The sequence below is a fragment of the Heteronotia binoei genome, chromosome 5, assembly GCF_032191835.1.
Source record: "Heteronotia binoei isolate CCM8104 ecotype False Entrance Well chromosome 5, APGP_CSIRO_Hbin_v1, whole genome shotgun sequence".
In the NCBI taxonomy this organism is placed as follows: domain Eukaryota; kingdom Metazoa; phylum Chordata; class Lepidosauria; order Squamata; family Gekkonidae; genus Heteronotia; species Heteronotia binoei.
Window position 1 is genome coordinate 20,819,368 of NC_083227.1, and position 211,070 is coordinate 21,030,437.

At 45.0% G+C, this 211,070-nt stretch overlaps 7 protein-coding genes and 1 long non-coding RNA gene across 34 annotated transcripts; 2 read left to right on the top strand and 6 right to left on the bottom strand.

The window, feature by feature from the left end:
- The first annotated feature begins 10,538 nt into the window (after positions 1-10,538).
- Positions 10,539-20,768, top strand: LOC132571819 (vomeronasal type-2 receptor 26-like). The gene is made up of 4 exons (XM_060238612.1): positions 10,539-10,856; positions 14,974-15,201; positions 17,770-17,896; positions 19,849-20,768. The coding sequence occupies exons 1-4, from the start codon at positions 10,719-10,721 to the stop codon at positions 20,766-20,768; spliced, it is 1,413 nt and encodes a 470-aa protein (XP_060094595.1). The 5' UTR covers positions 10,539-10,718.
- Positions 20,769-26,860: 6,092 nt separating this feature from the next.
- Positions 26,861-32,493, top strand: LOC132572191 (zinc finger protein 501-like). Its single transcript, XM_060239025.1, has 2 exons — positions 26,861-26,990; positions 29,343-32,493. The coding sequence occupies exon 2, from the start codon at positions 29,394-29,396 to the stop codon at positions 30,807-30,809; it is 1,416 nt and encodes a 471-aa protein (XP_060095008.1). The 5' UTR covers positions 26,861-26,990; positions 29,343-29,393; the 3' UTR covers positions 30,810-32,493.
- Positions 32,494-36,253: 3,760 nt separating this feature from the next.
- Positions 36,254-42,192, bottom strand: LOC132572187 (zinc finger protein OZF-like). The gene is made up of 2 exons (XM_060239020.1): positions 41,972-42,192; positions 36,254-38,483 (listed from the first exon to the last, which is right to left on the bottom strand). The coding sequence occupies exons 1-2, from the start codon at positions 41,991-41,993 to the stop codon at positions 37,129-37,131; spliced, it is 1,377 nt and encodes a 458-aa protein (XP_060095003.1). The 5' UTR covers positions 41,994-42,192; the 3' UTR covers positions 36,254-37,128.
- A 3,367-nt stretch (positions 42,193-45,559) lies between these two features.
- LOC132572186 (zinc finger protein 501-like) lies at positions 45,560-52,646 on the bottom strand. Of its 2 annotated transcripts, none has more exons than XM_060239018.1 (3): positions 52,549-52,646; positions 49,762-49,875; positions 45,560-47,755 (listed from the first exon to the last, which is right to left on the bottom strand). In XM_060239018.1, the coding sequence occupies exons 2-3, from the start codon at positions 49,802-49,804 to the stop codon at positions 46,362-46,364; spliced, it is 1,437 nt and encodes a 478-aa protein (XP_060095001.1). In that variant the 5' UTR covers positions 49,805-49,875; positions 52,549-52,646; the 3' UTR covers positions 45,560-46,361. The 2 variants fall into 2 exon arrangements, with proteins under 2 accessions (XP_060095001.1, XP_060095002.1); XM_060239019.1 differs by having other exon boundaries at positions 52,539-52,646.
- A 9,510-nt stretch (positions 52,647-62,156) lies between these two features.
- Positions 62,157-184,069, bottom strand: LOC132572181 (zinc finger protein 883-like). Of its 22 annotated transcripts, none has more exons than XM_060239003.1 (4): positions 183,937-184,060; positions 167,914-168,033; positions 151,636-151,708; positions 130,752-132,672 (listed from the first exon to the last, which is right to left on the bottom strand). In XM_060239003.1, exons 2-4 carry the CDS (start codon positions 167,932-167,934, stop codon positions 131,330-131,332), a joined length of 1,437 nt encoding a protein of 478 aa, XP_060094986.1. In that variant the 5' UTR covers positions 167,935-168,033; positions 183,937-184,060; the 3' UTR covers positions 130,752-131,329. The 22 variants fall into 22 exon arrangements, 19 of the variants coding, with proteins under 19 accessions (XP_060094974.1, XP_060094980.1, XP_060094982.1 ...); XM_060239004.1 differs by lacking the exon at positions 183,937-184,060 and adding an exon at positions 170,944-171,040; XM_060238991.1 differs by lacking the exons at positions 130,752-132,672; positions 151,636-151,708; positions 167,914-168,033; positions 183,937-184,060 and adding exons at positions 62,157-64,517; positions 100,909-100,980; positions 107,649-107,799.
- LOC132572193 (zinc finger protein 16-like) lies at positions 119,734-126,596 on the bottom strand. Of its 4 annotated transcripts, none has more exons than XR_009555414.1 (3): positions 126,348-126,596; positions 124,274-124,346; positions 119,734-121,225 (listed from the first exon to the last, which is right to left on the bottom strand). XR_009555414.1 is itself a non-coding variant. In XM_060239026.1 (3 exons), exons 1-3 carry the CDS (start codon positions 126,424-126,426, stop codon positions 120,576-120,578), a joined length of 843 nt encoding a protein of 280 aa, XP_060095009.1. In that variant the 5' UTR covers positions 126,427-126,476; the 3' UTR covers positions 119,734-120,575. The 4 variants fall into 4 exon arrangements, 2 of the variants coding, with proteins under 2 accessions (XP_060095009.1, XP_060095010.1); XR_009555415.1 differs by having other exon boundaries at positions 124,274-124,349; positions 126,348-126,499; XM_060239026.1 differs by having other exon boundaries at positions 124,274-124,387; positions 126,348-126,476.
- On the bottom strand, positions 156,819-158,658 carry LOC132572201 (uncharacterized). Its single transcript, XR_009555417.1, has 2 exons — positions 158,470-158,658; positions 156,819-158,383 (listed from the first exon to the last, which is right to left on the bottom strand). It is a non-coding gene; the product is annotated as an uncharacterized LOC132572201 (long non-coding RNA).
- Positions 184,070-189,465: 5,396 nt separating the features above from the next.
- Positions 189,466-206,210, bottom strand: LOC132572173 (zinc finger protein 208-like). Of its 2 annotated transcripts, none has more exons than XM_060238978.1 (3): positions 206,086-206,210; positions 202,575-202,686; positions 189,466-194,165 (listed from the first exon to the last, which is right to left on the bottom strand). In XM_060238978.1, exons 2-3 carry the CDS (start codon positions 202,615-202,617, stop codon positions 190,024-190,026), a joined length of 4,185 nt encoding a protein of 1,394 aa, XP_060094961.1. In that variant the 5' UTR covers positions 202,618-202,686; positions 206,086-206,210; the 3' UTR covers positions 189,466-190,023. The 2 variants fall into 2 exon arrangements, with proteins under 2 accessions (XP_060094961.1, XP_060094960.1); XM_060238977.1 differs by having other exon boundaries at positions 205,980-206,184.
- Between the last annotated feature and the right edge of the window lie 4,860 nt (positions 206,211-211,070).

The window sequence follows — 211,070 nt, forward strand, 5'->3', positions numbered from 1 at the left end:
AATCCAGCCCTGTTGTCTCCCCGTCACCCCACCCTCGGCTATTCCTAGGAGGCATTTATTTATTTATATCACCTTGGAGGTCTCCTATCCAAATTCGAGCCAGGGTTGATCCTGCTTAACTTGCGAGGTCTGAGGAGATCTGGGGGCTTGCATTTGCCAGTGCAGTGTCCCTGAAGGAAAGGAGTCCTTTCCTCTTGCATCCCAGCAGCCGCTTGCAAACAGGCTGTGGACTCGCTCAGAAAAAGCTGGAGGAAGCAGATGGGAGCAGTAGAGTGGAATGACAATGGGACAAAACCAGACACTTGCAAACATTCAGAGCTTTTTTTGGTAGAAAAAGCACAACAGGAGCTCATTTGCATATTAGGCCACACCTCCTGACATCACCATTGTTTCACACAGGGTTTTTTTTAGCAAAAGCCCAGCAGGAACTCATTTGCATATTGAGCCACACCCTCTGACACCAAGCCAGGTGGAATTGCATCCCTGTGTGTTCCTACTTAAAAAAGCCCTGCAAATATTTATATTAAACCCTGCCTTTCTGCCCTTGCCAGGGCCACCAAAGAGAGTAACATCCACATTTTTCCGCCCAGTCCCCCCGCCCCCTTTCCAAATAAAACCCAAGCCGGTTTCAGGTCTCTGAAAGCTCCACCTATGTCAAAAGAAGCTCCCAGCAAACAGAAAACCAGCACAGCAATGAAAGAGTGGGCAACACGCTCCTACTCCCAAAGGTGCTAATTGTCTATTTACAAGATCTGTCTCTGGAAGTATTCAAGTTGCATAGTCCAGTCTTCTGGCTTATGCACACAATTGATATTTCCATTGCAGAACTGATATATTGGAAGTTCTCAAAACCAAATTTGTATATCTAATGACTTTAACTCGAGCACCCCTCCCTTCAATGCACGGGGCGGGGGGGGGTAGGATTCAATCTAATGAATGAATCTCACTAGAAGGACCATTGGTCACCTCAGAATCATTTAGGACATGAAAAAAATGCACAGAACATAAGAGCAGGTCTGCTGATCAGACCAATGACCCTTCTAGAACAGCAGTCCTCAACCTTTTTGGCACCAGGGATCGGTTTTGTGTAAGACAATTTTTCCAGGGACTGGGGGGGCGGGGGCGCGGTGGTTTCGAGATGATACAATTGTGCACTTTATTTCTGTTAGCTTGGTGTGTCCAACACTTTGTCACACAGTGGCAACCCCCCCCCCCCAGGTGCCATCAGGAGGTTGAACACTGGGGCCAAGACACTAGAAGCCTTCCCACCGTTGCCCCCCCCCAAAGAACCAAGAACGCAGATCATCACTGACCCAGACAGAAAGTTCAATCTATATCCTGTGACTAACAGCCACTGATAGACTTATTTTTTCATAAATGACCTGGAACTAGGAGTGAGTAGTATAGTGGCCAAGTTTGCAGATGACACGACGTTATTCAGGATGGTGAAAACCAAAGCTGACTGTGAAGAGCTCCAAGGGAACCTCCACAAACTGGCTGAGTGGGTGACAATGTGGCAAATGAAGTTCAGTGTTGGTAAGTGTAAAGTGATGCACACTGGAACACACACAAAATCTCAGCTTCAAATATAGGTTAATGGGGTCTGAACTTGCTGAGACTGAGAGCGGAACAGATCTTGGGGGTCATAGCAGATAGCTCAATGGAAAACTGTGTGTATGGAATTATTATGAAAGGGACTCAGAATAAAATGGCTGATACTGTAACGCCCTGTTATAGATCTATGGTGTGGCCTGATTTGGGATACTGTGTAGAGTTCTGGTCACCATATCTCCTAAAGGATATTGTAGAACTGGAAAAAAGTACAGAGGAGAGCAACCAAGATAATGAGGGAGTTGGAGCATTTTCCCTTTGAGGAATGACTGAAGAGTTTGGAACTTTCCAGTTTAGAAAAAATATGACTTAAGGGGGTCACGAAAGAAGTTGATAACATGCAAGGCGTGGAAAGAGTTAACAAAATGAAAATGTTCTCCCTCTCCAAAAATACTAGAACTTGAGGGCATCCAATGAAGCTGACGGGCAGTAGGTTCAGGACAGACAGAAGGAAATACTACTTTACACTGAGTGATTAAAATGTGGAGTTCACTTCTACAGAATATAGTGACACAATGAAGGCATTTTTCTGATTGTGTGTTGTCTGTAGATACCCCTTACTCCATTGAGTGGAAGAAACACATGACTGGCTCTTCACTTTGGGAAGCAGACATGATGACCATCAGAAAACCCACTGGCAAAAGTCATCATGTTGGATGTCAGTGATATGCTGGTCAGAATACATGGACATTTGAGACTGCCTTACAGTGAATCAGACCATTAGCCTATCAAGGCCATTGACACAAATAGCCTGAGCACAGTTTCCTTGAAATTCCTAGTGTTGGTTTAGGCTTTGCCTAATTCTAGCTGTACTGAAAACTGTCACTCTGGATACAGTAAAGTTATTTTGCAAGGATACAGTAAGGTGATTGCAGTCTATATGCAGGAGGGACAGTCTCACCTCGCAGGAAACAGTAAAATTCTCAGACATTTTGGGAGCATTTTAATAGAGATTAATTTTCTTGGTTTTTGTATTTTAAAAATAACTTGTCTTGCAGGATGGACTCACCCAAAACATATCCCTTATGGAATTTATGCTAACTCTTAGCAGTACCAGAATGCAGACAGTGGAATAAGGTGATACTGTTGTTGTTTTCAGATGTAAGTCTTTGAAACCAGAGGCCAGAAGACCAGAATCCAAATAGGGACCAGGATGAAAGTGTCCCTCATAAGAACATAAGAGAATCCATGTTGGATCAGGCCAGTGGCCCATCCAGTCCAACACTCTATGTCACACAGTGGCCAAAAAAACCAAGTGCCATCAGGAGGTCCACCAATGGGGCCTCAAACTGTTACCTTCCTGTCCTATCAAGAACTTTTTTGGGATCATTTTGGCTTTCTTTGCTTTGTTCTTGTCCCTTTCCACAAGATGGGGTATAAACTTTGTAAGTAAATAAAATAAACATAGACTTATGGGAAGTATATGCCACTTATACGGAGAGCCAGTTTGGTGTAGTAGTTAAGTGTGTGGACTCTTATCTGATTCCCCACTCCTCCACTTACAGCTGCTGGAATGGCCTTGGGTTAGCCATAGCCATCGCAGGAGTTGTCCTTGAAAGAGCAGCTGCTGTGAGAGCCCTCTCAGCCCCACCGACCTCACAGGGTGTCTGTTGTGGGGGGGGAGAAGATATAGCAGATTGTAAAGCGCTCTGAGTCTTTGATTCAGAGAGAAGGGCAAGGTATAAATCTGCAGTCTTCTTCTACTACTACTTAAAAACACCATGGCTGATATGTTCCAGTCTAGTCTCTTGAATTTCTACCTCACTTTCCCTTCAAGTTGTTTGGGGGAGCACCTATGGTGAGAAGCTGAGAGTGTGAGGGAGCGTCACGGCTTAAAGGTCCAACACAGGAACCTATACACACTTGCTGTCAGCAACCAAATATTGTTAAATAGGTCAGGTGGGTGGATCTTTGGGGCTATGCCCAGAAGCATGTAATGGGGCTACAGCAGAGATGTAAACATTCTGGGAAAATTTGAAGCCATCTGGGGTGAGGAGACACACAGTTTTTCCTGGAGCAAGACTTGAGTCCAGTAGTACCTTAAAGACCAACAAGATCTGTAAGCGTTTGAGAATTAAAGCTCTCTTTGACAGATACTGGTGAAGGCAGCTTTGACTCTTCAGAGCTTGTCCTCTAAAAATCTTGTTGGCCTTTAGGGTGCTGTTGGGTTAGCTCTTCTACAGCAGACTAACATGGCTACCCTCTGACTTACCCACAGTAAGTCCCTGGGAAAGATAAACTTTTCCCATTTGGGTAAAGTAGCATTAAAATCTATCACTGGTCAATATTAATGTTCTCATTGGCATATGCCAGCCCGTTCTCTCCAGGGAACAGCAGAAATTATGTGCCAGCCTTTTCTGGTGTGGTGTGCTTGTTGAGTCAATATTTTAAGGTAATTGTCTGAAAGGTTGTCTTTGGAAACATCCGTTGAGCTTTCGCATGGTGAAGAATAAATCAGCACCCTTCTTATAATTATAAGGGGAAGAATCAGCTCTGTGTTTTCCATACTCCCTATGGGGTTCTGTGTGCAGGTGTGGAACTGGTGAAAACATATATGCAAAAAGTTATTGTGGAGGCTCCAACTTTGATATTAGGCAGCAAAAGTTCAAGTGAGTCTGGCCTGTTTTTTTGTTTTTTTTTTACAAAATGTTGTTATGACAGTCAAGATCAAGAGGTGTCTTTTATAGTTATTCAGTTGTGGCTGCAGAGGGTAAAGTGAAAGTCTGAGTTCTAGGTTGAAATCCCAACCCAGCCATAAGTAGGGCTGCCAACCTCCAGGTGAGTAGAGAAAAGCCTAGAGTTCCACAGGACAAAACGACTTATACAACAACACAAAAAACTGTGGAAAATAACGAATAAATCATGAAAATACCTTCAAAAATATTATTAATTAATTTTCAACCACTACAACATCAATTAGTTAATTTTCAACCACTACAACATCATATATTATCAACAATTCATAAATACAAGGTATAAAGTGCAGAGGATGAATTTCAAAATGTGCTTGCAGTTAATCATGTCCATTTCCAACTTGAGACGCTTGAAGACTATTCACCTGATTCCACAGGACAAATAAAGTGCCAGTGTCAACCGTGTTGCAAATGCAGATAGTTCTTGTTTTTCAGAATTTTTTTTTCAATTTTAAGATGTTACTTTAGATTTTCATCCTTTAAAGAAGTTTGATATGTGATGTATAATAATCAGCCTCTAACAGTGAAGCCTGTAATACTGTTTCAAGTATCTTCATCTGAGAGACGTATCCAACTTATCTTTCATTTGCGGGGGGGAGAGATGCTTTTTTTCCCAGTCAGCTCCCATCACTGCAAAAAACTCAGTGCTCAAAACCATCCTTGGATATACCTGGCAACGTATGTGGTATATCCAAGGATGGTTTTGAAATTTTGAAATTTATTCTCTGCACTTTATACCTTGTATTTATGAATTGTTGATAATATATGATGTAGTGGTTGAAAATTAATAATATTTTGAAGGTATTTTCAGAACTGTGGTGTGTGCAGTTCTGGTCACCGCACCTCAAAAAGGATATTATAGCATTGGAGAAAGTCCAGAAAAGGGCAACTAGAATGATTAAAGGGCTGGAACACTTTCCCTATGAAGAAAGGTTGAAACGCTTGGGGCTCTTTAGCTTGGAGAAACGTCGACTGCGGGGTGACATGATAGAGGTTTACAAGATAATGCATGGGATGGAGAAAGTAGAGAAAGAAGTACTTTTCTCCCTTTCTCACAATACAAGAACTCGTGGGCATTCAATGAAATTGCTGAGCAGACAGGTTAAAATGGATAAAAGGAAGTACTTCTTCACCCAAAGGGTGATTAACATGTGGAATTCACTGCCACAGGAGGTGGTGGCGGCCACAAGCATAGCCAGCTTCAAGAGGGGGTTAGATAAAAATAGGGAGCAGAGGTCCATCAGTGGCTATTAGCCACAGTGTGTTTGTGTGTGTGTGTGTGTATGTATGTGTATATATATATATATATATATATTGGCCACTGTGTGACACAGAGTGTTGGACTAGATGGGCCATTGGCCTGATCCAACATGGCTTCTCTTATGTTCTTATGATTTGTTATTTTCCACAGTTTTTTGTGTAGTTATATAAAACCTCCAGGTGAGGCCTGGAGATCTGGAATTACAGCTGACCTCCAGACTACAATATTGATTTTGATGAACTGGGGGCCCGATTCAGTAGAAGGCAGCTTCATGTGTCCATGTGTAATGTCACTGTGACCATTTTCTGCAGGGGAATTGATCTCTGTAGTCAGGAGGCTACCAACAACCTGCAGTTAAAGTAGGACATGCTTTACTGATGGTTTGACTCTGTTGTTCAGACAAGAATAAAAGTCTTGTACACCATGCACTGCTTATCTTCATTTTGGGGCACGATGTTCATTCGGTGAGATCATTGCTGTACATCCTAAAAGACTGTTTTGATCTTGGTTCTCGTAATGATATTTCTGCAGTACAGACATGTTCCCCTGCCCCTTCACTGACCTTGGGGAGGGGCTGTGGCTTTGCATGCAGAAGGTCCCAGGTTCAATCCCTGGCATCTCCAGTTAAAAGAACCAGGTGATGTGGAAGACCTCTGCCTGAGAATCTGGAGAGCTGCTGTCAATCACAGTAGACAATACTGACCTTGATGGGCCAAAGGTCTGATTCTGTACAAGGCAGCTTCAGGTGTGACCTGTGTCTGAGCTAGAGCCACATATGGTGTTGATTTTTGCAAACTGTTTTTCTCCCATTGTGCACCTGCGCTTGGAACTACCATCAGACTGTGCAGAAAGTTCAGATGCGATTCCCTCACCTTACAATTAGCAAAATCATCATCATCATTTATTCTTCTTCTTACCAAAGCTCAAGTGGTCTCCCCGGCCAGAAAAAAAGATGGCCTTTGAATCTAATAAGATAAAATGTGGAACCGAGTGCAATAAGGGGTGACGTTCTGCTTTGCGCCTGCGTTGTGTGATGCATAATTATTTCCTCTACCCTTTAGAGCTTGGGCTGAGATTTAAGACCCATAATCGGTGTGAGGATTCATAGTGCCCCAGATCAGAGGCCCTGCAGGAGTACCTTCTGTGTTTGTCAGGTCACCTTGGTTTTGCCAAAAAAAGTGTTGCTGCTTCTCTGTGTGTAAAATGTTGTTAAGTCACAGCTGACTTATGGCAGCCTGTCCCTGTAGGGTTTTCAAGGCAAGAGATGAACCGAGGTGGGTTGCCATTGCCTGCCTCTGTGTACCAACTCTGGATGTTTCTGAGATCGGACAAGATGGGGTTAGCCTGGCCTTCCAGGTCAGTTTCTAGGTAGCTGTATATGCCTCTGAAAGTATTCTGGAGGGAGGCAATAGCAGCAAGCCGACGAAGAATGATGATGCTTCTTTTGCTGGGGCTGCTGCCTCACGCAGCCTGTGGAAGGCAGAAGGAAAAATGCAACCTGAATCTGGAAGAGGATGAATTGGAACCATTGAATTATTACAGACCGGGAGACCACCTGATTGGTGGGGTCATATCCACAAGGTCACTGTTTCAATATCATACTTTCTCCAGGCCCTATTATAACAGAATGTTAACGTAAGTCATTACGCAGCAAGTGGTCTTAATGTTAACGTCAAAAACTACACCACAGAGGAACACAGTGTGTAGAACTGGGTGAAACAAGTCCGAAGAAGCACCACAGTACTAGGCAGGATATGATACCTATTTTAGAAAATCCTGGAACAAAGACATCAATAAACCTGATATCCTTAGAACACATGTACATTCGCATGAGCTAAATCCATATTCAAAAAGAGTCCATAACAAGGCGGGTGTCTGGTATATTATCCTGTACTGAAGTATATCTTAATTAGAGATATCGAGATAGGGGTGAGTGTGCATTACTTTGATGCAATTTTGGCTGTAAGGAAGGTAGAATTTGATGTTGGTGAACTGATATATGTTTTTAAAACACTAGCTTTGGGGGCGGGGGGGGGGGGGAAGCAGCATCTTTGAGAGAAACGGCTGAGGAAGGACAGAGGCCCAAAACTGTGGGAAATCCTGAGGATACAGTTCTATATTCTCTCAGTCTGATTTTTGTACTTGAACACTTAAAGACCAAATTGCAGACTCATGAACTGAAAAAAGCGGTGGCCGCCTGGCCCAAAGCTTATTACAAGGACGCTTGGGGGAGAAAAGGACACTTTGTGTTTTGGTTTTGTGTTTCAGCTTTGAGTAGCTGCATTGTTCCTGCTTGTTTATAAACTTATACTTTCTTATAAATTGCACTAAATAGAACACATGGACACACTTTCTATAGGTGCTTTCTGGTTTATAAGTCTTTATGTAACAAAGCTGTTTGTATTAATTGTTTCAATTATGTAGGAAAATTGCTTCCTGAAAATCCATTTGATGAATCCCGCATTCTGATGAGGGCAACACTCTGGATGCCAGTTTTGTTATTCTTCTTGGTGTAACTTTTTCTGAATATGTATTTAGCAAATCTGAAAGCATTTTTGTTCTAATAATCATCACTTCTATTTTCTGACAAAAGGAACTTTGACTCTATAAAGCTTTACCCTCCCCCCCCCCCCAGAGTCTTGTTGGTTTCTAAAGTGCTATTGGACCCAAATCTATCACTTCTATTGATGTTTCTGAGTCAATTTTTTTGAAGGGTGACATATCCTGTCCAATAGAGATCCAGGTGGCTAGCTGGATTGGTCTGAAGCAATAGAACAAAGCTACAGTCCAGGGACACCTTAAAGACCAACAGAATTTTATTCGGGGTGTGAGCTTTCATGTGCACCCACATTTCATCAGACAGAACGGAATGAGAATTACTAGTCCCTATGTATAAGGTAAAGGCTAAATAGCAAATTAGCATGCAAGCATACAATATCATTAAATGTTTTAAAAGATGCAAACAGGAATAACAAGCTAAGTTTAAACAATTATCATTCATTAGATTCAATTCCGGGATACCCCAGACAAATAAATGTGTTGTGTTGATTATGAAGTGTTAAGAGTAATCATCTGACCCTGTTGTCACGTATTCTGGGTATAAGCTTTTGTGGGAATGCACCCTTCAGATACAGTGAAACAGATTTCCTCAAGCCTTACATATAGGTTTAGGGGGGTAGTTGCCAGGAAGGGCTAGTTACTGTCAAGATACATAAATAACGAGACAATAAGTATAGCTGAGATTGGATTGAAGCAGTTTGCAAGATCTGTGAATAGCAGGAAATTAGCAGATAGGTAATAATAAAAGAGTTAAACGGATGTGAGAACTAAGTTTGAGTCCAGTGGCATCTGAAGATGTGTGCACACACACATGAAAGCTTGTACCTTGAATTAAATTTTGTCTTAAAAGTGCCAGTGGATTACAACTTTGTTCTGCTGATTCAGACCAACAGAATTTCCATGACACAATCCCCCCTCGTTCATAAACCGTAGTAGTCACAAGGCACCTGCCTGGAAGTATAAGCCACTTTTCCTTTATATTCATCTCACTGTGTACTGCAGTGCTTATATTTGGTGCAGATGCCTGGCACCAGCTTCAGGGCCGCTGTATTCATCAAGCAACAAATATAATTCGATGCCGTACATTCATACCCCTTCAACCCCACATTACTCGCCTACCCAGTTCTACATATTTCCCGGTTGCTTTTTTAATGGATCTCCTTTTACATGTCCAGATGCCACTATTTTTTATTAGAAAAAGTATAGATTACAGAAACAAACCTATGTTTGACTAATTCCAAAACCATGTATGCTTAACAAGAGATGTATGGCTGTTGGACTAGATGAATCTGCAGGTCCCTTCCAACTCTATGATTTTATGATTTCCAGGAGAAAAATACACACACATCTTTTGGTGGGAGGGAACACTAGAGACTTTGGTAGGAAGAATATAGTTAATGTGTTATATTTAAAAAGTTGGAAAAAACATTTTGAAGCTGAGATTGCCGCACAATCCCCACCCCCCTCATTTGACTGAAATGCTTGAAATTGCAAATTGGAAATCTGCGTGAGTTTAGGGAAGTACTTCTTCACCCAAAGGGTGATTAACATGTGGAATTCACTGCCACAGGAGGTGGTGGCGGCCACAAGCATGGCCACCTTCAAGAGGGGTTTAGATAAAAATATGGCGCAGAGGTCCATCAGTGGCTGTTAGCCACAGTGTGTGTGTGTGTGTGTGTATGTGTATAACTTTTTTTGGCCACTGTGTGACACAGAGTGTTGGACTGGATGGGCCATTGGCCTGATCCAACATGGCTTCTGTTATGTTCTTATGTTTTAGGGGGGAAAATGGTAGGCAAAGGACTTAGATGGGCATAACCAGGGCCAACTTATCCATTAGCCACCGTAGGCAGAGCGCCTAGGGCCACGATACTTTTAGGGGCCCATGGAAATGTTTTCATTTCTTTTAAAATCAGAAGGAAAAAAATTAAGCTTTTACAGTTGAAGAGAATGTTTTAATTTTTTTCTCACATCAGAAAAAAAAATGAAATGTTAGGGCCCATGAAAATCTATTAAATTTTGCGGAAAACTGAAAAATAAAATGTTGAATTATTTATACCAAAAATATTTTTTAATATGCGCACATGAGCAAATATGTACAGATTTTCACTGGTTTGTTCACAGCTTCTCAGTGTAAATGCACAGGTGCTTCCTCCAGGCTAGGTTTACATGATAGGCAAATGTCGGCTTCCTCACAACTTTAATGCTAGGAGTTCACACAGTAGACTTTTTGCCCACAAGAAACCTCGTCTTAGAGAGAACATTGACCAGGACTACCAATCACACAGATTTTGGTTGGGGCTAATGTAACTATAGTCTGAGGAATAAAATCCAGAGGTTGGTATTGTCTGGAAACACCCTTGGAGATATAGAGGAAGGGATTTGATATGGTGTTATCAGTGAGTGGGGAATGATTGTGTGACATATCCTTTCCCTTTAGGAAACCATATAGAGGGCATCGACACATCCTGCCTATCTTATTTGCCATTCAAGAAGTCAACAAGAGCCCTGCTCTCTTACGAAACATTACCCTGGGCTACAACGTCTATAACAACTTTTTCAATGAAAGACTGACATATGATAGCACGGTAGACATGCTTTCTGCTGGCCACAAGAACATCCCCAACTACAGCTGTGGAAGACAGAACAGCCTGTCAGCTGTCGTCGAGGGGACTGACTCTGAAATCTCCAGTCACATTTCAACCATATTGAGCAACTACAAAGTCCCACAGGTTTGAACTAGGATGTGGAAGGATTTCAAAGGGAATTTTATGCTGTTGTCATTTTTCCTAGAGTTGCCAATCCCCAGTTGGGGGCAGGTTCCCACAGTTTGGAGGCCCTCCTCCACTTCAGGGTTATTAGAAAGTGTGTGTGTGGGGGGGAGGGAAATGTCTGCTGGGCACTCCATTATTCCCTATGGAGACCGATTCCCATAGGGCAGGGGTCCCCAACCCCCAGGCTGTGGACCAGTACCAGTCCATGGTCTGTTTCCAAACGGGCTGTGCAGCTTGTTTCAGTCAGAAAAATCAGCTGTAGCTGAACATGCACTTCAAGAAGGAGACCACGTCATCCACTTTGAAAGAACTGAAGTCCTTTCTACGGCCTCACATTATCATACCCACCTGAACAGAGAAGCTATTGAGATTTACAAACACCAGAACAACTTTAACAGAAAGGAAGAAGGCATTTCCATCCACCATTCTTGGTATCCAGCTCTGCAAAACACCCTACAGACTATAAATTGCAGAAATTCACAGAACAACCAGTACATTCCACAGAACAATCAGCACAGTCAGCAACCATCTTCCTTTTCTTCACACCCCTTCCAACCCTCCCAGCAATTAACACAGAACAATGGTCACATTCAACAGCCAGTTTCCTTATCACTACCCTTCCAGGAAGCCCCACCAAACAATGGGCACATCCACAAACCTATTGCCCTTTCACCACACCCCCTCCAGCCTAGAAATAGCAGCTCTCTAGCAGCCCTGGCCTCACTCAATGCACAGCAGCCAAGAAGGTCAGAGCGCCTGCTCCAGCTGCAACGCCACTGAGGATGTTCTCCGCAGCCGAGAACGAAACGTCTGGAAGAAAAACTTTCTCCAGTAGAACACGGCACTTGAGCCCGAAAGATTCTACAAACCCTAATGTTATAGTGGTTAATAATTACTGTTAATGTTTGCAGTAGAATTCAATTCAATAAAAATTTCAGTAAAAAAAAAAAGAGTCACAGATGACTTATGGCGACTCCACAGGGTTTTCAGGGCAAGAGACAAATGGAGGCAGTTTGCCATTACCTGCCACTGTATAGCGACTGTGATGGTCTTTGATGGTCTCCCATCCAAACATTAACTAGGGTCAACCCTGCTTAGCTTCTGAGATCTGATACGGCAGGGCCATCCAGGTCATGCTTTAAGAACAAGGCAGTTGCCTAGAGACATTTTGGTGATGTCTGATTCCAGGAGTCATTCTGTAGAAAAAGAGGTGCCGGAGCTCATTAGCACAACTCATTTGCATATGCCACACACCCCTGACATCAGCGGAAGGTATACTCAATTTTATCAGCCTTACATCTACCTTAAAATGCTTCTTGTGTTAGGCTGCCAAAGCTGTTCACAAGTTTATAATAACAATACTTTTTATTTATATCCCGCCCGCCCCGCCGAAGCAGGCTCAGGGCGGCTCAATGGTTTCAGAGGGTAGCCACAGTTGCCTGCAGTGAAATAGCTAGCTTCTAGTTCAGTAGCACCTTACAGCACCTTGTCTAAACATCTGTACCTCCAGCAACAAAGATCAAGTTTACCTTTCCCTCCCTTTCACTCATTTGTATAGTTGCCATTCATTCTTGTGGTTGGATCAATGAGAAGTATTTATGCCTCCGTTGTGGTGAGGGTAGATTCTGACCCTCCTTTAGTTGGCTGAAGTCCACCAATAGGGAATCCCTCAGTGTGACCAGGAAACAGTGATCCCACCCCAATGGCCTTTACTCTGTATGGTCAATTCCTCCATCATCATGGTGGCCATTTTGTTGGTTATTAATCATGGTTAGTTACCAACATGCATTTGAGCTTTTATTTTGGAACTAAATTAAAGCACCAATCTCTTCCTCCTTTCCTTTCTAGGTCAGTTTTGGTTCTGTTTCTCATGTTTTAAGTGATAAGACTCGGTTTCCCTTTTTCTATTGGATGCTCCCCAGAGAAGAAACCCTGCACTTGCACATTGTCCAATTACTCCTGCACTTCAGATGGTCGTGGATTGGCCTCATTGCTCCAGACACGGACAATGGAGAAACGTTCCTGAGAACCTTCACCCCTCTGCTCATCAGACACAGCATTTGCGTTGCCTTCTCAGTAAGTGTGCCAGGATTTCGTCTGGAAAATCCAGTGACTCCCATTACTTCCTTTCGACTGTGGAGACAAATCAATGTGGTTGTTTATTATGGGGAAACTCGTGTCTTCTATGAAGCAATATTCCTTGTTCAAAGGGCAGATGAAATATTGAATAAACCTATAGCAGGGAAAGTCTGGATTACAACAGCTCTTTGGGACCTCACCTCCAGTTTCTCCTATAGAGATCTGGTTTCCGAGCATATGAATGGAGTTTTTTCATTCTTAATCCAGACAAACAAAAGGACAACATATGATAATCTCAGATCAGATATTGAGCAATCTGGGGAGAAGGCGTTTTATTGTTCGCATTCAAAGCATGCGTTGTCTGCAAAAGGCAAAACAAGATGCAGAGAAAAAGAAAAACCAGAGACCTTCCTGCAGGACCTGCTTGAGAAGACGCTCTCTCAAGAGAGCTACGGTATTTCCAATGCAATCTGGGCTGTAGCTCACACCTTAAATGCTGCCTACTCAGCTAGATCCAGACAGATGGTGATGGTGGGTGGAGACCGTGGAGAAGTTCCAAGAGTACAGCCCTGGCAGGTATTCCTGGACCCTCGCAGATAAAGCCATTGAAAGGAACAATTCATTTTTCTATTGTGGAATTGTTATTTTGGAGCCAGACTCTGAGCAGAGTTTAAATGTAGAAGTGATAAGTTGTATAAATCAGGTGTCTGGGTGTGCCCTTTGGCCTCCTTAGGTGATGTGGGACTCTTCTTATCATGACCTGTGATTCCTCTCTTGTCTGCTCTGACTCATTCCATGGACTCCAGTGGTTAATGGAATGAAGGAAAGCCCTTTCTGCATGCCATTTCAATGAGCAGAATAGTTCCTCTGACCAATGCCAGCTCACCCATTAGGAAAACTAGGCATTTGTCTAGGGCGCCAAAATCAGGGGCACCAAAATCAGCCCCCACCCCCTAGGCAAATCCCTAATTTCCTGCCTGCTTCCCTCTCCCACCCAAGTTAATTGCATCCCCAGCAAGTTAATTGCTGACCAGATGGAGACAGCAGCATTCCGATTTTGTGCATGAAGTTGTGATAGAACTGAACATTGTGAATATTTTCTACACATATACTATAAGTTTTGCAAGATGCTACTTGGAGGAAGGACCTGGCCGTCCAAAATGGGCTTTACTCTGCTAGTGGTCCATTGGAGCTCTTTTTGGACTTATGATTTGGACTTATTCATGATTTGGACTATTTGTCCACTGTTGTATGTATGTGCATAATTATGCACATGTGGTATGTAAGATAATGAGGTTACTGAAATGCACTTTTTTCCTTGTATGAATTATATTTTGTAATAGTATTTTTCACAAGAGTGGTTTGTTTTATTTGATTCCACCTGGAGACTGGCAACCCTGCCTCCTATGCAAAGGTCTGGCAGAGAACTGATCTAATATGCTTTGATTACTTAGGCAGAAAATCTGAACATTTATCTTTGTATCTCATACAAACACATACAGGGCAAAAATACAATTTTTCAAATAGAAAACCTGCCTATTTTCTTTCCTTCGATTGCATCCAAAAGCTGCCACTTACAGAGGCTTATCTTGTTTTGTGGAATAGCAGGATGGGCTCCCTGTGATGCAGAATTACCATTAAAATCTCACGGCTCTTGATCCAGCTTTCCCCAACATGCTGAAAACCCTAAAATGGCAGGGCAGAGATTAGGATTAGCTGGTCCTTCTTGGTCATCGGCAGGGGATGGGATGGGGATGCCAGATCCAAGTTGGCAAACTCCTGGAGATTTGGGGATGGAGCATGTGGAGGACAGGGAGATTAGTGGGGCACAATGCCAGAGAGTCCAACCTCCAAAGCATTCATTTTCTCTAGGAGAACAGAACTCTGGAGATGAGCTGTGATTCTGGGAGATCCCCAGGTCTCACCTGGAAGTTGGCATGCCTAGCAGAAATACCCAAAGTTGTTTTTCTGTTCTTACAATGTGCTCTCTCTCTAGCTTCACCCATTGCTCAGAAACCTCCAGTTGTACAATGTTTCCCTGGATGGTGTGTATTTTGATGAGAACGGGGATCTAGGAGCTGACTTGGATATTGTGAACTGGGTGGCATTTCCTAATATATCCATTGGTGGAGTGAAATTTGGGAGTATCGAGAGACAGGCATCAATGGACGTAAAGATCACCATTCAAGAAGATGCCATTGTATGGCCCGCTAGAATTAACAGGGTGAGAATTAACCTTCTGTTTCATTACATTCCCTTTCATAGGTGCCACCGCTAAGTAACTGGTTGACTCAAATATATACAATTCCTCTCCAGTTAATTTAAAGGCTCGTAACACATGGAATGGAGCAAAGGAAGAAGCTAGCAAGAAGGGGCCCAGAAACAGAGCGGGGTATCTAATTTGGGTATCTAATGTTTAGATCAGGTCAGTCCATATCTGTGGAAAGCTGCTCCCAAGTCAAGACCTACCAGGATATGCAGGGCCAGCCCTAGGGCGCATGGTGCCCCTGGCAGACTCACTGTCTGCTGGGCTGCCTCCCCCACTGCCACTCTCCCTCCCTCCCTCCCCCCCCCTTCTGTAGCACCGCCACGCAGCACTGTGCTCCATTGCTGCTCCCCAGTGCGCTCAAAGGAGCACCGCTAGGCTCGGCTCTCCCCACTTTGACGCGGCTCGGGCTGGGGCATCTGAGCTTTTTCTCTGAAGAGAGTGCTGGAGGAGGCTTCGCTTCCCCTTCCTTTCTGGAACCGGGAGGGGGAGCGAAGCCTCCTCCAGCACTCTCTTAAGAGAGAACGCTCAGATGCCCCAACCCAGGCCGCATCAAAGCGGGGAGGGCTTTGCCTAGTGGCACTCCTCTGAGTGCATGGGGGGCAGCAGAGTGCAGCGCTGTAGGAGGGAGGGGGCTGGTGGTGGGGGGGGAAAGGAAAAATTAGGCGTTGGGTATCGAGAGGGAGGGAGAGCCCTATTTGGTACCCCCCCTCCGGCATCCTAGGCAAATGCCTAATTTGCCTAGTGGGCAAGCTGGCCCTGAGGGTACGTACTCTGGCTCAGGCAATTTGGGCTTGATTACACTGGGAAAAGCTGAAACAGGGAAGGGCTGTGGCTCACTGGTAGAACATATGCTTGGCATGCAGAAGGTCCCAGGTTCAATCCCTGGCAACTTAAATTAAGAAGACCAGATAATAGGTGATCTGAAAGAACTTCTGCTTGAGACCCTGGAGAGCTACTTCCAGTGTGAGTAGGCAATGCTGACCTTAATTGGCCAAAGGACTGATTCGGTATAAGACACCCTTGTGTTTAACCTGTAGTAGGACATTTCGAAGACCATTCTCTGTTGACCAGGCAAAGACAGGAGGCCAAACTCATTGCCAAATGGGAAGCTTCATTTACTTCCTTGCACGTGCATACTGCCTTCTTCACACAATGCAAGCTTTGAGGCCTCTGTGCATACAATCCACAATTCCCTGAACTAGATTTCAATTTAATTGAAATTTCCAAGGAAAAGCCCAGGAGACCCCAAGAAGTGATCTTGGAGGCAGGGCCCATGCTAGGGTTTGTGGTGCTCCAGGCGAGCTTCCCACTAGTGCCCTTCCCCCCCAAAAAATTTAAAAAACAGAGAATGATAGGAGAAATTAAGAAACTTGAAACTATTTACATTTTTAATTTACAGTTTTCTTATTTTAAATTTTAATTTTAAAAAACAGTGAGATTAAGCAATCAAAATTGTGAGCATACTACTTGATCCTCTTAGCTGGGAGTGCCAGTGACAAGAACTTGTACATGCGAGAAAGATCCTCTACCAATGAGCTACAGCTCCCGCCCCACGGCTCTGTTAAAGTAAAGTAGGAAGGATGAGTGGCAGCAGACAACTTCAACAGGAGCCAATTTTTAGAAACTGTAATTGGTTCTTCTTCAGTTTTTATAATTGGTTAATTTACCCCTGCCGGGCTCCGAGGAGTGCACAGCACAGGTGCCATCCGCTTTTGTGTTTTCCGGGTCTGTAACAGACCCAGGGAATGCAAAACCAGCCAGGTAGTGTCTGTGCTCCATGGAGTGCCCAATGGGGAAGGCAGGCTCCAAGGAGCACACATGCTGTGTGTGGGGGGGGGGGAGGAGGCGCCTAGCAGCACCCCTAGGCCAGGTAGCACCCTAGGCAGCTCCCTACTTGGCCTACTCCCACACACCGGCCATGTTGGGAGGAAGCAGCTCCCACCCCATTAAGAAGGAATTTTGGCAACTGGAGGACTTTCTCCTTTGGGGAACAGCTCTCATCTGGGCCTTGTAGACCACATCCCTTTTTCTAAGTGGGCTTAGTTAAAGGAAGAATATGGAGGCATGAAGCCCAAGATGAGAGTTTGCAAGTAAAACTTCATGGTCAAATTCAGGGGTGGCCAAACTCGCTTAATGTAAGAGCCACATAGAATAAACATCAGACGTTTGAGAGCCGCAAGACATAAATGTCAGATATTTGAGAGCCGTAAAGAAGGCAAATAGATGAGGGAGGAGGGAGGGAGGTAGAAAGAAAGCAACTTTAAATGCATTCTCCAAGCTATTGGCTGGCTTGGCTCGGAGAAGTGATTTAAAGAGAGAAATGCCTTCTCCAAGTCAGGTGACAGGACAGTAGGGGCTTCAGGAGCCACACAATATGTGTGAAAGAGCCACATGTGGCTCCTGAGCCACAGTTTGGCCACCCCTGGTCAAATTCATGCCAGGCATAATGCTAGACGTCCTTCCCAATCATGTGACTCAGTTCATTCACACGTCAGAATTGATCCTCCTTGTCTTTATGCATAGACCCAGCCTCAGTCAAGATGCACCGAAAGCTGTCGCCCAGGATACACGAAACTGGCTAGGGCTGGAGAACCAATTTGCTGCTTTGATTGTTCTCCATGCAAGGAAGGGATGGTCTCCACTCAGGAAGGTAGGAAGGTGACCCCAGAGGAAGGGGCATCCTTTTGGGAATGTGGCAAAGAATCACAGAAGTCCACAGGGTTGTATGAAGCAATGTTTGGGGATGGACTGATGTACAGTTGGTGCTGATTTTTCTCTCTGCTTTAACACCTTCCTGCGTGTTATAGCCACTAGTTCCCAAGGGGGAGTGCTAAGCCCCAGTTTGGTAGGCAAGGGTCTCAAATGGACTTACTGCTTGTTTTGGAGTATCCCATGAGACCCAGTTTGGTGTGGTGGTTAAGAACAGTGGACTCTAATCTTGAGAACCAGGCTTGATTCCCTACTGCTCCTCCACATTCAGCCAGTGGGGTGACCTTGGCCAAGTCACAGCTCTCTCAGAGCTCTGTCAGTCCCATCTACCTCATTGGGTGTCTGTTGTGGGGAGAGGAAGAGAAGGAGATTGTAAGCCTCTCTGAGACTCCAAGTAAAGGGTAGGGTATACTTCTTCAGAAAAAAACTCGCTTTGAGATAAATTTAGAATTACTGCATTCCTAGGGCAAGCAAAATCTAGTATGAATTGCTAGATACATGCACACAAACACACAAAATGATACTCCCCTCCCCCCCCCACCAAATAACATAACTTAACAAGAGCCCAACTAGTCCAGCATCCTGTCTCACACAGTGGCCAACCTTGTTCTAAATGTTCCCGTATTCTAAACAATCCCGTCTTCTAGCTGTCTGTTTCTACTTTTTTATTTTACTTCATTGCAAGTTTAGTGCTGTGGTATTTAAACCCCTCCCCCCGTCATTGCAGGAGGAGGGACTTCCCAGCTGGCATTGACATAGGAAATCCTTTTTAGATAAATAGGCCAAGTGCTGGGCCTGGGATATTTTCTTACAAAACTTTTGGTGCATACCCATCTCTCTCTCATTCCTGTTTCACTTGGCTTTTGTGGCCTATGAGAGCTCATTCTGAAACATATCCTTTATAGAATTGTAATGTACTCGGTGACGAGACGTGTTGAAGGCAACATACTTTATTAGCTGGTACACCACAAGAGGGAGAAACACGGTCCAGGTCCCACTTTATATACAATACCCGGAACAGCCCTCCAGCTGGCCCAGTCCAATCCTGGCCAGTCAAACTTCCCGCCACAGATCTTAATTGGCGGAGTACTTTCGCGCGCTACACCCAGTGACCAGGGGACTTCCTCTGGTCACCTCTGTCGCGTCGCTGTGCAGTACTTCCGGATTTCATTGCAAGACACAACAAGGATGCAACAGAACTAAGATAACCAAGGAAGTAAGATGAACGAGTCCTGGAAATGAAGTAGGGTTGCCAACTCTAACTCAGAAAACATCTGGGGACTTTGGGGGTGGAGCCAGGAGACTTTCACATTCTCTAAAATAAATAAGTAAAAATAAGCAGTGCAGTTTCCCTGAATACAGTCTTCATTTCCTCAGCCCCAACTAGCTGCATCTCCTGTGTACTCTCTCTCTCTCTCTCGCACATATACACACCAGTCAAAATAAACAGTTTGCAATCCCACAGTTGTGTAGTCTCACTAGGGCAATTTACTCACCAACTGCTGAAGTTCCAAGTTCTAAAGAATAACACAAGAAAACCAAAGGTTCTAGTCTACCCTTTCCTGTGCAAAGGGCTTCTGAGAAGATTATAAAACCAATGGAGGTTCTGGGCTCCTTCCCTTCCCTTCCAACAGGCACCTTGTTCCGCAGGTTCACCCTGCCGCCATTCAACCTGGTTCTAAAATTTAAAGGCACAAGCACCTTTCTTGAGGAAAGCTGTTCCCAGCGTCCTGTTAAGCCTTTGGAGGTTTGAAGGCTCATGGAGGCTGTTGGGGCAGGGCTTCCCCATGCCGGCCAACTGACTGGGGGCGGAAAGGAGCCTGCAAAAGTGGGAGATCCCGCACTGGGACCTGGGGATTGGCAAGTCTAAAATGAAGTCACTCTTGTTTTCAGATGCAAGCCATTGTACCCAGTGTCCAGAAGATCAGCATCCAAACAAGGACAGGGATGAATGTGTCCCCAAGATTGTTACCTTTCTGTTCTATCAAGAGCCTTTGGGGATCACTTTGGCTTTCTTTGCTCTGTTCTTGGCGCTTCTCACAAGCTTTGTCTTAGCAATCTTCATTAAATACATCGGAACTCCCGTGGTCAAAGCCAACAACCAGGACCTCAGCTATATTCTCCTCGTCTCCCTCCTTCTTTGCTTCCTGTCCTCTTTGTTGTTCATTGGCCAGCCTGGAAGAGTGACCTGCCTTCTGAGGCAAATGGCCTTCAGCGTCATCTTCTCCATTGCTGTCTCTTCTGTGTTGGCCAAAACAATCACTGTGGTGCTGGCCTTCGCAGCCACAAAGCCAGGGAACAGGATGAGGAAATGGCTGGGGAAGAGCCTGGCAAACGCAATTGTCTTTTCCTGCACCCTTGTTCAGGCTGCCATCTGCATTATCTGGCTGGGAGTCTTTCCCCCCTTCCCAGAGTCCAACATGAGCTCCCTGCCCACACAGATCATACTGCAATGCAACGAAGGGTCTGTCGCCATGTTTTATGTGTCCCTTGGCTATATGGGCCTCCTAGCTGCACTCAGTTTCATAATAGCTTTCTTAGCTAGAGACCTGCCTGGGGCATTCAACGAAGCCAAGTTGATCACTTTCAGCATGTTGGTCTTTTGCAGTGTGTGGGTGTCCTTTGTGCCCACCTACCTGAGCACAAAGGGGAAGTACATGGTAGCTGTGCAGATCTTCTCCATCCTGGCCTCCGGTGCTGGCTTGCTGGGCTGTATCTTTGTTCCCAAATGCCATATTATAATACTGAGACCTGATCTGAATATGAAGGAGCATCTAATGATGAAAACAGAGGATGGCCAATGTTCCCTCTAAGCTGAGTTAGTGTGAGCTAGCTCACAGATTTTTAGCCTCCAGCTCACACTTTTTTGTCTTTTTTCAGGAAAAATGGTCCCAGAACACACTAATTTATGCAGGAGCTCACAAAGTAGAATTTTTGTTCACAAGACTCTGCAGCCTAAGAGGAAACATTGAAGATGGCACCTGATGTTTACTGCATAGTGAATGATTGGCATGCCTAATGTCAATAGGGGATGATTTGTAAGCTGCCTTGAGTCATGGGGGAAAGTGGAATATGAATATTTGAATAAATGAGTAGTTTGGGCTGGCTGATAACATTTAAGCCAGTTTGTTAGGTTAGTCCAGAGGTGGAATTCTAGCAGGAGTACCTTTTCATATTAGGCCACATCCCCCTGATGTAGGCTATCCTCCAAGAGTTTACAAGGCTCTTTCTTGTAAGCTCTTGGAGGATTGGCTACATCAGGGGTGTGTGGCCTAATATGCAAAGGAGCTCCTGCTAGAATTCCACCCCTGGGTTAGTTAGGGTTCTGACAGTTATACTTGGCCTATAATGTTGGTAGACTGCAAGATGTTGCCCAGCCCCCGCAAATGCTGGTATGTTTGCTAATGCTCAGTACAGTGTGACAGTCCAAGGCCAGTTCTACCAATATAGTGGACTGGGGTGGGTAGACTTGATCTCTGGAGGCCAAGTTTACCAATATAGTGGAAATGGGAGGATAGACCTGTTCTCTGGAGGTCACATCTACCATAATGGAAAAGGGCAGGTAGACCTATTATCTGGAGAACATAAGAGAAGCCATGTTGGATCAGGCCAATGGCCCATCCAGTCCAACCCTCTGCCACACAGTGGTCAAAAAACCAGGTGCCAAAAACCAGGAGGCCTGGTCTACCCAAGTAGAGGATAACATTTTCTGTAATGAAACTTGACTTGATTTGGTTTTCTCTTAAAATGTTTAAATTATTCTTAAAATATAGTTTAAAAGAATTATGGCTACGGAAATAATCTCCTAAAAAACTAATCTATGCAATAGCCAAATGTAGACTCACTCACAACTTTAATGCTACTAGTTGTTTTCACTCACAAGATAGAATTTTTGCTCACTACATTGGGGAGCTTAGAGGGAACATCTTTGGTGGTCACCCATCCACGTATTAACCAGGGTTGACTGCGCTAGCTTCCAAGATCTGACAAAATTGGGCTAGACTGTGCCCTCTAGGGCAGGACCAGGGCTGTTTAAGAGCAGGAACACACAGGAATGCAGTTCCCGCTGGCTTGGTGTCAGGAGTGTGGCTTAATATGCAACTGAGTTCTTGCTGGGCTTTTACTACAAAAAACCCTTTGCAGAACAATGGTGATGTCAGGGGATGTGGCCTAATATGCAAATAGTTTCTGCCAGGGTTTGGACAGGACAAGCGTATAATAGGTGATGCTTCATACGTGCTTTTGTCATGAAGAACAGCCAATAATAAAAACCTTGTTAAATGCACACATTTTGTGTCCTGTATCTTCATTTGGGGGATGTGAGTCCAATGTTCAGGAGTAGTTAATCCTGTAAGATCATTAAAGTACCTCTTAAAAAAACTATTTTGATCATACCTCTCATAAGGAGGTTTTTAGAGTTCTCCTGACCCATTGCTGAACTTATCAGAATTGGAGCCGAGTGATGGCGATTTCTCACACAACTTGTTTTTTCCACCTATGCAGTTGTGCAGGTAACCACAGATGGAAGACGCAGAGGTGATTCCTCCCCGTATAATTAGCAAAGTTATGGCGACTTATTTTTCTTCCTACCAAAACTCAAGGGACTTCCCAAATAATAGCGTGTCTTGCAAATACTGTAAAATTTAGAGCCAAATGTGACCCTTAATAACTTATTGTGGTGGTGGAAAATGCCACCCTATAACAGCTGATTTATGATGACCCTGTAGGGTTTTCAAGGCAAGAGATACTCAGAAGTGCTTTTTGCCATTGCCAGTGTCTGCAGAGCAATGGTGAACTTCCTTGCCAATCTCCCATTCAGGGGTGGAATCCTAGCAGGAGCTCCTTTGCATATTAGGCCACATCCCCTGAAGTAGCCAATCCTTCAAGAGCTTACAAAAAAGAGCCTTGTGAGCTCTTGGAGGATAGGCTACATCAGGGGGTGTGGCCTAATATGCAAAGGTGCTCCTGCTAGAATTCCACCTCTGCTCCCATCCAAGTAATAACCAGGGCTGACGCTGCTTAGCTTCCAAGATCTGATAAGATCTAGTTCGCCAGGGCCATTCAGGACAAGGCTGATGGTGCTAAGCCTGAAAAAAGTTTGGCCACAAATATCTCTTGAAAGTTCAAGATGAGGTTTAAGACATATAAAAAGGTAAAGGTAGTCCCCTGTGCAAGCACCAAGTCATTACCAATCCATGGGGGAATGACATCACAACCAGAGCCGGATTAACCATTAGGCAAGCTAGGCGCTTCCCTATGGGCCCCAGATCTTCGGGAGTCCCGGACCATCTCCCCCCTCCCCACAGTTTTCATAGCTGGGGTGTTCCTCACGCCTCTTTCTCCAGCCAAGTAGAGCTCCTTGCCGCCCCTGCAAGTGTCAGCTGACCTCCTTCCATGCCTGTGTTCCTCTGTGTGTGTGTGAGGGGGGGTGGGAAGGCGGATGGTAAGCAGGGGGAAGAGAGCAGCCCAGCCTGCTGCCGCCTATCCAGAAGGCAGCTCACCGTGACCTGCCCCAGTCAACCTGTTCTGCCCTGGATCCTGTTGCAGCCGCTTCTCCCTCCCTTCCGCTCAAGGCTTTAGGCAGCCCTGCTGGTGGAGTGGTAGGTATAGGCATTGGCGCTTGTTTGGAAAAGTGTGGAGAGACGGAAAGATGTCGAAGGAGCACTAGGACCCAGTGCCTGGCATGGTGCGTTCTTTGAGCCTCGTTGGAGTGTGAGGATGGCCGAGTTGGACTTAATCATGAAAAAGGGCCAATCTAGCCTGCCTGGTAATATTTCATTAGCAACCGATGGAGAAACAGGAGATGCCAAAATTAGGCATGAAAGGCTGACATTGCAAAATAAGAAGTGGGAGGCCCAGGACTTAAAATGCTCAGTCTGGAGTTCAGCAGGAAGCAATCCTATCTCTCCCCCCCAATTCATTTGGGAGTAAGCCCTAATAGGTTTGCCAGCTCCAGTTTAGGAAATTCCTGGAGACTGGGGTCTGTGCCTCGGGCAGGGGGGTGCTGAATGGATCTCTCGATCCACCCTTGAAAGTGGCCATTTACTCTGGGTAAATTCTGGAGATCAGTTGTCTTTTCCAGAGAACTCCAGCTCCCTGACAGCGGCTCTAATTCAGCACTGTTACTCCCCCCCCCCCAATCATTACATACTGTAATATATATACGCCCTGCCACCTTTCTCCCCAATGGGGATTCAAACTGGTTCACAACATTGTTCTTAAGCAGGTGTACTCAGAATCCTACTCTCCTTCCTTCCTTCCTTCCTTCCTTCCTTCCTTCCTTCCTTCCTTCCTTCCTTCCTTCCTTCCTTCCTTCCTTCCTTCTTACTTCAAGTGTGGACTGGTGGTTAAGAGTGTCAGGCTAGGTTCTGAGAGGCCTGGGCTCAAATCTCCACTCTGCTATGAAAGCTTGCTGGGTGACCTTGGCTTGGCCCAGTTACACACACATTCTCAGCCTAGCCTACTTCACAGGATTGTTGTAAGGATAAAATGAAAAAGAGAAGAATGATGTAAGCTGCTTCTTCGGGTCTTTACCGGGGAGAAAGATGGGATAGAACTTAAGTAAACAGATGATACAAAAATATGTGAGCTTTTGAAGTTCACTGATGAAGAATTCTGGAGAAAGCTTGAGCAATATTGGGAGTCATTTGAGTTGAACCTAATAAAAAGTATAATGTGGCTATTGTTTTTGCATCCTAGATGAGGACTGTCACCTAGTTCAAAAGTTCCCTCCCTCCCTCCCTTCCCTCTTTCAGCCAGCTTGCATTCCTGACCTCTCCTCCCCTTTCTGACACTGCCCTTTTTATCCCTACAGCTCTGCCCATGCTGGTCAAGCCCAGCACCACCCCTCCCTTCTTTGTTGCTCTCTTAACCCCATCCCCCTCTTTGGTCAATGGTGGGGGAGATGTGAAGGTAGGGTTGCCAGCTCCAGCTTGGAAAACTCCTGGGTATTTGGGAAGGGAGCCTGAGGAGGACAGGGTAATGCCCCCCTTTGGCTGTGGGTTCCCAGGTTAGAGTACTCAGTCAGGCACCCTTTCTCAGGCCCATTTGGTAAGAGACAAGCTGGCTCAAAAATCAGCTGTTTAGTAGCAAGGAACCAACCAACAACCAACATCTTCAGCTAACATACAACACTGGAAACTGAAACCAAGAGCTCCACATAATAGGAACAAAACTAAATCACATAGATATTAGAGGAGGAGCACACTGTTCCATTACATATATACAACAAATATACCACTGATAGGGACAGGACCTCAGTGGGGTACAATGCCATTACAATGCAAGTCATAAGAACATAAGAGAAGCCATGTTAGATCAGGCCAATGGCCCATCCAGTCCAACACTCTGTGTCACACAGTGGCCAAAAAAAATTATATATATATACGCACACACACATATACACACTGTGGCTAATAGCCACTGATGGACCTCTGCTCCATATTTTTATCTAAACCCCTCTTGAAGGTGGCTATGCTTGTGGCCGCCACCACCTCCTGTGGCAGTGAATTCCACATGTTAATCACCCTTTGGGTGAAGAAGTACTTCCTTTTATCCGTTTTAACCTGTCTGCTCAGCAATTTCATCAAATGCCCACGAGTTCTTGTATTGTGAGAAAGGGAGAAAAGTACTTCTTTCTCTGCTTTCTCCATCCCATGCATTATCTTGTAAACCTCTATCATGTCACCCCGCAGTCGACGTTTCTCCAAGCTAAAGAGCCCCAAGTCCAACTCAAGAAATATTTGGGGACTTTGGGAGTGGAGCAAGGATGTGACAAGTACAATTGAACTCCAAAAGGAGTTCTGGCCATCACATTTAAAGAGACTGCACTCCTTTTAAATTCCTCCCTTCCATGGGAAATAATGGGGAATAGCGGCACCTTCTTTGGGGGTTCATAGAATTGGACCCCCTGGTCCAATCTTTCTGAAACTTCGGGGGCGTTTTGAAGAGAGGCACCGGATCCTATGCTGAAAATGTGGTGCCTCTATCTCAAAAAACAGCCCCTCTGGAGCTTTTCTCCAGGGGAACTAGTCTCTGAGTTGTAATTCCAGCGGATCCCCAGGTCCCACACTTGGAGGCTGGCATTCTTGCTGGGGCTGCTACTGTGTTCTTCTGAAGTACCCTGCCCTATCCTGGAGCATCTGCTGCCTTTTGCCGAGTAAGCAGAGCCTCCTTGTTTCTTGTGCCATGGGGCACCTTAATACTATTTCTCACACTCTTCATGTTCGCATATTAGGTTCTCCTTAGGACTTACCTAACATTGTACAATAAAACAGTAATCCATAGTATGTGATTGCAGCCAGGGGTTGTTTTGTAGAAAAATAGGTGGTGGAGCTCATTAGCATAACTTATTACCATATGCCCCCTCCCCATTAGGCAAAAACAACCCGACACAAGAAAAGAGCCCCGGGCAAGCGAGGCCTGCTTGGGCTGGCTAGAGATCCAGTCAGCCCAAGCAGACCTCGCTCACCTGGGGCTCTCCTTGGCCACACACCCCCTCCCCACCCCCCACAAAAGGCCAGCAAGCCACCCACTACCCAAAATCACATAAGAAGTGGCGAAAGGGTGGTGTGGGCTTCTCCAGGAGTTAATGCGGGCTGCTGGGGGTGTGGCAAAGCTCCTGGTTGCTGGCTGGCTGCCGGCTCCTGTGAGCTCCTGCTGAATTCGAGACCTGATTGCAGCGCTCATTTAAAACGATAGCCGGGCCTGATTTTAAGAAGATTAGTGGTGCGTAATAATTGCCTAGGCAACGGTGTGTGCTTGTGGGATTGTGGAAGCCTACAGCAGTATGCTTGTCCGCGGCAGCCTTTGTATGAGAATTAGCTAAGGGTTAAATCGACCGAGCTGTTGGTGCTAGAGAGGCAAAAAAGTGAAGTAAACAGTGCTATCTAGCCGCTTTCCTGTTTCTCCTCCGGCTTCCTCCTTCCCCCTCTTCCTCGCAGTGGTGGGGAAACTGCCTTTTTGGAGATCCCGGGAGTGGGGTCTTACCTGTGGATCCCCGTGGGGCGGGATGCAAACGCGAAGACTTCATGCAGGTGAGTAGGGAAGATTCGGAGGCAGGCAAAAGGGAGAAGCCGCTAGATCGCCTTCAGCGGTAAAAGTAGACAAAGAGTCTTGGGGTACGTTCGCACAGTGAACTTGGGGAACTTTTGCAACTGGATTTTTACTGTGTAAGAACAGCAGAAATCCAGTCGCGAAACACATTATTTAATGTAGTGTGAACGCACCCGTTTATTAGCTAACAGATCGGTGGGGAGGGGAGAATGAAAGGTTTTGCAGCCGGCAGCCTGGTTTATCAGTCCCAAGATGGAAACAGACTTGGGCAGTAATAATACTTGGAAGTTTTCCAGGGTTCGAAGTAGTTCAGCACAAGAATCCCTACAACAGCCTTGCGTGGTTGGTCAGTATTATCTCCCTATTGTAGTAGTATGGGGATTGTGGCTGAGGGAGAATGAAAGACACATCTGAGACCATCTAGGGCAGGGGTGGCCAAACTGTAGCTCAGGAGCCACATGTGGCTCTTTCACACATATTGTGTGTGGCTCTTGAAGCCCCCACCACCACCCCCTTGGCCAATTTGGAGAAGACATTTCTCTCTTTAAATCATTTCTCTAAGCCAAGTCAGTGGGAGGCTTGGAGAATGCATTTAAAGTTAAAAGTTGCTTTCTTCCCACCTCTCCCACCTCCCCCCATTTATTTTCCTTCCTTCCTTCCGCAGTGGTTCTCAGTTCCATAAAAAAAAAAATCTGTTCCATAGGGCAGTCCTATATGTATGAGTGTAAAGTGCTGTCAGGTTGCAGCCAATTTGTGACAACCCCATGGTTTTCAAGTCAAAAGACAAAAAGATTTGCCTGCCCCTGTGTAGCAACTCTGGACTTCTGTGGTGGTCTCCCATCCAAGTGCTAACCATGGCCAACCCTGATTAGCTTCTAAGATCTGATGAGACCAAGCTAGCCTGGGAATCCAGGTCAGGATATTCCTATTTATGGAACACTCTGTCTGGGGCAGCAATGCTCTGTATTCTTGGGGGGGGGGCACAGTGGGAGGGCTTCTGGAGTTCTGGCCCTGTTGGTGGACCTCCTGATGGCACCTGGGTTGTGGCCAACATGTGACCCAGAGTGTTGGACTGGTTAAGCCATTGGCCTGATGCAACATGACATCTCTTACGTTCTTATTTACTGCAGCTAAAATAGCAAAGAGTCTTGTGACATCGTACAGTAAGCAGGACAAAACTGACAAAATAAAGATTGACAAGGTTATTGTGGTATAAACTTGACCCAATAAATTAGGCTCTGTCTTGCACCCAAATAAATAATTTTTAGCATATCACAAGCCTCGTTGTTATTTTTTTTTAAAGTGCATGTTTGTCTTTTGACATCACTGATCACTGAGCTTCAGGCAGTGTAGAAATACGTTTCTTCTGTCCCTCTCGCCCTCCAAATAATCTTTCTAATGAAGAATCCTGCAAAATTCAAAATCTCTTATTAATGCCACTTGGCCATGCAAATAATGTTTTTGAGAACTAGTCACTTTTCCCCTCAAGTCACTGTTAATGTGACATTTATTAAACAGTATTATCCCTTAATTAAACCTTACATCCCCCACTGCCACTATTTAGCCCTGAAGGTGAAATATAAACATTTTAACCAAATAGTTTGGTATTTATTAGGAACAGAAGAGATACTGAGAATACCTGAGTTAAAGTTTACTTAGGTTGGATAGCATTTGGTTTCCATTAATAGAAGACATTTCCATCAATGTAACAGAACTTTTCTGTCTTCCCAACTCACACTGGGCTCTCTAAAATAAAAAGTTGTTTTAATGGAATTTTTTTAAATTGTATTTAAAACTTTTTAATGTTACCATTCTATCTGATCACAGTCCCCAAGGTGTTTCACATAAAAACATTTGAACAATTAACTTTTAAAATTGTAAATAATTCAGTAAAAACACAGAGGTTGCATTCACACACACTAAATAATGCACTTTTAATCCACTTTCAATGTACTTTTCAACTGGATTTTCAGTTGGAAAGTAGATTGAAAGTGGATTATTTAGTATGTGTGATTGCAGCAAAACGATACCAGAACCAGAGTGTTAAGCACACACCATTCTTTACTACTTTTTATTTTTGCTATGACAGACTAACAGGGCTCTTAGTAAAGGGCCTACTGTAAACTCTTGGAGGACTGGCTACTTCAGGGGGGTATGCAAAGGAGTTCCTGCTACAAAAAAAGCCCTGTAAATAACTGACTGGAAACGAAGAAAGACAATGTGAGGTAATGCTTCAAGCTTTGAACTAGGCCCTGGGAGAATCGTGGGGAAAACCTGGGGTAGATGCTGTAATGAACTGACTTACATATTTGATTTTGTATTTGTTCCAAAAGGTGATGATCCCATGCAGAATAACAAGGAAGGAAACTGCCTGTTAGGAATACATGAGCTTTTGTGAATTATTGGTTGAAAGAGACAAAGAGACATTTGTTCTGAGGAGTTCTGAGAGGAAAGAGATGCTTGGAAGCCAGGTGGGACAAGGCCATCAGGAAAGACATACTAGGAAGATGACACAAGAAAATATTTGTGAAGAAAGTAGCTTAAATGAAAGTACCTTCAAAGAGGGGATCTGCAGGAATAAGGGACAAAAGGCTGACCCGGAGAAAATCCTCTGTCTGAGCTCTGATTGTTTTGAGAAACAGGGTGTGCAAACAGGTGGGAAGCCACACAAATGTTCATATTGTTGGGAAACTTTTCACGAGAGAGCCCACTTGGTTATGCACGAAAGAAGCCACGCAGAAGAGAAGCCATACGAATGCACAGATTGTGGGAAAACCTTCAGCCTTAGCTGCGAGTTTGTAGATCATATCAGAATACACACAGAAGAGAAATTGTATATCTGTGCAGAGTGTGGTCGTAGTTTCCACCTGAAATCCAATCTTACCACACACGAGAAGACCCACATGGCTGAGAATCCCTATGAATGCTCTGAATGTGGACAGAGCTTTGTGAAGAGGTCACATCTTGTGACACACGAAAGGACCCACACTGGAGAAAAACCGTATCAATGCTCAGATTGTGGGAAAGGCTTTAGTCAGAAAGGAAACCTGGTTTCGCACATGAGGATTCACACGGGGGAAAAACCGTATCAGTGCTCTCAGTGTGGCAAATCTTTTTCTCATTGCACTTCCCTGATGATGCATGTGAGGACCCACACAGGGGAAAAGCCGTACAAGTGCTCGATCTGTGAAAAAAGCTTTGTTACTAAAGGGAACCTTGTCTCACATGTGAAAATCCACACTGGGGAAAAGCCCTATGAATGCACCGACTGTGGGAAAAGCTTCAGCACCAGTTTTCAGTTTATAGAACATAAAAGGTTGCACACGGGAGAGAGGCCATACCCATGTGGAGAGTGTGGGCAGAGTTTCAATTCGAAATCCAATCTCATTACGCACCAAAGAACCCATACAGGGGAGAAACCCTACAAATGCAGTGTCTGCGAGAAAGGCTTTCGGGTTAAATCATCCCTCACAAAACACCTGAGAATCCACACAGGAGAGAAACCGTATCAATGTCCTGAGTGTGGGAAAAGCTTCAACACCAACTCTTTGCTTGTCAACCACAAAAGGGTTCATACAGGAGAGAAGCCCTATACATGTTCCGGCTGTGGGAAGAGCTTCCGTCAGAAAGGCAACCTTATTTCGCACATGAGAATTCACACAGGGGAAAAACCATATGGGTGCCCTGACTGTGACAAAAGATTCATTGACAAAAAATCCCTCGTTAAACACAAGAGGGCCCATGTGGGGGAACAAGCTTACGAGTGCCCAGAAAACGGGCAAGACTTTGAGTATAGTTGAATATTTCTGTAAAGCACAGTGGAAGCGACAATGGGGCGATCATTTTGGACTGTGAGGAAAAAAAATTGTAGCCTTGCTGGTCTTTGAAAGCCAGAGAAAATCCACAGAGGTCGTAAGGATCACTGTATCCTAGAGAAAGGTGATAGCTTTACAAACTATGTAGCATTTTAGACTTTCCACCATGTTCTGTTGAACTCAGACTGTTCAGTATGGATTTTTTTCACATCTGAGGAAAACTGCAGTGTTGGTAGATGCTCAAAAATAATTTGACCAAGGAACAAGTGTTCAAGAGTAGCTCCCAGGTGATGAGTCATCTGAGAACGTGACGCAGTTGGCGACGGCTCAATTAGATTTTGTACAAAAGGTGTTGCTGAAAATAGAGATTATGTATCTGCTCCCATTACCCCCATTCTGCATTCCCCCCCCCCCCTGCAAGCAGCTTTATCCTCTTGGCTGCCAATAGCAGAGGGCAGGGAAAACTGTGGCATGGTGATGGTATGACTCAAAATAAATTCTGCTTCTGGGCTTCCCTGTAGTCTGATAGAATCACAGAGCTGGAAGGGGCCATACAGGCCATCTAGTCCAACCCCCTGCTCAATGCAGGATTAGCCTAGAGCATCCCTGACAAGTCTTTGTCCAGCTGCTGCTTAAAGACTGCCAGAGAGGGGGAGCTCACCACCTCCCTAGGTAGCTGATTCCACTGCTGAACAACTCTGCAAAAAAAGTTTCCCCCCCTAATATCCAGCCAGTACCTTTCCTCCTGTTTAAACCAATGATTCTGAGTCCTCTCCTCTGCTGTCAACAGGAACAGCTCCCTGCCCTCCTCTAAGTGACAGCCCTTCAGAGATTTCAAGAGAGCAATCATACCCCCCCCCACCTCCTCTTCTCCAGACTGAACATTCGTATGTCCCTCAGCCTTTGCTCATAGGGCTTGGTCTCCAGGCCCCTGATCACCTTTTTTTGCTCTCCTCTGCACCTGCTCCATTCTGTCCACAGCCTTTTTGATGTGATACCTCCAGAACTGCACACAATACTCCAGGTGCAGCTTGGTTGCTGTAGAACGAGACAGGCCATTGGTCTGATTCAGTCGGGCTGCTGGATGCTGGACTTTGACAGACCATCGGTCTGATTCAGTAGGTCTACTTGTGCTACCAAGGGGGAAAGGGAAGATGTGCCCCTGCTGTTTCCAGTACATTTAAAGGAACACCTCATTTGTCTCTGAAAAGCGGCTTCATTTCTCTCATCCTCTTCACCTTTTAGCTGTGTTCTGGAAACAACTCAGGAACCCTGGGCCCAGGGACCTGGAAACATAACAATGGGCCGGAAACTCATGAATCTGCTCTCGTGAAAAGCCGTTATCTAAAAATGTAACGCTTTGTTTCTTTAAAAAAAAATTTTTTTTTTTACTAACACTACATTAGGAATTATTTTTCTAACTTTTTAAATTAGTGCGTGCAGCTACTGGGATGGTGGTGGGTGACCTGTATTTTCAGTGCCCTGGAGTAGGAAAATTAAAGAGCTTGGCATGTTCAAACTGTTTTTAATCAATAGCTTTTATATGTTTTGTTTCCACCTATGGTTATCAGCCAAGAGCTGGAGCGATTGATTAGAAATGTAAATGCATTGACGTGTATCTTGATCCTAGCTCATGCGTATTAATTAAAACAATAGATCTGATGTGAAACCATTTCTTTCGCTCACTAAATGTTGCCTTTCGAGGTATTGTAGTCGACATGCTGTCTGTTTTCAAGAGGCTGTTCTTGGTCACATCTTACAGTGGTGGTAATAGAAATACTAGCTTATTTTTACAAGTGCATTTGGTTTATTTTGCTTTTTTAAAAATGTGATTTCATTGGTGCCCTCACAAGGACTGTATTATGCCTCTGGGTGTTTATTTACTTATGTTTTTATTTTGCCCTTTTGTCAAATGAACTCAGAGCAGTGTATGAAGTTCATTTAACAAAAAAGGCAGAGAAAGAAGTACTTTTCTCCCTTTCTTACAATACGAGAACTTGTGGACATTCAATTCAGGTTAGAACCGATAAAAGGAAGTACTTCTTCACCCAAAGGGTGATTAACACATGGAATTCACTGCCACAGGGGGTGGTGGCAGCTGTAAGCATAGGCAGCTTCAAGAGGGGATTGGATAAACATGGAGCAGAGGTCCATCAGTCGCTATTAGCCACAGTGTATTGTTGGAACTCTCTGTTTGGGGCAAGTGATGCTCTGTATTCTTGGTGGTGGTGGATGGGGCACAGTGGGAGAGCTTCTAGTGTCCCGGTCCCACTGACAGACCTCCTGATGGTGCCTGGTTTTGGGTTTTTTTGGCCACTGTGTGACACAGAGTGTTGGACTGAACCAGCCATTGACCTGATCCAACATGGCTTCTCTTATGTTCTTATGTTCACCCCCACCACCTGGATTCCGGGGTCTAGGGCCAGGGTTGCTATGCAGAGGCAGGCAAGGGCACTCCTCTGAACATTTCTTGCCTTGAAAACCCTACAGGATCACCATAAGTCAGCTGCAACTTGATGGCACTTTCCGCCACCTTTGGGCATTTGGAAGTCCTATGCAAATGCTAATTATAATTACTGCACTAGCTGTACTAAGAACAACATAGCGGTTAAGCTTTTGAAACAATGAAGAAAATTAATTTGTTTATTATGCACATAATTCTGGGCCATCCTGGTGGTTATGGGTAAGTAACAAACCAAATGTTATATATTATATAAAATCGATACATTTAAATTATATAAAACATGAGGGGGAAAATAACAAAAAAAAACCCCAAGCTGAGTCAATCCCATACACATTTTTCTATGGCTAACTGCAAACATTCCACAACTAACGACTGGAAATATAATTTTAGGAGCTGAGCAGACGCCATAACTGAGATTCTCCTCCCTGCATCCCTAAATGCCCCATAGCTCACAGGATCATCCCAACTGGGGCTTCTGGCTCTCCACCTGGGAACACTGCAGCCCCCTTCCCAATTCTTGCTTCTCTAGGAAGTGGAAGCACTTGTTAGGAGGGGTCCCAGTTCCTGTAAGGGGTGGGGGAACTGGGGGAGATCAGTCTGCCTGAAGGGTAGAAGAGGGACCCTGCTGGGATCGGCAGCTTAGACTTCTGTGAACTGGTTTCCTGGACAGCCGGTCATAGACTGTCTGGTACCCTAGGCAAGGCTAACTTCTGGCCCACCCCCCCCCCCTGATAACGAGTCACATGGGGAGCACCCAATTCAGTGCTCCCAGAAGGATGGCGCCCTAGACAGTCACCTAGTGTGCCTGGTGGCAGGGTTGGCTCTGTTTCTGGGCCGGCTCTGTTCTACTAAGTTCGCCAGATCCACCAGAGGGTTGGTATCCTGCAACTTCAATAGCGGCGAAGCATTCTGACTAGACCAGGGTTACCATATTTTGAAAAGCAAAAAAGAGGCGATATTTCCACACTGTCTAATTCAAACAAGAGATCATCCCTACGACAAAGCTCATGTTAAATACCTGTACTATTTAAGCTGTGAGAACTGCAGCTTAACTAGAAATATTCCTTCCTAACCTTCCTTCCAGCGCCAAAAGAGGAGACTTTCATCAGTTGTTTTTTTTTTAAGAGTCCAAAAGAGGATGGAGACACATGCGCAAAAGGACATCTGGAGGTAACCTTAGACTAGATGCAGAGGCCATGACGGGGAGCAAGAGAGAAACTGCATTAGTGAAATTAACTCTTTTCAGCAGAGCTCTTGAAGGCGCAGGCATCTTTCACATCTGGTCCCCGCGTACTTGACCTCGTTTCTCTAAGTTCGGCTTCTCCTCCCACCGCCACCTCAAGAATCAAGGCTGCTGCCCTCACCCCTTTCCATCTTCCAAATTTTCCCCTCCCTGGTAATTGCTCCGGGCTACAAAGTGCAAAAGGAAGTTTTGTACCAAGATGGGAGGGAGAGGCGGGACAGGAGAGCTGAGCGACTCCCTCCGACTTCCATTTTGGAGCCTCTCTAGGCAAGAAGCCTCGCTTCATTTAACCTCTTCGAGGAAAGCTGCAGTTACCACTGGGGTGGAGAAAGAAAAGGAAAGGTCCCCTGTGCAAGCACCAGCCGTTTTCGACTCTGGGGTGACGTTGCTTTCACGTTTTCACAGCAGACTTTTTACGGGGTGGTTTGCCATTGCCTTCCCCAGTCATCTGCACTTCCCCCCCTGCAAGCTGGGTACTCATTTTACTGACCTCGGAAGGATGGAAGGCTGAGTCAACCTCGAGCCGTCTGAACCAGCTTCCGCTGGAATCGAACTCAGGTCGTGAGCAGAGTTTAGGACAGCAATTGCCCATAGATTATACATGATTGCCCATGGAGAATAATGGAGACTATGCTTGCTTGTAGGGAATAGTGGAGAGCAGGATTGCCCTAAGAAAAGTGATTGCCCATAGACTATACATGCTTGCCAATAGAGAATGCACACTTGCCCAGAGAACAATGGGGACCACGCTTGCCCATAGGGAATAATTGGGACCACGCTTGCCCATAGGGAATAATGGAGAGCAGGCTTACCCTAAGGACAGCGAATTGGTGGTCAAACAAGGACTTTGTCAGCAATGAAATGCCATTGGACAATAACTAATACTTTGAACTGTGCTTGGAAACAAAGAGGCAGGACTTTCAAGAGGGACAAAAGGTGTTGTTGATGCTGGTCAATTGTTCAGCTCCTGTTCTTAGCACTGGCTCAAGCTTTCCAACCATCTTTGAAGGCAGCCCCCCAAACAGCAACATTACAGTAGTCCATCAGAGCACCGAAAACTGTGGTCAGATCAGGCATGTCAAGGAAAAGCCACAGTTGGTTTGAGCATTGGCTTTGCTTAGCAAAGAGCAGACCTGTGCCATCATCTGTATTCATGGTTTTAACAATACCCTCAAGAGAGAGATAATCTGCTTTTTAGGTGGAGTGCAACCCTGTCCAGAAAAACCAGCTCCTTAAACCCCAGTTTACAGTATTATTGAACAGCAGCACTTCATTCCTGTTTAGATTGAGCTTCAGATGGTTGACCCCTGCCTCAGTCTCTGGGTTTTGGTTAAAAATGTCCAGAACTTTTTTTGAGCAGGAATGCAGTTCTGTCTGGCTTGGTGTCAGTGGGTGTGGCCTAATATGCAAATGAGTTCCTGCTGGGCTTTTTCTACAACGGCACAAAGCAATTGTGATATCAGTAGGTGTGGCCTAATACGCAAATGAGTTCCTGCCGGGCCTTTTCTACAAAAAAGGCCCTGAAAACGTCCATGGACAATCTGACTCAGCCAAAACCAACTCTGGACAAGCTCTTTCAGCAATTTTATGCAGGTGCTGACTATCACAAGATGGCACCTGATAGGTTCCCACAGCACAGGTGCCAGGGGTCTGAGTAAGGGGTCCCCACTACCCTCTTCTGACAAGGATGGAACCAAACCTTAAGCAAAAGACTGATCTAGCTTTGTTGGCTTTAAGAATTCTTTTTCTTTATTAAAGGAGCCCATTTACATGCCAGCACTCTTGAAGGCATACACAGCACTCATAATACCATGTATGCTCTATGGATCCTGTTCTTAGCACTGGTTCTTAGATCTGGTTCTTAGGTCCAATAAAAATACTGAACAAGCTTCAGTTAGCTTTTTTCCACAAAGTACTCACTCAGCCATCATGCATAGCTTTGTCAGTTGTATGATTCAAATGGGATCTTCCAAACATTTCAACATTAATCTGGAAATGAAAATGTTCTCTTTACCTGGAAATCAAGGATTCAACACAATTTGATCCGCCACACTATTTCAACATATCAGATGTTCCAAAACTGTGGTGGTCATATATGATTGTGTGTAGCAATGCATTGCCAACAGCCAAGATAAAGGGTTGTTTCTCGGCGATACCTCCAGAACAGCGCTTTTGTGACTGCTCATTGACTGAGGTCAATTCCTTGTCTCATAACTTCTTTTATTATCCAAAGAACGATGTAGCTAGAGAAAAATTTCTTAGAAAACGGCTACTAAAATTTTCAACCTTCTCTGATGCCATAAAATGAAGATTACTTTGGAATAGTCTTTGTAAACACTGTATTGTGAATGTGGCAAACATCTGTTATACTGTATTTTTAAACTGTTAAACTCTGTTTTCTTTCAAAGTGTACAGACAATGGACTGTTAAAACTTTAATAAACTGAACTGGACTGAACGGATGGAATAAAACCCAGCAATGACACAAATGATGAGAAGCAGGATCAAGGAAGGGAGGGAATGACAGACATTATGACAGCAACCTCCCCTACCACAAATGCATCATTAAACAGGAAATACTAATATCTGGGGATCTACCTAGCAACTTTCTTTAGACAGTACTGGCACAGCATTCCCATTGCTCAGTTTTCCAGGGTTCTTTCCTGGTTCTCCTCCAGCGTGAATTCTCATGTGTGTATTGCGGTTTGACCTCTGACTGAAGCTTTTCCCACACTCTGAACACTTAAATGGTTTTTCTCCCGTGTGTATCCTCTTATGTTCAACAAGTATTGACTTGTTGCTAAACCTTTTCCCACAATCGGGGCACTTGTGGGGTTTCTCTCCTGTGTGGGTTTCTGTGTGCCTAATGAAGTCATATGACCTACTGTAGCTTTTGCCACAGTCCGAGCAAGCGTAAGGCCTGTCCCCTGCATGGTTTCTCACATGCATCTTGAGGCTGCTTTCCCAACGGAAGGTTTTCCCGCATTCTAAACACTTGAATGGTTTCTCTCCTGTATGGATTCTTCTGTGGACAAAAAGCTGGGAGCTCTGACAGAAACTTTTCCCACATTCTGAGCACCGGTAGGGTTTTTCACCCGTATGTGTCCTCTCGTGTAAGAGAAGATCAAATTTTCGACTGAAGCTGTGCCCACAGCGCAAACATGAATGTGGTTTCTCTCCAGTGTGAATTCTATTATGGATAGTTAGATGCGATTTCTGACTAAAACTTTTCCCACATTCAGAGCATTCATACGGTTTCTCCCCCGTATGACTTCTCTGGTGGGCAGAAAGTGTAGATCGACTTGCAAAGCCTTTACCACACTCTACACAGGGATACAGTTTGTCTACCATGTGAGTCCGCTGATGTTTCACAAGATATATTTTGTGGGCAAAGTTTCTTCCACAGTCTGAACAAATGTATGGCTTCTCTGCCCTGTGGGTTCGTTCATGGACTGAAAAGATGCTACTGCAACTGAAGATTTTCCCACAGTCTAAGCATTTGTACGGCTTTTCTTCCACGTGGGATTTTTCATGTCGAACGAGCAGTGCTTTGTATGCGAAGCGTTTCCCACAGACTGGACACTGATGTGGCTTCTCTCCTGTATGTGCAGTCTTGTGGTTTGTCAGAGCTGAATTACGACTAAAAGTTCTCCCACATTCTGAGCATACAAACTCTTTCTTTCTTTTCTGAGATGGTTGGCTCCCAGTAGAGTCAGTGTGATCCACTTTTCCCCCACAGAATGCTGTTTCAGGTGAACTTGGGTTGCCCAAAAAAGAATCTTTTTCCACCAGATCGAGTTGTCCATCGCTTTCTAGTCCCTGCTGATTTTGCCGGGCTTCTTGTATCTCAGGCATACCTTTGGCTTCTCTTACTGATGTCCCATTGAGATCGCTCTCTTCGGGTTCTTCTGACTGAAGATTCATCTCCTCGCCATCTCTCCCTCGTACGTCATCTGTCAGGATAAAAAGGAAAATTTTAAGCACATTGAGTTGCCCGCCTCCATATTTATTTCTCATACTGCAAATGAAAATCAGGGTTGAGAAGCTGAAATTCATACACATTAGACCAGGGGTGTCGAACTCATTTGTTATGAGGGCCAAATCTGACATAAAAGAGACCTTGTTGGGCTAAGCCATGTCAGACTGAGCCATGTGTGTACCTATTTAAGATTAGGTAGCAGAGAGATAAACTTTATAAAGGACACAGACAAGCACAATTAAAGATTTTTTTAAATAAAAACCCCCTTAAAACATGCTTAAAGCATTAGCAATCGTTGGTCTTCAAGGCACTTTTTTTGTATCTCTTCCATGGGATCCATGGAACTGGGCAAAGGAAGCTCTGGCTCTTTCCTTCCCCAGGCAACCAGGAGGAGGAGGAGCCTCAGCCAACAGAAGAAAGAGAGGCTTGGCTCAGGAGCTCTGCTGTGTGATTGAGAGAGCAACACACAAGAAAACACTGCACATAATACTTAAACACTATATATTCATGTTTATTTTTTAAATATATTTTTCTGTCAAGTGTACTAGCTTGTTACATAAATTGCACTTGAAATAACAAATTATTTATACCAGCCACATACACTCCAAAACAAATATCTTAAAAGGCTCAGTTTTTCAATCAACAGTCCTTGAAAGAGACAGCTACTCATCCAATGTACTCTGGTTGATCCAATGGACTTGAAACGTGAAGAGAATGAAGCTCTTCTTCTGAGAAGACATTAGCACTCATTGGTCTTAAAGGTGCTTTCTTTGTATCTCTCCCATGGGATCCACGGAACTGGGCAAAGGAAGCTCCGGCTTTATCCTTCCTTTCCCAGGCAACCAGTAGGACAGCTTCATTCTCCTCACTTAAGAAGTGTATGTGGCTGGTATAAGTAATTTGTTATTTCAAGTGCAGTTTATGTTGCAAACTAGTACATTTGACAGGAAAAAATATATTTATAAAGCAAAGCACTAATATATAGTGTATCAGTATTATATGCAGTGTTTTCTTGTGCATTGCTCTATCTCCATTGCAGTTTCTGTGTGTTGCTCAACCACCTGTGTGACTGAGCCTAGAATCATAGCGTTGGAAGGGACCTCCAAGGTCATCTAGTCCAACCCCCTGCACAATGCAGGGAACTCACAAACATGTCCCCCTAAATTGACAGGATCTTCATTGCTGTCAGATGGCCATCTAGCCTCTGATTAAAAACCTCCAAGGAAGGAGAGCCCACCACCTCACGAGGAAGCCTGTTCCACTGAGGAATTGCTCTAACGGCCAGGAAGTTCTTCCTAATGTTGAGCCAGAAACTCTTTTGATTTAATTTCAACCCATTGGTTCTGGTCCTACCTTTTGGGGCCACAGAAAACAATTCCACACCATCCTCTATATGACAGCCCTTCAAGTACTTGAAGATGGTGATCATATCACCTCTCAGCCAGGCAGAGTAAGCTCTCCCTCCCCCCCACTCCTCCCAAAGGGAGGAACCTCAGCTACTGGAGGAAATAGACCTTTTGCTCTGTAGCTGCTGTGCAATTGAGCAAACCTCGAAAGGCAAGCTGTTATGCAGAAGGAAGCAAGCGAGAGGGAGAGGGAAGCAGCTGACAACCAGTTGCTCAGGGGCCAGATATAAGCACTCCAGGGGCCCGATTTGGCCCCCGGGCTGCATGTTTGACACCCCTGCATTAGACAGATTGCATATTTGATAAAGAGAGTTTTGACTCTTGAAAGCTTTGACTGTTGAAATCTTGTTGGTCTTTAGGGTCCTACTGGACTTGAGCAATGGACAACAGTAATTCCCCAGTGCAACTTGGAACCAAACCAGACAAAATGCTGGAAGGAAGGCTAATAGATGGGAAGGGAGGACGATGGAAGAGATTGAAAGAAAGCAACTTTAAATGCATTTCCAGCTGCTAGATGGCTTTGCTTGGAGAAGTGACTTAAAAAAACAAATGCCTTCTCCTGGCCAACAGCGCAGTGGGAGCGTTGAAAACCACACGATAGGGGAGGGACGGTGGCTCAGTGGTAGAGCATCTGCTTGGGAAGCAGAAGGTCCCAGGTTCAGTCCCTGGCATCTCCAAAAAAGGGTCCAGGCAAATAGGTGTGAAAAACCTCAGCTTGAGACCCTGGAGAGCCGCTGCCAGTCTGAGAAGACAATACTGACTTTGATGGACCGAGGGTCTGATTCAGTGTAAGGCAGCTTCATATGTTCATATGTTCAATGTGCCACTCTCAAGCTGCAGTTTGGCCACCCTGGGTATAAGCTTTCATGTGCATGTACACTTCTTCAGATATGACTACCCAACTGAATCTATAACATGTCAAGAACATAACAGAAGCCATGTTGGATCAGGCTAATGGCCCATCCAGTCCAACACTGTATCACAAAACCAGGTGCCATCAGGAGGTCCACCAGTGGGGCAGGTGCACTAGAAGCCCTCCCACTGTTGCCCCCCCCTCCCAAGCACTAAGAATACAGAGCATCACTTGCCTCAGACAGAGTTTTTACTTGTTCAACATCTGTTTGGGAAAAGAAGATAATCATAACTTGAATCAACCATGTTTCACTTGGAATGAAACCTATAGAAGCAATGGCTGCCCAACACTCTCTTTTGAGAGAAGGTGAATTTAAATCCTCATCTTCTTTTGATCCCTGGCTAGCCAGAGGCTGCTATTGTTAATGAGAACATAAGAAAAGCCATGCTGGATCAGGCCAATGGCCCATCCAGTCCAACACTCTGTGTCACACAGTGGCCAAAAAACCCAGGCGCCATCAGGAGGTCCATCAGTCGGACCAGGACACTAGAATCCCTCCTGCTGTGTGTCCCCACCCCCCACAAGCACCAAGAATACAGAGCATCACTGCCCCAGACCAAGAGTTCCAACAATATGCTGTGGCTAATAGCCACTCTTGGACCTCTGCTCCATATGCTTATCCAGTCCCCTGTTGAAGCTGGCTATGCTTGCAGCCGCCACCACCTCCTGTGGCAGTGAAATCCATGTGTTAATCACCCTTTGGGTGAAGAAACCTTGAATGTGGAGAGAGCGCCCGCCAGCTGGAGCAGACAGTGTCGACCTTGAAAGCCCTAAAGTCGGAGTCAGTACAGCGCAGCTCCGTGCGCACCCCTTGCAGCCCCTCAGCGGCCTCTGGCTGGGGGCCGCTATGGGAAACACAAGGCTGGACTAGAGAACCTCCCTGGTCTGATCCTGTAAGACTCCTCTTGTGTTGTGTAGATTTCTTGGCCCCTCCCCTTTTCCTGAGCTGCATCATGAGCCGGCGCTGGTGGAAACGAGTTACACAGACCCTCCTTATACCTGCGGCTGCAGCTTTTCTACTGATCGCCCTCTCCAGGGCCGCTCTCGTTACCCCCCCAACATGTACTTTCTCTCGTCGCCACCCCCCTTAAGTTTCTTTGCATACAGGAACCAGCCTCCCCCCCCCCCCATGCTTTCACTTACCCACTCCTACAAGTCTTTGCATTGCAACCCCCGCCCCCTTGGAGAAGCCGCACAGTTTGCCCAATTCAATGCAAGGGGAGGCTTGCAAAGCGAAGGGGAGAAGGAGCGGGCTGGGAAGGAAGCTCCCGTCTGGCAGCCTCTCTAGAAAGAAGAGCTCGGTGCGTTTAACCCCTTCCCATCTCTCCTGGGAAAGCAGTGGGGAGACGGGAAATGACCACCGTTCCCTTGAAGCCAGGTGCTGCCAGACTTGCTTCATGTAAGAGCCGCCTAGAATAAATGTCAGATGTCTGAGAGCCGCAAAACATGAATATAAGATGTAGGTAGGTAGGCAGGCAGGCAGATGGAGAAGGGAAAAGGAAGGAGAGGCGGAAAGAAAGCAACTTTAATTTTAAATGCATTCTCCAAGCCAGTGGCTTGGAGATGTAAAGGGAGAAAAGCCTTTTCCTAGCTGGTCAAAGTGATTGAAAGGGAGAAATGCTTTCTCCTGACTGCCCAACGGGGCGGTGGGGGCTTCGAGAGCCACACAATATGTGTGAAAGAGCCACAGTTTGACCACCCCTGCTTTAAGCTAATGGATCCAAGTGGGCAGCCATATTGGTCTGGAGCAATAGAACAAAGTAGGAGTCAAGTTGCACTAATGAAGTTTTATTCAGAATGTAAGCTTTCGCGTGCTAGAAGCACACTTCATCAGACAATAGGATGGAATGGCAAACAGTCCTAAATATAGAGAAAGTGGGCAGTGAATTAGTATGCAAACTCATGGACATTTTTGTTAGCAGATTAAAAGAATCACAGTTTGGGGGCTGGTGATTGTTAGTTTATGTTAACTGCACTGCATTAACAAGGGGGCAATATTAATTAATCTGCTAACAAACATTTCCATGCTTTTGCATACTAATTCACTGCCCACCTTCTCTGTATTTAGGATTGTTTGCCATTCTGCCCTTTAAGCTGAGTTAGTATGAGCTAGCACACAATTTTTTAGCCTCTGGCTCCCACACTTTTGCCTTTGCTCAGGAAAAAATGGTCCCAGAGCAAACTAGTTTATGCACTAGCTCTCAGCTTTAATGCCAATAGCTCACAAAGTAGAATTTGTGCTCACAAGACTCCACAGCTTAGATGGAGTATGGATGACCGCCTCTGAAGAGGGAATGTTTAATTGCCACAAATGCTCGGTGCCTTTTTCTGGGTTGGGGCAAGGCAATGTTCATCTGAACTTCATCATCACCACCAGGCCCTTTGCTTCATCCCTCTGATGGGAGAAGCTGCCCCAGCTGGATTTCTGCCTGCCATGACACAGAGTTTTGTAAAGAAATGCAGCATTGCACCCCCCTCCCCAAACTCTGCAGATATCCTCACAGCTGCTCTGGTGGCTCGGTAATCTTTTATTCAAGTCTATTTCAAGCCCACCCTCCGCCTACCTCCACCTGCATTATGAGAATAGTGTTATTGGCCATCCTCGCAGAGTTATTATAAGGACAGCAAAAAGAATCTTTGTGAAGCAATGGGCTACAGCCGACTACTATCCCACCCTGCGATCACACACACTAAATAATGCACTTTCAATCCACCTTTAATGCACTTTCCAACTGGGTTTTATTGCGTGAACTGGCACAATCCAGTTAATAGAAGATTGATATTACAGCAACAGCAGCAATGGATTGCCAAGGTAATTATCTGCAGTACACTAGGTGAAGCCTTAAGTTCAATTATTGAATACCCAGTATTTCCTTCAAATTTGTGCTTAGAACACTCTCCAGTTTTTACAATTGCTGGGTAGATATTTGCAGTTGGAGCCGCAGAGATCAACAGTCTTCCATTAGGGGGTTACCCTTTGTCAGATTCAAAATGTCTCTGTGCTAGGCTCTAACCTGGAGTTGGCAACCCTATAACTTTCCCCTTTCCTGCCCCTCTATCTTCAGCTTTCCATCGCCTCCCCCCTCCCTGCAGCCTTCACCTAGGGAAAGGACAGTCTTCTCTTCGTGGTGGTGGGGATCAAAGCAGCTTGCATCATTCTCCTGTCCCCGCTTTAATCTGAATGACAATGACAACCCTGTGAGGCAGGTTAGGCTGAAAGTCTGTGACTGGTCCAAGATCACTGGTCCAAGGTTAGGCTGAATGTCTGTGACTGGTCCAAGATCAACCTTAGGCAGGGAGAAGAAGCTGAGGTAAAAACTTGCACAGGAAGAACCTGGGTCTGGCAGACCCTGCTCTGAAGCCCGAACTCCTATGCGAGGGCAAACTCCACCACAGAAATCTCCAGGAATTCCCCACCAACCTGGAACTAGTAACCATAGTTAGGACTAGCCCCAATGAGTTCTCCCTCAGAGGCCTTTAGTGATATCTTTCAGACCAACACTCTGTCTCGACTAATGTTGTTGGTCTTAAGCACAGGACTTCAATTTGTCTCTTGCTCTTACTTTCCCTCCCTATCTCTCTCTCTCTGTATCTGGCTTGCTGGTACAGGATGCCATTCCTCCCCCTGTCTCTGTTTCCATTCCAGAGGAGGATAGGGAAAAGTCCTCAGTCAATCAAGAGAAAGCCTCCTTCTTCAGCCAATTGTGAGAATACTTTCTCTATGGTTCTTTCCCTCCTCCTCTGTCCCTCAGCCAGTTGAGGGAAGGCTTTCTTTCCATCCTCTGCAAAGCTGAGTAACAGGCAGCTTAGCCAGTGGGAGAGTAGGGAGAGCCATAAACTGCCAGAACCAAGGATGGTTGCCTTTGACTGACAGAAGCAGCTTGGCTGGCTAGCAACAGCCACTCGGCGGGAGAAAGGGTCAACCAAATGAGTTCTCCCTCAAAGGCCAAAATAGAACTTGAAAGGGCCTCTCCTACTGCTCTTGTTGCTTTTTACTGAGGGAAGCAAGGTTAGTTGCCTGTCAGCAACCACTGCCTAGCGGTGGGTGGGGGAGAGCAGGGTCAGCCAATGTGAGGCAAGAACAGTCGATTGATGGTTTGACAAGCCAAAGGCTGATGTACCACAGTCTCACCCAGTCCCAACCAATGAGGGAACTCAGATTTGCCAAGACAAAACAGTTTATATATATGTAGGGTAGGATAAACTACTTTTGAAAGTGCTGTGGAGCTTACCAGAAGTCCTATTGCCTTGCCTACCAGTGATAAGTAGGGTGTGGGCAGTGCTTTTTTTTTTGTAGAAAAAGCCCAGCAGGAGCTCATTTGCATATTAGGCCACACCACCTGGCATGGGAGTATGTGGCTGCTGCATGGTGGGTCAGGCCAGCTAGAGCCCTGGACCGCCCAGGCGGAGTTCTGCTTCCATGGCTGGCATGTGGGAGTAGCCAAGGTAGGCAGCCATCTGGGGCACCACTTCCCCTATGGGATGCCTCTGGGCACCTGCTATTCTCCACCCCACTTCTGAGAGCGGTGGGATGGCCCAGCTTGGAGAATGCACCCTGCCCAGCTGCTCTTGTCTTCAAGGCGAAAGTAGCCAAGCAGGGCGTTGGCGTGGCTTCTCTGAGTCACGCTTCCCTTGCTAGCTTTTCAACTAGCCCTGTGCTCCTGGCTCCTGAATAAAACCAATGACATGCTGTAAATGGGAAGGAAAAAACTACTGTGAAGGAAAAAAATAGAATTAAAAACATTTATTTAGCTTTAAAAAGAATTGGTCCACATTGCCAGTCTACACACCACCCCTCCCATGTTCCAAAGTGCAAGGTGCAAACTCTTCAGCACAAAACATAATGAAGATAAAAATGAGCATACACGTTAAAAATTCTGGTCAACAACATGGAACAATATTTCTCTTAAAGGCCTGAGTAATGCATTGCAGTTATTGAAAAGTATACTTAAAATGTTGAATGCCCCTGAGGTGACAGAAGTCTGCTTAAGCAAGGAGATTCCCTAATGACGGAGGTTCTGAATGTTCCCTCAGAAAGTTCCACCCACAAACAAAAAAGGCAATTATTTTGTCCATGGAGTTTTCCGCAACCGGGCTAGGTAACTCATTGAGCTACAGGTGCGAACCTTAGATGCTGATGCTTCTCCCCAACACTAAGCATGTGTAAGTTTTGCTGTAGAAAAAGCAATGACTTTTGACCGAACCTGCCTTTTCTCCTGAATGGGTTTCCCTTCTTCCTACAAACACTAGTTAATGATGGGTTATATGTGCCACATTCCATATGTTCACATAGACTGATTTCGCACGAGGGCTTGTTCCGGGTGGGGAGACCCCTTTTGCCCCCAGCACTTCTCTCAGTTTTCACACAAGCTGCTCCGGAGCGACAAGCTCACTTGTAAGAGGATCTCGCTTGCTGAAGAAAAGCGATGCGCCAACTCACAGCTCCGGGGCACCTTGTGCAAAAAAGGAGAGAAGCACCGGGAGCAAAAGGGCTCTCCACCCAGAACAAGCCTAGTGCAAAATCTATCATAATCTAGCTCTGGCATGTTTTTTTCATGTGTATTTTAAGGCTGCCTTTCCAGAAAAAGTTCTTCCCACACTTTGAGCACCTGTTTTGCTTCTTACGCCTGTGGAATTTGAGATGTACAAGATACCGGTAGTACCGATGGAAAGTTCTCTGGCATTGCAAGCAATGATTGGTTTTCTTTTGTTTATGCCCTTTCTTGTGCAGCAGAAGTTCAGTTGCTTGATGGAACAATTTCTCACACTGAAAGCATGTATGTGGCCTCTCTCGAGTATGGATTCCCTTGTGGACAACAAGGTGTAATTTCTGACTGAAGTTTTTCCCACATTTCAAGCATTGGTATAGTTTCTTTCCTCTATGACGTATTGCATGATGACGAAGACCAGATGCAGAGCCAAAAGCTTCCCCACACTTTGAACATTTATAAGGCTTCTCTCCTGTGTGAACCCTTATATGTTCAACAAGATGACATTTGTACTTGAAGCTTTTCCCACACTCTGCGCATTGATGTGGCTTGTCTCCTGTGTGGGATTTTTTGTGTGCTGAAAGACTTGAACTAGAACTAAAACATTTCCCACAATCTGAGCATGAATACGGCTTCTCTCCAGTATGCGATCTTGTGTGTCGAGCAAGCCTTGATGGAACACAGAAGCTTTTCCCACATACCAAGCACTTATGTGGCTTCCCTCCTGTGTAGAGTTTTTGATGTTTTAAAAGGTTTGCATTAGAACTAAATATTTTCCAACAGTCTGGGCATGTATGTGTCCTCTCTCCAGTATGCAATCTTTTATGTTGAGTAAGACCGTAAAGAAAGCGAAAAGTTCTCTCACACTCTGAGCATTTATAAGGCTTCTCTCCTGTGTGAATTCTTCTATGTTGATCAAGATACCCCTTGCGCTTAAAGCTTTTCCCACACTCTATACATTGATGTGCCTTCTCTTTTTTGTGTGATTTTTTGTGGACCGAAAGGTCTGACTTAGACTTAAATCTTTCCCTACAGTCTGGGCATTTGTATAGCTTTTCTCCTCTGTGGGTATGTCGTAGATGTCTTGAAAGGGAAGATTTGTGGCTTAAACTTCTCCCACACTCTGGGCATATATAAGATTTCTTTTTGCTCTGCACTGACGTCCCCTGTAAAATATCAGAACTCTGCATCAAGTTTTCCTCACACCCTCTCTCCACGACTTCTCTCCCACTGGAAGTTGCTTCACTTAAACTTTGGTCCTCTAAGAGAGAATCTCTTCTCACTGAATCCATTTGGTCACAGCTTTGTAGTTGGATGTAAGTTCTACATCCTTCTTGTATCTGAGGTGGCTGGAAAATCTCTCTTTCTCCACCTGTGAGATTCCTATTCTCAGGTGTTCTCATGTGAAGATTCTCTTGTTGTCTCACTTGTTCAACATCTGTTTGGGAAGAAGAAGATAATCATAACTTGAATCAATCATGTTTCACTTGAAATGAAACCTATAGATGAGAGAGAAGATAAAATTAAATCCTCATTTTCTTTTGATCCCTGGCAAGACAGAGGCTACTATTGTTTATGCCTGCATCTTGTTTTCAGAGATACATTTCCTTTGTGCATGGAGATTTTATTTCATTATTACAGCTAGCAGCCATGGATAGACATTTCAGTGAGGAAGCTGTCTAATCCTCCTTCAGAGCTCTTGAAACTAATGGCCATGTCCCCATCTTGTGGCTGGAAATACCCTGTCAGAGCTGCAGTGTGTGAGAAATTTCTGCTTAAACACAACTGCACTAGGAAATTCTTTCATAGTTGCACAGTGTATCACACAGGGCTCAGGAGGCCATTTCTAACTTACAACATGTGTTCTTCATGGTTTCAAATGAGTTAGTATATGGGTCATCATCATTAGATATGTAGAAATGAATTATTTTAATATCTGACTGGATTCAATGGCACCAGAGTGCAGATCAAAAAATCAGCACCATAGGGCCATGTCCCAATACAAGGGAATTATTATATTTTTACACACATGGGGAATACTAGCTTTACAAAAGATTTTATAGCATTGCCAGTCCTCAGTTGGGAGCAGGGGATCCCCTGGTTTCGAGGCCCTCTCCCCGCTTCAGGGTTATCAGAAAGCCCTCCAGGGATGGGGAGGGAAATGTCTGCTGGGCACTCCATTATACCCTGTGGAGACCGATTCTCATAGGATATAATGGAGAATTGATACGTGGGTATCTGGGGTGCTGGGTGTTTTTTTTTTAGATTGAAGCACCAAATTTTCAACATAGCATTTGGTGCCTCTCCTCAAAACATTCCCCCCCACCAAGTTTCAAAGAGATTTGGGGTCCAATACTATGAGCCCCACAAAAGGTGCCTGTGTCGTTCATTAAAAGACACGTGGTCCCTTTAAATGTGATTGCCAGAATTCCCTTCAGAGATCAGTCGTACTTGTCATATCGTTGTTCCTGGCTTCACCCTCAAAGTTCCCAGATATTTCTTGAGTCAGACTTGGCAAGAGAATGGCAAAAGAATGCCAAACCTGGATGTGGGGGTGGGTGGGTTTAAAACCACCACAAAATGGGGAATGCCAACTATGGTAATCTGAAATCTTTCGAGATCATAGTGAGCACTGCTGTGGGTTCCTAGAATCAAGATGTGGGAGATTGGGCCTAGACAACCCCAGGGTGACTGCTAGGGCTGCCAAGTCCAATTTAAGAAATATCTGGGGACTTTGGGGGTGGAGCCAGGAGTCTTTGGGGGTGGAGCCAGGAGACATTGGGGGCGGAGCTGAGAGCAAGGGTGTGACAAGCATAATTGAACTTCAAGGGAGTTCTGGCCATCACATTTAAAGGGACTGCACAAATTTTTAAATGCCTTCCTTCCATAGGAAATAATGAAGGATAGGGGCACCTTCTTTTGGAAACTTGGGAGGTATTTTGGGGAGAGGCACTAGATGCTATCCTAAAAATTTGGTGCCTCTATCTCAAAAAACAGCCCCTCAGAGCCCCCGATACCCGCGGATCAATTCCCCATCATTCCCTGTGGGAATCGTTCATAGAGGTGCATGATGGCTCTGGGGGCGGGGCTTCCCCCGCCGGCCAGCTGGCTGGGGGAGGGGGAAAGCCTGTAAAACCGGGGGATCCCCCTCTGGGACCTGGGGATTGGGAAGCCTAGTGACTGCAGGTTGGTTAAACAGAAGCTGCAGTGACAACATGTGGGGAAGGAGAGACCAGATGGACAGTGGAGGGAAGTATCAGGGTGCCAGTGGGGTGTAGGTTTTCCTGGCCAGAATAATCTCACAGATCCTCCCCTTCTATATCATAACATTATAAGACTGCCTTCCTTCCTCTCACACACTTCTCTAATCGTCCCCACCTATTCTGCCATAGAATGGCAAGGAATATATTTGTACCTCAAGTATTCAGGTCCACGAATACCTACCAGGTGGTGTGGCTTCTCCATCACTCTCTTGGTTGGCATCCATATTCCAGGATGTCACATTCAGTTCTGTTGCAGAGGGATTGATTTAGGCACTTCCTCCAACCATTGAGGCAACTGTAATAAAAGTTTTTATATTAAGCCCAGGCACGTTATAAGGCTGGACACGGAATTTATTCGCTAACATTGAGTGTGACTCAATCACCTGCCCCACGGCAGTCTGAAAGGCAGGAAGTGGGGCCAGCTGTCCTTCCCCTCCTGACTGATGACTTTAGAAGAAGCCAGGCATATCCAAGCCACACCTCCAAATAGTCTCCTGGCCCACTTTCCATATTTTGAGCTATTTTCATCGGACCCAGGAGTCAGCCACGGAATTATGGAGCCCAGAGTCATCCATACCAAATACAACTTTTTACTCTGTAATGTTAATGTTGCATCTAGTTTTTAAATGGGGTTGCCAACTGGCCTGGGCAGAAACAGTTCTGTCCCTTTACTGCAAGATTAATGGGACATTATTTTATTCTGTAGGATTCAGGAAGTCCATTAGGTGACAACTAAGAGGAACATATATTCAGGGGAGAGGTCCCCTAAAGGAAGTTTATGCTCCTAAAAGATTTCATGTCTCATGTATATTAAAGAGAAGATGTAATAAAAAAACGAGATGATGGTAGAGCCAGGTGTCTTATACAGGCTTCCCAGTTCCTTAATTTTTATAAAAGGTGAAATACTAGTGTATGCCAAATGAGCCTTTATTCAATGTTTTTCATCTGGAAAAGATTCTCTAACAATCTTTGTCCCCAGTAATATTCCCTCTAAGCTGCAGAGTCTTGGGAGCAAAAATTCTACTTTGTGAGCTGCTGGCCTTAAAGTTGTGAGCTACTGCATCAATTATTGTGCTCTGGCATCATCCTTGCTGAGCTAAGACAAAACTGTGTGAGCTGGAGGCTAAAAACCTGTGAGCTAGCTCACACTAACTCAGCTTAGAGGGAACACTGGTCCCCAGTACCTCAACCTGTTGATCTGATGCTGATCTACTGTAATTTGTTTTAATCTTACAGATGATTAAATAACAGCTCAGCTGGTGACAGCAGACAACACTCAATGGTTTCTCCCTACAAGGAGCATTATTATGGAATCTAGGCCTTTCACCTAACTGGAGGAAGGTATTTAACCCTACTCATCAGTAACTCAAAGCTTCTGCGTACACATATATCTGAACCAGCTGAAGAGATTTTTGTCTGGTGTGGGCTCTCTGTTTTTTGGAACTGACTGTTTTTCTGGAGGTTAGCCCCCAGACCACCTGCCTATGAACTGAAGCTGACTTCTTCTGTTGGATGGTGAGGAGAGAGGCCCTGAGGACTTTCCTTCCCACCGAAGGCCTGCTGCTTCTGAGGGACTGTGACTGGGCCAGCATCATCAAGAAGGCAGCACTTCTGAGACCCTGACTGCTGGATCTCTGGTTTGGGAAGGGAAAGTACTCTGGGGGTGGGGAGCACCATACCCTATGTACAAAACTGTGTTTACTCTTTAGTTACTTTGCTTAAGTCAAGGTGTGTGAGTGGGAGGGGGGGATTTAAGAAAGAAGACCTTAAGCCTTGTACTTGCCCTTACTTCCAGTGCCTGAGTTACATATAGACATACTGTTTTGAAGAAGAGGATGAGCCGTGGAAGGTGTCCTTTCCACTAGAGGAGAACAATCTGTCAATGCCAGCACAACAGCCATTCTATAGGGCCAATCTTTAAAGTGGCACCATTATTTATTCCAAAGAAGGAGTAGTCTCTACTCTTCTGCAATAAACATCACCATAAGTCTTGTGATGCCTTAAAGCAGGGGTGGGGAACCTCTGTCCCGAGGGCCATATATGGCCCTCAGGGTCACTTGGTGTGTCCCTCAGGGATTACTGAGCTGAACCGAGCCATGTGGCAGCCCCTCTGGGGCCTGGCTGGCCAGCGAGGATCGTGGGGCCCAGCTGTGCTGTGCAGCAGCCTCCCCAGGGCCAGACAGGGATCACAGGGCCCAGCTGTACTGTGCGGCAGCCTCCCTGGGGCCTGGCTGGCTGGCCAGAATTGCTGCAAGAAAAAAGATTCCCCAACCCTGCCTTAAAGGCTGCAAAAACATCCTCCTCCTCCAACAGGTCAACAGAAGGAGAACTTCCTCTGGATTTCTTATTTATGATAAGAAGCAAAAAGCTTGATCTCATCTACATATTAACTATTTGCAGTTTCAGCCTTTTCCAGGTGAGGCTGCAGTTGTGTTCTCAAGCCATCAGTTTTTGGCCAGACTTTCCATTGGAGATTGACCTAATATTATTAGCTGAGGTTTCTGTCTATTTCATCACCCATCCTCCACCTGTTTAACCTTAAAAGCAATTTCGAATAGTCTTGGTATGCAAATATGATTGATTCACTGTTATTGAAGACTGCTACCCTGGAAGAGTTTTATACCACTGTATTGTTTTGTATTGAATTTGAATTGTGCCCCCCCCTTTCTTACAGTTATCCATTTCCAGCAGGTCTCTATATAAAAATCTTCATTAAAATATCAATCAATACATATAATAGGTGATGCATATTATGATGTGCATCAAGACTCATTCTTCAAAAGGCTGTATCTCAAGCATGCATCAAACTTTAATTTCAGCTCTTTTACCCCTTCAAGGTATGGATCACCTAATTCATACCAACAACTAATTCACCCAACTAATTCATACCAACATACCAACAACTAATTCACCCAACAACTGTTTTCTCCCCCTATTCCCAGGAATTTATCTTCATACCTGCACTCACCTTCCCCTAGGAACTGTTGGATTGCATATTTCCTAACAAAGACCAAACCAGCTGAGCCATTTAGGATAAAGACTATCTTCCAGTGAAGGAGAGAGCAGGTGGGCTGGAAGGAGAACTCCCATTTATGGGCTCTGACAAATTAGGGCTCTGGGCAGTTAACCCTTTCCAGTCCCTCCCAGGAAAATGGCAGAAAGGCAGCAGCTACATCTGATAGGGACAGCTGGATCACTGCCTTCCCCTCACACCCCCAAGGCTCCCTGGCTTTGTCTTCGAAATGACAACCAGAATTTCAGTATAAGACGTTTTTTCACTCATTGTATTGGCACCACTTGAATGGCCACCTGACATGATGCTGAGCACAATGATGGAGGTGCAGGTATCAGACTTGAGATGCGACCCCTTCAAACGGCACCACTGAAATGAAGTGCTAGTGATAGGGTTGCCAAGTCCAATTCAAGAAATATCTGGGGACTTTGGGGGTGGAGCCAGGAGATATTGGGGGTGGAACCAGGAGCAAGGTTGTGACAAGCACAATTGAACTCCAAAGGGAGTTCTGCCCATCATATTTAAAGGGACCGCACACCTTTTAAATGCCTTCCCTCTATTAGAGATAACGAAGGATAGGGGCACCTTCTTTTGGGGCTCATAGAATTGGACCTCCTGGTCCAATACTTTTGAAACTTGGAGGGTATTTTGGGGAGCGGCTCTGGATGCTATACTGAAAATTTGGAACCTCTGCCTCAAAAAACAGCCCCCGATCCCCGGATATCCATGGATCAGTTTTTCATTATATCCTGTGAGAATTAATCTCCATAAGGAATAATGGAGTGCCTGGCAGATATTTCCCACCACTCCCCTCCTCTGCTTTCTGATGACCCTGAAGCAGGAGAAGGGCCTCCAAACCAGGGGATCCTCTGCCCCCACCTGGGGATTGGCAGCCCTAGCTGCTGACTCAATAAACAGCTCTCTAAAGACTTGAGAAATAAAAAAAGACTTCTTTAGGAATTGGAAGCAGGGCCTTATAACCAAGGATGAATATAAACAAATCACCAGTGCTTTAGAGAAAAAGGAAAGCTAAAGCTCAGTATGAGCTTAGGCTGGCCAAAGATGCTAAAAACACCAAAAAGGGTTCTTTTCTTATGTTCAGAGCAAGAAAAAGAGCAAGGACATGGTAGGCCCATTGCGAGGGCAGGAAAGTGAAATCGTAACAGGTAATGAAAAGAGGGCAGAACTGCTCAATTCCTATTTTTCCTCAGTCTTCTCTTCTGAGGGAAACGGTGCTCAACATGGCAAAAACAACACATAAGGAGGGTATGAAGTTCCAACCTAGGATCAGTGTAGGGGTAGTACATAAACACCTAGTTTCTTTAAATGAAACTAAGTTCTCAGGGCCAGATGAACTGCATTCTGGGGTTCTAAAAGAGCTTGTGGATATAATTTCTGAGCCACTGGCTATTATTTTTGAGAATTTTTGGAGAACGGGAGAGGTGCCAGAAGATTGGAGGCAGGTGAATATTGTCCCCATCTTCAAGAAAGGGAAAAAAGATGATCCGGGTAACTACCGACCTGTCAGCTTGACGTCTATACCTGGAAAAGTTTTAGAACAAATCATCAAACAGTGGGTCCTAGAACATTTAGAAAGAATGGATGTGATTACTAAGAGCCAGCATGGTTTTCTCAAGAACAAGTCATGTCAAACTAACCTGATCTCTTTTTTTGAGAAAGTGACTTCCTTGCTGGATCAGGGGAATACAGTAGACATCTTGATTTCAGTAAGGCTTTTGATAAGGTTCCACATACTATCCTTGTTGACAAGTTGGTAAAATGTGGTTTGGATCCTGTTACCTTTAGGTGGATCTGTAACTGGTTGACAGATTGCACCCAAAGAGTGCTTGTGAATGGTTCCTCATCCTCTTGGAGAGGAGTGGCAAGTGGAGTGCCTCAAGGATCTGTCCTGGGACCTGTTTTGTTCAACATCTTTATCAATGGTTTGGATGAAGGAATAGAGGGAATGCTTAATAAATTTGACAGGGGGTGCAAATACAGTAGAAGACAGAAACAGGATACAGGATGACCTTGACAGGCTGGAAAACTGGGCTAAAACCAATTAAATGAATTTTAACAGGGATAAATGTAAAGTTCTGCATTTCAGTAGGAAAAATCTCATGCATAGTTATAGGATAGGGGAGACTTGTCTTAGCAGTAGTATGTGTGAAAAGGTTCTAGGGGTCTTAGTGGATCATACGCTGAACAAGAGTCAACAGTGTGATGCAGTGGCTAAAAAGGCAAATGCAATTTTGGGCTGCATCAACAGAAGTATAGTGTCCAGATCACATGATGTGATAGTATCGCTTTACTCTGCTCTGGTAAGACCTCACCTGGAGTTTTGGGCACATTTTAAGAAGGATATAGACAAGCTGGAACGAGTCCAGAGGAGCGTGACGAAGATGGTGAGGGGTCTGGAGGCCAAGTCCTATGAGGAAATGTTGAAGGAGCTGGGGATGTTTAGCCTGGAGAGGAGGTGACTGAGAGGTGATATGATCACCATCTTCAAGTACTTGAAGGGCTGTCATATAGAGGATGGTGTGGAATTGTTTTCTGTGGCCCCAGAAGGTAGGACCAGAACCAATAGGTTGACATTAAATCAAAAGAGTTTCCGGCTCAACATTAGGAAGAACTTCCTGACCTTTAGAGCGATTCCTCAGTGGAACAGGCTTCCTCAGGAGGTGGTGGGCTTTCCTTCCCTGGAAGATTTTAAACAGAGGCTAGATGGCCATCTGACAGCGATGAAGATCCTGTGAATTTGAGGTAGGTTTCCTGCAGTGTTCAGGGGGTTGGACTAGATGGCCCTGGAGGTCCCTTCCAACTCTGTGATTCTATGACTCCCTCCCCCTGACCCCGCTCTGTCCTCTATCCGACATCTCTGCCATGGTGTGCTTTCTGATCAAACGGGGATAGGATATCTCATAGAAGGCTGGAGACCTGATGTCTATTGTTATTTGTTCATCTTCAAGAGATGTGTTGTGACACTGAAATAAGGTTTGAGGTTCAAGTCTGACCAGGGTTGCCAACTGACTAGGGAAGAAACCTACCCTGAATTGCTCCTCTCCATTTGCCAAAGATTGACAAAGACATTAGAAATTGGGATGTTTGTTTTAATGCCCCAAATATCAACAAAGCAGCCTCAGATTTGCATGGCTGCCCTTCTGGAATTAGTCACTGTGAAGGTCTCTACTTTCAGACAGGAGCAGGGGCTGGTTGAAAAGTTGGTCATCTTAGCCCTGGCTCAGATTACCCAATACAACCATGGTAGGGAGTTCAATAGGACCTCTACCCAAGTCCCACAAGTTTTCCAAAGCTACTAATGGATTCACTCAATATTTCCCAAGCAGACAGATGGCAATGACTGTATTGAAACTTTTAAGAAACTTTCCACCAGCTTCACAGAAGGAATCTGTAGATCCTCATCCTCTTTCATGAAGGAAAAATCCTTGCATTTTCATGAAGGAAAAACCCAGTGAGGTTTCACTGAAGGAAACTGGATCTTGGAAGAGACCCTTGAAGGTAGCTTGGGGTGGGGAGCTGGGTGGAGCTAAGGCATCTCAGGAGGAGTGTGTAAAGCTCAGAGTTGTGGCCTTACTCCTTGTCATAAGTACAGCCAGGGCTTTTTTTGAGCAGGAACACAGTTCTGGCTGGCTTGATGTTGTGGGTGTGGCCTAATATGCAAATGATTCCTGCTGGACTTTTCCCACAAAAAAGCCCTGTTTGAAAACAATGGTGATGTCTGGGCCCTGGTTGTGGCATAATAATCAAATGAGTTCATGCTGGGCTTTTTCTAAAAAAATAAATTTTAAAAAGCCCTGAGTGCAGCACAGAATTGTTGCCCTGCAACATGGGACCCAGTCACAGCAGTGACTGTTTCGTGTGGTGGTTAATCTAGAGCCATTTTGGTGTAGTGGTTAAGTGCGTGGACTCTTATCTCGAAGAACTGGGACTCGGGTTGCCAGGTCCAATTCAAGAAATATCTGGGGACTTTGGGGTGGAGCCAGGAGACATTGGGGGCGGAGCCAGGAACAAGGGTGTGACAAGCATAATTGAACTCCAAGAGAGTTCTGGCCATCACATTTAAAGGGACAGCACACCTTTTAAAATGTCTTCCTTCCATAGGAAATAATGGATAGGGGCACCTTCTTTTGGGGCTCATAGAATTGGACCCCCTGGTCCAATCATTTTGAAACTTGGGGGGGGTACTTTGGAGAGAGGCACTAGATACTATATTGAAAATTTGGTGCCTCTACCTCAAAAAACAGCTCCCCCAGAGACCCCAAAACCTCCAGATCAATTCCCCATTATACCATATGAGAATCGATCTCCACATAGGGAATAATGAAGACGTTTCCCTCTCCCCCCCCCCCCGTTTCTGGCAAATCTGATGCTGGGGATTGGCCTCTCTACTCACGAGTTGCTGCCAGCTTCTTCACAGCAACACAGACACACTATCCCAAATTGAAGCCTTTCAATCAAGCCTCCGGAGGTGCAAAGGCACATGGTCCTTTGCAGGCGGGGCGGGTCTCCCCCCCCGCCAGCCAGCTGACTGGGGTGGGAAGTAGCCTGGGAAAACGGAAGAATGGCTTATCGGGGCTGGGTGGGAAGGGCAAGGAGAAGCTGCTGCGATCCGGGGTGGGAAGGGAAGGGACGAGGAGAAGCATCAGGGATCGGTGGGAAGGGAAGGAGCGAGGAGAAGCTGCTGGGATCGGGGCTGGGTGGGAAGGGCCGCCATTCCCCCCCCCCACTTTCCGGATTTTTGGCAAGCAGGGGGAGGAGGCTCCAAATTGGGGGTCCCCCGCCCAGGCGGGGGATTTGGGAAGCCTAACTGGGACCGATTTCGCACTCATCCTACGCCGCTCTGACGTTCCTCTTTTCAGCACAGCGTCCTTCTGATTTCCCACTATCTGCCCCGGGGCTTCACCTTGTGTTGCTGTTTTTGCAAGGCAAAGAGAAACCACCTAAAACCAGTTTCTCTTTGCCGTGCAAAAACAGTGACGCAAGATGAAGCCCCGGGGCAGATAGTAGGAAATCAGAAAGAAGCTGCGCTGAAAAGAGGAACGTTAGAGTGGCATAGGGTGAGTGCGATATTGGTTGGTGTTTGATTCTCCACTCCTCCACTTGCAGCTGCTGGAATTCCATGGGTCAGTCATAGCTCTTGCAGAGTTGTCCTTGAAAGGGCAGCTTCTGGGAGAGCTCTCTCAACCCTCACCTACCTCACAGGGTGTTTGTTATGGGGGAGGAAGGTACAGGGACTGTGAGCCTTGGTAAAACCCTGAGATTCAGAGCGAAGGGTGGGAAATAAATCCAATATCGTCATTGTTGTTGTTGTCGTCGTCATCATATCATCATCATCATCATCATCATCATCTCCTCTTCCTCCTCAGCAGTGCTCTGAATCAGCCACTATTTTCTGCAGAAAGTTAAGATCTGACAGGAGGAAGTGGTCAGTCAGGAAGTTAGCTTTTCAGTGTTGTAAAAGGAGAGCTCGTCTAACAGGAGTGTGGAATAAAAATATGACTTGATGTGAGACATAATCCAAAGCCAAACAGTTAAAATTTCTTATCAAATGCAATGATGCTTAATCTCTGGAGCTGCAAGAAAGCACAGACAGCAAGAGACAAACAGAGTCTGTAACTCGTACGGGCCACCAAGAACTGATGGAGAATTTCTCCTTTTCTGTAGTTCATGAACACTTTTCCTAACCACAATTTCCCAAAACAATATGGCTCAGGACCCAATTCATGAGACCCAGTACTTTTTCATAAACAACAGATAAACTCCAGTTTTTCTCCCAGGACAGCGTACTTATGCTATTTATAGGAAAGCAGAAACAGTTAGATAGTAGATTCACATTATTCTCATCAGTTAAAGCCCCGAAACATTCTTATACAGCTAAATACAGTTATACAATTAGAATCCAGTCACAACAATTAAAATTAAATATACTTTCCCGTTTCAGTAGTTAGACTTCCTCTATTTCTAAATTAATAAATTAATAAAACACATACAGCCTTATACCTGCAATCAGGAGTCATTTTGTAGAGAAATAGGTGGTGGAGCTAATCCAGGGATTGTTATGCAGCCGCACCTACTAATCAATGGGTAAGGTGGGAAGGAGGAGGGGGAACCCTCAGAAAGATTCAGGAGCTTTGTTCCTATGAGCTCCTGCTGAATCCGCGGCCTGCCTGCAATATCTAAGATCTTAAATGCTCAATGTCTGTTAGAGATCTCTAACCCAAAATATGGTGACCTGCCCAGAGATGCCTTTGGCTCTCTGATGCAAGCCGTGAGATGGTGAGAAAATTGTGAAGCTTATATAGGTTTCTAGCCTGAGAATCTAAATTCTTACCTTAGATATCTATCTCTTTCCCAAGTCTAGCTAGCACTTTCTCACCAGCTGGACTTGCAGATGGTCTGGCCACTCTTGATCTATCTATAAATCTGTATATCTCTGACTAAACTCAGACAAGTTCCTTTGAGAACCTCTCCTTCTAACAAACTTATTCTCAGCAAAATTCTATCCTGAAATAAACTTTGATCTAAATTCTCTCTACTATTAGTTAAATCTTAAAGTTTCTAGGCCTAAGTAAATTCAAATGCTTTAAACAGTGTAAAAAGGCATAGGTTGTTGATATAAAGGAACCAATTTTTAATTTTTCCCGCAACGTGTAAATAGTTGCAGTTGGAGCCTCAGAGATCAACAGTCTTCAATTAGGAATCACCCTTTGTCAGATTCAAAATGTTTCTGTTCTAGGCTCTAACCTGGAGTTGGCAACCCTATCTCCTTCCCCTTTCCTGCCCCTCTATCTTCAGCTTTCCATCACCTCCCCCCTCCCTGCAGCCTCCACCTAGAAAAAGGACAGTCTTCTCTCCACAGTGGAGAGAATGAAATCAAAGCAGCTTGCATCATTCTCCTCTCCCCGCTTTAATCTGAATGACAATGTCAACCCTGTGAGGCAGGATAGGCTGAAAGTCTGTGACTTGTCTGAAATCACCAAGTCAGCTTGCACAGCAAGAACCTGGGTCTGGCATACTCCACTCTGAAGCCTAACTCTTATGCCCTCCTCAAACTTCACCACAGAAATCTCCAGAAATTTCCCACCAACCTGGAACTGGTAGCCATAGTTAGGACTAGCCTCAATGAGTTCTCCCTCAGAAGCCTTTAGTGATCCCTTTCAGATCAACACTCTGTTCCTGCTAATGTTGTTGGTCTTAAGCACAGGACTTCATTTTGTCTCTGTCTCACTTTCCTTCCCTCTCTCTCTCTCTGTATTTGGCTTGCTGGTACAGGGTGTCATTCCCCCCCCCCCATCTCTGTTTGTTTCCCTTCCAAAGGAGGATAGGGAGAAGTCCTCAGCCAATCAAGGGAATCCTCAGCCAATCAAAAGAAAGCCTTCCCTCCTCCTCCCCCCCCTTCAGCCAATCGTGAGAAGGCTTTCTCTATGGTTCTTTCCCTCCTCTGTCCCTCACCCAATTGAGGGCAGGCTTTCTTTCCATCCTCTGCAAAGCAGAGTGACAGGCAGCTTAGCCAGTGAGAGAGTAGGGAGAGCCATAAACTACCAGAACCAAGGATGGTTGCGTTTGACTGACAGAAGCAGCTTGGTTGGCTGGGAGAGAGGGTCAACCAATGAGTTCTCCCTCAAAGGCCAAAATAGAACTTGAAATGGCCTCCTCTACAGTCCTTTACTAAGCTTGATTACTTTTTACTGAGAGAAGCAAGGTTAGTTGCCTAGCAGCAGCCACTGCCTAGCAGTTTCCCCAGAAGGCCAATCTTCATCTGTCCTGAGGCCAGTGGATGGGGGAGAGCCAATGTGAGGCAAGAGCAGTTCATTGATGGTTTGACAGGCCAAAGGTTGATGCACCACAGTCTCACCCAGTCCCAACCAATGAGGGAACTCAGATTTGCCAAGACAAAATAGCTTATATATATGTAGGGTAGGATAAACTACTTTTGAAAGTGCTGTGGAGCTTACCAGAAGTCCTGTTGCCTTGCCTACCAGTTATGCTTTTGGTGTGGGCAGTGCTTTTTTTGTAGAAAAACCCAGCAGGAGCTCATTTGCATATTAGGCCACACCACCTGGCCTGGGAGCACGTGGCTTCTTCATGGTGGGTCAGGCCAATCATAATCGTGGCCAGCCCTCTGCTTCCATGGCTGGCACATGGGAGTACCCACAAAAAAATGCAAAGGCTCATGGCAAACCAATTGTATAACAATTCTAAAAAGTGTAATTATTCCAACATTTCAAAAGTGCAATATAAACAGTAAAAAACCCACACAATTTCATACATGTTTGTTCATATACAAATTTCGCTTTGACTCGACAAACTCCCGGTACAACCAGGAGAAAGCAAAGCAGCAGTTTTAAATACAACGACTTCCACTGCAATCATTCCATAAGGCAACCCAGTGCCATTTTACAGAGATTGTCAGTGGTGATGAAGCTGTACCCCAATTCCAGTAATTGATCATGGGGCCGCAAGCTGGAGCCAGCCATTTCACACGGAGGCTTCCTCAGATAATTGTACTGGGGTTGTACAGATCTTCAAGTTTTTATAGCAGCAGCAAGCCTTTATTGGCATAAAACAGATTTAGCAGTAAAAGAGCAATATAAATAATATAAAATCCTAGATAATAGAGTACGTAGGGAGCTAATATACATAAAATAAGTAAAATATATATGAGTCAAGTTTAACCAAATTAAATAATTAAAACAAACAGAATGTGGTCATTCCAGAACCATTCTTTGTCGTATTTCCATGGCCTGTTGAAGAAATCTAGCAACCGTTAAAGTTACCTCAGAACAAGTGTCATTTAAAAGTTTGTGGACTTTACCTGAATCAGCACAGCCCAACATATCTGCTAAAATATCTTTCGGGTATATACAACGAATATCATCATAAAGGGGACAGTTCAATAATACATGGGAAATAGTTTCAATACACTTGAGATTACAAAGACAATGTCTATTAGAGTACTCAATCCTGTTAAATCTACCAATTAAGATAGCAGATGGTAATGCATTACATCTCATTAACGAGAACGCACGCCGTTGCTGTGGAGCTTGCAGAGAGGAGAAATATGACGCTAATTTCCATACTGAGAGAGGAAGTTCAAGTTTTTACATTCCATTTATAAACATCTCAAGTCAAAGATGCTGGTTGGAATTGCAGCTGTGAGCCTCTGAGGTTTTTTGTGGGTATCTTTACCACAGCTTCCTCTGAATTCTTGGCACATGGGAGTAGGCAAGGTAGGCAGCTGGGTGCCTCTCCCCTCCGCCCCGCTGCTGTCAGTTTCCCAGGTCACAAACTTGGGAAGCTGAGAGCAGTAGAATGGCGCGTCAGCGTGTGCTCTCCTCCAAGCTGGGCTTCTCTCACAAGGAAAGCCCAGCTTGGAGAATGCATTCTGCTCTCGCCTTCAAGGTGAAAGCAGCAACTAGCCCCGTGTTCCTGCTCCTGGAAAAAAACCCCAAAATATTTCATGTAGAGACATCAGCAATTGAAAATTCCAGACAGGCCATACTGTAAATGGAAAGAAAAAACTACTGTGAAGGAGAAAAAACCAGAATTAAAAACATTTATTTAGCTTTAAAAGGAATCGGTCCACATTGCCAATCTACACAGCACCTCTCCCATGCTCCAAAGGGCAAAGTGCAAACCTTTCAGCACAAAACATAATGAAGATAAAAATTAGCATACATTGTTAAAAATCCTTGTCAACAACATGGAATAATATTTCTCTTAAAAGTCTGAATAATGCATTACAATTATTGAAAAGTATACTTAAAATGTTGAATGCCCGTGAGGTGATAGAAGTCTGCTAAATCAAGGAGATTCCCTAATGACAGAAGTTCTGAATGTTCCCTCAGAAAGTTCCACCACCAACCAAAAAGGCAATTATTTTGTCCATGGATTTTTCCACAGCGGGGCTAGGTAACTCACTGGGATGCAGGTTTGAACCTTAGATGTCGATGCTTCTCCCCAACACTAAGCATGTGTAAGTTTTGCTGTAGAAAAAGCAATGACTACTGAATAAACCCACTTTTTTCTCCTGAATGGGTTTCCCTTCTTCCTACAAACACTAGTTAGTTGCTCCACATCTCCATTCAATGCAATATCCCTCCCATGTTCTAAAGTCCAAGGTGCCAGCTCTTGAGCACAAAAAATAATTATGATAAAAATGAATGTAATTTTTTAAAAAATTCTCGTCAACAACAGGAAATAATATTTGTCTTACAGGCCTGAGTAATGCATTTTCGAAAGTATACTTTAAAAGAATGCCCCTGATGTGATATAAGTCCTCCTGTCCATGGATTTTCCACTATAGGGCTAGGCAACTCATGAAGCTACAGGTATGAACTTTAGATACTGACACTTTCCCCCAACCCTAAGCGTGTTTAAGTTTTGTTGTAGAAAAAGCTATGACTATTGAAGAAACCTACTTTTTCTCCTGCGTGGGTTTCCTTCTTCCTACAAATACTAGTTAATTATGGGTTATTTATGCCAGTTTCCAAATGTACACATAATCTAGCTTTGGCATGGTCTTTTCATGTGTATTTTAAGGCTGCCTTTCCAGAAAAAGTTCTTCCCACACTTTGAGCACCTGTTTGACTTCTTACACCTGTGGAATTTGAGGTGTACAAGATACCGGTAGTGCTGACGAAAGGTTCTTCGGCATTGTAAGCAATGATTGGATTTTTTTTGTTTATGTGCTCTCTTGTGCAGTAGAAGCTCAATGGCTTGATGGAACAGTTTCTCACACCGAGCGCATGTATGTGGTCTCTCTCGAGTGTGGATTCCCTTGTGGACAATGAGGCGTGATTTCTGACTGAAGTTTTCCCCACATCTCAAGCACTGGTATGGTTTCTCCGCTTTGTGAAATTTTCCATGACTATAAAGAGCAGATTTAGAGCAATATGCTTTCCCACACTCTGAGCATTTATAAGGCTTCTCTCCTGTGTGAACTCTACTATGTAGAACAAGATGACATTTGAACTTAAAACTTTTCCCACACTCTGCACATCGATGTGGTTTATCTCCTGTGTGGGATTTTTTGTGTACTGAAAGGCTTGAATTCGAACTAAAATGTTTCCCACAATCTGAGCATGTATACGGCTTCTCTCCAGTATGTGACCTTATATGTCGAACAAGCCTTGATGGAACACAGAAGCTTTTCCCACACACCAAGCATTTATGTGGCTTCTCTCCTGTGTGGGATGTTTTGTGTTTTGAAAGGTTTGAAGTAGAAGTAAATCTTTTCCCACAGTCTGAGCATGTATATGACTTCTCTCCAGTATGAGCTCTTGTATGTTTAAAAAGACTGCCACGAAAGCGAAAAGTTCTCCCACACTTTGTGCATTTATAAGGCTCCTCTCCTGTGTGAATATTTCTGTGTTGAACAAGATACGATTTCACACTGAAGCTTTTCCCACACACTACGCATTGATGTGGCTTCTCTTTCTTGTGCAATTTTGTGTGAATTGAAAGGTCTGAATTAGAACTAAAAATTTCCCCACATGTGGAGCATTTGTACAGGCTTTTTAATGTGTGGGTTAGTCGTCGATGTCTTGAAAGGGAAGAACTGGAACTTAGACTTCTCCCACACTCTGGGCATATATAAGTTTTCTTTTTGCTCTGCACTGACGTCCCCTGTAAAACATCAGAACTCTGCATCAAGCTTTCATCATGCCCTCTCTCCACAACTTCTCTTCCTCTGGAGGTTGCGTCACTTAAACCTTGGTCCTCTAAGAGAGAATCTCTTCTCACTGAATTGATTTGTTCATAGCTTTGTAGTTCAAAGTGAGTTCCATATCCCTCTTGTATCTGAGGTGACTGGGAAATCTCCCCTCTTTCTCCACCTGTGAGATTCCTATTCTCAGGTGTTCTCAAGTGAAGATTCTCTTGTTGTCTCACTTGTTCAGCATCTGTTTGGGAAGAAGATAATAGCTTGAATCAACCATGTTTCACCTGGAATGAAACCAATAAATGCGATGGCTGCCCAACATCCTCTTCTGAGAGAAGGTAAAAGTAAATCCTCATTTTCTTTTGAACCCTGGCGAGCCAGAGGCTGCTAATGTTTATGCCTGCATCTAGTTTCCAGAGATACATTTCCTCTGTGCATGCAGATTTTATTTCATTATTACAGCTAGCAGCCATGGATAGACATTTCATTGATGAAGCTGTCTAATCCTTCTTCAGAGCTCTTTAAGCTAATGGTCAAGTCCTCATCTTGTGGCTGGAACTGGAAATCCCCTAAGTCAGTGCTGCAGTGTGTGAGAAATTTCTGCTTAAACACAACTGCACTAGGAAATTATTTCAGAGTTGAACAGAGGGTATCACACAGGGATCAAGAGGCCCTCGCTAACTTACAACATGCGTTCTTCATGGTTTCAAATGAGTTATTATATGGGTCATCAGATATGTAGAACTACTTTATTTTCATTTTATATCTGACTGGATTCAATGGCACCAGAGTGCAGATCAAAAAATCAGCACCGCGGGGCCATGTCCCTATACAGGGGAATTATTATATTTTTACACACGCGGGGAATACCAGATTTTACAAAGAAGTTAAAGAGTTGCAAGTCCACAGTTGGGAGCAGGGGATCTCCCAGTTTGGATGCCCTCTCCCCCCTTCAGGGTTATTAGAAAACAGGGGGACGGGGGAATGTCTGCTGGGCACTCCATTATACCCTATGGAGACCAATTCTCATAGGGTATAATGGAGAATTGATCCATGGATATCTAGGACTCTGGGAGGGGAGTAGTTTTTTGAGGTAGAGGCATCAAATTTTCAGCATGGCATCTGGTGCCTCTCCTCAAAATACCCCCCCCCCACACACACACACCGTTTCAAAAAAATTGGACCATGGAGTCCAATTCTATGAGCTCCAAAAGAAGGTGCCGTATCCTTCATTATTTCCAAATGGAGGGAAGGCATATAAATGTCTTTAAATGTGATTGCCGGAACTCCCTTCGGAGATCAATCATACTTATCACACCCTTACTCCACCCCCAGAGTCACCTGGCTCCACCCTCAAAGTCCCCAGATGTTTCTTGAGTCAGACCTGGCAACAGAATAAAAAACCTGACTGTGAGGTGGGTTTAAAAGCGCCACAAAATGAGGAATGCCAGCTAGGATAATCTGAAATCTTTTGAGATCATAGTGAGCACAACTGGGACTTTCTAGAACCAAGACCTGGGAGACTGGACCTAGGCAACCCCAGGGTGACTGCAGGTTGGTTAAAAAGAAGCTGCAGTGACAACATGTGGAAGAAGGAGAGACCAAATGGCCTGTGGAGGGAAAGCATCAGGGGGCCAGTGGGTTGTAGGTTTTTCTGGCCCAAATAATCTCACAGATCCTCACCTTCTATAATAACATTATAAGACTGGCTTATTTCCACTCACACACTTTTCTAATCATGCCCCTGTTTTCTGCCACAGAGTAGCAAGGAAAATATTTGTGCCCTAAGTATTCAAGTCCACGAATCCCTACCAGTTGATGTGGTTTCTCCATCACTCTCTTGGTGGACATCCATATTTCAGGTGTCTGATGTCGCATTCAGTTCTGTTTCAGAGGAATTGATTTAGGCACTTTGAGGCAACTGAAATGAAAGTATGTATATTAAGCCCAGACATGTTACAAGGTTGGCTAGGGTTACTAGTAATGAGTGTGTGTGTGGGGGGGGGGAATGTCTACTGGGAATAATGGAGAATTGATATGTGGATATCTGGGATTCTGGGGTGGTGGTTGTTTTTGAGGTAGAGTCACCACATTTTCAACATATCATCCAGCACCTCACCCCAAAGTAACCTCCAAATTTCAAAAAGATTGGACCAGGGGGTCCAATTCTATGAGTCCCAAAAGAAGGTGCCCCTATCCATCATTATTTCCAATGGAGAGAAGGCATTTAAAAGGTGTGCAGTCCCTTTACATGTGATAGCCAGAACTCTTTTGGAGTTCAATTATGCTAGTCACAACCTTGCTCCTGGTTCCACCCCCAAATTCTCCTGCCTCCACCCCCAAAGTCTCCTGGTTCCACCCACAAAGTCGTCAAATATTTCTTGAATTGGACTTGGCTACCCTAGGCTAAGCAGAGAATTTATTCCCCAGATACAAAAACATACTGCGTCCCCTGACTCAATCACCTGTCCCACAGCCATCTGAAAGGCAGGAAGTGGGACCAGCTGCCCTTCTCATCCTGACGGTAGAAAAAGCCAGGCGTATCCAAGCAGCATCTCCAAAAAGGCTCCAGGCCTATTCATATTTTGACCCACTTTCTTTGGATTTAGGAGCCGGTCACGAAATTATGGAGCCCGGAGCCATCCATACAAAATCCCACTCTTTTCTCTGTAATGTTACTGTTGCATCTAACTTATAAATGGGGTTACCAAGTGGGCCGAGGGGTGAGTCCTGTCCCTTTTACTACAAGATTAATGGGTCTTACATTGTCCCTATTAAGATTAAGGGGTCTTAATTGTCTTACGCATAATTAAATAACAGCTCAAAGTGGTGAGAGCAGACAACATTGAATGGTCTCTCCCCACAAGGAGCATTACTATGGAATCTAGGCCTTTCACCTAACTGGGGGAAGATATTTAACCTTACTCATCAGTAACTCATAGCTTCTGAGTACACATAGAGAGATACTCTTCTGAAGAAGAGGAAGAGCTGTGGAAGGTGTCCTTTCTACTAAAGGAGGAGTGATCTGTCAATCCCAGCACAACAGCAATTCTATGGGACAGATCTTTTAAGCACCACCATTCCTTATTCTGGAAAAGGAGTAGTCTTTAACCTTCTGCCAGAAACATGATGCCTTAAAGACTGCAAAAACATCCTCCTCCTCCAGCAGGGCAACAGAAGGGGAACTTCCCTTGTATTTCTTATTCAAAATAAGAAGCAAAAGGCTTGATCTCGTGTACATATTAACCATTTGCAGTCCCAGCCTCTCCCAGGTTAGGCCACAGTTGTATTCTCAAGCCATCAGTTTTTGGCCAGACTTCCAATTGGAGATTTACCTAATTTAGTAGCTGAGGTTTTTGTCTATTTCATCATCACCCATCCTCCTGCTGTTTGAGGACTGCTGTTTTTTAACCTTAAAAGCAATATCAAATAGTCTTAGTATGTGAATATTACTGATTCACTATTCTTGAAGACTGCTAACCTGGGAGAGTTTTATACCACCGTATTGTTTTGTATTGAATTTGAATTGTGTCCCTTTCCCTTTCTTACAGTTATCTACCTCCACCATGACTCTATTTAAATATCCTCCTTAAAATATCAGTCAACGTGTATAATAGGTAATGCATGTTATCAGGTGCATCAGGACACATTCTTCAATGGGCTCCATCTCAACCATGCCTCAAACTTCCATTTCAGCTCTTTTATCCCTCCCAGCTATGGATCACCTAACTAACCTCAACAAGTGTTTTCTCCCCTGATCCCCAAGAATTCATCTTCATACCTGCACTCACCTTCCCCTACGAAATGTTGTGTTGCATTTTTCCTAACAAAAAGACCAAACCAGCCCAGCAGATTAGGATAAAGACAATCTTTTAGAAAAGGAGAGAACAGGTGAGCTAGAAAGGACTCCCTTTTATGGGCTCTGACAAATTAGGGCTCGGGGCAGTTAACCCTTTCCTGTCTCTCCCAGGAAAGTGGCTGAAAGGGAGCAGCTGCAGCTGATAGGGGCAGTTGGATCACTGCCTTCCCCCAACCAAGAGGATCCCTGGCTTTGTCTTCTAAGTGACAATCGGAATTTCATTGTATGAAGTTTTTTCTATCGTTGTATTAATACCACTTGAATGGCCACCTGCCATGATGCAGAGCAGCATAATAATGGAGGTGCAGGTATAAGACTTGAGATGCAATCCCCTCCAACAGCTTGGAATTGTGGCCTTACTTCTATGGAGACTCTTGTCACAAATACAGCCAGGGCTTTTTTGAGTGGGAACACACAAGAACGCAGTTCTGGCTGGCTTGGTGTTGGGGGTGTGGCCTAATATGCAAATGAGTCCTACTGGGCTTTTCCAACAGAAAAAAACCCTGTTTGAAACAATGGTAATGTCTGGGGGTGTGACATAATAATCAAATGAGTTCATGCTGTTTTTTTTCTACAGCAAACAAACAAATCCTGAATACAGCACAGAATTGTACCCCAGCAGCATGGGAGTCAGTCACAGCAGTGACTGTTTCATGTTGTGGTGAAGTATAGAGCCAGTTTGATGTAGTGGTTGACTCTTATCTGGGTTTGATTCCCCACTCCTCCACTTGCAGCTGCTGGAATGGCCTTGAGTCAGTCAAAGCTCTTGCAGAGTTGTCCTTGAAAGGGCAGCTTCTGGGAGAGCTCTCTCAGCCCCACCTACTTCACAGGGTGTTTGTTATGGGGGAGGAAGGTAAAGGAGACTGTGAGCCTCTATAAGACTCTGAGATTCAGAGTGACGGGTGGAATATAAATCCAATCTCGTCTTTGTCTTCTTTGCAGTGCTCTGAATCAGCCAGTGTTTTGTGCAGAAAGTTAAGATCTGACAAGGGTGAGAGAAAGCTTTGTCAACCAGAGAAAAGGAAAAACTTCAATGAAAGGGGGGGGGGGAAGCAGAATTAAAAACGTTTATTTAGTTTTAAAAAGAGTTGGTCCAGGTCTCCATTCAATGCACCACCCTTCCCACATTCCAAAATCCAAGGTGCCAGCTCTTCAGCACAAAACATAAGATAAAAAATGAATATAATTTTTAAAAAATTCTGGTCAACAACATGGAATAATATTTCTCTTACAGGACTGAGTAATGCATTATGATTTTTGAAAAGTATACTTTAAAAAGTTGAATGCCCCTGATGCAAGAGAAGTCTGCTAAGGCAAGGAGATTCCCTAATGACAGAAGTTTTGAATGTTCCCTCAGAAAGTTCCACACACCCAACCAAAAAAGGCAGTCCTTTTTTTCATGGATTTTTCCACAACTGGGCTAGGTAACTTGTTGGGCTACAGGTGCGAACTTTAGATGCTGACACTTTTCCCCAACCATAAGCACATTTAAGTTTTGTTGTAGAAAAAGCAATGACATTTGAAGAAACCTGCTTTTTCTCCTGAGCAGGTTTCCTTTCTCCTACAAACACTAGTTACTTACGAGTTATTTGTGTCACAATCCAAATGTACACATAATCTAGCTCTGGCATGGTCTTTTCATGTGTATTTTAAGGCTGCCTTTCCCTAAAAAGTTCTTCCCACACTTCGAGCACCTATTTGGCTTTTTACTCCTGTGTAACTCTAGGTGTAGAAGGTACTGGTAGTACCGATGGAAGGTCCTGTGGCATTTCAAGCAACTATTCGATTTCTTTTGTGTATGAGCTTTGTTGTGAAGCGCAAGTTCAGTCGCTCGATGGAAGGATTCCTCACACTTGAAGCATGTATGTGGTCTCTCTTGAGTGTGGATTCCCTTGTGGACAACAAGGTGTGATTTCTGACTGAAGTTTTTCCTACGTCTCAAATATTGGTATGGCTTCTTTCATCTATGAGATTGTCTGTGAAGATTAAAACCAGATGTAGAGCTAAAAGCTTCCCCACACTCTGAGCATTTATAAGGATTCTTTCTTGTGTGAAGTCTTGTATGTTGAACAAGATAGCTTTTGAACTTAAAACTTTTCCCACACTTCTCTCATGTGTGGGATTTTTTTGTGTACTGAAAGATTTGAACTAGAACTAAAATGTTTCCCACATTCTGAGCATGTATATGGTTTTTCTCCAGTATGCGATATTATGTGTCGAACAAGCCCTGAAGGAAAAGAAAAGCTTTTCCCACATACCAAGCACTTATGTGGTCTCTCTCCTATGTGGGAATTTTTATGTTTGGAAAATTTTAATTTAGAACAAAATCTTTCACCGCAAGCTGAGCATGTATATGCCTTCTCTTCAGTATGCAATCTTTTATGTTGAATAAGATTGGAATGAAAGTGAAAAGTTGTTTCACACTTTGAGCATTTATAAGGCTTCTCTCCTGTGTGAATTCTTCTATGTTGATCACGATACCATTTGTACTTAAAGCTTTTCCCACACTCTATACATTGATGTGCCTTCTCATTTTTGTGTGATTTTCTGTGGACTGAAAGGTCTGAATTAGACTTAAATATTTCCCTACAGTCTGGGCATGTGTATACCTTTCCTCCTCTGTGGATATGTCGTTGATGTCTTGAAAGGGAAAATCTGTTACTTAAACCTCTTCCACACTCTGGGCATATATAAGATTTCTTTTTGCTCTGCACTGATGTCCCCTGTAAAATATCAGAACTCTGCACCAAGTTTTCCTCACACCCTCTCTCCACTACTTCTCTCCTACTGGAGGTTGTTTCACTTAAACTTTGGTCCTCTAAAAGAGAATCTCTTCTCACTGAATCCATCTGTTCACAGCTTTGTAGTCGGAAGTGAGTTCTACATCCCTCTTGTATCTGAGGTGACTGGGAAATCTCTCTTTCTCCACCTGTGAGATTCCTATTCTCAGTTGTTCTCAAGTGAAGATTCTCTTGTTGTCTCACTTGTTCAACATCTGTTTGGGAAGAAGATAATAGCTTGAATCAACCATGTTTCACCTGGAATGAAACCAATAAATGCGATGGCTGCCCAACATCCTCTTCTGAGAGAAGGTAAAAGTAAATCCTCATTTTCTTTTGAACCCTGGTGAGCCAGAGGCTGCTAATGTTTATGCCTGCATCTAATTTTCAGAGATACATTTCCTCTGTGCATGCAGATTTTATTTCATTATTACAGCCTAGCAGCCATGAATAGACATTTCATTGATGAAGCTGTCTAATCCTTCTTCAGAGCTCTTTAAGCTAATGGTCATGTCCTCATCTTGTGGCTGGAAATCCCCTAAGTCAGTGCTGCAGTGTGTGAGAAATTTCTGCTTAAACACAACTGCACTAGGAAATTATTTCAGAGTTGAACAGAGGGTATCACACAGGGCTCAAGAGGCCCTCGCTAACTTACAACATGCGTTCTTCATGGTTTCAAATGAGTTAGTATATGGGTCATCAGATATGTAGAACTACTTTATTTTCATTTTATATCTGACTGGATTCAATGGCACCAGAGTGCAGATCAAAAAATCAGCACCGTGGGGCCATGTCCCTATACAGGGGAATTATTATATTTTTACACACGCGGGGAATACCAGATTTTACAAAGATTTTTAAGAGTTGTAAGTCCACAGTTGGGAGCAGGAGATCTCCCAGTTTGGACGCCCTCTCCCCCCTTCAGGGTTATTAGAAAACAGGGGGACGGGGGAATGTCTGCTGGGCACTCCATTATACCCTATGGAGACTGCACTAGGAAATTATTTCAGAGTTGAACAGAGTGTATCACACAGGGCTCAGGAGGCCCTCGCTAACTTACAACATGTGTTTTTCATGGTTTCACATGAGCTAGTATATGGGTCATCAGATACATAGAACTAATTTATTAGAGCCAGTTTGGTGTAGTGGTTAAGTGTGTGGACTCTTATCTGGGAGAACCGGGTTTGATTCCCCACTCCTCCACTTGCACCTGCGGGAATAGCTTTGGGTCAGCTATAGTTATCACAGAGCTTGTCCTTGAAAGGGCAGCTTCTGGGAGAGCTCTCTCAGCCCCACCCGCCTCACAGGGTGTTTGTTGTGGGGGAGGAAGATAAAGGAGATTTTAAGCCGCTCTGAGACTCTTGAGTGGAGGGCGGAATATGAATCCAATGTTATCTTATTTATTTTATATGACTGGATTCAATGGCACCAGAGTGCAGATCAAAAAATCAGCACCGTGGGGCCATGTCCCTATTCAGGGAAATTATTATATTTTTGCACATGTGGGGAATACCAGGTTTACAAAAGATTTTATAGGGTTGCCAGTCTCCAGTTAAGAGCAGGGGATCCCCCAGTTTTGAGGCCCTCCCCCCTTCAGGGGTATCAGAAAAGGAGGGGGGATGTCTGCTGGGCACTCCACTATACCCTATGGTGACCAATTCTCATTGGGTATCTAGGGCTCTGGAGGATGTTTTTTCAAGGTAGAGGCACGAAAGTTTCAGCATGGCATCTGGTGCCTCTCTTCAAAACACCCCACAAGTTTCAAAAAGTTTGGACCTTGGGGTCCAATTTTACGAGTCCCAAAAGAAGGTGCCCCTATCCTTCATCATTTCCAAATGGAGGGAAGGCATTTTAAAGGTGTGTGGTGTATTTAATGTGATTGCCAGAACTCCCTTCGGAGATCAATCATACTTGTCACACCCTTGCTCCTGGCTCCACCCCCATAGTCACCTGGCTCCACCCCCAAAGTTCCCCGGATTTTTCTTGAGTCAGACCCGGCAACAGAATGACATACCTGAATGTGGGGGTGGGTTTAAAGCCAACACAAAATGAGGAATGCCAGCTAGGATAACCTGAAATCTTTTGAGATGATAGTGAGCACTATTGGGGGTTGCTAGAACCAAGACCTGGGAGACCGGGCCTAGGCAAACCCAGGTGACTGCAGGTTGGTTAAAAAGAAGCTGCAGTGACAACATGTGGAAGAAGGAGAGACCAGATGGACAGTGGAGGGAAAGCATCAGGGGTCCAGTAGGGTATAGGTTTTCCTGGTCTGAATAATCTCACAAATCCTCACCTTCTATATCTTAACGTTATAAGACTGGCTTCTTTCCACTCACACACTTCTCTAATCATGCCCCTGTTTTCTGCCACAGAGTAGCAAGGAAAATATTTGTACCCTAAATATTCAGTTCTATGAATCCCTACCAGGGGATGTGGCTGCTCCATCACTCTCTTGGTTGGCATCCATATTCCAGGCGTCCGACGTTGCATTGAGTTCTGTTGCAGAGGAATTGATTTAGGCACTTCAACCACTGAGGCAACTGAAATAAAAGTATGTATGTTAAGCCCAGACACGTTACAAAGCTGGGCTAGCGTTGCCAATCCCCAGTTGGCGGCAGGGGATCCCCCAGTTTGAAGGCCCTCCCCCCGTTTCAGGGTCATCAGAAAGCAGAGGGGGGCAGGGAGGGAAATGTCTGCTGGGCACTCCGTTATTCTCTATGGAGTATAACGTAGAGTATAATGGAGAATTGATATGTGGGTATCTGGGGCTCTGGGGGGTTGTTTTTGAAGTAGAGGCACCACATTTTCAGCATGCCATCTAGTGCCTCTCCCCAAAGTAACCTCCAAGTTTCAAAAAGATTGGACCAGGGGGTCCAATTCTGTGAGCCCCAAAAGAAGTTGCACCCATTCTTCATTATTTCCAATCGAGGGAAGGTATTTAAAAGGTGTGCGATGGCCAGAACTCCCTTTAGAGTTCAGTTATGCTTTCACAATCTTTCTCCTGGCTCCACCCCCAAAGTCTCCTGGTTCCACCCACAAAGTCCTCAGATATTTCTTGAATTGGACTTGGCTACCCTAGGCTCCGCAGAGAATTTATTCTCCAGATACAATAACATACTGTGTCCCTTGACTATCACCTCCCCCACAGCTGTCTTGAAGGCAGGAAGGGGGACCAGTTGCCCTTCCCTGTTAGTATATGTGCAGGCATCAGACCACTGCCGACAGCACAAGATCTAAATGACAGTAGATGATCTGGCTGGCAGGGGCATTTGGCAGACTGCCAGACTGCATCAGCCAGGCTGAGGTGAGCATGACTCAGCACTAACCTGATTGGTCCATCACCTGGAGAACTTGTATAAATGTACAGAAGTACTTCACTACTTGTGGAGGTTGGATGGTGAATTGTAGGCGGAGCACTTTGACAGTCTGTATCATAATTGTAAATAAATTGTATATAGCTAGTTTAAACACAGCTGTGTACAGGACTGGATTTATTGGCGTCTTCAGAGCTCTTACTCAATAAACGCGGAAGACCAACATTCCCCTCCTGTTAGATGACTCTAAAAAAAGCCAGGCCTACCAAGCAGCATCTCCAAGAAGGTTCCAGGCCTATTTTTCATATTTTGACCCACTTTCTTCAGATTTAGGAGCCGGTCCCGAAATTATGGAGCCCGGAGCCATCCATCCAAAATCCCACTCTTTTCTCTGTAATGTTACTGTTGCATCTAACTTATAGATGGGGTTACCAAGTGGGCCGAGGGGTGAGTCCTGTCCCTTTTACTACAAGATTAATGGGTCTTACATTGCCCCTATTAAGATTAAGGGGTCTTAATTATCTTACACATAATTAAATAACAGCTCAAAGTGCTGAGAGCAGACAACATTGAATGGTCTCTCCCCACAAGGAGCATTACTATGGAATCTAGGCCTTTCACCTAACTGGGGGAAGATATTTAACCTTACTCATCAGTAACTCATAGTTTCTGAGTACACATAGAGAGATACTCTTCTGAAGAAGAGGAAGAGCTGTGGAAGGTGTCCTTTCTACTAAAGGAGGAGTGATCTGTCAATCCCAGCACAACAGCAATTCTGTGGGACAGATCTTTTAAGCACCACCATTACTTATTCTGGAAAAGGAGTAGTCTTTAACCTTCTGCCAGAAACATGAACAAAAGTTTTGTGATGCCTTAAAGACTGCAAAAATGTCATCCTCCAACAGGTCAACAAAGGGAATACTTCCTTTAGATTTCTTATTCAAAATAAGAAGCAAAAGGCTTGATCTCATGTACATATTAACCATTTGCAGTCCCAGCCTTTCTCAGGTTAGGCCGCAGTTGAATTCTCAAGCCATCAGTTTTTGGCCAGACTTCCAATTGGAGATTTACCTAATTTAGTAGCTGAGGTTTTTGTCTATTTCGTCATCACCCATCCTCCTGCTGTTTGAGGATTGCTCTTTTTTAACCTTAAAAGCAATATCAAATAGTCTTAGTATGTGAATATTATTGATTCACTATTATTGAAGACTGCTAACCTGGGAGAGTTTTATAACACTGTATTGTTTTGAATTTGAATTGTGCCCCCCTCCAGTTTGGTGTAGTGGTTAAGTGCATGGACCTTTATCTGGGAGAACTGGGTTTGATTCCCCACTCCTCCACTTGCAGCTGCTGGGATGGTCTTGGGTCAGCCATGGCTCTCTCAGGAGTTGTCCTTGAAAGGGCAGCTGCTGTGAGAGCCCTCTCAGCCCCACCCACCTCACAGGGTGTCTGTTGTCGAGGGAGAAAATAGTAAGTAAAGTAAGTAAGTAAATTTTTTTATATATATATCCCGCCCTCCCCGCCTAGGCAGGCTCAGGGCGGCTAACAACATTTCATACATATACAATTGTGAATAAAAACTTTAAATTTAACAATAAGAACTTTAAACATTATTTAAAAACCAGTTGATATTTAAAATTCGTAGTTTGAATTAATCTGGCAGCTATGATGGCATTCTGACGCTGGTTTCTGCCAGTTTAAATAAATTCCATAACATAGGTCCTTAAAACAGGACCAAATAAAGGAGATTGTGAGCCGTTATGAGTCTCTGATTCAGAGAGAAGGGTGGGGTATAAATCTGCAGTCTTCTTCTTCTTCTTATAGTTATCTACTTCGACCATGAGACTAAAAATCCTCATTAAAATATTAGTCAACATGTATAATAGGTAATGCATGTTATCAGGTGCATCGGGACACATTCTTCAACGGGCTCCATCTCAACCACGCATCAAACTTCCATTTCAGCTCTTTTATCCCTCCCAGCTATGGATCACCTAATTAACCCCAACAAGTATTTTCTCCCCTGATCCCCAAGAATTCATCTTCATACCTGCACTCACCTTCCCCTACGAAATGTTGTGTTGCATTTTTCCTAACAAAAAGACCAAACCAGCCCAGCAGATTAGGATAAAGACAATCTTTTAGAAAAGGAGAGAACAGGTGAGCTAGAAAGAACTCCCTTTTATGGGCTCTGACAAATTAGGGCTCTGGGCAGTTAACCCTTTCCTGTCTCTCCCAGGAAAGTGGCTGAAAGGGAGCAGCTGCAGCTGATAGGGGCAGTTGGATCACTGCCTTCCCCCCACCCAAGAGGATCCCTGGCTTTGTCTTCTAAATGACAATTGGAATTTCATTGTATGAAGTTTTTTCTATCATTGTATTAATACCACTTGAATGGCCATCTGCCATGATGCAGAGCAGCATAATAATGGAGGTGCAGGTATAAGACTTGAGATGCAATCCCCTCCAACAGCTTGGAATTGTGGCCTTACTTCTATGGAGACTCTTGTCACAAATACAGCCAGGGCTTTTTTGAGCGGGAACACACAAGAACGCAGTTCTGGCTGGCTTGGTGTTGGGGGTGTGGCCTAATATGCAAATGAGTCCTACTGGGCTTTTCCAACAGAAAAAAACCCTGTTTGAAACAATGGTGATGTCTGGGGGTGTGACATAATAATCAAATGAGTTCATGCTGGGTTTTTTCTACAACAAACAAACAAATCCTGAATACAGCACAGAATTGTACCCCAGCAACATGGGACTCAGTCACAGCAGTGACTGTTTTGTGTAGTGGTTAAGTGTAGAGCCAGTTTGCTGTAGTGGTTGACTCTTATCTGGGTTTGATTCCCCACTCCTCCACTTGCAGCTGCTGGAATGGCCTTGAGTCAGTCAAAGCTCTTGCAGAGTTGTCCTTGAAAGGGCAGCTTCTGGGAGAGCTCTCTCAACCCCACCTACTTCACAGGGTGTTTGTTATGGGGGAGGAAGGTAAAGGAGACTGTGAGCCTCTCTAAGACTCTGAGATTCAGAGTGACGGGTGGGATATAAGTCCAATGTCGTCTTTGTCTTCTTCGCAGTGCTCTGAATCAGCCAGTGTTTTCTGCAGAATGTTAAGATATGACAAGGGTGAGAGAAAGGTTTGTCAACCAGTCTGATCTCCTGCTCCTGGAGGGGAGGAGTACCTTTTCATGTAGAGACATTATAAGTTGACAATGTCAGAGAGGCCATACTGTAAGAAAAAAGGAAAAACCTCCGTGAAAGGGATAAAAGCAGAATTAAAACTGTTTATTTAGCTTTAAAACGAGTTGGTCCACTTCTCCATTCAATGCACCACCCCTCCCACATTCCAAAGTCCAAGGTGTCACCTCTTCAGCACAAAACATAAGATGAATGTAATTTAAAAGAAATTCTGGTCAAAAACATGGAATAATATTTCTCTTACAGGACTGGGTAATGCATTATGATTTTAAAAAGTATACTTAAAAAGTTGAATGCCCTTATGCAAGAGAAGTCTGCTAAGGCAAGGAGATTCCCTGATGACAGAAGTTTTGAATGTTCCCTCAGAAAGTTCCACACCCAATCAAAGAAGGCAGTTCATCTTTTGATGGATTTTTCCTCAACGGGGCTAGGTAACTCATTGGGATCCAGCTGCAAACGTAAGATGCTGACACTCTTCCCCAACCATAAGCATGTTTATATTTTGTTGTAGAAAAAGCAATGACCTGAGTAGGTTTCCTTCCTTCTACATACACTAATTAGGTATGAGTTATTTGTGCCATATTCCAAATGTACACATAATCTAGCTCTGGCATGGTCTTTTCATGTGTATTTTAAGACTGCCTTTCCAGAAAAAGTTCTTTCCACACTTTGAGCACCTATTTGGCTTCTTACTCCTGTGTAATTCTAGGTGTAGAAGATACTGGTAGTATCGATGGAAGGTCCTGCGGTATTTCAAGCAACGATTGGATTTCTTTTGTGTATACGCTTTCTTGTGCAGCACAAGTTCAGTCACTTGATGGAATGATTTCTCACACTTGAAGCATGTATGTGGTCTCTCTTGAGTGTGGATTCCCTTGTGGACAACAAGGTGTGATTTCTGACTGAAGTTTTTCCCACATCTCAAGCATTGGTATGGCTTCTTTTGTCTGTGAGATTTTCCATGACGTTTAAGACCAGATCTATAACTGAAAGCTTCCCCACACTCTGAGCATGTATAAGGCTTCTCTCCTGTGTGAACCCTTTTATGCTGAACAAGATGACATTTGAACTTAAAACTTTTCCCACACTCTGCGCATTGATGTGGCTTCTCTCCTGTGTGGGATTTTTTGTGTGCTGAAAGATTTGAACTATAACAAAAATGTTTCCCACAATCTGAGCATGCATACGGCTTCTCTTTGGTATGCAATCTTGTGTGTCGAACAAGCCTTGATGGAAAAGAGAAGCTTTTACCACATTCCAAGCACTTATGTTGGTTCTCTTCTGTGTGGGATTGTTTGTGTTCTGAAAGGCTAGATTTATAATGAAAACTTTTTTCACAGTCTGTGCATTTATAAGGCTTCTCTTCTTCGTGGATTCTTCTATGTAGTTTAAGATACCATTTGTACTTAAAACTTTTCCCACACTCTGCACATTGATGTGAGTTCTCTTTGTGGCATCGCTGGTGCATCGAAAGGTTTGCTTTTGTTTTAAAACTTTTCCCACAGTCTGAGCATGTATGCGGCCTCTCTCCAGTATGAGATCTTCCATGTTGAACAAGCATTGATCTAAAAGCAAAGCTTTTCCCACATTCTACACATTGATGCTGCTTCTCTTTTTTGTGTGATTTTTTGTGTACTGAAAGGTCTGACTCAGAACTAAAACTTTCCCCACAGTTTGAACATATATACAACTTTCCTGCTTTGTGGACCTGTCGTAGATGTCTTGAAAGGGAAAAACTGGAACTTAAACTTCTCCCACACTGTGGGCATATAAAAGTTTTCTTTTTGCTCTGGGCAGGCTTCCTCTTTAGAACATCAGAACTCTGCATCCCGTTTTCATCATGCCCTCTCTCCACTACTTCTCCCCCACTAGAGGTTCCTTCACTTAAACGTTGGTCCTCTAAGAGAGAATCTCTCCTCACTGGATCAATTCGTTCAAAGCGTTGTAGCCCAAAGTAAATTCTGCATTCTTCTTGTATCTCAGACGACTGGGAAGTCTCCTCTCTGCGGCTACCTCTGCGATTCCTATTCTCAGGTATTCTCAGTTGAAGATTCTCTTCAACATCTGTTTGGAGAGAAAAAAAGATAATTATAACTTGAATCAACAATGTTTTACTTGGAATGAAACCTACAGATGTGATGGTTGCTAGACACCTTCTTTTTGGGAGAAGATTATCAGATGAAAGGTAAATTTAAATCTGCATCCTCTCTTCATCCATAGCCAGCCAGAGATTGCTGTTGTCTTTGCCTGTATCTTTTATTTAGAGAATTACTTCCTCTGTGCATGGGGATTTTATTTCATTATTGCAGCTAGCAGCCATGGATAGACATTTTATTGATGAATTTATCTACTCCTTCAGAGCTCTTTTAAACTAATCCCTATCTTGTGGCTGGAAATTCTCTAAGTCAATGACGCAGTGTGTGAGATATTTCTGTTTAAACATAACGGCACTGGGAAATTATTTCAGGGTTCCACAATGTGTATCACATAGGGCTCGGGAGGCCTCTGGCAATATTCAACATCCGTTCTCTGTGGTTTCATCTGAATTAGCCTATGGGTCATTGGGCATTAGGGTTGATAAGTCTGGTGACTTTGGGGGTGGCTATGACAAGCTATGGTCCTAGGATTCAGAGTTCAGGATTGAATTCTGAAGGGAGTTCTGGCGCGTGCGCTCTCCGTGTGTGAGAGAGAGTCTCCCGCTGCAGGAAGCTGGGGACTTGGCAACCCTACAGCTTGCTTTGCCAGGCTTGCTCAATCACACCGGAGTTATAGAGCAAAGCTCCTCCCTTGGGGAGGAAGCAAGGGATGTAGAGCTAGCTTTGCTAGGCTCTCTCAATTGCACACCAGAGCTACTAGTCTAAGCCTCTTGTCCTTCTGTTGGCTGAGGCTTAGCAAGCCAGTGAGGTGGATTAGGCTGAGTGTGTGTGTTTGTCTGTGTCCTTTATAATATCTCCTTGATCTGGCATTACATTTTATGACACACATGACCTGGCCCGACAAGGTCAAGATCCGTCCCTCATAATAAATGAGTTTGACACCTGTGCTCTAAAGTGTCATTGTTCTCCTTTCTTACCTCCCCCCTCCGATCCTTGCTTCTGGGCTCCACTGGTCAAACCCCCTGTGAGAATTTTGCTGAACTCTAAGATTTGACAAACTTTTAAATATTTTTCTCCACAAAAAGTGGGAACATGACCAAAACGTAAAGTAGACAGATGGAAGTCTTCATCATGCCACTGTGGCCACATAGGAGAAAGTAATTTTAAAAGGATGATGGCAGTAAGGTTTTATTATGATAATTAGAATTCAAAAAGCATTTTAGGGTAGATGCTGAGCAGATATAATTCAGTACACCTTCCGGTGGTCAGAGGTGTGCGGCATATGCGAATGAGTTGTGCAAATGGGTTGTGCTAATGAGCTCCAGCACCTCTCTTTCTACAAAATGACCCATGACAGTGAGCACCATGAGGGGTGCCTGGAACCAGGCCCTGGGAGACTGGGCCTAAGGCAACCCCAGCTTGACTGCAGGTTTGTTAGAAAGAAACTGCAGGAACCACATGTGGGGAAGGAGAGACCAAATGGACTGGGGAGGAAAAGCATTGGGGGGCAGCGGGGTGTAGGTTCTCTCACCTTCAATAATCTCACAGATCTTCACCTTCTATCTTAACTTATAAGACTGGCTTCTTTCCTCTCACACACTTCTCTAATCATTCCCACCTTTTCTGCCACAGAATAGTGAACTAAGTACTTGTGTCCTAGGTATCCTCCAGTAATTCAAATCAGAGAATCCCTACCAGGTGATGTGGCTTCTCCATCACTCTCTTGGTTGGTTTCCATATGCCAGGTGTCTGATGTTGCTTTCAGTTCTGTTGCAGATGAATCAATTTAGGCACTTCCTCCAACCATTGAGGCCACTGAAATCAAGGTATGCATATTATGCACAGAAATGTTACAAGAATTTATTCCTTAGATACAATAGCATACCAGTAACAACCACTGGACCCACAGTAGTCTGGAAGGCAGAAGTGGGACCAGCTGCTACCTTCTGCTCCTGGTTGATAACTTTAGAACAGGGGTGGCCAAACTGCGGCTTGGGAGCCACATGTGGCTCTTTTGCACATATTGTGTGGCTCTCAAAGCCCTCACTGCTCCATCAGCTGGCTTGGGGAATGCATTTAAAGTTAAAGTTGTTTTCTTTCCACTTCTGTCTCCCCCCATCTATTTGCTTTCCTCCCTCCCTCCCTCCCTCCCTCCCTCATGGCTCCCAAACATCTGACATTCGTGTCTTTCAGTTCTCAAACATCTATGTGGCTCTTACATGAAGCAAGTTTGGCCACCTCTGCTTTAGAAGAAGCCAGGCATATCCAAGCCACATCTGTAATTATGCTCTGTGCACTCTTTTCATATTTTGACCTATTTTCTTTGGACCGAGGAGCCAGCTACCAAATTATGGAGCCCAGAGTCATCCATACCAAATACAACTTTTTACTTTGTAATGTTAATGTTGCATCTAACTTATAAAGGGGGTATTGTAAGTCTTCGTTGATATCAAGACTTTTTTTGAGCAGGAACGCACAGGAACACAGTTCCAGCTGGCTTGGTGTCAGGGGTGTGTGGCCTAATATGCAAATTAGTTCCTGCTGGGCTTTTTCAGAAAAAAAACCCTGTGTGAAGCGATAGAAGAAAAAGATGATATTGGATTTATATCCCGCCCTTCACTCTGAATCTCTGAGCGGCTCACAATCTCCTTTACCTTCCTCCCCTACAACAGACACCCTGTGAGGTGGGTGGGACTGAGAGAGCTCTTACAGCAGCTGCCCTTTCAAGGACAAGCTCTGCCAGAGCTATGGCTGACCCAAGGCCATTCCAGCAGGTGCAAGTGGAGGAGTGGGGAATCACTCATGGAGTAAAAGGACAGGTCCTCTTGTGGATCAAAAACTGGCTGAGTAATAGGAAGCAGAGAGTGAGTATAAATGGGCAGTCTTCGCAGTGGAGGACGGTAAGCAGTGGGGTGCCGCAGGGCTCGGTACTGGGTCCCATCCTCTTTAACTTGTTCATAAATGATTTAGAGTTGGGAGTGAGCAGTGAAGTGGCCAAATTTGCAGATGACACTAAATTGTTCAGGGTGGTGAGAACCAGAGAGGATTGTGAGGAACTCCAAAGGGATCTGTTGAGGCTGGGTGAGTGGGCGTCAACGTGGCAGATGCGGTTCAATGTGGCCAAGTGCAAAGTAATGCACATTGGGGCCAAGAATCCCAGCTACAAATACAAGTTGATGGGGTGTGAACTGGCAGAGACAGACCAAGAGAGAGATCTTGGGGTCATGGTAGATAATTCACTGAAAATGTCAAGACAGTGTGCGTTTGCAATAAAAAAGGCCAACGCCATGCTGGGAATTATTAGGAAGGGAATTGAAAACAAATCAGCCAGTATCATAATGCCTCTGTATAAATCGATGGTGCGGTCTCATTTGGAGTACTGTGTGCAGTTCTGGTCGCCGCACCTCAAAAAGGATATTATAGCATTGGAGAAAGTTCAGAAAAGGGCAACTAAAATGATTAAAGGGCTGGAACACCTTCCCTATGAAGAAAGGTTGAAACGCTTAGGGCTCTTTAGCTTGGAGAAACGTCGACTGAGGGGTGACATGATAGAAGTTTACAAGATAATGCATGGGATGGAGAAAGTAGAGAAAGAAGTACTTTTCTCCCTTTCTCACAATACAAGAACTCGTGGGCATTCGATGAAATTGCTGAGCAGACAGGTTAAAACGGATAAAAGGAAGTACTTCTTCACCCAAAGGGTGATTAACATGTGGAATTCACTGCCACAGGAGGTGGTGGCGTCCACAAGCATAGCCACCTTCAAGAAGGGGTTAGATAAAAATATGGAGCAGAGGTCCATCAGTGGCTATTAGCCACAGTGTGTGTGTGTGTATATATATATATATATATATATATATATATATATATATATATATATATATATATATATATATTTGGCCGCTGTGTGACACAGAATGTTGGACTGGATGGGCCATTGGCCTGATCTAACATGGCTTCTCTTATGTTCTTATGTTCTAAACCCAGCTCTCCCAGTTAAGTGATGTCAGGAGATGTGGCCTAATATGCAAATGAGTTCCTGCTGGGCTTTTACCACACACCCCCCCCCTGTTATCACACACATCCAGACACTTGGGAAAATTCTTAGCAGATTATAACATCATTGGAGGTGGGTTTTTTTGTTCTGAAGAAGAGAAAGAGCCTTTTCCCTGCATCCACCATCCTCAGGAGACGACCTGTTCCGTCTGCTCTGTTAGAAGAACCAGACCAGAAGTCCCTTTGCTTCAGCTTCCAAGAAGCAAGTGACCAGAGAGTTACAGATAGATAGGCACACAGTGAGCATCTTCCAAGGAAGAAGAATCATTGCATTGAAAGAGACCTCCAGGGTCATCAAGTTCAACCCCCTACATATTGAAGAAAATTCACAAATGCTTTCCCCCCACACGTACCCAGTCACCCCTGCTCCATGCCCAGAAGATGACAAAAAACCCTCAGGATCCCTGGTGAAAAATTGCTGCCTGACCCCAAAGTAATGAAGAGCATTTCTGGGTGTGTAAGGAAGGGCCACGAGAACTAAGCACTGATGCTACTCTTCCTGCCCTCCCTCTCATGATCTGATTCTTCCTCTCCCCATACTTTTTTCTTCTTCCTCTCCCCAAACAGGATCATCCTTATTTCTAATTCTCTTTCTGGCTCCAGCTGCAGATACTTAAATCTGGCAACTGTGGCCATGTACAGAGAGGGGAGACTTCTCTATGAATTTGGGAGACCACCCGAGATTGCAGAAATTTGAGAAATGTTTAAGAAATGGAGGATAGGGGATAAATCTCACAAACAGAGGTGCATTGCCCATGCACATGGATTAGAACAGAAAAAAGGAAGTACTTCTTCACCCAAAGAGTGATTAACATATGACATTCATTGCAACAGGAGGTGGCAGCGGCTACAAGCATAGCCATCTTCAAGAGGGGATTGGATAAACATCTGGAGCAGAGGTCCATCAGTGGCTATTAGCCACAGCATATTGTTGGAACTCTCTGTCTGGGGCAGTGATGCTCTGTATTCTTGGTGCTTGGGGGGTACCCCTCCCATTCACTTGGAGTCTCAAAGCGGCTTTCAATCCTCTTTCCCTTCTCCTCCCCACAGGTAGGTGGAGCTGAGAGACTGTCCCAGGGATGGATCTCCTAATTAGCCCCAACAACTGTTTTCTCCCCTGATTCCCAGAAATCCATTTTCATGCATGCACTCACCTTCCCCTAGGAAACGTTGTGTTGCATTTTTCCTAACAAAAAGAGCAAACCAAACTAGCAAAACTAGGCTAAAGCCCATCTCCCTGAGAAGGAGAGAACAGGTGGGCTGGAAAAAAAACTCCCATTTATGGGCTCTGACAAATCAGGGCTTTGGGCAGTTAACCCTTTCCAGCCTTTCCCAGGAAAATGCAAAAGAACAGTGGCAGCACAATATATGAAATACAAAAATACAAAAATACAAAATATTGTGCACAAATACTCTTAACTGGTGTAAATAAAGTTCTATTATAATGAAATGAACAGCCTACAACAGTGGGCATACATTCATACAGTATAAATAGAAATAGAAAACAACAGTCTCAAAACAATATTCCAAGGAGGACCCCACACAGTCACAGAGTTTTCAAAATGAGTACAATGACTCAAAAATAAAGTTCCACAGGAGTCCCTCCGTTGTTTGTTGACTTCTGAAGGACAAATTCTAGCCTTCACGCAAACCCCGGATTTGATTGCGTTCCGCTGCTCCTGCAGCTTCCTCGTAAGTCAACTGAAAAATCCAGCCAAGTTCTTTCTCAAACGCCCATTTTGATATCTTAATTTGCAGCTTAAGATATCAAAATGGGCGTTTGAGAAAGAACTTGGCTGGATTTTTCAGTTGACTTACGAGGAAGCTGCAGGAGCAGCGGAACGCAATCAAATCCGGGGTTTGCGTGAAGGCTAGAATTTGTCCTTCAGAAGTCAACAAACAACGGAGGGACTCCTGTGGAACTTTATTTTTGAGTCATTGTACTCATTTTGAAAACTCTGTGACTGTGTGGGGTCCTCCTTGGAATATTGTTTTGAGACTGTTGTTTTCTATTTCTATTTATACTGTATGAATGTATGCCCACTGTTGTAGGCTGTTCATTTCATTATAATAGAACTTTATTTACACCAGTTAAGAGTATTTGTGCACAATATTTTGTATTTTTGTATTTTTGTATTTCCCAGGAAAATGGCAGAAAGGCAGCAGCTACACCTGATAGGTGCAACTGGATCACCGCCTTTCCGCCACCCAAGAGGCTCCCTGGCTTTGTCTTCTAAATGACAACCAGAATTTCAGTGTATGAAGTTTTTCACTCATTGTATTGGCACCTCTTGAATGGCCACCTGACATGATGCTGAGCACAAAGATGGAGGGGTGGGTGTCAGACTTGAGATGCAGCCCCCTCCAGAGCACTGCTGAAGTGAAGTGCTGACCCCCTTCCCCAGACCCAGTTCTGTCTTCTAAATCTACATCTCTTCCATGGGGTACTTTCTGACTGAACATGATAGGATACCTAGTAGAAGGCCACAGACCTGCTGTTCATCATAGTGTGTTCATCTTCTGGAAATGTGTTGTGACACTGAAATAAGGTTTGGGGGTGAAGGCTGACCAGGGTTGCCAACTGACTGGGGAACAAACCTATTCTGACTTGCTCTTCTCCATTTGCCGAAGCTTGACATAAAGACATTAGAAAATGGGATGTTTGTTTGATTGCCCCAGATATCAACAGAGCAGTCTCAGATCTGCATGGTTGTCCTTCTGGAATTGTTCACTGCCAAAGTGTCTACTTCAAAATCTTAAGACAGAAGCAGGGGCTGGTTGAAAAGCTGGTTACCTTGGTTAGCCCTGGCTCAGATAATCCAATCCAGCCACAACAGACACTTCAATAGGACCTCTACACAAGTCCCACAAGGCCTTCCAAAGCAATTGATGGTTCCACTCAATATTTCTCATGGATGGACATTCTAAAACAAACAGGCAGATGTCAATGACTATATGGAAACTTTTAAGGTACCTTACAGCCAGAAGTGGAATTCTAGCAGGAGCTCTTTTGCACACCCCTGATGTAGCCAATCCTCATGGAGCTTACAAAAAAGAGCCTTGTAAGCTCTTAGTGGATTGGCTACATCAGAGGTGTGTGGCCTAATATGCAAAGGAGCTGCTGCTAGAATTTCACCCCTGCTTACAGCACCTTTCCACTGGCCTCACAGAAGAAATCTGCTCGTCTTTCATGATGGAGGAATCCATGCTTTTATTATCAGAGAGGTTTCACTGAAAGAAATTGGATCTTGGGAGATTATCCTGCTGTATTAGAAGACTCCAGTGTGTCCCTTCTGTAGGGCTTCAACTGATTGATAACACATACAGGGCCGTATCTAAATGGCTGAAAAGTTGCTTTGTGTGAAGCCTGTCTCAAGGTCTAGCACGTCCAGTTAAGAGGTCATATAGGCAGCAGGTTTTGAGAAGGACGTTTCTCTGTCTGAGACCATGGCAGGGCTCCCAAGTTCCCGCTGGGGGCAGGGGATCCCCCACTTTGGCAGGCCCCAACCCGCTAGTTTTCCCCCAAATTGCTAGATTGTCCCCACACGAAACCATCGAGTTTCAACTAAATTCCTAGAGCATCCCACACGACGAGCCTGGTGTGATACGTCACTTCTGAGTGATGTTATTGTGCCCTGCGTGCAAGAAAATGTCCCCTACCGGCAGCTGTGGGGGACTTGGCAACCTTAGACCATGGAAATCTACAGCCAGGCAGAGGAGACTGTATGGGAGGGTGTGAGGAAACCATGGTGCTCACCAGCATCTATCCCGGTGCCCCCAAACTCTTTTTAGAAAGTAGGCAGGGTCATCAAAGGACTTTAGGCCTTCAGGGCTTCTAATTTGCCACTGGAGATCTGATTGGCTGTGCAGATTTTTTAAAATGTTACTTTGGTAGCACGTGCCACCACATCAGAAGAACTTCTACTATTTAAACAGGTGTTTAACAACTAATGGAGGCGTCCAGTATCTCACCACCCCACAGCATGAATATCTTAATCTGACCCAAACAGAAATGTAAGGTGCTCAATAACATCCAACTACATCACAGTAAACAGCGCTAACCAAGAAGTAATAATAATGCCAACTAGGGATGAAAGAATTGTATAAGCTGAGATGTTTGAATAATTTATTGTGATTTTATTGTATTGTAATTTTATGTTGTTTTAATTGATGTTAGCTGCCCTAAGCCCGTCCGGGGAGGGTAGGATACAAATATAGTAAAAAAAAAAATAGGACTGAAGTTAGTCATGGCAGCCATTTTCTGGCTGGCTCCTCATCCTGTGGCAACCATTTTGCAGCAGCCATTCTGTGGCTGCACCTGCTGTGTTAGAAGAGACTAGCAATGTTTCTTGTTCAATGCCCCAAGACTACCAACGCCATAGAGCAAGACAGATAGATAGGTTGATATCAGTCTCCTTCCTATCTACTCTACTATCACTCACCCTCTATGATTGGTAGAAGGTAATCTCAGGGAACTTCCTTCCTCTTTGTTCTCCTCCTCTTCCTTCTTTCCTTGCATGCACCAGGAGGAGTAGTATGATGTCTCCTCCTGAACCAAATGAAGCAGATGGCCTATTATTAACCTGAAGCCATCCTAGTTAGTTTAGAACAGTTAGTTACTCTTAAGAACATAAGAGAAGCCATGTTAGATCAGGCCAATGGCCCATCCAGTCTTACACTCTGGGCGTTTTCGCACAGAGCTCACCCCGGAGTGATGTCCCTCTTCACCGCGCAGCGTTTGCGCAGATTTCACACCAACTGCTCCGCAGAACCAGGAAGAGCTGCGAAGTGCCGAGCCTTTTGCGTCGCAAATGTAAACTGCTAAAAACCAGTTTACCTTAGCGACGCAAAAGCCGCGGCTCTTCGCGGCTCTGCGGAGCAGTTGGTGTGAAATCCGCGCAGACGCTGCGCGGTGAAGAGGGACGTCGCTCCGGGGTAAGCTCTGTGCGAAAACGCCCTCTGTGTCTTTCTCTCCACCACACTTAAATGCAGGCCAAATCTGCATTGGGGGGGGGGGGGCAAAATTAAAAAATGATGCCCCCTTATGGACCCATTGAATAGAATGGACTCCATACCCAATTTGGTGCCTCCCTCTGGCAGTGCCCAGTGCAAGCACCCCCTTCTGCTCCCCCCTAGATCTGGCCCTGTTTAAACGTTGTATTTCTTTAAATAAATAGACCATTATTGGTTCTTTAACTTGAAAGAAAAGTTCTCTGTGCAATTTGTAAGATAGTGTGGTAAACATTAGTTTAGGCCACGCTGCTATGCTGAAGCTCTGAAGGAGCACTCTGCTAAGTGACGATAACGGCCTGACCAGTCCAGCCATCTAGATACAACACCACCATACTGTCAGAATTCCTTTGGTGCCCACAGATTGGAACAGGTTTGACCCCTGCTCTATTTATTTATTTATTACTTTACATTTATATCCCGCCCTCTCCGCAAGCGGACTCAGGGCAGCTTACAACATCATAAAAACAATCAATTCAGTAAAACATATAAAACCATAATTTACTTATCAATTTAAAAACTATTTGCGCTGTCTCAGTCCAGTCTGGCGGTATTGGCTTCTGACTATGATCGCCAGCTTCTGTAGGATGTCCGGTGGCAGCCCATTTTCAATCAACCAGAAAAGCCTGTTTAAACAGTTCGTTCTTACAGGCCCTGCGGAACGCCGACAAATCCCGCAGGGCCCTTATAGCTTCTGGGAGGGTGTTCCAAAGTTCTGGTGCTGCCACCGAGAGAGCCCTGGATCTTGTTGTGCATAGCTTGGCTTCTTTTGGGCCAGGGGCAGACAGCAGATTTTTTGTCCCTGATTGCAGTGCTCTCTGGGGGATATTGAACTAGGTGAAGCAGCCATTCCAATGTGAAAAACCGATTTTACTCCTCCTAGGAGAATGTATGTCTCAGCAGTCCGCTCCTCGTGAGGTGCTTTCTACCTCGGCCTCCTCTCCCTGCCTGAGCTTCCTTCAAGAACCTCTTCCATCCTTCATCTTTCTCCAGGGAAATCCCATATGGTCTAAAAGCATGGGCGATTCCAGTATGGAAGATCTCTGAACGCTACATTTTTTCTTCTTAGGTTTTTGGTAGCAAATTGGGCAGGCTGAGATATCGCGAAAGATGTTCTGTACAAAACTGGCCTGTTCTAGAACTTCCATCTTCAAGAAATATTATATTGAACCATAAGCTGCTTTTGAAAGCATAGTGGAGTTTACCAGAGTTCCTGTTGCCCTGTCTACCAGTAATGTGTGGCTGCAGCACACTTTGAACTGGGGAGGGGGCAGGGTGGCCATTTTTCAACCACCCACTAGCTCCTACTCCTGTGGGGGGGGGGGACCCTTTCACCTAGAGATATTAGCAACTGACAATTCCAGAGAGGCCATACTGGACGACAGAAGGAAAAACTACAATGAAAGGGGGAAAACAGAATTAAAAACATTTATTTACTTTAAAAAGAGTTGGTGCACATCACAACACAATGCAGCACCTTGTCCTGAAACAAACAACCCTCCCCAAGTTCCAAAGTGGAAGGTAACAAACCATTCAGCAAAAAGCATGATAAAGATAAAAATGAACATAAATATTTAAAAATTCTTGTCATCAATATGAAATAACATCTGTTACAGGCCTGAGTAATGCTTGACGATTTCCGAAAAGCACTTAAAAATTGAATGTCCCTGAAGTAATAGAAGTCTGCTAAAGCAATTAAACTCCCTTATGATCGAAGTTGCCTCAGAAAGTTCCACCCCTACCAGACAAAGGCAGTCCTTTTATCTATGGATTTTTCCATTACGGGGCTAGGAAAGTAAGAGTCTTCATGTGGGAACTCTTGAAACTGATGCTTCTCTTTGACATTAAACATGTGTAACCTTTGCTGTAGAAAAAGCAATGACTTTTGAACAAACCTTACCCCAGACAAGGCACTGTTGTATTTTTGTCCCCCTCCTGAGTGGGGTTTCTTTCTGTCTATGAAGATTAGAGTTAGCTATGGGTTGTCCGTTTGACATTCCAAATGTACGCATAATCTAGCTCTGGCATGTTTTTTCATGCGTATTTTAAAGCCGCGTTCCCACAAAAAGTTCTTCCCACACTTGGAGCACCTGTATGGCTTCTTACGCTTGTGGGATTTTTGGTGTATAAGATACTGGAATGGCTTTGCAAACAATGATTGGATTTCTTTCATGTATGTGCTTTCTTGAGCAGCAGTTCAGTTGCTTGATGGAAGAATTCCTCACACTGCAGACATATATGTGGTTTCTCTCAAGTGTGGATTCCCTTGTGGGCAACAAGATGTGATTTCTGACTGAAGTGTTCCCCACATTTCAGGTATTGGTGTGGTTTCTCTCCTCTATGAAATTTCTCATGATGATCAAGACCCCATTTACAGCTAAAGGTTTCCCCACACTCTGATCATTTCTAAGGCTTCTCTTTTATGTGAACTCTTGTATGTTTAAGAAGATAAACTTTTAACTTAAAACTTTTCCCACACTCTACGCATTGATGTGGCTTTTCTTCACTGTGGGTTTTTTTGTGTGCTGAAAGATTTGAATTAGAGCTAAAACTTTTCCCACAGTCTGAGCATGTATGTGGCTTCTCTCCAGTATGCGATCTTGTGTGTTGAACAAGCCTTGTTAGGAAAGAGAAGCTTTCCCCACATACCAAGCACTTATGTGGCTTCTCTCCTGTGTGGGATTTTTTGTGTTCTGAAAGGCTTGATTGAAAAATAAAATATTTATCACAGTCTGAGCATTTATATGTCTTCTCTCCTGTGTGAATTTTTCTATGTTGAGCAAGATACCATTTGTGCTTAAAGCTTTTCCCACACTCGCTACATTGATGTGACTTCTCTCCTGTGTGGGATTTTTTGTGTTCTGAAAGGTCTGAATTAGACCTAAATCTTTCCCCACAGTTTGAGCATGTGTACAGCTTTTCTACTTTGTGGGTTCGTTGTACATGTCTATAAAGGAAATAGCTGGAACTGAAACTTCTCCCGCACTGTGGACATATAAAAGTTTTCTTTTTTCTTTGGACTGACTTCTGTAAAACATCAAAAATAAAGTTTTCACCACATGTTCTCTCCACTAATTCTCTCCCAACTGAAATAGCTCCACTTAAATGTTGGTTGTCTAATGGAGAATTTCTTCTCTCTGGATTGACTTGTTCACAGCGTTGTAGTCCAAAGTGAGTTCTGCATTCTTCTTGTATCTCAGATGGCTGGGAAGTCTCCCGTCTTTCTCCACCTGTGAGATTCCTATTCTCAGTTGTTCTCAAGTGCAGATTCTCTTGTTGGCTCACTTGTTCAACACCTGTTTGGGGAAAAGAAGATAATCATAACTTGAATCAATCATGTTTCACTTGGAATGAAAGCTACAGATGTTATGTTTGCCAGCCACCCTCTTATAGAGGGAGGTAAATTTTGAGAAGGTCCAAATGAGAAGGCAGCACTCCCTGGAGAAGATCCTGATGCTGGGAAACACAGAAGGCAAAAGAAGAAGGGGACTGCAGAAGATGAGATGGCTGGACAGTGTTACTGATGTAACAAACACAAATTTGAGCAGACTTTGGAGGATGGTGGAAGACAGAAGGGCCTGGCGTGACTTTGTCCATGGGGTCGCAAAGAGTTGGACTCGACTGTGCGACTGAACAACAACATAAAACATTTTGAGAGAAGTAAATTTAAATCTGCATCATCTTTCCATCTGTAGCCAGCCAGAGGTTATTATTGTTTATGCCTGTATTTTGTATTTAGGACTATATTTCCTCAGTGCATGGGGATTTTATTTCATTATTACAGTTAGCAGCCATGGATACACATTTTCTTGATGAAGTTGCCTAGTCCACCATTATTTGATCAGTTCCGCAGGGCCTGCAAGACCACCCTTTTCAAGCTGGCGTTCATGGACTGCTGAGTTATGGTTGTTTAACAAAGTGACCCGCCAATATGGTTCTGTTTAAGGACCCTTGTTACTATGTAAACTGACAGAAATAGCGTCGGGAATATCATTGCCACTGTCAGATTAAGTTAAATTTAATTATGTATTGACTGGTTTTTAATTAATGTTAATTTTAAAGTTCTATATTTATTGTATTGTATGGTTATGAATGCTGTTAGCCGCCCTGAGCCTGCCTTGGCGGGGAGGGCGGGATATAAATAAATTTTTATTATTTATTATTATTATTAAACTAATGGTCATGTCCCCATCTTGGCTCTGGAGATCCCCTAAGTCAATGATGCAGTGTATGAGAAATTTCTGCTTAAGCATAACTGCACTAGGAAATTATTTCAAGGTTCCACAAGTTGTATAATGTAGGACTCAGGAGGCCCTTCCTAACTTACAACATGCATTCTTCGTGGTTTAAAATGAGTTAGCCCATGGGTCATCAGATATTAGGGTTGCCAGATATTAGGGTTGCCACCTGGCCTATTCCAACAACCAAAAAGGCGACTCTACACATGGATATCACCCAATGGACAACACAGAACACAGACTCTTCTGTCAAAAATGGAGAAGCTCTTTACAGTCAGCAAAAACAAGACCTGGAACTGACTGCAGCTCAGATCATGAGCTCCTCATTGCAAAATACAGGCTTAAACTGAAGAAAACTGGGGAAACCATTAGGCCATTCAAGTTTGAACTTGATCACATCCCTTATGAATATACAGTGGAGGTGAAGAATAGGTTTAAGGAACTAGGGTTGATAGACAGAGTACCTGAAGAACTATGGACGGAGGTTCATGACATTATACAGGAGGCAGCAAACAGCACCATCCCAAAGAAAAAGAAATTCAAGAAAGCAAAGTGGCTGTCTGATGAGGCTTTACAAATAGCTGAGGAAAGAAGGAAAGTGAAAGGCAAAGGTGAAAAGGAAAGATTCACCCAACTGAATGCAGATTTCCAGAGAACAGCAAGGAGAAATAAGGAGGCCTTCCTGAAGGAACAATGCAAAGCAACAGAGGAAAATAATATAATGGGAAGGACAAGAGGTCTCGTCAAGAAAATTGGAGAAATTTCCGTGCAAAGATAGCCATGATAAAGGACAAAAACAGTAGAGACGTAACAGAAGCAGAAGAAATTAGGAAGAGGTGGCAAGAATACTCAGAAGAATTATACAAGAAGGATCTCAATGTCTTGACAACCATGACAGTGAAATTGCTGACCTCGAGCCAGACATCCTGGAGTGCAAAGTCAATGGGCCTTAGAAAGCATTGCTAACAACAAAGCGACCAGAGATGATGGTATCCCAGTTTAGCTATAAAGATAAAGGTAGTCCTCTGTGCAAGCACCAGTCATTTTCGACTCTGGGGTGATGTTGCTTTCACAACATTTTCACGGCAGACTTTTTACGGGGTGGTTTGCCATTGCCTTCCCCAGTCATCTACACTTTCCCCCCAGCAAGCTGGGTACTCATTTTACCGACCTCGGAAGGATGGAAGGCTGAGTCCGACTGCAGTGCTTGCACTCGTTATGTCAGCAAATTTGGAAAATGCAACATTGGCCACAGAATTGGAATAGATTAGTTTATATACCAATCCCAAAGAAGAGTAATGCCAAGGAATGTTCAAACTATTGCATCATTGCACTCATTTCACATGCCAGCAAGGTCATGTTAAAGATCCTTCAAGCTAGGCTTCAGCAGTATGTGGATTGGAAACTACCAGAAATACAACCTGGGTTTTGGAGAGGTAGAGGAACTAAAGATAAAATTGCCAATATTCCCTGGATTGTGGAGAGAGCACGGGAGTGCTAGAAAAAGTCTTATTTCGGCTTCATTGACTATGCCTTTGATTGTGTGGATCACAACAAACTACGGCAAGTCCTGAAAGAGATGGAAGTACCAGACCACCTCACGTGTCTTCTGAGAAACCTGTATAAGGGTTAAGAAGCGGCTGTCAGAACAGAACAACTGATTGGTTTAGAATAGGAAAAGGAGTTCGACAAGGATGTATATTGTCACCCTGCTTATTTAATTTATAGGCAGAGTACATCATGTGGAATGCTGGCCTGGATAAATCACAAACCGGGATTAAGATTGCCCGGAAAAACATCAACAACCTCAGATATGCAGATGACACCACTCTAATGGCAGAAAGTGAAGAGGAACTAAAGAACCTCTTGTTGAGGGTGAAAGACGAGAGTGCAAAAGTAGGCTTGAAACTCAACATCAAAAAAGCTAAGATCATGACATCCGGCTCCTTCACTCCTTGGCAAATAGAAGGGGAAGACATGGAAGTAGTGACAGACTTGACATTCCTTGGATTCAAGATCACTGCAGATGGTGACTGTAGCCATGAAATTAAAAGACACTTACTCCTTGGAAAGACAGCGATGGCAAACCTAGGCAGTATAATAAAAAGTAGTAATGTATGGCTGTGAGAGTTGGACCATTAAGGAAGGCTGAGCACAGAAGAATAGATGCTTTCGAGTTATGGTGCTGGGGAAGACTCTTGAGAGTCCCTTGGATTTATTTATTTATTTATTTATTTATTTATTTATTTATTTGGGATTTATATCCCGCCCTTCCCACGAATGGCTCAGGGCGGCTTCCAACAATTAATCAAACTTAAAGGTAAACAATTTCAAATATAAAACAGTTAAATAATTTAAGCAGTTAAAACATTAAAACAGAGTAATTCAGTTTCCTATGAACAGATGGCTGGCCAGTTTCCTCAAGTTGTTATCCTAGCTAAATGTAGGCTAGGTATAGGCTAGCCGGAAGAGGGTCGTCTTACAGGCCCTGCGGAACTGCGCTAAGTCCCGCAGGGCCCTCACCTCTTCCGGCAGCTGATTCCACCATACGGGGGCCATAACGGAGAAAGCCCTTTCCCTGGTGGCTTTCAGACGGGCTTCTTTTGGCCCGGGGATAGTGAGGAGATTTTGTGTTCCTGACCTCAGTGCTCTCTGGGGATCAAATCAGTCAGTCCTAAGGGAAGTCAACCCGGATTGTTCCCTGGAAGGTCAGATGCTGAAGCTCAAATACTTTGGCCACCAAATGAGAAGGGAACATTCACTGGAGAAGACCTTGATGCTGGGTAGGGCTATCAATTCGGTAAAGCAGGGATGGCCAACAGTAGCTCTCCAGATGTTTTTTGCCTACAACTCCCATCAGCCCCAGTCATTGGCCATGCTGGCTGGAGCTGATGGGGGTTGTAGGCAAAAAACATCTGGAGAGCTACCGTTGGCCACCCCTGCGGTATAGAGTTTACCAAATATTTACCAAATACCAGCCTTTTTGGTAAAATTTGGAATTAGGGAATTCTGGATAGGCATCTGAGCCTATTTCTGGAATTCCGAATAGTTGAATTCCAGATAGTATCAGTAGTATTCAGAAATATTCGGCAAAGCCCTGTTGTCCATAGAAAACAATGGGGAAAGGCAAAAGGCAGTCTGTGATTGCTTTTCCCGCCTTTCCCTTGACTTTTCCCCACCTCTGGCTGTGGTGGTGGTGATGGTGGGGGCGGGGGAGGCTCCTGACCAATCAGAGCAATGCATTTTGCAGATTGCAAAGTGTATGTCTTTGCAGGACCCTGCAGGGCTGTTTTTGTTGTGCAAGGTAGGGGGAAGGGAGAAACTGCAATTCTTCAAAGGAATTGCATGTTTCCCCCATCAATCCAATCAGAGAACAGAACAATTTATTTCAAACTGTTCTGTCCTGTCCATGGGCAGAGAGAGGGTATTTATTAACCATCTCTTGCCCCCTAGACTCCATTGCTGCTGCTGTTGCCATAGATAGACTGTGAGTGTGAGCTTCTGCTGTTTTTGGCAGTGCTCTGCTGTTCTGCTCTCTGTGGCCTGATTGGTGCTGTTCCTGAATCCTGGACTTCACTTCATCTGACTGGTGAAATCCTTCCTTTTTTGTGCTTATTTTGGAGATTGGGGAATTTTTAGAAGCAGATTTTTCTTTTTAACTTTTTGAAAACCTTGTTTTTCCTCCTGCTTTGGTAGATATCTGCTTGCTTTTCTGTTGGGGGGCGGGTGGGTTGCTGGGGGGGGTGTTGGGGATGGCTCTGGCCTGGCCTGGCTTGGAGTGTTTGATTTAATTATTTTATAATATTTTTTGGTTATTTAAAATTCTTTTTGAACTGCCTGTTAAATAACTTTGGTTGACCTGGTTGTGGGTGTGTGCTGCTTAATTCCTTCCTGTTTGTGATTGTTGGTGCCTGTGCCACTGTTGTTGCTTTTTTTGCTCTGATTCTGTTGGGGTTTGGGGCGTCTGGTTTTTCCTGGTCTGCTTTGTTTGTGCCTCTGGTTGCTTCTGCCAAAGGCCATCTTTGTGCGACCTGAGTACCTGATTGTGGTGGGGGTTTTGGGGGGGGGGGGGGTTGGGTGGGTTGGGCATTTGGTTGCTCCTTCCCAGTCTCTGGTTTGTTTGGGCCTTTGTAGCTTCTGCCACAGGCTATCTCTGTGTGACCTGAGCACCTGATTGTGGTGTGTCTGGTGTGTTTTGGCCTTTGTCTGTCTGTGGCCTGCTTGTGCCCACAGGCCAGACATTTTCTTTTGGTCTTCTGGGACTCTTGAAGTCTCTGGTTTTGGCAGGGCATTTAAAAAGGCTCCTGTGATAACTGTTAGACTGGTGTGAGGAAGAACTGATTTCTGAACTGGTGTGTTTTTGTACTGTTTAATAACCTTAGTTTTCTGATGAGGTGTCCAGGGAGGAGAATGATCCAGAACTGACATGGTTGATGTTCTTGGCTGACTCTCCTTGTGTTGTTTGGGGCAAGGCTGAAGAGTTGGCATCATCAGAGCTTGTGTCCTGTGGGGGAAAGTTGTCATCTGGGTGAGGAAACCTGAGCCAACATGGTTGATATGCTTGGCTGACTCTCCTTGTGTTGTTTGTGGCAGGGCTGGAGAATTGGCATTTGTAGATTGTGTGTTCTGTTGCAGGGAAGCGGGCATATGGGTGAGAAACCCAGAACCAGCATGGTTGGTGTGCTTGGCCAACTCTTCCTGTGTGGTTTGTGGCAGGGCTGGAGAGATGGCAGAGTTTGCTGCAGCCAGGTCTGCAGAGCAGCCCTTGAGCAAATTGTGTTTTGTGTGGTAGTGAAGTTGGCAACTGGGTTCATATTGGTGCCAGGCCAGCAGGTTGCATGGAGTGGATAGATGGATGTAGTGCATTGGGTCCTATAGAGATTATCTGATTTGAAGTTAGGTTTGACTGGATGCCCCTGGAATTGGACCCCTGGCCCAATGTTTTGGGGCCTTGTAGGTTTTGTGTGGGAGAGTCCCCTGCAGCTGCCCTGCAGTTTTGGGGGCTCTCCCCCAACCCCCCCTGCTCCCCAGAGCCACTTTCCCCACAGTGATTACAGTGGAGGAAGTGGCTAATTGTTTTTTTTCTCACCATTGGGAGCAGTTGGTCTTTTGGGGTGCCCACAGATAGGTCTAGTCTTTTTGGACCATGGGGGTTGCATGTGGGGGAGTCCCCTGAAGCTGCCCTGCAGTTTTGTGGGCTCTTCCTCAAACCCCCTGCTCCCCAGAGCCACTTTTCCCACAGCAATTACAGTGGGGGAAGTGGCTAATTGGGTTTTTCCCAGCATTGGGAGCAAAGGGCCTTTTGGGGAGCCCACAGATAGGGACTTGGGGGGTTCCTTGGGGGAGAGTCCCTTGAAACTGTCCTGCTGTTTTGGGGGCTCTCCCCCAAACCCTCTCCCCTCCAGGCAGCTTCCAAAATACCCTATGTTGCCATTAACTTCAATGGCCCATAGGGTATAATGGAGCCGAATATCCAGATATATCCAAACATCTCTGTATACTCGGATATATCCAGATTCTACTATTCGGAAATATCTGGAATACCAAAAAATTTATTACTGAATATTTCCAGATCTGGATACTACTGCATTTTTTTGTTGTTGTTGACAGCCCTAATGCTGGGAAAGACAGAAGTCAAAAGAAGAAGGGGACTGCAGAAGATGAGATGGCTGGACAGCGTTACTGATGTAACTAACACGAATTTGAGCAGACTTTGCAGGATGGTGGAAGACAGGAGGGCCTGGCAAGACTTGGTCCATGGGGTTCCAAAGGGTTCCAAAGACTGTGCGACTGAACAACAACCAGGAGCAAGGCTGTGACAATCAGGACTGAACTCTGAAGGGAGTTCTGGCCATCACATTTAAAGAGACCACATTCCTTTTAAATGCCTTTTTTCCCCTTTGGAAATAATGGAGGATGGGGGCACCTTAATTTGGGGGTTGTAGATTTGGAACCCTGATCCAATCTTTTTGAAACTTGGGGGGGGGGAGGTTTGAGGAGAGGCGCCAGTGTTGAAATGTTGAAAATTTGGTGCCCCTATCTCAAAAAACAGCCCTCCTCCTGAGCTCCAGATACCCACAGATTGATTTTCCATGATGATGATTTTCTATTGTACTCTATAGGGACTGGTCTCCTTAGGGTATATTGGAGGGCCGAGTGGACATTCCCCCCCCCCTCCGCTTTCTGATAGTCCTGGTGGAGAGCGGCTCTCCAAACCAGGGGATCCCCTGCCCCCAACTGGAGATTGAAGTAGAGCTCCAGCCTCTACAAGAAAAAAACACCTTTATATTCTTCTGTAACAAATTTAACAATACAATTTTATTAAACCAACAATGTGACTCATCTTATTGTAAGTACTCCAAGATAGCACACAGAACAAAAGCCTATAGCCAGGGAATCTAATTTTGGAAACTCCCTACAATTCAGAAAATGTCTTTAGTCCTTTTAAAGGGAAAACCCTGTCCACAGGTCAGAAGGCAATATATCCAAATCTTCAAAGTTCAGTCTTTCATGGTCCCGCCTTTGTAGCAATGAGTTGTTTCTCCTTTTCCTCGTTTCACAAAATTGCTTTTTCCAAGCTGCATGAAAGATTACATTAATATACACAGGAAATAAAAAACAGTACGATGTTCAAACACGTTCAATTCCTCCACAGCCTCCCTTTCCACTTCAAGACAAAATTCTTTGGCAAGAATGCTCACTCGCACATCATTCTATGTTCTATCCTGGAGTACTTACAATAAGATGAGTCATGTTGTTGGTTTGATAAAAATTTTATTGTTAAATTTGTTAGATAAGTATTTAAAGGTGTATCCAAACAGGCAGCCGTGTTGGTCTGAAGTAGTAGAACAAAACAGGAGTCAATTGCACCTTTAAGACCAACGTTGGTGCAACTGACTCCTATTTTATTTAAAGGTGTATGAGTTTTTCTTGTAGAGGTTGGTTCCACGGAGGCCTGAGCACCGCTTCCGTCATTTCTATCCCCAACTGGGGATTGGCGACCCTATCAGATATGTAGAACTGATCTATTTTTATATCTGACTGCACACAATGGCAGCATAGTGCTAATTAAAAAAAAAATCAACCCCATGGGGCCATGTCCCTAAACAGAATTATTTTATTTTTGCAGCCCTGGGGTATGCCAGGTTTACAAAAAAGTTACAATCCTGAATGTGGGTGGTTTAAACCACCACAAAATGAAGAATGCCAGCTAGGATAATCTGGATTCTTTTGAGATTATAGTAAACATCATGTGGGGTCCCTGGAGCCAAGACCTGGGAGATTGAGCCTAGACAACCCCAGGGTGACTGCAGGCTGGTTAGAAAGAAGCTGCAGGAACAACATGTGAGGAAGGAGAGACCAAATGGACTGGGGAGGAAAGCATTAGGGGGCCATTGGGGTGTAATTTTTCTCACCCTCAGTAATCTCACAGATCCTCACCTTCTATCTCAACTTTATAAGACTGGCTTCTTTCCACTCATACACTTCTCTAATCACGCCCCGGTTTCCTGCCACAGAATAGCAAGCAAAATATCTGTACCCTAAGTACTAGGGTTGCCAATCCCCAGGTGGAGGCAGGGGATCCCCCGGTATGGAGGCCCTCCCCCCCACTTCAGGGTCGTCAGAAAGCGGGGGGAGGGGAGGGAAATGTCTGCTGGGAACTCTGTTATTCCCTATGGAGATTTATTCCCATAGAAAATAATGGAGAATTGATCTGCAGGTATCTGTGGCTCTGGGGGGGCTGTTGTTTTGGGGTAGAGGCACCATATTTTCAGTATAGCGTCTAGTGCCTCTCCCCAAAATACCCCCCAAGTTTCCAAAAGATTGGACCAGGGGTTCTAATTCTATGAGCCCCAAAAGAAGGTGCCCCTATCCTTCATTATTTCCTATGGAAGGAAGGCATTGAAAAGGTGTGCCGTCCCTTTAAATGTGATGGCCAGAACTCCCTTTGGAGTTCAATTATGCTTGTCACAGCCTTGATATTGGCTCCACCCCTAATGTCTCCTGGCTCTACCCCCAAAGTCCCCAGATATTTCTTGAATTGGACTTGGCAACCCTAGTAAGTATTCAGGTCAATTAAGCCCTACCAGGTGATGTGGCTTCTCCATCATTCTCTTGGTTGGCTTCCATATTCGAAGTGTCTGATGTCGCTGTCGGTTCTGTAAATACAGGGAGGAGGAAAACCATGTATACAAAATCACAAAAGAAGCACAAGGCTTCACAGTAAACACAAGCTGTGCAATAAATAATGCTAAAGTAATTAAAATTGTGTTCTGGGCATTAAAATTGTGAAGAAGGGAAGGGAATGAGGGGGGGGGGGCGAGCGTCCTGGGGCGCTATGCACCTAGGGCCAGGCCTGTCTCTAATTATGTTCTGGGCACACTTTTCATATACTGACCTATTTTCTTTGGACCTAGGACCAGCCACCAAATTATGGAGCTCATAGTCATCAATACCAAATTCAACTTTCTATTTTGTAATGTTAATGTTGCGTCTGACTTGTAAATGGGGTATTATAAGTCTTGGTTGATATCACACCCATCCAGACACTTGGGAAATTTCTTAGCAGAGTATAACACCATTGAAGGTTTTTTTGTTCTGAAGAAGTGGAAAAGCTTTGGAAGGTGTCCTTTTCCCTGCATCCTCCATCGCCAGAAGGCCTCCTGTTTGGTCTGCTCTGTTAGAAGAACCAGAACAGGGGTGATCACAGACCAGCACTTTGGTCCAACTCTGAGATGCGTCCCAAAAAATCTACCCCCAAAATCCCTCCAGACAGCAACATCTGCTGCCTATTTCCCTGCCCATCCTCCAGGCTCCGCAGAGCAGCTCAAAGTGGTAGCAAACCTTTGAGCCCACCGCCAGTCGCCTCCTTGCTGTCTGGAAGCGGCAGAGTGGATGTGAGGCAACTTGACTGTCTGAAAGTGCCAAGTTGCCACAGGCTGCTTCCACTTTTGGGGGGTTTTTTAGAGAAACCAGCCAGAGTGCTTGAGCATTTGACCTGCTGGGGGAAAAAAAAAGAGGGGTACAGCTTCTGAAGCACCTCCACGTTTGGAGTAGGGTTGCCAATCCCCATGTGGGGGCAGGGGATCCCCCAGTTCGGAGGCCCTCCCCCTGCTTCAGGGTCGTCAGAAAGCGGGGGGAGGGGAGGGAAATGTCTGCTGGGAACTCTGTTATTCCCTATAGAGATTTATTCCCATAGAAAATCATGGAGAATTGATCTGCGGGTATCTGGGGCTCTGTGGGGGGGACTATTTTTTGGGGTAGAGGCACCAAATTTTCAGTATAGCATCTAGTGCCTCTCCCCAAAATACCCTCCAAGTTTCAAAAAGATTGGACCAGGGGGTCCAATTCTATGAGCCCCAAAAGAAGGTGCCCCTATCCTTCATTATTTCCTATGGAAGGAAGGCATTGAAAAGGTGTACCGTCCCTTTAAATGTGATGGCCAGAACTCCCTTTGGAGTTCAATTATGCTTGTCACAGCCTTGATCTTGGCTCCACCCCTAAAGTCCCCAGATATTTCTTGAATTGGACTTGGCAACCCTAGTTTGGAGGCGCCCGGCCGCCTGCCAGACGGGATGCAAGTACTTTGCAGGGGAGCATGTGGGGGCTTTGGGATAGCTCTTTTTGAGCTGGCCCACATCAGAACGCCTCCCAACCATCCCAAGCTGCCTGTCTTTTATCACCCCAGATGTCCCTTTGCTTCAGCTTCCAAGAAGCAAGTGACCAGAGAGTTACAGATAGATAGGTAGACAGTGAGCATCTTCCTAGGAAGAAGAATCATTGAGTTGAAAGAGATCTCCAGGGTAATCTAGTTCAATCCCCTGCTTACTGCAAGAAATTCACAAATGCCTCCCTCCCTACACACACCCAGTTACCCTTGCTCCATGCCCAGAAGATGGCAAAAAACCCTCAGGATCTCTGGCCAAACTGACCTGGAGAAAAAAAAATCCTGCCTGACCCCAAAGTGATGAACAGCATTTCTGGGTGTGTAAGAAAGGGCTGTGAAAACTAAGCACTGATGCAACCCTTCCTGCCCATGATCTGAGAGATAAACTTTCTTCCCCTCCCCAAACTGTTTTCTTCTTCCCAAACAGGATCATCTTTATGTCTAATTCTCTTTCTGGCTCCAGATGCAGATACTTAAATCTGGCAACTGGGGCCAGGTAGAGAGAGGGGAGATGTCTCTATGAATTTGGAAGACCACCTGGGATTGCAGAAATTTGTGAAATGTTTAAGAAATGGAGGGTAGGGTATAAATCCCCCAAACAGAGGTGCATTGCCCGTGCATGCGCAGACAGTGTCCCTCCACTGGAACCAATACTCCCTCTAAGCTGTGGAGTCTTGTGAGCAAAAATTCTACTTCGCGACCTACTGGCATTAAAGTTATGAGCTACTGCACAAATGAGTTTGCTCTGGGGCCATTTTTCCTGAGTGAAGACAAACGTGTGACCCAGAGGCTAAAAACTGTGAGCTAGCTCACACTAACTCAGCTTAGAAGGAACACTGATTTAACAGTAGAATCCACCCTCCTCGTGGTATGTGAGACATAGAGAGGGGAACCACCACTGCTGATTGAGCTGAATTGGTGGGGGTAGCAGCACTGCAGGCAGGTGGTGGCGAGAGAAGATGATGATATTGGATTCATATTCCATCCTCCCCTCCGAGTCTCAGAGCGGCTCACAAGCTCCTTTATCTCCCTCCCCAACAACAGACACCCTGTGAGGTGGGTAGGGCTGAGAGAGCTCTCCCAGAAGCTGCCCTTTCAAACAACTCCTGCGATAGTGATGGCTAACCCAAGGCCATTCCAGCAGGTGCAAGTGGAGGAGTGGGAAATCAAACCTGGTTCTCCCAGGTAAGAGTCCGCACACTTAACCACTACACCAAACTGGCTCACCAGTGATACCTCAACCCTGTTCCCTGTTCAATGAATGTTTACGCTCTAGAACATCTCCCCTTCTGGAGAAGGGAGGTAGGGTTGCCAACTCCAAGTTGGGATATTTCTGGAGATCCACAGAAGAAGTCTTGGGAGGGTGGGTCCGGGGAATGGAGTGACATCAGCAGGGCATAATACCAAAGACTCCACCCTCCAAAGCAACCATTTTCTATGTGGAGTTCTATCTCCACCGAGCTCTGTCTCCTCCCCAGATTCCATCCCTCCCAGGATCTGCCTCCAAACCTCCAGGAATCTCCCAAGCTCGAGTTAGCAATCAAGTGCAACCTAAGCCAGTATCGTCTACTGTTTTGAATTATTTAATCATTTGAAAAAAATATTCAGTGTGCTTTTTGATTCTCGTCCCTTTCTCATTACCTGTTAAGAACAGAAGAATATAAGAATAGCCTGCGGGATCAGACCTGTGGTCCATCTAGTCCAGCATCCTGCCTCACATCATAGCCAAGCAGTTCCTCTACAGGGCCAATCACAGGGCAGAAAGGCCGAGGCCTTCATAAGAACATAAGAAAAACCCTGCTGGATCAGACCAATAGTCCATCTAGTCCAGGGGTGCTGAACTGATTTGTTATGAGGGCCGTATCTTACATATAGGAGACCTTGTCAGTCTGGGCCATGTCAGGCCAGGCCACGTGTGTATCTATTTAAGATTAGGTAGCAGAGATATAAACTTTATAAAGGTCACAGACAAACACAATTAATTTTTTTTAAATAAACTTAAAACATTAGCACTCGGTGATCTTAAAGGTGCTTTCTTTGTATCTCTCCCATGGGAACCAGGGAACTGGGCAAAGGAAGCTCTGGCTTCCTTTTCTTCCCCAGGGGACCAGGAGGGGGAGAAGCCTCATTCAACTGAAGGAAGAGAGGCTTGGCTTAGTAGCTCTGCTGAGCAATTGAGAGAGCCTGTCAAAGCAAGCACTCCCCTCCCCACTTCCTCTCCAAGGGAGGAGCCTCAGTCAATGGATAAAATAGAGGCTTTGCTCTGTAGCTCCTGTGTGATTAAGCAAGTCTTGCAAAGCAAGCTATTATGCAGAAGGAAGCAAGAGAGAGGGAGAAGGAACCAGATGAAAGCCAGTTGCTTGAGGGCCTGATAGGAGCCCTCTGGGGGCCAGATTCAGCCTCAGGGCCGCATGTTTGACATCCCTGATCTAGTCCAACTTCCCATCTCTCTGTATTTGCATCCATCCCCAGCTAGATATAATAGAAACTGGCACTGTCTCTAAGCTGCACTATCTAAGATGTATTTCCTAAATAAAGGAGTTCTTATTTTCTTTTAAACTGATAAGTGGCTCTGTGTAACTTTGTAAATTTACAAGCAGAACAAAGGAGCTCTTATTTGTTCTGAGCCTTCAGAGCACTCTGCAGGGGTCGTTTCATAGAAAAATAGGTGGTGGAGCTCATTACCATAACTCATTAGTATGCGCCACCACCACCCCGCACCAGCCAAAAGCAACCCGGCACAAGAAAGGAGAGCCCCAGGCGAGTGAGGCCTGCTTGGGCTGGCTAGAGATCCAGCCAGCCCAAGCAGGTCTTGCTCACCTGGGGCTCCCCTTGGCCACCCTCCCCCCAGTCATAAAGCCAGCAAGCCACCCGCTGCCCAAAATCACATAAGAAGTGGAGAAAGAGGGGTGCGGGGTTAATGAGGGCTGCCGGGGGTGTGGCAAAGCCCCTGGTGGCTGGCTGGCTGGCTGCCTGCTCTCCTAATCCAGGGATTGTTGTGCAGCTGCACCTGCTACTCAATGGACAAGGTAGGTGGGGAGGAAGAGGGGGAACCCTCAGAACGGTTCAGGAGCTGTGTTCCTGTGAGCTCCTGCTGAAATGAGGGCCTGGAAGTCTGCAAAATTTACCAAGGGATCTAGAAGGAGGAGGAGATGGGATTTATACCCCGCCCTTCACATGGTGTCTCAAAGTGGCTTGTAATCTCCTTCCCCTCCCCACAACAAACTCCCTGTGAGGTGGGTGGGGCTGAGAGAGAACTGCTCTTGGGCAGAACAGCCCTGAGAGAACTTGTGACTGGCCCAAGGTCACTACAGCAGTTGAAAGTGGAAGAGCAGGGAATCGAACCTGCTTCTCCTAGCTAAGACTCTGCACACTTAACCACTACACCACACTGGCTAACATTCCAGCTCTCCCAAGATACTCAACAAAGAGTATCTGCTCCTTGTCCATCAGGTGGCATCTAAGAGGAACATATATCTACAAAGGCGGGGGGGGGGGGGAAGGTCCCCTAAAACAACTTTACACTCCCAAAGATTTCTTGGATCTTCTGTCTTAAACATTTTTTTTTTTTTTAAAGGCAGTCCCCTGTGCAAGCACCAGTCGTTTGCGACTCTGGGGTGACGTTGCTTTCACAACATTTTCACCGCAGACTTTTTATGGGGTGGTTTGCCATTGCCTTCCCCAATTGTCTTAACCATAAGATGTAACAAAAAGGAGATGGTGGCGGAGCCAGCCTTCTTATACAGGTTTCCCAGTTTCTTAATTGTTTTAAAAATTAAAATTATCTGTGTTTACCAAATGAACTCTTAGCCAATGTTTTTTCATCTGTAAAAAGATTCTCTGCCAATCTTGCTCCACAGTATCTCTGCTCAAAAACATAACCAGAGTTGCTCTGATGTTGAACTACTACAAACATTTTAAACACTTAAAAACAATTATATAACAGCTCAAACTGTTGAAAGCAAACAACACTCAATTTTTTCTTTCTCTAAAAGGAGCCTGACTTTGGAAATCGAGGCCTTTTACCCAACTGGAAGAAGATATTTAACCTTATTCATCAGTAACTCAGTTTTGAGAAGAGACGCTCTTTCTGAAAAAGAGGAAGAGGTGTAGAAGGTCTTTTCATTAGGGGAGGAGCACTCTATCAATGCCAGCACAGTAGCAATTCTAAGGGCCTGATATTTAAAGTGCCAACATTATTTATTTCAGGAAAGCAGTAATCTTTAACCTTCTGCCATAAACATGAACACAAGTGTTGTAATGGGTTAAAGACTGCAAAAATATCATCCTCCAACAGAGGGAGAATTTCCTTTGGATTTCTCATTTATAATAATAAGCTTCTACCTAAAACCATTTGCAGTTCCTGCCTTTTCCGGGTGAGCCTGCAGTCGTGTTCTCAGGCTGTCAGTTTTTAGCCAGACTTTCAATTTGTTAATTTCACTCTTTTGCCATTGGATTGTAACTCTGTACCCCTTTGCATTCTTAACCACTGCCCACCAGCTATATGTAGCTCTGCTCACTGTACCTCATTCTTCATCTGAAGAAGTGCGCATGCATGTGAAAGCTTCCATTCTGAATAAAACTTTGTTGGTCTTAAAGGGGCTACTGGACTCCTGCTTTGTTCTGTTGCTTCAGACTAACGCAGCTGCCCACCTGGATCCTTCCAACTGAAGATTTAGCTAGTCTTATTAGCTGAAGTTTTTGTCTATTTCGTCACCCTCCTTTTTGAGGATTCTTGTTGTTTCACCTTCAACATCAACCAGTCTTAGTATGAAAATATTATTGCTTCACAATTATTTAAGACTGCTAATCTAGGAGAGTTTTATAGAATTTTATTTTTTTTAAATCAAATTTGAATTGTGTTTCCCCCCTGTCTTATAGTTATCTTCAGCATGTCCATATAAAAATTCTCATTAAAATATCAGCCAATACATATAACATAGCTTCCCTATGTTATATGTATTGGCTGATATTTTAATGAGGAGTGCTTCCCGAAGCACTCCTGTGCCTCAAGACACATTCTTCAAAAGGCTCCATCTCAACCATGCATCAAACCTTAATTCCAGCTCTTTGACTGTCCCAAGGATGGATCTCCTCATTATTCCCAACAACTGTTTTCTCTCCTGATTCCCAGAAATCCGTTTTCATGCATGCACTCACCTTCCCCTAGGAAACGTTGTGTTGCATTTTTCCTAACAAAAAGAGCAAACCAAAGCAGCAAAACTAGGCTAAAGACCATCTCCCTGAGAAGGAGAGAACAGGTGGGCTGGAAGGAGAACTCCCATTTATGGGCTCTGACAAATTAGGGCTCTGGGCAGTTAACCCGTTCTTGCCTTTCCCAGGAAAATGGCAGAAAGGGAGGAGCTACATCTGATGGGGGCAATTGCATCATTTCCTTCCCCCCACCCAAGAGGCTCCCTGGCTTTGTCTTCTGAATGACAACTAGAATGTCAGCGTATGAAGTTTTTTCACTCATTGTATTGGCACCACTTGAATGGCCACCTGAGATGATGCGGAGCACAAAGATGGAGTTGTGGGAAGGCCAGAGACTTGCTGTTTACCATGGTGTGTTTAAGTTTATTAGATTTATATTCCGCCCTCCCTGCCAGAGCAGGCTCAGATTGGCTCATAACCAATAAAATCAGAACAGTTCACATACATTGCATTATACATCAAAATAAACAATTAAAACAGTCTGGTGCTAATATCAGTTGACAATATCACATTTCAGATGCCATTCAGTATATAAGATGTCATTCCCTGCTCCCATATCAGTCATTCCAGACTAAAGGCCAGCAGGAAGGGTGTCATCTTACAGACCTTGCAGAACTGGGCGAGGTCCCGCAAGGCCCTAACTTCTTCTGGCAACTGATTCCACCAAAAGAGGGCAGTGTTCATCTTCCAGAGATGCATTTGTGACACTGAAATATGATTGGAGGTTGAAGTCTTTTAAAAAACATTAGTACTCATTGGTCTTAAAGGTGCTTTCTTTGTATTTCTCCCATGGGATCGAGGGAACTGAGGAAAGGAAGCTTTGGCTCTTTCCTTCCTTCGTCAGGGGACCAGGAGGGGGAGGAGCCCCAGTCAACAGAAGGAAGAGAGGCTTGGCTCAGTACCTCTGCTGAGCGACTGAGAGCCTGGAAGAACAAGATCTGCCTTTCTCCCTTTCTCCCCAATAGAGACGCCTCAGCCAATGGAGAAAATAGAGATTTTGCTCTGTAGCTCCTGTGTGATTGAGCAAGCCATGCTAAGCAAGTTGTTATGCAGACGGAAGCAAGAGATAGAGAGATGGAAGCAGGTGACAACCAGTTGCTCGTGGACCTGATAGGAGTCCTCTGGGGCTTGATTTGGCCCCCGGGCCACATGTTTAACACCCCTGCTATAGACTCTAAAAGCATGGGTGTTTCTAGTATGAAAGATCTCTGAATTCTACATGTTTTCTTCTTGGGTTTTTCATAGCAAACTGGCAGGCTGCAATATAGCTAAAGATGTTGTGTACAAAACCGACCTGTTCTAGAAATTCCATCTATCAGAAATATTATATTGAACCATAAACTGCTTCTGAAATCATTGTGGAGCTTACCAGAGGTCCTGTTGCCCTGTTTGCCAGTAATGTGTGGATGCAGCACACTTTGAGCTGGGGTGGGGGCGAGGTTGCCCACTTTTCAACCAGCCCCAAACTCCTGAAAAAAAAATCCCTCTTCATGTTGAGATATCAGCAACTGACAATTCCAGAGAGGCCATACTGTACGACAGAAGGGAAAACTACACTGAAAGAGGAAAAGTGGAATTAAAAACATTTATTTAGCTTTAAAAAGAGTTGGTCCACAACACAACACAATGCAACACCCTGCCCTGAAAAAAAAACAACCCTCCCCAAGTTCCAAAGTGCAAGGTGCCAACCCTTCAGCACAAAACACGATGAAGATAAAAATGAACATAAAAGTTTAAAAATTCTTGTCATCGATATGAAATAATGTTTGTCACAGGCCTGAGCAATCCTTGACAATTTCTGAAAAGTACTTAAAAAGTTGAATGCCCCTGATGTGATAGAAGTCTGCTAAAGCTATTAGACTCCCTTATGACAGAAGTTCTGAAAGTTCCCTCAGAAAGATCCACCTCCAACCAGAGGTAGTCCTCCTATCCTTGGATTTTTCCATGATGGGGCTAAGTAGTCATGAGTCTTTATGTGCAAACAATGATTGGATTTCTTTCATGTATGTGCTTTCTTGTTCAGCAAACGTTCAGCTGCTTGATGGAAGGATTTCTCACACTGCAGACATGTATGGAGTTTCTCTCATGTGGATTCCCTTGTGGGCAACAAGATGTGATTTCTGACTGAAGTTTTCCCCACATTTTGAGCATTGGTATGGCTTCTCTACTCTGTGAGATTTTCCATGATGATCAAGACCATATTTTAAATGGAAAGTTTCCCCACACTCTGAGCATTGAAATGGCTTCTCTCCTGTGTGAACTGTCATATGTTGAACAAGATTAAATTTTCGATTAAAACATTTCCCACATTCAAGGCATTGAAATGGCTTCTCTCCAGTATGAGATCAGTGTGCTGATCAAGCCTTGATCTAAAAACAAAGCTTTTCCCATATTCCAAGCACTTATGTGGGTTCTCTTCTTTATGGGTTTGTTTGTGTTCTGAAAGGACTGATTTGAAACGAAAACATTTCCCACAGTCTGAGCATTTATATGGCTTCTCTCCTGTGTGAATTCTTCTATGTTGACCAAGATCCCATTTGTACTTAAAGCTTTTCCCACACTCTCTACATTGATGTGGCTTCTCTTTTTTCTGTACTGATAGGTCTGAATTTTGTATCTCAGATGACTGGGAAGTCTCCTTTCTTTCTCCACCTATGCGATTACTAGTCTCAGGTGCTCTCAAGTGAAGATTCCCATTTTGACTCTTTCTCCACCTATGCGATTACTAGTCTCAGGTGCTCTCAAGTGAAGATTCCCATTTTGACTCACTTGTTCAACATCTGTTTGGAGGGAAAAAGGATAATGAAAACTTGAATCAACTCTATTTCACTTGGAATGAAACCTATAGATGTGATGGTTGCCAGACACCCTCTTTTAGTCTCATGGCCTGCCCCCTTCGCTGGGTCCTCTCCCCCGATAGCCATCACCCCATCCCACCTCGACCCCACCCCACATGGCAGAGTAGGGTCTCAGACTGGGTGGAGGGCCGGGTTAACATCACCATTACGGCTCCTCCACCCTGCTGGATACTGAGCAGCTCACCCTCTCTCTGCACCTAGAGCTCTCTCTAGACTCCCCCTTGTTGATTCATGTGGCCTTTTATCCCTCCCATGTCCACCCTCCAGGCTCCGAGCCCCTTGGCCCCTTGGCTTGGCCCCGCCCCTTCAAATGCCAGGATGTTCAGATGGGGACCTGGTGTGCAACTGGACACTCTATGGGGCTTTGCTGCATTGGGGCTTTTCCTACTTCTGTCATGGCAGACCCTGTGTCCTGCAGTGGCTTGGGGACGTCATTGCACCCCATGGCAGTGCTGCTGGGCACCTATAGGGGTGGGCTGGACCTTTCTCTGGCTGCTGCGCCACTTCCCCCTGGGTGTGGGGGCCTGCTGGGGGCTTTGGCTGCCGCACCTCCTCTTCCCCCAGCTGTGGGGCTGGTGAGCTAAAGGGGTGCTGCTCCTTGACTCCTTGAAGCAGTGCCTGAGTCGCTAATGAGGCTTCAGGCTGGGGAACGGGTCAGGGTGGTGGTCCCTCATCTGCTGGGTGCTGAGGCTGCTGGTAAGTGTTGGGGCCGTTGGTTCGCCCATGCCACAGCTCTCTGGGCTCATCGTGGGAGTGGGGGGGCTTCGCACAAGTCCCAGCCGGGACTGGTCGGGACATTTAGAGAGAGGTAAATTTAAAAAGGTAAAGGTAGTCCCCTGTGCAAGCACCAGTCGTTTTCGACTCTGGGGCGACGTTGCTTTCACAACGTTTTCACGGTTTGCCATTGCCTTCCCCAGTCATCTACACTTTCCCCTAGGGTTGCCAAGTCCAATTAAAAAATATCTGGGGACTTTGGGGGTGGAGCCAGGAGTCTTTGGGGGTGGAGCCAGGAGACATTTGGGGCAGAGCGGAGAGCAAGGGTGTGACAAGCATAATTGAACTTCAAGGGAGTTCTGGCCATCACATTTAAAGGGACTGCACAAATTTTTAAACGCCTTCCTTCCATAGGAAATAATGAAGGATAGGGGCACCTTCTTTGGGGGCTCATAGAATTGGACCCCCTGGTCCAATCTTTTTGAAACTTGGGAGGTATTTTGGGGAGAGGCACTAGATGCTATACTGAAAATTTGGTGCCTCTATCTCAAAAAACAGCCCCCCCAGAGCCCTCGATACCCGTGGATCAACTCTCCATCATTCCCTATGGGAATCGTTCATAGAGATGCATGATGGTTCTGGGGGCGGGGCTTCCCCCGCCGGCCAGCTGGCTGGGGGAGGGGGGAAGCCTGTAAAACCGGGGGATCCCCCTCTGGGACCTGGGGATTGGGAAGCCTACTTTCCCCACAGCAAGCTGGGTACTCATTTTACCGACCTCGGAAGGATAGAAGGCTGAGTCAACCTTGAGCCAGCTCCCTGAACCAGCTTTCGCTGGGCTCGAACTCAGGTCGTGATTAGAGGGCTCCGACTGCAGTACTGCAGCTTTACCACTCCGCGCCACGAGAGGTAAATTTAGTGAGAGGTAAATCTAAATCTGCATCCTCTTTCCATCTGTGGCCAGCCAGAGGTTGTTATTGTTTATGCCTGTATCTTGTATTTAAGGCAACATTTCCTCTGTGCATGGGGTGTGTGAGAAATTTCTGCTTAAACATAACTGCACTAGGAAATTATTTCAGGGTTCCACAATGTGTATCACATAGGGCTCATGAGGCCTCTGACAACATGCATTCTTCATGGTTTCATCTGAGTTAGCCTATGGGCCATCAAATATTAAGGGTTGTCAGGTCTGACTCAGGAAAAATCAGGGGACTTTGGGAGTGGAGCCAGAAGCTAGGCTGTGACAAGTACGATCGAATTCTGAAGGGAATCCTGGCTATCACATTTAAAGAGACCGCATTCCCTTTTCTCTTTTGGAAGTAATAGAAAATGGGGCACCTTAATTTGGGGCTTGTAGATGTAGAACCCTGGTCCAATCTTTTGAAACTTTGGGGGTGGGTGGGTTGAGGAGAGGACCAGATGGTATGCTGAAAATTTAGTGTGCTTCCCCCCCCCCCCAAAAAAAAAACCCAAAACAAAACAAACCCAGGCCTCACAATCCCAGATATCCACAGATTGATCTTTCCTTCTATCTGGGATGGCCGCCCTCTTCCACCAAGTGTGCAGCTTTGGGAGGGACGCACATGGAGCGGTGAGGGAGGTAGGGGACAGCCGCCTAGCCAGCCAGATCAACCGAATCAACCCTGGCGATCAATGGGGCGACAGGTGTCGCATCCAGATCACCCTCACATCCGGCACAGATTGATCTTCTATTACACCCCATAGGGACTGGTCTCCTTAGGGTATATTGGCATGCCGAGTGGACACTCAAGCCTCCCCCCCCCCGGCTTTCTGATAGCCCTGAAGCAGGGTGAGGGTCTCCAAACCAGGGGATCCCCTGCTCCCAGCTGGGGATTGGAGTAGAGCTCCAGCCTCTACAAGAAAAACACCTTTAAATTCTTATGTAACAAATTTAACATTACAATTTTATCAAATCAACAATGTGACTCATCTTATTGTAAGTACTCCAAGATAGAACACAGAATAAAAGCCATGGAATCCAATTTTGTAAGAATCCTATAATTCAGAAAAAGTCTTTAGTTCTTTTAAAGGGAAATCCCAGTCCATACATCAGAAGGCAATATATTCGAATCTTTCATGAATCCTGCCTTTGTAGCAATGAGTTGGTCCTCCTTTTCCTTGTTTCACAAAATTGTTTTTTCCAAGCTGCATGAAAGATTAAATTAATATACACAAGCAATAAAAGCACTACAATATTTAAGCATATTCAATTCTTCCAGAGCCTCCCTTTCCACTTCAAGACAAAATCTTTTGGCAAGAACACCATTATTAGGGAGGGACGGTGGCTCAGTGGTAGAGCATCTGCTTGGGAAGCCGAAGGTCCCAGGTTCAATCTCTGGCATCTCAAAAAAAAGGGTCCAGGCAAATAGGTGTGAAAAACCTCAGCTTGAGACCCTGGAGAGCCGCTGCCAGTCTGAGAAGACAATACTGACTTTGATGGACCAAGGGTCTGATTCAGTATAAGGCAGCTCCATATGTTCAACGCACACTCACACATCATCCCATGTTCTGCCTTGGAGTACTTACAATAAGATGTCACATTGTTGGTTTGATAAAATTGTATTGTTAAATTTATTAGGTAAGTATTTAAAGGTCTATGAGTTTTTCTTGTAGAGGCTGGTTCCATGGAGGCTTGAGCACTGATTCAGTCACTTCTGTCTATGTGTACCATTTTGTTTTGCCCAGTTGGGGATTGGCGACCCTATCAGATATGTAGAACGGATGTATCTTTATATCTGACTGCACACAATGGCAGCATAGTGCTGATTTAAAAAAAAAAAAAAAGTCAGCCCTGTGGAGCCATGTCCCTATACAGAATTATTTTTACAGCCCTGGGGAATGCTTGGTTTACAAAAGAATTACAAACCTGAATGTGAGTGGTGGGTGGTTAAAATCACCACAAAATGGAGAATGCCAGCTAGGATAATTCTTTTGAGATCATAGTGAGCACCATGTGGGGTGTCTGGAATCAAGACCTGGAAGACTGGGCCTAGGCAACCCCAGGGTGACTGCAGGTTGGTCAGAAAGAAGCTGCAGTGACAACATGTGGGGAAGGAGAGATAGGGTTGCCAAGTCCAATTCAAGAAATATCTGGGGACTTTGGGGATGGAGCCAGAAGACATTGGGGGTGGAGCCAGGAACAAGAGTGTGACAAGCATAATTGAACTCCAAAGGGAGTTCTGGCCATCACATTCAAAGGGATGACACACCTTTTCAATTCCTTCCTTCAATAGGAAATAATGAAGGATAGGGGCAACTTCTTTTGGGGCTCATAGAATTGGACCCCCTGGTCCAATCTTTTTGAAGCTTGGGGGGTATTTTGGGGAGAGGCACTAGATGCTATACTGAAAATTTGATGCCTCTACCCCCAAAAAACAGCCCCCCCCAAGAGCCCCAGATGTCCACAGATAAATTCTCCATGATTTTCTATGGGAATAAGTCTCCATAGGGAATAATAGAGTTTCCAGCAGACATTTCCCTCCCCTGCCCCCGCTTTCTGACGACCCTGAAGCGGGGGGAGGGTCTCCAAACCGGGGGATCCCCTGCCCCCACCTGGGGATTGGCAACCCTAAGGAGAGACCAAATGGACTGGGAGGAAAAGCATTGGGGGGAGGGGCAGTGGGGTGTAGGTTTTCTCGCACTCAATAATCTCACAGCTTGTCACCTTCTATCTTAACTTTATAAGACTGGCTGATCATTCCCACCTTTTCTGCCATGGAATAGCGAACGAAGTACTTGTATCCTAGGTATCCTCCAGTAATTCAAATCAGTGAATCCCTACCAGGGAATGTGGCTTCTCCATCACTCTCTTGGTTGGTTTCCATATTCCAGGTGTCTGATGTTGCTTTCAGTTCTGTTGCAGATGAATCAATTTAGGCACTTCCTCCAACCGTTGAGGCCACTGAAATAAGGGTATGCATATTATGCCCAGAAATGTTGCAAGAATTTATTCCCTAGATACAATAACATACTGCGTGCCCTGACTCAATCACGTGCCCGATAGCAGTCTGGAAGGCCGGAAGTGCGACCAGCTGCCCTTCTGCTCCTGCTTGATGACTTTAGAAGAAGCCAGGCATATCCAAGCCACACCTGTAATTCATATTTTGACCTATTTTCTTTGGACCGAGGAGCCAGCCACCAAATTATGGAGCCCAGAGTCATCCATACCAAATACAACTTTTTTACTTTGTAATGTTAACGTTGCATCTAACTTATAAAGCGGGTATTGTAAGTCTTGGTTTATATCAGGGCCTTTTTTGAGCAGGAACGCACAGGAAGACAGTTCCAGCTGACTTGGTGTCAGGGGGTGTGGCCTAATATACAAATGCGTTCCTGCGGGGCTTTTTCTGCAAAAAAAGGCCCTGTTATTGCACATATCCAGACACTTGGGAAATTTCTTAGCGGATTATAACATCATTGAAAGGTTTTTTTGTTCTGAAGAAGAGGAAGAGCTGTGGAAGCAGGCCCGGCACTGGCATTTCCAGCGCCCCAGGCCAAAAGCGGGCCGCTGCCTCCTTTTTTCTTTTTTTTTTGCGGAGGGTGGGTCTGGGTAATGGAGGGACATCAGCAGGGCATAACGCTGTAGTCTCCACCCTCCAAAGCAGTCATTTTCTCTGTGGGGTCCTCTCTCCACTGCGCTCCCTCTCCCCCCCAGATTCCACCTCTCCTACGATCTGCCTCCAAACCTCCAGGAATCTCCCAAGCTTGTGTTAGCAACAGGGCCAGCTCTCCCACTAGGCAAATTAGGCGGTTGCCTAGGGCGCCGAGAGGTGGGGGCATCAAATTGGGCTCTCATTTTGTTTCTTAACAAAATGCGCAGGCTGTGAAGCCAGCTAAGCTTACTTTTAGCCGGCAAGCCCCAGGGGGAAGGGAGCGAGTGGAGCGCCATTTTTAGCGGCGGGGGGCAAGCAAGCGGAGCACCAGGCGGGGGCAGACAGGACACCACGTGGGAGAGGTGGGGGCGGGGAGGGGGCTTGGAGCCGCAGTGGGGAGCTGTGGGGGGGCGCTGTGGGGGGGCGCTTTGGGGGGGCGCTAGGCACCAAGTCTGCCTAGGGCCCCCCAGGGCATCAGGCCGGCTCTGGTTAGCAACCACCTGCAAACTGAGCCGATTATCGACTTCTGTTTTGAAAGATTTAATCATTTGGACAAAGTATTCAATGTGCTTTCTGATTCCTGTCCCTTCCCCATTACCAGTTAAGAACATAAGAAAAGCCTGCTGGGTCATACCAGTGGTCCATCTAGTCCAGCCTCCTGCTTCCCATCATAGCCAACCAGTTCCTCTGGAGGGCTAAAGTTGTTTACTCTTCTGTCACTAAACCCTTTGATGTGCAGATTTCTGCTCTTTTTCTTCTATCTCTTCTCTCTCCCTTTCACACACACAAACAAAGAAAGAGGCCACGTTCCTCCATCTTTGGGACTATGGATGCAGAATGCTTCTCTGCGTTGGCATACATGCACAGCTAGATAAGAACATAAGAGAAGCCATGTTGGATCAGGCCAATGGCCCATCCAGTCCAACACTCTGTGTCACACAGGCCCCCCCCCAAAAATTATATATACACACACACACTGTGGCTAATAGCCACTGATGCACCTCTGCTCCATATTTTTATCCAATCCCCTCTTGAAGCTGGCTATGCTTGTAGCCGCCACCACCTCCTGTGGCAGTGCATTCTACATGTTAATCACCCTTTGGGTGAAGAAGTACTTCCTTTTATCCGTTCTAACCCGACTGCTCAGCAATTTCATCGAATGCCCACGAGTTCTTGTATTGTGACAAAGGGAGAAAAGTACTTCTTTCTCTACTTTCTCCATCCCATGTATTATCTTGTAAACCTCTATCATGTCACCCTGCAGGTGACGTTTCTCCAAGCTAAAGAGCCCCAAGCGTTTCAACCTTTCTTCATAGGGAAAGTGTTCCAACCCTTTATTCATTCTAGTTGCCCTTTTCTGGATTTTCTCAAATGCTATAATATCCTTTTTGAGGTGGGGCGACCAGAACTGCACACAGTACTCCAAATGAGACCGCACCATCGATTTATACAGGGGCATTATGATACTGGCCGATTTTTTATCAATTCCCTTCCTAATAATTCCCAGCATGGCGTTGGCCTTCTTTATTGCAATCGCACACTGTCTTGACATTTTCAAGAATAGAAAATGTCAAGAATTTTCAAGAATAGAAAGTTGTTTTCTTTTAATCTAGCAAGTGGCTCTGTGTAACTTTATAGATTACAAGCTGAACAAAGGAGCTCTTCTTTGTTCTGAGCCTTCAGAGCACTCTGCAAAATTTACCAAGGGATCAAGAAGGAGAAGGAGGGGAGGGGATTTATACCCCGCCCTTCACTTGGAGTTCCACAGCCACTTGCAATCTCCATTCCCTTCCCCTACCCACAATAGACACCTGTGAGGTGGGTGGGGCTGAGAGAGCTCTGAGAGAACTGCTCTTGAGCAGAACACCTCTGAGAGAACTTGTGACTGGCCTTACAAGGTCACTACAGCAGCTGAATGTGGAGGAGCAGGGAATCAAACCTGGTTCTCCCAGATAAGAGCCTGCACACTTAACCACTACACCACACTGGCTAACATACCAGTTCTCCCAACATATTCAACAAAGAGTATCTGCCCCCCTGTCCATTAGGTGGCATCTAAGAAGAACATATATCTGTTGCGAGGGGGAGGTCCTCTAAAGCAGTTTTACACTCCCAAAGATTTCATGTATGTTTAGTCTTAAACATAAGATGTAACAAAAAGGAGATAATGGTAGGGCCTGCTTTCATATACAGCTTTCCCAGTTTCTTAATTTAAAAAAAAAATAAAGATACCCACGATTGCCAAATGAACATTTACCCAATGTTCTTCATCCAGAAAACTCTCCCAGGTTAGCAGTCTTAACTAATTGTGAAGCAATAATATTTTCATAGTATTTGATGTTCTACTATTCTTTAAAAGGCTCCATCTCAACCATTGATTAAGCTTTAATTCCAGCTCTTTGACTGTCCCAGGGATGGATCTCCAAATCAGACCCAACAACCGTTTTCTTCACGGATTCCTAGAAATCTGTTTTCATGCATGCACTCACCTTCCCCTAGGAAACATTGTGTTGCATTTTTCCTAACAAAAAGAGCAAACCAAACCAGCAGAACTAGGCTAAAGACCATCTCCCTGAGAAGGAGAGAACAGGTGAGCTAGAAAGAACTCCCATTTATGGGCTCTGACAAATTAGGGCTCTGGGCAGTTAACCCTTTCCTGCCTCTCCCAGGAAAATGGCAGAAAGGCAGCAGCTACACCTGGTAGGGGCAATTGCATCACTACCTTCCCCCCACCCAAGAGGATTCCTGGCTTTGTCTTCTAAGTGACAACCAGAATTTCAGTGTATGAAGTTTTTTCACCTGCCATGATGCAGAGCGCAAAGATGGAGGTGCAGGTATCAGGCTTGAGAAGTGACCCCCTCAAATGGCACCACTGAAATGAAGTGCTGCTGACTCCCTCCCCCAGACCCAGCTCTGTCCTCTAAATCTACATCTCTGCCATGCTGTGCTTTCTGACTGAATGGGGATAGGATGTCTCACAGAAGGCCAGAGATTTTCAAGAAACTCTTGAGAGGCAGTTTGGTGTAGTGGTTAAGTGCGCGGACTCTTATCTGGGAGAGCCAGGTTTGATTCCCCACTCCTCCACTTGCAGCTGCTGGAATGGCCTTGGGTCAGCCATAGCTCTCATAGGAGTTGTCCTTGAAAGGGCAGCTGCTGTAAGAGCTCTCTCAGTCCCACCTACCTCACAGGTGTCTGTTGTGGAGGAGGGAAGGCAAAAGGAGATTGTGAGCCGCTCTGAGACTCAGAGTATAAGGCGGGATATAAATCCAATATCTTCTTTTTCCATCCTTCATCTTTCTCCAGGGGAATCCCATAGACCCTGGGTGTTGAAATTTGTTATGAGGGCCAGATCTGACATAGATGTAGGGTTGCCAAGTCCTCTTCAAGTCCCAGCGGGGGACTTTCCCGGCGGGGGATGAAATGACATCACCCGGAAGTGACGTCATCAAAATGGATCCTTTTTTTTTTGTTCTGAAGAAGAGGAAGAGCATTTCCCCTGCATCCACCATCCCCAGAAGCCCTCCTATTCTGTCTGCTCTGTTAGCAGAACCAGACCAGATGTCCCTTTGCCTCAGCTTCCAAGAAGCAAGTGACCAGAGAGTTACAGATGGATAGGCAGACAGTGAGCATCTTCCTAGGAAGAAGAATCAGTACCAGTAATGTCTACCAGTAATGTGTGGATGCAGGACACTTTGAACTGGAGAGGGGGCAGGGTGGCCACTTTTCAACCAGCCCCAAACTCCTGCTACTGAGAAGAAAAACCCCTCTTCATTTAGAGATATCAGCAACTGACCATTCCAAAGAGGCCATACTGTACGACAGAAGGAATAACTACAGTGAAAGGGGGAAAACAGAATTAAGAACATTTATTTAGCTTTAAAAAGAGTTGGTCCACATTACAACTCAATGCAGCGCCCTTTCCTGAAACAAACAACCCTCCTCAAGTTCCAAGGTGCCAACCCTTCAGCACAAAACACGATGAAGATAAAAATGAACATAAATGTTCAAAATTCTTGTCAACAATATGAAATAATATTTGTTACAGGCCCGAGTAATGCTGGACAATTTTTGAAAAGCACTTAAAAATGAAATGTCCCTGAAGTAATAGAAGGTTCTTTGGCTTTGCAAACAATGATTGGATTTCTTTCATGTATGTGCTATCTTGGGCAGTAAAAGTTCAGTTGCTTGATGGAAGGATTTCTCACACTGCAGACATGTATGGAGTTTCTCTCATGTGGATTCCCTTGTGGGCAACAAGATGTTATTTCTGACTGAAGATTTCCCCACATCTCAAGCATTGGTATGGTTTCTCTCCTCTATGATATTTTCCAGGATGATAGGGACCAGATGTAGAGCTAAAAGCTTTCTCACACTCTGAATATTTATAAGATCTCTCCTGTGTAAACTCTGCTATGCTGAACAAGATAACTTTTGAACTTACAACTTTTCCCACACCCTATGCATTGATGTGGCTTCTCTCACGTGTGGGGGTTTTTTTGTGCGCTGAAAGTGTTGAACTAGAACTAAAACCTTTCCTACACTCTGAACATTTATAAAGCTTCTCTCTGGTGTGAACTATTGTATGTTTAAGAAGAGAACATTTTAACTTAAAACTTTCCCCACACTCTACACATTGATGCAGCTTTTCTTCACTGTGGGTTTTCTTGTGTGCTGAGAGATCTGAATTAGAACTAAAACTTATGTAACTTCTCTCCTGTGTGGGATTTTTTGTCTTCTGAAAGATTTGATTGAAAAATAAAATATTTCCCAGAGTCTGAGCATTCATATGTTTTCTCTTCTATGTGAATTCTTCTATGTAGATCAAGATACCATTTGTACTTAAAGCTTTTCCCACACTTTCTACATTGATGTGGCTTTTCTCCTTTGTGGGATTTTTTGTGTTTGGAAAGGCCTGAATTAGACATAAATCTTTCCCCACAGTTTGGGCATATGTACAGCGTTCCTACTTTGTGGGCTTCTTGTAGATGTCTACAAAGGAAAGAACTGGAACGTAAATGTATCCCACACTGCCGGCATATAAAAGTTTTCTTTGCTCTTTGGACTGACTTCCTCTGTGAAACATTCAAACTAAAGTTTTCATCGCATGCTCTCTCCACTAATTCTCTCCCATCTGAAGTAGCTCCACTTAAATGTTGGTTGTCTGATGGCGAATGTCTTCTCTCTGGATTGACTTGTTCACAGCGCTGGAGTCCAAAGTGAGTTCCGCATCCTTCTTGTACCTCAGATGACTGGGAAGTCTCCTGTCTTTCTCCACCTGTGAGATTGCTGTTCTCCGGAGTTCTCAAGTGAAGATTTTCTTGTTGGCTCACTTGTTCAGCATCTGTTTGGGAAAAAGAAAATAATTATAACTTGAACCAACCATGTTTCCATTTGAATGAAAGATACAGATGTGATGGTTGCTAGACACCCTTTTTTGGAGGGTAGTACATTTTGAGAGAGGTAAATTTATATCTGCCTCCTCTTTCCAACTGTGGTCAGCCAAAGGTTATTATTGTTTACGCCTGCATTTCGTATTTAGGGCTACATTACCTCTTTGATTGGGGATTTTATTCCATTATTACAGTTAGCAGGCATAGATAGATATTTCCTTGATGAAGCTACCTACTCCTTCAAAATTATTTAAACTAGGGCTGCCAAGCCCTCAGTCCGGGAGGGGGAAGGTTCCCACATTGGGCCGGTGGGGGGAACCTCCGCTGACATCACTGGTGCGATGACATCACCCAGAAGTGATCATTCACGCAGTGGCCACTCTAGGCATTCCTGGGAAAACCCTATGGTTTTCCTGGTCACTCTAGTGATTTGGGAGGGAAAACTCCACTGTGTGATGTCACCGACGTAATGTGAAATGTTTAAGAAATTTGTGAAATGTTTAAGAAATGGAGGGTAGGGGATAAATCCCCCAAACAGAGCTGCATTGCCCATGCACGTGCAGACAGTGTGCCTCCCGTGGAACCTAAGCTGTGGAGTCTTGTGAGCAAAAATTCTACTTTGTGAGCTACTGGCATTACAGTTATGAGCTACTGCACAAATTAGTTTGCTCTGGGGCCATTTTTTCCTGACCCAAGACAAAAATATGTGACCCGGAGGCTAAAAACTCTGAGCTAGCTCACACCAACTCAGCTTAGAAGGAATACTGATTAGAATGGTAGCATCTACCCTCCACATGGTATGTGAGACATGTAGAGAGAGTGGAAACACCACTGCTGATTGAGCTGAATTGGTGGGGGTAGTGGCACTGCAGGCAGGTAGTGGTGAGAGAGGGCAGAGCCACCAATGATACCCCAACCCAGTTCCCTGCAGAGGAGCGGGGAGGTAGGGTTGCCAACTGCAAGTTAGGAAATTTCTGGAGATCCAGGGATGACGTCTGGGGAGGGTGGGTCCAGATCTGGGGAATGGAGGGACATCAGCAGGGCATAACGCTGTAGTCTCCACCCTCCAAAGCAGCCATTTTCTCTGTGGAATCCTATCACCACCGAGCTCTCTCTCCTCCCCAGATTCTATCCCTCCCTCCCAGGATCTGCCTCCAAACCTCCAGGAATCTCCCAAGCCAGTATCGCCTACTCTTCTGATTTATTTAATTATTTGAAAAAAGTATTCAGTATACTTTTTGATTCTCGTCCCTTCCTCATTACCTGTTAAGAACAGAAGAATATAAGAATAGCCTGCTGGTCAGACCTGTGGTCCATCTAGTCCAGCATCCTGCCTCACATCATAGCCAAACAGTTCCTCTACAGGGCCAATCACAGGGCAGAGAGGCCGAGGCCTTCATAAGAAAACCCTGCTGGATCAGACCAATAGTCCATCTAGTCCAGGGGTGTTGAACTGATTTGTTATGAGGGCTGAATATGACATAGATGAGACCTTGTTGCGCTGGGCCATGTCGGCCCAGGCCATGTGTCTACCTATTTGAGATTAGGTAGCAGAAATATAAACTTTATAAAGGACAAAGACAATTAAATATTTTTAAAAAAACACTTAAAACCTGCTTAGAACAATAGCTCTCTTTGGTCTTAAAGTTAATTTTTGTATTTCTCCTATGGGATCCAGGGAACTAGGCAAAGGAAGCTCTGGCTCCTTCTTTCCTTCCCCAGGAGACCAGGAGGGGGAGGAGCCTCAGCCAATAGAAGGAAGAGAGGCCTGGCTCAGTAGCTCTGCTGTGTAATTGAGAGAGCCTGTCAGAGCAAGCTCTACCTTCCCCCCTTCCTCTCCAAGGGAGGAGCCTCAGCCAATGGATAAAATAGAGACTTTGCTCTGTAGCTCCTGTGTGATTAAACACAGGAAATTGTTATGAAAAAGGAAGCAAGAGGGAGGGAGAAAGAAGCAGATGATAGTCAGTTGCTCGGAGGCCTGACAGGAGTCCTCTGGGGGCCTGATTTGGCCCTAGGGCCGCAGGTTTGACACCCCAGATGTAGTCTACCATCCTGTCTCACAAAATGGCCAACCAGTTCCTCTGGAGGGCCAAAGTTGCTTTGTCTTCTGTCAAAGAAACCTTTGATGTGCAGATTTCTACTCTTAGAGAAAAAGAACTTTCTTCTGTCCCCTCTCTCTCCCTTTCACACACACAAACAAAGAAAGAGACCACATTCCTCCATCTTTGGCACTATGGATGCAGAATGCTCCTCTGCATCCGCATTCATCCCCACCTAGATAGAATAGAAACTAGCACTGTCTCTAAGCTGCAGTATCTGAGATGTATTTCCTAGATAAAGAAGTTCTTATTTTCTTTTACACTGGTAAGTGGATCTGTGTAACTTTGTAAATTAACAAGCGGAACAAAGGAGGTCTTCTTTGTTCTGAGCCTTCACAGCAGTCTGCAAAATTTACCAAGGGATCAGGAAGGAGAAGGAGGGGAAGGGATTTATACCCGCCTTTAACTTGGAGTCTCAGAGCCACTTGCAATCTCCTTTCCCTTCCTCTCTCCACAACAGACACCCTATGAGGTGGGGGGCGGGGCTGAGAGAGCTCTGAGAGAACTGCTCTTGAGGAGAACACCTCTGAGAGAACGTGTGACAGGCCCTACAAGGTCACTACATCAGTGGAATGTGGAGGAGCAGGGAACCACCCTGGCTGTCCCAGATAAGAGTCTGCACACTTAACCATTACACCAAACTGGCTGATGTATCAGCAAGGCAGGTTCCAGGGGGAAGCAGAGAGGGCACTTGCCCCGGGCACTGCCAGGGTGTGTGTGTGCCAAATTGGATACGGAGTTCATTCGATTCTCTGGGCCCACAAGATAGAAAGGATCCATCAGGGGGCATCATTTTTTAATTTTACCGCCCCTCCTCAAAAAAAATTTAGATCCGGTCGTGCATATCAGCTGTCCCAAAATACAGTTTCTCATTTTTAAAAAAAAATAAAATAAAAATACCTGCCAAATAAGCTCTCATCCATCGTTTTTTCATCTGGAAAAGATTCTCTGGCAATCTTCCTCCACTGTATCTCTGCTTAAAAACATAACCAGAGTGGATCTGTTGTTGATCTACTGTAAAAATTTTAATTTTTTTTATGAATTATTAAATAACAGCTCAAATTGTTGAGAGCAGACAACAATCAATCTTTTTTCTCCATAGAAGGAGCCTTACTTGGAAATCTAGGCCCTTCACCCAACTGGAGGAAGATGTTTAACCTCATTCATCAGTAACTCAGTTTTAACTCAGTTGCTGGGAACTCTATTTTTCCCTATGGAGACTTATTCCCATAGAATATAATGGAGAATTGATCTGTGGGTATCTGGGGCTCTAAAGGTGCCCCTATCCTTCATTATTTTCCATTAGGCTTCCCAAATCCTCGATTTGGAACCTCCTCCCCCCGCTCGCCAAAAATCTGGAAAGCGGGGGGGGGGGGGGAAGGGGGAATGGCGGCCCTTCCCACCCAGCCCTGATCCCAGCAGCTTCTCCTCACCCCTTCCCTTCCCACCGATCCCCGATGCTTCTCGTCCCTTCCCTTCCCACCCCGGATCGCAGCAGCTTCTCCTTGCCCTTCCCTTCCCACCCAGCCCTGATCAGCCATTCTTCTGCTTCCCGCCCCCAGTCAGCTGGCTGGTGGGGGGGGGAAGCCCTGCCCCACCCGCAAAGGACTATGTGCCTTTGCACCTCTGGAGGCTTGAATGAAAGGCTTCAACTTGGGATGGTGTGTCTGTGTTGCTGTGAAGAAGCTGGCAGCAACTCACGAGTAGAGAGGCCAATCCCCTGCATCAGATTTGCCAGAAACGGGGGTGGGGGGGAAGAGGGAAACGTCTTCATTATTCCCTATGTGGAGATCGATTCTCATAGGGTATCATGGGGAATTGATCTGGAGGTTTCGGGGGCTCTGGGGGAGCTGTTTTTTGAGGTAGAGGCACCAAATTTTCAATATAGTATCTAGTGCCTCTCCCCAAAGTACCTCCCAAGTTTCAAAATGATTGGACCAGGGGGTCCAATTCTATGAGCCCCAAAAGAAGGTGCCCCTATCTATTATTTCTTATGGAAGGAAGACATTTAAAAAGGTGTGCTGTCCCTTTAAATGTGATGGCCAGAACTCTCTTGGAGTTCAATTATGCTTGCCACACCCTTGTTCCTGGCTCCACCCCCAAAGTCCCCAGATATTTCTTGAATTGGACTTGGCAACCCTATTTTCTGTGGAAGGAAGGCATTTTAAAGGTCCCTTTAAATGTGATGGCCAGAACTCCCTTTGGAGTTCAGTTATGTTTGTCACACCCTTGCTCCTGCCTCCACCCCAGGTATTTCTTGAATTGGAGTTGGCAACCCCAATTCTAGAGAAGCAGTAGTAGTTAACCTTCTGCCATTAACATGAACACCCATTTTTTGATGGCTTGAAGACTGCAAGAGCATCCTCCTCCAACAGAGGGGGAACTCCCTTTGGATTTCTCATTTATAACAAGAAGCAAAAGGTTTGATCTCATCTGTATGATGACCATTTGCAGTCCCTGCCTTTCCCAGGTGAGCCTGCAGTCGTGTTCTCAGGCCAGCAGTCTTTAGCCAGACTTTCAACTGGAAATTGAGCAAATTTTGTTAGCTGAGGTTTTTGTCTATTTCGTCACCCTCCTTTTTGAGGATTGCTTGTTTCACCTTCAAAGCGACATCAAATAGTCTTAGTATGAAAATATTATTGATTCACATTTTTTAAAGACTGCTAACCTGGAAGAGTTTGATAGAATTTCATTGTTTTTTATTATGTTTGAATTGTGTCTCATAGTTATCTATCTCCAGCATGTCTATATAAGAATCCTCATTAAAATATCAGCCAATACATATAATAGGTAATTCATGGTTTTCTGAGGGAATCATGTGCCTCAAGACTCATTCTTCAAAAGGCTCCCTCTCAACCATGCATCAAGCTTTAATTCCAGCTCTTTGACTGTCCCAGGGATGGATCTCCTAATTAGCCCCAACAACTGTTTTCTCCCCTGATTCCCAGAAATCCATTTTCATGCATGCACTCACCTTCCCCTAGGAAATGTTGCGTTGTATTTTTCCTAACAAAAAGAGCAAACCAAACCAGCAAAACTAGGCTAAAGACCATCTCCCTGAGAAGGAGAGAGCAGGTGGGCTGGAAGGAGAACTCCCATTTATGGGCTCTGACAAATTAGGGCTCTGGGCAGTTAACCCTTTCCAGCCTTTCCCAGGAAAATGGCAGAAAGGGAGGAGCTACATTTGATAGGGGCAGTTGGAGCACTGCCTTCCCCCCACCCAAGAGGCTCCCTGGCTTTGTCTTCTAAATGACAACCAGAATTTCAGTGTGTGAAGTTTTTTCACTCATTGTATTGGCTCCACTTGAATGTTCGCCTGCTATGATGCAGAGCGCAAAGGTGGAGGTGCAGGTATCAGGCTTGAGAAGTGACCCCCTCAAACGGCACCACTGAAATGAAGTGTTGCTGACTCCTTCCCCCGGACCCAACTCTGTTCTCCAAATCTACATCTCTGCCATGCTGTGCTTTCGGACTGAATGGGGGTAGGATGTCTCACAGAAGGCCAGAGACCTGCTGTTCATCGTTGTGTGTTCGTCTTTAAGAGATGCATTTGTGACACTGAAAAATGATTTGAGGTTGAAGTCTGACCAGGGTTGCCAACTGACTAGATAACAAACCTAGCCTGACTTGCTCTTCTCCATCTGCCAGAGCTTGACATGAATTAGAAATTAGGATGTAAAGTGTGTTTCTTTAAATGCCACAGATATTAACATAGCAGCGTCAGATTTGCATGGCTGCCCTTCTGGAATTATTCACTCAGAAGGTCTCTACTCTAAGAAAGGAGTAGTGGCTGGTTGAAAAGTTGTTCTCTTTAGCCCTGGCTCATATTATCCAATACAGCCATGGTAGGTAGTTCAATAGCACCTCTTCCCCAGGTTCCACAAGGCTTTCTGAAGTAGGCTTCCCAATCCTCAGGTCCCAGAGGGGGATCCCCCGGTTTTACAGGCTTCCCCCTCCCCCAGCCAGCTGGCTGGTGGGGGAAGCCCTGCCCCCAGAGCCATCATGCACCTCTATGAACAATTCCCATAGGGAATGATGGGGTATCTGTGGTATCGGGGGCTCTGGGGGGGCTGTTTTTTGAGATAGAGGCACTAAATTTTCAGTATAGCATCTAGTGTTTCTCCCCAAAATACCTCCCAAGTTTCAAAAAGATTGGACCAGGGGGTCCAATTCTATGCGTTCCAAAAGAAGGTGCCCCTATCCTTCATTATTTCCTATGGAAGAAAGGCATTTAAAAGGTGTTCAATCCCTTGAAATGTGATGGCCAGAACTCCCTTGGAGTTCAATTGTGCTTGTCACAACCTTGCTCCTGGCTCCACCCCCAATGTCTCCTGGCTCCACCCCCAAAGTCCCCAGATATTTCTTGAATTGGACTTAGGGTTGCCAATCCCCAGGTGGGGGCAGGGGATCCCCCAGTTTGGAGGCCCTCCCCCCGCTTCAGGGTCATCAGAAAGCGGGGGGAGGGGAGGGAAATGTCTGCTGGGAACTCTGTTATTCCCTATGGAGATTTATTCCCATAGAAAATCATGGAGAATTGATCCGCAGGTATCTGGGGCTCTGGGGGGATGTTTTTTGGGGTAGATGCACCAAATTTTCAGTATAGCATCTAGTGCCTCTCCCCAAAATACCCCCCAAGTTTCAAAAAGATTGGACCAGGGGGTCCAATTCTATGAGCCCCAAAAGAAGGCGCCCCTATCCTTCATTATTTCCTATGGAAGGAAGGCATTGAAAAGGTGTGCCGTCCCTTTAAATGTGATGGCCAGAACTCCCTTTGGAGTTCAATTATGCTTGTCACAGCCTTGATCTTGGCTCCACCCCCAAAGTTCGCAGATATTTCTTGAATTGGACTTGGCAACCCTAATTGGACTTGGCAACCCTATTCTGAAGCTGCTGATGGTCCCACTTAATATTTCTCATGGATGGAAATTCTAGAACAAGCAGGCAGATATAAATGACTGTATGGAAACTTTAAAGGTATCTTACAACACCTTTCCACCTGCCTCACAGAAGAAATCTGTAGATTCTGGACATCTTTAATGAATCCATGTTTTTTAAAATCATCAGTGGGGTTTCATTGAAGGAAATTGGATCTTGGAAGAGACCCTTGAAGGCTGCTTGGGGAGAGGAACTGGGTGAATTACAGCTGTCTCAGGAGGGGTGTTATAGGCCTTGTGGCCTTAATCCTGGCATGTTATAACTACAGCACTGAATTGTATCCCGGCAACATGGGAGCCAGTCACAGCAGTGCTCTGAATTGAAAGAGGGTGTTGTGCTGGCATGTGATAAACCTGACCTTGGGCAAGTACTGTATAAAAGCTAACATCCCACAAGTCTTGGCTGACTGCTAATATTTAGCTCAGGTGTCTTTGGCGCTCCTCATGAGGAGCTTTTTACCTTGGCCTACTCCCCCTGCCTGACGCTTTCTTCAAAAACCTCTTGAGAGTCAGTTTGGTGTAGTGGTTAAGTGCATGGACTCTTACCTGGGAGAGCCGGGTTTGATTCCCCACTCCTCCACTTGCAGTTGCTGGAATGGCCTTAGGCCAGCCATAGCTGTTGTAGGAGTTGTCCTTGAAAGGGCAGCTTCTGCAAGAGGTCTCTCAGCCCCACCTACCTCACAGGCTGTCTGTTGTGGGCGGGGGGAAGGTAAAAGGAGATTGTGACCGCTCTGAGATTCAGAGTATAGGGTGGGATATAAATCCAATATCATCATCTTCTTCCATCCTTCATCTTTTTCCAAGGGAATCTCATAGACCAGAGGTGTTGAACTCATTTGTTATGAGGGCCAGATCTAACATAGATGTAGGGTTGCCAATCTCCAGGTGGGGGCAGGGGATCCCCTGGTTTGGAGGGCCTCCCCCAGCTTCAGGGTTGTCAGAAAGCGGGGGGAGGGGAGGGAAATGTCTGCTGGGAACTCTATTATTCCCTATGGAGATTTATTCCCTTAGAAAATCATGGAGAATTGATCCGCGGGTATCTGGGGCTCTGGGGGGGCTGTTTTTTTGGGGTAGAGGCACCTTCAGTATAGCATCTAGTGCCTCTCCCCAAAATACCCCCCAAGTTTCAAAAAGATTGGACCAGGGGGCTCAATTCTATGAGCCCCAAAAGAAGGTGTCTCTATCCTTCATTATTTCCTATGGAAGGAAGGAATTGAAAAGGTGTGCTGTCCCTTTAAATGTGATGGCCAGAACTCCCTTTGGAGTTCAATAATGCTTGTCACAGCCTTTATCTTGGCTCCACCCCTAATGTCTCCTGGCTCCACCCCCAAAGTCCCCAGATATTTCTTGAATTGGACTTGGCAACCCTACACAGATGTGCCCTTATTGGGCTGTGCCATGTCAGTTTGGGCCGGGTCAGGTTGAGCCAGGTCATGTGTATACCTATTTGAGATGTATTAGAGATATAAACTTTATAAAGGACACAGACAAACACAATAATTAAAAAAAAAAGACTTAAAACATGCTTAAAACATTAGCACTCGGTCTTAAAGGTGCTTTCTTTGTATTTCTCCCATGGGATCAAGGGAACTGGGCAAAGGAAGCTTTGACTCTTTCCTTCCTTCCCCAGGGGACCAGGAGGAGGGGAAGCCTCAGTCAATAGAAGGAAGAGAGTCTTGGCTCAGTAGCTCTGCTGTGCAACTGAGAGAGCCTGGAAAAACAAGCACTGCCTTCCCCCCTTTCTCCCCAAAGGAGAAACCTTAGCCAATGGAGAAAATAGAGATTTTGCTCTGTAGCTCCTGTGTGATTGAGTAAGCCTTGCAAAGCAAGATGTTATGCAAAAGGAAGCAAGAAAAAAAGAGAAGGAAGCTGATGACAGCCAATTCCTCAGGGGCCTGATAGGAGCCCTCTGGGGGCCTGATTTGTCCCCTGGGCCACATGTTTGACACCCTTGCCATAGGCTCTAAAAGCATTGCTGATTCCAGTATGAAAGATCTCTGAATTCTACCTGTTTTCTTCTTGGGTTTTTGGTAGCAAATTGGCAGGCTGCAATATAGCTAATGTTGTGAGCCGCCCTGAGTCCGCTTGCGGAGAGGGCGGGATATAAGCTTAATGTAATAAATAAATAATAATAGCTAAAGATGTTCTGTACAAAACCAGCCTGTTCTTAAATTTCCATCTGTGAGAAATATTATACAGAAACATAAAGAGCTTTTGAAAGCGTTGTGGAGCTTACCAGAGGTCCTGTTGCCCTGTCTACCAGTAATGTGTGGATGCAGCACACTTTGAGCTGGGGTGGGGGCGAGGTTGCCCACTTTTCAACCAGCCCCAAACTCCTGAAAAAACAAAACAAAACCCTTTTCATGTGGAGCTGTCAGCAAATGACAATTCCAGAGAGGCCATACTGTACGACAGAAGGAAAAACTACACTGAAAGAGGAAAAATAGAATTAAAAACATTTATTTAGCTTTAAAAAGAGTCGAACCACATCACAACTTAATGCAGCACCCTGCCCTGAAACAAACACCCCTCCCCAAGTTCCAAAGTGCAAGATGCAAACCCTTCAGAACAAAACACGATGAAGATAAAAATGAACATAAAAGTTTAAGCATTCTTGTCATCAATATGAGATGATATTTGTTACAGGCCTGAGTAATGCTTGACGATTTCTGAAAAGTACTTAAAAAGTTGAATGCCCCTGATGTGATAGCAGTCTGCTAAAGCAATTAGACTCCCTAATGACAGAAGTGCTGAAAGTTCCCTCAGAAAGTTCCACCCCCAACCAGACAGAGGTAGTCCTCCTGTCCATGGATTTTTCCATGATGGGGCTAGGAAAGTAATGAGTCTTCATGTGAGAACTTTTGAAACTGAGGCTTCTCTCTGACACTCAACATGCATAACCTTTGCTTTAGAAAAGGCAATGACTTCTGAACAAATCTTTCTCCAGATTGGGGACACTGCTGTATTCCCCACCCCCACCCCCCGGATGGGGTTTCTTTCTGTCTGTGAAGATTAGAGTTAGTTACGGGTTGTTTGTCTGACATTCCAAATGTCCACATAATCTAGCTCTGGCATGTTTTTTCATGTGTTTTTTAAGGCCGCCTTCCCACAGAAAGTTTTTCCCACACTCTGAGCACCTGTTTGGCTCCTTAACCATGTGGATTTTTTGGTGTGCAAGATACCGGTAGTGCCAACGGAAGGTTCTTTGGCATTGCAAACAATGATTGGATTTCTTCAATGTATGTGCTTTCTTGGGCGGCAAAATTTCACTCGCTTGATGGAAGGATTGATCACACTGCAGGCTTGTACATGGTTTCTCTCGACTGTGAGTTTCGTTGTGGACAACAAGGTGTGATTTCTGACTGAAGTTTTCCCCACATTTCAAGCTTTGGTATGGTTTCTTTATTCTATGAGATTTTAAATGACGATGAAGACCAGATCTATGACTGAAAGCTTTCCCACACTCTGAACATGTATATGGCTTCTCTCCTGTGTGAACTCTTGTATGTTGAACAAGAGTCCATTTTAACCTAAAACTTCTCCCACACTGTACACATTGATGCGGCTTCTCTTCACTGTGGGTTTTTTTGTGTCCTCTAAGGATTGAGTTATTATGGAAACATTTCCCACAATCTAGGCACTGAAATGGTTTCTCTCCAGTATGACATCTAATGTGCTGATCAAGCCTTGATCTAAAAACAAAGCTTTTCCCACATTCCAAGCACTTATGCGGGTTCTCTTTTGTGTGGGTTTGTTTGTGTTCGGAAATGATTGATATAGAACGAAAACATTTCCCACAGTCTGAGCATTTATAAGGCTTCTCTCCAGTGTGAATTCTTCTATGTTCAGCAAGATTCTTTTTTCTCTTAAAGATTTTCCCACACTCTCCACATTCATGTGTCTCTTTTTCGTGTGATTTTTTGTGTGCTGAAAAGTCTCGCTTAGAGCTAAATCTTTCCCCACAGTTTGAGCATATGTACAGGTTTTCTACTTTGTGGGTTCGTTGTAGATGTCTTGAAAGGGCATAATTGGAACATAAACTTCTCCCACACTGTGGGCATATAAAAGTTTTCTTTTTTCTTTGGACTGACTTCCTCTGTGAAACATCCAAACTAAAGTTTTCATCACCCGCTCTCTCCACTAATTCTCTCCCATCTGAAGTAGCTCCACTTAAATGTTGGTTGTCTGATGGAGAATGTCTTCTCTCTGGATTGACTTGTTCACACCGTTGTAGTTCTAAATGAGTTCCACATCCTTCTTGTATCTCAGATGGTTGGGAAGTCTCCTGTCTTTCTCCACCTGTGAGATTGCTATTCTCAGTTGTTCTCAAGTGAAGATTTTCTTGTTGGCTCACTTGTTCAACATCTGTTTGGGGAAAAGAAGATAATTATAACTTGAACCAACCATGTTTCATTTGGAATGAAAGCTACAGATGTGGTGGTTGCCAGACATCCTCTTTTAGAGAGAGGTACATTTTGAGAGAGATAAATTTATATCTGCCTCCTCTTTCCAACTGTGGTCAGCCAAAGGTTATTATTTTATATGTCTGCATTTCATATTTAGGGCTACATTTCCGCTTTGATTGGGGACTTTATTCCATTATTACAGTTAGCAGGCATGGATAGATATTTCCTTGATGAAGTTGCCTACTCCAACATTATTTAAACTAGGGCTGCCAAGCCCCCAGTCCGGGCAGGGGGTCCCCCGTCTGGGAGGTTCCCACATTGGGCTGGTGGGGGGAACCTCCCCCATCATTGCTGGTGCAATGATGTCACCTGGAAGTGACGTCATCGCGCCGGCAGCATCACACGGTGGCCACTCGAGCCCTTTCTGGGAAAACTCAATGGTTTTCCAGGATGCTCTAGAGATTTGGGATGGAAACCTCTATGGTACAATAGGTACCCCCCAAATGGCTAGAGCATCCAGGAAAACCATAGAGTTTTTCTGGAAACGCCTAGAGTGGCCACTGCATGATGTCGCTGGAGTGATGATGTCTCTTCCCGTTGACGTCATTGCACCACGCGAACTTTCTGCATGCAAGGGAAGTCCCCCGCCAGAAGCTGTGAGGTACTTGGCAACCCTAATTTAAACTAATGGTCATGTCGCCATCTTGGGTTTGGAAATCCCCTAAATCAATGATGCAGTGTGTGAGAAATTTCTGCTTAAACATAACTGCACTAGGAAATTATTTCAGGGTTCCACAACTTGTATCACATAGGGCTCAGGAGGCCCTTCCTAACTTACAACAGGCATTCTTCATGACTTCAAATGAGTTACTCCATGGGTCATCAGATATTTGGGTTGCCAGGTCTGGGGACTCTGGGATGGATCCAGGGGCAAGGCTGTGACATGCAGGACTGAACTCTGAAGGGAGTTCTGGCCATCACATTTTAAAGAGACCACGTTCCATTTAAATGCCTTTTTTTGTTGTTTGGAAATAATGGAGAATGGGGTGGAATGTGCACGCTCTGAAGAGAAGCAGCCTCGGCTCGCCCCTCTCCGGACAAGAAAAGAGATTAGGACCGAAAGATAAGTAAATATTGAAGTTTCTGGGGTCATAATATTTGGCAGTGAAGCTAGAGAGTCAAAGAAGTTAAAGGCGTGCTCAGAAGAGAGCTAGCACTGAGAAAAAGGGAGTATTTTGGCAAAACAGATAAGAACCAGAGGCAGTGATTAGCACCATTAAAATGGCTGCCACTACAGTGAAACAGCTTTCCGAACAAATAGCACAGTTCCAGGCTTTAATGATGCATTCTCAGAACAAAATAGAGGAGAGTGTTGCTGAAATTAAAAATGAAGTTAGTCAGATAAACAAGGACCTGCAAGATATTAGGCAGCTGGCCAACAAATCTGATAAGGCAGCATCAACAAATAAGAAGGAAATAGTTAATTTAAAGGAGCAGATTAAGAACCTCTCCGACAGAGCAAGAAGGGCAAAACTTATCGTTCATGGTATTTCAGAAGACATTGACTCACGACACTTGGAAGACGGGATAATAAATTGGCTCTCAGAACAGCAAACAGGTGTTATGATTAATGCTGACCAGGTTGAGAGAGTTCATAGACTTAGATCCAGAAGATCAGGAGGAGACCCGAGACCAGTGATAGTTAAATTCACAAGAGAAAAAGTGCAGCAGCAAGTCTTTTTGGCTTTGAAGAAGAAGAAGGGACTGGAATTTAAAGGTAAAAGGGTGTATGTGAGACAAGACTTTTGCAGTGAGACACTGGAAGAAAAAAGACAAATGAAGCCATTTGCAGATAAACGCTTTCAGAACAAGATATTGTTTACATGGGCTTACCCAGCCACTATTGTAATCTATAAAGACGGCAAAAGACTCACAGCAAGGAACCCAGCTGAAGCAAAGAAACTCTTGGAGAAGATGGGTCTGGACCCAGGAGAAACAAGAACTCAACCAGAGGAAGAGCTTAATGTTGATGAACCAGAGGAGGGGCCTTCTACATGTCAGGAGAAACGACAGAGGATGAGACTATAAGACGTCCAAGGAGAAGGAGGAACTTCAAAAAAAAAAAAGGGAAGTACCCCAAAAATAAGAGGGAGGGAATATCACGGTCTTAAGTGAAGGAAGGAAATAATAAAAGATCCAGGAGAGGGGGGAGGTGTGCCCACCTAAAGGTATAGGGAGGGTGGAGAGATCAACCCAAACATGAGCCCTATACCAGAAGAGGGGAGGGGGGATGATGGGGAAGAGTGGGGGGAAAGGGGGGTGGGAGGGGGAAAGGGAGAAAGGGGAGAGGCATAATAGACTTTGTTATCCAGCCAGGGAAGGGAAGGGAAGTGAATGATTATGGCTAAAACTTTGAAAATGCTCTCACTGAATGTCAATGGACTAAGTTCAGACCTGAAAAGATATAGATTAACAAGAGTGGCAAAACAACACAATATAGATATCGTGTATTTACAGGAAACACATAAGGCAAAGGATGATATTAAACCGTTGATTAAACATCCAGGATGGAAAGTATTGGCTGAAGCAAGAAGTAGAACTAAGACAAGAGGAGTAGCAATTTTAGTACACACAAGGATCGATATTAGGATACTAGATCTCATTAGTGATAGGGAAGGGAGATATTTGTTTATCAAAGGTAGGTTTCAAAATAGAGTAATAACGCTCATATATGCCCCAAATACAGGACAGAGGAGATTTTTGAATAAAGTTATGCAAAAAGTTCAGAAATTCTCAGAGGGAGAAGTTATTATAGCAGGAGACTTTAACATAGATATGACCAAGGAGAAGGAGGCTAGGTGGAAAAGGAATTTGGTAGAAGCGCATGAGGCCTTAGGCTTGGTTCCAAAGCCGACACATTTATCAAGTAGACACAAGACAGCTTCTTGTATAGATTATATATTTCTTAAAAAATCAAATAATTGGGAGTTGAGGAAAGTAACAACCCATCCAATATGGATCTCAGATCATGCTCCACTAAATATAGAACTGGTGATAAAAAACGAGCAAATTAGAAGGACCTGGAGATTTAACAGTATGGTCTTATTAAAAAAAGAAAATAGACAATATATGGAAAATCAAGTAAAACAATATTTTAGAGAAAATAAGGGAACAGTGGCCACAAATATCTTGTGGGAAGCAGCAAAAGCAGTGTTAAGAGGTCATTGTATGATGAAGGAGAAAGAAATAAAAAAAGAATGGTATGCTAACAAGACACAGAAACTCCAGGAATTAGGCGCACTGCAGAGCAGTCAAGGTATTAGATTCTGCTCTGATAGGAAAAAAAAGATCGATGAGATTAGGAAACAATTGGACTTTATGGATTCGAGGGCATTATGGAAAAAACAAACCATGGTAAGAAATGAGTTTCAAAGAGATTCAATAAACTCCGTTAGGAGACTGGCTAATTATCTCAAGACTAGGAAAGAAAAGCAAAAGGTGGAAAGTATAAAGAGACAAGGAAAGGTCACGCAGAACCCGAGAGAAATTAGGCAAGTGTTTCAAGAATTCTACAAAGAGTTATACGCTAGGAGGGATATAACAGAACATATTGAAGAAAGTGGAGAAGTGTTGGGAGATACAGATAGAGAGAGTTTGGAGAAGGAAATAACAGTTCAAGAAATAGAGGAAGTTGTGAACAATTTAAAAGTGGGTAAATCCCCAGGGCCAGACGGCTTTACTGCGGATTTTTATAAGGAGATGAAGGAGTTACTGATCCCCGAATTACAACAAGTGTTTAACGCTATATTGAAGGGAGGGAAAGCTCCCGACTCTTGGAGAATGGCTGAAATAACCGTAATATTAAAACCCCAGAAGGATCCTCGGGAAGTGGGTTCATATAGACCAATAAGTTTACTTAACCAGGACTACAAAATTTTCGCTAAAGTTTTAGCAAATAGGTTAAGGAACATATTACCTCATATAATAAAAGAGGATCAATATGGCTTTGTAAAGAATAGGAGTATTGCACATCCTATAAGGAATATATTTAATGTATTGTACCATAAACGTTCTGGGCAACTTGCTTTACTTAAATTAGATGTATACAAGGCATTTGATACGCTGTCCCATGAATTCTTATGGTCCATAATGAAGAAGTGTGGGATTGGGCCACTATTCTTAAAAGCCATTCAAGAGGTCTATAGGGAGGGGTCAGCAGTGGTAAGAGTAAATAACGAACATACGGATCAGCTCCCAATTGAGAGAGGTGTGAGGCAGGGGTGTCCACTTTCCCCATCCCTGTTTATAATGGCGATAGAGCAACTAGCAGAAAGGATTAGGAATTCAGGGAGAATAGAAGGCTGTAGAATGGGAAAGGAGGAAATAAAAATCAATTTATTTGCAGATGACATAATCATGACAATATCTAACCCGAAAGAAGCCATTAGGGAAATGAAAATTATTTTAGAAGATTTTGAAGCCGTGTCAGGTTTAAGAATAAATATGGGAAAGTCTGAAATAATGTACTTTAATGTTGGTTTGGAAGAAAGGAAAGAGATTAATAGGATGACTAATATGGGGATGGGAGTTAAGAAATTTAAATATCTAGGGATAGAAATTTATAAAAATATTAACAGGATAGTGGAGGGAAATTATAATAAAATCTGGGAGAAGATAGAGAGGGATATGCAGCAGTGGGGGAAAAGGACGATGAGCCTGACCACTAGAATAAAGAGTGTATCGATGTTTTGGATGCCAAGGTTGTCGTACCTTTTTCAAACGATACCATTGGAGTTAGATAAGCAAAAAATGACTAACTGGAACACTAAAATAAGGGAATGGATATTTGGTAGTAGGAAACTTAGATTCCAAAAAAAATTGGCATACAATCATAAATCGGAACTTGGATGGGGAGTCCCAGATATAGTCAATTATTATGAAGCATTTCAGCTTAAGGCATTATTAGAAATAGAGAAGGAAGGGGATCAGAAATGGATAAGGTTTGAGAATGAAGCTAATAATGGGGTAGGAAAACATGGCATCTTTACGAACATGGGGGCGAAGGAACTTAATTTAAACGTGGGACCAAGGAAAAATGGGCTAAATGTTTGGAAGAAATGGCAACCGAAATGGCTGAATCGGATATCTAGATGGACGCCATTAGAAATGTTGATGGAAGGAGACAAGGAGCATAGGTGGAGCGAACTACTTAAGGCTAAAGGATTTAGAAGGGTAGAAGATTTGTTAATACTAGATAAGTTAAAACCATTACATGAATTTCAAGAAGTCGTAGGAATACAATACTGGCTTAAGGCTACAGGATTGTATACTAAAGTTAAGAAGGAAGTGGAGAAGAGTAACTTAAATGAAGAAGAACCTAAGGAAAAGTTTTATAAATTAATGGGTAAAACAAAAAAAGGATTAGTAGGCATCCTATACAGGAGCCTGAATTCAGGTAACGAAGGAGCAATAAGTGTCAGAACTTGGATGAACTTCAGAAGAGTCCAATACTTGTAGCAAGTTAGGAATCTTTATTGGAAGAACTTCAGTACTATAGAAACGAAATAACAGTAATGGCGATTCTGGGCAGTTGGTTACATTTTATGCCCACAGCAAAGCATAATAAAACAATAAGTCACAGTGATTCACACGGTTTCGAGCGGTTGTCTCTTTCCCAGCCTTCGTTATCAGCTAAGAGGGATGCCCCCCTATTGTGAAGGCCAAACGGCCCGGCTTCAAAGAGCACCTGTGGATGTTAAGCAGAGACTTTCTGCCGCCTGTCTTACCGCCCTAAATATTTAGCATAGCAAAGAGGCTTGGGTCAATGACCGCTGTCAATATCCTGAATTACAACATGGAGACAGTTTGGCTAAGCTAAGAGATCACAGTTACAAGTTCTGACATACTGCCCCCCCTAAGCTCGTCGCCTTGGGCTTGTGTGGGTACAGTAGGTGAAATTTTTTCAGCAGTTGCGGAGCAGATACATCAGTGGCTTTGACCCATTCATCACAGCTAGGGGGAAAATACTTCCACCTAATAAGGTAGTACAACACCCCCCTCCGGATCTTTGAGTCTAGAATATCTAACACCTCATGGTGACGCTGACCCTTCACTAATGTCGGCGGTGGTTCCGGGGGGCGGGGATGGAATGGCGTAGCTCCAGGATCCTTGCGAAGAAGGCTGCAATGAAAAACAGGGTGGATCTTACTGAGGGATTTTGGCAACTCTAGCTCGACCGTTACTTTGTTGATCACCTTCTTTATTTTAAACGGTCCCAGATATTTCAGTGCGAGCTTCCGGCATCCCTGGGGAAGGGGCAAATTTTTTGTGGAAAGGAACACCGTGTCTCCCTCCTTCATGTCCCATTGAGGGGCATGCTTTTTGTCAAAGTACCGTTTGTATTCCTTTTTTGCCTCTTCCAGGTTTTCTTGAATTACTTTCCACCCTCCCCTTATTCCCTCCCACCACTGGAGGCAGGACGTGGGTTCTTTAGGCCCTGCCGGAAGGGGAAGGTTTGGAAAAGGTTTCCCCTCGTAGCCGTTGACTATTTGGAACGGGGAGGTTTTGGTGGAGCTATGGAGGCTGTTATTGTACCCATATTCTGCGAATGGCAGTAGCTCCACCCAGTTTGTTTGTTGGTAATTGATGTAACACCTTAGATATTGCTCGAGAAGCCCGTTCACCCTCTCCGTCTGTCCGTCCGTTTGTGGGTGGTAGGCTGAGCTAAGTCCTTGTTCGATGCCAGCTAACCTGCAAAACTCCCGCCAGAAGTTGGCAACGAACTGTGGTCCGCGGTCACTAATGACCTTTTCGGGGAATGAGTGTAGGCGGACCACGTGATTGAAGAAAAGCTGGGCCAGTTTTTTGGCAGTGGGCAATTTCTTGCAAGGGATGAAGTGGGCTTGTTTTGAAAAAGTATCCACTACTACCAATATCACCGTTTTCCCTTGCGAGGGGGGTAATTCCACTATAAAGTCCATGGACACCACAGCCCAGGGTCGGCTAGCCGTGGGGAGAGGGACGAGGTGTCCGGGGGGTTTACCCCCTCTACGTTTGGACATGATGCATGTGGGGCAGGCTATTACGAATTCAGAAACATCTCTCTTTAGCTTTGGCCACCAAAATTGTCGTGTGACAAGGTGGAGTGTTTTCACATACCCAAAGTGGCCTGCCAGGCGATTGGAATGGCATTTTTCTAGCACTTCCTTCCTCATGGATTTAGGCACATAGATTCTCCCTTTGTGGAACCAAAGTCCCCCCTCCCCTTGCTCTAGCCCGTCTGGGCGGTCTGCGCCTTCTAAGTCTGCTTCCGAGGCGAAGCGCTCTTGCTGTGGTGTTTCTGGGCCCCCGGTTGTTTTCCCCGAACGGGTAGTGACCCCTCCCGCAACAGCTGAAGGTGGGATGAGAGAGTCGATCACTTCCTCCCTCTGACTTTCGTGTTGGGGCATGCGTGACAGTGCATCAGCTAAAAAGTTTTTTGTGCCGGGAATGTGCTTCAGCACAAAGTCGAATTTGGCAAAGAAACCCGCCCACCGAATTTGTTTCGCGGTCAGTTTGCGTCGACCTGTGAGAGCCTCCAAGTTTTTGTGATCGGTCCAAATCTCAAAGGGGACTCGGGCTCCCTCTAACCAGGATCTCCAGGTTTTCAAGGCGAACATTACAGCAAAAGCCTCTTTGTCCCACACTGACCAGTTCCTTTGCTCGTTTGAGAATTTGTGTGAGATGTAGGCGCAAGGACGCAGTTCCCCCTCTTCGTTCCTCTGCATCAATATGGCTCCTACGGCGACGTCGGAGGCGTCGCATTGCACCACAAAGGGTTTCAATTCATTCGGGTGAGCCAATATTGGTTCAGAGGTGAAGAGTTGTTTAAGTTCTTGGAACGCTCGGTGGCACTTGGGGGTCCAATTTAGGCGCGCCCCGGGTTTTTTCGCCGCCTCCCCCTTTCCCTTCATTTTTAGGAGCTCCGTGAGGGGGAGCAGCACCCGGGCGAACCCCTTAATGAACCCGCGGTAGAAATTTGCGAACCCGATGAAAGATTGTAACTGCCGTCGGGTTCGGGGCGGTTCCCAATCTAGAACGGCTTGGATTTTGGCGGGGTCCATTGCCAGCCCCTCCCCTGACACTCGGAATCCCAGGTAGTCTAGTTCCGTCTTGTGGAACTCACATTTAGACAGTTTAGCATACAGTTTGTTCTTACAAAGGGTTGCCAGTACTTTTCTTACAAGAGGCACATGGGATTCAAGATCTTTCGAATAGATAATGATGTCATCAAGGTACACCACCACCCCCTTGAATAGAAATTCTCTCAACACTTCATTTATAAAGTTCATAAAAACCCCTGGTGCGCCTTGTAGCCCAAATGGCATGACTAGGTATTCAAACTGTCCCATAGGCGTGTTGAACGCGGTCTTCCACTCGTCCCCCTCTTTAATCCGTACGCGGAAATACGCGTCTCTGAGATCGAGCTTAGTAAAAATCTTGCCCTCGGCCACAGTGTTTAGGAGGTCTCTTATCAACGGGATCGGATAAGCGTTAGACATCGAAATCCCGTTTATCCCGCGAAAATCTGTGCAAAGTCTAAGCCCCCTATCCTTCTTCTTGCGAAACAATACTGGGGCGGCATGTGGGGCGGTAGCTGGCCGGATGAAACCCCGCTTCAGATTTTTGTCAATGAATTTTCTCAGCTCCTCTTTTTCTGCCCAGCCCATAGAGTACAGTTTTGCTTTCGGTAGCGCTTGCCCCGGAATGAGTTCAATGGCACAGTCCGTGGGGCGATGAGGGGGGAGTTCGTCCGCCTCCTTCTCGCTAAATGCTTTCCTCAAGTCCCTGTACTCTTTGGGAATCGATCCTATCTCCTCGAGGGTGAGGCAGAGTCTTTCGTTCTGCGGGGGTGCTTTCGGGCCCCACTCTGGTTTCCAGTGGTGGTGCTCGCACCGCCAATCCGGGAACCGCACTATTTGCTCTGCCCATCGAATGTCCGGTTGGTGTCTTGCTAGCCATCCTGATCCCACCACCACGTCGAAAGAGCAAGAAGGGGCTATGACAAACGCCTCTACCCCCAGTGTTCTTCCGTCCCCACGGGGATGGCCTGGGTCTCTCGTGTGCAAGGTTCCCCCCGCATTGGCGTCCCATCCATTTGCTCAAATTGAATGGGGTGCGGGAGGGGGGCCGTGGCTAGTCCCAGCGCTTCTACTAAGCGGGGGGTAATGATGTCCCGAGTGCACCCAGAGTCAATTAAGGCCCGGGCGTGCATGAATCTTTTTAGATTAGGGTTCAAAAGGGTGACTGCCATGAACAATAGCCCCCCGGTAACTCTCACCGTCAGTAGTGCCGGCGTTTTGTCGACCTGCTTCGCGGCACTGATTAAAGCAGGTCGCTGTCGTTTCCCGCCGACTCTTGGTCCCAGGACTCCTCGCTGGATTCTTCTATGGTGGTAATATCCTCGTCAATCGCCAGGGAGGTGGCGACGGTGCCCCGACTGGGCTCCTTTGCTCGTCCGCCTTTCTTCTTCGGCGCGGTGGGCGTCGATTTAGAGGGCGGCGGTGTCGGAGTCGGTTTCCCTGGGCAATTGGCGGCCAGGTGGTTCGGATCTCCACACCGGTAGCATTTTCGTGCTGCTGTCGAGGGGGTGGAGGTCATGGGGCCCCGCTTCCCTTTTGTCTTGCTCGGTGAGGGACTCGGCTTTCCGGCTTTTTTGCTCTGCTGCTGGCGCCGCATCCCGACGTGCTGGAGGTCGGTCTCTACCTCACCAGCCAGTTGGATCCATCCCACCAGGGTATCTGGTCTTCCTTGGTGGTAGCACCGATCTAGGATGTTCGCGTTCAGGCCATTCTTGAACGCAGTGTACTTCATGACTTCATTCCACCCCCTGGCCGCCGCACAGTAGCCCATGAACTCGGTAGCGTACTCCCGGGTGGTGCGGTTGCCTTGCTCGATTCTTTGCAGGGCCGCGATGGCTTTTTCTTCCCGCAGGGGGTCCCCATATTGCCGAAGCATGGCTTGTAGAAAATCGGCCACGGTGGCTAGTTCTGGTTTCCGCCCCGTGTAAAGTCCCACGTACCATTTCTGGGCCGGTCCCCTCAGTCGGGAGGCGATGTGGGCTACGCGGCTTGCTTCCGTGGGGTACCCCGCTCCCCAGTGCGTGAAAAATACGTTGCACTGGATCGTGAAGTATTCCACTGCGTCCCCGTCCCCATCGAAGGTGATTTTCAACTCCCGGTGGCCTCCTCCGTCCCCTCCGGCCGGGGCGACTGGAGCGGGAGCCGCCGGAGCTATTGGGGCCACTGGTCCGCCGAGTGGTGGGGCTGGTGGTCCTACCGGAGGCCCAGCCGGTGGTCCAACCGGGGGGCCCGCCGGAGGACCGGCTGGGAGTCCTGCTGGCGGCCCCACGGGTGGTCCCGCCGGGGGGCCGACCGGCGGCCCTGTTGGAGCCCCAACCGGCGGCCCCGCTGGAGCCCCGGCTGGCGGCCCCACGGGGGGTCCTGCCGGGGGGCCGACCGGTGGTCCTGTTGGAGCCCCCGCCGGCGGCCCCGCCGGGGCCCCTGCCGGGGGTCCCGCCGGTGCGCCTGCCGGCGGGCCCACCGGTCCTCCCCCCGGGGCTTGCCCTGCGGCCACGATCCCTTGGAGCGTGCGGATCTGATCGCGGACCGCTCCCAGGTTTTGCTGCATTTCTTCTGCCATCAGGACCCGGGATGCGTGAACCTCGTCGTGGATCTCTCTCACCCAATCGAACAGCTCGTTGCGCAGCGTTCGGATCGGGTCCCCTCCACCATAAGTCCCGAGCCCCTCGTCTCTGGGCTCGTCCTCGTCCCCTTCTCCTCCGCCCGTGGCGATGAGTCGGTAGCGCTGCTCCGCGGCCTCCATAGCGGCCGTCGACTTCCTCGGGCTCCAGGTTCGGGAGGGGAAGGCGTCGACGGTGAACGGCGCGGGGACCTTAATTTTCCTCCTCGCGCCAGTTACCTTCGGGTCGAGGGGTTCTTCGTCTGGAGGAATAGTGGGCTCTCCGTTGTCTGGTTCCAGTGCCGCCATGGGGCCAGGTTGCCAGTCCCGATAAGCCCAAACAAAGGGATTACTGTTATAATGTCAGAACTTGGATGAACTTCAGAAGAGTCCAATACTTGTAGCAAGTTAGGAATCTTTATTGGAAGAACTTCAGTACTATAGAAACGAAATAACAGTAATGGCGATTCTGGGCAGTTGGTTACATTTTATGCCCACAGCAAAGCATAATAAAACAATAAGTCACAGTGATTCACACGGTTTCGAGCGGTTGTCTCTTTCCCAGCCTTCGTTATCAGCTAAGAGGGATGCCCCCCTATTGTGAAGGCCAAACGGCCCGGCTTCAAAGAGCACCTGTGGATGTTAAGCAGAGACTTTCTGCCGCCTGTCTTACCGCCCTAAATATTTAGCATAGCAAAGAGGCTTGGGTCAATGACCACTGTCAATATCCTGAATTACAACATGGAGACAGTTTGGCTAAGCTAAGAGATCACAGTTACAAGTTCTGACAATAAGCTACCTTCAACGGTCATGGAGTTTAGAAGGCCAAATAACGAAACGAACAGGGGAGAAGATAATGGAAGGTTTAAAAAAAGTTAAGATACATAAGGTTAGAGAAATGGAATTGAAATTTTTCACCAAATGGTATAGAACTCCGGCTACTTTAGCCAATATGTTTCCTGGGTTGAGCCCTAAGTGTTGGCACTGTAAGAAAGAGAAGGAATGGTATTCCCACATGTGGTGGGAGTGTCCTGAGGCCAAGAAACTATGGGATATGGTAGTGGGAATGATAAAAAAATTCTTTCAGGTAGAGCCGAGAATTAACTTTGAACTAATGCAGATGAGTTTATTAGGGAATGAAAAAATAGGGAAGAACAACCAACATTTACTAAAAGCAATGATATCAGCGGGTAAAGCGGTAATAGCGGCAGGATGGAAGGATAAAAGTAAATGGAAGGAAAGTACTTGGCATAACTACCTCTTTGATTTTGTCCAGTCAGATATAGCCGCTATAATGTTGCAAGAAGAATCATGGGAAGAAAGAAGATCAAGAATTAAAGAAAAGTGGCTGACCTATCTGAAATGGGCGAAGGAAGAAAGGAGAGTGGACATTGAGTGGAAGCTTCGAGTCCTTTGTCCCTGGCTTGAAGAAGAAAAGGATGTATAGACTAAGGGGGGGTGGGTTGGGGGAAAATGTAAAATGGATATCAGAAACCATGTAGAGAAACGGATAATGTATAATAATAATAAAAATATACATTTATAAAAACAGAAATAATGGAGAATGGGGGCACCTTAATTTGGGGGTTGCAGATTTGGAACCCTGGTCCAATCTTTGTGAAACTTTGCGGGAGGAGGGTTGAGGAGAGGCACCAGTAGCAATGTTGAAAATTTGGTGTCTCTACCTCAAAAAACAGCCCTCTTCCAGAGCCCCAGACACCCACAGATTGATTTTCTATTGTACCCTATAGGGACTTGTCTCCTTAGGGTACATTTGAGTGCCAAGTGGACACTCAAGCCTCCCTCCCCCCCCCCCACCGCTTTCTGATAGCTCTGAAGTGGGGGCGGGTCTCCTAACCAGGGGATCCCCTGCCGCCAGTTGGGAATTAAAGTAGAGCTCCAGGCTCTACAAGAAAAACCCACACCTTTAAATTCTTATGTAACAACTTAACATTACGATCTTATTAAACTAACAATGTGACTCATCTTATTGTAAGTATTTCAAGATAGAACACAGAACAAAATCCTATAACCAGGGAACCCAATTTTGTAAAATTCCTATAATTCAGAAAAAAAGTTTTTAGGCCTTTTAAAGGGAAATCCCAGTCCATAGGTCAGAAGGCTATGTATCCGAATCTTCAAAGTTCAATCTTTCATGATCTCGCCTTTGTAGCAATGAGTTGGTTCTCCCTTTCCTTGTTTCACAAAATTGCTTTTTCCAAGTTGCATGAAAGATTAAATTAACATACACAAGAAATAAAAGCACTATGATATTTAAGCATGTTCAGTTCCTTCACAGCCGCCCTTTCCACTTCAAGACAAAATCTTTTGGCAAGAATGCTCACTCACACATCGTTCCGTGTTCTATCATGGAGTACTTACAATAAAGTGAGTCACGTCGTTGGTTTGATAAAATGTTATTGTTACATTTGTTACATAAGTATTTAAAGGTGTATGAGTTTTTCTTGTAGAAGTTGGTTCCACGGAGGCCTGAGCACTGCTTCCGTCACTTTTATCCGTGTGTCCCATTTGTTTTGCCCAACTGGGGATTGGCGACCCTATCAGATATGTAAAACTGAGGTATCTTTATATCTGACTGCACACAATGGCAGCATGGGTCATGTCCCTATACAGAAGAATTATTTTATTTTTACAGCCCTGGGGAATGCCTGGTTTACAAAAGAATTATGAACCTGAATGTGAGTGGTGGGTGGTTAAAACTACCACAGAATGGGGAAGGTCAGCTAGGATAATCTGGATTCTTTTGAGATCATAGTGAGCACCATGTGGGGTGCCTAGAAGCAAGGCCTGGAAGACTGCGCCTAGGCAACCCCAGCGTGACTGTAGGCTGGTTAGAAAGAAGCTGCAGGAACAACATTTGGGGAAGGAGAGACCAAATGGACTGGGGAAGAAAAGCATGGGCGGTGGGCAGTGAGGTGTAGGTTTTCTCGCCCTCAGTAATCTCTAAGGTTGCCAATCCCCAGGTGAGGGCAGGGGATCGCCCGGTTTGGAGGCCCTCCCCCCGCTTCAGGGTCGTCAGAAAGCGGGGGGAGGGGAGGGAAATGTCTGCTGGGAACTCTGTTATTCCCTATGGAGATTTATTCCCATAGAAAATCATGGAGAATTGATCCGCGGGTATCTGGGGCTCTGAGGGGGCTGTTTTTTGGGGTAGAGGCACCAAATTTTTAGTATAGCATCTAGTTCCTCTCCCCAAAATACCCTCCAAGTTTCAAAAAGATTGGACCAGGGGGTTCAATTCTATGAGCCCCAAAAGAAGGTGCCCCTATCCTTCATTATTTCCTATGGAAGGAAGGAATGGAAAAGGTGTGCTTCCCTTTAAATGTGATGGCCAGAACTCCCTTTGGAGTTCAATTATGCTTGTCACAGCCTTCATCTTGGCTCCACACCCAATGTCTCCTGGCTCCACCCCCAAAGTTCCCAGATATTTCTTGAATTGGACTTGGCAACCCTAGTAATCTCACAGATCCTCACCTATCATAAGCCGCCCTGAGCCGCTTCGGTGGGAAGGGCAGGATATAAATAAACTTGAACTTGAATAACATTATAAGACTGGCTTCTTTCCTCTCAGACACTTTTCTAATCATTCCCACCCTTTCTGCCACAGAATAGCAAACAAAGTACTTGTGTGCTAGGTACCCTCTAGTAATTCAAATCAATGAATCCCTACCAGATGTGACTTCTCCATCATTCTCTTGGTTGGCTTCCATATTCCAGGTGTCTGTATGTGTAAGGTATGTATATTATACACAGAATTTATTCCCTAGATACAATAACATACCGTGTGCCCTCACTCAACCATCTGGCCCATAGTAGTCTGGAAGGCAGATTCGGCTCCTGGTTGGTGACTTTAGAAGAAGCCAGGCATGTCTAAGCCACATCTGTGATTATGATCTGTGCACAATTTTCATATTTTGACCTATTTACTTTGGATTTAGGAGCCAGCCATGAAATTATGGAGCCCAGAGTCAGCCATACTAAATACAACTTTTTACTTTGTAATGTTAATGTTGCATCTAACTTATAAATGAGGTGTTGTAAGTCTTGATTGACAGCAGGGCTTTTTTGAGCAGGAACGCACAGGAACACATTTCCAGCTGTCTTGGTGACCGGAGGTGTGGCCAGGGAGTTCCTGCTGGGCTTTTTCTACAAATATAGCCCTGCTATCACATACATCCAAACACTCTGAATATTTTTTGGCAGATTATCACATCATTGAAGGGTTTTTTGTTCTGAAGAAGAGAAAGAACTGTGGAAGGTGTCCTTTTCCCTGCAGCCACCATCCCCAGGAGACCTCCTGTTCTGTCTCCTCTGTGAGAAGAACCAGACCAGATGTCCCTTTGCCTCGGCTTCCAAGAAGCAAGTGTCCAGAGAGTTACAGATGAATAGACAGACAGTGAGCATCTTCCAAGGAAGAAGAATCATTGCGTTGAAAGAGACCTCCAGGGTCATCTCATTCAACCCCTTACATACTGCAGGAAATTCACAAACACCTTTCTCCACTCACACACCCAGTTATCCCTGCTCCATGCCCAGAAGATGACAAAAAACCCTCAGGATCCCTGGAGAAAAATTGCTGCCTGATCCCAAAGTGATGAAGAGCATTTCTGGGTGTGTAAGGAAGGGCCACGAGAACTAAGCACTGATGCAACCTTCCCTGCCCTCCTTCTCATGATCTGAGAGATAAACTTCCTTCCTCTCCCCAAACGGGATCATCCTTATGTCTATTCTCTTTCTGGATCCAGATGCAGATACTTAAATCTGGCAACTGGGGCCTGGTAGAGAGAGGGGAGATGTCTCTACGAATTTGGAAGACCACCTGGGATTGCAGAAATTTGTGAAATGTTACCCCGGCCAGACTAGCAAAGATATATCCTGACTATAGTAACAAATGTTGGACGTGTAAAAAAATTAAAGGATCCATGTATCACATATGGTGGCAATGCGATCATGCAAAAAAAATACTGGGCTTTGATTAACACCTGGATCAAAAGAATTCTCAAAATTAACATACCTCATACACCAGAATTGTACCTTTTAGGAATCTGTAGGAACAATCTTCCTAAGACCACCATTAAAGCTTTATTGTATATAATCACCATAGCAAGAATCCTTTATGCTAAGTATTGGAAGACAGCCACAATACCAAATAGGGAAGAATTTATCGCAAAATTACTAGAAGCCGCAGAGATGGATACATTGACCACAAGATTACAAGAGGGTAATATGCAAAAATGTAATGCGACGTGGAATCCAATTTATTGTTGGGTGAAAGATAAATGTGTAAAATAGGAGCAATAGAGATAGTAAATAGATAGACCCCGAATGCTCCTTGTATGATTGGAGATTTTGGGATGCGATATGTTATGTTGGTTATTGTCATGTTGCTATGTTGTTATTTTGTTATTTTGTATGTTATGTTGTTGTTGTTTTGCTCGGCTGTTATTTCCCCCCCCCCTTTTTTTCCCTTTGTAAATAAAACTTTAAAACTCGTTTAAAAAAAAAAAGAAATTTGTGAAATGTTTAAGAAATGGAGGGTAGGGGATAAATTCCCCAAACAGAGACACATTGCCCGTGCACGTGCAGACAGTGTGCCTCCCATGGAACCAATACTCCCTCTAAGCTGTGGAGTCTTGTGAGCAAAAATTCTACTTCATGAGCTACTGGCATTAAAGTTATTCCAATTCCAAATACCTTTATTGGCATTGCAGTTATTCCAATTCCAAATACCTTTATTGGCATAGAAATAAAAAGTACAGCATAGCAAATTTACATGGAGTTTCAGCTATAAAAACCAGTCAAACATCAAGAAGGGGAGCTAGTCTTTTGCTCCCAGATTGTTATGGCAGCCAAAAGGTACTTTGCAACCAGGCTTGTGATATGGGAACATTGGTCAGATAGTAGGAAAAAAACTAACTTCGCTTCAGGTAATCCATAAAAATTAGACAGAATAGGTTTGATTATGCAGTCCCGCACTTCCCCATAAAAATCACAATGAAGACATGGGCAGCCGTTTCACGGTGCCTTCCATTATATGGGCAGACTCTATCCTGATAAGGGATGTTGGCAAACCTCCCAGACAATACCACTGAGGGTAGTACATTGAGTCTTGCTAACATAAAAGAGCGGCGTAACTGGGGTGAAGAAATCTGGGAAAGGTAGGCAGCAGGCAGCCCATGATCTGGGAAGATTCCAATGGGAACAAGTTTTATGTCCAGAAGAACAAAGGGACTGTTTCTCAATATCTAAGATCCTCTGTTTCAGGATTCTGAATGCCTGCATTTCACTTAGCATACAGAGATTATCGTAGGTACGCCTATGGAGTGTATTTTCTTCTGGATCTGATTATACCAAGTGGAAATGAAGGAATCCGCTAGCATCATATGGATATAACTAGCATGGTCTGCCCTAAAGTGTAAGCGTAGCCAAAACTTTATAGTTAGTAGCCATGCCCTGGTCTCAATCAAATGGGTTCCAGTCTCTAGGCACATTGCAGCATAACTGACACAGTTGGGGACCCCCAAAATACGGCATAAAAATGCTGCCTGAATTTGCTCACGTTGTAAATTGAGGGCGCAAACCCAAACGGGGATCCCATATAACAACTGAGAAACTGTTTTAGCATTAAAAACCGTGAGCTAGCTCACACTAACTCAGCTTAGAGGGAATTCTAATTGGAATGGTAGCATCCACCCTCCACATGGTATGTGAGACACAGAGAGGGGAAACACCACTGCTGCTTGAGCTGAATTGGTGGGGGTAGTGGCACTGCAGGCAGGTGGCTGTGAGAGAGGGCAGAGCCACCAATGATACCCCAACTCAGTTCCCTGCAGAGCAGCAGGGAGGCAGCGTTGCCAACTCCAAGTTGAAAAATTTCTGGAGATCCAGGGATGAACAGAAATGCTGTTCATCACTTTGGGGTCAGGCAGCAATTTCTCTCCAGGGATCCTGAGGGTTTTTGTCATCTTCTGGGGTAACAGGGGTGTTGAACTGATTTGTTATGAGGGCTGAATATGACATAGATGAGACCTTGTCGGGCCAGGCCATGTGTGTACCTATTTAAGATTAGGTAGCAGAAATATAAACTTTATAAAGGACAAAGACAAACACAATTAGAGATTTTTTTTTAAAAAAACAACAACCTTAAAATCTGCTTAAAACATTAGCCCTCGTTGGTCTTAAAGGTGCTTTCTTTGTATTTCTCCTATGGGATCAAGAGAACTGGGCAAAGGAAGCTCTGGCTCTTTCTTTCCTTCCCTAGGGGACCAGGAGGGTGAGGAGCCTCAGCCAACGGAAGGAAGAGAGGCCTGTATCAGTAGCTCTGCTGTGTAATTGAGAGAGCCTGTCAGAGCAAGCTCTGCCCTCCCCCCTTCCTCTCCAAGGGAGGAGCCTCAGCCAATGGATAAAATAGAGACTTTGCTCTGTAGCTCCTGTGTGATTAAGCAAGCTGTTATGCAGAAGGAAGCAAGAGAAAGGGAGAAAGAAGCAAATGACAGTCAGTTGCTCAGGGGCTTGATAGGAGCCCTCTGGGGGCCTGATTCGGCCCCAAGGCTGCAGGTTTCACACCCCAGATGTAGTCCAACATTCCGTCTCACAAAGTGGCCAATCAGTTCCTCTGGAGGGCCAAAGTTGTTTTGTCACAGAACCCTTTGATGTGCAGATTTCTACTCTTAGGGGAAAAGAACTTTCTTCTGTCTCCTCCCTCTCCCTTTCACACAAAGAAAGAACCCACATTCCTCCATCTTTGGCACTATGGATGCAGAATGCTTCTCTGCATTGGCATACATCCACAGCTAGATAGAATAGAAAGTTGTTTTCTTTTAAACTAGCAAGTGGCTCTGTGTAACTTTATAGATTTACAAGCTGAACAAAGGAGCTCTTCTTTGTTCTGAGCCTTCAGAGCACTCTGCAAAATTTACCAAGGGATCAAGAAGGAGAAGGAGGGGAGGGGATTTATACCCTGCCCTTCACTTGGAGTCTGTTAGGTGGCATCTAGGAGGAACATATATCCAGGAGGGAGGGGGGGAGGTCCACTAAAGCAACTTTACACTCCCAAAGATTTCATGTATCTTATGCCTTAAACAAACAAAAAGGAGATGATGGTGGAGCCATCTTTCTTATACAGTTTCTTAATTTTTTAAACAAGAATAAAATAAATAATAAAAAATAAAATAAATAAAAATACCTGCCAAATGAGCTTTTATCCATTGTTTTTTCATCTTGAAAAGATTCTCTGCCAATCTTCCTCCACCGTATGTCTGCTCAAAAACATAACCAGAGTTGATCTGTTGTTGAACTACTGTAAAAAAATTATATATATATTTTTACACATAATGAAATAACAGATCAAACTGTTAAAAGCAGACAACACTCAATTCTTTCTCTCTACAAGGAGCCTGACTTTGGAAATCTAGGCCTTTCACCCAGCTGGAGGAAGATGTTTAACCTTATTCATCAGTAACTCAGTTTTGAGAAGAGGTGCTCTTCTGAAGAAGGGGAAGAGCTGTGGAAGGTCTCCTTTTCATTAGGGGAGGAGCACTCTATCAATGCCAGCACAGTAGCAATTCTATGGGACTGATATTTAAAGTGCCACCATTATTTATTCCAGGAAAGCAGTAATCTTTAACCTTCTGCCATAAACATGAACACAAGTTTTGTGATGGCTGCAAGAACATCATCCTCCAACAGAGGGAGAACTTCCTTTGGATTTCTCATTTATAATAATAAGCAGGGGCCTTTTTTTTAAGCAGGATCGCACAGGAACGCAGTTCCAGCTGGCTTGGTGTCAGGTGCTGTGGCCTAACAAGCAAATGAGTTCCTGCTGGACTTTTTCTACAACAAAAGCCCTGATTATAAGTATCTGCATAATAACCATTTGTAGTCCCTGCCTTTTCCAGGTGAGGCTGCAGTCGTGTTCTCAGGCCAGCAGTCTTTAGCCAGATTTTCAACGGGAGATTTAGCAAATTTTATTAGCTGAGGTTTTCGTCTATTTCGTCACCCTCCTTTTTGAGGATTGTTGCTGTTTCACCTTCAAAGCAACATCAAATAGTCATAGTATGAAAATATCATTGATTCACAATTATTTAAGACTGCTAACCTGGAAGAGTTTGATAGAATTTCATTGTTTTTTATTAAGTTTGAATTGTGTCTCATAGTTATCTATCTCCAGCATGTCTATATAAGAATCCTCATTAAAATATCAACCAATATATATAACAGGAAATGCATGGTTTTCTGAAGGAATCATGTGCCTCAAGACTCATTCTTCAAAAGGCTCCCTCTCAACCATGCATCAAGCTTTAATTCCAGCTCTTTGACTTTGATGGATCTCCTAATTAGCCCCAACAACTGTTTTCTCCCCTGAATCCCAGAAATCCGTTTTCATGCATGCACTCACCTTCCCCTAGGAAACGTTGTGTTGCATTTTTCCTAACAAAACGAGCAAACCAAACTAGCAAAACTAGGCTAAAGACCATCTCCCTGAGAAGGAGAGAACAGGTGGGCTGGAAGGAGAACTCCCATTTATGGGCTCTGACAAATTAGGGCTCTGGGCAGTTAACCCTTTCCAGCCTTTCCCAGGAAAGAGACTGAACGGCAGTAGCTCCATCTGATAGGGCAGGGGTGGCCAATGGTAGCTCTCCAGATGTTTTTTGCCTACAACTCCCATCAGCCAAAGTCAGTATGGCCAATGGCTGGGGCTGATGGGAGCTGTAGGCAAAAAAAACATCCGGAGCGCTACTTTTGGCCACCCCTGTGATAGGGGCAATTGGATCACTACCTTCCCCCCACCCAAGTGGCTCCCTGGCTTTGTCTTCTAAATGACAACCAGAATTTCAATGTATGAAGTTTTTTCACTCATTGTATTGGCACCACTTGAATGGCCACCTGCCATGATGCAGAGGGCAAAGATGGAGTTGTAGGCAAGGCTCTTTTTTTAGAAGAAGCCCAGCAGGAACTCATTTGCCTATTAGGCCACACCCCTGGCACCAAGCCAGCCGGAACTGCATTCCTGCTCAAAAAAAGCCCTGCTTTATCCTATTCCTCTTCTCAACTTCTGCCTCCCCCTTGCCCATTCACTGTACACTCATTATAACAAGCGAGGCTTTGGGTAGAAAAAGCCTAGCAGGAACTCATTTGCATATTAGGCCACAACCCCTGATGCCGAGCCAGCCAGAACTGTGTTCCTGTGCGTTCCTGCTCAAAAAAAAATGCCCTGGGTGCACGTACCCGACTAGTGATGCAACTCCCTCAAATGGCACCACTGAAATGAAATGCTGCTGACTCCCTCCCCGAGACCCAGCTCTGTCTACATGGTGGGCTTTCTGACTGAATGGGGATAGGATGTCTCACAGAAGGCCAGAGACCTGCTGTTCATCATTGTGTGTTCATTTTCAAGAGATGCATTTGTGGCACTGAAATATGATCAGAGGATGGTCTGACCAGGGTTGCCAACTGACTAGAGAACAAACCTAGCTTGACTTGCTCTTCTCCATCTGCCAGAGCCTGACATGAATTAGAAATTAGGATGTGAAGTTTGCTTCTTTAAATGCCACAGATATTAACATAGCAGCATCAGATTTGCATGGCTGCCCTTCTGGAATTATTCACTCAGAAGGTGTTATGTATTGAACATAAGACCTTATGCAGCATGGCGATTGCGACTGAAGGCGACCCCTGGGTCCCCGGATGTAGCTCGCCATACGCCCCGCCCATCAAGATCTGTGGCGGGAAGCTTGACTGACCAGGATTGGCCTGGTCAGATGAGGGGGCAGTTCTGGATAATGTATATAAGCGGGGCCCGGCCCGCGTGCTCTCTCTCTTGTGATGTACCACGGATTAAACTACGTTGCCTTCAAACCGTCTTGGTTCTCGGTAAAAGCTAACATCCCACAAGTCTTGGCTGACTGCTAATATTTAGCTCAGGTGTCTTTGGCACTCCTCATGAGGAGCTTTTTACCTTGGCATACTCCCCCTGCTGACGCTTCCTTCAAAAACGTCTTAAGAGCCAGTTTGGTGTAGTGGTTAAATGCTTGGTGGCAGAAGGTCTTCACTTTAAGAAAGGAGCAGGGGCTAGTTGAAAATTTGGTCACCTTAGCCCTGGCTCAAATTATCCAATACAACCATGGTAGGTAGTTCAATAGGATCTCTACCCAAGTCCCACAAGGCTTCCTGAAGCTATTGATAGTCCCACTCAACATTTCTGAGGGATAAAAGTTCTAGAACAGGGGTGTCAAACATGTGGCCCCCGGAGGGCTCCTATCTGGCCCCTGAGCAACTGGCTGTCCTCTCCTTCCTTCTCCCTCTCTCTTGATTCCTTCTGCATCACAGCTTGCTTTGCAAGGCTTGTTCAATTGCACAGGAGCTACAGAGCAAAACCTCTATTTTCTCCATTGGCTGAGGTTCCTCTCTTGGGGAAAAGCGGGGGAGGGGGGGAGGCAGAACTTGTTTTTCCAGGCTCTCTCCTTTATAAAGTTTATATCGCTGCTACCTAATCTTTAAATACGTACACACATGGCCTGGCCCAGCCCGACATGGCCCGCCACAACAAGATATCATTTATGTCTGATCCGGCCCTCATAACAAATGTGTCCGACACCCCTGTTCTAGAACAAGCAGGCGGATGTCATTGACTGTATGGAAGCCTTTAAGCTCTCTTATAGCATCTATCCACCTGCCTCACAGAAGAAACCTGTAGATTCTGGACATCTTTAATGATTAAAGAATCCATGTTTTTTAAAATCATCAGTGGGGTTTCATTGAAGGAAATTGGATCTTGGAAGAGACCCTTGGGGAGGGGAGCTGGGTGAAGTAGAGCCGTCTCAGGAGGAGTGTTATAGGTCTTGAGGCCTGGCATGCACAGAACTGTATCCCATAATCCCAGCAACATGGGAGCCAGTCACAGCAGTGCTCTGAACTGAAAGAGAGTGTTGTGCTGGCATGTGATAAACCTGACCTTCGGCAAGTACTGTGTAAAAGCTAACATCCCACAAGTCTTGGCTGACTGCTAATATTTAGCTCAGGTGTCTTTGGCACTCCTCATGAGGAGCTTTTTACCTTGGCATACTCCCCCTGCCTGACGCTTCCTTCAAAAACGTCTTAAGAGCCAGTTTGGTGTAGTGGTTAAATGCATGGACTCTTACCTGGGAGAGCCAAGTTTGATTCCCCACTCCTCCACTTGCACCTGCTGGAATGGCCTTGGGTCAGCCATAGCTCTTGTAGGAGTTGTCCTTGAAAGGGAAGCTTCTGGGAGAGCTCTCTCAGCCCCACCTACCTCACAGGGTGTCTGTTGTGGGCAGGGGGAAGGTAAAAGGAGATATCTTTTTCTTCCATCCTTCATCTTTCTCCAGGGAAATCCCATAGAACAGGGGTATTGAACTCATTTGTTATAAGGACCGGATCTGACATAGGTTGGGCCAGGCCCTGTGTACACCTATTTAGGATTAGGCAGTAGAGATATGAACTTTATAAAGGACACAGACAAATACAATTAAATATATATATATATATATATATATATATATATATATATATATATATATATATATATATATATATATATATATGACTTGAAACATGCTTAAAACATTAGCACTTGTTTGTCTTAAAGGTGCTTTCTTTGTTTTCCTCCCATGGGATCCTGTGAACTTCCTTCCCCAGAGGACCAGGAGGGGGAGGAGCCTCAGCCAACAGAAGGAAGAAAGACTTGGCTCAGTAGCTCTGCTGTGTGACTGAGACAGCCTGGCAAAACAAACTCTGCCTTTCCCCTTTTCTCTACAGTGGAGAAGCCTCAGCCAATGGAGAAAATACAGATTTTGCTCTGTAGCTCTTGTGTGATTGAGCAAACTGTTATGCAGAAGGAAGCAAGAGAGAGAGAAGGAAGCTGATGACAGCCAATTGCTTGTGGGCCTGATAGAAGCCCTCTGGAGGCCTGATTTGTCCCCTGGGCCACATGTTTGACACCCCTGCCATAGACTCTAAAAGCATGGCTGATTCCATTATGAAAGATCTCTGAATGCTACATGTTTTCTGCTTGGGTTTTTGGTAGCAAATTGGCAGGCTGTGATATAGCTAAAGATGTTCTGTACAAAACCAGCCTGTTCTAGAATTTCCATTTATGAGAAATATTATATTGAACCATAAACTGCTTTTGAAAGCAGTCTGGAGCTTACCAGAGGTCCTGTTGCCCTATCTACCAGTAATGTGTGGATACAGGACACTATGATCTTGGGGGGGGGGGCAAGGTTGCCCACTTTCAAACAGCCCCAAACTCCTGAAAAAACAAAACACTTTTCATGTAGAGATATCAGCAAATGACAATTCCAGGGAGGCCATACTGTACGACAGAAGGAAAAACTACAAGGAAAGGGGAAAAACAAAATTAAAAACATTTATTTAGCTTTAAAAAGAGTCGAACCACATCACAACTCAATGCAGCACCCTGCTCTGAAACAAACACCCCTCCCCAAGTTCCAAAGTGCAAGGTGCCAACCCTCCAGCACAAAACACGATGAAGATAAAAATGAACATAAAAGTTTAAAAATTCTTGTCATTATTATGAAATAATATTTGTTACAGGCCTGAGAAATGCTTGACAATTTCTGAAAAGTACTTAAAAAGTTGAATGTCCCTGATGTGATAGAAGTCTGCTAAAGCAATTAGACTCCCTAATGACAGAAGTGCTGAAAGTTCCCTCAGAAAGTCCCACCCCCAACCAGACAGAGGTAGTCCTCCTGTCCATGGATTTTTCCATTATAAGTCTAGGTAAGTAATGAGTCTTCATGTGGGAACTTTTGAAACTGAGGCTTCTCTCTGACACTCAACCTTTGCTGTAGAAAAAGCAATGATTTCTGAACAAATCTTTCTCCAGATTGGGGACACTGCTGTATTCCCCCCCCCCCACCCCCCGGGTGGGGTTTCTTTCTGTCTATGAAGATTAGAGTTAGTTACGGGTTGTTTGTTTGACATTCCAAACGTCCACATAATCTAGCTCTGACATGTTTTTTCATGTGTTTCATAAGGCCACCTTCCCACAAAAAGTTCTTCCCACACTCTGAGCACCTGTTTGGCTCCTTAACCATGTGGGTTTTTTGGTGTGCAAGATACCGGTAGTGCCAACGGAAGGTTCTTTGGCATTGCAAACAATGATTGGATTTCTTCCGTGTATGCCCTTTCTTGTGCAGCAAAATTTCACTCGCTTGATGGAAGGATTGATCACACTGCAGGCTTGTATGTGGTTTCTCTCGACTGTGAGTTTCGTTGTGGACAACAAGGTGTGATTTCTGACTGAAGTTTTCCCCACATTTCAAGCATTGGTATGGTTTCTCTGTTCAATGAGATTTTAAATGATGATCAAGACTAGATTTATAACCGAATGCTTTCCCACATTCTGAGCATGTATATGGCTTCTCTCCTGTGTGAACTCTTTTATGTCGAACAAGATTATGTTTTAACCTAAAACTTTTCCCACACTCTACACATTGGTGTGGCTTCTCTTCACGGTGGGTTTTTTTGTGTTTTGAAAGCCCTGAGCTAGTACGAAAACATTTCCCACAGTCTGAGCATTTATAAGGCTTCTCTCCAGTGTGAATTCTTCTATGTTCAGCAAGATTCCTTTTGCTCCTAAAACTTTTCCCACAATCTCCACATTCACATGGCTTCTCTTTTTCGTGTGATTTTTTGTGTGCTGAAAGGTCTTGCTTAGAGTTAAATCTTTCCCCACAGTTTGAGCATCTGTACAGGTTTTCTACTTTGTGGGTTCGTTGTAGATGTCTTGAAAGGGAATAATTGGAATTTAGACTTCTCCCATACTGTGGGCATATATAAGATTTCTTTTTGCTCTGGGCTGACTTCATCTTTAAAGCATCAGAACTCTGCATCGAGTTTTCATCACGCCCTCTCTCCACTACTTCTCTCCCACCAGTTAAACTTTGGTCCTCATCACGCCCTCTCTCCACTACTTCTCTCCCACCAGTTAAACTTTGGTCCTCATCACGCCCTCTCTCCACTACTTCTCTCCCACCAGTTAAACTTTGGTCCTCTAAGAGAGAATCTCTCCTCACTGGATCAATTTGTTGTAACCAAAAGTGAATTCTGTATCCTTCTTGTATCTCTGATGATTGGGAAGTCCCCTGTCTTTCTCCATCTCTGTGATTGCTATTCTCAGGCGTTCTCAAGTGAAGATTCTGTTCTTGGCTCACTTCTTCAACATCTGTTTGAGAAAAAGAAGCTCATTACAACTTGAACCAATCATACTTCACTTGGAATGAAACCTCCAGAAATAAGGGGTTGCCAGGCACCTTTTTTTGAGAGAAAGTTATCAGACCAAAGGTAAATTCAAATCTATATCCTCTTTCCATCCATGACCAGCCAGAGGTCACTGTTGTTTGTGTGTGTATCTTGTATTCCTCTATGCATGAGGATTTTATTTCATTATTACAGTTAGCAGCCACGGGTACGCATTTCCTTGATGAAGTTGTCTACTCCTTCAGAGGTCTTTAAACTAATGACCATGTCCCCATCTTATAGCAGGAAGTCCCTCCTATGTCAGTGATGCAGAGTGCAAGAAATTTCTGCTTAAACATAACTGGACTACGAAATTATTTCAGGGTTCCACAACATGTATCACATAGGGCTCAGGAGGCCTTTGCTAACTTACAACATCCATTTTTCATGGTTTCATCTGGGTTAGCCTATGGGTCATCAGATATTAAGGGTTGTCAGGTCTGGGGACTTTGGGGGTGGATCTGTTGGAAATATATATCTGTTCTGTATGTCCTTTGCAATGTTCTAAAGTTCCAATCATTATAGGGCTAACACTGTGCCTGATTCCCTATTGTCTGCATGACCTAGGAAGAAGATACTGACTGCTGTCATTCAAAATCTAGAAGTGGGAAAACCTGTTTTGTCTGTTGGTCAGTTAGTCAGGTGACTTCCTTTGTTCAGGCAGAGAGGTCAAGAAGAAGGAGGAAGTAGCCTCCATTAAGCACATGATCTTCTAGTGTAAGCATGTAGTTCTATAGTGTTTGTTATTTTCACCTCCCAGTACCCTTTCCCTGTAGAAATAAATATGTTTTTGCTTTTTCATGTTAAATGCCTCTCAATGATTATTTGATCCAATGATCCATCGCACTGTTTGAGGTAAAGAAATAGAATTTCAAACAGAATTCCCTAACAAAATTGATAGCAGAACAGATGGTTCTTGGTTTTTGCCATCAAGCTGGTAGCTTATAGCATGGACTGTTTTTTGAACTATAAATCATTTTTTTTAAATCTGGATTGCCTTTGAGAGCATTTAGAAAGCAATAGGCAAAAAGTTGCTATGCTTTGCAGACAAGCCTCAATTTTAAAACATCTTTTTTTCTTTTGCCTTTACTGAGAGCGTTCTGACTTAAATGAGCTTTGAATTCAGATTGTTTCGATCTGGAAACGCTGCTACTTTAGTCTAAAAGCCTCAGATGTGCTAGAAAGAGAATTTTTGGAGCTTTTAAACCCTTTTTCTGTGGATTACGTCGGAGACCTTGGAAGAGCCTTGCTGCAACCACGCGCGCGCATTCAGCCGCCTTTTCTCTCTAGTGAGGAAGGAAGAATCTTTAACCCTGTCCTGCCTGATTGCTGTGAAAAATGTTGAACCCAGAGAGAGGAACCACTGGACCTTCTGTTTCCACATCTTCAGGAATAGCCACTGCAAATCTTGGTTTTGGTACCATGAGTAACCTACCAGTGATAGGATTTAGTACCCTGAAGTTAACTAAGAAGAATTTCCCATTCTGGCTCTTGCCCCTAATGCAAAGACTTGAGATTTATGGAGCTGAAAGAGTTTTGTCTGAAAATCCCCCTCAGAATGAGCAAGAAAAACTAGATTTTAAACGGCTAGATGGTTTTGCAAAAACTCTCATTTTAGAATCTATTGAGGCATATGAAATTCCTGAATTGTACACTCTTAAAACTGCAAAAGAAATGCTTGAATGCCTTAAAGATAAATATAACAAAACTCCCATAAGCACTATTCATGATTTAAAGGGCAAAATATTTGGTTTTCAAGTGCAAGAAGGGGAGAATGTGACTAAACATCTGAAGGAATTTACGTACTTGCAATCCAGACTACAGGAGCATGGTGAGGCTATTGCAGAACGAGACTTAATCTCAACTATACTGAAAGCTCTACCCAGTACTTACAAGTCAATTAAGTTGATTTTGAGACTGCAAAAGGACTTGAGTCTGGAAGGCCTGTTAAACGCTATCAAGGAGGAAACTGCCTCCAAATCTGGGGACAAGGACACTGAACAAAGAAATTGCAATTTTAAAGCACATGTTTCAAATGAGGGAACACGGGCGCCATCTCGTGGCCATAGAAATAATTAAATTTTTAAACCAGAAATTTTCCAAGCCACGTGGCCCAGGTGGGAACAAAGAAAAGAACAGAGAAAGTACCATGCATGTTAATAATGTGAATTTTATTGGTGAAAGAGGAAGATTTTTGATTGATAGTGGATCTTCTATGCATAGTTGTCGATATAAAGGCATGTTTTCAGAGTTGGATAAAAGTTGGAGACCTGAAATGATAGATGCCAACCAGAAACCCTTACAAGTTTATGGTGTGGGTGAGATAAAAATGAAATTACTTACCACTGATGGAGATTTAATGCCAGTAAGACTGAAAAATGTAGCTTATGCACCTGAATAAATTGAGAATTTATTTTCAAGCCAAGTGCTTATAAGAAATAATTATGCTGTATATCTTGATAAAGGAGATGAAGGTGAAATTATTAAGAAGAATTCTGGAATTAGTTTTAAACTGGATGAAAGAAATGGAGCTCATTATATTATGGACTTAAGTGAAAGGTCAGATGCTGTTGATGTTATGGAAAAGACTGTTTGCCAGACTGAAGGCAGAAAGTTTGACCACAGGATATGTGTTTATGCTTGGCATGTAAAGTCAGCACACAGAAGCATGCAGAGTGTTGAGAAGTTGCTAAAGGATTGTGGACTTGATGTTGTGCATTGTGATAAATCCAAGGAAAGATGTGATTGTCTGAGAGCAAAAGGAACTGAACCTTGCTTCAGTGGAAAAAGCAGTGTGCATAATGAAAGGTTTTTGGAAACAATATTCAGTGATGTTGTTGGGCATATAAAAGCCTCGAATGGGAAAAATAAATTCTTCTCAGTTTTCACAGAAGCAAAGACAAAATACAGCACTGTCTATATGCTCAAATCAAAAGATGAGACTCTTGATAAATTTAAAGAATATGTTGCCATGGCTAAAAACAGATTTGGGCATGCACCTCAAAGCTTGCTGACAGATGGAGGTGGTGAATATTGCAACAATGAGTTCAAGAAATTTCTGAAAGCAGAAGGGATTGAACACAAAGTGACTGTCCCATACACTCCACAGCAGAATGGGAGTGCAGAAACACTTAATTGTGTGTTACAGGAAATGACCAGAACAATGCTAATGCATTCTGGATTACCTAAAGGCCTGTGGGCTGAAGCTGTAAATACAGCAGTGTATATTCACAATAGAATACCTTCAAAAGTAACAGGAATTACTCTGTTCCAGGCTTGGTTTGGCAAGAAGCCAGGATTTAAGCATATTAAAACTTTTGGAGCAAAAGCCTATGCATATGTTCTTAGAGAAAATAGAGGGAAGCTTGATGCGACTGAGATTGGATTCATAGTAGGATATCCCTCAGTGGGAAAAGGCTACAGAGTCTATGATCCAAAGCTGAATAAGACTAAACTTTGTAATGTTTTGTTTGTGGATGACAGTAATTTGCCTAGAGCACCCTGTGTACCTGAATCTGATCCTGAGGTTACTGATGATGATTCTGAAGATTGGTGTACCTGGTTACCTGTAGTGATCACTGGTGAACCGGCAGGTCTACCTTCTGAAGACTCTACTGAACCAGAAGGAGAAATGGGGACCGCACCGCAGGGATCAACAGAACCTCCACTCATTTTAAGACGATCAGAAAGAAGCACTAAAGGGCAACCACCACAGAAATATGGATACTGTGACACTGTGAGTTCCATAGAGACTGTGAAACCTAAAGAGGAACCCAAGAGCTGGAAACAAGTGTGTGATCTACCTAATGAGGAAAAGGAGAAATGGATTCAAGCAATGGAACAAGAGATACTATCCATTTATGAAAAAGATATATGGACTCTTACAAAGCTACCTGCATGAAGAAAGCCTGTTGGATGCAAATGGGTCTACAAATTAAAATACAAAGACGATGGAACTATAGACTTGTACAAAGCAAGGCTAGTAGACAAAGACTATGCACAAGAATTTGGAACTGATTATTCAGAGACTTTTGCACCAGTTATCAATAGTGCTACACTTAAAACACTACTGAGTGTGGCATCATCTAGAAATATGCTTGTAGAGCACCTAGACGTTAAGACAGCATTTCTTAATGGTGAGTTATCAGAGGAAATCTACATGGAAATACCTGAAGGTTTTCAAATCCCTGGCAAGGAGAATTATGTTTTCAAACTCAAACGACTGTATGGTTTGAAACAGGTCGCAAAAGGTTGGTATGACAAAATAACTGGACTACTACAGCAACAAGGATTTGAGCAAGGGAAAGCTGAATCCTGCATGTAAACTAGACTTAAAGATGGAGAATATCAATACATCCTGGTTTACGTTGATGATTTGGTTGTGAGCTGCAAGAACAAAGAGGACGTTAAGGACATTGTTGAAAAGCTGAACAAAGCGGTTGAAGTCAAAAGACTTGGAGATATTAAACACTATCTAGGAATACAGATTGAGAGACTCGAGGATGAAACCTTTCAACTATGCCAAAGATGAAAGATTATGGACTTTATAGAATCTCTTGGCATAAGATACCTCTTGAACCTGCATACCTGAGAGCTCAGGGTGGTCAATCACTCAAAGACATTGGAGAGTACAGAGAAGCTATAGGAAAACTACTGTACCTGAGTAAAACTACCAAACCTGATATAACAGCTGTTGTTGGAATACTGAGCAGAGAAGTAAATTCACCTAATCACCATGATTGGAATGCAGTAAAGAAACTTACCAGATACTTAAAAGGGACTATGGACCGATCATTGAACCTTCTGAGAATTCCCAGACTAGTTGGATACATGGATGCCAACTATGCAGAAGAATCGTGCAATTACAGATCAACCAGTGGATACTTGTCCTTTTATGGAAATGGACTTGTAGAATGGACTAGCAGAAAACAGACTATAGCGGCACAATCTACAGCAGAAGCTGAGTGTGTGTCAGCAGCCAGTGCCTGCAGTGAACTTGAATGGATTTTTCATCTGCTGAAAGACTTCGAGATAAACGAACCTGTACCTATTGTAATGTTTGAAGATAATCAAGCATGTATTGCTGTATGTAAAGGGGAAAGTAGAACAGCCAGAAGTAGATCTATTGGTAGTAAATGTGAGCTAGTGAAAGATCTAGAAAGACCAGAAGGGGCTGATAAAGATAGAATATTGTTGTACAGAAGCTATGGTAGCTGATATACTTACAAAGCCATTACCTTTTGCTAGATTTGAACGTTTACGTGAAATGATGAATCTAGCTGATGTGAATGTTACTGTGAATAATGAGTAATGACTATTGAATGTATAATGACTTTGACATTAGACATTGAGAAGGGGTGTTGGAAATATATATCTGTTCTGTATGTCCTTTGCAATGTTCTGAAGTTCCAGTCATTATAGGGTTAACACTGTGCCTGATTTCCTATTGTCTCCATGACCTAGGAAGAAGATACTGACTGCTGTCACTCAAGGTCTAGAAGCGGGTAAACTTGTTTTGTCTGTTGGTCAGTTAGTCAGGTGACTTCCTTTGTTCAGGCAGAGAGGTCAAGAAGAAGGAGGAAGTAGCCTCCATTAAGCACATGATCTTCTAGTGTAAGCATGTAGTTCTATAGTATTTGTTATTTTCACTTCCCAGTACCCTTTCCCTGTAGAAATAAATATGTTTTTGCTTTTTCATGTTAAATGCCTCTCAATGATTATTTGATCCAGTGATACATCGCACTGTTTGAGATAAAGAAATAGAATTTCAAACAGAATTCCCTAACAGGATCCAGGAGCAAGGCTGTGACAAGGCTGTGACAGAACTCTGAAGGGAGTTCTGGCTAGGGTTCCGAGGTCCAATTCCAGAAATATCTGGGGACTTTGGGGGTGGAGCCAGGAGCAACATTGTAACAAGTATAACTGAACTCCAAAGGGAGTTCTGGCCACCACATTTAAAGGGACCACAAACCTTTAAATGTCTTCCCTCCATTGGAAATAATGAAGAATAGGGGCACTGTCTTTTGGGGCTCATAGAACTGAACCCCCTGGTCCAATCTTTTTGAAACTTTGGGGGGGTCTTTTGAGGAGAGGCATTGGATGCTATGCTGCAAATTTGGTGTCTCTACCTAAAAAAAAAACAGTCTCCCCAGATCCCCAGAAACCCACAGGTCAATTCTCCATTATATCCTATGGGAATCAGTCTCCATATGGAACAATGGAGTGCCCAGCAGACATTTCTCTCCCCCGCCTGCTTTCTGATGACCCTGAAGTGGGGGGAGGGCCTACAAACAGGGGATCCCCTGCCCCTACCTAGAAAAAACCACTGCGTAATTATATGTTGCAAACAAATGTTAGAGAAATTTCTTTTGTATTCTAATTCAAATACATGTATTTTTTACAAACCAAAATTCTTATCGTCCATGGATGCAGCACAGACAAATCAAAATGCAAATACTTCTCCAATACTTTTGAAAAACGGTACTAAAGTCCACTGTTCTGTAACTCCTTGTCTTGGAAGACGTAGACAGTACCCATTTCTCACTTGGGTAGCAGACTGAAATCCGGCAGGTGTAGCGGCTACACAGGTCCTAGGTTCAGTCTGTGTTTCATTTACACTTTTCGAAGGCTGTTTTTACACTGACAGTTTGTGACGCTCTATCACAGCATTGGAAACTCATCTTTTACATTACCTTACGTTCTCACAACTGTTTTTGCATCATTGCTTCCCGAAGCATCTACATTTGTTTCGGTGAGATGAGTTCTGGTGCTGCTGCTGCAACGTTTTTCTGAAAACTAATTTTGATCTGGTCATTTTTCTACAGGCGTTTCAAACTTGTATTGTAGAAGTTTTCATGTGTTTGAAAAGACTCCTCCAAAAGCCACAAGGTGCAGTAATTTGCATGAGAACAGACAGCACTTGAATTTTTTACATATTATTGCTTGTAATTTATCTTGTAATTTAAATTTGTATTGTTTTTGCAGTGTTGACACAATTTCCAAGCAACCATATACATTTAACTAAGCACTGGTATTCCATCTGCCCTCTGATCAGAGACCCACCCCCCCAAAACTGAAACGCTTTCAGCAGGAAATATAGAAGTTTGGCTATGCAAAATGAGCAGAGCAAATCCACAAATGTAAAAGGGAAATAATTAAAGTGGAACGGTGGCAGGCAATTTGAAGACTCTAAAACTCTGGATCAAACTGAATGTAAAAACACCCTTAGTTTGCAAGAGTGGTTCTCCAAGGAGAAACAATGTATTGTATGAGCTATTGCCTTAACACGGGTTCTGGAATATAAAGATAAGCGGCCAGTGGAAGCGGTGAAAAAAACACAGACTGAACCTAGTACCTGTGTAGCCGCCGCACCTGCCAGATTTCGGTCTGCTACCCAAGTGAGAAATGGCACAATTACGGGTACTGTCTACGTCTTTTAAGACAAGGAGTTACAAGACAGTGGACTTTAGTACCGTTTTTCAAAAGTATTGGAGAAGTATTTGCATTTTGATTTATCTGTGCTGCATCCATGGACATTGGTAAGAATTTTGGTTTGTAAAAAAATACATGTATTTGAATTAGAATACAAAAGAAATTTCTCTAGCATTTGTTTGCAACATATATTTACACAGTGGTTTATTCTAGCTGTTACCTACCTGGGGATTGGCAACTCTAGTTCTGGCCATTACACTTAAAGAGACCACATTCCTTTGAAATGCCTTTTCTCCTTTGGAAATAATGGAGGATGGGCACACCTTTCTTGGGGGTTCATAGATTTGGACCCCCTAGTCCTATCTTTTTGAAACCTGGGGGGGGATGGGTTAGAAGAAGCACCAGCAGCAGCTTTGTTGAAAATCTAGTGCCTCTACCATCAAAAACAGCCCACCTTCGAGCCCCAGATACCCACAGATTGATTTTCTATTGTATCCTATAGGACTGGTCTTCTTTGGCTATAATGGAGTGCCCAGTGGTCATTCAACTCCGTCCCCTCACTTTTTTGATAACCCTGAATTGGGAGACGGCTTCTAAACCTGGGGACCCCCTGCCCCTAACTGGGAGTTGGCAACTCTATTAGATATGTAGAACTGTGATTTATCTTTATATCTAATCGCACACAATGGCAGCGTAGTGCTGATCAAAAAAATCAGCACCATAGTGCCATGTCCCTATACAGGGGAATTATTTTATTTTTACACACATGGGGAATGCCTGGTTTACAAAAGAATTACTAACCATAATGTGGGTGGTGGGTAGTTACAGCCAGTGTTCCCTCTAAGCTGAGTTAGCGTGAGCTAGCTCACAGATTTTTAGCCTCCAGCTCATACAATTTTGTCTTAGCTCAGGAAGGATGACCCCAGAGCACAATCGTTTATGCAGTAGCTCACAACTTTAATGCTAGTCGCTCACAAAGTAGAAGTTTTGTTCGCAAGACTCTGCAGCTTAGAGGGAAGATTGGTTACAACCACCACAAAATGGGGAATGCTGGCTAGGATAATCTGGATTCTTCTGAGATCATAGTAAACACCCGTGTGTGTGTGTGTCTCTGTGTATGCGTGTGTGCACACTGCGCGCTGAGAACCAAGACTGGGAGACTGGGCCTAGGCAACCCCTAGTGTGACTGTGAGTTTGTTGGAAAGAATCTGCAATGAGAACATGTGGGGAAAGAGAGACAAAATGGATAGGGGAGGAAAAGTGTCAGGGGGGCAGTGGGGTGTAGGTTTTCTCACCCTCAATAATCTCACAGCCCAGAGCCTTACCTACCTCACCTCATAACATTATAAGACTGGCTTCTTTCCTCTCACAAGAGCCCCGTGGCGCAGAGTGTTAAAGCTGCAGTACTGCAATCCTAAACTCTGCTCACGACTTGAGTTCGATCCCCGGCGTAGCTGGGTTTTCAGGTAGCTGGCTCAAGGTTGACTCAGCCTTCCATCCTTCCGAGGTCGGTAAAATGAGTATCCAGCTTGCTGGGGGGAAAGTGTAGATGACTGGGGAAGGCAATGGCAAACCACCCCGTAAAAAGTCTGCCATGAAAAAGTGAAAGCAACGTCACCCCAGAGTCGGAAATGACTGGTGCTTGCACAGGGGACCTTTCTTTTCCTCTTTCCTCTCATGCACTTTTCTAATCATTCCCATCTTTTCTGCCACAGGATAGCAAAAAAAATACTTGTATCCTAATCCCTACCAGAAGATGTGGCTTCTCCATCACACTCTTGGTTGGCTTCCATATTTCAGGTGTCTGATGTCATTTCTAGTTCTGTTGCAGAGGAACCGATTTAGGCACTTCCTCCAACCATTGAGGCAACTGAAATAAAGGTATGCATATTATGCCCAGAAATGTTACAAGAATTTATTCCCTAGATACAATAACATATTTTGTGCCCTGACTTAACCACCTGCCCCCCAGCAATCTGGAAGGCAGGAAGTGGGACCAGCTGCCCTTCTGCTCCTGGCTGAAGACTTTAGAAGAAGCCCGACATCTCCAAAAAGGCTCCAGAACCACTTTTCTTATTTTGACCTATTTTCTTGGGACCTAGGAGTCAGCCACAAAGTTATGGAGCCCAGAATTGTCCATACCAAATACCACTATTTTCTATGTAATGTTAACGTTGCATCTAACTTATAAATGAATTATTGTAAGTCTCTGGACATGTGCAATATTAACCATTACACATGTCCAGAGATTTGGGAAATTTCTTAGCAGATTATAATATCACTGAAGGTTTAGACCGATTTCGCATTCACCTTATGCCGCTCTCATGTTCATCTCACGTTCATCATGTGTCCTTCTGATTTCCCACTATCTGTGCCAGGGCTGCAGCAAACATCACCGTTTTCACGCAGCAAACAGAAACTGGTTTTTAGAGGTTTCCGTTTGCTGTGTGAAAATGGCAATGTTTGCTGCAGCCCTGGCACAGATGGTGGGAAATCGGAAGGACACTGCGCTGAGAAGACAAACGTGAGACTTACGTAAGGTGAATGCAAAATTGGTCTTAGTTACCATGAGAAGTTACCCATGGAGGCCTATTCCATAAACTTTCAGCAACCGCACAACGTCTGAGAAAGTAACACCTGGCTTCAGTTTATATATATTTGCTTCTGAATGGGTGTGTGTTTTTATTTATTTATTTAATCATATTTATATCCCGCCCTCTCCAAATGGGCTCAGGGCGGCTAACAACAGTTAAAACAACACAAAAATTAAAAACAGATATACAATAAAAGTCATTTCATACAATTTAATTTAGCTTGACCCTACGGACAGTGCTGATACATTTTGGGGTTAGGCTTGCCAATCCCTAGGTCCCAGTGGGGGTTCTTCCACTTTCCCAGGCTCCTTCCCGCCCCCAGTCAACTGGCCGGTGGGGGGAAGCCCCGCCCCCAGAGGACCATGTGCCTTTCCACCTCTGGAGGCTTCAGTCTCCGATTGAAAGGCTTCCTCTTGGGATGGTGTGTCTGTGTTACTTTGAAGAAGTTGGCAGCAACTCGTGAGTAGAGATGCCAATCCCTCGCTTCAGAGTGGCCAGAAATGAGGGGGCGGGGGGAAGAAAAGGAAATGTCTGCTGGGCACTTCCTTATTCCCTGTGGAGATCGATTCTCATAGGGTATAATGGGGAATTGATCTGGAGGTTTCAGGGGCTCTGGGGAAGCTGTTTTTTGAGGTAGAGGCACCAAATTTTCAGTATAGTATCTAGTGCCTCTCCCCAAAGTACCCCCCCCGCCCAGTTTCAAAATGATTGGACCAGGGGATCCAATTCTATGAGCTCCAAAAGAAGGTGTTCTATCCTTCATTTTTTCCTATGGAAGGAAGACATTTAAAAAGGTGTGCTGTCCCTTTAAATGTGATGGCCAGAACTCCCTTGGAGTTCAATTATGCTTGTCACACCCTTGTTCCTGGCTCTGCCCCAGTGTCTCCTGGCTCCACCCACAAAGCCCCCAGATATTTCTTAAATTGGACTTGGCAACCCTATTTGGGGTTGAGCTTGTCTCCACCTTTTCCTGTCCTCTCTTATTTATCTCCATTCCAAAAACATCTTCAGCAGTCAATTTCCACGTAGTAAGCCTCTATCAGATGAATGGGAGAGTTTTCTCTGCCCCCAACGGCAACCCAGCCCCTCAGTTTAGCAGACCAGACTCTAAGAGGTAAGAGCATCAATGAGCTGTGGAAAAGCAGGGCCTTTATTGCTCTTCAGCTTCACATGAGCTGCAGCTCACAGTCTCTCAGCTAGGCATCCATCTTGGAATAACACCTGCACTGACCCCACAAGACCTCCCAGTTTGTCTTCTCTGTTGGAAGAGCCCAGGACTTTTTTTGTAGCAGGAACTCCTTTGCATATTAGGCCACACACCCCGATGTAGCTAATCCTCCAAGACCTTACAGGGTTCTTAGTACAAGGCCTACTGTAAGTTCTTGGAGGATTGGCTACATCAAGGGTGTGTGGCCTAATATGCAAAGGGATTCCTGCTACAGAAAAAGTCCTGAAAGACCCAGTTGGGATGTCCCTATGCCTCAGCCTCCAAGAAGCAAGTGACCAGAGGATTACAGATAGAGAGGCAGTCACAAAGCATCTTCCTGTTTACTCTTTTCTGCTACTGATCCCTTTGATGTGCAGATTATTACTCTGGGAGGTGGGGGGCAACTTCCTTCTGTCTCCTCTCCCTCTTTCTCTCTCCCACACACGCACAAAGGAGGAGGACATATTTCTCCATCTTTTGGCACCATGGATGCAGAATTCCTCTCCGCATCTGCATCTATCCCTAGCTGGATAGAATAGAATAGAAACTGGCACTGTCTCTTAAACTGCACAATCTGAGATGCATTGCCTAAATAAATGCGTTCTTACTTTCTTTTAAACTGATAAGTGGCTAGGGTTCACAGCCTCCCACCTAGGGCAGGGGTTCCTCTAATTTTGGGGCTCCCAACCCACTGTTGGGCAACTGGCCTGTGAGGGAACCCCATCCCTGAAGAGCATAGGGTCGCCAAGTCCAATTCAATAAATACCTGGGGACTTCCGGGGGCAGAGCCAGGAGACTTTGGGGTCCTAACCCTAGGACTCATGTGCATCAAGACACATTTTTTAAAAGGCTCCGTCTCAACCACACATCAAGCTTTAATTCCATTTCTTTGACTGTCCCAGGGATGGATCTCCAAATCAGACCCAACAACTGTTTTCTTCCCTGATTCCTAGAAAACTGTTTTCATGCATGCACTCACCTTCCCCTAGGAAACGTTGTGTTGCATTTTTCCTAACAAAAACAGCAAACCAAACCAGCAAAACTAGGCTAAAGACCGTCTTCCAGAGAAGGAGAGAGCAGGTGGACTGGAAAAAGAACTCCCATTTATGGGCTCTGACAAATTAGGGCTCTGGGCAGTTAACCCTTTCCTGCCTCTCCCAGGAAAATGGCAGAAAGGCAGCAGCTACACCTGGTAGGGACAATTAGATCACTGCCTTCCCACCACCCAAGAGACTCCCTGGCTTTGTCTTCTAAGTGACAACTAGAATTTCAGTATATGAAGGGTTTTTTTCACTCATTGTATTGATGCCACTTGAATGTCCACCTGCCCTAATGCAGAGCACAAAGCTGGAGGTATGGGTATCAGAGTGAAGATGCAACCCCCCTCCAACAGCACTGCTGAAGTGAAGTGCTAAGCCCCCCCCCCCCCCTCCTGACTCAGTTCTGTCTTCTAAACTACATCTCTGCCATGGGATACTTTCTGACTGAACATGATAGGATACCTAGTAGAAGGCCACAGACCTGCTGTTCATCATTGTGTGTTCGTCTCCTGGAAGTGTGTTGCGACACTGAAATAAGGTTTGGGGGTGAAGACTGACCAGGGTTGCCAACTGACTGGGGAACAAACCTAGCCTGACTTGCTTTTCTCTATTTGCCGAAGCGTGACATAAAGACATTAGAAACTGAGATGTTTTCTTTTTTATTTGAATGCCCCAGATATCAACATAGACGCCTTAGGTTTGTGTGGTTGTCCTTCTGGAATTATTCACTGCCAAGGTGTCTACTTCAAAATCTTAAGACAGGAGCAGGGGCTGGTTGAAAAGCTGGTTACCTTGGTTAGCCTTGGCTCAGATAATCCAATCCAGCCACAACAGACACTTCAACAGGACCTCTATACAAGTCCCACAAGGCCTTCCAAAGCAATTGATGGTTCCACTCAATATTTCTCATGGATGGATATTCTAGAACAAGCAGGCAGATGTCAATGACTGTATGGAAACTTTTAAGGTATCTTACAGCACCTTTCCACCTGCCTCACAGAAGAAATCTGTAGATTCTGCTCATCTTTCATGATGGAAGAATCCACGCTTTTATCATCAGTTGGGTTTCACTGGAGCAAACTGGATTTTGGAAGAGACTATTGAAGGCATCTTGGGAAGGGGAGTTGGGTGAGGCTAAGCTATTTGGGAGGAGTGTGCTAAACTCAGAGTTGTGGCATTACTCCTGTGGAGACTCTTGTCCTAAGTGCAGCACAGAATTGTACCCCAGCAACATGGGACCCAGCCACAGCAATGCTCTGAATCAGCCAATATTTTCTACAAAAAGTTAAGATCTGACAAGGGAGAGGTGGCTAAACAGAAGTTCGCTTTTAAACGTTGAGAGAGAAGGATTTATCTTACACGAGTGTGGATTAAAAATCTGAGTTGATGTGAGACTCAGTTTCTTTTTCTGGGGAACTGAAGTATAGATGTGTTCCAGTAGAGCATCAGGGTTTGCTGGGTTGAAAGAGAGTGCTGTGTGTTACAAACCTGCCTGAAAGATTGTTTCCCTCAGGCAAGGACAGTGTAAAACCCTCAAGCAGGGACTGTGCAAAACAAGTCTTGGCTGAGTTTTAATATTCAGCTCAGTTGTCTCTGCGTTTATTCTGTTCTTGTTGACGATTTTTTTTAAACGAACCATCTTGTATCGGTCAGTTTACCTCAATTATCAATCCAGACCTAGATAGGTTTATAAGGCACCTTAAACGTTTCCATACAGTCATTGACATCTGCCTGCTTGTTCTAGAATGTCCATCCATGAGAAATACTGAGTGGAACCATCAGTTTCCCCATCAAACAGGTTTTAAAATTTCCAGTTGAGAATACAACTCTAGTGGCGTAAATATGTCAAGTCTGGATTGGGAAATTCATGAATATTTGGGGGCAGAGCTTGGAGGTGGAGTTTGGAGAGGGGAGGGACCTCAGCTGGGTATCTCCCAGAGTCTCTGGAGGCTGGAAATTCTGGGAAGGCAGCAAATTCTGTTGTGCAAAGGAGGAGAAATCCTGTTGGGTGGTAGGGTTGCCAAGTCCAATTTAAGAAATATCTGGGGACTTTGGGGGTGGAGCCAGGGGACTGTGGGGGTGGAGCCAGGAGACATTAGGGGTGGAGCCAAGATCAAGGCTGTGACAAGCATAATCGAACTCCAAAGGGAGTTCTGGCCATCACATTTAAAGGGACGGCACACCTTTTCAATGCCTTCCTTCCATAGGAAATAATGAAGGATAGGGGCACCTTCTTTTGGGGCTCATAGAATTGGATCCCCTGGTCCAATCTTTTTGAAACGTGGGGGGTATTTTGGGAAGGGGCACTAGATTCTATACTGAAAATTTGGTGCCTCTACCTCAAAAAACAGGCCCCCCAGAGCCCCAGATACCCGCAGATCAATTCTCTATTATTTTCTATGGGAATAAATCTCTATAGGGAATAAAAGAGTTCCCAGCAGACGTTTCCTTCCCCTTCCCCCCCCCCCCCCGCTTTCTGACGACCCTGAAGCCGGGGGAGGGCCTCCAAACCGGGGGATCCCCTGCTCCCACCTGGGGATTGGCAACCCTATTGGGTGGTATCTAGTCCACACTAAACCTGTCACAGCCCTCACTGTGTGAACTAGACTTTCTAGAATTGTTTCATGTGCATGGTCATCCGCAGGGCTTTTTATGTAGAAAAGGCCCAGCAGGAACTCATTTGCATATTAAGCAACACCCCTTGGCACCAAGCCAGCCAGAACTGCATTCCTGTGCGTTCCTGCTCAAAAATAGCCCTGGTCATCCAAGTTCCAAAGGTGACAGCAAAAACATGTCAGGGGTGAGGAATCAGAACCGTTCTGTGGACCAAACAGCTTTACTTATGGGGAAGATTATCCTGTTATATTAGAAGCAGGGCTTTTTTGTAGCAGGAACTCCTTTGCATCTTAGGCCACACCCTCCTGATGTCACCAATCCTCCAAGACCTTACAGGGGTCTTCTTGCAAGGCCTACTGTAAACTCTTGGAGGACTGGCTACATCAGGAGGGTGTGGCCTAAGAGGCAAAGGAGTTCCTGCTACAAAAAAAGCCCTGATTAGAAAACTCCAATGTGTCCTTCTGGAAGGTATCACTTGATTGATAAGTCATATAGGGCCATATCCAAAGAGGCTGAAAACTTTTGTGTGCAGACTGACCCAAGGTCTGTTCCTTTCACTTCTAGTTAAAAAGGTCACAGCCTGCAGGTTTTGGGAAGGGCATTTCTTTGCCTAAGACCATGGAGATCCAGTATTAGTCTGGTGACCACAGGCACAATTGCGCACACCGGCATCTTTCCTGGTGACCCCAACAATGTTCCCTTTAAGCTCCACAGTGTTGTGAGCAGAAATTCAACCCCATGAGCAAAAATAAAGCTAGAAGCATTAAAGTTGTGAGTGAGTCTACATTTGACTCTCATGTAAATGAGGTTTTTTTTAGAAGATTACTTCTGTAAGCATGTAAAAATTTCAGAATTTTACATTAATATTTAAACTATATTTTAAGAATAATGCAAGCATTATAACAGAAAATGGAATCAAGTCAAATTTCACTCACCCCTTTCCACTATATTGGTAATTTGACCTCTGGAGAACATGTCTACCTGTCCCAGTCCACTATATTGGTAGACCTGTCCTCCAGATAACAGGTCTACTTACTCCTTTCCTCTATATTGGTAGATCTGGCCTCAGATTGGGGGGAGGATGGACTCTTGCAGTCTACTTTGTTTATTTTTTAAAGTGACATATAGCAACCAGCATTACAGGTCATGTAGAATGGAGGAGGAGGAGGAGAAAGAAGAAGAAAAAGAAGAAGAAGGCCACAGATTTATACCCCACTCTTCTCTCTAAATCAGAGTCTCAGAGCGACTTACAATCCCCTCCCCCACAACAGACAGCCTGTGAGGTGGGTGGGGCTGAGAGAGCTCTCACAGCGGCTGCCTTTTCAAGGACAACCTCTGTGAGAGCTATGGCCGACCCAAGGTCATTCCAGCAGCTGCAAGTGGAGGAGAGGGGGATCAAACCGGTTCTTCAAGATAAGAGTCCGCACACCTAACCACTACACCAAGCAATCGCTGTCAGAACCCTGCCTAACTTAACAAACAGGAAGTTGCTTAATGTTATCAACCTGCCCAAACTACTTGTTTATTCAAATATTTATATCCAACTTTTTGCCATGATTTAAGGCAGGTTACAAATCATACTGAAAAGCATAATAGCGGTATGCATTGTAGCTTATGAGACCATTATTGTCAATGGCCCCATAGGCTATAATGTTGAATCAGTCCAGGGGCATCTGGGGCTGGGAGTGGGCTGTTTTTTGAGGTACAGGCATCAAAGTTGCAACATAGCTACAAGTGCCTCTCCTGTAGGAGAGATTGGATTGGACCAGGGGGTCCAATTCTATGGGCCTCAGAAGGAGGTGCCCCCATCCTCCATTTCCCATGGAGGTTGTGAGCTGAAGCAGAAATTACTTGAGTTGGCTTAAAAGTTTGTGTGCCACCGCCCCCTAGTGAAGCTTACAGGGAACTATTCTCCCAAGTGTTTTTAGAAAGTGGGCAAGGCTATCAAGGACTTTTGCCCTGCAAGGCTTCTGATTTGCTAGGGGAGATCTTTTAAAGTATTACTTTGGCGGCAGCTGCCACCACATCAGAAAAACCAGTACTCTAGGATTTAAGATTAGTTGTGGCAGCTATTTTCTGACTTGCTGCTCCTCCTGTGGCAGCCATTTCACAGCAGCCATTTTGTAGCTGCACCCACCACATTGTCAGAACTCCATTGGTGCCCACAAGTTGGGGACTCTCACTGTATTGAATTAGGTGAAGCACCTATGCCTCCTAGGAGAACATATATCTCAGCAGTCTGCTGTGAGGTGGTTTTTACCTCAGCCTCCCCCCCCTGCCTGAGCTTCCTTCAAGAACCTCTTTCATCTCAGGAAAATCTCCAGGAAAATCCTATAGGTTCTAAGAGCATGGATATTTACAGTATGAAAGATCTCTGAACTCTACATGTTTTCTTCTTGATTTTTCAGTAGCAAGACAGGCTGTAATATAGGTAGAGTTCTGTACAAAACCTGCCTGTTCTAGAATGTCCATCTGCGAGAAATATTGAACCATAAATTGCTTCTGAAAGCTCAGTGGAACTTACCAGAAGTCTTGGTAAGCCAGTTTGGTGTAGTGGTTAAGTGTGCGGACTCTTATCTGGGAGAACCGGGTTTGATTCCCCACTCCTCCACTTGCACCTGCTAGCATGGCCTTGGGTCAGCCATAGCTCTTGCAGAGGTTGTCCTTGAAAGGGCAGCTGCTGTGAGAGCCCTCTCCAGCCCCACCCACCTCACAGGGTGTCTGTTGTGGGGGAGGAAGGTAAAGGAGATTGTGAGCTGCTCTGAGACTCTTCGGAGTGGAGGGCGGGATATAAATCCAATATCTTCTTCTTCTTCTTCTTCTTCTTCTTCTTCTTCTTCTTCTTCTTCTTCTTCTTCTTCTTCTTCTTCTTCTTCTTCTTCTTCTTCTTCTTCTTCTTCTTCTTCTTCTTCTTCTTCTTCTTCTTCTTCTTCTTCTTCTTCTTCTTCTTCTTCTTCTTCTTCTTCTCCTGCCTACCAGTGATGTGTTCGGTGTGGGACATTTTGAGCCTGGGAGGAAGGCAAGGTTATTCACTTTTCAACTAGCCCCAAGCTAGGGTTGCCAAGTCCAATTCAAGAAATACCTGGGAACTTTGGGGGTGGAGCCAGGAGACATTATGGGTGCAGCCAAGATCAAGGCTGTGACAAGCATAATTGAACTCCAAAGGGAGTTCTGGCCATCACATTTAAAGGGATGGCACACGCACACCTTTTCAATGCCTTCCTTCCATAGGAAATAATGAAGGATAGGGGCACCTTCTTTTGGGGCTCATAGAATTGGACCCCCTGGTCCAATCTTTTTGAAACTTGGGGGGTACTTTGGGGAGAGACACTAGATGCTATACTGAAAATCTGGTGCCTCTACCCCAAAAAACAGCCCCCCACAGAGCCCCAGATACCTGCAGATCAATTCTCCATGATTTTCTATGAGAATAAATCTCCATAGGGAATAATAGAGTTCCCAGCAGACATTTCCCTCCCCTCCCCCCACTTTCTGAAAACCCTGAAGCGGGGGGAGGGTCTCCAAACCAGGGGATCCCCTGCCCCCACCTGGGGATTGGCAACCCTACCCCTGTTCCTGGGCGAGGGGGGGGGGCGGAACAAAACAAAACATTTCATGTAGGGACATCAGCAGTTGACAATTCCAAACAGGCCATACTGTAAAAGAAAATGAAAAAAATCAGTGAAAGAAAAAAACAGTATTAAAAATGTTTATTTAGTTTTAAAAAGAGTTTGTCCACATCTCCATTCAATGCAGCACCCTCCCATGTCCCAAACTGCAAGATGCCAACCCTTCAGCACAAAACATAATGAAGATAAAAATGAATGCAATTTTTACAAAAAAAAATTCTGTCAACAATGTAAAATAATATTTCTCTTACAGGTCTGAGTAATATATTATGATTTTTGAAAAGTATACTTCAAAAGTTGAATGCCCCAATGCAATAGAAGTCCCTAATGACAGAAGCTCTGGATATTCCCTCAGAAAGTTCCAACTCCAGCCAGAAAAAAGCAGTCATTCAGATTCAGATTTTTCCACAACAGGGCTAGGTAACTCATGAGGTTACAGGTGTGAAGCACAGATACTGGTGCTTCTCTCCAAGACTGAACATTTGTACGTTTTGCTGCAAAAAAAGCAATGACTTTTGAATGGACCTGTTTTTTCTCCTCAGTGTGTTTCCTTCTTCCTACAAACACTAGTTAATTACAGGTTATTTGTGCCACATTCCATATATACACATAATCTAGCTCTGGCATGTTTTTTTCATGTGTATTTTAAGGCTGCCTTTCCAAAAAAAGTTCTTCCCACACTTTGAGCACCTGTTTGGCTTCTTACGCCTGTGGAATTCTAGGTGTACAAGATACCGGTAGTGCTGATGAAAGGTTCTTTGGCATTGCAAGCAATGACTGGAATTCTTTTGTTTATGCGCTTTCTTGTGCAACAAAAGTTCAGTTGCTTGATGAAAGGATTTCTCACACTGAGAGCATGTATGTGGTTTCTCTTGAGTGTGCGTTCTCTTGTGGACAATAAGGTTAGATTTCTGACTGAAGTTCTTCCCACATTTCAAGCATTGGTATAGTTTCTCTCCCCTATGAGATACTCCATGACGATTAAGACCAGATTTAGAGCTAAAAGCTTCCCCACACTCTGAACATTTATAAGGCTTCTCTCCTGTGTGAACTCTTATATGTTGAACAAAATGACATTTGAACTTAAAACTTTTCCCACACTCTGCACATTGATGTGGCATCTCTCCTGTGTGGGATTTTTTGTGTACTGAAAAGTTCGAATTAGAACTAAAACTTTCCCCACAGTCTGAGCATATATATGGCTTCTCTCCAGTATGCAATCTGGTGTGGAGAATGAGCCTTGATCTAAAAGCAAAGCTTTTCCCACACTCTGCACATTGATGTGCCCTCTTTCCTGTGTGAGATTTTTTGTGTTCTGAAAGGCTTGATTTAGAACTAAAACGTTTCTCACAGTCTAAGCAAGTATATAGCTTTCCTCCAGTATGTGATCTTATGTGTTGAACAAGATTGCGATGCAAGCTAAACGTTTTCGCACACTCTGAGCATTTATAAGGCTTCTCTCCTGTGTGAACCCTTTTATGCTGAACAAGATGACATTTGAACTTAAAACTTTTCCCACACTCTGCGCATTGATGTGGCTTCTCTTCTCTGTGGGATTTTTTGTGTCCTGAAAGGCTTGACTTCATCTGAAAACATTTCCCACAGTCTGGGCATGTATACGGCTTCTCTCCAGTATGAGATCTTTCATGTTCACTAAGCCTTGATTTAAAAGAGAAGCTTTTCCCACACACCAAGCATTTATATGGTTTCTCTCCTGTGTGGGATTGTTTGTGTACTGAAAGGTTTGTGTTGGAAGTAAAACTTTTCCCACAGTCTGTGCATGTATATGGCTTCTCTCCAGTATGAGAACTTTCATGTCGAGCAAGCCTCCATCTAGAAGCAAAGCTTTTCCCACACTGTGCACATAGATGTGCATTCTCATCTTTGTGTGATTTTTTGTGGACTGAAAGTTCTGAATAAGAGCTAAAATTTTCCCCACAGTTTGAGCATCTGTGCAGCTTTTCCACGTTGTGGGTTCGTTGTAGATGTCTTGAAAGGGAAAAATTGGAACTTAGACTTCTCCCGCACTGTGGGCATATGTAAGATTTCTTTTTGCTCTGGGCTGACTCCATCTTTAAAGCATCAGAACTCTGCATCAAGTTTTCATCACACCCTGTTTCCACTACTTCTCTCTCACCAGAAGCTACTTCACGTAAACGTTGGTCCTCTAAGAGGGAATCTCTTCTCACTGAATCGATGACTGGAAAGTCTCCTTTCTTTTCCACCTATGAGATTGCTATTCTCAGCTGTCCTCATGTGAAGCTTCTCTTTTTTGGCTCACTTGTTCAGCATTGGTTTGGGAAAAAGAAGAGAATTATAACTTGAATTAATATGCTAATTACTGCCATTCACAGATCTTTCTTACATCCTATCACAGCTATAATAATAGAATCATTGAGTTAGAAGGGGCCATATAAGCCATCTAGTCCAACCCAGTGTTCCCTCTAAGCTGAGTTAGCATGAGCTAGCTCACAGATTTTTAGCTTCCAGCTCACACATTTTTGCTTTAGCTCAGGAAGGAGGGCCCCAGAGCACAATAATGTATGCAGTAACTCACAACTTTAATGCCAGTGGCTCATAAAGTTGAATTTTTGCTCTGCAGCTTAGAGGGAACATTGGTCCAAGCCCCTGCTCAATGCAGGATCAGCCTAAAGAAGGGGTGTCAAACTCATTTGTTATGAGAGCCAGATCTGACATAAATGAGACCTTGTCAAGCTGGGCCATGTGTATAATAAAATGTAATGCCAGGTAGCAAAGATATAAACTTTATAGAGGGCACAGTCAAACACAATCAATTTTTAAAAAACTTAAATAATAAAATGTGCTTAAAACATTTGCGTGCTTGCAGTATTTTGTTTAACAGTCTCTAATAGCTGACACCTCTTGCTCTGAATTATCTCATCAAAATCTGGAGACAATGTCTGTGCTGTAACAATCTTGAGTATGCTGTTCAGGTGTGTTTCTGTAAGTTGCAAGCCTACTTTGATTTATTGACATTCATTATAGTGCTCAGTGCCCTAGGAGGCAACATGAAATGTCTGGGCATTGTGAGTTTTTGTACATAAATTGCTTTGTGTGCTGGTCAAGAACATGTGAAGGCACCATGACACAGACAGAGAGCTAAGTGTTTATCTACAAAACAACAGTCTTCCCAAGAAAAATAACTGCGACTCCTAAGAGGCAGTGCAAGAATAGAGAGTCAGCAACTTATAGTGTCAGTACCAACCTACTATCTGGAAGCCTAGGTTCAAAATCCCCAATCTACAAAGGAAATGGGTGAACTTGGTCTGGACACACACTCTCAGCCTAATCCACTTCACTGGTTTATTGTTATTCCTCATCTAAATTCATGTTGCTTTCCTACCAAGAGGCATGAATACAGTGAAAAGAGGGAGGGAAGCCAGTTGCACCCACAAGAGGCCTGGCAAAATGAGCTTTGCAAAATGAGCTTAACCAGGGCCTTTTTTGTATAAAAAGCCTAGCAGGAACTCATTTGCATATTAGGCCCCACCCCCTGATGCTAAGCCAGCCAGAGCAGGGACACACAGGAATGTTCATGTCTTGCATTCCTGTGTGTTCCTGCTCAACCCCCCTCCCTAAGATTAACAAAACAGAGAGAGGGGGGGGCAAGGCAAAAAGCTCTTACCTTGAATAAAACAGTGTTGGTTTTAAAGGTTCCTTTTGTATTTCTCCCCTGTGATTGAGATAGCCAAGCAAAGCAGTCTCTTGCTTATTCCCCTCTTCCCCGATGGTGGAGGAGGGAGGAGGAGCCTCAGCCAATTGAGGAGCTTGGCTCTGTAGCTCTGCTGTGTGATTGAGAGAGCCTGGCACAGCTCTAGCTTTGATTGAGTGAGCTCTAGCTGTGCAAAGCTCTCTCAATCACACAGCAGAGCTACAGAGCCAAGCTCTTCCACTGGCCGAGGCTCCTGCTCCTTCCTCTTCCCTAAGAGAAGAGAGAAGAAGAAGAAGATATTGGATTTATATCCCGCCCTCCACTCCGAAGAGTCTCAGAGCGGCTCACAATCTCCTTTATCTTCCTCCCCCACAACAGACACCCTGTGAGGTGGGTGGGGCTGGAGAGGGCTCTCACAGCAGCTGCCCTTTCAAGGACAACCTCTGCCAGAGCTATGGCTGACCCAAGGCCATTTCAGCAGGTGCAAGTGGAAGAGTGGGGAATCAAACCCGGTTCTCCCAGATAAGAGTCCGCACACTTAACCACTACACCAAACTGGGGGAAGAGGGAAAGAACCAGAGGCTGCTTTGCTTGGCTGCCTCAATTGCAAGGGAGAAATACAAAAATGGCTATGAAGGAAGCAGGAGTGAGGGAGAATGAAGCAGAAGACAGGCAGCTCCTCAGGACTGATAGAAGCTCAGGGGTGGGGTGGGCTGGATGTGGCCTGTTTGACACCCCTGGCCTCAAGCATCCCTGACAACTATTTGTCCAACTGCTGCTTAAAGGCTGCTAGTGAGGGGGAGCTTATGCATCTTGTTTCTAAATGGCCCTTCCTGCCAACAACCCCTGTTCCACCTCTACAAGCAAGGAGGAGGTTCTGTTCCTTTGTATCCGAAGAAGTGTGCTTGCACAGGAAAGCTTATCCCGGGAAAAAAACTTGGTTGGTCTTAAAGGCCCCACTGGATTCAAACTTTGTTTTGAATCAACCACTTTTCACTTGGAATGAAAGCTACAGATGTGATGGTCACCAGACATTCTCTTTTGAGAGGAGATTATTTGACTGGAGGTAAATTCAAACCTGCGTCCTCTTTCCATCCATTACCAGATGCTGCTATTGTTTGTGCCTGCATCTCGTGTTCAGAGATGCACTTCCTTCGTGCATGGGGATTTTTATTTAATTATTAAAGATGGCAGCTATGGATACAAATTTCCTTGATGAAGTTGTCTACTCCTTCAGAAGTCTTTTAACCAGGCCCGGCGTGTGGGGGTAGGCAAACTAGGAAAATGCTAGGGCACCAGCTCCCAGCAGGGGCGAGGGGCAGGCGCCCCCTCCCCGCTTGCGCCCTCCCCAAATCGCTTCCCCTCTGCAGCACCCACTGAACTCGCCCAGCATTGCGGAGGGAAACTGACCAGTGCTTTTTCTTGGCTTTAAGGGGTTGGGGGAATACAACTTTTTAGTCTGTACTGTTAATGTTGAATCTTATTATTAATGGCATTGCCACAAGGATTGGGAGGGGGGGGAGTCATATCCCTTTACTACAAGATTAATCAAATATATTATTTTATTTCTCGAGATTCCGGAAGTCCATTAGGTGAAACTAACAGAAATATATATTCGGGGGGGGGGGGGGTCCCCAAAGCAATTTTACGCTCCCAAAGTTTTTATGTATCTTTTGTATTAAAAAGGAGATGATGGTGGACCCAGGTTTCTTATACAGCTTTTCCAGTTTCTCAATTTTTGTAAAAAAAATGAGATACCAGTGCTTGCCAAATGAGTTTCTCTATGGGACTGATATTTAAAGCACCACCATTATTCATTCTAGAGAAGCGGTAGTCTTCACCCTTCTGCAATAAACCTCACCAAAAGTCTTGTGATGCCTTAAAGGCTGCAAAAACATCCTCCTCCTCCAGCAGGTCAACAGAGGGAGAACTTCCTTTGGATTTCTTATACATAATAAAAAGCAAAAGGCTTAGGGTTGCCAATCTCCAGGTGGGGGCAGGGGATCCCCCGGTTTGGAGGCCCTCCCCCACTTTAGGGTCCTCAGAAGGCGGGGAGGGGGGAATGCCTGCTGGACACTCATTATTACCTATGGAGACTGATTCCCATAGGGAATAATGGAGAATTGATCTGGGGGGGGGGCTGGTTTTTGGAAGTAAAGGCACCACATTTTCAGTATTGCATCTGGTACCTTTCCTCAAAATAACCTCCAAGTTTCAAAAGGATTGGATCAGAGGGTCCAATTCTATGAGCCCCAAAAGAAGGTTCTCATATCTTTCATTATTTTCAACGGAGGGAAGTAATTTAAAAGGTCTGTGGTCCCTTTAAATGTGATGGCCAGAACTCCCTTTGGAGTTCAGTTATGCTGGTCACACTCACAACCTTTCTCCTGGCTCCACTCCCAAAGTCCTCAGATATTTCTTGAATTGACTTGGGGTTCCTAAAAAGGCTTGATCTCATCTACATATTAACCACTTGCAGTCCCAACCTTTCCCAGATGAGGCTGCAGTTGCATTCTCAAGCCATCAGTTTTTGGCCAGACTTCCAATTGGAGATTTGCCTAATTTTATTAGCTGAGGTTTTTGTCTGTTTCAGCACCCATCCTCCTCATTTGAGGGTTTTGGGGGTTTTTTAACGTTAAAAGGAACCTAAAATAGTCTTAGTATACAAATATTATTAATCCAAGATTATTTATGCTTGGTAGCCTGGAGAGTTTTATAGCACTATTTTGTATTGAATTTGAATTGTGGCGCCCCCTCCCCCCCCTTCTTACAGTTATCCACCTTCAGCAGGTCTCTCTATATAAAAATCCTCATTAAAATATCAGTCAATACCTATAACAGGCAATGTATGTTATCATGTGCATAAAGACTCATTCTTCAAGAGGCTCCATCTCAACCGTGCATCAGACTTTCATTTCAGCTCTTTTAACCCTCTCAGCTATGGATTATCTAACTCACCCCAACAACTGTTTTCTCCCCTGATCCCAGGAATTCATCTTCACACATGTACTCACCTTCCTCTAGGAAACATTGTGTTGCATTTTTCCTAACAAAAAGAGCAAACCAGACCAGCAAAATTAGGCTAAAGACCATCTCCCTGAGAAGGAGAGAGCAGGTGGGCTGGCAGGAGAACTCCCATTTATGGGCTCTGACAAATTAGGGCTTTGGGCCTTTAACCCTTTCCAGCCTCTCCCAGGTAAATGGCTGAAAGGCAGCCGCTACATCTGATAGGGGCAGTTGGAGCACTGCCTTTCCTCCATCCAAGAGGCTACTTAATATTTCTCATGGATGGACATTCTAGAAAAAGCAGGCAGATGTCAATGTCTGTATGGAAATTTTTAAAGTTTCTTACAGCATCTTTCCACCTACCTCACAGAAGAAATCTGTAAATTCTGCTCCATGCTTTTATCATCTGTCGGGTTTCACTGAAAGAAATTGGATCTTGGAAGAAACCCTTGAAAGCTGCTTAGGGAGGGGATTCAGGTGAAGCTGAGCCATCTTGGGAGGAGTGTGTTCAACTTGGAGTTGTGGCCTTATTCCTGTGGAGACTCTAGTCATAAGTACTGTACAGAATTGTACCCCAGCAACATGGGAGCCAGTTACAGCAGTGCTCTGGATCAGCCGAGGTCCATCAGTGGGTATTAGCCACAGTGTATTGAACTCAGGGGCAGTGATGCTCTGTATTCCTGGTGCTGGGAGGGGGAGGCAGTGGGAGGGCTTCTGGTGTCCTGGCCCCACTGATGGACCTCCTGATTCTTTTGGCCACTGTGTGACACAGAGTGTTGGACTGGATGGGCCATTGGCCTGATCCTACATGGCTTCTGTTATGTTCTTCAGATAGTTAAGATCTGACAAGGGGGAGGTGGTTAGTCAGATGTTAGCTTTTCAAAGTTGAGAGAGAAGGGGTTTTCTTACAGGAGTGTGAATTAAAAATCTGAGTTGATGTGAGACTGAGTTTCCTTTTCTTGGGAACTGAGGTATAGATGAATTCCAGTAGACTGTCAGGGTATGTGGGACTGAAAGAGAGTGCTGTGCTGGCATATTAGAAACCTGTAGGGCTTTTTTTGTAGCAGGAACGCCTTTGCATATTAGGTCACCCCACCCCCGATGTAGCCAATCCTCCAAGAGCTTGCAGGGCCGTTCTTACAGGGCCTACTGTACGCTCTTGGAGGACTGGCTACATCAGGGGTGTATGGCCTAATATGCAAAGTTCCTGCTACAAAAATAGCCCTGTGGCTGCCTGAGAGATTGTTTCCCTCAGACAAGGACTGTGTAAAACCCAACATCCCACGAGTCTTAGCTGAGTGTTAGTATTTCTCTCAGTTGTCTCTGTGTTTATTCTGTTCTTGTTCACTTGTTTTTAAAAAGCAAACCATCAGTTTCTCTCAATTATCAATCCAGGCTCAGGTGGGGTTCTACTCAGATCCAGTTTTTCCCCTCAAACCGGTTTTAAAATGCGGTGTAAATACGTATAGTAGTGTTAATACATCAAGTTTGGATTAGGAAATTTTGTAGATTTAGGGGCAGAACTTGGAGGTGGGATTTGGACAGCAGAGGAACCTCAGTAGGGTATCTCCAGGAGCAGTCTGGAAACTGGCAATTCCGGGAAGGCAGCAAATTGGAAGGAAGAGATGTTCCGCCAGGCTTTTGGTTGAGGACAGCAATAGTTTTCTGTAGTGGCTGGCCCCCTCTCCCTTTCCTTCTCCCCTAAATACTGATCTGTGCTTTCTCTCTCTCTTGCACAGAAAATGGTCAGGTGGGACAGATCTTGGAATGCAAACTTTAAGAACACTTTATAGGACCTATTGAGCTAGCTCATGCTAACTTAGCTTAGAGGGAACACTGATCACTACCCTCATTGTGTGAACTGGACTTTCTACATAGGTAGGGAAAAAATTGCGCATCATTTTGACTGACTGTAATCACAATCACAGATAAAGACACATATACTGACCCGATTTCCCACTAGCGTTGCTCTACCAAGGCTTCTGTTTCCCCCCTCCCCACCCCCCAGCTCAAGTGATCAATTTCCCAGCAGTTGCTTCAGGGGTGCATTTTGAGCCACAGCAACCTCCAGTTCCCTGCACCATTTTTAGATGCTGTCCTTTCAGGATTACGTTGCCGTGCAGAGAACTGGAGGTTGCCGCAGCTCAGAATGCACTCGGGAACAGGTCTGGTGGTAGGAGTTCTGCGGCTCCAGGCAGACTCCTGCACTGCGCCTCTCCCAAGCTCTAGTTATTCCGTGCACGCGCAGCTCAGTGATGTCACCAAGTGACATCATCAAGCAGGGCAACCTGGCTCTTCAGAGGCTTCCTTGGAAGCCTCCAAAAAGCACGGTGTTTTTGCAGCTCCCCACTGCTTTTGGGCTGAAAGTGGCCGAGTGGTGCCTTTCCATGAAGGTGCCGCTCAGCCGCTTTCAACCCAAAAATGGCTGGACGCTGCTAAAATGCCACACTCTTTGAAGGCTTCCAAGGAAGCCTCCTAAGAGTGTAGGGGAGTAAGGGGGTGCCCCCAGGTGGGGTAGCACTCTAGGCAGCCACCTACCCCACCTACTCCTATGCACCGGCCCTGCCCAGGAGCAACTAGTGGGAAATCTATCGCTTGCTCTGAGGAAAACAGAAGCCTGGGGGTGAAGCAACACTAGTGGGAAATCAGTCACTGACTGTATACCAGGGGTGGCCAACAGTAGCTCTCCAGATGTTTTTTGCCTACAACTCCCATCAGCCCCAGCCAGCATGGCCAATGGCTGGGACTGATGGGAGTTGTAGGCAAAAAGCATCTGGAGAGCTACTCTTGGCCACCCCTGCTGTATAGCAACTTGCTTTAAGACCTGAAGACTGATTTGAAACAGGACAGAGAGCACAGGGCACATATGACCAAGTCGTGTTATTGGATTTTTGACCATTAGCAGTTCAGTGTTCTCTATATTGTTGAACGGTGGAGTCCCTCTAGGGGCAAGTGTAAAATCTGTATTAATTGCACTACTGTTGTTGAATACTATCAAGAACTGTGAGGTGACTCATTCTCATACATTTGCATTTTATTTTATATTGATTGTACAATTGTTCTGTGGGGTCTTTTTTTGGTCTTTGAATGTTAGCAATAACAGCCATTTTTTGCTGGCTCCTCCTCCTGTGGCAGCCATTTTGTGGCTGCACCCACTATACTCTCAGAATTCCATTGGAGCCCACAGGTTGGATCAGGTTGGGGACGCTTGCTGCATTGAACTAGATGAAGGACCCATGCCAATGCCACAAATTGATTTCACTTCTAGGAGAACATATGTCTCAGCAGACTGCTTCTTGTGAGGTTTTTTTTTTTACCTCTGCCTCCTCTCTCTGCCTGAGCTTCCTTCCACAACCTGATAGACAAATTAAAAACTAATAAGTCACCGGGTCCGGATGGCATACATCCGAGAGTTCTGAAAGAACTCAAAGTTGAACTTGTGGATCTTCTAACAAAAATCTGTAATCTTTCATTGAAATCTGCCTCCGTTCCTGAGGACTGGAAGGTAGCAAATGTCACCCCCATCTTTAAAAAAGGTTCCAGAGGAGATCTGGGAAATTACAGGCCACTCAGTCTGACTTCAATACCGGGAAAGTTGGTAGAAACCATTATCAAGGACAGAATGAGTAGGCACATTGATGAACACGGGTTATTGAGGAAGACTCAGCATGGGTTCTGCAAGGGAAGATCTTGCCTCACTAACCTGTTGCATTTCTTTGAGGGGGTGAACAAACATGTGGACAAAGGAGACCCGATAGATGTTGTTTACCTTGACTTCCAGAAAGCTTTTGATAAAGTTCCTCATCAAAGGCTCCTTAGAAAGCTTGAGAGTCATGGAGTAAAAGGACAGGTCCTCTTGTGGATCAAAAACTGGCTGAGTAATAGGAAGCAGAGAGTGAGTATCAATGGGCAGTCTTCGCAGTGGAGGACGGTAAGCAGTGGGGTGCTGCAGGGCTCGGTACTGGGTCCCATGCTCTTTAACTTGTTCATAAATGATTTAGAGTTGGGAGTGAGCAGTGAAGTGGCCAAGTTTGCGGATGACACTAAATTGTTCAGGGTGGTGAGAACCAGAGAGGATTGTGAGGAACTCCAAAGGGATCTGTTGAGGCTGGGTGAGTGGGCGTCAACGTGGCAGATGCGGTTCAATGTGGCCAAGTGCAAAGTAATGCACATTGGGGCTAAGAATCCCAGCTACAAATACAAGTTGATGGGGTGTGAACTGGCAGAGACTGACCAAGAGAGAGATCTTGGGGTCATGATAGATAACTCACTGAAAGTGTCAAGACAGTGTGCGTTTGCAATAAAAAAGGCCAACGCCATGCTGGGAATTATTAGGAAGGGAATTGAAAACAAATCAGCCAGTATCATAATGCCCCTGTATAAATCGATGGTGCGGTCTCATTTGGAGTACTGTGTGCAGTTCTGGTCGCCGCACCTCAAAAAGGATATTATAGCATTAGAGAAGGTGCAGAGAAGGGCAACTAGAATAATTAAAGGGCTGGAGCACTTTCCCTATGAAGAAAGGTTGAAACGCTTGGGACTCTTTAGCTTGGAGAAACGTCGACTGCGGGGTGACATGATAGAGGTTTACAAGATAATGCATGGGATGGAGAAAGTAGAGAAAGAAGTACTTTTCTCCCTTTCTCACAATACAAGAACTCGTGGGCATTCGATGAAATTGCTGAGCAGACAGGTTAAAACGGATAAAAGGAAGTACTTCTTCACCCAAAGGGTGATTAACATGTGGAATTCACTGCCACAGGAGGTGGTGGCGGCCACAAGTATAGCCACCTTCAAGAGGGGTTTAGATAAAAATATGGAGCACAGGTCCATCAGTGGCTATTAGCCACAGTGTATGTGTGTATATAACATTTTTGCCACTATGTGACACAGAGTGTTGGACTTGATGGGCCGTTGGCCTGATCCAGCATGGCTTCTCTTATGTTCTTAACCTCTTCCATCTGATCTTTCTCTAGGGAAATCCCATAGTCTCTAACAGAATGGGTGATTCCAGTATGAAAGATCTCTGAACTGTATGTTTTCTACTTGAGTTTTTGGCAGCAAGACCATATAGCTAGAGTTCTTCCATACAAAACCTCCTCTGGAATTTCCATCTATGAGACATATACTGAACCATGGTGGAATTCTAGCAGGAGCTCCTTTGCATATTAGGTCACACCCCCTGATGTAGCCAATCCTCCAAGAGCTTACAAGGCTCTTTTTTGTAAGCTCTTGGAGGATTGGCTACATCAGAGGGGTGTGGCCTAATATGCAAAGGAACTCCTGCTAGAATTTCACCCTTGTACTGAACCATAAACTGCTGTTGAAAGTGCTGTGGAGCTTACCAGATGAGTATTGTATGAGGTGTGAAACATTCTGAGCCAGGGCTAAGATTGCCACATTTTCAACTAGCTCTAAGCTCCTGCTTCGGGGGGGGGGGGGGTGCGGGGGAAGGATTTCATGTAAAGACATCAACAGTGGACAATTCCAGACAGGCCATACTGTAAGAGAAAAGGAAAAACCACAGCGAAAGGGGGGAAAGCAGAATTAAAAATCTTTATTTAGCTTTAAAAAGTTGGTCCACATCTCCATTCAATGCAGCACCCCTCCCATGTTCCAAACCGCAAGGTGCCAACCCTTCAGCGCAAACCTTAAGGTAAAAATGAGCATACATTTTAAAAAATATATTGGTCAACAACATGGAAAAATATTTCTCTTACAGGGCTGAGTAATGCATCACACTTTTGGGAAAATATCCTAAAAAAGACGAATCCCACGGATGTGAAAGAGGGCTGCTAGAGCAGGGAGATTCCCTAATGACAGAAGTTTTGAGTGTTCCTTCATGAAGTTTCACCCCCAACAAAAGAAGGCAGTTCTTTGTTCATTAATTTCAGGGCTGGGTAACTCATTGGGATACAGGTGGTAACTTCAGACGCTGACACTTCTCCCCGATACTAAGTATGTATAAGTTTTGCTGCAGAAAAAGCAATGACTTTTGACTGAACCTGTTTTTTTTCTCTTGAGTGGGTTTCTTTCTTCTATAAACACTGGTTAGTTACAGGTTATTTGTGCCTCATTTCGTATGTACACAGAATCTAGCTCTGGCATGGTGTTTCCATGTGTTTTTTAAGGCCCCCTTCCCACAAAAAGTTCTTCCCACACTTTGGGCACCTGTTTGGCTTCTTAGCCCTGTGGCATTCTTGGTGTACAAGATACTGGTTGTACCAATGGAAGGTTCTCCGGCATTTCAAGCAATGATCAGGTTTCTTTTGTTTATGCGCTTTCTTGTGCGGCACAGGTTCAACTGCTTGATGGAAGGATTTCTCATGCTGCAAACATGTATGTGGTTTTTCTTGAGTGTGGATTCCCTTGTGGGCAACAAGGTGTGATTTCTGACTGAAGTTTTCCCCACATTTCAAGCATTGGTATGGTTTCTCTCCTCTGTGAGATTTTCCATGACGATCTAGAACAAATTTACGACTAAAGGCTTTCCCGCACTCTGAGCATTTATATGGCTTCTCTCCAGTATGCAATCTTGTGTGTCGAACAAGATTGCCCTTAGATCTAAAAGTTTTCTTACACTCTGAGCATTCATAAGGCTTCTCTCCAGTGTGGATTCTGCTATGTTGATCAATATCAGATTTAAAGCAAAAGGCTTTCCCACACTCTGAGCATTTATATGGCTTCTCTCCAGTATGCAATCTTGTGTGTCGAACAAGATTGCCCTGAGATCTAAAAGTTTTCTTACACTCCGAGCATTTATGAGGCTTCTCTCCAGTGTGGATTCTTCTATGTTGATCAAGAACAGATTTACATGTAAAGGCTTGCCCACACTCTGAGCATTTATATGGCTTCTCTCCAGTATGCAATCTTGTGTGTCGAACAAGACTGTATTGAAATCTAAAAGTTTTCTTACACTCCAAGCATTTATGAGACTTCTCTCCAGTGTGGATTCTTCTGTGTTGATCAAGATACGATTTGGTATAAAAGCTTTCTCCACACTCCACACATTGATATGACTTCTTCTTGTGGTATAGCATGTGCATTGAAAGGTTTTGTTTTGTTTTAAACTTTTTCCCACAGTCTGAGCATGTATACGGCCTTTCTCCAGTATGAGATCTTTCATGTTGAACAAGCATCGACCTAAAAGCAAAGCTTTTCCCACAGTCTGCACATTGATGTGGCTTCTCTTTTTTGTGCAGTTTTTTGTGTTCTGAAAGGTCTGAATTAGAACTAAAACTTTCTCCACAGTTTGAGCATGTATACAACTTCTCTCCAGTATGAGATCTTTCATGTTGAACAAGCATCGACTTAAAAGCAAAGCTTTTCCCACAGTCTGCACATTGATGTGGCTTCTCTTTTTTGTGCAGTTTTTTGTGTTCTGAAAGGTCTGAATTAGAACTAAAACTTTCTCCACAGTTTGAGCATGTATACAGCTTCTCTCCAGTATGAGATCTTTCATGTCGAACAAGCTTTGATCTAAATACAAAGCTTTTCCCACACTCTGCACATTGATGGTTTCTCTGTCCTTCATGCAATTTTTTGTGTACTGAAAGGCGTGACTCAGAACTAAAACTTTTCCCACAGCTTGAGCATATGTATGGCTTTTCTGCTTTGTGGGTTTGTCGATGTCTTGAAAGGGAAGAACTGGAACCTAAACTTCTCCCACACTGCGGGCATATATAAGTTTTCTTTTTGCTTTGGACTGACTTCCCCTGTAAAAGATCAGAACTCTGCATCAAATTTTCATCACACCTTCTCTCCACTACTTCTCTCCCACCAGAGGATGCTTCACTTAAACGTTGGTCCTCTAAGGGAGAATCTCTCCTCTTTGGATAGATTTGTTCACAGCTTTGCAGTCCAAAGTGAGTTCTACAACCTTCTTGTATCTCAGATGACTGGGAAGTCTCCTCTCTGTCGCTACCTGTGCAATTGCTATTCTCAGGTATCCTTAAGTGGAGATTCTCTTTCTGGCTCACTTGTTGAACATCTGTTTGGGAAAAGGTTCCGTGGCTTTTTTTCATGTGCATTTTAAGGCTGCCTTTCCAGAAAAAGTTCTTCCCACACTTTGAGCACCTATTTGGCTTCTTATTCCTGTGGAATTTTTGGTGTGCAAGATACTGGTAGCGCAAACGGAAGGTTCTTCGGCATTTCAAGCAATGATCTAATTTCTTCCGGGTATGCGCTTTCTTGTGAAGCCGAAGTTCAAATGCTTGATGAAAGGATTTTGCACACTGAAAGCATGTGTGTGGTCGGTCTCGAGTGTGGATTCCCTTGTGGACAATAAGGTGTGATTTCTGACTGAACCTTTCCCCACATTTAGAGCACTGATATGGTTTCTGTCTTGTATGAGATTTTGCATGATAATTGAGACTTGATGGTAAACGATAGCTTTTCCCACACTCTAAGCATTTATAAGGCTTCTCTCCTGTGTGCAGTCTTCTATGTTGAACAAGAGAACATTTAAACATAAAGCTTTCCCCACACTCTACGCATTGATGTGGCTTCTCTCCTTTATGCAATTTTCTGTGTTTTGAAAGGTTTGAACTACTACTAAAACATTTCCCACAGTCTGAGCATTTATGCGGCTTCTCTCCAGTATGAGATCTTTTATGGTCAACAAGCTTTGATTTAGAAAGGAAGCTTTTCTCACACACCAAGCACTTGTACATCTTCTCTCCTGTGTGGGTTTTTTTGTGTGCTGAAAGGTTTGAATTAGTACCAAAACTTTTCCCACAGTCTGAGCATTTATACAACTTTTCTCCAGTATGTGATTTTTCATGTTGATCTAGAGTTGATCTATAAGCAAAGCTCTTCCCACACACCAGGCACTTGTATGGGTTCTCTCCTGTGTGGGATTTTTTGTGCACTGAAAGGCTTGAATTAGAACAAAAACTTTTCCCACAGTCTGAACATTTATATGGTTTCTCTCCTGTATGGGATCTTCTATGTTGGAGAAGTCCAGCTTTAAACCGATAGGTTTTGCCACACTCTGAGCATTTATAGGGCTTTTCTCCTGTGTGAACTCTTTGATGTTCAACAAGATTCCATTTGAACTTAAAGCTTTTCCCACACTCTGTGCACTGATGCGGATTCTCTCTTATGTGGGATGATTTGCATACGGAAAGATTCAGAATAGTACTAGAACTTTGTCCACGTTCTGAGCTATTATATGGCTTCTCTCCAGTATGAGATTTTTCATGTTGAGCCAGCCCTGATCTAAAAGCAAAGCTTTTCCCACATACCAGGCACTTATATGGCTTCTCTCCAGTGTGGGATCGTTTGTGTTCTGAAAGTTGCGAACTATTAATAAAACTTTTCCCACACATGGAGCATTGATATGGCTTCTCTCCTGTGTGAATTCTTTGGTGTAATGTAAAGGAGTAGCGTTTGCTAAAACTTTTCAGACACTGTGAGCATTTGTATGGTTTCTCTCCTGTGTGGGATCGTTCATGCTCTGAAAGTCTGGTTCTATTCATAAAACTTTTCCCACATACTGAGCATCTATAGGGACACTTTTCTGAATGGGATTTGATATGTGCAAAGCAGTAAGCTTTTAAAGCAAATCTTTTCCCACAATCTAAGCATTGATATGGTTTCTGTCCTGTGTGAGATTGTTTGTGTACTGAAAGGTCAGAATTGGAAGTAAAACATTTCCCACACTCTGAGCATTTATATGTCTTATTTCCTGTGTGGGATTGTTGGTGTTTTGAAAGGCTCAACTTAGTATGAAAACTTTCCCCACACTCTGAACACTTGTGTATCTTCTGTCTTGCATGGATCTGTTTATGCCTTGCAAGGTTTGAACTATTACTTAAACTTTTCCCGCAGCGTGAGCAGATGTAAGTTTTCTTCTTTTTCTGGATTGGAAGACTCTTGAGAAGATCAGAACGTTCCCTGTGCCTCGTTTCTTCCCCCTGAGAAGTTGCTTCACTTAAGACTTGATCAGCTAAGAGAGCATCTTTTCTCACTGGATTGAGCTTTATAGCAGTTTCTCGTTCCTGTTGAAATCCACAGACTTCTCTTCCACGGGAGGTTGCTTCACTTAAGACTTGATCAGCTAAGAGAGCATCTTTTCTCAATGGATTGAGCGTTATAACAGTTTCTCGTACTTCTTGTCTTCCACAGGCTTCCTCATTCCCAAGTTGCTGGGAACTCATCCCTTTTGATTCACCAAGATTGTGTTGTTCAGGTCCTTCCAGTGGAAGATTCTCCTGCTCCCTCACTTGTTGAACATCTGCTTCACAAAACAAGAGAGAGAATTGTCACTTTGAATCAAACAAATTCTACTTCAAATTAAGCAGACTCATGTTGGATTTTACCATGTATCAATTTTGGGTGCTTAATTTCTAGGTCTGACAGATGGCTAGTTTTGATAGAAGATGATCAGAGCACAAGCCCGTCTAACATAGTATCCTATTTCCATCAGTGGCCCTCCAGAGGTTTCTGGGAATCTTATCTTTAATAAATAAAAGCCCAACCGTGGTGGCAAATCCGAGGATTTTCATTGGTTGGATGTGGACTATGCAGGATTGGCTTGCAATCTGTCTCTAGTTTGTCATTGGCTGATTCTGATTTCCTCTACCCACCACCTGAGCTCATAGGATACAATGCAGTCCATTCTTTCCTATGGGCCCATAAGATGCAATGGAGCCCACTTTGTTCTATGGCTCCATGAAATGGAATGGACTTCCTTTTGCTTTCCCACCACCTTCAGGTGGGAGGAAGCAAAAAGGAGGCTTGCAATGGCTCCTGGCCTCTTACAGCCACCAGTGGAGCAGGTCCACCTGTTAGCTGCTTGCTTTAAGAGGTGGAGAGCCATTGAAAGCCTCCCTTCCAATGGGAGAGGGTGAAAGGGAGGCTTCTAATGGCTGTCTACCTTTCTGCCTGCCTGCCTGTCTTCCTGTCTTTTTCTGTCTCCTTGTCTTCCCTCCTTCCATTTTCCTTTCTTTCACTCCTTTCTCCCCAGCTTTTCCGTAACTCTCCCTTCCTTACTTTCCCCCATTCTTTCTCCGCATCTCTTTCTTTGTCTTTTTCTTTCATTCTATCTTTTCTTCTCATTTTTCTTTCTCTCACTCCTTTCTCCCTCTTTTTTACCTCCCCCTTCTGTTCTTTCTGTCATTCTTTTTCTGTATATCTGTCTTCTATTTCATCCTGTCTGTCTACCTTCCTTCCTTTCATTTTTCTTTCTCACACTCCTTTCTCCACATCTTTTTCCTACTATTCTATCTCTCATTCTTTTTCTGTCTTTTTCTTTCATTCTGTCTATTTTTCTTTCTTCCTGCCACCTATATATTCATCACCTCACCTTCAATATTTTTCCAGGGTCCATTGTGTTTCTTCCTACAACAGGCTTTCCTGCTAGTACAAAGAATAATCCCTTTCCTCTTGTCTGTTTCAGGATCTAGTATTTAGAAACACACTGCCTCTTAAAAAGGAGGTTTCATTTTGCAATTGCAACTAACTGCCACGATTGGACAAGCCCTCTATGAAATTGTCTAATTTTTCTTTAAAGCCAATCAAATCTATTGGCCCTGCCCACGGATTGGGGTTGCTACAAACACATTAAATTGTTGATGTATTTGGAGGGCGGAATAGCTGCATTACGCACCATCTGCCTGGGACTAAAATGAAGGAGGGTTCAACAGGCTCTTGGCAAGTTACAACCTATTTTCCTCATGGCCGCAAACAAGTTAGTAGGTGGATCATCAAGTATGTAACTCTGACTTATCTTCACATGTGATTCTTAACACTGGCACTATAGTCTAAATCAAAAAGTCCTTAGCATGGCTTATCACAACAAAAATCACAAAAATCAGCATGTAGTACCGCAACAAAAATCAGCATCGGGGAATCAAAATCATAAAAAAATGGGGAATTCAAAATCCCCTGAAACTGAGGGTCCAGATAACATCAACAAACAAAGCAAATTCTAGGGTGAAGGAATCCCTTTGGAAGATGACATGAATGCTCAAGTCCTGTTTCCAGTCACCTGCAGGGACTGTGTCATGTTTGTCTTCCTCCCTTAGGACAAGATGGACTTCCTTTGTCAAAAGTATAAGCTGATAGGGCTCTTAGAAGAGAAGATTCGGAGCCTGGAGGAAAGGACTGCTGTCCTTCATGAGGTCAAGAAAGGGGAGGATTTCCTTAACAGAAGCCAGAAGGGATCTGCATAGAGATGAGGAGACCAGTCAAAAGGAAAATAGGGTGGTTGACTTCCTTAAGTCTGGTGTAGTGGTTAAGTGCGCGGACTCTTATCTGGGAGAACCGGGTCTGATTCCCCACTCCTCCACCTGCTGGAATGGCCTTGGGTCAGCCATAGCTATCTCAGAGCTGTCCTTGAAAGGGCAGCTTCTGGTAAAACTCTCTCAGCCCCACCCACCTCACAGAGTTTTTGGTGTGGGAGAAGAAGATATAGCAGATTGTGAGCTGCTCTGAAACTCTGATTCAGGGTGGAGAGCGGAATCTAAATCCAACGTCTTCTAATGAGCCTCCTCTGAGCGCTACAGCACAAGTCTGAAGGTGTCAAGCAAGACAGTACTCAGTACCATTGAAGCTCTGGAATCACTCCAGGCCCTTGTTTTTGGCCACTGTGTGACACAGAGTGTTGGACTGGTTGGGCCATTAACCTGATCCAACATGGCTTCTCTTATGTTCTTATGTCCTTGTGGTGGCAACAGAGATGGAAACACTGGCAGAAGAAGAATGACAAGGACATGAAAGACAGAGTGAGGGGGGGAACTTGAGACCCTGGAGAGCTGCTGCCAGTCTGAGTAGACAGTATTGACTTTGATGGACAGAGGTCTGATTCAGCATAAGGCAGCTTCATATGTTCATATATAAAAGAGGCGATCAGCCCACTACTGGATGAAAACAGAGAAACTCAAACAGAGGACAGAGAAGAACGCAGGAAAGCTCAGTGCCTATTTGGCCCCAGTTTTTTTTTCCCTGAAGAAGAGAACAGACCCATTTAGAGATGGTAGTAGGCAAGGCCTGGCATCTAGGGTGGCCAGACCGTCCCGGTCTCCCGGGACATTCCCGGATCTGGCCACCCAATCCCGGATCCCGGGCTGCCTATACCGGGACCATTAAAGGTCCCGGTTTAGGCAGCCCAGGAGCCGGTGGGCCGCGGGCGCGGGCGGGGAAGGCGGGGAGTGAGGGAGGGAGCGTCCCTGCGCCTGCGCAGGGCCCCTGCGCACGCGCAGGGATGCTCCCACCCTCACTCCCCGCCTTCCCCGCCCGCGCGCGGGGCCCGGCGGCAGTGGTGGAGGCCTCTCCGTGGCCTCCGCTGGTCGCTGGAAGCCCTCCAGAGACTCTGGAGGGCCTCCAGCGACCAGCGGAGGCCGCGGAGAGGCCGCGGGGCACCCGGCGCTGGTCCCGGAAGGCCTTCCAGAGCCTCTGGAAGGCCTTCGGGGACCAGCGCCGGCCAGCGAAGGCTTCCCCGCGGCCTCCGCTGGTCCCTGGAGGCCCTCCAGAGTCTCTGGAGGGCCTCCAGGGACCAGCGGAGGCCGCGGGGAAGCTGCGGGGCACCCGGCGCTGGTCCCGGAAGGCCTTCCAGAGCCTCTGGAAGGCCTTCCGGGACCAGCGCCGGCCAGCGAAGGCTTCCCCGCGGCCTCCGCTGGTCCCTGGAGGCCCTCCAGAGTCTCTGGAGGGCCTCCAGGGACCAGCGGAGGCCGCGGGGAAGCCGCGGGGCACCCGGCGCTGGTCCCGGAAGGCCTTCCAGAGGCTCTGGAAGGCCTTCGGGGACCAGCGCCGGCCAGCGAAGGCTTCCCCGCGGCCTCCGCTGGTCCCTGGAGGCCCTCCAGAGTCTCTGGAGGGCCTCCAGGGACCAGCGGAGGCCGCGGGGAAGCCGCGGGGCACCCGGCGCTGGTCCCGGAAGGCCTTCCAGAGCCTCTGGAAGGCCTTCCGGGACCAGCGCCGGCCAGCGAAGGCTTCCCCGCGGCCTCCGCTGGTCCCTGGAGGCCCTCCAGAGTCTCTGGAGGGCCTCCAGGGACCAGCGGAGGCCGCGGGGAAGCCACGGGGCACCCGGCGCTGGTCCCGGAAGGCCTTCCAGAGCCTCTGGAAGGCCTTCCGGGACCAGCGCCGGCCAGCGAAGGCTTCCCCGCGGCCTCCGCTGGTCCCTGGAGGCCCTCCAGAGTCTCTGGAGGGCCTCCAGGGACCAGCGGAGGCCGCGGGGAAGCCGCGGGGCACCCGGCGCTGGTCCCGGAAGGCCTTCCAGAGCCTCTGGAAGGCCTTCGGGGACCAGCGCCGGCCAGCGAAGGCTTCCCCGCGGCCTCCGCTGGTCCCTGGAGGCCCTCCAGAGTCTCTGGAGGGCCTCCAGGGACCAGCGGAGGCCGCGGGGAAGCCGCGGAGCAGCCGGCGCTGGTCCCTGGAGGCCTCCAGAGGCCAGCCCCGGCAGCTCCCTCCCTCCCTCGCCGCGAGGCCGCCGCCGGAGGACTCCCCGCCGCCGCCGCCGCTGGATCCGCCGCCCTGGATTAAGGTAAGGGGGCCGAAAGCGGGGGGGGGGCGGGGGGCGGCCTTCCTTTCTTCCCTCCCTCCTCCCTTCCTTCCTTCCTTTCTTCCTTCCTTCCTTCCTTCCTTCCTTCCCTCACTCCCTTCCCTTCCTTCCTTCCTTCCTTCCCTCCCTCCCTCCCTCCCTCCTCCCTTTCTTCCTTTCTTCCTTCCTTCCCTCACTCCCTTCCCTTCCTTCCTTCCCTCCTCCCTCCCTTCCTTTCTTCCTTCCTTCCTTCCCTCCCTCCCTTGCCTTCCTTCCTTCCCTCCCTCCCTCCTCCCTTCCTTTCTTCCTTCCTTCCTTCCCTCCCTCCCCCCTTCCTTCCTTCCTTCCTTCCTTCCCTCCCTCCCCCTTCCTTCCCTCCCTCCCTCCCCCTTCCTTCCTTCCCTCCTTCCTTCCCTCCTTCCTTCCTTCCTTCCTTCCTTCCTTCCTTCCTTCCTTCCTTCCTTCCTTCCTTCCTTCCTTCCTTCCTTCCCTCCCTTCCTTCCTTCCTCCCTCCCTTCCCTCCCTTCCTTCCTTCCCTCCCTCCCTTCTTCCTTTCTTCCCTTCTTCCCTTCCTCCCTTTCTCCCTTCCTTCCTTCCTTCCCTCCCTCCCTCCTTATGTTGTTATGTGATGCAGAGTGTTGGACTGGATGGGCCACTGGCCTGATCCAACAGGGCTTCTCTTATGTTCTTATGTGACGCAGAGTGTTGGACTGGATGGGCCACTGGCCTGATCCAACAGGGCTTCTCTTATGTTCTTATGTGATGCAGAGTGTTGGACTGGATGGGCCACTGGCCTGATCCAACAGGGCTTCTCTTATGTTCTTATGTGACGCAGAGTGTTGGACTGGAGGGGCCACTGGCCTGATCCAACAGGGCTTCTCTTATGTTCTTATGTGACGCAGAGTGTTGGACTGGATGGGCCACTGGCCTGATCCAACAGGGCTTCTCTTATGTTGTTATGTGACGCAGAGTGTTGGAATGGATGGGCCACTGGCCTGATCCAACAGGGCTTCTCTTATGTTGTTATGTGACGCAGAGTGTTGGACTGGATGGGCCACTGGCCTGATCCAACAGGGCTTCTCTTATGTTGTTATGTGATGCAGAGTGTTGGACTGGATGGGCCACTGGCCTGATCCAACAGGGCTTCTCTTATGTTGTTATGTGATGCAGAGTGTTGGACTGGATGGGCCACTGGCCTGATCCAACAGGGCTTCTCTTATGTTATTATGTGACGCAGAGTGTTGGACTGGAGGGGCCACTGGCCTGATCCAACAGGGCTTCTCTTATGTGACAATACTGACTTTGGTGGACCCAAGCACTGATTCAGTGTAAGGGAGCTTTGTGTTTGTGTCTTCTAGTGCAATTTTGTTCTCAGATCCTGTATTTACTTCATCAGTATATGGGATAAGGCACTTTCTCAACTGTGCTGCATAATGCAGCCTATTTATTTTGTCCTGTTGGCTCTGTTGGCTCTATCTGCGCCACCTTCATCACTTTCGGGGTGTGGATCCCCCAGTGGAGTGGTCTCCCGACTCCCTCCGCCGGCTGTTTCTGATAGCCCTGCACCCCCTCTTTCATTTGATATGTGTCCCGTGCGGGTGCCACCCTCCCGCCGGGAGATGCCGCAAAATGAGCCCCCTTGAGGCTTATGGCGGCAGGGCTCGGGGGAAGCGAGCTAGACTGCTGTTCTTTTGAGGGGTTATAGAGTGTTTCGAGCCCGTCCCTGTGGCATCGGTCCCATCATTGTGGGGCCCAGGGGGCCGGCGCAGCGGCACGCTGAAGCAGCCTGTCGGTCACTTCCAGGTTCCTGTCCTGCATCTTGACCGGTGTTATTAGTGACAGGCTGCTTCGGCGTGCCGCTGCGCCGGCCCCCTTGGTCCCACAACGATGGGACCGATGCCACAGGGACGGGCTCGAAACACTCTATAACCCCTCAAAAGAACAGCAGTCTAGCTCGCTTCCCCCGAGCCCTGCCGCCATAAGCCTCAAGGGGGCTCATTTTGCGGCATCTCCCGGCGGGAGGGTGGCACCCGCACGGGACACATATCAAATGAAAGAGGGGGCGCAGGGCTATCAGAAACAGTCAGCGGAGGGAGTCGGGAGACCACCCCACTGGGGGATCCACACCCCGAAAGTGATGAAGGTGGCGCAGATAGAGCCAACAGAGCCAACAGGACAAAATAAATAGGCTGCATTATGCAGCACAGTTGAGAAAGTGCCTTATCCCATATACTGATGAAGTATATACAGGATTTGAGAACAAAATTGTTTCCGGCGGTGATATTTGGGGGATTTTTGGGGACGTCACAGGAAGTGCTGTGAAGTCACTTCCTGTTTCCGGCAGGTGACGCGGGGGAAATGATGTCACAGGAAGTGATGCCACTTCCTGTTTCCGGTGGTGGCATGACATCACCGGAAGTGACGTCACCGGAAGTGACGTCACTTCCTGTTTCCGGAGGCGCGCGCGCTTCGCGCGCGCGCACCCCCCCCTCCCCCTCCCAGTGTCCCTGGCTGGCCTTCAGACATTATGGTCACCCTACTGGCATCTGGGTTGCTGGTTGACACAGATATAGAGGCCGTCGAGAGGCACCTGACTGCGCTAGCTGGGTTGCTGGTTATTAGGGGGAAAAATACAGTGGAAAAAATAATGTAGCAGTGGAATCAGCTGCCTAGGAAGGCAGCGAGCTCCCTCTCACCAGCAGACTTCAAGCAGCAGCCAAGTGAACACTGGTCATGGATACTTCTAGGCAGGGCTTTTTTTGTAGCAGGAGCTCCTTTGCATATTAGGCCACACACCCCTGATGTAGTCAATCCTCCAAGAGTTTACAGGGCTCTTAGTACAGGGCCTACTGTAAGCTCCAGGAGGATTGGCTACATCAGGGGTGTGTGGCCTAATATGCAAAGGAGGTCCTGCTAGAATTCCTTACAGGGCTCTTAGTACAGGGCCTACTGTAAGCTCCAGGAGGATTGGTTACATCAGGGGTATGTGGCCTAATATGCAAAGGAATTCCTGCTACAAAAAAAAAGCCCTGCTTCTAGGGTGGTCCTGCATTAAGCAGGGAGCTGAACCAGATGTCCTGTATGACCCCTCACAACATTATGATTCTATGAGATTGCTGACCAAAATAATTTGAATTCTTACAAGATCAAAGTGAGCGCTGCAGAAGTAAGCTCAGTGGGGTAACCCAGACTCTGGAATGTTGACCTAGGCAACCCGGTATGACTGCAGGTTTGGTGGACAGCAGCCCTAATGAGGGCAGAGACAGCATAGGATGGTTAGTGAGCGGGGCAGATAGCAAAAGAACTCCTGCTTCCAGCCCCTGGCTGCTGCCCAGAAGTGAAATTGTTACCACACCTCTCCACAGTGCTCCACCAGTCCCTCAAATCTGTATGATAAAACCAAGAGATTGAAGGAATCATACATAGCGTTGTGGTAATGCAATATTAGCCCTGGCCCTTGTGGGTTCCTAGGAGTTGTGAGCAACTCAGCTGGCAACCATATCAGAGAGGAGATCCGGGAGCCGATGGGCAAATGAGACTTCCCTTCTCCATAAGTCTTGCCAGTTACTACCTTCTTTAGCAGTTGTAGTGTATCGCAAGGCCGCCATAACGTAATAACGCAATAACGAAATGGCGGCACTGCGCTACTAACGGCCAGGTGCGGTAATGACAGGGGCTGTCCCTTATCGGCACTACAGAGCGCGCGAATGCTCCACCAATCACCTACTAGGGCGGGAAGCCCAAACAGCCTGGATAGGGCTGGCCAGACCGAGAGGTTGTCCCGGGTGTTGTATATATAAGCGGGACCCGGCCCGTGTGTCGCCAGTTCTTTACCTTATAATGTACCTGCAATAAAGCATGTTGCCCTATTCTCATCTCCCGTCGTAGTACATTATAGCAGTATTATCAGACAGGATTCTTTTTTTTTTTTTCTGAGTCCTTTCCCTAACCATTTCTAACTTTTTCTGCCACAAAATAGCAGAAAGAATTGTTTAATTCCTGGTAGCAGCCACTCATTGCATTGTTGATTTATTGAAAACATTTTACACCATACTTCCACCCAGTCCAGAGTTGGGTTGTAAACATTAGAACAAAACATTAACACATATGAGATATTTAAAATGCGTGCACACACAACTGAATATTTAATTCAAGTACATGAATGCTTACCCAACCATATGGCTTCTTCGTCACTCTCTTGCTGAGCTTCCATATTCAGGATGCATTCAGTTTTGCTGAGTGGGAGGGCATGAACAGGTGCCTTCTCCAACTGTCAAAGCACCTGAAAGAGATGTGTTTTACACTGAGACCCTTTGCAGGGGTGTCAAATGTGGCCTGGGGGCTGAATCAGGCCCCCAAGCAACTGGCTGTCATCTGCTTCCTTCTCCCTCTCTCTTGCTTGCTTCTGCATCACAGATTGCTTTGCCAGGCTTGTTCAATCACACAGCAGCTACAGAGCAAAACCTCTATTTTCTCCATTGGCTGAGGCTCCTCCCTTGAGGAGGAAGGGGGGAAGGCAGAGTTTGCTTTGCCAGGCTCTCTCAGTCACACATTAGAGCTACTGAGCCAAGCCTCTCTTCCTATTGGTTGAGGCGCTTCCCCCTCCTGGTCTCCAGGGGAAGGAAGGAAAGAGCCAGAGCTTCCTTTGCCCAGTTCCCTGGATCCCATGGGAGAAATACAAAGAAAGCACCTTTAAGACTAACGAGTGCTAATGTTTTAATCATGTTTTTAAATTTTAATATATATATATAATTGTATTTGCCTGTGTCCTTTATAAAGTTTATATCTCCCCTACCTAATCTTAAATAGGTACACACATGGCTCAGCCTGAAATGGCCTGACCCAACAAGGTCTCATTTATGTCAGATCTCATGAGTTTGACACCCCTGATTTAGAGGGCTGGGGAAGAGGTTTATTTTATAGAGTCTGCTATTGTATACTGCATCCCACCAGACTCCAACTCAATATCTTGTTCTACTGCAATGTCCAAAGAAGAAAGAAGAACTGGGAGATGACTTTAGAGAAGACCAAGCCCACTAAGGTTACAAACCCTTAAATAAATTGGGAATTTCCTGGAGATTTCAGGATGAACCCTAGAAAGAGTGAGATTTGTGGAAGGGAAGGACTTCAGTGGGTTTTTAATGCTATAGAGCACACCTGTTATGTATGTGGACTCAAGGGAAGACTTTGGGTGTTCCTGCCTGGCTCATTGGAGCCATACGGACTGAGCTTGGGGACTTGGGAACAATGGGCTGCAAGATCCAAATCTTTGCAGCCCTGGACCAATCACAATCCCCCACCGGTTTGAATGACCCAATAACGTGCTTGTGCGGGAACCCGGAGATGTATATAAGTTTGGCCTCGTTGGTCCAGTTTTCAGTCTTGTAGTGGAGCCATCCACTATGCTACTCTTAATAAAGAGCTTGTATCACTGATCCTGAGACTCATCAATGTGTAGAACCTACTATATAATAACACCCTTCAAAGCAGCCATTTTCTTTGTGGGGAGCTGATCCCCTGTTGTCTGGAGATCAGCTGTGATTCTAGTAGGTCTCCAGGCCTCACCTGGAGGTTGGCAGCCCTATGGCCTATTTTTCTTCTCTCATAGCAATGGGCTAATCTCAGCATCTTATCTTGGCCTCTGGCAGTTACAGAGGTGAAAATGTCTGCTTGCTTTAAAGAAAAAGAACTCTATCTTACTTCCCTGAATGTGTCTATCAACAGTTAATAACTTAATAACTAAATGAAGCCTCCCTCTTCAGAGGCAGTTTACCTCTACAGGCCAGATGTTGGAACAACAGCAAAGGATTATTGCTTTCTTGTGGAGGTTTCTTGGAAACCTCTGAATTAGGTTTGCCAACAACCTGGAGGGTTAAAAAAAAAATCTCCTGTAACTTTAATAGAGGCTCAATGACAGGTTGATTACCAGGTGTGGTGATTTACCTCCATGCTGTGAAAAGCTTCAGGTGTCCATTTCCAAACATTAAAAGACTCTATTAAAGGCAGGCAATTTTTTTCCCTCCAAGTCATTAGCGGTATTAACTCCACACAGCAAAGATATAATCCTAAACAACACATTCACCAGAATCCTACTCCGGTGTATTCAGTGGAGTTTACAGAAAAGAATTTCAAGGGTTACTCTGAATTATCTAGAAGGAAAGGGGACTCCTAAGTACAGAAGTCCCCAACATGGTGTCCATGGGCACCTTTCCTGGTGGTAGGGGTGCCAACCTCCAGGTAGCACCTGGAGATCTCCCACTATTACAATTCATCTTCTGAAAGTCAAAAGAGGAGGAAATGGAAGGTGGGCTTAGGGTTGCCAGGTCTATGTTGGAAAATATCTGGAGACTTTTGGGGGTGGATCCAGGAAAGCGTGGGGTTTGGGAAGAGGAGGGGCCTCAGCATGGTACAATTCCATTGAGTCCACCCTTCAAAGCAGCCATTTTCTCCAGGCATACTACTGACCTCTGCCAGATGGAGAACAATTGAAGCAGGAGATCTCCAGGTCCCACCCGGAGACTGGTAACTCTAGTAGGTGGGCTCTATGGCATTATACCCCACTGAGATCCTTCCCCTCCCCTGGCTCCATCCCCCAAATCTCCAGGTATTTCCCAACCCTGAACTGGCACCCCTACTTGGTGGCTACCAACTAGGGTTGCCAATTCCCAGGTGGGGCAGGGGATCCCCTGGATTGGAGGTTCTTGTCCTGCTTCAGGGTCAACAGAAAGTGGGAAAGGGGAGCGAAATGTCTGCTGGGCACTGCATTATTTTCTATGGAGACCGATTCCCATAGGGTATAATGGAGAATTGATCTGTAGGTATCTGGGGCTCTGGGTTGGCTGTTTTTTGAAGTAGAGCCACCACATTTTTCAGCATAGTATTCAGTGCCTCTCCTCAAAACACCTGCCAAGTTTCAACTAAATTATATCAGCTCAGCATCTACCTTAAACTGCTTTTTGAATTATAATTGTTATAATAAAACCTTACTCCTATCATACTTTTTTAAATTGGGGAGGGACGGTGGCTCAGTGGTAGAGCATCTGCTTGGGAAGAACAAGGTCCCAGGTTCAATCCCCGGCATTTCCAAAAAAAGGGTCCAGGCAAAGAGGTGTGAAAAACCTCAGCTTGAGACCCTGGAGAGCCGCTGCCAGTCTGAGAAGACAACACTGACTTTGATGGACCGAGGCTCTGATTCAGTATAAGGCAGCTTCATATGTTCATAAATTACTTTCTCCTTATGTGGCCACTCAGTGGAAGGATGAAGATTTCCATCTGTCTGCTTTATATGTTTTGGTTATTTTCCTATTGGGAAAAATATTAGAAAGTTTGTCAAGTCTTATAGTTCAGCAAAATCCTCAGAGGGGGTTTGAGCAATGGGGTCCAGAAGCAAGGGGTTTTTTTTTGGGGGGGGGGGGGTAAGAAAGAAAGAGTACAATAAAGTTTAGAGGTTCCAGAGCTCCACTCCTGTGAGCTCCTACCCAAAATGTGGCCTGGTTCTGGGCCCTACCATTGCCCCATATGGGAGAAACCAGAACTGTGAACACCCAGACGTGGTAGGAAACAAGCTGAACTGACCTGGGATTTGGGGAGTTTTCTTTGCATCCGTCTCTCTTCCCCTCAGGTATGGATCTTCTGTATTTATCTCCCCACCATCCCTAGCAAACTGTCTCCTTGCACATACCTGCTTCTACAGAATTCTTTTATTATATTACTCCTAAGGAACAGACGAAGCCAGTAAAAGGACAGCAAAGAAGATATCCCTGAGTAGAAGAAAACAGGTGGACTAAGAAGGTCACTCCCATTTATGGGCTGCTGAAAGGGCTCTATGCATTTAACCCTTTCCACCCTGTCCCAGGGAAAATGGCAGAAGAAGAACAATTGTGTCTGAGCAGGAGCCCACCCGCGCCGGAAAGGACTTTTTTCTTCCCAATGAGAGGCAGAACTTCAGCACATGCAGCCTTTTCCTTTACTGCCTCTCTCTGGGAGGAAATGTTGCCTGAGTGAGCTGGAGCACTTTCTGACCTGCACAAAAATGTATTGTGTAGTTTGAGCTTGAAGCATTCTAAGAAGTCATCGGAGAATAGGACAAACAAAAGGAACTACTTCACCCAACGGCCAATTCAGTTGTGGGATTCACCATGAGCGCAAGTGGCTTTAAAAGGGGGATTCTGCAGACTCATAGAAGAGAGGTCCACCAACAGCTCTAGCCATCATGACCTCTGCAACTGAAGACAGTAGGGCTGCCAGGTCTGTGTTGGAAAATAATTGGAGACTTTGGGGGTGGATTCAGAGAAGGGTGGAGTGTGGGGAGGGGAGGGGCCTCAGCATGGCACAATGCCTTAGTGTCCACCCTTCAAAGCAGCCATTTTCTCCAGGGGAGCTGATCTCTGCCAGCTGGAGATCAGTTGTAAAAGCAGGAGATCTCCAGGCCCCACTTGGAGGCTGGCAACCCTAAGAGACAGTGGCTTGGATTATATGAAAGAGTTCTTGAAGTGAGTAACTCAGCATGCTTGAACATTTTGGGGTGCTACATCACTCACTTCATGTGTGTGGAAAATGGTTGCCAACTTGGGTTGCCTAGCATCCCCGTGGGACCTGAAGTATCCCTGGAATGATCTCCAAACTACCTAGATCAGTTCCTGTGGATCAAATGGAAGCTTTGGAGGATGGATCCTGCGGCATCAGATCCCCCACTGAGTTCCCTCCCCATCTCAGACTCCAACCATCCGAAGGAAGGCCCCCATATTTCCAGAAATGTCCAGAGCCGGATCTGGCAACCCTGTTGGCAACTGACTGTAGGAAACCCCAGTGTGACTTGTTCTTCTGCATTTGCTGGAAGCACTGGTGTACAGCTGTTCAGAAGTTGGGTGGGATTCTGGCAGAAGCTCCTTTGCATATTAGGCCACACACCTCGATGTAGCCAATCCTCAAAGAGCTTACAAAAAAGAGCCTTGTAAGCTCTTGGGGGATTGGCAAAGTGCACATGCAGAAGACTCCCCCACTGAGAGAAAGGTAGGACTTGGCAACCCTAAATACAAGGCACCTGCACAAACAGCTGGGAATACAGTGAGCCTGTTCTGCATTGAGTCGTTGGCTGAGAGAGCATATTGATCCACCCAGACAACATTCTGCTAAATGGCTGTTGTTTATTTGTGTGACTCTGTATTTGATGTGGATTGTTAGTTCCTGCCTGGCTCAATGGAGCTTTTAGGATGGAGCTTGGGGACATGGGAACAATGGGAAGCAGGACCCAAATCTGCATCCCCAGACCAATCACCAGCCCCCCCCCCCCGGTGGTTTAAACGATCCAATGATGTTCTAGCGCTGGAACTTTGGTGTATATATAAGTTGGCCCCGTTAGGCCTATTGCAGTGCTGCAATCAGTAATAAAGAGCTGTGATCAACTGCAGCTAAGCCTCCTTATGCATCGAACCCGCTATTTAACAAGAGCTGAGAAGGAAGAATCTGTTGAAGGGCTGCTAAGAACTGTTTGGTGTAGTGGTTAAGTGTGCAGACTCTTATCCTGGAGAACTGGGTTTGATTCCCCACACCTCCACTTGCACCTGCAGGAATGACCTTGGGTTAGCCATAGCTCTCACAGGAGTTGTCCTTGAAAGGGCAGCTGCTGTGAGAGCCCTGTCAGCCCCACCCACCTCACAGGGCATCTGTTGCGGGGGGAGAAGATATAGGAGATTGTAAGATACAGGAGATTGACACCTGGCTTGGCGTCAGACTTGGTGAGGGATGTAAAAGTGATTGCACCACTTGGGAGCAGTGACCATAATGTTATTGATTTCACCATATGTATAAATAGGGAGTTGCCCCAAAAGACCAGCACAACCACGTTTAACTTTAAAAGGAGTAAATTCTCTGAGATGAGGAGGCATGTGAAGAGGAAACTGAAAGGAAAGGTAAATACAGTCAAATACTGAAGGAAGATAGGGAAATGACTGAGAAACTGAATGCATTTTTTGCCTCCGTCTTCACTGTGGAAGATTTGAAGTGTTTGCCTGCTCCATAACCACTAATTTTGGAAGTGGTGTTGAAAGACCTGAGTCAGATTGAGGTGACAAGAGAGGAGGTCCTACAACTGATTGACAAATTAAAAACTAATAAGTCACCAGGTCCGGATGGCATACATCCAATGGTTCTGAAAGAACTCAAAGGTGAACTTCTTGATCTCCTGACAAAAATATGTAATCTTTCATTGAAATCTGCCTCCGTTCCTGAGGACTGGAATGTAGCAAATGTCACCCCCATCTTTAAAAAGGGTTGCAGAGGAGATCCAGGAAACTACAGGCCGGTCAGTCTGACTTCAATACTGGGAAAGTTGGTAGAAAGCATTATCAAGGACAGAATGAGTAGGCACACCGCCACCACCTCCTGTGGCAGTGAATTCCACATGTTAATTACCCTTCCTTTTATCCGTTCTAACACGACTGCTCAGCAATTTCATTGGATACCCACAAGTTCTTGTATTGTGAGAATGGGAGAAAAGTACTTCTTTCTCTACCTTCTCTATCCCATGTATAATCTTGTAAACCTCTATCATGTCACCCTGCAGTCAACGTTTCTTCAAGCTAAAGAACCCCAAACATTTTAACCTTTCTTCATAGGGGAAATGTTCTGACCCTTGAATCATTCTAGTTGCCCTTTTCTGCACTTTTTCTAATGCTATAATATCTTTTCTGAGGTGTGGTGACCAGAATTGTACACAGTACTCCAAGTGAGGCTGTACCATGAATTTATACAGGGGCATTATGATACTCGCTGATTTGTTTTCAATTCCCTTCCTAATAATTCCCAGCATGGCTTTGGCCTTTTTTATTGCAATCGCACACTGGCTTGACATTTTCAGTGAGTTATCTACCACGACCCCAAGATCTCTCTCTTGGTCAGTCTCTGCCAGTTCACACCCCATCAACTTGTATTAAAGAGCATGGGACCCAGTACTGAACCCTGCGGCACCCCACTGCTTATTATCTTCCTATTAATTAGCCAGTTTTTGATCCACAAGAGGACTTGGCCATGACTTGAATTTACTAAGGAGCCTTTGATGAGGAACTTTATCAAAAGCTTTCTGGAAGTCAGGGTAAACATCTATTGGGTCCCCTTTGTCCACATATTTGTTCACCCCCTCAAAGAACTCAGGTTAGTGAGACAAGATCTTCCCTTACAGAACCCATGCTGAGTCTTTCTCAATAACTTGTGTTCATCAATGTGCCTACTCATTCTCTCTTTGATAATGGTCTCTACCAACTTTCCAGGTATTGAAGTCAGACTGACTGGCCTGTAATTTCCTTCTCACTAGTACATACTAGTACAAAGTTTTCCTTCTCTCTAGTACATTCAGTCCTTGTGTTGTGGCATTCCCTAGTCCTCTTCATGAAGCAGTCTGAGGAAAAGGCAGCTTGTGAATCTCTTGCATTCCTCCTTTATAAAGATAACCTCTTCTTGAAGTCCAGCGTTCCCTGTAAGCTAAGTTAGTCTGAGCTAGCTCACAGGTTTTTAGCATCCAGCTCACACATTTTTGTCTTAGCTCAAGAAAAACGGCCCCAAAGCCCACTAATGTATGCAGTAACTCACAACATTAATGCCAGTAGCTCACAAAGTAGAATTTTTGCTCAAAAGACTCTATAGCATAGAGGGAGTATTGCTTATGTCCTTTCTTCAGTAGGTACCAGAAACCAGCTGCAAGGAGATAGTGTCACCATCTTTGATACAGACAAGCTGACCGTAAAAGAACAGCACTTGCTTGGTGGGCAAGTCAAGGCTTTTAGGAATGAGGCTGTTTGACAGCCAGGTGGAACAGTGATGCTGAAAGGAATTCAGCTGGCAAAAAAAGTGTATGAAGAGATGCAGGGAACACCTCCTGTATGTATCTGACAGAGAGGGATTAGTGCTGTCTGTAATGAAGTTGTTGACTCATTTGTTGAGTTCCTGAACCAGCACTTGGAAATTGATGCTAACCTGTTGCTGATTACGATGCCATTTACCACTTTGCGACCTTCAGTTTCTCTTTGCCTCATGAAAAAGCCGACTCTGGCTGCAGCTCTGGGGCAGATAGTGTGAAATCGGAGGGAAGCCGCACTGAGAATTGGAGCTTAACAGCGGTGTAAGGTGAGTGGGAAATCGGTCTATGAGTAACATTTGTAAGCTAACAATGCAGAACACAGATCCAAGATGTCAGCCATGTTGGTCTGAAGTAGTAGAACAAAATAGGAGTCAAGTTGCACCTTTAAGACCAGCTTAGTTTTATTCAGAGTGTAAGCTTTCGTGTGCTCTAAGCACACTTCATCAGACGAGGAATCCGGTATAGTGAGCAAAGCCACACATAGCTGGCAGTCAGTTGGATGGGAAATCTTCTGAGATATAAATACCTTCCTTTTGACCCAGGCTTAATACAGACATTCTCACATTTTGACATATTACTGTTTTATTGGTTTTGCATGCTCATGCTACTCAGATCAAAGGTTGCTCAATTTGTTAATTTTACTATTCTGTCATTGAATCTTAAATTTGTACCATTTTGCATTCTAAACCACTCCCTACCAGGTAATTTTACTATACTGTCATTGGATCTTAAATTTCTACCAGTTTGCATTCTGAGCCACTGACTACCAGCTATGTGTGGCTTTGCTCACTGTACCGGATTCCTCGTCTGAT

Bases quoted from the DNA above. Each gene is read 5' to 3' on its own strand.
- LOC132572191 (XM_060239025.1), top strand. From the start codon at position 29,394: ATGAGCTTTTGTGAATTATTGGTTGAAAGAGACAAAGAGACATTTGTT.
- LOC132572173 (XM_060238978.1), bottom strand. From the start codon at position 202,617: ATGGAAGCTCAGCAAGAGAGTGACGAAGAAGCCATATGGTTGG. The intron at 194,166-202,574 runs GTAAGCATTCAT...TTTGTGAAGCAG, and splicing joins CGAAGAAGCCATATGGTTGG to ATGTTCAACAAGTGAGGGAG.
- LOC132571819 (XM_060238612.1), top strand. From the start codon at position 10,719: ATGCTTTCTGCTGGCCACAAGAACATCCCCAACTACAGCTGTGGAAGA. The intron at 10,857-14,973 runs GTTTGAACTAGG...CTCTCTCTCTAG, and splicing joins GCAACTACAAAGTCCCACAG to CTTCACCCATTGCTCAGAAA. The intron at 15,202-17,769 runs GTGAGAATTAAC...CTTTATGCATAG, and splicing joins GGCCCGCTAGAATTAACAGG to ACCCAGCCTCAGTCAAGATG.
- LOC132572181 (XM_060238990.1), bottom strand. From the start codon at position 152,926: ATGGTCTTTAGCCTAGTTTTGCTAGTTTGGTTTGCTCGTTTTGTTAGG. The intron at 151,747-152,799 runs GTTGTTGGGGCT...TTTTTACAGTAG, and splicing joins GGGATTCAGGGGAGAAAACA to TTCAACAACAGATCAACTCT. The intron at 132,673-151,635 runs GTATTTTTATTT...TTCCCCAAACAG, and splicing joins GATAAAAGCTCATTTGGCAG to ATGTTGAACAAGTGAGCCAA.
- LOC132572193 (XM_060239026.1), bottom strand. From the start codon at position 126,426: ATGGTCTTTAGCCTAGTTTTGCTGGTTTGGTTTGCTCTTTTTGTTAGG. The intron at 124,388-126,347 runs GTGAGTGCATGC...AAATTTTTACAG, and splicing joins GCAACATTTCCTAGGGGAAG to TAGATCAACAACAGATCCAC. The intron at 121,226-124,273 runs GTATTTTTATTT...TTTCCCAAACAG, and splicing joins GATGAGAGCTTATTTGGCAG to ATGCTGAACAAGTGAGCCAA.
- LOC132572187 (XM_060239020.1), bottom strand. From the start codon at position 41,993: ATGCAAAGACTTGTAGGAGTGG. The intron at 38,484-41,971 runs GTAAGTGAAAGC...TTATCCTGACAG, and splicing joins GCAAAGACTTGTAGGAGTGG to ATGACGTACGAGGGAGAGAT.
- LOC132572186 (XM_060239018.1), bottom strand. From the start codon at position 49,804: ATGGATGCCAACCAAGAGAGTGATGGAGAAGCCACACCACCTG. The intron at 47,756-49,761 runs GTAGGTATTCGT...CTTCCCAAACAG, and splicing joins TGGAGAAGCCACACCACCTG to ATGTTGAACAAGTGAGACAA.